We start from the raw sequence: 222,654 nt of genomic DNA on the forward strand, positions 1-222,654 counted from the left end.
CAATTTTTGGGCTAATTATGCGCTTAATTAATCTGCCGGTGCCATTATTAATTATTCACCAAGTTGTATGTAAAGTAATTAAAGAGGGGACACAATTTGATTACAATATCCTAAACCGATTTTTGACTACTTTTCAAATACCAATATATATATTATTACTTTACACAATAATTTATTTATCTTTTTTTTTTTATATTTACATCATCTATCAAATGCTTGACATAAAAAAGACAAAGCATATATAATAAAAACTAATGTATTCATAAAAACATATTATACTAATGAAAAAGCAAGTCCATTTCAATTTTTTTAATTTTTTAATTATTTGTTTAATGAGAGTGGTGATAGTAACACATAATCAAACAAACATATTGTTTTTAAGTAGGCTAATTGATTGATATGATTTCCTTTTTCTTTTGGATATATGCATGTTTAATTGGATCTAAATTGGTTTTTTATTTTTTTTTATTCAAATTCAAATCTAGTTCTGAATTTGGGTATTTTAAAACAGATTCAATATTTATACTAAAAAAACAAATTGTGATTATTAGTTAGACACTCGAATATAATGAATAATCAGTTTTCGTTTCTCATCTAAAACATTTTAAATGGACTTAAGTAATGTTTAATTTTTTTTTTAAAAAAAATTAAAAGTTTTGTCGGTAAGAGAGAGAGAGAGATTTAGAGGAGAGGGAAAGCATAATTATACCTTAATGTAGAGATTAGTCATAGATGCCTCAACCAGACAACAACCCATCACCCACCGTCAAATTAACAAGTTTAAAGTGACACGTGTCGATCGATCAGAAAGGCATTCAATATATTATTATATGTTTTTTTTAATGAATTTAATTATTTCTCGTGAATACACTTCTTACCATACTAACAAAATCAAATAAAAAAAATATATAAGAAGAGAAATCAAATCTCAATAAAGGCCAAATAACCTATTAATAATAGAGGTTATGAACAATTAAACAACTAAAGTGAAAATACAATTGATGATAGTTATATATATATATATATATATATATATATATATATATATATATATATATATATGAAATATATAGAGTATGAAATGATTTTTTTTAATGAAAAAATATATTTTTTTTTAAATATTTGAGTTAAATTATTAAAATATCATTTTATCATTAAATATATATATATATATATATATATAAAATAAAAACAATTAATAATAATTTGAGTAATTTATAATACCATATATAAATCATATTAAAAAATTCCAAATAAAAAATAGTCTAAGTTTACAATCACAATTTCTTACTTTTCTTTAAGTAGAGTTAATATGATGCTGCATATCTATTATTTTTATTGTTATTTAAAATATTTTAAATTAGAATAAAATCCACAATTTTTCCTTTTGAATCACTATTACTACTTTAAATGTATGTGTTTTAATGGTTTTTTTTATCATGGGTTAAAAAATGATTTGGGATGATGTCGTTTTAACATTAAGGTCTTAATTAGGGAGGTAAATGAGCCGAGCCGAACAGTATCATGCTCGAGCTCGGCTCGTCTAGTATATATTCGGGCTCGAGCTCGGCTCGAGCTCGGCTCGAGCTCGTTTCGAGCTTTTACAATTGAGCTCGAGCTCGGCTCGTATGAATTTATTTGAACTCACGAGCCGCTCGTGCTCGGCTCGTTTAAAACTCGTTTAGAAAGCTCGTTAAGAGCTCGTTTATAAATTAAACCCTAAGTTTAATTATAGCTTTATAGGTTATTATTATATTAATATAAATATAATCATGTAATAATATTAATTATTATAATATATATTTATATATTACTATTTTTTTTTAACAATTTACAAATTATATTTAAACAATATTATAATCGAACGTGTTCGTGAGCCTATAAACGAACTTGTTCGCGAGCTTATAAGCGAGCCTATAAACGAACATGTTCGTGAGTTTACGAGCCGAATATCGAGAAGTTCCAGTTCGGCTCGTTTAAATTTTTGAGCTTTTAAACGAGCTTGAGCTCGGCTCGTTAAGATTAATGAACGAGCTCGAACGAGCTTTTTGTCGAGCCGAGATTCGAATAGCTCGCGAGTAGCTCGGTTCATTTACATCCCTAGTCTTAATTATGTTGATTTATTATTGATTTTTAATTTTTTAAAATTTACTATCTTCAGTTGATTTATTATTAATTTTCAATTTTTAAAAAATTACTACATTGAGTTCTTATTGGATTGTAGGTCCTAAGTGGTTAGTTCAATGGTACTAGTTGTCTTTATCTAAGGCAGCGCTACTGGTATAATGGAAAAAAAAATCAACCAACTACTGAATGGGGTAATAATTTTTTTTTTTTTTAATGTGTCACTTTATAAGTGTGATACAAACACAATGTACTAGTATTATCGAAATAATCATACAGCAGAGAATTTGGATTTAAATTTCATATTAATTTATGTTAATTTGATTTGTTTTAAAGTCAATTTATGGTACATGGTCTAAGTTGTAAGAGCCGGACACCAATTTGAAAGATATTGTAATGAGTCTCTTATATTTTTCTTTTTGATATATTTTATTTATTTATTATTTATCCTAATTTTAATAAAGTAATTTAAATAAAAATATAAATTAATATAACTAATTAAATTTATTTATTTTAAAATAATTTAATGTTATAATATTTGAATTTATTTTTTTAAGTGTCTCAAAAGAATAAAGTTTAATTGTAAGTGTTTAGAGTTATGCCTACTACATTAAAAACTAAACTATTGTAACATAAATTATATTAATTATAACCAGCGTGTGACATTTATTTATTTATTATAATGCAATTGCCGACTGTGTTATAAAAGAAAACACCGGCCAATTAAATAATATTGATACTTCGACCACCAGCCATTTCTTTATGTGGCATAAACTTTAACTTCTTGACTCATAAACCACTATCATCAATCAACTTCTAACAAACTTATTTAGGAAAGTTTATTTAATAAAATTATATATATATTCATATAAAATGTTAAAATGACTTACTTTAACTTAACAAGTTCATAGTTTACATAGAATTGAAATCTCTAATATTTTAGATAAAAACTTATACTTAAATGACTTACAAATTGATAAAAGAAGTAGTATATAATCTATTTGAATTTGGGTTATGAAAATTTATTTGTAGATTGTAATAAGATTTTGCTTGAATATAAAGATTATTTTCCCATTACATATTTATATAATCACATGCTAGAATTGCAAAAAAGAATTAAATAAAGTGTTTATTTATGTCTTTTAAATTATATGAATATTTAAATAATTACAAAAATAATGTTTTCCTAAATATAAAGAAGAACATGAAAATGAATAAGAAGACGAAAGGGGTTGGTGAGGGGGAGACTCTTCAAAAATGATCAACAACCAAAAGTAATAATATATATATATATATATATATATATAATTATTAAAATGAAAAGTAAAAAAGAAATATATATTTAGTCACCCCCTTCATTCATTATATTCTTTATTCCGACTAATTGAGACTTTTTTTTTTTTTTTTATGTTTTTATGTTTTTCAAACAATTCATTAAAAAGTAATATATGTGAGTTTACAAAATCAAATCCCAATCCTTTTAGAAGTAACAATTTTTGAAACGGCTATTAAAAGAAAGAAAGTTATAAACTCATCGCGATTAGTTTAAACTAATAAATTAAATTTACTATAGACCTCAAGTTTATTTTGTTAGGTCTGGTTGGATATGGGTTCAAATTGGACCAGACGAATTTCTAAATAAATTAATTTTTATTAATAATAATAATAAAGCGCCTGTTGATGATTGATTCCTGACAGAGACAAATATGTGCACCAATAGAATGTGGAGTGACCAAATAGCAAATGAAACCACTTTATTAGTGTCACTTAGTTTAATTGATCCTAATCTTATTTTTATTTTTCTAACCAAATAAAATATGGGCTATTCATGTATATTATTTAAAATGTTATTATTATATTAATACAATGATTTCTTATATTTATTCTAAGAAGTCTTCGGTTAGGGATTTTATCAAATAAAAATTATATTTTTTTAGTAATTTTGTATTTGTTAATTTTCAATATAACATTACTTAGTTTTGTTATACTTAAATCAAAAATCATTTATTATATAGGATTAACAATCTATTACACAACACGAAAACACTCCCCAAAATGAACACGAGAAATTAGGTTTTGTTCATGTATTTTTGGGTTCAGGTAGTCAATTTGAAGTGACTTCAAATACACTTACTAATTTATTTACAATTTTTGTTAGTAAGATTGTGTGTTTGTTCTTTTTTACTCATTCACTCATTTCCCTAACAAATTTGAAACATTCATGATGTTTTAATTTGACTCTTTCCTCAACTTCTCCAATCTTTAGGTGCGGCTTCTTGTGACCCCCTCCTCCTTCACTCCTTGTCGGATCATACTGTATTAACCCAACCCATATTAATCAACCCTAACCCAACCCAAATTAAACTCAATCCAACTCATATTAACCAACCCAAATTAATATTTTGGGTTTGGGTTAGGGTTGGGTTTGGGTAAACCCATATTATGCTCACCCCTAATCATACATTGTCACCATTCACTGTTCAGTCGTCGACCCTCACTAGCCATCATAATCGTTTGTAATCGTTGTGGTCAGTGTACACAGTCAAATTAATTTTTTATACTCAACTTGTAAACAGATTTGTGATTTAGTTTGGTTGTTATCTTGTTTGATATCATTTTAATCTGAAATAAAAAAATGTAATAATAATTATGTTGGGTGACATTGGGTTGTGTTCAAATTGAGTAAGTTCATTCATCAATCATAAATATGTTATTCTGGTCAATTCAAAATAAAAATATTATGTTGAGTTAATATGGTTCAACTCATTAACTCGAACACAAACTTAATTGTTACGGTTAATATAAACAAAAATGAAAACAATTCTTCAAATCCTTTTTAAATTCACCTAACAAATAAAAGTTGCTTCCTTGGCGGCTACTCCTGTTCTAATTTTCTTTTATTCTGAGTGGTCTCCTAATGCAGTAATAATGATAAATACTCCCTCTATACTCACTCCTCCATCTCCCATGAAAGTATCCATTAGCAGTAGCTTCTAATTATCTCTGTTCCATTCCCATATCTTTCTAAATTCTGCAAAATGGGTCTTCATCAAGCTTCCATTTCCCCCTGAAAAGTTTCATCTTTTCCTTCAAACATAATAGAAATCAAATGGCAGAGACGGCAGCAGAAACCAAACAAGGCTGCGGGCTAAGTTTCCCTTGCCGGAGTATCTTTCTAAGAAAATCCTCTGCAAAATCTCTCCCATCAGAAAGAAACAAGCCCGAAACCTTTGATCTTCCTTCCCCATCATCCAAACCTCGTCCAAAACAAAATCCTAAAGTAACAACAACAACAACAGATCATAAGACAAACGAAACGCCACGGCCCTTAAATTCCGTTGGAAGAACTTCAACCTCCTCCGATAGTTCTGGCCGTCAAAACAAAGCTCCTCTTCAACCAGTTCATGTTCCGACAAGGAAACCGAAAACCAACGACGACCCAACTCCACGCGCCACCCCTACTAAATCGGGGACAATATTACCGCTGGCTATCAATATGGGGAACATTATTATGGTCAAAAGGTCAAGTTTGGATAGCCCAAGAATAAGCAGTAGTAGTATTAGTAGTAACATGAAGAAATTGGATGCTGAAGTTGTGAAGAACAATGGAAATTTGATGTACAAAGAAGGGAGATTCAAAGAGGCGTTGGCTTTGTATGATAAAGCAATTGTTTTGGAACCAAACAGGGCATGGTATCACTGTAATAAAGGTGCGGCTTTGATCGGTTTGGGCCGGTTGCTGGAGGCGGTTTTCGCCTGCCAACAAGCCATCAATCTTGACCCTTCTTACCGGCGAGCACATCATCGACTTGCCACTCTGTATTTCAGGTGATCATTCAAATCCCATGAAAAAAAAACAATCTTTTTATCATCATTATTAATTTGAAAACGACAGTATAGGTTGGGAGAAACAGGAAAGGCATTGGAAGAGTATAAACTGTCGGGGATCATTGATGAATCAGAGGAAGTTTCGAAATGTAAATTCTTGAAGGAAAACATAACTAAATGTGTTGAAGCAAGGGATGTTCGAGATTGGAACATACTGTTGAAAGAATCGCGAACCGCTATGTCATCTGGTGCCGATTTTTCTCCTTTGGTAAAACATATACTTTCTCGAATTTCAATCCAACCATAGTATATGAAACATAGATTAACATAATTGTTTCGATTCCGATTGATAGTTGCGTGGCATGGAAGTTGAAGCGCTGTTTAGGCTGCGTAAACATCAACAAGCTTACACTACATACCAAAATGCGCCATGTTTTGAAGTTGATTCTTGCACAAAGTTGTTTGGCCCGTCTTATGGTGCTTATCTATTAGCAATTCGAGCAAGGGCCTATTTGATAGACGGCAGGTTAATACCATTTTTCTCATTAATTGTTTATGAAGTTTTCCTTATGGAGACATTAATTATTTGAAATATTATTAGGTTTGATGAGGCTGTCGAGTTTTGCCAACGTGCTGCGAAACTTGCTCCGGGTAGGGAGATAAACGAACTCCTATCGGAAGCTAAGTGTTTAGCCTCGGCTAGATCAAATGGAAACCTTTTTTTCAAGGAGTCAAAGTTTGTGGAGGCGTGTTTTAGCTATAGTGAAGGGCTAGAGCTTGATCCTTACAATCCAATTATGTTGTGTAACAGAGCTGCATGTCGGTTCAAGTTAAGGCAATTTGAGAAAGCAGCCGAGGATTGCAGTTTGGCACTTAATGTTCGTCCTACTTACAACAAGGCTAGGTTGCGAAGAGCACATTGTAATGCTAAGGTGAGTAATTTGTCGAAGTTTAGTCAATGTTGATTGATGCTAGTTTTAAATTTCTTTTTCTTTGGAGTAGATGGAGAGGTGGGAGGCCGCGATTCAAGATTATGAGATGCTAACGGGAGAGGATGAAAAGAAAGAGGAGGTGGAAAAGGCGTTGAATTTGGTTAGAGCGCAACTCGAAAGACAGCGAATTCAAGATTCGAAAAGAACTAGTAATTGTGGATCGGTTGGTTCGGGCAGGTCAAGAAGCTCTGTAGATGCAATTGTGGATTAGTTTGTCAATTTCAATTCGCAAGAAAAATCATCATTTGGTTGGTTAGGTAGGTAGGGTAGAGTTTAAAATTAAATAGCAAAGAATTGCTTGTTTTGGGTAAGCAATCCAATTTGTTATTTGTATTAGGATGTGTGAATGTGATTGGCATAAGTTGCGAAGTGTCACCCTAGGTTAAGGGCTTAAAATTAAATTCCCTTCCTAGTTAAAAAAAAAAAATTGAAGTTTGCATTCTTTCTGTGGAAGAAAGATATAGAAATTTACATTTTTATTTGGAATGTTGTGTGTTTTTGGTCTTTTGAAAAAGAAGAATTTTTGTTATAACTTGGTGGTCACTTGTGAAGTTGCAAGGGCTGGAGGAAGTTTCAATTGCCATGAAGAAAGCAAAAGATTACTTCTTCTTTTTTGGTTGTCTGAATTTTACAAATCAAAACTAAAATATTAGTTTTTCAATTTAATGAATATAAAATATACCTAGATCAAAGATTGGGCTGAATTCGTATGGTCATATAGGATTATCGCCCAACATCGGATTGTCTTTTGGTTAGCTTATCGTGAAAAGCTCATGACGAGAGACAAAATTAGTAAGTAAATGACGATCCCGAGTACATGTTGGGTTCTTTGAGTAATCGATTGCTCATATATTTGGTGGGTGCCTTTATACTAGAGTGATTTGGAAAATTTTTGCTAACAATTTCATACCTACTAGCTTTCCTAATGTTTGGTGTCACATCAAAGATTTAGCGCTTACCAAGGCTAAGAGTAGCACATTTCATGCTAATATTTTAGAGGGTTATTTTGGAACCATTATTTACCAAGTTTAGATGGAAAGAAATGCTAGAATATTTTTAAGAATAAGGAGGAATGAAGATCAAATATGGAAAGAAATTATTCTTGATGGCCATGCTCTTATTCATACATGGAAACAAATTCTCATAAACTCAAACTCAAATAATTGGGAGCTATGTCAAAGATCTGATATCAAATTTGAAATTAATTGTTTTGTGGTTATTGTTGTTATTACACATGTTGTTCGTTTCTTAATTGATGGACTCTTGTATCATTTCCCCTTTTTGTGTTTTAATTAAAAGATTATAAGTCATTTAAAACAAAAATAAATCTCAAAAACCTTTTCCACATCACTTAAATACCACACTGAATCCAACAGTCAATAGAACCACTTTATTTATTAGTTAACCAACCACACTAAATCCGGCCCATATTTGCTCATGATTATATAAGCCCATATGCTACACCACTCAGACAAGAAAGCCTGGTTAATGGCCACACAAAATTTCAATTATCAATAAAAATTAATAATCCACAAAATAACAGTTCATTTAAATTTATCTTGAAAATAAAAAAATATAATTATTTGTTTTCACAAGTCTCTTCATTATTTAGTACATAGAATTCTCAATATTAAGCTAGTATATTGGAATAATTTATTATAAGATACTCGAATCCACTCTACTTGTTACATGGGATCTATCGGATTTCTTCATAATTTTTACAATTTATTTTGTAAATTATTTCTTAAATAATATAGTTTGATGTTAATGTTTAATTAACCAAGATTGCAGGGTTAATTAATACTGGGCCTATAGAAGTTTATGGAAGCTAAAAGTGATAAAGTTTAGAGCCATCATTATTGTTATGAAAACTTTACTTTATTCCTCTTTTTTTTTTTAATTTCTTTTGTTTGAATATTCTTTTTTATACAAATTTGTTTGGGAATTTAAATTAATTCCAAGTTGAACTTTATCCCTCTTTGGTAATAGTTTATTCATATTTGAATTCATCCATACTTCTTCATGCACAAAATAATATATATATATATATATATAATTAAAACTAGGGTTACTCAAGATAAACATTAAAAAAACAAAAATAAATATATAGTTGTGACACCCACATTACAAAATTAAAAGAAAATCATTTTCCTAGTAGAGCTGTACATTGATATATAATATTAATTAATACACTCAAAATCAGAATAATAATAATAATAACTTGAATATTATTTATGGGTTTTATTTGAAAATGATCATCTCTTCCAAGTTCGGCTCCTTAACAACTGATCTTTAGTGTTAAAGAACTCTGCATCACATTTCATCAAAACCTCCAAGCTATTTGATTTCTCCTTCTTCTTCTCCTTTTCCTCTTCATGTAACCAATTCTTGACCGGAGCAGATCGGCAGCGCATCAGAAGCAGGGCGTTCGGCGGCGGTGCACATGATTCTTCTTTGATCTGTATAATATTGTTCTGTTCTTCTTGAAGAACCATAAACCATTTCGAAAAAACAGTTCTTGAACTTTCCTTATCATCATCATGATCAATACCCATCTGGGTTTCATTGTGATAATCATCTTCATCGTCTTCATCTGTGGTCGTGGGCGGATCGGAGGACCCAAAGCATCGAAAATCGAATCTCAAATGCCGTAAACAAGTCAAGAATTGATAAGCATCTTTCTTGAAACCGAGAGATTCAGCCCAAGTAGATTTCTTCCTCTGTTTCCTGCTGTTATGAAGTCTCTCTATTTCCTCCATAACCGATTGCCAATTCTTGCATGTCTTTGGTTTGGGGGTGATGATTTTGATCTGCCCTGCGCATGTAACTTTCGGTGAAGTTGGTTCTGCGATCTCAGTTGGCCTGGATTGACTGCAGTTGCTGGGTCCGGCTCTGCTTCTTGATCGGCGGTGGCGGCTGAGTGTTGACGGCGTTAGGCGGCGGTTGTGGTTGTTGGGTGGATCTGAAGGTTGTCTGTTGGGGCTGAAATTGGGTTTTGGCATGGGCATGAGAGTTAAATGGGCCCTTGAAGGGAAACAGACAAGAAGGTCTGCTGCTCTGTTTTCTGTTGTTCTTCCTTTCATCTCTTTGTTTCGTTCTATCTGTGATTTGTTATGGCTTTTTTGGGTCATTGGAGAATAAGAATGAGAATGAGGAAGAAGAAGAAGAAGGGGAGGCAGCAAAGATGGCAGCTTTTTCCTGGCTGTGACATTTGGGGTTATATTTCTTTGTCTATGGAATGGGGTCACTCACAAGTGTCCTTAATCATAATGATGATATATAACCAAACAGGACTTAGTTTCAAAATAAAGTAAAAGTGAAGGAGAAGGAAAAGTTGATGGGCACGAGCCTTTGTTACAAACATCAATCCAAATGACAAATTTGTGAGCCCCCCTTCGATTCTTCTAAACATGCCCTCTTACTTACTCTTAAACATCAATTTAGCATTTTATTTCTTTCTCTAGTGTAATTAGTTGATTCTTAAACAACAATATTAAGAGTTTTTTTTTTGTTAAGTTAACATCTATCTAATGATAACGCACTAATATAAATAGATAAAAGTCAATTTAAGAGACCAAAATGTTTAAATCTAGAAATTGTCTAGATCTGATCTTAAACTTTTATATTTTTCTCCCTCGTTTGGTTTTTTTTAATGAAATGGCACTAAACTGTTTTCCCCAAAAAAAAAAAAAAAAACCAAAATGTTACATATTTGAGTTAAAACGAGACCATGAATATCCGATTAAAAATAAAATAAAATAAAAATTATACCGGGGTGGGAGGGAATCATCCACCTAATAGTAATATTGATATAATATATAATTAAATAACCTCATGTTTCATTATTTATGTATAATCCGACCAACCTTACTAATATAATATATTTATTATATCTAACCACAATTTGTAGTTTAATATATTTATTCATAACTAAACAAATTCTATTTTATCTTACTAATTTATTATATTATATAATATATTTATTTATAATTAAACAATATCTTAATTTATTAATTCTCAAATAAATAACTCAACTCAATAATATACCATCTAACTATTCATAATTAAAAAACCATAACTTATTATTCCTTATTAAATTTGGTTACCTACCATTAATCTATATATCATTTATTCTTCTTAATTAAAAGAAAAATATATCCTTAACAATAATAGTTTGTACTAGTTTGAAATTTTTCTTTTTCTCTATAATTTTTAAGGCAAAATCGAAAAACCATATTCTGGCGACTTAGATTGAAATTCACTCCCTCAACTGATTTGTATAATTTCAATTTCATAGTATTTTTGTCTATATGAATCGTTTTTATATATTATTGTTCCGATATTATTTTTCTTAGTATCTAATCTATATACAGGTTGAAAATCTTGAAATTCAACAATTTTTTTAATGTCAAATTCAGATATAAAGAGAAAAAATAATATTCTATCTTTTTATTAAGTCAAGAATTGACAATGTTTCATTATTTGAGCCAATTAAACCAAATTCAGTAATTTTTTTATAAGAATCTAAAATCTTTTTCTAAGTCTTAAAGAGTTAAGTTTGATGAAACTATCATTGAACGAGATTCTGGATTGCGTATTTATATGTGGCAATATTCTATAAATCATCATGATGAAATTAGACGAACTTAGATTAAAATGAGGCCATTTTAACTTATGTTGTCAGAGTATCCGAGATTTTAATTTGAAAAAACAACGTCGATTTCAATACATACTCTTGGTTTAAAAATTTCCCATGGTTAGAGTACTCTCAAAGAATGATGTATTTTGTTTTCCATGTTATCTCTTTGAATTTGGTAAATCTCAACAATCTACATTTACAGTTGAAGGTTTCAGAAGTTGGAAACATGTTAATGACGGAGGTAAGTGTGTCTTTTTGTCTCACGAGGGGTTATCGACCTTCTTAAAGACCTTTATACACATTAATTTTTTTTGTATCTTTGGCCTAAGATCTTTGTTTATTTCTCTTCGGTGTTTTTATTTTTCTAATATCGTGCTTTATTTCGTTGTGCTTAAAATATTCATATTTTTAAACATTTCATAGACTATTTAAAAAAATGTTATATTAGTTTGTATGAAAAATATTTTAGTCCGGGTAGATTTTAAATCCTAACTCCACTCTTGGGTGTTATGTTAGTTCTTCTCAATTCAAAAAATATATATACCTAAAGGTCTTAGGTATTTGAGATAACAGATGATGAATGTATATCGACCAAAACATTGAGTTACTTCAGGCAGGGGCGGAGCCAGAATTTCAAGCCTACCCGGGCTAAAATTATTTTCACAAAAACTAATATAACACGTTGTTTTTTTAATATTTCATTATATATTAAATGTTTTTAATAACACGATTGTTAGGATCTAGGTCGCCGCTGGTGGACCGGGGGTTGAACCGGTTAGCGGTTCTCACTCGTAGGGTGGTGGTTAATCCGGTTAGAGATTAACACCGGGGTTTCAATACTACACAACCTGTCACAAACCCTTGAACTAGGTTCAAGCGCGGAAGAGGTTTGCTTTCAGGTTGAAGCGGTACGCTTGTATGATAGGCACGGTCGGTTTCGGATGATGAAGATTTGGAGATGGTGGGTCGGTTTCGGTAATCTGGATATTCGGTATGGCTAGTATAAAGTCGGTTTGGAGCGGTATGGTTAAGTTAGTCGGTTATATAATGAAGCCAGCAGAAAGTAAATAACACAAAAGAGTTTATGGATGTTCGGAGATAAAACTCCTACGTCACCCCTTCCTCTCGAAACCGCGAGAAGGATATTCACTAAGGAATACAAGTACAAGCCGATCGAGACTTATTTTCTGCTCGATAACACTCTTACAATTTACACCGAAATTGTAGAACACACTTTAACTTTCAACACTTAGGCTTTCTAGAATAGCACACTGTTATCACTTGTAGTAAATGCTCTTAGCTCTCGTTGTCCCAATGTATGTTCCACATTTACTCTTCTGCAACTGCCTCCTTTTATAGGTGAAATATGCCAACGGTCATATTTCACTGCCTTGAATCTGATTGGCTGATCAGAGGTGCAGTGATTCAGTGTCTCAGACCTGCGGTCGTCTCCTCAGACCTGGTATCCTGTCTCAGACCTGCCGGTCTGTAAGGCAAACCTGCCGGGTTTGTCTTTTACTTAATGTAGGCACTGTCTGTTTGGACAGTTGTCTGTACTTTGAAGATTTCCTTTCTGGCTTATCCCGAAATAGAAAGATCCGGTAGTACTGTTTTCTGCAGCCTACAGTCTTTCCTCAGACTTGCATGGATATGGAAGTATTCAGTCTGTTCCTTTGGTATCATTCTCAACAGATACCCAAATTGTCTTCTTGTACTGGTCGGCCGCTTGACTTGGCCGAATGTCTTTTGGTAGTGAAGTAACCGGACTTCTTCCGGTTATTCTTGTCTTGTGGATAATCGGCTGTTTGATGGTTCCGGTTTTGAGCTTTGGCCGATCCTTCCTTTGTGCGGTCACGTTCCGAATACTCTTGATCGGTTTGGTAGCTTGACCGGTTAGGTTTCTTCAGTTGGTTCTCTTGTTCATCCGGTCCGGTTCCTTGTTTCTGCATGGAAGATTTATTTAAGTTATGTTTATTTGAACCGGTCTGAATTTATCTAACAACGATGTTTTGCTAGCACCATCATATCCCTAACGTCTAGGATTTCCTTTTAAACTTCGTGTGACGTATATACTTTGTATTTCCTAGAGTTTTCTCTAAGATAACATTATCAATATTATCATTCCATTTACCAAGAGCTTTAACATCTCAATAGAAGTACCTTGATTTTGGGAATCTAAAGATTTATCGTGACCTCTTAATGCACATGCTTGTAAACTTAGCTAACAAACACTCTCAATTGTTGCTGCAAGCCTTAATCGATTCTTTTCAATTTGTTCAGAAGATTCTTGATTTAAAACTTTATCTATATGTCGAGTTAGAACAAAAATTAGAAAATTTATTGTGCACTAAGTTAGAACTCCCCTCTTGAGATAAAAAGGCACACTTCCTCCATCATAAACCCTTTTTCAACTTTTGAAACCTTAAACTGTAAATGCAGATTGTTGGGATTTACCTGATTCAAAGAGATAACATGGAAAACAAAATACAGCATCCTTCGAAGGAGAGTATTCCAACCATGTGAACTTTTTAAACCAAGAGTATTGAAATCGACGTTATTGCTTTTCAAATTCAGTTCTGAGAAACTCCGACAACATAGGTTGATATGGTCTCATTTTAATGTAAGTTTGTCTAATTTTATCGTGATAATTTATAGGGAATTAGATTTAATTAGGAATGAATAAGTTAGAAACTTTTAATTAGGAAGCAATATATTATATATTATTGTGTAAACTATTTATTTAGGAATTAATAAATTAGAATGTTTTTTAATTATGAATAAATATAATATATAATATAATAGTATTGACTTGTAATTTTCTTTTTATTTATTTAAGAATTAATAAATAAATAGAATAAATATACTCTAAAATATATTAATTAGAATTAGATGATAAATAGATTAAATATATTAGTTAAAATTAGATGTTAGATATAATATATATAATATATATTTAGTTAGTTGGTGGGGTCTCCGGGCTATAATAGAGAAGTTAGTAAATTAGGTAGCTATATAATTATATATTATATATTAAAGTACTGTTAAGTAGGTAAGTCCCTCCAGGCTATAGCCCGGGTAAAGCTACGAGTGTCACCGTCCTCATTTCAGGTCGACCCGATTTTGACATGTTTATTAATTAAGTTATTTCTATAGTCCGATTTTTTCGTGTCAGATCAGAAATTGTCGTAAATAAAATAAAAATTATTTGCAAAATATCTAATTTTGTTAGACATATTATAAAAATATGAGAAAAAAGGTTATGAAAAAGTTTAAAGATATAAATCATGATAGTGTGAATGTCAAAGTGAGAGATGCATAATGGAAACATGATCAATCTAGTGACAAAAATGAGTGCATGTCTTGTAGATGAAGTTGTTGTTTGAATGCATGCTTTCCTTTTTAAGGAATTATTTCTGTGCAAGAGGATGTCCAAGTCTTCATGTTTAAGCTTGGCATGGGATATTGGTAGGTCTAAGTCTTTTTCAACTTCTTAATCTCTAGAAAGTAAAAATTGGAATCATTCTGATCTATATATAACATGAGTTTAAAAGTTAGTTAGAAACACGTTCAAATCATGGATGTCTCAAGAAGATAAAAACATGTTCAAATCATGCTTCGTGTTAATACTGCGAATCAAGTGAGAAATCGAATAAATAAGAAACACATAGATGGTTGAAAGTATTTTTCAAATTAAAAAAAAAATGTAAATTCTTGCACATAAACCTAGGGTTACACATAAAAGATGCACTAACAAAAAAAAAATGTATCATTATAACTGTAACCTTTTGATCAAATGAACAGTGTTCTATATGATAAAAGTCATAATTGCCTTGGACCCTTCACTTAAACAAAGTTACATTATTTCATTGCTTTTCAAAAGCATAAAAACACTTATTTTCTTTCTTTAGTATAGATCTAGGCTTATTGTACTTATTTTAATAAGTTATTGTTCAATTTCTTTTTTATATTTTATTTTGCTAGGATTGTTAATATTTGAACCTATTTTTGCTCAAAAGGTATGTCAGATGGTTAATGTGCTTATACTACATTCCAATCTCCAACTTATATAATCTACCAATGTAAAAGTTATGTATGATTAAAGTAAAAATTAACTTCTTTAACAATTAAATAAAAAAAAATCATTTTTTTAACAAACATCAGATTTCATTAAATGTAAAATGATTAAAATAGATAAAAAAAAAAAATATTGTATCGCTATATATTACATACCCGAAACAACAATATGACTTAAAATAAATGTCTTGAAAAAGACTAGGACTAACCATCAAACACTTAAACACTATTGTTAATAAATATCATTCAAAAGCATGATCGACACTCTAACTCTCGTCAAATGATCACAAAAGGTTGACTCGAACACGCCAACAATAATCGAAGGGTTAGATGAAATGTAAAAATTATCCTGTTTGGTCATCAAAGAATTTAGAGTTACACTTACACAGTACATTTTAGCCCATATTCTGAGATAATTACTTGTCCTTGTAATTTGGGCTAGATTCATAAGACTAGGTCCGATAAGATTTATTTGGGCCTTGGGGGATTAATGATAAAAATCCTATTAAATATGGTTCAGGAATGTGTCCTTTGAGAGAATTTTAAAAATGCTAATAAATTTGCATTGGACTAATATTGAAAGACCCAGATTTTTTTAAATGGACTATACTAAAAATGTTGAATTACAAAATAATAATTTAAAGAATTTCTTAATTGTCTAAGAGGCCCAATCATTAGTCTTGTTATTAAAACCAAGGACAACCCCTATCTTTCTCAATACATTTTTTTATTAGTAAATAAAAAGAACCCCACATAATGTAACTAAAAAAATATTATGGATTGGTGTAACTTAAATGATAAGAGATTTTTTAAAATGAAACAAATATCTTATGTTTAATTTTCATTATGAATTACTTACCAAATATACATTTTTTAGGCACATTCTAAAGACAACCAAGGTAAAATAATACAATCACCTACAAAATAAACCTAATTCAAAAGACAACCAAAATGTTAATCAATGAAGCAATATGCTAAAGGACATACTTCTTTTCTTTTCTAGACAATTCACGGAATAAAAACCAATATCGATAAGAACTTTACTCAATATGATGAATAAACTAATTTTACAAATTTCCACATTGATTTAGCAATATGACATTATTGAATAGTAAGAACTTTACTAAGATGAATAAACTAATTTTACAAATTTCCACATTGATTTAGCAATATGACATTATTGAATAGTTACCGACTTTATATTCTTCTTTTTTTTAAGTTAGTCCACCTACTTTTCTTCTACAGTATTTGGAAAGTTAAAAAAATATTGTTTAATGTAGATAATTAAAAATTAAATTATTTAGATAAAAAGACATTTTAATTGGATATAGATCTATAATAAAATAAATAGTATACTTTTTAATGATAAAATTTAATGATTTATTTATTTGCAAAAAGACACTAAATAAATTTTTTTCCTTCAAAAATATCTATGTATATTAAAAAAAAAAATTTCGTTTAAGTATATAAATAAAGCATGACATTAAAATAAAAAAATAAGAAAAAATGGTACACGGTAAATTATCATGCTCGTAAATTCTCGAGAAAAACGTTAACTCCCTGACATGCTCTACTTGATTTTATGAAGTAATCTCAGAAAGCGTCATAATAATAGTATTATGAATGATACTTATCGGACGACTGCGATCATTGAAAGTTCAATGATTTCTCTAAACCAGATAAATAAATAAAAATAATTGTGATGGTAACCCAAATATGTAGGTATGTCATATCAGCCGTATCAATCCAAACTTCTCAACAACTATTCAAAGACTCTGACATCACTTAATTAATCTCAGTAATACTTTATAAAAAAACACTAATTATTTTATTATTTTTATAATTTTTATAATTTTTGGATTTCCATTATATTCAGCCTTATTTTTGCATAATAGCTCGACTGAGGATTGATTTTTCTTCCTTTAAACAAACCAAACCGAGGAAAAGAAAAGAACAATAGAGAAAACTTATAGGATTTGTTTAGAGAAATAAAAAGAAAGTTATAGGTGCAAATAATTAATTAAATGGCTTGTCTATTTGCAATTATATGTTGCAAATGAAACCTAACTAAGCTAGGTAGCTCTCTTTTGTTAAGATGTATTTATTTATTTATTGATTTCTTGAAACCTGAAATTAGAAAAAGAAAGAAATGAATGGAGGGGTATGATCATCATACACTCCGACAACCAATAAGTTTGCTCCCTCGGCCAAAGTCATGTTGATGATCACATGGGGCTGCCCATAAAAAAAATGCCCTAAATTTGAGGACCCCTCACTTGTTACTTGTACACCTGCAAGCCATTTGCCAAACCCTCCTTTTCTTTTTCTTCTTTATTATCACAATTTAAATTAAATATATATATATACTACAATTATATGTTCCCAAAAATTATTGGTCACTGTCACTCTCTATATTTGATTCTATTTTATTTACAACCAACCCTAGGAGCCTCGATTCCATCTACTTTAATTTCTTTGTGTCCATGTTTAGATCTATTAATTACTATATCTATATCTATATATATAATGGATTGAGATAATTAAGTATTAAATGATTCATTCATATTTCGAACCAAATAAGATTTGATTTGATTTGATGAATTAAGAATAAAGGGAAATTAAGAAAGAGAGGTCACTTTTGGGAGATCTAATAAGATATGGATTAGTTTATTAATCATGAAGAGCTAGGTTAAATATATAGCTTTGATCATATATAAGGTAATATATATAAGCATCCATACTTCCCTATACCTAGCTATATTTCAAATAATTGGGGCAATTTATAAAGAAGATGGGTTTAGTTTATTTAAGGCATCAATGATGGGTTTCAATCTATGGAAGCCATCTTTACACGTCTAAAAAGGAGGCAAAAACTTGGAGTTCATAATATAAAGTGTATATTTTATTTATTTAATTATTAATTAATTAATGTATCTGTCTTGTTCATCAATGTTGATCACTCACAACCATAAGTGGACTCCAACTCCTTCCTCAACCATGCCTTTTTCATTCTTTTCAAGTGGGTTTCCTTTTTAAAAAAAAAAAAAAAATTCTAGTCCGGCCCCCCATTTACAAATCATAATAATGAAGGGGCTTTGGGATTCTCTTTTTTTTTTCATATTTTTTTATTCAAGTTTCATTCTTTTGAGGTGCTCTCTTGGATCTATGGACCAATTGGTTAAACTTAAATATAGTGTCCACTTTAATTTATTCTAGATCTCCTAATTGTTGTTGATCATGTGTCAATAGTATGGGACTCCTATGTCCTTCCATATTTAATAAAAAAAAAATAGCATAGAGCGTAGAAACTCGATTCGGTATATATAAACTTGTAACTAGCTAGACCGCTTAGGTTGTTTATACAAAATAATTATTCCACCTTTACTAATATTAATATATATAAAGTTATTGTACTAAGTTACATTCAAATTCTAAATAAAGGAGACAATCATTGAGATGGAACCTATATAATGGGACAATTGTCCAATCGACAACTACTTGCATAATAATCCTGAGGAATAAAACATTTATATATATAAAAAAAAGTAATATTATCATGCACATGTTAAGAAATCGTGTGATTTGTTTACTTGTCAAATAATAGACTCTTCAATCACCCAATTATATATCTATAATGCTCATAATAAAGGTTAATGTTACTCTTTATAATTATATTAACCTTTTTCTTATTATAGAGATAATGTAAAATTACACTACTCTTCATGACATTATTGTATATTACCATTAAGAATCGTGTGATTTGTTTACTTATCAAATAATAGACCATCATAATTATAAAGGCTAATATTTACTCTTTTTATTTATATTAACCTTTTTCTTATTATAGAGATAATGTCAAATGACACTATTGATTCCATTATTCTATATATTACCATTCTAAGTAGAAAAACAGACTAGGGCCTATTTTAGAAAAAAAAAAAAAAAAAACTTTACAAGTGTTCTAACTTGATTTTAAGTTTGGGCATAGAAATAATTAGATAATTCTTTTTTAAAAATATATTTTTGTCAAATAATTTATTAGAATTTTAGTTTAGATTTTTTTTGTTATTATGTGTGCGTTAAAATTAGATCAAATTAATTAATATGCAATTTTCACCTTTTCAAATTTTGTTCCTTTTGATTATCACTTTATTTTAAATGATCCATAATATTAAAAATGATAAGAATCTTTAACATGATATGAGAAAAAAAATATAACCCAATAAGTTATTGACCTCGTATGTAATTGAGAAGAAACGATTAATTTTGGGATCATTTCTATCGACTTTTCAGGATTAATCTCATAAAGTCCTAATATTAGTATTATTGAGGTTTCCTAAACAATTTCTCTCTAATAATTTAAGTTGTTTTAAATAGGAATCCAATTTGGATTTTATGTCTTAATGGTAAGACTTGTATAGTTAATTAAGCTATCTTATGAATTAAGTCATACTTATGATTTTTGATAGTTAGGTCAAGAGGAATATATTATAAGAAAATGTTTTTGTTGAGAAAGATGAAATTTATTTGACTAGTTTGTGCTGGCTCTGACTCCCCCCAGGTGTCTTTACAACTATTAAAGTAAAAAGAATCTCTGGGTTCCTATAATTGATCAGAGTTTCTTGTATGATCATTATTAGCCTAACAAATCCAACAATTAACAAATATTAAATAATTAATTAGGGTTGAGCCTTATAATTAACACATTTATAATCACTTGATTGTTCTTGCGTCCACGTACAATACTATGTACGTGTCTATTTATTTGAGCATTTATTTATTTATTCACAAAGTTGTGTGTCTTTTTTTTATCCTCATATATGTTTGTGCTGCGCATGCACTAGACTGTTTGTGCATGTGTTGAAAGAAAAAAGATTGAGTAAAATAATCCTAATTAAGGTTACATTCCATCTTTTTATGTACCATTAATTTGATCCTCACATCTTCCCACAAACTCTAATATTTATGTTTACAAATAAAGCTACACCGCCTTTTTAATTATTTAGATTAAGTTGTTTTTCACTACGAGGATTTATACTGTTTTAAGTTCAATAAATTAACTGATGTGAAGAAGAATGATGTCGGGCAAGGATTTGATGCGAGAGAAAGATGACGGGTAAAGACAGATCTATGTTAGGGATTGGGTGAGTTTTATCCCATCTCCACTTTTTTTTTTATGTAAAAGTATGATATAACTCATAATTTCTTAAATATTTTTAATTTAATTCAATATTTGTTTATTTAATTAAAAAAAAATGCAAACTTAACATCATACATTCGTTTTATCCATTTTTTTTATATATTTTCTTAAACTCAACTAAATCTTTTTTCACATTCATCCAATTCTAATTTTGAATCAAAATTTTGTCAATCTTATCCTTGTAAAAATATATTTGTCTTAATGGTGAGAAGTTAATACAATCTTATTATCGTGATTTCGATTGTATAGATACCAATTAAAAAATAATAGAGAGTTAATTTGATCAAATTATATTTTTACCAATCAGTCACTAGAGCACAAACATGTTTAAATTTTTTTTTATCTTCTTTTGTGATTTTAACTAATTACCAACAAAAAAATATTGAAAAGATAATTAATTAAAAGGTTGTTCCATATTATATATTAAGATATTGAACAAGCTCTTGTTTCCAAGAAAACTCTCTACAGGAAAATTACAATTATGCCATCCCTCCTCCCTGAACCAAAATTTTCTGGTGGGTGGATTTAATTTCTACACAAGTTAAATTTAGAAAAAAAAATAATAATAATAATTAAGGGGCAGGCTGATTCATCTGATATCAACTTTCCCATAATAGCTTTTAAAACATAAAAGAAAAAATTTAACAGACATTAACCCTTCTTAGTGGAAACTCTTATACATATATAATTATTACTGTTATGCCATTGATCGTTTCCATTCCACCAGACGCATCAAAAACTCCATAACCTGTAAGTATCAAATATAAATTAAATTAATTTGTAAGTCATTCAATAATAATATATATATATTATATGCTCAAATTTAACTAATATTGAGACAATATATAAATATTTACCTCCAATGGTTCTCGTAACGAATATTTGGCGTACGTTTCCTTAGGATATTTACTAACGAGGATTCCAAATCCTTGTCCTCTTTCGCGTAAAACTTTAAAGCCATCTTCGTCTGTTCGATCATCACCAATGTAAATTGGGAACACATTCTTTGAATTATTGTAGCCTGTCAATTAATTAATGTTATATGGATGGACATATATAAAATTTAAGAATTGAATTAAATTGACAAACGATTCGAACCTAAAGACTCCAACAAGAATTCTAGGGCATTTCCCTTGTCCCATTTGATTGTTGGGCGTATTTCAAATACCATTCTCCCAGTCGCCATTCTCAGCTTCGGATACTCCTTTAAAACCGATCTAATCTGCTCCGCTAACTCATCCCACCTCTATTTATTTTTAACAATAAACCAAATTAATTAGTAAATTATTATATAAACATTATTATACATTAAAAGAATAGTCTATCGAATTCTAGAATTTTACCTTCTCATCAACGCAACGATAATGAACCGATAGACAAAACTTGTTGTTCTCCACCTTAGCTCCTGGTATCGACTTTGTTTTCTCAATTAAGATTTCGTTAACCTGAAAATTTCAGACATACATTAATTAATTTAGTACTCTTTTACCACTTTAAATTCTCGAACAAAATGACAAATTAATTTGCGCATTACCTCGGCTATCATAGGAAGAAAATCCTTGGCAGGTTGGCAAAGAACAGATTGATTTCCCTAAACAATTTAGCAACACTAAATTAGTTATTTACTATAATAATCAAATCAAATTAAAAGCAAAATATTTAAAACACTCACATCTGGATTATGTTTGGGTCCTCTGGTTGGGCCTTTGATGTCCATACCATGACTTCCAGCATAATAGAGTTGTGAAAGCTTCACAAAATTAGAAACCTGAAAACAGCAATAAACAAAATAAATAAATAAATAAATAAAAATTTAAAAAGACAATATTTAAAAATATAATTACAAATAAAATGTACCTTAGCTCTGCATCTTCCACTGACAATAGCAGTGGGGAAGTATTTAGCTACCTCTTTCACGGCTTGTCTCATCTGAGAAATTATCGAGTCATCATTGATTAAGATAGGAGATAAAAAAGACAAAGATTGCAAATTCTTGTTTTTTGTTTTTTTACCTCGTTAGTCATGAATGCTCGGTCTGGATCTTCAACAATGGGTGACAATGTACCATCATAGTCCAAAAACATAACAATCTTTTTCCCATTAGACGCCCTTGTGATTTGATCAAACATGTCGAGAGCAGAAGGGTGTTGAATCTGTTCATAAATTTGAATCAGAAAAATTGAAAACTTGGGAAATTAAAACATGAATTGAGACCTGACAAGATTACTTACTTTCCATTTATCATCCGACTCTGATGAAATAGCAGAAGAAAAGCTTCGGGTAGGAGAAGAGGCTCTCATGGAATCGACCCAACATGAATTGGGTACTTTGTCAAGCAATGTTTTCTTGAAAAGCTTCGTTCTTGGGATGGTTATGTAGCCGCCGCCTGCGACGGTGGTGATCGGAGAAACAGCGGCGGCGGGTGGTGTTGTCATGGAGAGATTTGGGTCAGACATGACAAGTGATATCACCATGCCAATGGCTGAGTCAGCTTCGGAAACCACTACATTCTGGTTAGTCATCTTGATCAAGCTGCAGAAATCAGATGATCATGATCAATATACACCAATTTCAAATAAAGATTGTAAATTTGGACTAATCCATTAGATGGGTATCTGTTAAAATCTTACCTGTTTGGATGAGCAAGAAAAGAAAACAGAGAACAATATGTGTTTATAACAATCGAATTGAAAGTAACTAGAGAGAGAAAGAGGCAAAATCTGGAAATGGGAAGTGAGAGAAATGAGATGGATGAATTTAGGAGTATGGAGTGAATGAATATATAGGACCAAGTGAAGCATCTTTTTTGCCCCTGTCCTTATTAATTTGTATCTTCTCTATTATATGAAGGTAAGATTATATTCTAAATCTTTAATAACAAACTAAATTAAAAAAAAAAATGAATAAATTAATCTATTGGCTTACATTCACACTTTTCCTTTCTTTTTTTGTTTGGTAAGTTTTTTTTATATTTTATTTTAAAAAGAATCTTAAGATGATATAAACTTGAGAGTTGGAAGATACCATTAATTTTACTAATAATGATAGTAAAACATTTTTGTTAAATCTTTTGCAATTCTTCATTACACATGTCTTCTTTTTATAATTGTCTTTTATCTTTCATTTTTTATATACACATAAATGTGTGAATTCTTGACTTATACATTGGGAGACTCATTATTAATTATTTTTTAATTTTTTTAAGTATTTCTTTCATTCAAAACATTTATAATATGTTTTTACATCAAAGCACAAATTAAGTATAAGAAACTAGGTTTATAGAAAATATCAAATAAGTAACACATAACAAAAATTAGTACACATTTGGGATGGGATTAACCAATTGTCATACATGTATTCTAGAAGGGTGTTTAATTCTCGCATTGAACTAGCTAGTTAGGTTTAATATATACGCAAATATACAAAGCTATTTCAAGTATATATGGTCCACATTGAGCCCTTTTCTTTCTAAGGATATGAAAACTATAGTGTTATGATTGTTTTATAAGCAATTGCATGATAAAGAGAATTGAAGGAAGATTGAACAATATTTGTTATACAATGATTAGATAATATTGATGTTATGCATAATAAAATTAGTTAAAAAGTGTAATAGTTAATGGCTAGAATACACCAAGAGATTATAGCCTGACATATGTCAAATAGACAATAGACCCGTTGTGATGCAGTAATGTTCATTGTCTTTATCGAACAAGACATAGTGATCGATCAAACGTATGGAAAGAAGATGGAAAGGCGATGGATTTGTCGTGTATTTAGTTAGAAGAGTGGGCTTTTGACATAAAAGGCATGAAATACACACAAGCAAGCAAAGACAAACCAAACCAAGTCGGTACTAAGAAAAGCTTTTCACTTTTCCTCACCAAATGACTAAGCATGTGCATGACTTTCCCACCTACCATTACCATTACCATAATATCTTGCATGTGTTCCAATGGATTATATTGCTAGGGTTCATGCATGGATGAGTATTATTGATCACTAATCACCATATTATACATTTTAAAGCAAATCTTAGTAATTGATTGCAAAATGGAGAGGTGAAGGTTAAAATAATTCACTTTTAATGTCGAATTTACTTCATTTTCATGTCTTATGTTCGACACCGCCCGTTGAAATGATGTTAAAACTAGTGGCAGCCCAAGGAATTAACAAGTTGGCATACTTTATTATGGTTTATTTTAATCATTATTCAAATAGACTTTTCTTTGACATTACTAACATCTTTTGTTCTCTTTCTTTTGGCTCTTCGAATCAGCAAACCCCAGCTTTTATATACTAATGGGTTATCTGGCTCCAAATTAATGAAATAATCTACAATTTATAAGCCTCATTATTAACTCATATAATTGATCTATGCATTCACATTTGTTTCCATTGTCAAGAGATCTCGACATTAACTCATATAATTCATCATTGTGTTCCATATTTGTACCATTGTCAAAGAGATCTCGACTTTCTTTTACAAATCTTAAGTTTCTAAAGATTGAAGTTGATCTAGATTCTTTCGAAGAATTGAATTATTTGTGATGTGATATACCTATTAATTTTGTACTTGATTAACTAATTATATCAAATATTAATTATCACTAATTATTTTAATCATAATGTTTGTATCATTTTCATCTGATAGACAACCGCACGCGACATATATAATTGTTGACTGAATAACTAAAAGATTCTTCCTTATAAAAAGTCTCCATCAAAAAGTAATTTAATGGTCTGGCTAATGTGCTTTAAAGTTATCATCAAATATTAAAATTGTATCTTACAATGACAATGACAAAGACAAACTATTTAAGGGGAGTAGGAATATAATTGAACATGTTTGAAATTGATTGTGTCCAAATTTCAAACCTCAATGGTCAAACTTCAATTTGAAAGGAAATGATAACTTACTACTCATGGTAACCAATTGTAGTAGTTAGTTTTAGTTAAACTTGACATTAAAATCTCTTGAGGAAGCATCTATCCAAGCAAACACCAAATTTAGCTTCTAAAAGTTTAGAAAAACGACCATTAGAAACACGGTAATCCGAATTTCTATATAAATTATACAACAAAGTAAAAAAGATCTATAGTTCTATATAAACAAAAATGTTGGAAAAAATAATAAAATTACTATCGGTTTTTTCGAATTAGATCATACATATCATGTGTGTGCCAAACTCGTCAACTTCAAATCTTAATAAAATTAGTCATTATCGTGGGCCAATGAATTTGTCCTTGTCTAAACGTGTGATGCCATTTATTTTTTACTTCAACTTCAAATCTCCAATTATTTACCACTTTATGTTATGATCATTTTATTCAACTTTTCAATCATCACTAAATTACAAAGAACACAACTTTTCTAAATAAACATTTAGAGAAAAACTTTGTTTTTAAAATAATAAATAAATAAAACAACAAGATCCAACACAGAAACAACGGGCACACGAATCTAGAACTATATAGCTAATTACAAAACCACCATGATTATTATATATATGTGCATATTATATGAAGTATTAACCAATATTAATCAACACGTGACAATGGTCATGTATTGGACCTCCAATAATTGTTCACAACATAGCATGTTATAAGTAAAAATGGTTGAAGAAAATAATAATAAAAAAGCAAATTGCGCATGAACAAAGCCGACAATCTTTGTTGTTTGATCCGCACCTACAATGTTGTGGTTTCAAACTATCAGCCCCACTATAAGGTAAAGAAAAAAACAAACAGGACCTCGATCACATCACCTCATCATAAAGCAACCCAACTCTTCTTTAGTATCTGACATGACTTTTCTTATCATTAAACTTTGAGTGTACATTCATGCTTTGAACTACTTCATTAATTATTATTATTTTTCTTATAATTATTTGGATCTATATATATATATATATATAAAGGTATATATATATACTCTAATCAGTTTTAATGTTGTAGTATATATACCTGCTAATTATTTAATTAATCAATTAGGTAATTAAGTATATTAATTTAGAAGGAAAGTAGATGCTTGATTTGTCATTAATTAATAGTGTAGATTCTTGGAGAATTGTACCACCGACCCAATCGAGAGAAAGTTCCTTCACATTTCACTAATATTCCATAATTAATTCAGAATCATATTTTAATTTATATATAATTCACTTTCAAAAACATTCCACACCTAACATTTCAATTAGAATCTTGGAAATTATGTTTAGTTTTTTGTACATATAATATTCATATTAAAGATGATGATCATTCAAATTCAAACCAAACCCAATTTTTTTTTTATCTAAATGAATTGATATAGGGTTTTGATACAAACCATCTCAATATCTGATGCATCAAATTCACTAGCTAGATTTAGGGTTAGATGTAAGTAGGGTCTTGATAAAGATAACCGATATAGTAAAATCGGATTTAAATTGATCCGAAACTCGACTTAATGGCGATCAACCTAATTTTGATTGGAGATTTGAATTCAATATATAATCAAAAGAATAAATTGTATAAAAAACATGTATATACATGCATGCATGGGAATATTCTCCATTAATAGTATTTTTGAAGGATGAAATTATAAACACAAAATGAGTGCTAGCTAGTAGTGGTGGTGGTGCCATATATATATAAATACCGTGCTTGGGCAGTCAAAACCGGAGGCCATGTCTTGCCATGTGGAGAATTAATTTGAAATATACATTTATTGATTCTTTTCACATAGAGAATATATATGATCGTCAAAAAGAAAGAATTGGTTAGGCGCATAAAATAAAGTATATTTAAAAGTGTAAGAATCCTTTAATTTATAATTTTTGGTTGGTTGATTTTGGGGGTCACGGAAAATTAACAAATAATATTATAATTATAAGGTAGGTATCATTTTCTTCTATCAACTAAATTTCTTGGCCATTTGTCTCGATCTCTGAGTTAGGCTTGACATTTTAGGAACTGGTTTTCTTTGACTGGTAACCAAACAGAATATAGTCATTACTCATTAGTCCATGAGCCAGTTCATGAAACCTACTTTTCTTTGTCTTATTCATGATAAAGTGAAAACAAAATATATATGAAATATATACAACTAAAAGAAGAGGAAGAATAAATAAACAAGAACAAAATGTAATGACTTCTAGTGTATTAATTTAGTGTATTTTCCACTTGTATGGAAATTGGAGCCTTCTTCGGATCTTGACTGGGGTTTAATGGGTTATGTCAAAATCTATTGGCAATTGTTGGAAGGTTTGAGTGGAGGCAGGTATATTGGTTGGTTTAAAACGGTGGAATTTTATATATTCTCGTTCTTTTTTGATGAAATATTTTGTTGTATTGTAACTGGAGAACTTTCGACAGCTATAGACAACCAATTATAATTATGCGGTCCATTCAAAACAACATTCTCATGACGTTGTTAGAGGTGGCATCCGGTAAAAATGTAGACTTGTCTCGGATGATTTTGCATTTTTGTTAAGTTTTTCAATTTATTTATTTTTATTTTTAATTTCATGTAATTTTTTTTTTTTGTTGTTGATAACACTCTTTTTTATGGACCATTTTCAATGATAAATATATCAAGACTTTTCATATGATCACCATGTGATTATATATCAAGTACAACGTCAATTTTATAATTTATTATATATTCAACCCTATAAATTTAATAATAATACAATAATTAATTGAACAAAATCAATTATAAAAACACAAATATAATAACAGTTTCAAAACAAATTATCTTAGTAAGCATAAACTTACAAATAAATTTGTTTATATATTAAATATTTTGTATATCATAATTTTAATTAATATATTTCAAGTACTGACATACATTTGGTGTAATTATTTGAAAATATTATATATTTGACATACAGGTTTTTAACTTTTTATTATGTAAAAAATTTATATCAGTCATGTTATTATATTTGGTATTAACTTTTTTAATTTGGTTAATATAAATATTGGACAGAATCAACTTGAATGTAAATTTTCTTACAACCTAACTCTCACTATACCTCAAAACAATTTTCTTTCGAGTTAAAGATCATGTTATTATCTTGTGAAACATGATTAAGAAATTGAAGAATACCAATAACGTTAGGATTACAATTTTGTTCCGGAAAATTGGTGAAGTCGGTTGACATGTTCATCGTTTAACGATTCGATTTTGTATGATGTCATGCTTCATTTTTTTTAATGGAAACTCTCATTTTTCTACACAGATCTCATATGTTAACTTGCTTCACTTTTTAAAATAATAATAATTATTATTATTATAATAAGTAGTTATGTATATGACATTAAAAAAATATTTAAATAAATATAAACAGAACAAACTGCCTCTTAGTTTTCAGTTAAGACATTGGGACCCACAAGATGGGGAAAATGAAAACGCTTAATGGGCCCATAATGGGCTTTAATATTAAGATGTGACATGTTCATAGTCATCTACGCCTGGACATGATTCATCTGGGCCCACTTAATCAAACCAAAGTGCTTTACCCACTCAAAGCCCACCATATTCCGCAAAAGTAATTAATTCCTGTGGGCCCCACATCTTTCAGCCCACTCTTGATGAATATTCATTTTCATTCTCACTAACTATTTACTGTGGCCCAATTTATTTTAATCTTTAAATTGTACTAGCTTAATAATTATTTAATAGTACAACTTTACAAAAACTTTTTTTTTACTACTTTCCATCCTATAATATAATGATCTTGAGGATGTAAGTTTTTTTTTTTAATAAAAATATTTAAAAGATAATATATAATAATTTAGTTAATGATTTAAGACTAAAAAGTTACCGATTCGATTCCATCTGAAAACGCTTTGAGTTTAAGCGGGAATCACGTCCATGAATATGGGTATCATGTTAGTTCTACTTTATTCTAACTATATATATTAGTTAATGATTTGAATCATGTGAATTGTGATTGAGCGATTCAAACTATGTAGGATTAGTTTAGACTATTTAATAATAAATAAAAAATCCAATTTATATTTAGATAAGAATTTTAAATTCTACTCAATTTAGATAAGAATTTTAAATTGTACTAGCTTAATAATTACTTAGTAGTACTTTACAACTTTTTTGTTTTTAATTGTGTACTACTTTACATCCTATAAATATCTTTTCATACTAATTCGTTTTCATAATGGAATATTGTGAATTTTTTAAAGAATTTTTTTAAAGAATTGGTTATTTTAAAATTAATCATACTGAATCTATGAAAAAATAATTTATATTTATAACTTTAAAAACAAATTATCTATTTAAATAAATGAACTCATATGATTAATTTATCATTATTATTTTCTTTAGTATTATTTTTTATTTATTAATTTTATACTTAATTATATATATAAATAACAATAGTATATAATTATTATTAATTTTAAATAAACTCTTAATTTTACAAAATTTGAGAACTAATTAATTTGATTTTACATTATACAACATTTTAGACACCACAATAATTGAACATCACATCTATGTTTTTATTTTATTTTTATGCACATGAGCCCATGTACAATATATAGGTGCACTATATAATTAATATATATCTTTGGCCACTCATCACTACCTTTAGTGGAAATGGATTATAAACAGGGAAAATACCTAAATTTGCCCTTACCCTTTTAAAATAATAATAATAACAATTTTGAAATATAACTACCCATTAATTTCTCTTAAGGTCATTACATAAATAAATATTATAAAAAATCTAGAGTGAGTATATATATATGGAGGTAAACATGATCAAATATAAAAACTTAATTAACAAAAGAGCTAAATTAACAAGTGAGATGTTGATCCATGCATATAACTTTTCTTTTTTATTTTAACAAATCTCAAACATTTTTTAATCAATCGCATCTCTTATACACAACTTTTATCATTTGATTTATCTCGAGTCGAGTGAGTATCTATACGAAAACAAATATTTTAAACTTGTATTTATTTTCTTATTTATATTAATAATATTTCTAAGTGCATTCAACTTGTGCATATGGTGCTAATCTAAAATATAATATACCTTAGAGCACTTTATATGTGTTTAGTATTGTCAACTAGCAGCTTGATGGTTAGTCCATAACCTGCTTTTTGTAAATTATTTATTGTATGTTTAATTTAAAATCAAGATATTCAAATGTTCTAATAAATGTGTTTTTTTATAAGAATAAACAAAGGGAAGTCTAATCAACCACAAGAAAGAAAGCAATGGAATGTCAATATCAATTGGTGTGATTGAGTTCAAGATTTCATCCAATAGTTGAAACTTTAATTTTTATTATTAAATTATAGATTAATAACATAAATGTTACAAAGTTTAAAGGGCAAGGCAAAATAGAGAATAATAGAATATTGTATAATAAGGGTAAAAGATTAATATTCCTCATCGATCATATATTATAAAGTAAAATCCATGATTTGATTTGATTTGATCCTTTCAAGATTGCACTGGATTTGTCAAGTAAAAAAGTTACTTGTTTGATCAATTTTGTTCTAACAAAAACTAACTAGATATTTTCAAATTCAAATAATCTACTAAACTTATAACAATAAACAATCTAAATTTATTGAAATTTATTCACCCTTTCCACGCAAGTTCTTAAATTGTCCTCCTATAGTTGTATTTTAGTTTCTATATATATATTATGGTAATTAAAACATGGCCAAAACAATAAGACATGCCTCTAATACTTTATTAGATATTTCAAATATATTCCCGATTACTCAAAATCAAATCTCATTTGACTAATCGATGAAATGAATCAAAATCTCTAGTTTTAAATTTAAAAATGATTATATCTCTAGTTGCCACCAAAAGCTAAACTACACCATTTTAATGTAATTATAGTATAAAATCAAAAGATCCATATCTTATCCCATTTGGGTTTTGTCCCTTTTGCATATATTTATAAGCATGCACGCATGATGTGATGACAAGGTGAAGGAAATCAGAGAAAGATTTAAAGTTGTAAGTAGAGAAGGAACACAAAGAATGTCCACAATTAAATAAATAACACAACTCTTCATGATTAAAATAATCCATTGAATTATGGAAAGTACACATATTCACTAAGCATTCATAATCTCAACTTGAATTGCATTTTTTTTTTCATGTGTAGCCAAAAGCTTAATTAAATATAGTTTAATTTATGGGTATGATTATAATTATGTTAAAGGCTATGAATATAAATTATTTTCTTTAGACAATTCTTGAATTTTAAGTTGCAATTCTTTTGTTTTGAATGTGTTTTTATGTCTTGTAAAATTATATATTTTTTAAATGGTTCATTTATATTCAAAATGATAAGAATAATTTAAGCCTAACTTAAAATATGTCGTGAGAATTTGTTTTTTTAGCTTCTATTCTATTTGAATTTATATTTAGTCTAAACGTTTTCATTTTTTTACGAATATATTGATTTATTCTTGAGCCGGATGAACGGAAACTATTTTGAAGGGGAAATTTATTAAAATCCTATCCCAATTTTTTTTTTTTTTACATAAATCCAAAATTGATGGTACACGCAAAAAAAATAGGTTAATTCAGCGACTTTTTCTTCAACTTCTCGACGAGGCAAATTCTCATGCGAGTCAAAAGGAATGACCCATCAGCCTCTTATTTCCATATAAAGAACCTGAGGGCATAAATATCCTATTTGGGATCGCAAATCCCAAGTTTGTCTATGAAGAGTGAATCTATAAAAAAAAATACAACCACGTAACTCAATACATTATCGATCTCGTAGGTCCTCGAAAATAATAATTAACTCCCCCAAACGAGTATACCCACCCTCCGAAATGAATCTCAACGTTTCATAAATTATATTACTAATTATTTTAAATGCAATGTATTTTTAGTGACTTTAAAGCAATTATTTTAATAGTCAATTACTTGGATTAAGTTAATCCTTAGCGCATGGTTTTTGTTTAGGCAGTGGGGTTAGGCTTAGGGTTTTGAAGGACTTCAATTACTTGGATTAACTAATCCTTAGGTATGATTTGGATTTTGGCTTAGGCGCCAATAAAAGTTTAATTGTGTTTTAGCTTCCTAAGACTTATGGGTTATTAGTCCATGGTTTATTGGAATGGGCTGCAAAACGTGTGAGATTTACTAATTAATCCAAGAAGATATTTTTTTTTTATAAAAGTCTTTTCTCAACTCTTAAGATAGATAACTGGATTTAGCCCAAGTCCAAAAAATACTTATTTAAGAAATAACAATTTTGCTGCATTTTGATCTAGTCGTCCATGGAAAATTAAGAAAATTGTGAACTTGTGATATACCAAAATTTAGCCATTTTTTAAAAAAATTACCAAATTTCATATTCTCTCCTAGTAAACATCCTAAAAATAGGTTAGCAATAGGGCCTACCTAAGTTTACATATGAATAACAATTATAACTAGCATATATCCCGTGCATTTGCACGAGTAATAATATAAAAAATCGTGAAAAAAATATTACGGTAAAATTTTTATGGGCGGGTCAACCCACAATCCGACCCAAGTATCCATTTACTCTCACATATATCCAAATTAACCACAGCTCTCGACCCGGCAATCCGGACACTTTAAAAATTAAGCATCATTATATATATATATATATTAGTTAGTTAAAAAGTTAAACTTATATTGTTAAAATGTCACGCGTTTATCAAATTTTGGGTTGAATTTAAAATATATAATGTTATTAGTCTAGTTGGTTAAAATGTTGTACTTGTTTTATTAGGTTGCAAGTTCGAACCATACTTATAATATTTTTAATTTTATTTTTAACCGTTTTAAGTTTATGGGCAGGTCAACCCACAATCCGACCCAAGTATCCATTACTCTCACATATATCCAAATTAACCACAGCTCTCGACCCGGCAATCCGGACACTTTAAAAATTAAGCATCATTATATATATATATATTAGTTAGTTAAAAAGTTGAACTTATATTGTTAAAATGTCACGCGTTTATCATATTTTGAGTTGAATTTAAAATATAAAGTGTTATTACCGTAGTTGGTTAAAAGGTTGTACTTGTTTTGTTAGGTTGCAAGTTCGAACCCTATAGTATTTTTAATTTTATTTTTAATCGTTTTAAGTTTATGGGCGGGTCAACTCACAATCTGGCCCAAGTATCCATTACTCTCACATATATCAAAATTAACCACAACTCTCGACCCGGCAATCCGGACACTTTAAAAATTAAGCATCATTATATATATATATATATATATATATATATTAGTTAGTTAGTTAAGAAATTGAACTTATATGGTTAAAATGTCACACGTTTATCAAATTTTGGGTTGAATTTAAAATATAAAGTGTTATTAGCCTAGTTGGCTAAAAAGTTGTACTTGTTTTTGTTAGGTTTGCAAGTTCGAACCATACTTATAGCATTTTTAATTTTATTTTTAACCGTTTTAAGTTTATGGGCGGGTCAATCCACAATCCGACCCAAGTATCCATTTACTCTCACATATATCCAAATTAACCACAACTCTCGACCCGGCAATCCGGACACTTTAAAAATTAAGCATCATTATATATATATATATAGATTAGTCATGCGGTTTTTATCTAAATTGTCTTGTTAGGGACGATTTTTTTTCGAAACTGAACGGGGATGGGTGTCAGGCCGGAAGTTGTCGGGAAATAAGAGGACACTGGGCGGGATGATATTTATGTCCCTGACTCTCTTTAATTTTATCCCGAACACTATTAAACATAATTGAATATATTTTTTTATATAATAATATAATTTTAAATATATTACAATATATAATATTAAAATATCCGTTTATATAATTTTATGAAATATATATATATATTTATATTTTTTAAATAAATGATATAAAGGTATTTCGTCGAGTTTTCATAAAATCGTCGGGTTTTCCTAAAATCGAACAAGGTAGAATAAAACGGAACAGTAAACGCATTCCCTACCCCGATCTATCCGTTCTCCTATCATAGTTAGAGGCGTTTTGAAAGCAACATTGTCTTCAAAAAGAATTTTGAAGATAACTAATGTGATTTTATTAGGTAAAAATATTAAATGTGATTAATTTTAGAGGATTTTTATTTATATATTTTATTAATGAACATGAATTAATTAATAAAATAAAACTGTAGTAGATGTTGAATGAGCAAAGAAGGACGGGGAGACGATTCTCCGGCGAATCCATATTGATCTTCCATATTCTAGATTAGGGCAGAAGAAGAAGAAACTTAGAGACCGATCTCTCTCTTCTACATACCAAATCAGACGCGACTTTCTTCAATCATATAGATGATACACAAATACAAATCGATACATATACGTAAATAATCGATTTCAGGTACAAAGAAAACAAAAAAAAACAACTGTTTTCAGGTTACATGGATAATATATTGAGCAGGATTCGGAACTTGGATGCATATCCTAAGATCAACGAGGATTTCTTTAGCCGTACAATCTCCGGCGGCGTCATTACCCTTGCTTCTTCCATCGTCATGCTCCTCCTTTTCTTCTCCGAGCTTAGTTAGTCCTTATTAATCCTTCTATTTGTTGAATTCTATGTCAAATTGCATTTATTAGATGTCTGTCTGCCTTTGGTGCAAGGAATGGTGTTTGTTTATTTGTTGGATTTCCATTGACGTTCAATGCTCCATAGTTTTAAGTGAATCATGTTACTTAAATTGACATTGTAAAAGAAGCAATTTGAATTTAGGCTATCAAAGAACCAAACACTGAAAGGGTTAGCATTAGTCTATAAGCTTGTGTTATGTAATTAATATTAGTGTTGACAGTTTTAAAACAAAACTACAAGTAATTTGTATCAGTAGAGTAATTCCAAATGCGACTTCTATGCATACAAACAATGTTTTTATCGAGTTTTAAACAAGTGATATGTTGTACATTGAACAATTCATCCATGTGCCATATTGAATTGTCAAAACATTAAAATTCTAACTTACCACCAAAAGTAAAAGCAATAATAACTTCTGCGAGTTAACCATCATTCAAAGGTTTATTCCTGAAATGATGGACAGAGTTGATTGACCAAATGAAAATAGGGGTTATAATGTCGATGGAGCAAAAGAGTAGTTCATGCTAAACCGGGATAATTAAGGAGAAATGCCCTTTTTGTTCATATATGAATGGCTCAGATGTTTCTGAGTTATATCTAAAACTTGATTACAAGTGTTCCTGCATAATGCATATTACTTAAATGTTCAAGAAGAACAATAAAATAGAAAAATAAGACATGACATGGGGAATGTGGTATGTCTTGCTTGACTGGTCATAGCATTCTTGACAAAGAGGTGCCAAAAAGGATTCACCTTTTTTTTTTTGAGAACGGGATTCACCTTTAATATAGCATGTGTGTGTATTTTTTGCAGGAAATATAATGGCATTTTCTGGATGAACTTGATTTCTGACAAATAATTCTCCAATTCTAAGTGCAATTTGTATCCTATTAATGCAGTCTGGCTATGTACTTAATGTAGTCTTGCAGTTGAATTTTCATCTTATCATATCTTCTCTCATGTTTCTTTATACACTGTCGATATGTTTACTTGATGATCCTTTCTTCTTTTTTATTTTACTTTTTTTCTTTTGTTTACCTGCTTCTCGAATAGTAATGATGTTATATTGATTATTCATTTCTTGACTGTTTATCAGGATTATATTTGCATGCTGCCACAGAGACAAAACTAGTAGTGGACACCTCAAGAGGAGAAACTTTACGTATTAATGTAATATACCATTTCTCTGTCACTAGAAGGATAAAATCGATCATATGCCCTTGGGCTTTTTTCTGTTTACATGAGAAAATTCATAATCTTTAAAATTTATTTTTCTCAATTTTGGGGAGACTAGGCATTTTGAATTATGGAAATACTTAAAGTTCTAAAGTTTTGTTAATTGGTTTACATCTCTTGAATCATTTGTTCATATGAAACAGAGTTAGTCTTATCACTGAAAACATTTATTGAGATTAGTTTTTTGAAGTCTAATATTGAATTTTCTCACTTTTTATTTCCTGGACATTCCTTGAGTTCTTGGCGTGTGTCTTCTTCATTTCACGTTTTCTCTAATATTTTTCCTTCTACTTGAGTGTGCAGTTCGATGTCACATTTCCAGCACTTGCGTGTTCTGTTCTCAGCCTTGATGCCATGGACATCAGTGGAGAGCAACATCTAGATGTTGTATGTATTTATGATATATTACTACAGTTTTCATTTTAATCTTGTTCTATGGTGACAACCTCTGATGCAGTGAAGATGCACTGAATCTATGATTGATTTTATAACCTCCTATCTGGATAAAGAGGTAATAAAATATAACAGAAAATCATTATTGATATAGGAAGAATGACACGGAAATGAGATAGTAGTAAAATACAGGAAGTGCTTGAAGGCTGAATAGAGTTCCACTAGATGATTTTTGCAGACAAAATTAGTACCACATTTTTAAGTATTTGGTTGTCTGAAAGAAACCTTGTCTGTTTTTTCGCTTTCTGTCTAACTTGATTGAATGCATTCTTGAGGTCAAAGTTTTTCCAGAGGACATGGAAATGTGGATTTACAGCCCCCTCCATTGTCCTTGATTTTCTTTGATTTTTTCCAGTCTTCATTTTACTGAGGTATGATATGTATTTCTTGCAGAAACATGATATAATAAAGCATAGACTTGATGTTCATGGCAATGTGATAGAATCCAAGCCGGATGGTATTGGTGCTCCCAAGGTTTGTAACTAGTACCTTCTTATCTCTGACAATATTCTAAGATGCCAATACATTTAGGTACTTCATCATCCCTCATCTCTGGAGGAATTGCACAAACAGCATGACTTCATGACGTGTTTATCCTTCTTCTTGAGTGCAAATGCACAACTCAAATGGATCCTATGCATGTAAATGTCACTGCTCCTACATGAAACAATTTGAACCATTTTCATTTCTTCGTTGAAGGCTTATCCTTTATTTTTTGGATCCTATTAATTTATTTGCTTCATAGCGTAGTGCTTTTTCTCCTGCTGTACATAAAAGTGTTAAGATTTTACTCCTGTTGGATGACCTGTTAGATCATTATAATTGTCTTCCAATGCTACTGTTTTTGCATATTTTATCTCATCTTCTGCTCTTAGTTTTACTTTTGTCACTGACTTGTCATAATTATTGCAGATTGAGAAGCCTTTGCAAAGACATGGGGGAAGGCTTGAACACAATGAAACATATTGTGGTTCTTGTTTTGGTGCAGAAGTGGTATGTTTTTTTTAGAAGATTATACATTTTTCCGGGGAAATATTGAATGAATGTCCTAGACTTGAATAAAACAGCCTGGTCTGATTTGCTAATTAGTGATCTCTATCTAGAATAAAACCATTAAGCCTATCCTTTGGAAGTTTTCCCGTTTTATGTAAAAACCTCTTTATCCAGATAGAATCACTGTGGATGCTTGATCACATACTGTTAACTAGAAAAATGATCACATGTGATTATGTGGAAGTTATAAATGCAGCAAGAACCGGCTTTAGTTTTATTATGCCATACATCACAAGTATTGATGAAGTCATTTTTTGAACACCCCTTTCAATAATGGAACATAACTAGTTAGGTAGACTTACTTTCTTATGTTCTGTTATCTTGTTTTCATTCTCCTCCACTCATTATGTAACTTTCAGCATTCCTGGGCTTAAGGGATCTTCCTTGTTTCTAATTATTTTGCAGTCAGATGATGAATGTTGTAATACCTGTGAAGAAGTACGTGAAGCATATCGAAAGAAAGGTTGGGCAGTGTCTAACCCAGACTTGTTAGATCAGGTCTGCTGAGTCTCTTATCCTTTCTGTTAGTTTATTGATTGAAAAAACTCAGAAGCTCTCGTTTGTTTTGCTGGGGTTTCTAGAAGTGGAGTACATTTACTTTCTTTTGCAAAGATGAATTGAGGGAGTAGGTGTTCATATCTGCCTCAATGGAATAGATATACAAGTTATATCAGGTGTAACAGTTCTCTGTTTGTACCATTGAGGAACATGATAATATATTTTGTTTATAATAAATGGTAGGGGATGGACTACGTTAAGAGACAAAAGTGAGTTTTTACTAGTAGAGGTACTTTTGTGTGCGTTGACCTTATTTGTAGACAACTATTTTGTTTATCCTTTACACCAAATGTTACATTTCTTCTAATAAAGTACTCATGGCTTAATTTGAAATATAGAACGTGGAGCTTCAAATTGAAATGACTTGTCTCTGATCTATCCATTCTTTTGTCATTTTTTGTGTCCCTGAAGAATCATATTGTTCGTTATAAAGCTTAACCTGCTCTACTAACATCAAGTAGTGACTTCCATGTTCATGCTGATGGCTTCGATGATTTATACTTGATGCTTGCTATGCAAAGAATTCACAAACTTTAGTGATAAAGTCTTTTCATAAATGAGCAAGTTCCCAACCTATAAATTCTCATGAGTTGGCTTAACCTAGCACAATCTAGATTTTGCTGCATTAAATTATACACATCTATGTGATAACAAAAACTATTTTACTTTTTACATAAAATCTTTCGACTATATTCCAATGAAGGCCTCTTGTTCAAATTGAGATTATCTTGCCTCATGTCGAGGCTTTTTTCCCTTTACCTTTTTCTTCCTCTCTTTTCCCCTTCCCTTTCCTTCGAATTGTTGTTTGTATTGCAAGAAATTTCTTTTGCGACATGTAGCAATTCACGATAACTTTATCAATACGAACTTTAACTTAAAAATAAACTAATTTTGCTTCAAGGAGAATCCTGAACTTGTTTTTACTATATAGCTTTTGAATATCTTCTTTCTCTCTAATCAAAACCACTGTATTTTGAGTTCATACTCTTAGGGTACACTATCCCTCACAAGTTCAGGGTTCCATTGTGTATTCTGGGCCTTAGCTTCTTTCAAGTCTATTCCTACATCGAATTAATGATGATTTTGTTGTTACTGTCCCTGTAGTTCTGATTTGAAAATGTTGTATTTTCTTCTCCTGTGTTTGATGTAGTAGAGTGGAATAATGCTTCTTTTTTTTGGTATATTTCCATGTTAGTTTTGTGATTTATCATGTTTGATTATTCTTAACTTGCATGTCACCCTCAGTGCAAACGAGAAGGTTTTCTGCAAAAGATAAAGGATGAAGATGGTGAAGGATGCAATATCTATGGATTCTTGGAGGTTAATAAAGTGGCTGGAAACTTTCATTTTGCTCCTGGGAAAAGTTTTCACCAATCCGGTGTTCATGTTCATGATCTGCTGACATTTCAAAAGGATACTTTTAATGTAGGATATGATCCATCCTCTACCTTACTATTTTTTTTCCCTTAAACCGATCCTGCCATGTTCTTCTGTATTCGTCTCTCCTCTTCCACCTTTTATGTGACTTTTTATTCTCCTATTATATTATGCTGAGAAAATATTTTCTTGAATGACAAATGATGTAGATAAGTCACACGATCAATAGATTATCCTTTGGAGAATATTTCCCTGGTGTTGTGAACCCACTTGATAGGTATTTCATTTGACTTGTTTATTAAGGATTATTTTCTTGCTTAAATACCGATACATCATATTCTGGAAGTCTTATTCCTTATTATATGATTTTGCAGAGTAAACTGGATACAAGAAACACCTAGCGGAATGTACCAATACTTCATAAAGGTAATTTTTTATTATCTCTTCCTTTTTTATTTGTATGAAAAATGTGATAAAGTATCAGTCTACAGATTTTTGTTCTCCTTAGAAATTATCTTCTTTACTGAGCTTAGAATAGGTTCTTGATGAAAAACTTTAATGTGATTGGATACACTAGAGCCTTTAAAATTCTTATAATCCTTGGACAATATGATTTGCTTCTCTTCTTCCCAAACTTGGACTAGTTTATGATACATGTCAGTTCCAGTGCTCTCCAGTTTAGATTCCTTTGTATATGATGTTTTATAAGTTTATTTATGTTATCCTGGTAGTGGCTACAACTCTTACCCAGATATTTATTTGTAGACATGTGAAGTTTGCATGGCATATGTTAAGAATTTTTCTTTTAAGAAAGGTTAAAGTTTGTATAGCAAGTGTTGAACACGGGACTTGAGCGTATCAATCATCAAGCCACATTGAATTGGTGATGTTTAAGGCCTTGTTTGATTTGGGTTATTTGAGATTATTTTCAAAAAACCTCGCTACTTCTTTCAACAGTTGATGCAGCTGGCCAACTAACAATCCACCCATCAATCAAAATACCTCATTTTTCTAATATATATTTATACTCCTATTTTTTTTACCCAAATAAACTCATTTTCAACAACTTACATCAAACAAGATTACTTTGAAATAACCACTTGGTTATTCAAATAACCCAAGATCAAACAAGGCCTAAGATTTTAGTATTTGAATACTTTATTATTTTTCTAACTTCTCATTTCCAATTAGTAAATTGAAAAACAAAGCATTTGTTTCCATTTGTACAGCCAATAAATACAACCTTGTGAGGATTACAAATTCCAGGTTTCATAGGATCAGGGTTTGGGCAATGTTTGAACAATTCCAACTCCATGATATTAAATATCCTTGTGGCTTAGGAACATTTTATTCGTATAAAAACCAATTGGATACATGAATAGTTTATGTGAACACTTTTGGTCAAAACATCAATAAATTTCGGTCAAATGTATCTGAAGAGTGAGATGGAAAATATGAATGATTGACTTGATTAAACCATGTAATGCAGGTGGTACCTACAGTTTACAAAGATGTCAATGGCCAAACTATCCAAACAAATCAGGTTTATTATCTAACCATAGCTTCTTACTCACTATTCTTTCTTAGTATGTTGAACATGACAGCTTCTTCATACTATTTGTTCCGTGCAGTTCTCCGTGACTGAACATTTTATAGGTGCCGAAGCAGGACGCACTATGTCACTTCCTGGAGTTTTCTTTTTTTATGATCTTTCACCAATTAAGGTCTAACTGTACTACCTCAAGCTTTATTGCTTTTTCTCACTATTGAATTCCCTGAAAGATTTATGATGCAATCTGCCTTGAGCAGTCCCTGCAATCCATGCCTTGTAGATAGAAAGTAACTTCCCTGCAATCCATGCCTTGTAGATAGAAAGTAACTATGTTATTCACTTATTCTTTGTTACTCTTATTTCTGTTACAGGTGACATTTACTGAGCAGCACATTTCATTTCTACACTTCCTGACAAATGTTTGTGCTATAGTCGGAGGTATAACTTGTCGTCTCACTTTCTTATTACACCATTCCTGAAGAAAATAGAGCTTGTTCGATAAAAAAAAGAGTGAATTATTGGTTTAAATGACTATGAGCTTGTTTGATCTCGGGTAATTTGGGTATTTCCAAATAATCCCCTCATCACATTACATATACTTTCAACAATCAACTAACTAGATTCATCGACAAAAAATACTCCTTTAACTTTTTATAAAATTAAAATTTTAAATACAAAAAGATATTTTAGTAATTTAACCCAAATAATTACTTTTCATCAAACAAGATTATGGGATTAAGTAAGGCAAGCTCTATATCATTTGTATTTAATATTTAGAATGTTATAAAAATAAGTAAGGCTAGTTTGGTATTTTGGACGATGATTTAATTAAGTAAGGCAAGCTCTATATCATTTGTATTTAATATTTAGAATGTTATAAAAATAAGTAAGGCTAGTTTGGTATTTTGGACGATGATTTGATTGATTATGGGATAAGAGATTATTTGGATCTTACATTTTTTCTGCAAGTAACTATTTTGATTTTTGTGTAGCTTGCCTCTTATTATTAAGTGATTAAATATGTATTTTTCTTAGAAAATAGTAATGAATGCTCCAAATCTTGTGGTCTTGAGCCTCGTGCTCTACGAAATGAACTAACCTTCTACTATGAGGGTTGAGTTGATCTCCTCTTTTACCCGGTCCTTTGCGATGTCACTATCATCAAGTTGTTTGAATCCAGTATCACTATTTTTCGTTTTTTTTTAATTAAAGGAAAACTAGCATGACACCCCACAACATGGCTACTCAGGACCTTTTGGTCTTTTTTGTTTTTTTATTTCATGGTCATATTACTTTATCCAAATTGTATCGTGGATGAATCAACAAACTACCCGATCATAAATAAGGTCAAAAGATGACATATTCACCCTTTGTCTTGGTCATAAAGATAGCAAAATCTATGCAATCAAAGATCTGTTATTTTCGATGTTTCATCTAGTATTATTATTATTATTGTTTTCACTATAGTGGTTTTTCTTGAAAACCTTGTGCAGGCGTGTTCACTATTTCAGGAATATTGGATTCATTTGTATATCATGGTCAAAAAGCAATAAAGAAAAAGATGGAAATTGGTAAATTTAGCTGATGTTATGTCATCCCACTTTAGTCTCTAGCTGATTTCCTGCGATTATGGCTTTTCTGACTTGATTGGTTCTCAAACTGACGGACCTTCATGTTAGATTTGCTTCGTCGAGACGATCGCCATCATATATACATATGTCCGACCACCACCTGTAACATTAATTTTAATTAATGCAATCGTGTTGTGTCCTTATGTTGTTGTTAAGTTGCTTTAGTATTATTGACTATTGCATTTTGGATATTAGCTTTGATTCGGAAAATAAATTTTACTTTCTTTGTAATGAATGTCACAATTACAGGATGAGTTTGGTTAGTTTCATATTCAATGGCTTAAATTGTTTGTTTGTTTTTTTTCGGAAAATGATGATCAACACACTCCTCTGCTTTAAGACACAATTGTTATTCTTTACACCAAATTGATGAATGGTTGATTATAAATTTGATAATATTTGGTAGTAATTATAAAAGGAATATACTTATTTGTTATTCAAAGGAAGGAATAGAACAATAAAAAGAAGAAAAAAAAGGTAGGTATATTAAGAAATAGTGTAAAGATAAGAATATAGTAAAAAGAAGTAGTAATATATATGGTGTGACCAATTGATTCTTTTTAATGGCACATTGTACGGCCCACATGTATGCATTTTTGGACTTATTTACCAACTTGTATAGAGTCCTAACTTTTAAGTTATTCTTTCTATTTTTATATATTTTTAATATTCTTTATGCACCAGAAAAAAAGATTGCCAACCACATATTTTGATCCTTTCACATTTTGGCGTGCATCTTTTTCAAATTCTTTTTAATTTCTCATCAGAAGATTAGAAATCTTATTCAAATCAGTCCTTGTAACTTTCTAAATTATAAGAAAATCAAAATTGAAATAGGATAAGTGGAACTCAATTTTGTTAGGACGGAAGCAACTAAACAAGATGATATTAATAGTTTTCATGTGGGGGCATTAATCTTTTTAGTTGTTGGTTAAGATGTTTTCATATCATTTTTGTTGAGAAAAATTTTAAGAGTCAAAGATTCAATCTAAGATCTCGTTCTTTAGATGAAACGTTATCCATGGTGGAATTCTAACAGATGATATGTGCATGAAAAAAGACTGTATTATGACTAGTTGTATGTGTTACGAAGAAATTGAATCAGCAACTCACTTACTTTTGCATTGTTGAGGACGATTTATTACTGAGATTCATTGGGTGATGCTCGAGTTTTTGAGTAGTTACTGAGAAGTTTGAATTGATTCGACTGATATGTCAGGTCTACATATTTGGGTTATCATCTCAATTATTATTTGGTGAATTATCTGGTTGGAGAAAAATCGTCAAAACTTTCAATGATTGTAGTCGTCTGATTCATATCATTCATAATATTATTATTATGATGTTTTCTAAGATTCGTTTAGAACAACTAGTAGAGTCTGTCGGACAATTAATCATTTTCTCCAGAATTTACATGCTCAATAACTTATTGAGTACCATTTTTTTTTTCTTCGTGATTTGTCCTTGTGCTGATTTTTTTTTAATTTTAATATATACATAGCTTTTTCAAAAAAAAATATTGAAGGAATATATTATGTTTTAAAAATTAAATAAAAAAAACTTATTTTATTATCACGTTGAATTTTTATTTATTTTATATTTAGCATGTTTTTTAAACATGTTATAAATTATTGTGAATTTGTTTTTATATATATATACATGCAATGTATAATTTTGGCGTGGCTATTGACTAGCCTTTTTGTGTGTGAACAGAAATGGGTTTTGTGTGCTGTGGAGGAAAGGAAATGATGAAAGACAAAGATTTGGTAATGAGTGTTGCGCATGCCCATCTCAAAATGAAAAAAAACAAATTCTTTTATAGTTTATATTGTAATGTTATATTTATAAATATTTTAAATATAACGACAAAATAAAAATTAACATAAGAAAAAGAAAAATACAAACATGTTACTCAATATGTTATCGAACTCGTACGTTTTCAAGAAAAACGATTAATTCTCTAACGGACTCCACCTTAGGTAACGTCGTAATAGGGGGAGCGAAATTTCTTAAAACGATTTAATTTGTTATTGTCCCTATTATTATTATTCTAAATTTCTTATAAATAAATAAGTTAAATAATAAAATATATAAATATATATTTACAAATTAACTATAAAAATAAATTATTAATAAAGATTGAAGAAGAGATAAAAAAAATAAATGATTAATAAAAAGAATAGAGAAATTATTAATGACCTAGAGAGAGTAAATAAAATTTGAAATGTTGAGTCATCATGCCTAGTCAGCTTTCCACATAAGTTCGCTGCACATTCGCTACATAGGTTCGTTGCACATTCGCTACATAGGTTCGCTACACATTTGCTATAAATCTTTCGCTCCCCCTATAATTACTCATATCATTATGAGTTATGCGTATCAGACGATTACGATCGATAATTTCCCTCTAACCATATAGTATACCAAACAATAATTTGGATGGAATTAGCGGTTTTAAATTTCATTATAAACTTTTTAATAAATACCTAAAAACTCATACATCACCCTAAAAACTTAGTAATATTACAAAAACTCAACCTACTATTCACTCGTAGATAATGTAAAAGTAAATCAGCAGTTGATTTCATTACCTTGTCACATTTTTTTTATTAATCTCAATAAAAAAATATCTAAATTAATTCAATTCTTTTTAATCAATTATAAAGATTAATTTCAATTTAATAAATAAATTTAAATTTATTCTTCCATAATAGAAGTTTAAATATTTATTTATTTCTAAAAAAAATATTATTAAAATGTAAAAAATCTTGTCTAAACGATAAAAAACGAAGCTAGCTTACTACCCTTCTATTATATTATATTATATTATATTATATAATATAATATAATATAATATATATATATATATTTGTTTATATTATTAAATAAATTTGTCATAAAATCATTTTTTAAAATTTTAAAAGAAAATATATATTTAATTATTTTATAATACTAAACAAGATTGTCATATTTTTTCTTTGTTTTAAATTTAAATAGTCTTATTAAGATATTCCATGAAGAATAATAGTCACAAATGTTATTATCACTTCATCAAGTACAAACAACATTTCAAATAATAAAAAAAAAAAAGTTGAAAAAATGAGTGATCCCAAATGAATTACAAACTCAAATAAAACTTCAACACATACATAATATCTTTGAATATCAAAGAATAAGTACTAATCAAGTCAAAACTTGTGAACAACAAATTACACAGCATCTAGATTATATGGGGTGAACAAGTCTTCCAAATTCAAGAGAAAAACAAAAAATTAATACTCTTTAATAGAAGAAAAACATTTATCATACATAGCAACAAAACGCAAAATATAATCTTTGAAAACTTCTTCATGGAATAGACTACAAAGTGAAAACAATGGTAATATTTCTATAATTAGATACCGATAAATATGTTAGAGTTGTTATGGACTCAAACCCACAAAATTGAAATTTTAAAAAGTTTATGTATTTTACTTCACCAAGGTATTAGTGAGCTTAAGAGAACTCATTACAAATTAAATATTTTGATATTATGAAACTTACCTTAAATCAAAAGACAAAAGTAAATGTCCATCTTCCAAACTTAATCATTTCTTCACTTTGGCCTTGTTCGGATTGGGGTTTTTGAAAAAATCTAGAGAGGGAAAAATGTAATGATTGGTGATAATTTTGAGGAGGTGATGATTATTTTTGATAAAAAGACTTAAAGGGTATTGATATATATATGAATAAAATAAAAAATAATAATTTAAAATAGAGGATATTTTAGTATTTTGGTTAATGAAATGAGTGATGTGATTGATTGGAAAATTGATTTGGGAGAGATTTTTTTAAAAACCCAAAGAGAACAAGGCCTTTGTTAAAAGATTCAATAATTCATCTCATATACCAAAATTTCACTCATTTATAGTCTTATTTGATATATTGACTTTACCTAAAATAGTTATGATAAATAAATGCATATATGAGCTGGTTTCACAAAATTTCATAATAATGATAATACAACTATTGATGATTCAACAGTGTTTAAAAACTAATAATCTTTCATTAATAATATAAAACTAGGAATCAAAACATAAAAAAGATAAATATTACATTAATACAGACTGAAGAAGAATAATACAAACAGAAAATGACCCATGGGTTGTTTAAAAGCCAATATTAAAAAAGTAGCTTTTAACAACCATCCATGGCTAAAATTAAAAAAGTGACAAATTTAAATACTACTATTATTATTATTATTTATTATTACAAAATGACCTAATTAATTAATTAATTAATTATTGAATAGAAGCCCAATCTATCTCATAAGATGGATACTTATGCAACATCAGCTTCTCCCAACCACCAGGTTCCTCATCCCTGAACTCCGGCAACGCAATCTCAAACTCCGGCGAAGGAATCTGAAACTCCGGCGACCCCGCCGACTCCTCGCTGTCCGAGGAAGACGAGCTTCTCTCGGCAGAAACCTTAGCAGCCGCCGGTTTCTTGGATTTCTTCCTGTCAATGCTCTTTCCTTCTGCCAAATTCCGGCAGATATCCCGGAGTTTCGCATCGACGGCGGAATGAAGTGGCTTATATTCACCGAACTCTCCTTCGATGTGGGTTTCACTGTGACGGAGATTTGGGAAATTCAGCCTAGCAAAGTCACCTCGGAGCTGATACGCCGCCTTGTCGTAGGCCAACGCCGCCTCTTCAGCTGTGTCGAAGGTTCCAAGCCATAACCTTGTCCTGTTCTTGGGAAGACGGATCTCAGCTACCCATTTCCCCCAATGCCTCTGCCTTACTCCTCTGTAGAGTTTGGTGGGTTTTGGAGGAGAGCCGATCTGCTTCATCGGAACAGGTTTAGGTCCAAGAAAACTGTTGTTTACAGAAGCCAAAGCTTGATGATGATGATGGTTTTGATGCTGGATCTGAGACTGGATCTGTTGGATCTGAGATTGAGTCAATTGGTTTAGACCAAGAGTATCATTAGAGAAGAAATTGGGATTTTGGGATGAAGATAAAGATAAAGATGAAGAACTGAGATGAGAGCCATCTGGGTATGATGACTGGAAGGGATTTGAAGGGTAGAAGAAGGAATTGGAAGTAGATAGAGAAGAATCTGGTGGAGAAGATGAAGAAGAAAAGAAAGAAGGGGAGAAAGAAGAAGAAGGGGGAGGGGAAGCACTCTTCATAAAAGGCTCGAGAGCTTCCATAAGTTCACCTCCTTTAAAGAGATCAGACTCTGTATAAAAGGATTCCATACTATTACTATTACTACTATACCACAAATCCATTGCAGCTGCCATTGTTAGTTTCAAGAAAACAAACAACAAAGGTATAATAAAAGATAAGTAATTGAAAGGATCAATCAAAAGGGGTTTCTGCAAATAAAGAACCCAACTTTCTAGACCCAGATCTGAAAACAAATCGACCTTTTGAGGGATTCAAAAATTACCCTGTAAGGTGATTTCTTTGAAATCAAACTTAAAAAAACAAATAAAAATACCAAATTAAGAAGAAGAAGAAGTGAAGAAAACCTGGATCTGTATCCTGAAAGCACCTGGGTTTCCAAGAAATAACCCTGTCTAAGTTTGTTTTTAATGAAGACAAAAATCACAAACCCAAAACCAGAATGAAAACTTGTTTTGAAAAACAGATGATTTACAGAAAGGGATACAGAGAAGCGGGATGTTACAGAGGGGGAAAGGGGAAGAAGAAGATGATCGGAAAACCAGAAATCAATGAAAATCTCACACACACTCTCTCTCTCACAATCTAGAAAGAAAACCACTCTTGTTTTTCAACCTCACAATTTTGTTTAATCTGGGCAAGACTGGTATGCCCTTTCTAGTAATATATAGTGAAAGATGTATCCTATTAAGCGCCCATTGTTTAGTAATTAACCCACATCGGTTAATCACTAATCTTGTTTTCATTTTAATTAATCTAACCAGTCATCCTTCATTGGATTCCAGCAATCAATGAATTCCAACCACTCAGGAAATGACACCTGGTTATTACACTGACACCTGTCTATTCATTTACAGCCAGCTGCCTGTTGAGTTTTTTCATAATCTGTTGACTTCTTCTTATTGGCGTTCACACTGACAAAATATCTATTTCAAGTCCCGAGTTTAGAGACGATGTTTAAACTAATCTCATAACTTAATTACTTATATTAAGGTTTCTTATTAATTAAGTAATATAGTTTTAATAATAAAAAATATTTTTTTATGTTTGACAGATTAAGGAAATATATGCAAGATTCAGGAAATCTGAAGAAAAATATTTCATAAATCTTGAAAAGGTATTTACTTACATTAATATTATGGCAATCTAAAAAAAAGTAACAAGGTTTAATAGTAAACTAATGAAAAAAAAAAGTTTGAAATTATCTTTTTAATTAATTTATCATTCCCTTTAAATATAATATTTCTATAATAGTTTAAAAAATATATTTTTTGTAAAATTTATTTTTATATTATTTTTTATGTTTAACTAGATTATGGAAATAAATGCAAGATTCAGGAAATCTGCAGAAAAATATTTCAGAAATCTTGGCATGTTTTTACATGTGTTGAGTTACTTGAGTAAGTGGATTTTACAACACTCTACGAAGATTACATTAATATTATGGCAATCTAATAGTAGACTAATGAAAAAAAGTTTTAAATTATTTTATCATTCCTGTAAAAATATTACTTTTATAACAATTTTAAAAAAAAAATTGTTGAATTGATTTTTATATTATGAAAAATTATAATTGTTTAAAGACAATAAACTTAAATATGATATTGTAAAAAATATTAAAAAAATTATGAAAATCAATAAATTAACTTACAACCGAATTCACAGGCTTCTTATAACGAATATCATAAATTGTAATAATAATAATAATAACATTATATATAATGTGTATATCGGTCGAATACTATCACTAAAAGTATGTCATTTTATTTTAGTTAGATTGTCTACTAAAATATAATAAAGATAGTAACACAACGATTAAGGTTTAAGGTCTACCGACTCTAAAAACATGTTATCAACCCCCTATTATAAGATGATTTCTAAATTTTATCTAACATAAATGACTTTATTGGACTATTACATTGAACAACCAAATATATTTTTGTTTCAAATATAGTCACTCCATCTTATATAATCTAAACTTTTGTCCTTTCATAATAATTCAAAAAAATGTAAAACGATACACCTCCAAAAGACACCTCCAACAATACATTTATTTTTTTAATGCATTTGTTATCAGTCAAAATTTAATTATGAATAACACTCCATCAAAAATTCAAAATATTAAATTAAATTTTAATTTTATAAATTTATTTAATACAAATTTAAGATAATCCCCTAGAAAGTTTGATGGTTGGAATGTTGATAGCATTCATGTAACTAATTAGTAATTGGCAGTGATAGAGATTATATTACTTATAAATTTATAATAAACGAGATATTCTAAAATATGTAAAGTTGAAATCTGATAAATATCCCTCTTCTTTTTTTTTAATCATTATTTATCAAGGTGAAGCTAATTTTAATTATTGAAACACACTATTAAAATAGATAAAAAAAAAAAAAAAAAAAACTATGTAAATGAAAAAAAAAAAATAGAATTTGAAAAATTATTGTAGACCGTACACAAAAAATAGTTAACAACATTTGTTAAATCATTTTCTTTTTAGAGCTTTACAAAATCTCAATAGCAAAAGAGCTTAATAGAAAGAAAAAGGGAAAAAAACAAATAAGAGAAAAAATAATAATAAATAAACCTAAATCTGATTTCTAGAAACCAGACGATAAACATGATTTATTTTTCAAATAATTCACAAGAAAATTCCAAATAATCTAGAATCAAACAATCTCTTGATTTCTACCGACAAAATCCAAAATCTGTATCAAAATTGAGAAAAATAAAAATATAAGGACTAGTTATTTATAAGTTAACTACTTGAGAGTTAAAATGGAATAATAGGCCTCGATTACTTCACTCTGCCGTCGCAACCACGTTGATAAATAATTGGCCCAAGAAGGGAGAAGGTCAAAATTGGTATCAAATCAACATTAACAAATCATCATGATTAAGAAGAAAATACATAATTATCAATCAAACAATTAACTGAATTACAAAACACACTAATCATTTTTTATTTAATTTTTTTTTTTAAAGTTAAGGAGCACTAACATTAACATGACCCTCATAATTATGGTCCCCGTTTTAACATAAAATTTTCAGATAAAATCGAACCCGTTATATTTTAGTCTTTTAATTCGACTTTTATCATTAGACTACCTTAATGGATTACAAACACACTTATTTGTATTTGGACTATTTTTTTAAACATTTTTTTTACTTACAAAAACGAACTCACTAGTATACTGTTTCAAATAATAAACCAAATTTAAAAGATCAAATATTTAAGTGGGCATGTTAGTTTTCTTATAAACATAAATTACAATTTTTAATGGGTTCTAATTCATAAATATATAAAAGTTTTCAAATAGATGTAATTATGAATTTTAATAATAAAAATAGATTAATTAGTTGGCATGAGATCACGTGAAAGAGGATGGCATCCCTAACCCTACTCCCTTAATTAGGTAGTTGACTATATGGGAATTATAATACAAATTTAAATATTTTCTAATAAGAAAAAATAGTATATAGTGTATGGGTATTGGCTATTCAATTAATCTAGAGCAATTTATGTCCTGTCACTACTAAATGCCTCCTCCATTATTATGTAGCTTGATATAGTTGAAAAGTTGTTGATGTTCATAATTATTTTATGGTCAATTATTTGTCATAAACCTAACACACCAACTTGCAATTGTGCAACATTTAATACAAACTTGTGACTTCATTTATTAATTACTTCAAAATAAAAATAATTATAATTTTTTAAAAACGGTTTAAGTTTAAATGTGGTCACTGGTCAATAAGAGGCGATCGTCTGCTCCCTCTCACAGGAAGAGGCAAAATCGTAATTTTTTTAATTACAGTTTTGCCCTTCCTCTACGAGGGGAGCCAGGAAAAACGGAAACAGATTATCAAACATCTTTTTTTACCACTTTCACGGAGATCGGGATGGACAATACCGTTGTTTCTACTCCATACATCACGGATCTTCTTGTCGAGATCAGAAGAAAGTAAAGTTTTTATGTATCATTTAGCCACCATTTTTGTATTTTGAATCATGTGTTTAAGACTTATCCCAGATTTATGGTTATTGTTTTGGGTTTCTAGAAAGTTTGTCATAGTGAACTAGATGACTTAAAGTAGTTAACACAGTGTGGAGTCAGCTCTGAACATGTTCTATGTGTGGGTTTAGTTTTTGTTTTGTCCCTTATTTTTACTGGTCATGTTTTACTGATTTTTTTTTTTAATTGTGTCTCGATTCGGTTGTTTTTGACTGCGTTGGGAATAACGGCAAACAGTTTCTTGATCGACGATTTGATACTTGGTTCTCATTTTTTCAGTTTTGTGAGAATCGTTAATTTGGTCTCATTCTAGTCGGTTTGTTTTGGACTATCATTATTTTTGTGGGCATCACTTCGATTGAGGGTGATAATCAGTCGTACCAATTTTATTTTGTTTGGATTTTTTAAATTTTATTTATTTATATTTGTATGAAATGATTTTTTTTTTTAAATTAAATAAAAATAAGTAAGAAACCTTAAATCCTAAATTAAATTTAAGACATTTTTTCTCTTAAAATGACCTAATAATTTATAAGTTTTCAATACTCAAAACATAACCATATAAATAGGAAAATTAAATATTTGTCTCATTTGTTGTTAGTGGATGATAATTTATTTAATTATTATTTAGAGTTCTTATATATATATATGTCACACATTATTATTAAATTAAATTTTGTCTTTATTGCTAAAAAAAACTAGTTTTTTTAATGGAGATAGAAAGACGCACGCAATCGCATCCCGCGTCTCAAACGGCCAACGCAGAAAGCGGCAAATTAGGCTGATGAAACGACAGACGAAATGAATATAAAACGACACTCATTTGTGAACAGTCTCTTTATCACGCGTCCTAACAAACTTTTACAGCTTTTCTCTTTGAAAGCTATCTTTCATCAAACCTCCCTCCCTTATCTTCATGACATCATTTTTTAATATTTTTTTATTCTATTTCCTCATCTTAATCTAGCGGCTTCAAATTTTCTGATTCAATAATTATCCATAGACAGCCGTTGGATTGGATGGATCTAGATAGATGGATTTGCATCGAACGCTCAACTACTTGTCTTTAACTCTAAAAATAAATATTATTATTAGGTTTGACAAAGACTGTTTCCAATTTTTCTCATTTTTTTAGAACAATAATTGTGGATAGATGGAGATATAATTAATTAATTCAACGTGTTTACAACCCAAAAAAAATAAAATATATATATATAAATTTAGGCCGATAATTTTGGACTCGACACAAAACACGATCCGGATTCAACACGAAAAAATCAGGTTAAGGTCATGTATTTTTTGGTTCGGATCAAAATCAGGTTGACCTGTTTAACATGATTAATAAACATGTTAAAATCGGGTCGACTTGAAATGACCCAAAGTAGACCCGATAATCTGTTTACAATTTTTTTTTTTTGAGTTTTGTGTTATTATTTCATATTAACTCACTCATCTTCTTTTGTAAAAAAATTTATAAGCGTATTTGTGATTTAACTTAATTTTTGTTATATGTTAATGTTATTTTAATTTGAAATAGAGAGATATGAATTAATTATATCGGGTTTGGTTCGAGTTGAGTTATGTAAATTGGGTCAAACAGGTATGGTTTTGGTCAATCACAAATAAATTTGTCCGGTTCATATTAGATATTTTGACCCGAATTAGTAAATATGTAAGATTTAGATTAGTATCGTTCAACTCGTTAACATGTCAACATGAAATAGACCCAAATTGCTATACTATTATAAATATAGATATATATGACAAAGTTATTGCATAACTCAATTAACTCCTATTTGAATTTAATTAAAATTAATTTCTTATATAAAAATATATTTATTTTAAATTAAATATAATAATATTTGTGTTAAAGTTCAATGACAGTTAATATTTAAAATTGTCACAATTTTTTAATTTAATACATAATTTATTTTATTTTATTTAAAAAAAAAATACAAAATTTACATTTATTCAACTTCATTTTATTTATAATTTTTCTATTATTTTTGTAAGTCCACCTCAATTTTTTTTCAAACTCACAAAACTCGTATTTCTATTTTAGTCTCTGCCTAGAAGATGGATATGATTATGTTATAAAATATGGGAGTAGTTATACGAAAATAAAATACACAAAACTTTAACTATGAATCTAACCAAAAAAAAAATACAAGATTTGAGGTAAAAAAAATTAATAATACACACAAATCCAACCTAGAAAACAAAAAGATTGATACAAAATATCTTTTTCAAACATATTAACATAATGGAGAGCAAATATGGTCACATTAGCCCCCATGATATGTCCATACAAAATTGACAACGCCTTTCATTTTTCATTATAATTTTAGTTCCCTATTCTCATTTAAGACCTTATCCACCAATTCATATATTGTATCTTGAAATTATTAAGATTTTTTTTTTTTTTTTTTGAAGAATCATGTTTGCTTAGTGGACGAGTGTACTTAAATTCTAAAATAAATTATGCAATTTTTATCATATATAATTCATATTTCAAACGTCTTAAATAGAAGTGAAAGTCATAATTACGTGGATGGTTAGTTTTTTATACTATTTATTTTTTAATTCGTCCGCAATAAATTGAACTATGTAATAGCTCAACTGTTGATAATTTTTTTTTTCAATTTGAATTTATTCTCTTACAAATTTAATAGAATCCAAAATAATTAATTCAAATTAGTTATGTATTAGATTTTGGATGAATCCATTAGATTTATCTGTCCTAACTCAGTCACGCAAACTTAATAATTAAAATAAAAAAAATGTGGGATTTATCAAAAACAGATTACTCTGATTCAATCGTTTTAGAAATTTGGAGAAATTTAATTTGAAATGAAAATGAACTTCACGTCTTATTTTGATGATTTCATCAAACTTAAAGCACTTATAATAAACAATTGGCTTAAATCCAACAATGTTCGTGGGAAGATAAGATTGCATGTAATAAACAATTGCCTTATTAAATTCAACAATGTTCATGATAAGATAAGGTTTTTGACGGTCTAGCTTGTTTGATGTGAAGTTTATTTTATATATTTTTTTAAAAAAAATTGCTTTCATTAAAATGTATTTATATAAAATGATCCAACTATGATTATATGATTATCGGATACAGTTTCCCTAGCAGATTTATATATAGAAAGAGATTAAATAGTATGAAAAATTAATTCCATAATAAAGTTTAATTTTTGGTAGGATGAAAATAAGTGTCTTTGCCTTAACAAAACGTTATGCTTTGACAAAAACATAAAAACATAAATAGTTTTTATGTGAAACATTGAATGCATTACTACAAATTGTTCGCTAAGCCATTTCCATATAATTTTGTTGGAAAAACTTTGGGAGTCAAAAATTTTATAAAATATTTCGTTTTTATAATATAGTGTTACTCACGGTAGTAATCTTACGTATAATATTTGTATGAAAAAATGTTGTATTATGGTTAGTCGTATGTGTCACAAGAATGTTGAAACGACAACTCACTTACTTTTGCATTGTCGAAAGGTGACTATTATATTGAGCATTTAGTGGAGTATTTTATAACGATTCATTGAGTAATTTCTGAGTCTTTAGGTAGTTACCGGAAAATTTGGATTGATGCGTCTGATATGATAAACTTACATATTTGGGTTACTACTCGATACTTTTTTGGTGAACTATCTGGTTAGAGAGAAATCGTTGAACTTTTAATGATCATAGTCGTATGATGTGTATCATTTATAATGATATTATTACGATGTTTTTTGATATTCGTTTCGAAAAATTAGTAGAGTCCGTCGGAGAGTTAATATTTTTTCTATAAACTTACGAACTCGATAACTTATTTAAGTAACATATTTTTATTTTTTTATTTTTTTATTTCATTTAATGGTTTATCGTTGTGGTTAAATGATTTTTATAATTTTTAATACACATGAACTTCTTTACAAAAATATTAATAAAATTTGTTTCAGTATATAATACTAAATAAATTCTTCTTCCTTAGCGACAATAAGAGACGAATACTAACCCAAGTTCCTGGGTGTATGCGCCCGTCGTCCCAATTTTTATTTTTATATAATAATAAGAATAAAGTAAGAAAACTTTAGAATTTTAGCTGCAATTTAAGAAGTAACTGTTTACAATATTATAATTTATTAAAATAAATTCAAATAAGCCATATCAAACAGGCCCTAAGGGCTGAGGCGGTAATCCACAGTCCCTTCTGAATTGCGGCGCCACATTACGGACTTGTTTAATGTTAGTTTTATTGGAATTTAGAAAAATATTATATGATAAATAAAATAAATTATTTATGTTTTTAATTAGTTGAATTTTGTAATATATTTTTTATTTAAATTTTATATAAATAAAATAAAAATATTATAATTAATAAATTAAAATAATTATTTATATAACTGTTTGAAAACTATCTCATGTTGAAACTGGTTTTGTTAAAAAAAATTATTTTCTTAAACTTTTTTTTCAGTCTTTTTTATTTATTTATTTACATTTTTTTATTATCTTATTTTGATATTTATTTAGATGAAATAATTTTTTGATTTTTTTTATAATTATATATATATATATATTATTAAATTTAATAATAATTTTTTTTTAAAATTCAGCTCACTTAAATTTTTGATATTTTTAAATAGACCTTATGATTTTAAATAAAAATTCAATATAAAACTAGTTATGTCAACATCACAACAGCCTCACTCTATTAAATAATGAAAGATTTTTACGTATTAAAAATATAATATATGATTTTTTATTTTAATTTTTTTAAATCACAATTTATTTTTGTATGGGAAGATAGTAATATTAAACTCATTTAATTTAATTAAGGTATTATTAATGACTGGATAACCTGAATTACCCTTGGCTTGTTTGTAAATAATATAACTGATTATGTAAGATATATAATCAAATTGTTAAAGTAAAAAGAACATTATTCAATTATTCATTATATGCATTTAGTTGTACTAAAACAAACTAGAGGAATATGAAAAAATATCACAATATTGCAAGTAAAATATATATATATCAAAATTTTAAATGTTATATTCACTTTGGATTTTTGGTTTCCTAAAGAATATAATCAGAAAGTGGGGGTGTCCCACAAAGATATATAAAATCAATCTTAAGCATGAGAGTCCAAGAATTGCATCCCAACATCCCTAACATGGATTGTCATTTATTTTATTTTTTTATGGGCTATCTCTAGATTTCATTCATATAATTAAAAACCATAATTATTTTATATAAAAAAAAAATAAACTATTTTTTTTTTTATTGATTTACTATATATATCATGAATAAGCAAGCTATCATGCTCAAACCAAATCTATTATAAACAAAGTTTATTTTTTTTAAATGACTTATAGTCCTTTATTATAAACCAATCCAAATCAATTATAAACCAAGTTATATATGTGTGATAAAAAAAATTACATAAATGAGCCGATATTAGAAAAATCATGACAATAATAATGTTAATCATTTTGATGTGATACGTTTAAGTAAATTAAGTAATAAATGTTCTCAAGTAGCTTTAATTAGTTTTAAATTATGATAATCATTGTAATGTGGTGTTAACTCAGAAATAAAATGATAGCCTTTAGATATTCTTTTTGCATCTACTATCTAGTCTATAGACAATGACAAAAGTTTTAATAGTAGTTTTCAAATTTCTAAGAAAACTATTTATTTTAATTGTGAAGAATGTATATTTAATTATAATTTTTATTTCCCAAGAAAAAGAGATATGAATCTGGACAATTGCTCCTCTTTTATAGAGAGAACCTTTTGCGCCAAATACAATACTCACTCACATGATGCATGTGATGATATCTTCACTAATTGACTACTCAATATTCTTTATGTAATGAAATGTCTATTCTAAATTATACTATTATTGCTTTAACCAATATACATGTATTTTTTAAATCATGTTTATTTTCTTAAGAAATGTTTATATTTATCAAAGTCGTTTTTAATAAGAACCAAACTAAATCAAATACTTTTTTACTAAGTTATATTATACAAAAACAATGTCTTCTAATAATTTTTTCAAATATTATTAATGAGGGTGTTTAGAGAGAAAATAAAATAGATTACGCTATAAAATAACATTTTTTAATTGCATCGAAAGAGTTTCTTTTAAGTCAGGAAGTCAATTTTCGCCGCATTATACCACGAATCGTGAACTAGATTGAAATTAGTCGGGGAGAGCCTTGCTCTAAAGTATCGTAAAATAGGCAATTGCCTTATTCAAAGTGGGATCGTATGAAGAATAATAAAGAAAGCCAAGTAAATTAGCACATCACGGAACAATAAGATATTATCTTATGACATTTTTCAAGGTATTTAGTACGTGTGTAACAATGTTTGGTTTATAAGACTTTACTTTTAATGTCTTAGATAATATATTTGTCAATTGAGATACATTAGTGAGTTATAGTGTTACAGAAAAATAAATTAAATTATTTTATAAAACAACATTTTAATTGCATTGAAAATTTTAATATCTTACATAATATATTTGTCAATGAACTAGATTAGTGAGTTATGACATTTCTTAAAATAATTATTTCTCATGAAAAAAATCCATGTTCAAATGGAAATTACCATTAATATATCCTTTTTTCTTCCAAAATTATCTAACATCTTCAAATTATTATTTCACAAAATTTATAATTCATTCAATGGTAGAAAAGAAAATAGAAATGCCCTCAAATACAATAAGTTCCTTGTTGAGATTATACAGTCCTCAATCATAATTGGGCTTCCAAGTTCCAACAAAGAGGCCCAACTTCATCTATTGGGCTATTGGATCTTAATTCTTGATTCATCAACAAATCCAAATTTAAACCTATCTATGAACTAATTTAAAGTCACTTAATTAATCAAATAAATCAAGTATAATTAATATATCAATTTAAAATAAGTAATCAACTTAAACAAATTGTTTGATAGAAAGACAGTTACAAGTGTATTAGCATATAATAATAAGTAAAAACTATTTTAATTGAATAAATAGAGAATAATTAAACAAAGATAATATTTTCGATTAAAACAAAGTACTTGAAATGTTTTAACATCTAGAATAGACCACAACATAGTATCAATATTAAATCTAAATCATAATCATGTTTATTCATATTGGAATAAATGATACATGCTTTAATAATTTTGAGTTAAAAAAAAATTATTTGTTCATCTTAACATCAATTTATTTTGAACTCAACTTAGTTTGAGTATACTATCAATATCACGAAAATGCAAAACTAAACTTATCTTATAGACTAGCAATTCACACTAAATGGACTTAATAAAATTATATAAATCGAGTTATTAAAAAGTCTAAAGTAAAAAACTTTTCAAAATAAAAAGAAACCGAAATATAATAAATAAAAAACTTCAAAGTCTTTTTGGGCTACTGGCTTTTTCACAACTCCTAGTCTTTCCTAAGTAAGTAGTACATTCTGAGTGGAAGAAAAAAGATCTAAGACTTAGAAAGAGTATTGAACCATTTCGCTATGAGTATGGAGCACGAAGACAGGGAAATTTCCCCCTAAACAATTTCATACCTAAACCGCACCCTTTACTGCTCATAATATTTAAAATTAATTTTCTTAGAATAATTTGTATATGCTAATATATGAATTGATTTTGTACATTATATAGGCCTTGTTTGATCTATAGGTTTTGGGGATTTTTTTTACCTAAAACCATCCATCTAATTACTCTCTCTTTTTTTTTTTTTAAATACTAAAGTTATTTTTTTATTTAAAATTATATTATCATTCAATGTAGATAGATAAAGGTATTTAAAAAAAACAATTATTTAAAAAGAATTAATATTAAATTATTATTAAAAATAACATAATGATTTTATGGGTTATTTATGAGAAAAAAAATTAGTGATTGAATTCAGTCACTACATAGGTGGAATGAAATCCTTTGTCTCAATTTTCATGTATCATTGTGTTCTAATGAATAAAACGATGTAGTTTTAACTTAATTAACATAGACAAAAATAAGAGAAAGTAATTCAATAGGGAGGATGAGACTATGGAACACTTTGTAACATGAAAACTGGTACAGTACAAATTTAACGGGTATAGGGTATAGGTAGCATCATCAAAATAACCCAACTAACCCACAAAAGTAAACTATGATGGAGAATTTAAAAGATAAAATATATTAAATTATTATATATATATTTTAAAAAATAATATAATAATTTAAATCATTATTAATTAAATATATATTATATTAATATTATTTATTAATGACATAGGAATATTATATATGTTTTTTATTGATAATATTAACACATTAAAAAATTATACATTAAATTATTATATATATTTTTAGGAAGAATAACATAATATTTTTAAATTATTATTAAATAAATATATATTACAATAATATTATCCATGTACAAAATATATATATATATATATATATATATAATATTAGTGTGAATAATATGTATCATATAATAATTTTTTGAAATTATTAAATTTTTTCTAATAAAAATATATAAATAATAATTTAATACATATATATTTAATTAATAATAATTTAAAATTATTATGTTGTTATTTTAAAATAAAAAATTCTTTAATATATATTTTTATTTTAAATTTTAAACCATAATTGAGTTTATGAATTAAGTATGGGAGATAAAAATTTAAAAATTAACATGTGTTTAAGTGGATTAATTAAGGGACTTTAATTTAAAACGTAACAAATTAATTAGAAAAACAAAAATATACATTAAAATAAGATAACAACACATATTTTTTAATTAGAAGAAGGCTTTGATTATTCAATCTATATTACCCAATTCAAAATTTAAGCCCATCTAATAAAAAATAACTCAAATTTGAGGCTCATATCAATTGGTCTATTTTATTTTAATTAGATCAGATCATATTTATCATGGAATGTAATCAACCATACCATTGAATACAATAAATAAATAAATAAATAAATAAATAAATGTCCTTTTTCTACAACATTAATTTCGATTATAATAATATTAAATAAAGTAAAACTCATCCTATATACTTTTACAACGTAAACTCACACTTGTCCCACCACGCCCCCCACGCTTACCTGCCATTTTCAGGCGCATAACGGTCGACCCATTTCTTCTTCTTCTTCATCTTCTCATATTCTTCCGTTTTCATTCCCTGAGAGAAAATAAAAAAAAAATGAAAATTTATCTTCTCATCATCATCGTCTTCATCAATCTGTTGTTAATCCATCAAACCCATTCGACTCAGCCTCCATTTGCTTGTGACGAGTCCAACCCATCAACGAGTTCATACCCATTCTGTAAATCTTCCCTTCCCATCCCTAAACGAGTTGAAGACTTGCTGAAACGTCTCACTCTCCAAGAGAAGATTTCTCAGCTGGTTAACTCAGCTACCGGCATACCCCGCCTCGGAATTCCCTTCTACGAATGGTGGCAAGAAGCTTTGCATGGCGTCTCCCGTCATGGAAAAGGTGTTAGATTTAACGGAACTATCACCACCGCCACTAGCTTCCCTCAAGTCATACTCACCGCCGCATCTTTTGATCTTCAACTCTGGTTTCGCATCGCACAGGTGACTTGAACGAGCTGAATCAGTTTGATTTACTTTACCCTTTTCATAAATTGATTTGATTTGATTGATTAGGCAATTGGGAAAGAGGCAAGAGGAATGTACAATGCAGGACAGACATTAGGTATGACATTTTGGGCACCTAATATCAATATCTTTAGAGATCCAAGATGGGGAAGAGGACAAGAGACTGCCGGAGAAGACCCTCTTCTTCTTGGCCAATTTTCCGTTGCTTACGTTAGAGGAATGCAAGGTCACGACCTTAATGGCCGCCGTCTTCCTAAAAACTCCAACCTCATGACCTCCGCCTGTTGTAAGCATTTCACTGCCTATGATCTTGAAAACTGGAAGGGTGTAGATCGTTATCACTTCAACGCTATAGTGAGTAAGCAAGATTTGGCTGATACCTACCAGCCGCCATTTCAGAAATGTGTTCAAGAAGCAGGAGCTAGCGGTATAATGTGCGCTTATAATCAAGTCAATGGTGTTCCAAATTGCGCTGATTACAATCTTCTTACACGAACTGCTCGTCGCCGGTGGGGATTTCAAGGATACATTGTGTCTGATTGTGACGCCGTTAAGGTCTTAAGCGTTGATCAAAACTATACCAAAACTCCAGAAGATGCCGTCGCTGATGTACTCAAAGCAGGTAAGCGATTTCTCTCTTTTGGGTTTGGTGGGTATTCATTGAATCTTTCAATAAAATGGATTTGCAGGGATGGATGTGAATTGCGGTTCTTACGTGATGAAATATGCTAAATCTGCAATTGATCAGAAGAAACTGAACGTATCAGATGTAGATAGAGCAATCCGTAATCTTTTCTCTATCAGAATGCGATTAGGATTGTTCGCTGGAAACCCAACAAAGTTACCTTACGGCGACATTGGTCCAGACCAGGTTTGCTCCAAAGAACATCTCGATCTAGCTCTAGAATCTGCACTCCATGGAATCGTCCTCCTGAAGAACAACGCCAATCTTCTACCCTTTTCAACAAAAAACAATTCTTCCCTTTCTCTGGCAGTAATCGGCCCCAACTCCGACGCCAACGAAACCCTCCTCGGAAACTACGAAGGGCACGCCTGCAATCCAATCACCCCTCTGTCTGCCCTTAAACAATACGTTAACAACGTGAATTACCATTCCGGTTGCAGTTACGTCAACTGCACATCAATCGCGACCGATGAGGTGACGAAACTAGCTAAGGATTCCGATTACGTTGTATTGTTCATGGGATTGGATCAAACAGAGGAACGAGAGAAACTAGACCGGGTGAATCTTGTTTTGCCGGGTATGCAAGAAACTCTCATAACAACCGTGGCGGCTGCCGCCAAGAAGCCGGTGGTTCTTGTTCTGCTTTCCGGAGGCCCGGTTGACGTTTCATTCGCAAAGGATAACCCGAAGATCGGTAGCATTATATGGGCCGGTTATCCAGGTGAAGCCGGAGGGAAAGCAATCGCAAAGATTCTTTTCGGTGAACATAACCCGGGTGGGAAATTGCCTGTAACATGGTATCCTCAAGATTTTGTTAAGTCTGTTTCAATGACTGATATGAGAATGAGACCGGATCCTTCATCCGGGTTTCCGGGTCGGACTTATCGATTCTACCATGGGAAGACTGTTTTTGAATACGGGTATGGTCTTAGCTACACTACATATTCTTACAAATTCGCGTCTGTAAGCAAATCCACATTCCATTTCAACCAATCGACATTAGAGGGTGGGATTTGTGATGGGTCGAAGTTTGCGGCTTCAGTTCTAGTGAAGAACGAGGGGGAAATGGCGGGGAAGCATCCGGTGTTGTTGTTTGTTAAACGGGTCTTACCCGGAAGAAATAGTATTGTTAAACAATTGATCGGGTTCGAAAGTGTGAGGTTAAACGGAGGAGAAAGCGGTCGGGTCGAATTCACGGTTAGCCCGTGTGAGCATCTTGGGCAGGCTAATGAAGATGGTTTAATGGGGATTGAAGGTGGTTCATATCATCTTGTTGTGGGAGATGAGAAACATCCTTTTACCATTACAGTTTAGATTTGATCTGATCTTAGAGGAGAATGGAAACCAAAAACTGTAATAAATTTTGGTATATATTTCTGACATTGTGAAATGGGTGAGTGATCATGATTTAAATTTTAAATAATCACAAATTTAAATGCATCATAATACATCAACAATCTTATTCAAAACGCAAAATAATAATCATTTGAATTAATCTAAAGTCATAGATTTAATTTTTATTTAGAACAACTTAAACGTTTATGTTAAAGTAAAAGTAATAACTCAGTCATTTTACATTTTCATTAATAATAATAATATTTTGAATTAAAAAGATAATCGATTCATATTAACCCTCTTGAATAAATTTGACCAAAAGAGAATTCTATAATTTTCTTAATTGATATTTGATTGTGATAAATTAACCATTTTTAATCTTTTACAATATCTTGTTATACATATTTTTATAAGCAAATAGCTTATTTATTGAATCAATTATCTCGGCTCTCCCAGGTCATTAATCATGCTTCTTATATTATTTTTAAATATATTTATGTTTGCTTTTAATTAAATTACTTTTATATATTCAACCACACCTTCAAAATATTGTACAATTTTAATGAGATAAAAAATATTTAATTGAATTTCAGAGAACATTTAAAAAATATAAATTTTATGATAATTAATATATCCACACAAAAATATTATAAATATGTACGAAATAATGAAGAATATGATTCATATCTAAAATTATACAAATATAATAAGCAATGTGGAGAACATTAGTTTGAATAATTGCAAAGCACAGACCAGAATTCGATGGTGGGGGAACAGTTTCCAAACTAACCTTGTTTAGCGTTCACTTTCCCAAACTAACCTAGTTTGTTCATTTATTCCCAAACTAACCTAGTTTACTATTCAAACTCAATTTTTTTTTTCTTTTTTTTTACATTTCAAATTTATTATATATATAGATAGATATATATATTTAAATTATTATTTATATAAACTAAATTATTTATATTTTGATATATATTTTAAATTATTATTTTTATAAATTTAATTATTTATATTTTGATATATAATTTAAATTATTTTTTTATAAACTTAATTATTTATATTTTAATATAAATATTTAATGGTTCATTAACTTAAAGACATATTTTTTTACAACCCTTAAGTTAGGAATACAACACATTAAAAATTGATAAAATTTTTATTATAAAATTATATAACAATAAAAAGTTGTCAAAATTATTTTAATAAAAGACAACCTAACAAATATAAATAATAATTTGAATGAAAAGTTGTCAAAATTATTTTAATAAAACACAACCCAATAAATATAAATAATAATTTGAATGAAAAGTTGTCAAAATTATTTTAATAAAAAACAACCCAATAAATATAAATAATAATTTGAATAGTAAAAAAAATAAATTTATGGGGATGAAAATCATATGGCCATATATATATATATATATATATATATATAATAAATTTGAAATGTATATATATATATATATATATATATATTAAAATATAAATAATTAAATTTATAGAAAAAATAATTTAAATTATATATCAAAATATAAATAATGAAATTTATAAAAATAATAATTTAAAATATATATCAAAATATAAATAATTTAATTTATATAAATAATAAGTTAAATATATATATCTATATATATAATAAATTTGAAATTTAAAAAAAAAATTAAAAAATAAAAAAAATAAAAAAACTGAGTTTGAATAGTAAACTAGGTTAGTTTGGGAATAAATGAACAAACTAGGTTAGTTTGGGAAAGTGAATGTCAAACAAGGTTAGTTTGGGAAACTATTCTGGTGGGGGTGGGTATAAAATTTTGTAGGTTGGGATAAGTAAAAAAAGAAAAAAAAATTTGAGTGAGCTAAAGTTCTACTTTTTTTAATAATTAAATAAATAAAATAATAATTTTTTTTTTTAATAATTAAGGAATAATATAATATTTTAACCGTAAAAAAAAAATTTTTTTTTCAGGGTAGACTTCAACCCACAGAATATCTTATTAATAAAAATGTGGTTCAAAATGAACATAAGAGGTCATACATATAAAAAAAAATTAAAATTTATTTGGTGCAAAAGTATAAGAAAATATTTAAATGCTTGTATTTAATTATATATATATATATATATATATAATATTATAAAAAGTATATATGATAATATTTTATTTTGATTATTTTTATAGAATGGTATTTATTATATAATATTTTATATTTAATTATTCTTGTCATCTATTTTACATTTCAAAAAGGTTAAGATAATCTCTAATCTCCAACCCACCTGTAAATTCAATTGCATTTTGGATTTTTCGGTCAAATCTCTCCTCCAAACTTAAATATGCAGGGACACTGTTCACTCACTTAAAAAGTTTTTAAAACTTTTATTTTAATCATTTTAGTTTGTTTTTAATTAATTTATACAACTTATTTATATTTTAATTTGTTTATATATTTTATTTATTTATATTTTAATTTATTTATATAATTAACTTATATTTAAATTTGTTTATATTTATATTATATATTTTTTACATATTATAAATTTATAATAATAAACAATATTGATAAAATAATAATAAATAATAAAAATTAGAAGGTAGTTCATGTACATGTTCATTTGATAAATGATCAAAGGCTGAATCTTTCTTCTTAATTTTTGAAAACTTGAATTCCATTGATATGTTCCAAATGGAAATGTTAATAAATCTATCTGTTAAATTGCGTTTATTACTAAATTCCCTGGTAATCACAACCAATATTAATTTGGATTACATGCAAGTTATATTACAGCATAACAGTTTGTTTTTTTGTGAGAACATGTTTGAGTGAAGGCATTATCTGTTCTACGGTTCTAAATGGAATACTACTAGCATCCAGATTACACTGAAGGCATAGATGAAGCTCGGCTTTCTCGATGGAAGCTGTATTTTTCCAGTCGATCATGATGAAGCCGTTCATTGGGGAATGGTTGACAATATGGTCAGATCATGGATACATTTGAAAACATTATCAATTAAATTTCTGGTTCAAGAACCAGCGCTGATGGTTTACGAGGCTTTCACATCACTTCTAACGTCGAAAAGAAGGGATCGTGACTAAACAACAAAGCAAGCTGTATACTGCTATGATGATCAAGGATGGAGGAGAAGGACATCTCAAGGAGGTTTGTTTCAGGATCCTCGGTTTTCACAAGCAGCCAAAGAAGAAATCTGCTGCGTTTGCAGCTGGTAGTCTTTTTGATGATGATGAAGAAACAAGGAGTCTTTCAGTTGCTGGGATGAAGATTCTGAAGAAATTTCTGAAGAGTTACACTGGAGAGAAGGGAAAAGAAGCTGCAATTGAAAGAGACTTTAATATAGGTAAGTCCACTATCTCTTTCATTGCAGTTTCTTTCGATCTTAGCATGAGCATGAACACAATTAACCAAATGATACAATGTGGCTGATAGATTCTGGAGCTACCAATCACATCTGTATCAATAGAAAGTTATTTCAGAAAATTAAAAGCATTAATGAAGAAAGAATCATATTTTTAGTTGATGAAACTAACAAATTATAAAGGAAATTGGTACTGTTATATTGACAGATAAAATCATCCAATATGATGTATTTTTTTTGCTGCAGATTTCAAATACAACATCGTTTCAGGTTCTAAAATAATTAAAAGAAAAGATCTGAAATGTGTTTCATCCAAAAATTATTCTATGCTGCAGGAACCATAAACAGGATCAATCCTTTGAACTTGGGAAGAGAACTGGAATTTCTTTTTCTTTGATTCCTTTAGTAATTCCAGTGGACATCCTTCAAATAAGGTTCAGAATGTTATTTTTCCGAATATGATAAATAAAATGACTCATTGTGAGACTTGTTCTTTGTCTAAAATGCATCAATGGCCATTTCCAAATAGAACAAACAGCAGAAATAATGCATTTTTATTTAGTTCATGTTGATCTTTGTGGGCCATAATTGATGAAGGAAAATTTGATTTTTTCTAGAGATGTGATTTCTGAAGGAGAAAATTTTCCTTTCAAAGAAAGTTCTATTGAAGAAAATGATCTCATTGTCGAAGAAAATCAAATTATTTGTGATTCTGATGAAGAATAAAAAATCCCTACTTTTTTTCATCAATATTTCAACTCAAAATGATGCTCATGAAACTCTTGAGCAAAATATATCTGATGATGTTCATATTGAACAAGCTGCTTCTGATGAAAATTTCTAAAACAAGAAATACACCTTAATGGATGAATGACCTGTAATAATTTGGAAGAGATTTCAAAATTTTTAAAATCTATTTTTTCAAAATGACATCCATCTTCAAGATCAACAACGTTTAAGACTTTATCGGTTGCTAAAGTATATTTAAATTATTTTAAAATTCTAATCTTATTGATTACAGAAGTTCATAGATAATTAAAGTATCTGTAAACAGTTGTAATGGGGATAATAACCCTCTTCAACAAATTCATTTGATTCAACTCTCATTTAGGGTTTTAGAAGATTTTCATTTTCTTGATTTCTAAACCTCATTCAGTTATATTTTCTCTTTGGACCATCATCTGATCAAAATATATCAATATGTTTGTCACAAATCATAATAATCTGGATTCTAGATCATGATACAGATAATAAAAAAAACACTTTTACCTAAAGGAAACAAAAAGACACTGTTGTAGATCATGATTCATAAATAATCTAATACCAAACAAAAAATAACCAATGTTCAATTTTAGGTTTGGCGGTTTTCTAAATTGATTGACAATTTAACAGTTTTTAAGCCGCAATGTCTTATTATTCATTCATTCAATCTAATACTGCTTACATTTTCACATCCGAACACAGATAACAACCTTATCATCGTCCACAACAAAAAGAAATAAAAAAGTTTTTGACTGACTTGATCCAAGAACATCCATATTAGAACATCTCATCCAACTTTTGCCTGTACAAAGCCAAGTTCTGCAAATGAACGAAAAAACCATGTTAAATTCAGTAAGGCGGTTTACTGAATTTTCTTTAAAGAACAGTTTGCTGTAGTTTTAACAACCTTAGTATAAGCATAAACTCCAGCTTCAGTTGGTGCAGCAGGACTTCCCCTTCTCAGATATTTCCCACCTTTGGCTATGTAAAGCATTGGTATTCCAGTAGATAATTCCAAGCTAATAACCTAGAGAAAACGCAAAAACACGAAAACAAAATTCAAAAAATATAACAAACCACCTGAGAATATCCTTTTTTTTCACATTCAAATCTGACCTCTTGAGATGTTAGTTTATCCAAATACATGATGATAGACCTTAACGAGTTCCCATGGGCAGCAATCATTACGTTTTTTCCAGACATAAGTTGAGGTTCAATCTACCACGCAAAAAAAAACATAAATCCCCAATCCAACATAGTAGAGAAAACACAAGTTTGTTTCTGTTGAGGTTATATTCTTACATGTTCCTTAAAGTAAGCAACAGCTCTTTCTGCGCACATTTCCAGGCTCTCACCGTTAGGTGGAGGTATATCGTAGCTACGCCTCCATTCATGAACCTGTTCCTTCCCATATCTATCTGCTGTCTCCTGTTTGTTAAGACCTTGCAATTCTCCATACCTATTAAAACAACAGATTGTTATAAAAATAAAGGTTCTTGATAGAACAACAAAAAGAATAAAGCTATAAAACTTGCATTCTCTCATTCAGCCGCCAAGAAGTTATAACCGGGATGGATTGCTTTATAGTTTCATCACTCGAAACCTTACTCCAAGATCTTGCCTGATCACTCTCGTCATGGATTATTATTGGAACCTACAAACAGAATCATGTTCATATAGTATCAAACTCAACTTATCACTCAAATTAAGCTATAAATTCAGACTGAAGTCGCTAATCTAGCAAGAGTATCGAAAAGACAACTTTAACCCTGAAAATCAATCAACTTATGTCATTACAAGAGTAAATTAGTTTTATACCTTCTTGCGACGGTGCTGAGTCATGGCAAGCATAGCAGTCATCTGGGCACGAATAAGAGCAGAAGTGTAGATCATGTCGACAGGTATGTTGCTGATTCTCTTCCCAGCTTCAATCGCTTCTTCAACACCCTTCTTTGTCAATGGCACATCCACACAACCCGTGAACAAGTTCTTCTCGTTCCACAAAGACTCACCATGTCGAATAAGGATCAACGCTGCTTCACCTTCACAATAAAGGAGAATTAAGTTAGTACACAAATCTCATTTTCATCCCAAGTTTCAGAAGGGGATTGAGAATGGATTTCTCATTACTTGACTTTTTTGCAGAGGTAGCAGCAGCATCATTGTTATGTGATGGGGATGAAACTGGATCCGTAATTGTGGTGGTTTGATACGATGAAGCATGAAGAACAGAAGATTTCCTCTCATGGGTACAGTAGTTTGATTCTCCTGTCTTCAGGAACAATCTACTATGAAGCAGGAAACCTTTCGAATTGGAGATCGATTTTAAAGAAGCGTTGCCTTTGTTTGTCTGATATCCAGACTTTAAATTACGAGAAAACTCAAGTGTTCCTCCAACGGATTGATGGAAAGAATTAACAGCCATTCTGAAAATCGAAACATGCAGAACCCAAATCAAATACCAAATACATCTTTGTAATAGATACCCATTTATGTATGATCATGGAAGTAAAAGACGAACTAAACGCCCATGCACAGAACGAATCGAATCTAAAATCATGAGTATCCGCGTAAATCAAGGCGGCACAGAAAGAAAAAAGTAAAGAAAACGAAGATGATATCGCGATTAGATACATACCTGGGAAATAGAAATCCGGGAGATTGTTGGGTTCCGATCAAATTAGGCTATTTGCTGGACTTATAGGAGAGAATGCAGAGAAGATGTTGGATTCACGAAGAAACCTAGGAAGAATAGAACGTGAAAATCTAAAGATGCGGATTATTTGAAAAGGGGTTAGTTGACGGAGAAGGCGATGCGCAGTTTCAGTTTTGTTTCTCAAAGTCTGAAACAACAACAGCTGCAGCAGCCACAGAGAGAGATTTGGGAGAGAGAGAGACAAATGGGGTTCAATTGAAGAAGAAGGGGGACCCAAAAAGGTACCATTTTTATTCTTTAGTTCCATAGCATATAAAATAAATTATTAATAAAAATATGAAAAGAATGTAGAAAGTAAAAAAAATAATTATTTTTTAAAATTATTTTAATTTAATTTGTTATTAATCAATATTAATTTTATTTTAAATTAAGAAATAATATTTTTTTAATTTATTTAAAATAATGATTTGGGGCACACTAACATAGATATTAAGGTAATTAAAAAAACAACCTTTCAGGGATTGAAAGGAGAGGATGCCAATGACCCCCAAAAATCAAAATGGGGATTTTTTAAATTATAATTATTAATATTATTAAAAGCACCAACCAAACCAGTTTTATATCAAATTGCAATTACATACCTACCCCTGCATGAACAGAAAAAAATAAAAAAGAAATAAAAGAAAATAGGATGAGTTAGATACAACGTGCTTTCTTTGCTTGGGCTTGAAAAAATGTTTGGTATAAGCTTGCATTCAATTTTGCATTTGACATTAAGATCCTTTATAAATAAATATTTCATTTAAATAATTTTATATCACTTAAAAAACTTATAATTAGTTACTATGTTACCGTATAAAATATATTTAAATTGTGACATTTAAACAAATATTTTTATCACATAAATTACCTAAATAAGTTTTTATTTATTTTGATAAAAAAAAATGATACAAAATTCAATTTAAATTCAAATCAAGCTAGCATTAATCATTTTTATTGAGTTGGATTTTATTGTCCCTAATAAATATTGAAAAGAAAACAAATTAATTCTACTGTGTGACCGATGTCCTATTTAGGAGCCATCAATTGAAATATGTGGGTGTTGTCAAAATCTCTCGTATATAACTCTTAAATTTTAAGATTTTAGATTATCATGTCTAATTTTAGATAAACTCATACAATTTTAAATTTACGAGATGATTTTATTAAGAAAGAGTGTATTTGTATTTATAAAATATAAAAATATGATATATTCAAATAAATAAATTAATATAATTTATTTATATTTTTATTTATCTATTATTAGTTTTTAATTAATTTTATACTTAATTATATATTTTTTTTAACGATCAATATATAAAAATAATAATATTATATGCCTAATATCTTTTTAAAAGTAAATTTGACTATTTCAAATAGCTATTTATTTTACAAATTTATAATTAAATTTGGAGGTTGTTTGGATTGAAGTTTTTATAAAATTTTAGAGAGAAAAAAAATATAATAATTGGTGATAATTTTAAGAAGTTGATGATTATTTTTGGTAAACAGACTTAAAAAGAATATTAATATATATATATAAAATAATAATTTAAAATTAATAGTATTTTAATATTTTAGTTAATAATTTTAGTAATGTGATGGATAAAAGGGGAGTGAAATAATGTTTGATTTTAGATATTTTTTTTAAACTAAGGTTAGGATAAATTCTAAAAAAAAATATAAAAAAATAGAGTACTTTAGCTTAGTTGTTTAGGTTTAGGGAGCTAGGTGCCTAGGTATACAAATATAAATATTTATGTCTGTCCACCAAACTACAAACCAGGCCATGATCGGAGAGTTATGGTCTTCACCTATTTTATTAAACTAAGGCCTCAACTAGTTTGATAACACTATCAAATTCTTAAAGGATTTTAATTAGGCATGACAAATTATTTTTGTAATATAATATATTTATTTGATTAATAGTTATAATCTCATTTAAAAATGACAATTTATAAAACAAACTAATTTTGTAAAAAACATTAATTTATAAAACAATTTAATTATTTTAAAATTTTGATTTAAATTTATAAATAAAACAAATATTATAAAACAAACATGTCTTAGAAAAATTGGTTTAGATTGGATACCCATCTCTTTCAGAACCATACCTAATTTTAATTGGACTAGACATTATACAATATAAATTTTGTGATTAATTTTGATTTTGATAGACTCAATTCTCGTTTGAATAAGACGTTAAGCGTTGAAGATATTGATAGTTTTATGTAGAACATTGTTATAAGTTGTTCGTTAAGATAATTCAATATAATTTTTGTTGAAAAAAATTTGAGATTAAAAACTTCATCAAAATTTTGTTCTTTAAATAAAGTGTTATTCACGGTGAAATTCTAACGAATTATATATGCATGAAAAAAATTGTATTATGATTAGTCGTATGTGTCACGAAAATGTTGATTCGACAACTCACTTACTTTTACATTATCGTGGGGTAGTGCTCAAGTCTATGGGTGGTTGCTTAAAAGTTTGAATTGATATAACTAATATGAAAGACCTACATATTTAAGTTACCATTCAAATTACTTTTTGGTGAACTATTTGATTTTAGAGAAATCATCGAACTTTCAATTATTACCGTCGTCTGGTGAACTATTTGATTTTAGAGAAATCATCGAACTTTTAATTATTACCGTCGTCCGAAACCTATCACATGTCAAGAAGTTAAAAACTGACTTATTGAGTACCGTTTTTTTTTTTTCTTTTTCAATGTCATATTTTCATTATGTTTAAAAAAAAATTTAAAACTTTTTTAATATACATTAACATTTTTCAAAAAATAAATAAATATTATAATTATGAAAATTTGAAGCCAATGCAAGATACAAGTATTGATCTTATTACCTTTTCAATATGTCATCAGATTGTGCTCCATCGGACCATTTAAAAAAAATCATGTTTCTTTCTCTTGCATATAAAATTGTAGGGCAAAGCTCAAGACAATTTGATCAAATATCTTAATTTGTCTAAATGAATGATTACCAAACATCAGAACAGCTTTCTGATGGCATTAGATAGAAAATAAAGTGATTTTTTTTATATTACATTAATTTAATAGAGTTTTACTAGTGCTGAAAACTTAAACAATATATAATAAGAATGTCTCAACATAAATAACCATATGAGAATAAGACCATCATCATAAAACCAATAAAGATATATGGTTTGGTTGGTTACTACTTGGTAGTGCTTAATCATCGATTTCCTGGTATTGCTGGAGAAGTTGGGTGCATCCCGACATAGGCTCATTCATCATGAATCCCATATTGTTGGCATACCTCTTGCTTGAGGCAATCCCATTGTATCGGGTAAGGATCACTCGTGCTCGATCACGCCCTGGGTCAGCTGTAGTACACCCTCTGTGGGAACTGCTTACCAATAAAGCATCACAAACACCATCCTCGTGATCTTCTTTTATGTTCACTCTGTATGTTCCTGTTTCGTCAGTTGTTGTCTCTACACTGTAAACAACCTTCTGACTTATCTTGTCTCTGCATTCAATTCTAACTTTAGCACCTGTTCAACACAACAACAAACAATTCTTTCATTTCATTTGCCCATCACTAATATATTGATTTCTTTTAGTTTCCGTGATTGCACAAACGAATCAAGCTCCTAAAATACAGTACCCTTTGTCCGTGATTGGACAAACACATGAATGAGTATGACAACTAGATGAAAAAATTGATTTCTATTAGTCTATGTAATTGCTCAAACGAATCAAGCTCTGTAGCCTTTGTAAAGGAAGATGCATACCTAAAACTAGAGATTTAATAACAAACACATGAATGAGTATGACCACTAGATGAAAAAATTAATTTCTATAAGTCTATGTGATTGTGCAAAACGAATCAAGCTCCTAAAATGCAGTAGCCTTTGTAAAGGAAGATGCATACGTAGGACTAGAAATTTAACAAACACATGAATGAGTATGAGCACTAAATGAAAAAAAAATGATTTCTATTAGTTCACGTGATTGCTCAAACGAATCAAACTCCTAAAATGCAGTAGCCTTCGTAAAGGAAGATGCATACTTAAGACTAGAAATTAAACAAACACATGAATAAGTATGAACACTAGATGAAAAAAATGATTTCTATTAATCTATGTGATTGCTCAAAACGAATCAAGCTCCTAAAATGCAGTAGCCTTCGTAAAGGAAGATGCATACGTAAGACTAGAAATTAAACAAACACATGAATGAGTATGAACACTAAATGAAAAAAATAAATGATTTCTATTAGTTTACGTGACTGCTCAAACGAATCAAACTCCTAAAACGCAGTAGCCTTTGTAAAGGAAGATGCATACCTAATACAATAAATTAAACAATCACTTGAATGAGTATGAACACTAAATGAAAAAAAAAAACGATTTCTATTAGTTTATATGATTGCTCAAACGAATCAAACTCCTAAAATGCACTAGCTTTTGTAAAGGAAGATGCATACCGAAAACTATAAATCAAACAAACACATGAATGTGTGAAAAACAAGGTGCAATGATCAGATCTATTATTTTAGATTTAGTTATATTGATTACTCAAAAGAATTCATCTCCTTCAAGATCCTAAAACTTGATTAGCTTTTTAAGCATTCAATTCACTGTTCTCTCTTCTATCATCTATCAATTTGGAGTCCGCATACAGGATAACGCAAACAAACAACTAGGAATTCATCAAACACATGAATTCGTAAATCGATCTGAACACTAAACGAAAAATACAAAGTATAATGATCAGATCTAGCGTTAATAATCACAGTAATGAACTAATAAAGTAAACCGGTTGTCCGCAGATCACATTATACTATCTTAAGACGAAATTATACATTCAAGCGTCATACGATGAGCAGTTAGGTTAAATAAAGAAAGCAATCTATTCAAAAGAATCACAGTAATGAGCAGTTAGATCTAGCGTTAATAATCACAGTAATGAACTAATGAAGTAAACCTGATGTCCGCAGATCAGATTATACTATCCTAAGACGAAATTACACATTTCAAGCGTCATACGATGAGCAGTTAGGTTAAATAAAGAAAGCAATCTATTCAAAAGGATCATACCGATCATATTGTACTAGCTTAAGACGAAATTATACATTCAAAAGGATCATACCGGAAATGTAAGTAGTAGCGGAAGTCTCGAATCCGGCACGGCAAGTATCACAATACACTCGGCCTTCCAAAGAGAGCGGTTCCACCATAGGCCTGGTGGCGGTTACAATCGCCGGGAGCAAACAGAGAGCAATCATCAACATAGTTCTCGCCATTGTTGTATGATTAGATCGAGATTATGAAAGAAAGAGATTGAATTTGTAGAGAGTGAAGATAGAACAGTGAGCAAATTAGTAAAGCAAGGAAAAGGAAGACAGCGTAGAGCGCGGTGGGAGATTTATTCTGGTGTGGCAGTTGTATATTTCAATCATGGTGTTAGAATCTTTTAAAGTTGGACACGTGTATAGTTTTGAATTGGTTAAGTTGATCGGGTTTTGATTGTGATTGAATATAGATGATTGTAAATAGATTGAGTGAAATTGGATGTAGAGAATTATAATTCTTGTTTGAATTCGTTCCGTGATTACAGCTCAGTGTCGGTGTGATCACATGGGATGTGAGAGCGCGTGGACCCCACTGTCTTAAGAATTAATTATGGGTGAAAAAAAAAGACTTTGGGCCGTTGGACTGAACCTCATTTATGAGGCCCAACTTTACTGATATAAATGTACCTTTTTTTTAAAAAAAAAAATGGCAAAATAATATTAATATATCTATAAAGTATGAAAAAAATCATAAATTTCAGAAATTAATAGGAGATTTGAATGAAATTTTTAAAATTTGATATATTTGGAAAATAACAACTTTTTAGGAGTCAACAGTCAACACAACTTTTTAATATATTTTTGAATGGCCATGAACATTAGAACTGGCCCAAGACCGTCAGTTTAGGCCTTGATTTTTACTTTTTAAATATATATATTTTTAATTAAAATTTAACTAAAAAACAATTAACTTAATGGTGTAAATTTACTCTACTCCTTATATATTGGATCATATTTACATGGAAATTCCTGAGGTTGTTTCTTGTACAATATATACATGCTACATGCATGTATGATTGATGAACATGAACAAGAGTTTGTTGATTTATTTTAGAATAAAATTAATTTCAATAATATGTTTAATTATGAAAATTGCAAAATAATAATAAAAACCAATAAAAAATTATTCAGTTTAAGTTATGACATTATTTTAATAAATTATCTAGATATTACTAATCAATTAAAGATATTATTACAAAACAAAAACTCTTAACCACAAAATTATCACTAGCCACGAAGAGGTTAGAAATAGAATACCGGTGAGGCCGAGGACACGATAATGACTTTTATGTTTTATAGTCTTTTTCTCTTTTTCGGATTATGGTTGACATATGTGTGAAATTTGAATGTTCTCATGTATACTCACGATCTCCTCAAAAAAAATTCTTTGATATTTTTCTAACGGGAATCTTGATCATCGATGTCTTTTTTGGATTTATTAATTGGATGATGTTCTTATGGCTTGTATGTGTGTATTTGGAAATTTATTTCACATCTTCAATGCTTACATTTTGTTTATCAAAGTTTGGTAGAAATACACTAAATTTGGTAAACACTTTTTTTTTTTATAAATTATATTACCACGCATCTTTAAATTATTGCTATAAATTTTGATGGATAAAAGACAAGATGGTAAAGTACATTGTGGGGACAAAATATATAACATATATTTCATTCCTCGATCTGTCCTCAAACTTGCTCGACCAACTTTGATGAGCATGAGACGACCGCGTCTCCTGTTGTAAGGAAGATATTGTCCTCACCAATTAGTTGAGCAAATCGAGCCGCATATAATTTTTCAATTATCACTTGCCCCGGGTTCGCTAGAACAAGCTGGGAAAACAAAAAAAAAACTTAACTTAAAGCATGTTCAACAAATTCCCTTCAACTATTAATTTAAGTTTCATTTACTTGAATTTCTCTTTTCGCGATGCTTCGATGTAACTCTTCGAGTGAATGAATGCCACTCGTATCAATATCAATAACGGCTGGAAAACAAACAAATGACAAACATGTCAACATGACATTTCATAAGGAATTCAATAAACCCCGAATAGAATAGAGATACTCACGTGACATGTCAACAATCAAAAACCGTATTCTTGGATGCCCGACTTGTTTCAACTTCTCTTCCTCATCCCCTAACCACCTCAATATTCTATTCCATAAAAGGAAAGACATGATTACAATACTTTCTAATAACATATTATTATGAGTAAACACATAGGCCTTGCTTGGTCTTGAATTATTTGCAAACAACCTTCTTTAATATAAAGATGGATATAACTTAATTATCTACCTTTCCTTGACATAGTTGGAGTTGGAGAAGTAAATTGCTGAATCAACTCTTACAATCAAAAGCCCATTTATCTTCCTCGCCTCCGGGTATTGCTGAATGTTGCGATAAACATTCGTTTTGGGGATTTGTCCAAGTAAAGCTGTTCGTGGCCTCGTTACTTGAAGAATGATTTTAGCGAAAGATATCGCCACCTATTGACCGATCATGCATGCATGCAACATATATAAATGATCATGAGCACCACACAATTATTGGTTAATTAACTAAAAACCATGTCAAAAGGCTTAATGAATTAATGCTTACCGCGATCAATAGACCTGTCTCAACGGAGTCGAAGACCACACCAAAGAACGCTCCCATGCAAGCGACGAAATCGAACTTATCAATTTTCCATATCATAATGGCTGCATCCACGTCGACAAGGCTAACAACCGCGGATATGATTATGGAAGCAAGAATGGCATTTGGGGTGTACTTAAAAAGAGGCGTGATGAACATCAAAGTTAACAACACGACACATGACATAACAATGTTAGAAACCGCGGTTTGACAACCTGCCATGTAGTTCACAGCCGACCGGGAGAACGAGCCTACAATAATATCACCAAGAATGAAATGTATACTTTTATTTTCTTAAGATGTTTACACTTTATCAAGATTCTCATATGAGTACGTACCGGTAGCAACGTAACAAGATGTCATTGAACCGACGACATTCATTGTTCCTAGAGCTACCATTTCTTTGTTCCCGTCTAGTTGATAATCCTTCATGGAAGCAAATGTTCTTCCAATCGCGACGGCTTCCTACTCCAATCGCAACATATTTTTTAATCCGACGACTTCATAATTCAATAATAGGTACTAACCAATTTAACTCACCGTTAGCGCTATTAGTCCGGCCACCACACCAATTCTAAAGCCTTTCATGAGAAATTTACCCGAGAAGTATATTTCATTCACCGAAGATGGATTTATTCCTCGCTCAATCTTCCTCACCTTCGTAAGTCGTAACAAACAATAAAAAGATATTTCATCAATTACAATCTTTAATTTTCTCAATATAATTCATTATATTAGAAATTGAAAGAAAAGAAATAGGACACTTACGATTTGAACTCCCTGCTTGTCAGCATGAGTAATGTAAACGAAAAACGTTGCGAGAATGACGGATATAAGAGGAGCGATCGCGGGTACCCAAAACAACTTCTTATTCCTCTTTCCCTATTTATCAAATGATCATAGTTTGAGAATTATGATAAATTTCTTTGTAATTGATTTGATTTGATTTATTTGATTACAAATGTCTAATTAGTGCATGCATGGCCTTACAATGAACTTGGCAAATAGAAGAAACGCCAAGAAGCTTACTCCAATCACTATTGTCTGCCAATTCCACTGCAAAAATTGAAACAAAAAATAAGTATTAGACACAAATCTTTTTATTTATTTATTATTACAACATGCAAAATAAGAATTAACACTACTTACTCCGTGGTGGGCTGAAATGAAAACGGAGCGCAAAACCGAGACAATATCGGTTTTCTTAGTGAAGTGATTGGTGCTGATTCCAAGGAGACCTTTGAGTTGTTGCAAGGCGATGGTGATGGCAGCTCCGCCCATAAAACCGACAATCGCAGCGTGGGATAGAAAATCAATCAAAAATCCCAATCTATATATATATATAACACCATTAGAATATTTTGTTAATATTAACATAGTGTAATTAAATAATTGAAATGGAAATTAAATAACCTTAGGACACCAAGTGTGGCTTGAGTAATTCCGGCAAAGAATGTTGCAGTAAATGCAAGCCTTCGATAGTCTTCTGGATTTTTCTTGTGATCAATCTCGTTATCAAGAAGTGTTCCGAGAAGTAAAGACACGACCGCCACCGGTCCTATGGCTATGTCTCTAGAACTACCCATGAAGGCGTAAACAAGTGGAGGAACAAAGCTCGAGTCTTGAATCATGACATGCAAAAAAATCATGTCAATCACTAAATTAAATTAAGGAAACAATAATATAAGTAAAACTTACACAATCCATATTGTGGATCCAAATTCGCAAGCTTAGCGTACCCAATATCCTGTTAATTATTTTACTTACGAGTTGAGTAACTCGTAATGTAATGTAATGTCACGTAACATTTTATTTTGTAACAAACATGTTTTAATTTTTTGTTACCTGAGGAATGCAAAGGCTGGCAATGGTTAGGCCGGCAATGAGATCTCCTTTAAACTTGGACAAGTTATAGTGTCGTCCCCATTCAAGAATGGGGAAGACGGCTTGGAAACCTAGGACGATCTTTCTAGACAAGGACTTGTCCTTAAACGGGCGGAGAGGATCATCGGAGAAGAATGTTTCTTTCAAGGAACTCTTCAATTCCTTTAAGAGGCCGTGTTTGTGTGGTGCTCCAACCTTGTGAATGTAGTAGTTTTCATTATCAACTCGCGACAACGATCCGATTTCTGCCTCATCAAAATTCTTATAGGAGGCCATTGAAGAACAATGCAAGACACTCCTACTCCTTTGTGAAGAAGCAAGTTAGAATCGTCAGTTTGTATCATATATATATTAATGGATTTTATAATAAGAATTCAAACTATGTAGATTTTTCAACTAAAATTAAAGGTCAACAACGACGGCAACTTAGTCCCATTTCAATAAAAAGAAAAATGATCAACAAAATGAAGCTCAATAAGCTATGAAATGGTCCAAAAGAGAATCATTTGTTCCCAAAATGCTGAAAAACAAAAAGTTAGACCTTTTATAAAGAAAACAAATGAATAAGAACAAGGCTTGAGGAAGGAATGGATATGTATCCAAATTTATAAAACCAATTAAGCTAGCTGAATTCCCAATGTATATAAACTCAAACTCAATACTCGATACATGCACCACGAAAAAATGGGACCCACCTAAAGCAAACTCGAAAAAAAAGTCCACTTCTTTCGGATCTAACTAGGAACATTTTAACTCAACCGCGCTCGTCTCTTTCATTGAAAAAAAATGCAATTAATCGAGACTTTTAATCTATTAATAAGTTTCTTCCCACTTAAATTGTCTTTCAAATCACACATAAAAGTTCTTTCGGTGAATTTAAGTTTTCAGCTTGAGATAACAAACTAATCAAATGTTTCTCTGTTTCTCGAATGATAGAATTAGAAATTAACAAACCATGAAAATTTGTGCCCAAAATGATAATAGGCATTAAGACTAATTGAATTAATCAAAACCCTAAACTATAGCTTATCTCTTCTCTTCCCATGTAATAATAATAATTGATCCAAAAAACAACCATAAAAACTATAAATATGTATAAAAAAAACAAGAAAAAGTAAAGTGGCTCACCTCACACCGGTAGTGGACGTATGTACGGTACAATAATCCGATCGAAAATCCAAAAATAGAAATAAACTTTATCCAAATGGTGCACTTACAATCTCCATTATCAAGCTTTCCTCCTTCTCAATTTTACTGAATTTTTTCAAAGAGAAAGAAAGAGAGATAGACTATATATATAAGCCATACAAATTATTTGATGTTGATATTTATATAATTAATTTTTGTTTAATAAAATAAGATTTAAGGATATATTAGTCAATTTTTACATTTATTGAAGACTTAAGAGGTGTGAATCCATAATTTTATTTATTGTTTTGATTACAAAACAATCAATATTAGGAAAGTTTTAATCTTTTACTTTAACCTTGTCTTTTATATTTTGGAAAGAAAAAAAAAATAAAAAAAGTAGAAATGACTTAAGAGGCCAAGTTGCAAGTCTTCTAGGTCAACGGTTGAATCTAGCCGTTTTTATGGCCCACAACACCTTCTTGTCTCTTATTTAATATTGGGTTATGTGAATTATTTTATTTTAATAATTTTGTACCATATTATTGTAATATCCCAAAACCAAACAAACTAGAGGCCGGAAATGAATACTTACTTATTAGTAGGTCATATACAGTCTTAGGACCTGTCTTAGGCCTTATTCGGTATAGATTTTTAAAAAAATTCATACAAAATCAAATATTACTTCACCCATTTTTATTATCATATCACTTAAATCATTAACCAAAATACTAAAATATTCTCTATTTTAAATTATTATTATTTATTTTATTTATATATCAATACCCTTAAATCTTTTTACCAAAAATAATCATCACCTCCTCAAAATCATCACCAATCATTATTTTTTTCTCCCTCTAGGTTTTTAAAATAACCCCAAACCGAACGAGATCTTAAATTAAATTGGATTTTTTGGTTTATTTTGGTTAAAGTGACAAAAAAAACCTATATGAAATATAAATAAGTTTATTTGGGTAGAATGAGTTTTGAAACATTTAAGTCCTTACCGTTGTTAAAAATTACGGAGCGTGTCACTAGGTAATAGGGTTTAATAATTTAAAATTTAGAAAAATTGATAAGGGTAAAATTGTATTTTAAATAGAATAATGAAATGATTCAAAATATTGAAGTTTAAGCCTGGTTTATTAGTTTATAAAAAGAAAAAAATAATGATAATTGATGATTTTGAGATGATAATAATTGTTTTTGGTAAGAAATACTTAAAATGTATTAATTGATATATATAAATAAAATAAAAAATAATAATTTAAAATAAAGGATATTTTAGTATTTTAGTTAATGAAATGAGTGATGTAATTGTTGAGAAGTGATCGATTGAAAAATTATTTTTGTTTAAGTTATTTTAAAAACTCAAAGAAAATTAAGTTCTTGGTATAATCTTCACAAACTCTTTTTTTTCATTTTTTTCTTTCTTGTTTTATATCATTAACAATAAAACGTGAGTTTATGGGTTATATCACTAAGTTAAGAGTCTCAATTAATCCTTAGAAATTAAACAAAGAATCTATTAATAGACTTGTTTGATATAGGGTTATTAATTGAATTTTATTCAAATATTTCTTATTATATCGTTACTTTTTCTACAATCAAATCCATTAATTTAAACAGTTTGAATTATCTTTTTTTTAATAATTGATCTCAAATAGTATAAATAATTAAATTTTATTAAATAAGATTTTGAATTTATAATCAATTTATTTTTCAAATAATGTCAGATTTAATTAGGTTATTTAGGTCTTGTTCCAACTTGAATTATTTTATGTAAATTATTGAAAATCAGAAGTATAAAAATATTTCAGTCTTCTATTTTGGTTTATTTGAGATTAGTCTCAAATAACTTATTGACATATTTTTTATTGGGTAAATTAAAAAAAAAATGAACTCACTTCCATTTAAAGCGTTTCGAACCGTAACCTCTTAATTTTTTAAGTCGATTCTTATCACTAAACTATCTTGGTGGGTAGTTATCAACTAAATAATTTATTTATTATATATGATGGAATTCTATTTACACTAAAAATATCTTAAATTAAATAAACGATTTTTTACCGTGAAAGATATTTGGAAGATATTGTTAACTTATTTGAGAGAATAAGTGAGACTGTAAAAAAAATGATCCACAAGCCTAGACAGCCTTTTTCTTTCAAAAATGATATGATTCTACTAAGGTCTCATCCTATGGGGTTTTACATTGGACCAATTACATAAATAAATATAAAAAATAGATTAAAAAAAAAAGATTAATTTTTTTTTTAAGGCTTAGAATTCTATAATTTTCAAGTGGCCTAATTCTTATTTTATAATCGAACTTAGATAAATTTTTAATAATTTTTATTAAATATGTCTCGAACTTTTAATTTAGAATTTTTTTTAATAATTTTTGTTAAATATATCTCGAACTTGGAATGGTAATATATAGAGTTCGGATTATCAAAATTTTAGTCATTTGAAACTTTTTTCAAATCAACAAAATGTCTGTAATCTTATTTTAAAGCATCAATTTTATTTTTTAATTAATTTATTATTTTTTTAAATAAAATGATATTTAAGAATTTTATTTTATTGAAGTTGGTTTGATTGAGTAGAAAAATGTGTAATATAACGAAATTTTTTAAAAAATATTGAATAAAGAAATATTTTGTATTTATTTTTCAAAAAAACTTCATAACGATATAATTTTGTATATGTTCTATAAATTTAGACAAAATTTTGTTTTAAATTGAGTATTTTTTTTCGAGATATACACGTTCAAAACTGTAGAATACGATTTGAATACATTAAAAATGTGTAATATATGAGAATAATTAAAAAAAATGGTATTTTATTTTAGAATTGTGAAAAATTAATTAAAAAAAAAATATTATTTTAAAATAAAAATACTATTGTTCATTCATTTATAAGAAAACTTTAAATTACTAAAATTGTAATAGTTGAATTCTCATATAACACTTATTTTTTATAAAAAAAATATAATAATTCAATTTCTTACTCCATATAACAATTGAATTAAATGAAATTATAATTTGTAAGGACGAATTAATTGAGATTTGAATAGACCTTAGCCTCAAACAATGGATTCGTGCCTAAAATATCAGCTGTCAATCAAACAGACATAACGCGTTGAAAAAAAAGAAGATATTTCCGTTTTTTCTTTTCATACACAAAACTCATTGTCAAAATCAATGGAGGCTGCAATTTTTATTCTTTTTTGCTAACATGACCAATTTGGAAAATTAGAGCCATATTTATAGCATTAAACTTTTGACTTTATTCAATAACTATATAATAATATTTTACATGTCAAAAATTGTGTCTAAATAATTGAGATCACAATTTTAATTTTCACTAAAATGTTTTAAATTAAAATTTGATTGAATTATTTAGATTTGGGAGCTCCTTATTTTAAACTTTACCATTTGAAACTTATTGTTTTTTTTAATTAAATGAGAACTAGCATGACACCCACAATCATGTTCCCTGCTTAAACTCAAAATGTTTTTAGATGAAATCGAACCCGTGATATTTTGGTCTCTTAAGCCGACTTTTACGATTGAACTATTTTGGTAGGGTAAGACTTCTTATTGCTAAAGTTATCTAAACGATATTTTATCTTAACGGTTTCAAACGTTGTTAACTTATTATTAATGTGACATTTATAAATAAATAAAATATTCATGTCACTAATATAATTACTAAATTTCAGCGAAATGAGAGTTTTGACTAAAAAAAAATCATAGAATTGGTAGTCAAAATTCTTGTAGTAATATTGATATTTTATTTATTTATTTATTTATAAATGTCTTTTAGATAATAAATTAACAACATTTTAACTATTAATACAAAATCTTATTTTGTATAATTTTAAACAGTGTCAAATTCCAAATTGAAGTACAAAATGTCAATTGTATCAATAACCAAATTTTGATCATTTGACCATTTTATTTCTATAATAATATAATACATTTTAAAATATAATTAAACATGCAATTTAAAATATAAAAACCCTCTAAATATATCATATGTCAAAAATTGTTACAATTTTAATTTTCATTAAAACTGTCATAAATTAAAATTTGAGAAACATTGATGGTGTGATAATGTTAACATTTTAAATTAAAATAATAAAATAAAATTAAGGTATATATCATCAAAGATTGAAAGTTAATCAATAAGCAGGGCGCCTCCAGGCCTAACCTAAAGTAGGCCAGCCCTAAAGTAAGCCTGACAAACTCTTGGGCTAGGACATCACACCCCTTAGGAAAGTCCAATTATTAAAATTAGTAAAATATTTTATTAAATTTGTTATAATTTTAAATATAAAAGGTTGTAGTTTAGTGATAGAAATGATAGAGCAGCCCAAATCTCAAATCTCAGGACCGACTTTATCAATAAGGTATATGTACTTGACATTAAATAGTCTAAATTAAACCACTGTTTAATTTTTGTTCAATCATTAATTGTTGAAAATTTAAATGATATAATATTGTACATTCATATGTCTTCTTCTTATTATTTAAAACAAAAAATAAAATAACAAATTCACTCAAGCAACTCAAATAAATTTGATGAGAGACTAATTATATAATTAAGAAATAAAATGTCTCATAATCAATTTGTACGTTTTGAAGTCATAATTGTGAGCCTGGTTCTCTTTGGGTTATTTGAAAAACCCAAACAAAATCAATTTTCCAATCAATCACTTCTCAACAATCACATCACTCATTTTATTAACCAAAATACTAAAATACCCTCTATTTTAAATTATTATTTTTTATTTTATTTATATATATCAATACCTTTTAAGTAATTTTACCAAAAATAATCATTACTTTCTCAAAATCATCACCAATCATTATTATTTTCTTCCTCTAGGTTTTTTAAAAAACCCGAATCCGAACAAGCTCATAAAGAAAAATCCAAACAAATGAAATTCCTGATAATGATTAGGTAGCTCAAATGTCAAGTATATACACGTTTATTATCTACTTAAAAGAATATGATAACTAAAAACAATGTTTGAACTGCTTATAAATAAGGTAATCAATTTGTTACTAAAAAAATCTAAAATAGTTTGTGATGAATTTAATCTGAAAGGAATCGTTCTTCGAAGATCTTCCTATCTAATAAAGTAGCAAAAAAAAAAATCCCAATCTTCTGATTTTCTTCTCTTTTGACGGCTTAATTAATCATAATTCATAATTAAGAATGTCAACTTTTTATAGAAATTTTGATTTAATAGTCCCTCTGATCTGTTTCTCTTTTTAATACTGCCCTTACATGAAGTAAAACTAAAACAAAATATAAAAAAAATCAAACACTAAGAAGTAAAAGATATTTAGATAAATTTATTAAAATATTATTTACAAATTAATAAATTATTAATAAAGAAGTAAAAATTAAATTATTAATAAAGAAAAAATAGATAAATTATTAATGTAAAGAAAAGAGATAAATAAACATTTAAAATATTTGTCACATTTCCACGTTATTCGTTATACCATTCACTGTAAATTTTTCGCTCCCCTATCATTACTCTTATAAGTATATTCTAATTAAAAATAGAACTCATTTACTTCTATTTTTTTTCTTAGATAGAATTATATAAAGAAGTCTTGTTTCTAATAAATTGATGTAATATAATATAAGGTAGATGAGAATAGTTTAAATTTATCGATAAAAATATAATATAACTAGATTTTTTTATAATAATATATATTTCAATAAATATTGTAACTTTAAAGATGGCGTTACTATTTTGATAAGGCCATTTAATTTATAAGATTTGAATTTGGGCAGAATAAGCTTATCATGAAATGGGCCAACTTGTAGTGAAAATTGTTATCTTCCATCTTTTTCTCTTGTGGATTGTCTTAAAAGTTCAGCCCTTGTGGCCTTGTTTCATATATATTATTAAAACAACCTCAAGAATCTGATTCAAATAAATCATAAGACTCCATATATATATATAGAACTGTCCCAATTCCTTGTTGGAGATGATATTCATAAGAATTTTAACATCTTTAATTTATCAAATGGGAAACAATCAAAGTTTGGGTCATCCATCTTTTGAAGGATTGAATTCCGGATGGGAAAGAATAAAACCAGGCTCCAATGCCATACTATTGATTCCCCACTACGTGGTACAAGCGCTTTTATCGATTTAGGGAACTGTATACCCCGGGTGGTAAGAAGATGTCTCGCTAATTTGTAGATTTCGCCTCTATCTATTTCTTTAATTGAAACACAAGATCTTCTCAGTTTCGTTGATGGAATTGTAATTTTTTAACAAATTAATTTGAAAGTAGCTTATCGAAGATTAAGGGTAATAAAAATGACAACAATGTTAGAATGAGTTTAGGATTTAGGGTAATAAAAATGACAACAAGATCTTCTCACCTCTATTTCTTGAGATATGAACAATAACTTTTTGAATGATGAGAGAAACATAATAAATAGACTATCTATATGAGTTGGGGACCTAGTCCTATTATACTAATTTATTACTTGAACTATCAACGAAATAATAAATAATATTTATGTTTCTACACAAATACATTCCCATATTTATTATATATGTCTAAATAAGCCCATAACCTTTATATACTTTAATAAATCATATTAATTGAGCTTTAATCTTTTTATATAATAACAACTAATATATCATTACTAAATAATATATGTACACAAATGTTAGAAATAATTCCAACATTTAACTGAAACCAAACTAAGCCAATTTCAATATCATAACTCATTAAGAACTTTGGATAAGTTAGATATTTCATTTCCTAAAAAAATAATGTTTTCTTCCCTTCTTAATTGTAACCATAAAAGAAAAGAAAGATATCAATAATGTAGTTTGTTTGTTTCAATTTAATACAGGTTATTTAATAGAAATCAGTGAGACACGATTAACTTGGCGGTGATAAAATAACGAAAATGCCATTGTGCAGATTTGGAACAGAAATCAAGGGTATGAGTGTGACCCCACTCAGGTGTTAAGTCTTCGAGAAGTCAACGGATGAATATGGACGTTTTTACGGCCTGGAGTGGCCCCTCACACATTTGTTTGATTCCCATCTTAAATATTTTCATTTCATTAAATACTCTAATTTATTAAACTTTAACCTTTAATTATCACTAGCATTTTTTAAGAAATTATTTAATTAATAACGGTCATGGTAAAATTGTGACAATGTAAAAAATGATTAGATAGAAACATTTTGTTTAAATGTTAAAATTTCGTTATATATGGGAATAGAAGTCTATCATATGTCTTATGCGACAACAAGTGCCTGCATTCCAAGTGCATATAATTTACCGACAAACATTCTTCTAATAACGGTTTAATAACGAAGGAATACATTAAATATAAGGTTATTAATTAAGAGTTATTTCTCAAAATCAACACCACAATAAGATATTTAAAAAATATATGTTTAAGTACCTTCTATAAACAAAAATCAATCCTTGAGATGGGTCCTACAAAATTACTTTGATTATTTTTATAACAAAAAAATTATAAAGAATTACTCATTTAACGAGTTATTTCTTGTTAGGTTAAATCTAAAAAATGGGTAATTTATTTTGCGGAATATTTTTTTATACCTAATTACATTACCAAAAAATACAATATATCGAACAAATTAAAAATAAAGTGTTACAGCATAAAAGTGCCACATGATATTTAACGTCGCAGTGCAAGAAGAATCGTTGGAACTATTTTAGCGGCGCTTAAAATAATGCCGATAAATATAAGCCGGTAAATAGTGTTTTATATTAGATAATACGTTCCGTTAATAATTACACCTTTTATATTTGGTAACTGTTTGTTTTATTTTAGCGACAGTTATACTATTTTAAAATTTAATTTTTACTATTTTTAAAATTGTTTTTCACTGAGGGACATTTTTAATAACTAGGAAATTTTCGTGCGATGCACACGGATGAGAATAAAAACAAAATAAATTAAAAATTATAAAAATATCTATTCAATGTTTAAAATTCTTAATAAATCACGAATAATATATTAAAATAAAAATATAACGCTCTCATTCCACATTTTATTCACTTCGATAAAACAATTTATTTTTTCACATTTTCATCACATATTTTTTTCGAATGAATCTCTCATCTTGTAACTTTACATTTTTACTTTGTCAATCAAATATTTGATTCATATTTTTTTAATAATTAACATCATGACCTTATACTTTGGTCAATCAAATATTAAATTCATATTTGTTTAACCACTTTCAAATTATACCGGTTTATTATCCCTCAACAAACCACATCTCAATCACACTTGGTTAAAGGTTGTACTTGTTCTGTTATGTTGCAAAATCGAAACATACAAATAACATTTTTAATTTTATTTTTAACCGTTTTAAATTTATGGGCGGGTCCACCCACAATCCGACCCAAGTATCCATTTACTCTCACATAAATATCCAAATTAATCACAGCTCTCGATCCGGCAATCCGGATACTTTAAAAATTAAGCATCATTATATATATATAGCTTAGTTAGTTAAAAACTTGAACTTTTATTGTTAAAATGTCTCGCGTTCATCAAATTTGGTGTTTAATTTTAAATATAAATTGTTGTTAGCCTAGTCGGTTAAAGGGTTATTCTTGTTTTGTTAGGTTGTAAGTTAGAAACATACAAATAACATTTTTAATTTTATTTTTAATCGTTTTAAGTTTATGGGCGGGTCAACCCACAATCCGACCCAAGTATCCATTTACTCTCACATAAATATTCAAATTAACCACATCTCTCGACCCGGCAATCCGGACACTTTAAAAATTAAGCATCATTATATATATATATATAATAAATTAGTTAGTTAAAAAAACTTGAACTTTTATTATTAAAATATCTCGCGTTTATTAAATTTGGTGTTCAATTTTAAATATAAAGTGTTGTTAGCCTAGTTGGTTAAAGGGGTATACTTGTTTTTGTTAGGTCGCAAGTTCAAAACATACAAATATCATTTTTAATTTTATTTTTAACCGTTTTAAGTTTATGGGCGGGTCAACCCATAATCCAACCCAAGTATCCATTTACTCTCACATAAATATCCAAATTAACCACAGCTCTCGACCCGAAAATCCAGACATTTTAAAAATTAAGCATCATTATATATATAGATTAATTAGTTAAAAATTTGAACTTTTATTGTTAAAATGTCTCACATTCATCAAATTTGGTGTTCAATTTTAAATATAAAGTGTTGTTATTTTAGTTGATTAAAGGGTTGTATTTGTTTTGTTAGGTTGAAAGTTCGAAACATACAAATAGTATTTTTAATTTTATTTGTAACCGTTTTAAGTTTATGGGCGAGTCAACCCATAATCCGACCCAAGTATCCATTTACTCTCACATAAATATCCAAATTTACTACAGCTTTCGACCCAGCAATCCGGACACTTTAAAAATTAAGTATCATTATATATATATATATATATTTGGTTTAAAATAATTTTGAATATTGATACTATTAAAATTACTTTCATTTTAATTTATCAAAACACTGAGTATTATGACAACTATGAAAAATATATAATCATAGTTTTTATTTTTATATTAGCTATTTCATCTTAAGATTGAATCAATACCATGTTTTTTTTAATATATTGTGGTCTGGAGTGCGGTTAATTTTTACGGGTTAAGCACTTAACCTGCAATCACACTTAATTAATTTAATTAGACGAACAAATGTTCCGCATAACAGATTCTAACTCAGGATCTTGGGAAGCTGGAGATATCCCCTCCTTTTGCGTCTAGGCTTTTATGTGTGAAGAAACGGGGTTTAGGTACAAAATTAGAACTTGTGCCACCACTCACAACTAATTGTTTCATTAAAATCTCCTATTATTATTATTATTATTATTATTATTATTATTATTATGTCTAGTCACACTTAAATCACAACCCTTTTTTAAGTGAAAATTAAATTTAAAACATTTAATATTAAGTAATTAGACCACATGAAGATCATAAGTTCAAGTTTTCACAATTAGACCATTTATCAATAAAAAACCTCTAAAATAAAACTTTGTTTTTATAAGTCTTAAATCCATTTTGTAATCAAATGAAATCTTCTTTTTTTTCGATTCCATAAATTTAATTTATTATGAAAGTAATGGTGTTTTCTTAAACCTCAAAAAATCTCTTCATAAAATTTTATTCTCAATAACCTAAAATAGAAGAAGCTTTAAAAGATGAATCATTATGAGTGCTCACATCTCTATGATGTTTTGCAATCCTTATATTCCATTTGAGAGGAAAAGGTCATTAGCTAGAGCTTGAATTGGGTTGGTCCACTTTGACAAGTTGCTTTGCTTTTACCCTTTTGATTCCCCCTTCAAGTGGCTCATGAAAGGAGACCTGTTCTTATCTGAATTCACTGTCTAGATATAGCATATCTCTAGAGATGGTAACAAGAAGATCCAGTCATGAGACATGAAATGGGGTGAGTTGAATTCAATGGGGAATCAAAGAAAAATCATGATGAGTGGGTCTGAAAATTAAAGAAGGGTTGAGATTGGAAATGAAATGAGGATGATGAGCTGTTTTTAAGGTCATTGTGGAACAGCACTTTGCTAAAGTTGGAGAAAAGTACTTAACCATTTTGTCAAGTTTGATGAATTACTAGTAGAGCTAGTTTGATATTGGGTTATTTGAATTTTCTGATTTTTTTTTTATAAAAATGTGGATTATTTAACATAAAATTTTAAAATTTACTTTTATATTTAAAATTTAAATCTAAAAAAAATAAAATAAAGATATTTTAGTAATATATCGAGAATAAACAAATAACCTAACTTCAAACAAAGTCGCACTAGTTTGAAATGGTGGAATAATGACCCCATATGCCTAACCTTGGCTCTTTGTGCGTGCATCTCCTAACTAGTGGTCATTTAAGTAGCCTATTGCCACATATTTTTATTTTATTTTTATCAAATTTAAATATGTCAATATTCGGCGAATACAACTAATTTCAATTTGCCTATGCATATGTTTTGAAAATAAGCCACCAAACCAATAATTCTAAACATTTTTTTTTTGTCGTTTAACATTTTTCCCGTGACATGATCTTGGTGCGTGCTTCGCATGACTCAATTCCTTGTCATTGCTGATATGGCGCCACATCATTTCTACTATTGTAACTAGCCTAGCACAAAATAAAAAATAAAAGGAGTTTGTGATTGAAAAAAAACAGCATCCTTGATTTTAGGAATTAATGTAGTATTATTCTATCTTCTAGATTGTCTATAAACAATCTTCAAACCTAAAGCCTAAACAACGATAATAAACTTGCAATAGGTGTTTCCAATTATTGAATCTAATCCTGCTTAATTTAATACTTTGAGTTATTGCTTTAATTTAGTAACTTTATTTACAACTGTAACATTTATTTGTAAGGCTCATTTAACGTTTAACCACCTAAATTTCAAAGATTGATATGAATTAATAAAAATAACAATGTCACGTGTCAAACCGATTGCGTGAAATTAACCCACATTCATTGGGTCTAATTATAATGGAGGATATACACATAGAATAATCATAAAATGGTTTGATGTCATGTCTTTCAAAATCTTATTGTACTTTTTTTTACAGAGTAGAACATTATATATGGCAATGTGAAGGTTGCATCATTGTAAACATCCAATTCAAAGATTTTACTTGTTAAAATAAGAATTGTGAGCAATAAATCAAATAAAATCTCAAATATAAAACAACCAAAATTTAAGGTTGCAAGTTAAAAAGGAAAAAACTCTTAACTCCAGTTCAAGATTCTCAAAATGATTGAGATCAACATGGAAAGACCAAACTTATTTTTCTATTTTCAATTTCATAATTAATATTACTATATATGAAATATGTGCATCTCTATATTCGACTAATTCGATCAAGCAATATTTATATACTTTTTCTCCATTCTCAGTTTATTTTTCTCAACAAACAAAATTTAAACAATATTATTGAATTCCCTGTCAACTTTATCAAATGTCGAAATAAGAGTTCTAGCCTAAATGAGTTTTCATCGTTTTGGGAGTTCAATTCATTCGCCCTGAACCAATTCGTTTCTAATTTTGCTGTAAGAAATTTAATTCACTTCAAATGATACCTCTAGCAGAGCGATTAGATTTTTTTTTAGTTAAACTCTAAATAAATAAAACCAATTATATCATTATCATGAGGGACTATCACCTTGTTGACATTTGATATATTTATTATTATATCTATAATGTTTAGTGATTTGTTTTTCAACTTTTACTGTTTGAGAAATTATGATGCATTTATTATATATATATATATATATATATATATATATATATATATATATATATATATCCTTCATGTTTATTAAATCGACCACAATTCAATTATTTAAATTAAAGTGAACTTTTTCTTTACAAAAATGTAATTAAGATATTGTCATTATAACCGGACCCGCCATTTACATGGATGGTTTTCCGCAACCATTTAAGATAAGATCTACCAATAAAATATTATTGACTTTTCAAAGAAACGTTGACTTGTTCCCATTTAGTGTACTGATCATCGTCCCATTCTCGACAAATTAATTACTCGGATGTCCCTCGATTAATTATTTGATTTACTATTTTATTTAAGCGATAATCGAATCCGAGATATTTATTTTCTTAAAAATCTGGCACAATATTAAGAGTATGTCTCTTGGTGAAGTCAAGAGGTGATCATTTATTCTATCGGATTTTTAAGTGTTGTTTTGCTACCATTATGTATCATGTGAACAGAACGAAACTCTAGAGTGTTTACTAGAATAAGGAGTAATGTGGAGCAAGTGTGGATGATGTAATTCACTTATGAGAACGTGGAGGCGAATTTCCGCAAATGAGCAAAACTGGAATCTTTGTCAAAATTAAAATATCCCTCAACTATATAGTTTCAAGGTGCCTTAAAAGTTTTCATTTACTTGTGACTGATTTTTGTTGTCATTTGGATTAATTTAATCTATTTTATATAAAAGGATTGTATTTTATTAAAATCATATTTATTATATTTAAAATAAACTCTTCTATTTTAAAAAAATGACTTTTTTTTTTTGAGGGGAAACGGTTTAACACCATTTCATTAAAAAACATAAAAATGGGAGGGGTCAATAATCTAAACTAGACAAATCCTAGTTTTGATTGTAAGATTACAAACAAAAGATCCAAAAATTTCTGAATGGTTGCCGTCAAATCACATTACAAAACACATATTAAAATGAACAAAGACTACAATCTAGCTATCCCAAGCTATGTTGTTCCATATCCACCTTTTGACCGTATTTTCTTCTTTCACATCTTTCTTTACAATATATAGAGTACTTTTTGAGTTTGAATGAACATATGTAAATTTTGAATAAGAATCTTCTTCAGTGTTGTTACAGGGAGAATCATTTTGAGTTGTCACTTTATCTCTTTATTTGGTAAAAGTTGTTATTTAATTTGTCTATTGGAAGCTCTGAATAATGTACGCATGCCAAATATTACAACACATTTTCAAAAAATTCCATAGAAGAAAAATGAAGGATCTATCAAGTGAATAAATGGTTCATTCATTCTTATCATGACACGTGACTTATTAGAGTATTTGTATAACTATTAAATAAATAATTGTTTAGAATTAATAAATAAAAAACAATTAGTTAAATTTAATTATAAATTATAGTTAGTTAGACCTAATTATATATATAATCCATTTTGAAATATTATACTTTTGTCAAGAAGTGTAATATAATATTCATATAATACACAAGTTCCAACACTCCCAAATAAATGAATAAAAACCATAAAATTCTAAGTCATTTTTATTATTTGCTTTCAAAGATAGTAGATAGGAGATATATAAATATCAAATGGAATCTATTGAGAATGATTTCCATTCTATAAAGCTTTTATTCTGGCAATGAAGGGTCTCTTTCCAACTAATAATTTTTTTTTATCTTAATATAAATACAGTTGGACATTTTATTCATATGACATCAAATGTGAAGATATAAAAATAATAATTGAAATTCATATAAGGATGAAAATTATAAATATAAAATTATTAAAAATGATAAAATAAAGAGATAAATTGTATTAGATTATATATTAAATTATATAGATTATGTATATTATATAGATATTAAATTGAATTTACAAAGAAATGAATATAATATATTAATGATATTATCATAATTTATATAATATTGTGATAATATATATATATATATATTATTCTTATGTTATATTCTAAATATGGATATAAAATCTATTTTATTAATTAAGTTGGGAGTGTTAAATGAATGGATAGATAGATTAATTAATTAAAATAAGATTTTAATTTTGGTATCTAATCTCATATTAAAAAAAGTTAAAATCGTTTTTAGTGGGATCCATATATATTTTTCAAACAAAATTCTTTAAATCTTAATAAAAAAATTATAACAATCTGTAAGAACTAAATCCACAATACAAGTTACATTAAACATGTGTCATGAGTTTAATTATAACATACAAATAAAGTACAACTAACAGCATCAAAAAACTCTAAAAATTAGTAAAAACTTATAAAAAAATTCAAAATAGGAAAACGTTAAAGTTTTAGTTTCAAAAGAAAAAAAAACACAAAAACAAGACCAAATAAAAAAATAAAAAAATCAATGTAACAAACATCACGTCCGTTTAACGCTTTCTCAAGTGCTAACCAACTCAAAATAAAATTGCTACACAAAGAACATTTGTTTTTGATTTGCGGCACGCTACATTCGTACTTAACATCGACTTACAAAACAAACAACAAAAGAAAGACACTTTAGGACATGCCCTTAATTTCCATTGTCCCTTAAAACAACCAAAAACAAAAGAAAGACAATTTAGGACATATAGCTCTACACAGTAGTATATAAAAAAGAGAATGACCAACTCTCTCTATAAATAAAGAGTTCTCCCAAACACTTCAAAAGAGAAAAAGGAAGAAATAGAAAATGGGTTCAATTCCTCTTGAGACCTTTGATCATCTTCATCAACAACAACAAGAAGAAGATGGAAATGAAATGAACAAAAGGATGCAAAGAACCAATTGGGTCCTAAGCTCTCCAGATCCTCCTGGTCCATTAAAAGAGCTTGTCGGTGCAGCCAAAGCAGCCTTCTTACCTCGCCGGAGGAAACCAGGGAAGAAAACTCCATCCAAAGGGGATGCTCTGTTTTCAATCTTAAAGGGTATTTTCCCAATTCTCAGTTGGGGAAGGAATTACAAAGCTTCCAAATTCAAGAGTGACTTAATGGCTGGTCTTACTCTTGCTAGCCTATGTATTCCTCAGGTACTAACTAACACCTAAATACCCTTCTTTAATAATTAAAGATGATTGCTTGATTTTCACCTTTTGACAGAGTATTGGTTATGCTAATTTGGCTAAACTCGAGCCTCAATATGGTTTATGTAAGTTACTGTCATTAGCTTTGTTTAGGAAGGTAGTATTTTGTTTGGGATGAAGTGATTTTTAGTGAATTTTTTCAGATACAAGTGTAATCCCACCATTAATCTATGCTTTCATGGGAAGTTCAAGGGAGTTAGCCATTGGACCTGTTGCTGTTGTATCTTTGCTTCTTTCTTCAATGATACAGAAACTTGAAGATCCAACAGTTCATCCATCTTCATACACAAAACTTGTCCTTACTGCCACCTTCTTTGCCGGTGCCTTTCAAGCCATTTTCGGTCTCTTCAGGTCGCGAATCAACACTTTCGAACCTCAATTTCTTTACTATTTCTAATAATTTCTAATGCAGGTTGGGATTTCTAGTGGATTTTCTATCTCATGCAGCCATTGTTGGTTTCATGGGAGGAGCAGCATTAGTAATCGGTCTTCAACAGTTAAAGAATCTTCTTGGAATCAGCCATTTCACCACTAATACCGACGTTGTTTCTGTTCTTTCCGCTGTCTTCGAAGCACTCCACCATCCTGTAATTAAAGTTCTTTTGTAATCATAGTTCAAAAATCCAATCTATAATTTTTGGTTTTTTTTTTTTTTATCAGTTCTCTCCCTTGAACTTTGTTATTGGTTGCTCATTCCTCATCTTCATACTCATCACAAGATTCATTGTAAGTAGTTGGGTAGTTGAATTAATGAATTGGTTTAATAAAATATTGAATAAAAAGATTAGACATTTATTGGCCTGGTTTTGTATTTTGCAGGGAAGAAGAAACAAGAAACTGTTCTGGGTTCCAGCAATGGCACCTTTAGTTTCAGTGATTCTGTCAACTTTGATAGTTTATGTGACAAAAGCAGATAAACATGGAGTCATAATTGTAAAGCATTTCAAAGGGGGATTAAATCCAAGCTCTGTTCATCAATTACAATTAAGTAGCCCCCACACTGCACAGATTGCAAAAATTGGACTTATCTGTGCCATTGTTGCTCTCACTGTCTGTCACTAATTTCTCTTCTCCTTCCATACATTAATTTCAAATTTCAGAATTCTGATCAATCTCTATCTAATCAGGAAGCAATCGCAGTCGGGCGATCCTTCGCTTCCATCAAAGGTTACCACATGGATGGAAACAAAGAAATGGTTGCCATGGGATGTATGAACTTAGTTGGCTCCTTAACTTCCTGCTATGTCGCCACTGGTACTACTCAACCAAATGTTGTCTCTTTTATGAAAAAGTTCTCATGAGTCATGAATAACTTAATTGGGTCCATCACCATGCATGTAGGTTCGTTTTCGAGGACTGCTGTCAATTTTAGTGCGGGTTGCGAGACTGTTGTGTCGAACATAGTGATGGCGGCTACTGTTTTCTTGTCGCTTGAGTTGTTCACGAGGTTGTTGTATTATACACCGATGACGATTCTTGCATCGATCATCTTGTCTGCTTTGCCGGGACTTATTGATATTCGAGAGGCTTATAATATTTGGAAGGTCGATAAACTCGACTTTGTTGTGTGCTTGGGAGCTTTCATTGGTGTTTTGTTTGGGTCAGTCGAGATTGGCCTTCTCCTTGCGGTAATCTTCTTCATTTTATTTACATACATACATTATATTTTAGCCATATAGTTTAAAGTGTTAAAAATCTTGATTCTTAAATGTTGGGTTATTTGAAAAAAAAAACTTTATTTTAAATGTTAAGGTTATTTTAGTTGATTTACAGATTAATTACATAATTGAAAAAAATAAGATATGATAAGATGTTTTTTGGTAAAAAAAGAATCCAAAAAAACAATATTGACTATACAGATACAAGTTGTATTAATGAGTTGAAGGTAAACAGTATGCATCAAAATCTTATCACTATAATGAAATGGTCCACTGAAGTGGAATAATTATTTAAGAAACATATCCCTTTTTTCAGATTGGAATTTTTATTTGATTTAATATATTATAATTAGAAAATTCGATACTGATATATACATGGTAACAAAAATACAAGAAGAATAAACATTTTAAATAGATAATGATTATTGTATTGAAAGTTAAATAGATGATGATTCTAACTTCTAAGGTCCAACCACCACTATCTATTCTAATATAAGTGGTGGTCCTTCTCATCGGGGTCCAAATTCTTCTTGATTAAAAATATGTATTTTTGTAGGTGGGAATATCATTTGGGAAAATAATATTAGGAGTAATAAGACCAGGAACAGAAGTATTAGGGAGAATACCTGAAACAGACAGTTTTTGTGACACAAAACAATATCCAATGGCCATTAAAACTCCTGGTTTACTCATTGTTCGTCCTACCTCGGCTTTGCTCTGTTTCGCAAACTCCACCTTCATCCGAGAAAGGTTTTTCTTCTTTTTTGTTTTTTTGTTTTCTTGTTTTTGTTTTTGGAGAGGTATTGACTTGATCGTGTTTCAGGATCATGAGATGGTTGGAGGAGGAAGAAGTTGACGATGATAAGAACATAAGTATCGAAGATAGTGGCAAATCTAGGACCATTCATGCACTCATCATAGACATGTCTAGTAAACACTCCAACTTATCTTATCTTCCACTCAAAAAAAAATAATTTGTTTTATTTTATGGTTATTAATTATGAATTTTGTATTTTGTATTTTGGTTACATAGATTTGATGAGTGTAGACACCTCAGGAATCATAGTCCTAGAGGAAATACATAGGAAATTGCTTTCTCTAGACATCAAGGTAAACTAAACTAAATTAAAGGCTTTTAATTCTTGTTTACTAAAAAAAACTTTAATTATTTGCAGCTTGTCATTGCTAACCCGAGGCAGGAAGTAATCCACAGGCTAAAACTAGCTAAATTTGTGGACAAGATCGGTGATACTTCGGTTTTCTTGACAGTAAATGAGGCTGTAGGAGCGTGTTTTGAACACAAAATGATTGTTTGACTTGTAATTGATCATGTTGTCATGTTTTATACAACTCTATATAAGCCCAAATTATATGGATTTAAATTTAAAAGTTTTAAAAGTTGTGTTTAGATTTGTGTAAAAGGTTATAATATCTTGATAAATTTAAATTTGTTCAAATTTCTAAAATATAAATAAAGTTTAAATTCTCAAACAACTGTCAACTATAGTCTATAGCCAGCACACATAAATGAACCACAGTTATATATTGACCATTAATAGTGCTCGCAATTGGATTTGAGTCTCGCTTTTGAATAAGTTTTAATTATTATATTAAAGATGTTTTAAACGAGAATCAAATTGTTTATTTGAGCTTTGAGTTACCTAACAAATTATTAATTTTGTAATGTGAAAGTATTAAATATAAAAAATGAAATGAACCTTCTACCGAGAGCTTAGCTTGTATATATGAAACCTTCTACCGAGAGCTTGTATATATGAAATTATACCGATGCATAAATTATTGGACAAACAATAACACCTAACAAAAACACACATCAGTCATATCTTTATAGTCTTTGCCATATGATCAATAATTGATCAATAATATCACACATGAACATGGAACTACATGATGGAACAAGAAGCATTAGGGTTTTCATCACTGAACATGTTTATATATTGTTCTTCATTACTATTCAACCTAGCTATGGAAATGTCGTTAGTAGCCCTAACAAAGCCAGGTGGTGCTTTCTTGTCATAAACTTGAGTCATATAAGGATGTGCTACCAAATTATAAGGCACATAAGGCCACGCCTCCACCTTCTTCCCCGTCTTTTTAGCTGCCGCCATTACCTTCTTTGGATCCACATAACCTATAACCGTCGCCTTCTGTTCTTTCAAGTTCACCTCTACCGATTTTACCCCTGAAAATGTACACGAGTTGAGATTAATCAGATCAAATATGATGAATCCGGCCAAGAGAATTGTAATATGATACCTTTGACGCGAGAAAGGGCTTTCTTCACCTTGCGGACACAACCGTTACAATCCATCCTGATTTTCAGCGAGACGGATGTTCGCGTATGTTTGAACTTCTTGCGTTTTTTGACACTCCTTAATAGTTTAGACAAGTACTTTAACATGCCTGATATTCCCATTTTTGTTGTCACACAAGAATGATTAACTGGAGAGAAAGAGTTTGCTATTTATAATTAAGTTGATTGAAGGCTTGAAGCTTCTTTATATATATAGTGCATTTTACAAATTCACACATATGCATGCCTTTTAATTATTATTATTATTTATTGTAAATGTAAGTTTTTACTAACCTTAGTAGTTATAGTCATGATGCTTTAAATTTGATGACATTTTTAATGAGAAATTTTGTACTCATGTTCAAAACAAATATAATAAGTTATAAAATATTTATATGATTCATACCGAAGCTAGATTCATTTCTACTAGAGACATGCTTGTTAATTCTTCTCGATTAAAAAAAATAATAATATTTATAATTTAAATTTTTTATTTTGATTCAGATAATGATTTTATAATATATATATTATATAGAATTTTGTGTCTCTATTTTGTATTTCATCCCTGCAAATATGATTGGATGGAAGATTGTAGTACTTTCTTTCAATAATTAATTCTCAATATTATTTCAAAAGTTCTCAAAATATTTCAATATAAAAAAGGATAATAGCCCCCTCTTCTAGCCTAGTGGCAACAAAAGATGGATATCCCCTAGGCCTCCATGAGGTCCTGGGTTCGAGCCCGTCAGGCGGCAAGTTCTGCGCTTGGTTAATTGGTTAAGTATGTTTGCGGGCTATTTACTTAACCCGCGGGGATTAGTCGCACTCCATAGGAGTAGCGGAACCCAGCGTTCTCAAAAAAAAAAAAAAAAAAAAGGATAATAGCTTAACAATTTGTTGTTAAGCTAAACAATTTGTTGTTAAGCTATTTAGAATATTTTTCTTTGTTATTTTATTCAATCAATCTTTTATGCATTATTGACTCTCTTTTTTTTAATAGATAAGTATCAATTCAAATTTTAATTATAAAAAATATATGCTTAATTTTAGTTTATTAGAAATATTTGCTTACCATGTTCAATTTTGAGTAAATTTAAGAGAATAAATTAACCGAAAGTAATACTACCGGTTAAATAAATAAAAAATAAAAAAAGTGGAATGTGTTAAAGGAGGCAAAAATTATAAATTGTTAAATTAGGAAATAAATGTTTTTTATTTTACGTTTTAGAAAAGAAAAAAAAAAGTGTGCATGATTGAGTTTTATTTGGGTAGGGACGGCGACACAATCAACTAATGCCACGTTATCATCCCACGGCTGATATAAGCGCCACCTGGCATGGAGGATTAGAGACAAGTGATCGATTGTATTTTCTCTAACGTACATTTCTATAAATAAGCTCAAACTGATCCTAGATTCTTTGGGTATTATACATTTTTTCAGTAAATTTTATTTTCAATAATTTTGACACTTAACTTTGTCAAACTACTCATTATTGTCATTTTACCTTCTCTCTTTTATTATTGGGATTCTTCGATCATTCTTTTCATCACATAAAAAAATCTTCTATAATTTGAACAATAAAATTCTTTAAGTTAAACGTTGAAATTCTAGTGATCTAGTTAATACATATTTGATTTAATAAAACACAAAACATGTACATATTCATTCTCGTCAAAAGCTAAACACGAATTTGACAAAATTAATGTGGTAAAAATATGGGAAATGTTTACATACAAATTTGACTCCATTTTTTTCATTAATAACAAATAATCTGGAATTCGAACTTGTGACTTTTTAGTTTTGCACGATCAACCATGACAGTCTGGTAAGATTAAGAGCAAATTTGACCTTGTTATCTACATTTATCCCTAAACTATATAAAATAGCTAGTGTCACTTCATTCTTAATTAACTATTTGAAATGTTAATCTTATCCACAACTACAAATGTTTCAAGTTACCTAATATATGCATACAAAGGACCTTTGGACGATGGGACAATACAGATCTTAATACAAAGTATGTGACACAAGATAGCTAATGGCTTAATTATTCTCAACCTATATATATATATATATATATATCTTAAGCTCTCAAATTCATTTGAATGATTTGGCTTGTATTTATCCTACAAATAAAAAAGAAAAGTGTACTTGATATATTAAATAAATGAATAATTCTAGATCTTATAAGAATATTAGTTTGACACAATTAAAAATTCTATATTTTTTTTCAATAATATAGATTTTAGGAATGGAGTATTAAAGGGACATTTGACACAACTAAAAATTAAGTGCTCTGAATGCCAAATTGGGAATTTCTATTTAATACAAGGTTTAAGTTTAAACATAATTAATTTTGTAAAATAAAGTTTTAATATAACCTAAAATTTTGAATTGAGAGACACTTCTAGACCTAGTTTGAAGCTTCATGAGTTGAATATATATATATATATATATATATATATATATATATATATATATATATATATATATATATATATATATATATATATATATATATATATATACACTTGTGTGACATCTCAACCAAGGGTAGTTGTCTATTTTAATATTATTGAGTTGGTTAATCATAATAATTGAAGAACTTTAATTTGAATAGGTTAAAATGAAAATTTGTAAATATTAAATATTATCATCACTTAAGTGTTTACTTACTAATAATCTTTTAACTATAATATTTCATCCTCCAAACCACCTTCAATTTAATGGCTTATGCCTAAGCATGAATTTGGGGTTTTATTGTAATTCCATAAGCCTCCTAAAATATAAATAGTTGTAGATGATAATAAAATTAGGTTAATTTTTTAATTAAATTATAATTCAAATATATCGTAAATAACTCAAACTCCAACCCCGGTTATATATATATATATATATATATATATTTGGAAAACAGTTAAAACAATTTTATTAAAATCTCAAAAATGAAAAGATCAATGATCAAAATTAGACAAACCATATCTATGATTAAAGGATGACAAACAAATGACCCTAAAGAACCTGATTAGTAGTAATCAAACATACAAACATAGATTACAAACAAATATTATAAATGATATCAAATCATAATTATCTCAATCAAGATTTTTATTTTTATATGAACTAATTGTATCAACATGTTGTTTTCCTTTTTCTCTTGTCCTTCCTCTTCCCTTCATCTTGTAATGAATGAGGGATGAACTAAAGAGATTGATGAATACTGTCTATTCTCATTTTGATTTCTTTCTTTATATGACTCGTTTTGATTCGATAGAAATAATTATTTTTCAGAATTACCGGGATCTTTACTTTATTGTTCTCAACTTGAATTTCTAGATCATTGTCTTAATTTCCTTCAGCTTCAGTTTTGGAATTCTCAACAACTTTGGAATTTTTTATATCAACCTTGAAGTTCTCTTCTTTCTTTTAATTATTCGAGTATCTTCCCCGATTATATATTTGTATAATTTAGTTGATAATATATGTATTAGAGTATTTATCGGAATTTAATTCTCATTTAAAATGCGATAATAAAAGTAAAAATACGTTAAAAAAAAATTATATATATATAGAATAGTGTCCATAGGCCTTGTTCGAATTGGGGTTTTAAAAAATAGAGAGAGAAAATAATGATTTTTTGATGATTTTGAGGAGTGAATAATTATTTTTTGATAAAAATTTAAAAGATATTAATATAAATAAAATAAAATAATAATTTAAAATAAATGATATTTTAGATAATAAAATAAATGATGTGATTATTGAAAAATGATTAGTTGAAAAAATAATATTTATTTGAGTTATTTTAAAAAATAAAAATAAATAAATGCATAGTTAATGAATCACATTTAATTAGAAGGACGACCTACCAATGTATTTTTGTAATTATTATTTTTGGGAAACCGGCCCATCATCTAAAAGCTTAGTGGGCTTGGCAGAGTCTCTTAAAGACACGATAAAAATATTAATGTTTAAAAAATTAAATACGTAGTTGTAAATGTTAGGGATATACATAATTAATTTATCAAATATTTCATAAAGATATTTAATATGATGATATCTTAACAACTGTATTGAACTATCTACTTCTTTTATACTAGTTTATTTCTCTTGAAAGGATCAAATTTATTTCATTTATAATGTCATTCAAATTTGATCCAAAATTTGTCAAAAATAAAATAAAATAAAATTTATCATAACTTATAAATTTATAATTATTTTATATGACCTCATATTCATAATTGATCTTTATTTCATTAAAAGTGGATATTTTATATTAAGGGTTACCAAATTACATAAGTGAATCACTTATGTTAATAATTTATTGTCAACAAATAGGAATTTGTATTATATATGTGTTTCTAGTTATGAATGTGTTATTTGTAACATTGAACTTGAGAAGATTGAAAGGTTATTATTTGAATGTGTGACCAAATCAATGTATGATGGAGAGCTAGTGATTATGATGGTGGTGAGGGGTGCAAAGAATTTTGTGAACAATTATTATAATTAAAAAATATATCATAAAATATTATTTTAGATTCCAACTTAGATGTTTTCATGAATTAATAGTGAAGTATTTTATGAAAATAAAATTAAGTTGTTATGCTTTAATAATAAAAAAATATAAATCCTAAAGTCTCTTAATTCTCAACTAAATAATTGAAATTAAATGTTGGTTTTAGTCTAGATGGGGTATTTGATGAAGAGATTAAACTTTTAGTTTTTATTCATAACTACAAAATCTTTAAATAAAAATCTCAAACACCATTATTTTTTCAAAGTGTACAAGTTTGATACCACAATTTAATTACAACTATAAACAAAACTATATATTTATTGTTTTCTTAAAATATTGTCATAAATATTAAAATATTTGTTAATTATTAAATTAACTAATTCAGAAATTTTAGTGTAAATAAATATTTTAACCTTTCTATATATAAATTTTTTTTATATACATATAATCTAAATCTTAAAAACTTATTATTTTTTAACAAAAATAATAATAATTTTATATAAAAAATAATAATTTTAATTTAAAAATAAAATTAAGTTTACAATTATATGCTCAGTTAACTTAACTATGTTAAATTATAATTATATATATATATATATATATATATTAATATAATATAATTTAAGGATTAATAAATGATTAAATAAATTAATAATTAATTCAATATGTAACTAAAATTAAAAAAGAAAATTATATATAATATATAATATAAAACTATGCATGCAAATAATTTTATTTTATTTTTAAAGTATATATAAATAGTCGACAATTTATCGTAGTTACAATTATGTGTCAGTTTAACCTGATATAAAGTAACTTTAAAACAGTTCTTTTTAATAAATTAATATAAAATAATAATATTATAACTACATGTGTTATTAATATATAACAACAACAACAATATTTATTATTTTTTCTTTATTTATTGTAAATTTATTTTTTTTATTAAATTTTAATTTTTTATTCAAAAAATATGAATAAAAAAATTAATAAATTAATAAAAAGATAATTTTTTTTTTAATTAATGATTATATTAATTTGTTTGATAAAAAATAGCAGATTATTTGAATTAGTTAAATTATTAAAATTATATCAATTAGTTAATGAATTGTAATGTATTTTTTTTTGGATAAAAAAAATATAAGAAAACTATTTACCTTTTCAAATGTATATTGTGTTGTTATTGAAATTCAAATGTATACTTTGTATAATTATTACCAGTTGATGAATTTTGTATTTAGACTACTCTACATAGTAAATACAATTTGTATGTTTTAATTAAATATTTATAAACAATTACTTTATATATATATATATATATATATATATATATATATATAGATATTTTCATTATTTTGTTGCAGTCGTCTAACAAATCCAAATACAGTGGTACCCTAAATCTCTCAAACTGATCCCAGAATAATTTGATAAAATCTGATTTGATAAATTTTAATTATAATATGAGGAATATTATGGTATATAGTTAATTTATAGGCATTGATCTACAGAGAAACAAAGCTCAACAACAATGGCAATCATCATCATCTCCATTTAAATTGTCAAGATCTTTAACAATGGAAGAATAGTAATCAGACAGTATTTAAATGGAGCATAGCTAGCTAGGTTACAAACAAACTCAAAAATATTAAAAAATCTTAAACCTGAAACTAAATACCATATTTACAACTTTTGTTGGAACTATTTCTCATATTTATAAACTTCCTTAAAATACACTGTTAACCATTCACCTTTAATATTTTTTTTTCAAATTTGACATCCATTAACAGAATCATTCACTAGGTTAACTTGTTGCCACATAAATAAGACATAATATAATTAACAGAATCATTCACTAGGTTAACTTGTTGACACATTAGTACATTTTTTTTCATTTTCAAACATTAAGGAAATTGTATATTTTAAAGAAATTTGTAAATAAGAAAAATAGTTTTAAAAAAGTTTTGAATATGATATTTTTTGCATTTTTATGTAAAATAACCCAACCCCTCTTGCAATTAAATACTTTTTTATTATAAAATAAACTAACAAAATCTCACAATTAACTACAATTCAATATAAAATTTGTCTGTCTTCACTACCCATTTTTGGTTCGGTTACCCACACATTTTAAGTGCACAGAAAATTATAAAAAAAAAGTACATTTAAGTACAATGCTCACTTTCATGTAAAATAAGACAAAATTATTTATTGCGTGAATAGTTTTTATAATTTTACAGAAAATTATAAATTATATATGAAATTAATATTTAATAATATGTTTGAGGTCTAAAAGTAGATTAATTTTTAGATAAAAAACTGGTATTACTATCACATGAAAATTAGACATTTTCTTTTAAATAAAAAAGTTCTACTTACATTTAAGTGATAAAAAATGTTTATAAATTTTCCTTTAATTAACATATGCAAATTAGAGTTATTCAATTATTATAGTTAAAAAAAATATCATAAAAATATTATTTTAAATGTTTTCATGAATTATAATAGTCAAAGTATAATTATGAAAATTAAACAAATTTAAGCTGTTATGTTTTAATAAAAAAAAAAACATATTCCTAAAATCTCTTAATTCTCAACTAAATAATTGAAATTAAATGTTGGTTTTAGTCTAGATAGGATATTTGATGAACTGATTAAACTTTTAGTAGTTTTGATTCATAACTATAAAAACTCTTTAAATAAAAATCTTTACAAACACCATTATTTTTTCAAAGTGAATAAAAAATAATTAATTTAATTTTAAAATAAAATTAAGTTTACAATTATATGCTTATAGTTAACTGTGTTAAATTATAATTTTTATTATATATATTAATATATATATATATATTATATTTCTAATTTAAGGATTAATAAATTCATAATTAATTAAATATGTAAATAAATTTAAAAAATAAAAATATATATAATATAAAAATTAAAACTATGTATGTAAATAATTTTATTTTACTTTTAAAAAATATATAGATAGTCGACAATTTATAGTGATTTTGGGAACTTGTCTTCAACAAAATTAAATAATAAATTATTGGTTTATTATTTTTGTTTTATTTATTATATATTTTTTTAAATATCTGAATAATTATTTATTTATATATATTTAGATATTTTTAATTATTATTATTAGACAAAAATAATATTAATAATTTTATAAAAAAATAATAATTTAAATTTAAAAATAAAAAGTAATATTAAAAATAAAATTAAGTTTACAATTATATGTTCACAGTTAATTTAACTGTGTTAAATTATAATTATATATATTATATATTAATATAATATATATTTCTGATTTAATGATTAATAATTGATTAAATAAATTAATTATTAATTAAATATGTAACTATAATTTTAAAAAAATATATTATAATATAAAACTGTGCATTCAAATAATTTTATTTTTAAAATATATATATAATCGATAATTTATCGTGATTGCAGCTATGTGTTAGTTTAACCTGACATGTAAATATGATATTCTTTGCATTTTTATGTAAAATGATCCAACCTCAAACAATTAAATATTTCTTTATTATAAAATAAACTAACAAAATTATACAAATAAATGCACAATTTTAATACAAAATAAAATATACAATTCAATATAAAAATCACTACCCATTTTTAGTTCAGTTGCCCAACATTTTAAGTACACAGAAAAGGTTAAAAAGATGTATTTAAGTATACATGCTCACTTTCATGATAAAATAAGACAAAAATTATTTATTGCCGGAGTTACAAAATTATAAATTATGTATAATTAAGTTCTAAAAATATATTATTTGTAGTTACAAAAGTTATTACTTTTTATTTATTTATTTAGGAAAAACTTGTATTACTATCACATGAAAATTAGACATTTGTTCTTGTAAATAAAATTTTTTTTACTTATATTACTATTTACATTTAAGTGATAATAATATTTAATGTTTATAAATTTCCCTTTAACATGTGCAAATTATAGTGGTTCAATTATTATAATTAAAAATGTATCATTATAAAATATTATTTTAGATTCCAACTTAGATGTTTTCATGAATAAATAGTAAAGTATTTTATGAAAACAAAATTAAGTTGTTATGTTTTAATAAATAAAAAAACATGAATCCTAAAGTCTCTTAATAATTCTCAACTAAATAATTAAAATTAAATGTTGGTTTTTGTCTAGCTATATAGAGTATTTGATAAAGAGATTAAACTTTTAATTTTTATTCATAACTATAAAATCTATTTAAATAAAAATCTTTACAAACACCATTATTTTTTCAATGTGTATAAGTTTGATACTACAATTTAATTAAAACTATAAACAAAAATATATATTTATATTTGTTTTCTGAAAATATTGTCATAAATATTAAACTAATTTTTTTTATTAAATTAACTAATTCAGAAATTTTAGTGTAAATAGTTTTATTTTTTATACATATAATCTAAATCTTAAAAACTTATTATTTGTAGACAAAAATAATTAATTTAAAATTTTAATTTTACAATTATATGTTCACAGTTAACTTAATTGTGTTAAATTATAGTTATATATATATATATATATATATATTATTAATATAATATATATTTCTAATTCAAGATTAATAATTGATTAAATAAATTAATAATTAATTAAATATGTAACTAAAATTAAAAAAGAAAATTAAATATAATATATAATATAAAACTCTGCATGCAAATAATTTTATTTTATTTTTAAAATATATATATAGTCGACAATTTATCGTGGTTACAACTATGTGTTAGTTTAACTTGATTACACGTGTTGATTAATATATAACGACAAAAATAATTTTATAATTTTTTATTTATTTATTATAATCTTTTTTAATTTTTTATTCAAAAAATATGAATAACAATTAATAAATTAAAAATATATATAATATTATTTTAATTAATGATTATATTAATTTGTTTGATAAAAAATAGCAGATTATTTGAATTGGTTAAATTATTAAAATTATATTAATTAGTTATGTGATGTATTTTTTTTTTTGATAAAAAAACATATAAAAAACTAATTAATTACCTTTTCAAATGTTATTGTGTTTTTATTGAAATTCAAATGTATACTTTGTATTATTATTATTATCAATTAATGAATTTTGTATTTAGACTACTCTACATAGTAAATACAATTTGTATGTTTTAAATATCTAAACAATTTATATATATATATATATATATATATATATATATATATATATATATATATATATATATATATATATATATTATTCTTGTTGCAATATTCTAACAAATCCAATTCAAATACCTAAATCTCTCAAACTGATACCAAAATAATTTGATAAACTTCAAATATGACAAATATTAAGGAAATTGTATATTTTAAAGAAATTTGTAAATATGAAAAATAGTTTTAAAAAAGTTGTAAATATGATATTCTATGCATTTTTTATGTAAAATAACTCAACCTCTTGCAATTAAATACTTTTTTATTATAAAATAAATTAACAAAATCTTACAAATAAATGCACAATTTTAATAAAAAAATATCTAAAATTTAATATAGAATTTTGTCTGTCTTCACTAGCCATTTTTTGTTCGGTTGCCCGACATTTTAAGTGCACATAAAATGTTAAAAAATATATATTTAAGTATACATATATGCTCACTTTCATGATAAAATAAGACAAAACTTATTTATTGCTGGAGTAGTTTTTAGAATTTAACATAAAATTATAAATTATGTATAAAATTAATATTTAATAATATGTTTAAGGTCTAAAATAAATTACATTTAGTTACAAAAGTTATTAATTTTTATTTATTTATTTAGGAAAAGTTAGGAAAAGGTAGTATTACTATCACATGAAAATTAGACATTTGTTCATTTAAATAAAAAAGTTCTACTTGTATTACTATTTACATTTTAGTGATAAAAAATTTAATGTTTATAAATTTCCCTTTTAACATATAATGCAAATTAGAGTTGTTCATTTATTATAGTTAAAAAATATATCATAAAAATATTATTTTAGATGTTTTCATGAATTAATAGTCTAAGTATTTTATGAAAACAAAAATTAAGTAGTTATGTTTTAATAATAAAAAAAAAATCCTAAAATCTCTTAATTCTAACTAAATAATTGAAATTAAATGTTGGTTTTAGTCTAGATAGGGTATTTGATGAATTGATTAAACTTTTAGTTTTGATTCATAACTATAAAATCTCTTTAAATAAAAATATTTACAAAACCATTATATTTTCAAAGTGTATAAAAAATAATTATTTTAATTTAAAAATAAAATTAAGTTTACAATTATATGTTAATAGTTAACTGTGTTAAATTATAATTTTTTTAACATAATATATATACATACATATCTAATTTAAGGATTAATAAATTCATAATTAATTAAATATCCAACTAAAATTAAAAAAGAAAATTATATAATATATCTAAATTTAAACTATGCATGTAATTAATTTTATTTTATTTTTAAAAAATATATAGATAGGCGACAAATTATCGTAATTTTGGGAACTTGTATATATCAGTTTAAACTGATATATATCGAAATTAAAAAACTGTCTTTTTCAATAAAAATAAAAATAAATAATAATATTATAAATATATAACGACAAAAATAAATAATAAATTATTTGTTTATTATTTTTATTTTAAATTTATTTATGATATTAATTTTAATGTTTTAAATATCTGAAAAATTATTTATTTATAATTATTATTGTTGCAGTCTTTTAACAAATCCAAATCAAAATTAAGTGGTCCCCTAAATCTCTCAAACTGATCCCAAAATAATTTGATAAAATATGATTTGGTATCTTTTAATTATAATATGAGAAATATATATTATGGTATATAATTAATTAGTTATATGCATTTATCTACAGAGAATTAAAACTCAACAACAATGGCGTCCATCATCTTCTTCATCATCATCATTTCCATTAAAACTGTCAAGATCTTTAACAATGGCGGAATAATAACCAGACAGTATTCAAAGGAGCATTAGGTTACAAAATTATTACAAAATCTTAAACAAGAACATTATTCTACATATTACATATTACATTACATTTCATATATCTCAAATCAAGCAACATTCACCTTCAACAAACACGCCGCCGTTTCATTTCCTCCTCCGTAACTCCAGCATCCTCCTCCAGCCACATGCAAATTCGCAAATTCCTCTTCCACTGATGGAATCGGAATCGGAATCTGAATTGGATCTTCTTCCACCACCGTCGGATTCATAATTATCTGATGATCCTCCTCCTCCAGATCCTCCCCTTCCACCACCGCCACCGCCTCCTCCGCGGCCGCATCCGGATCGTTAACCTCATCATCATCGTCAATGCCGAGACCTAGAGGAAAGAACTCATCGTCCATGGGTACTAAGTCAAGAGTTAACCTACCTCCAGAGCGATTAACTTTGAAATAATCATGATGAGGAACACGAACTTCCTTAATAATCAACCGTCCATCGCCGGAATAATACCTCTTAAGCGTCCACGGCATATGCGGCGACAGATTCTCAGTCCGCGCCAACATCGGAATCGGCGGCGGAAATTCCTTTTTGGGTTTGGACTCAGATCTAGTCAATCGAACACGTCCTCCTGGTCCTGGCGCCGATTTGACCTCATCTAAACTAGACATCAGATCAATGCAACTCTCCGTTCCGATATAATCTCCGATCTCTGAAGAACAAACTCCGAAATTATCAAGGAAAGACATGATGATAATTACTCACTCACAATGGTTGCATGAAAAGGAAACTAGGGTTTGATAGAAAGAGATGAAGAACACTGCTGCTTCTTTATATAAAACCATTGAGAGAGAAAGAGAAATTTGAGAGTGCCAGCTACTAGTAATGCCTGGCGTAAAGATAGAAAACGTTTCTATAGATTCTTTTTTTATATATATTATAAATAAATATATATATATATCTCCACTTTATCAGTAATATATGCAAAAGATTAAATTAAAAATTCACCCGTTATAATCTCTCTATTATAATCTTATTATTATTATTTCTAAAAGTAATCTTATATTAATAATAAATGTTTAGAATAGAAAACGTGTTTTTTAAAGGTGATGTGTCAACCGTGTCATTATCATTTATATTATTAGCTGAATTTATGTTTTTAACTTTTGACTAAATATATAAAGATAAAAAAAATATACTATATTAGAATTTATTTCCTAGTTAAATATAATTTGAATTTAATTAATTATCTATTAAAAAAAATATTATTTTCTTTCCCAATTTTGAAAAAATAAATCATAAGGATATTAAAATCCTTAAAATATGAGAAAAATAAAAGTTTCTGTAATTTGAAATACATATTTTTTATTGGTTTTTTTAACTTGATTGTTCCTCAAACTTACAAATGTATTTGGATATTCTTAAATAGAATTTTAATTATTCGTTGTCATATTATTTAACATATATGTTTTTATTTTATTTTATTCATGTTATTTTGTAATTTAAATTATATATGTAATTTTTTATTTGAATTAATAATGATTAATTCTTTTTTATAAGTTCAATCAACGAATCTTTAATAATAGAGAGTAACTTTAACAAATGAATTATACTAAATTAATTAAATTATGTAAATTGTATAATTTGTAAAGTGATACATTATCTATAAATTATAATATGATTGAAACAACTATAATATTATCAAAAATATTTGTTTATTCTACTATAATTATAAAACTTTTTGTTTAGTTCTTGTGAACCTGGGTAGATATTAAAATATTAAAGTTTTGAAATTCGATTCATAATTTGAAATAATAAAGATTTTATTTTTTTAATTCAATGCATTTTTTTAAAACATTAGAAAAAGAAATATGTTTTTATCAATAATGCCAAATTCTGATTATTAAGAAATTACTTATCTTCCTCAAATTAAACAAAGAAAGTCGCATTAAGTTATTTCTTATTCTTTGATGTTACAAGATAATTCATCTCATTTTAAGTTAAATTAAAATATTCATTTGTTCAAACAAACCCAACTATAAAATTTTATGTTTAAAATGAATTATCTTTTTTTTTTTCATCGTCCTTATAATAGTGCCCTTATAATAGTGCGCGCATTGCAAAATAAAAATGTTATATATAATCGTTTATTTTCAACTGTAACGTTTATATAATTTAAAGTTTTTATTCGGAGTTTGGTGAGTGTTTAAAATTAATTATCTTTTCTTTTATCATCGTCCTCATAATGTCCTCATAATAGTGCGCGCATTGCAAAATTAAAATGTTATAATCGTTTATCTACAATCTCAACTTGTAACATTTATATAATTTAAAGTTTTTATTCGGAGTTTGGTGAGTGTTCTAAATCTAAAAATTAGTCTTAAAGAATAAATAATAATATAAAAATATGAAATGTCTATATTATATTAAAAAATAAATTGTTACAAATAAATAAATCTAACTTACAAATAAATAAATCTAACTTATAAAATCATATAATTATGTTGGTAATATTATATATTTATATATTTTATAAGTGTTCAAAGTATTATAAAAATCATATAATTAATTATGTTGGTAATATTATATATTTATATAATTGAGATGTTTAATCTATCCCTTCCAATTAATTGTTTTCATCCTATATATCATGTACACGTCAACAACATGATCTCTTCTTCAATAAATTTTGATAATATTAATTGATATTATTAGAATAAAAATTGTCTTTTTGACTGACTTTACACAAAATACATAGTATTTGGGATTTAATCAATAAAAAATAGAAGAACAATAAATTATAATAATTTTTTTGGCTTTCTTTAAGATTTAATTATTTACTACTCTATCTTAATAAAAACATTTTCATTGTACATTATTGTCATTTTTAATAGTTTTGATTGGTTCTTAGCCGAGAAAGAGAACAACCAAATCGATTGAATTCATAGCAAATATAAAATTGTTATCATTCAATTTGATTTATTTTAATCGATATGATATATTTATTTAAAGCCTACTTACACCAAAAGATTAATAAAAAAAATTATAGCTAGTGTGGTTTTCATATGCCTGGAAGAAACATTAATTTTCCACCTTATATAATAAAATTGTTATAGCTTCAAAACTCACAATATTTTAATTTATTTTGTTTCTAGTTAATTTGTTACCTCACCTATCTTTTACACAAAATTAATAAATTTTATCATTTTTTTTTTAAATTAAAAATATTAACACTACCTCATATTTCTATCCCATAATTTTATTTAAGTATGAGAAATGTATGATTACCCATTAGAGCTTTTCTATAATTTTCAATCACAGGCCGGCCCATAACATTGGGTAGCGCAGAGCAAATTTTATTTTTTTAACCTACAAAATTAATATTTATTATTTTTAAATAATATATTTGGTCATAAAGATTTTATATGTAATCAGAACTGAACAACATTGGGCTGTCCAAGACCAAATTTTGTATTTTAATTAACAAAATTAATATTTATTTTTAATATATATATATATATATATATATATATATATAGTCTTACAATTTATCGTGGTTTTATCTATGCCTTAGTTTAACCTGACATTTAGGAATTTTAAAATTGTTTTATATATAAATTATTATCAAATACATTATTTAAATAAATATTACTTTTGCATGTTAAAAAAGAAAAAGAAAATTGATTCTAGGCCACACAATGTAAAAATAATTTGAAACTATATATAATTTTTATTTTTAAAAAAAATATATACAAAATATTAATCCACAATTTTAAGGATAAGTGTAGTTAATTTCTAGAGTTAAAATGAACCATTAATAATATATGGATAACTTTGAATACATTTATTTGGAGAATTGAAAATATTTTATAATCTCTTAAATAAGTTGACAAATTATTTTCCAGAATTATTTTAAGATATTTTGAAAATTACTATAAACCAGGTACAAAAAATCTTGGGATATATCATTATTTTATTTCGATTATTAAAATATCTACAATTTTATTATTTTGTTTGTAAGAAAAAATTAAAAAGAAAAATTAATTGAGAATGGGTTGTCTTTGATTAAGGATGATATAGTATAGAATAACAAACTCATTAAAATACAATTATATTAGTTAGTTACGATTACAACCCAGGTCTCATTAAGTTAATTGTCTCCGAGAGTTAAAATTGGGTGGGCTTCAAAAATATAACATAAAAAAAATTAGTTAAAACAATTTGATAAAAGTAAGTTTTATTATTTTTTTATAATTAAATAAAAAATAAGAATATATATATATAATCAAAACTGTAGGAAAAAAAACAAAGAATGAAAATGCTGTCGGGAATAAATTTTCTTATTACATGGGTCGGCCCACAACATTGGGCGGCCTAGACACATTTTTCATTTTTTACTCACAAAAGTATTTATTGTTTTTAAATAATATATTTGTTCCTAATTAAAAAATATATATATATAAAATGAAAAACAAAATAAAAACAAAGAATGAAGAAAAAAAATTTGAAGGATAATATTTTTTAAGTAAATATTTTGGGCTGGGGGATATTTTTGCTCTATTTAATTTCGATGGGCCGACCCTACACTCAAACTGACATAGAATTCATATTCTTCTCTTTTTAATTTTATTTTAAAGTCAAATTTTACAAATAATAATTATTTATAGCATTTTTTTTGTTTACTTATTTAATTATATAGATTTTAATATTCAAAATATTTATATACCCAAATTTTAATTTCCTCAAAATATAAAAAATAATTTTTAAAAATATTGAAATTGATTGTATTAGGTTTAAAATTACTACCCAAATTTCGTATCCAACTATGTCACCATGGACAATAAGCCAATTCATCAAATCTTGATGCAACTTTCATTGTACCCGTAACTATCTAATATATACAATTTTATCCATCATTAAGTTATATTTAGATTAGTTTGTTATCCTAAATGTGTCGGTAAGCTATTACCTCACCAACTTGCTAATCAGACGCGACCCCTCCTCGAACGATTCCTCTCAAACCTGGTAGGTCTAAATTAAAAAGTCAAAATAAATACCTTGGTTGACACACCTTTATCATTCAAGTCAATCCAATCTCAATTAATTTTTTTTTACTAGATATTATAATAAGTGAACTCAATCACTTTACATTAAAAATAATCATCATATCACTAGACAAAAATATCAATTCATTGAAGTAAACTAAAATAATTATATATAGTGTAACTGTATAAGCCCAAGGTTTGTTGGGCCTGGCCTATACTAATTTTCAAAATTTCTTATAGAATAATTCTGGAAAATAAACTGTCAACTTATTTAATATATTATCAATTCCCCCCATAAATGTATTCAAAGTTCTCTATAGACTACTAATGTTCAATTTAATTCTACAAATTAATTATGCTTATCCTTAAAATTATATATTAATATCTTGTATTTTTTTTCTAGAAAGAAAGTAAATTATTCTTCAATCAAGGAATTGTTCTTACATCTCCCCATAAATATGTTGACTTGAATTATATATAGAAAAATTCATTTGTTTACACAATATATCAATTATTAATGATATTTTAATGGGTCATTATGACTATTATGAAGATCCAATAAATATATGGATCTCGGGGTTGGATTATAATGCGGTGGGCTTTGTAGGGTTGGGCCTGAGCCTAACCTACCATATAAAATTTACAGCGACGGCCGAATATTATCTTACGAAGAAATCAGCAATCCGCTCTTTTACTCTTTCTATCTCTCTCTCTATCTTCTTCCATTTTTGCTTAGCTTCAATCTCGGGCGGTGAACATCGGCGTCTGTAACAGGTGCTTATTTTCTCTTATCTTTATGTAGATTCATCAATCTCTTGAAGTCCGATTCTTATTTTCTGTTTTCTTTTCTTAATTTTCGATCATGTTCTGCATCGATTTACGGTTTCCTAGCTTCTATGGATGTTGATTATTAGATCCGATTACTTGCCTCCTGGATCTGACCTTGAGATCTGTTCACTCTTTTCATGTTCAATTTTAAATCTGTGATTCTATTGCGTTGTTTTCGTTTGGATTCTGTACGCTATATGATATTCTGGTCTGTGTATGTATGTATGTATGTATGTTTGTACGTGGATGTATATTCGAGTCACCTGATGCTTATGTAGATAGAGAACTTATACCGATCTTGTAGTTTCTTTGAGTCAATGGAGATGAATTATCATTTTGTAACCTGATATTAGATCAAATACTTTTTTCCTTTGTATTTTTCATGTTTTGACTTAATTGATTTCTATTGTGTGTGATTAAAAAAATCTGTAATGATCTGTGATTGGAGGTGTTACTATTCCAATTTGATGTCATTTGGCATGATAATATATGTAGTAGTATCTTATTTTGGAGAAGTGCGTGTTATGAAGACAAATTGACACTGATATTGTCTCTAAACCTTCAAATACTGTAATTGAGTACGTGTAGTTGTGCTGCTTCAGGTTAGATTGCAATGGCTGATGCTCAAGAGACTGATAAGAACATTGAGATATGGAAAATCAAGAAGCTGATCAAGGCACTGGAAGCTGCTAGGGGAAATGGAACCAGCATGATTTCTCTTATCATGCCTCCACGAGATCAGATCTCTAGAGTAACTAAGATGCTTGGTGATGAGTTTGGAACTGCTTCAAACATTAAGAGTAGGGTGAATCGTCAGTCTGTTCTTGGTGCTATCACCTCTGCTCAACAAAGGCTAAAGCTGTACAACAAAGTTCCTCCCAATGGTCTCGTTCTCTACACTGGAACAATTGTTACTGATGACGGAAAAGAGAAGAAAGTAACTATTGACTTTGAGCCTTTCCGTCCGATAAATGCTTCTCTTTACCTATGTGATAACAAATTCCACACTGAAGCTCTGAATGAACTTCTTGAATCTGATGACAAGTTCGGCTTTATCATTATGGATGGTAATGGAACCCTTTTCGGAACTTTAAGTGGAAACACTCGTGAAGTCCTTCACAAGTTCAGTGTTGATCTCCCGAAGAAGCACGGAAGAGGAGGTCAGTCGGCTCTTAGGTTTGCTCGTCTTCGAATGGAGAAGCGTCACAACTACGTGAGGAAGACAGCTGAACTTGCCACTCAATTCTACATCAATCCTGCCACCAGTCAACCGAATGTTTCAGGTCTGATATTGGCTGGGTCGGCTGACTTCAAGACTGAACTGAGTCAGTCCGATATGTTTGACCCTCGCCTCCAAGCGAAAATTCTGAACGTTGTCGATGTTTCTTACGGAGGTGAGAATGGTTTCAATCAGGCGATTGAGCTTTCGTCGGAAATTCTGTCGAACGTGAAGTTCATACAGGAGAAGCGTTTGATTGGAAAGTACTTTGAGGAGATAAGTCAGGACACTGGGAAATATGTGTTTGGAATCGACGACACTCTGAAAGCACTTGATATGGGTGCGGTCGAGACTCTCATCGTGTGGGAGAATTTGGACTACACTCGTTACGATTTGAAAAACAGTACGACTGGGGAGTTGGTTGTTAAGCATTTGAACAAGGAGCAAGAGGCAGATCAGAAGAATTTCCGCGATCAGGAGACTGCGGCCGAACTGGAAGTGCAGGAGAAGTTGTCCTTGCTCGAGTGGTTTGCGAATGAGTACAGGAAGTTTGGGTGCACTTTGGAGTTTGTGACGAACAAGTCCCAAGAGGGGTCTCAGTTTTGTAGAGGCTTCGGTGGGATTGGTGGTATACTACGTTACCAGCTTGACATGAGAGCATTTGATGATCTTTCTGATGATGGTGTTTACGACGATGACTCTGAATAGCAATCAATAAACTGTTACACTGATCCGGTGCAGAAGATGGGGCAAGTACCTGCACCGGGTGCACGAGCTGGTGCACTCTTGCCCGCTGCTGCTGCTGCTCCGGATTTCATACTCGACGGCCTGTCATTGTCAGATATTAAGGTTAGTTTTGCGGTTTTGTTGTATTTGCTACATTTTGGTTATAAAATTTATCGATGTTATTGTTATTGCTACAGGACAGGAGTTTATGCGGTCATAGGGGGGAGATTGAAGCAATCTGAAGAAAGGTAGTATGATTATGTGGGTTGGAGTCTAAATGCATACATTGTTCATTGCTGGTTTGGTTTATCATATGAAAGCTGCATTCCTAGAACTCTATGTTTTTAATTTTGTGTTTTCTGTTTATTATTATATGGAGTTGATGTTATGTTTGGAGAATTATATATTTTCTTGTGATTTCTTAGTTGACTTATGTTTGATTTAATAAGCTGCTGTTGCAGCTGGGATGATACCAGTTGTGCTGTGAAACTTTTTAAATGGAATGTTTATTCTCTATTTTTATAAGCTGTAGCTGGAAGACTAGTTGTTTAAATAAATAAATAAATAAATAAATTCTCCCACCCAATTGGTAAAATCATATTCCTAAATTTACAAGTTTAGTATTAGTTGTTATCTTATGTACAATTTTCCTTAAATGCATGTTTTTTAGAAAAAGAACTCTTATACTTTCAAGCTGATTTTAGTTATTTTTTGGCTTTATTATATTCATGACTACATAGATAGTTTAAGCTATTTGTGTCATCTTCCAACTTATATAGGCCCACTGGTTCACTGTTTATAAGAAAATATTTGGGTTAGGCTTGATAATGTGATGGGCTTGGACAAAGTTCAAAATAAATAAAAATATTCTTAAGCATCTCTCTTTGCTTAGAGAATAGGACAACTATAATATTTGGGGTGAGTTTATCATGTGATAGCTTGAACAATAAGGGTTGAATTGAAAGTACCAAATAAATACAACTATAATACACTTTTGCTAGTTTTGGAGAGACCATTGAATGAACTAAACAAGTTCAGGAACTAAATTTATTGTGATTTGTCCCTTTAAATTAAAAACACTAAGATTTTAATTTAAAATTACTTATAAATATTCTTAAACTAAAACATGTCAATACAACCTAGATCATTTATTAAAAAAAATATATCACTGAAAAGGACTATAATTCTTATTTTGTCTTACATTATTTTGTGGGTAGAAGAACAAATACAGCGGATTCTTTGAAATGAGTTATACTACTTAAATTTGACGGGGGATAATCGAATTATTATTTTACTTTAAAAAAAATTGTCACTTAAATTATTTTAATTAATTATTAATTTTTTATATTTTAAACTTCATTTATAATGGGTAATATCAACAAATAATCTTAACATCAGAATTTGAAGGGATTCTCATAATTAAATGACAATGAGTTAAAAGGGAGAAAATATAATGGACACAAAACGTTTGACCAATTGGAAAAGTGAATATGGTAATGATAAGATAACAACAAAAATCATATTGGTCTCTTTGTTGATAATTGAGTAAACAAAATTATTATATATAGATAGGGAGGTAAGAGTCTAGCCAAGCGAGCAGTTTCATGCTCGAGCCTTTAACATATATTCGGGTTTGAACTCAGCTTGAGTTTTTATATTAGAGATTGAGTTCAACTTGTATATAAGTTGAGCTCACGAGCTACTCAAACTCGACTCGTTTAGAACTCGTTTGCAACATAGGACGTCACATTAGGTGAAAATCTTCATTTTTTTTAGGGTTATAATATCAATGTATTAATAAATATTAATATAGGTTAGAAGATTACTAAAGATGACGAGCAATAAAATAAACATAAATTTAACGTGTTCACAAAGTTAAATTTGGTTACCTACAACCAAAAAAGATAATATTATTAAAATATTTAAACAAAAATTACATCATAATAGTCTATGGTTATTACACAAGTTTATATAATACTCTGTTGTCCGAAACTTTAACGGATACTGAATTATATTGACAATGATGATATCAAGGCAAAAACGTCAACTTTCTAAAATGCATAGTTGTACTTTTAAATAAGTCCTAACAGACGTAGAAATTAGAATATAGTAGATATACAAGTCTAACATATTTTAGTTACGTACACCAGTAACCAGTAAGAGAGAATATTATTAAAAAGATTCGTATAAAAATTATATCATAAGTCTATGGTTATTTTACGAATTTATATAATACTCGGTCCCCGAAACCTAACAGATACAGAATTAAACTGAAAGCGATGATCTCAAACCAAATACCACTTTTAAATAAGTTCCAACAAATATAGAATCATAATATCATAATAAATATAAAATTCTATATAATCCTAACCTATATAGAATCCTAATATATAATATATAGAATCATAATCCTAAAAGATATAAAATTCTAATAGATATAGAATTGTATCGACCATTAAGAAAACTCAAATATGCAAGTCTACTCAACAATATATTAATAAATATTAAATGAGGTTTTAAACTAGTCTCTAAACATGTTTACGAGGGTCTTTAAACGAACATTTTTACGAGTTTCTAAACGAAATATCTAAAAAAATCTAATTTAATTCTAGTTTTTAAACGAACTCGAGATCAGCTTGTTAAGACTAGAACGAGTTTGAAAGAGTTTTTTACATAATCAAGACTAGAATAATTCACGAGTAACTCTATTTATTTACGTCCTAACGACATCACTAAATTATAATATATTTGAAAGTGTTTGAAAAAAAATGAAATATATTTATAAAAGATAATGAGATAGATAAATGAGTGATGGAGATAATATATTAAAATATTACATTTTTGTGAATTTCAAGATGTCACAAAATCAATCTTTTCGATAAAAATAGTGTTTAAAATTTTGATAAAAAAAACTCCTAATAAAGAAGAAGATGATTAGTTCACTCTCTTGTGTATAAATGAGTTATTTAATTAACAAAGAGTATACCTATATAATAAATGATAAAATTTATAAAACAATTATAAATAAACCTATATTAATCTCAAATAATCAAAACCGAAAACAACCCAACATAAAAAATAATAATAGTCTATCACGAAAAAAAATTAGGTCGATCGGCACTTTTTTTATTTATAATGTCGTTTATTTTTTATTTTAGCAGTACGATCTATTTACTTTAGTTTAAGTCAGTTTTTTTTATGAAATCAAACATATTTTTATTCAAACTTTTTATATAAAGTATTAAATTTAAATAATATTTTTTCAGTTACATAGATATATTAATTTCTTAATTTAGTTAGTTGAATTGATTAATTATTATTTCCTTGATGAAGCAAATATTGTAAAAGGGCTTTCTTTCTTCTCTCTCTCTCTCTCATAGAGAATCCATTGCCGATTTCGATTCCTCCACTAAGACTGTCTTAAAATTGGTTTTTATTTTTCTCTCTCATCCATTCTTCTCCTCTTTATTATCGATTCTATATATCTCAAATTCATTGCGCTGACTGGTCTTAGGTTTGCCGCATCAAAACCTCATCAACAGTCAGCGGCTATTTAACTATTTGATCCGGCTTTTTTAAGGTTTCTGAATTCTCCGATTGATTCAGATTCATCTGGGCTGGACATGGGTTGTTGTTAATTTCTTCGATTCTATCGTAAATCTGTGAAAACTAAATCTTTTCTGTGGGTGGGCAAAGGGTTATGAGAATTTGAGTTGGGTTTGTTGTTTGATCAGAGCTTCTTAAATGGCCGGAGAGGATCTGATTGAAGTCAAGTTCAGGCTTGCAGATGGGAGTGACATTGGACCAAATCAGTATAGCCCTACTACTACTGTGGGATCTTTGAAGGAAAAACTAGTCGCGCAATGGCCAAAAGGTTCAATCTTTGTTATGTTTTTAATTGGTTGTTTGTAGATTCGTTTTTATTAATAATTCATTCGATTTTTGCATCAGTTTTTTGTAGATAGATTGATTGATCTTTATGAGGGTGAAATCTGTTTAGGATTATGAATTGGATGATATATATATAACCAATGGATGGTCTTCTTTATGAAGATTCTTATGGGTGAAGGAGACAAGTTTTCTCCCCCACTTATAGAAGGATTATATAGTCTTAAGACAGACAGACAGACAGACCAGACCCCCCTTTAGAAGGGAGGACATGAAATGGTCTGGAAGTGAACCTTTTTTCAATGGCTGCAAATGCCATATCATGTGAATCTCCAATTCCTACAAAATGTGTTTTTGATGCACTAAGCATACAAGTATTCTTGCATTGATCTTGATTGAACGAAATGAAGGAGGCTAGGTAGATGTAGGACAGTCCTCGGGACCCAAAAGGTTGAGGCCTTAGGTTCGATGTCACAACTAAGAACCCCTTGATCAAAGTGGGGAGCCCAAGGAAAAACCCTGGTCTCGAATAAGATATGTCTAGACTCTAATCATATGGACTAAAGTATTCAAGTCATAGGATGATGTATCTTTATCTGCTATTGGTTTTTATTTGGCCATTTCAAGATGACATCTTTTTATGTTTTTTTCTGTATCAGATTATTTATCTTAAATTGTAAAATATTGTTATTTTAAACCTATATATACATGTTGGTTGATGTATGCTATATGACTACTATATATTATGCTTAAGAAAATTATGTTTGTCTGATAGATAAAGAAAATTCGCCAAAAAATATTAATGATCTGAAGCTCATAAATGGTGGAAAGATTCTGGAAAACAATAAGACACTCGCGGAATCCAGGCTTCCTATTGGCGAACTCCCGGGAGGTTCTATCACGATGCATGTTGTTTTGCGTCCTCCCATGTTGGACAAAAACAAAGGTAAAATTCACAAAGACGTTAACCTTAATTTTCATTGTTGTCCTAATTATCACTGCAGAAACTAACTGTAAAAGTTATTTGTTGTTATAGAAAAGCTGCAGGAAGAGTTATTGAAGAAGAACAGGTGCTCGTGCTCTATCCTTTAGTTCTTCTCCCCAATGGCGATGCTCTATCTTTGGATTGATTGAACGAACGTGTGTGGATAAAAGGATTGCCAGATCAGGATAAATAGACAAAAAAAAATTGAAGTTACAAGTATAAAGGAATGTCATACAATAATTAGACTTGTTTTCATTTTTTGGTTGAATTGGATGACTTTTTCCCAGATGAATGATGAAACAACCTTTATTTGAAGTTTTATGATCACATCTTCTTCTTCATATCTTTCCTTTTTCCTGCTTTATTTTATGATGAGATACATACATATTATAGCTATTGGATACATTTGGAAATTCCATTAAGGGTGGTCTTGAAGCTTCAAGTTTCAGCAGTTAATGTCATTGTTTCATACATGATTTAAGTTTATTATTTTTTTCATGAATTAACATGAAAATCACATTGACTATAGAATTCCAAAAGTTAATTAATTACTGATAAAAAGGTCAAGTAAACTAAATGCTCAAAAACCTCAAAATCTTCATTATTTTGGTGTAATGTTTGAATGCATCTAGGGATTATAATTTATTCATGCAATTAAACTCACTTTTCTTTTTGTTCCTTTTTCCTGAAAATAAATATGATTGAATTTGCTTAAATTGATGAGAGATTGTGAAGAGCTTCGTTGAATAATAGAGTTCAAAAATACAATTGATAATTCAAAATAAATATGCCAAATTACATATACAACTAAAGAATTTCAGCATTTAAGCCCGGAGGCAAGACAGACTATTTAAAGTAATCTATATTATATTATTTACAACAAATCTCTTGGGTGCCCTATTATCCCTTCTTGAACTTGATTACTGTCTCTGCATTAGCAGCTATGACGGGCTATTAGCTAATGTGATAGATGATGAACGACTCGGGCTCAGTAACTGCTTCTTGGATGTCCTGGTATTCTTTAGCATCATCGTGAGCTTCTGTCTTTCGCCTTCAACCTCTGCAAACTGGAGGCTAAGCTGAGAATAGCGGTCGTGCATGTCTTTGAGTTCGTTCTCCACAGATGAATACCTTCCTTTCATGTCCAACATTTCTTTGATCAATTCATTTATGTCTCTAAAGCTCTGGAGTACTGCTTGTTCATCATTGTGCTGCTTAATGAAAGAACTAGACCCAACAAAAGTCAGTCATTTACAGATTCAACAAATGTGTTTGTCTTTTTCATTTCTTAGTATTTAAAAAAACTACCTTTGGAATTGGACGGTTGATTTTTGCTTTGACTGGAGTGATTCAGCAAGCTCAATTTCTAAAGCTAGAACCCTCTCCAAAGCATTCCCATTACTTTGACATTCAATGAAAGTAGGGAATTTGCACTTGAGTTGTTCATTCACCTGAAAATAAGCAAATATCTGGGGATCAGTCAAACTCAAATTCACTCTTCTTCTTCAGAAACAAGTCATCATCAATCTCCTTATCTTAAAACTTTACCTCATCCAATTGTGCCACTTCTTTCTGTAGATAAGCAATATCTGGATCTAACTCGCATTCACTCTTCAGAAACAAGTTATCACTTTTCATTCTTTCCAGCTGCAATCACAAATACATTGGAACAAAAAAAAGTACAACACATTAATGGAACCTTTGATGAATTATGAAAAGTATTTGATTATTCATAGACAACATTCAAACAGAATATATACAATGGAATAATATTTTATTATTTCTTGGGAAAAAACAAGTACCTCTTTATGTAAATTATCCATGCTGGATTTTAAACTCTGATTCTTGAAAGTATCATTTATAAGAGCTAGATGCATCAGATCTTCGTGTGGCGAAGTTCCTTTCTCTGGCTCCAGAGGTATTTCAGTAGTAACATCCTGCTCATATTCGTAAAAATAATAATAAATATATATATATATTTGGAAAAGAAAATGATATTCGATATCATTAAAATCCCTTTCAACTGGGAATTCAAAAAGGTTTTGTGAACATGAGGTAAAAATCCTTATTTATCATGATTAACACAAACAAGTGTTGTAATTGGCTTCTATGTGGGTATAATAGAGGTGGTTTGACAACAAAATCAATAAAATCCCAATTTAGAATCATGATTCATCCTTAATAGCTAATCTAAACATGGAAATTCAAAACGGCATTGCCAGTTAGTAAGCCAACTCAACAAGTGAACAGTCTTCTCTACTAGATTCTAATTAAATGAAGCTAAACCGATCTTAAGAGTATAGACAAGTAAAATATATGGATAATAAAAAATGAATACGGTTATTTATGTCTACACTCCCCTGCATGCATAACTACTATTTGAATTCAATCAAATGGATTACAAAAGAGTATAATTAACAGGGATTGTTCAAAATTTCATCTAAGATTACCTGTATAATATGTTTCTTCAAAGGCGTGCTCCAAGATTCACTTCGAATAGATGGACTTTGAGCATCTTTTTCCGCTTTAGTACTTGCTGAATCAACGTCATCCAAGTTCCTAGAGGAATAGCTTCCCACAGAATAGATACCAGCAGATTCTTCTTTAGAACTTCCAAGTTTTTCATCTTCTTCCATATCGGTATGATGGGTAGGCATGCGACGAACTCCATTAGAGCCACTGTGTCTTTTACAATCACATGTAAGAGATGTAACGCTCTCTAGCTTTCCGTTGGTTAAAGTGAGTTCATTTGAAATTCTAGAATTCTCTTCCATGCACTCTTGCAATGAGGTTTTGAGACCTTCTTTTTCTTCCTTGCAATACTCGATACTTAATAAAGCGCACTCCAGTTCAGTGTTTACACTATCATATGCCTTATTTTTTTCGCGTTTATGAGAAACCGCAGACTGTAACTCTTCCTCCAATTCCAAGACTTTTTGTGTAAGCTCTTCATTTCTTTTCGAATGAGAGGCCTCAAATTTCTTCCTATTCTCAATCTCATCAACCGCATCCTGTAATTTCAGAAGCATCTCCTCTCCATGCTTTTTCGACATAAAAAGCTCCTGCCTCAGTTCTTGCACTATTGTTTCACATTGTTCTTTCATGAAGGCGATTCTCAGCGATTCTTGAATGGAATCTGACTGTCCTTCGGATTCTCTTTTTTCACGAGCTCGGTAACATTCAGCTTCAGCCTCGTCTTTAAGCTCCTTTAAACGAGTGGATAAATTCTTAAACTCCTCTGCTTTCCTCGTCTGTTCAGTCAACTGCTTGTTAAGTTCATCATACTGGTTTTGCAGCTTCATAGTTTTATCTTTATATCCTTCCAGCGAAATAACTCTGGCATTGAGTTCATTGAGCCCGGCAGTGAGCACAATCACGAAAATTTCAGATTCCTCCATTGAAGCTATCAAGTGATCATTCTCTTCTTCAGCACTTATTATCTCGCTTTTCATCCTTCTGACCTCTAATTCGATAGCTTGTAGTTCCGAAATTCTTTTCTTGTATTCCCCTAATTCAATTTCCAAAACCCTATTCAAATCTGAAGCAGCTTGATATTTATCCATTGAAAACTTTAATTCGGATCTCAGAGATTCCATAGCATTAACCAGGCGTGCATTTTCTTCTACATAATGCTCTTGGCTAGCCATGCAGTTATTAATCATCATCTCTAAGTGAAGATTCTTGTTTTGCAACTCCCCAGTGTGTAGAGAAAGCTCGTTAAAACGGTCTTCATATTGTGATCTGAGAAAGACGGATTTAACATCTAGCACCATCGCATATTCATGCATATCCGACAACTGACTTCCCATGCCAATAAGACCGGAAGATTTCTCATGAAGCTGATCGAAGGATCGAACTCTGGATTTCTCCACTTCTATGTCCAGTCTTAATTGAACAAGTTCAGCTTTCAGCTTCTCATAATCAAGCAACCTATCATTCTTCTCATTCAACTGACAAGTAAGCTTTGAGACTGTTTCCTCAATATTATCTCTTAGGTTTCTCTCTACTTCCGTGTCCATTCTTAATTGAACAAATTCAGCTTTCAGCTGCTCATAACCAAGTAACTGACCATTCTTCTCATTCAACTGACAAGTAAGATCTGAGACGGTTTCCTCAATATTATTTCTTAAGTTTCTCTCCACTTCAATGTCCATTCTTAATTGAGCAAGTTCAGTTTTCAGCTGCTCATAATCAAGCAACCGATCATTCTTCTCATTCAACTGAGAAGTAAGATCCGAGACGGTTTCCTCAATATTGTGTCTTAGATTTCTCTCCACTTCTATCTCCATTCTTATTTGAGCAAGTTCAGCTTTCAGCTGCTCATAACCAAGTAACTGCCCATTCTTCTCATTCAACTGACATGTAAGATCTGAGACGGTTTCCTCAATATTATTTCTTAAGTTTCTCTCCACATCTATGTCCATTCTTAACTGAGCAAGTTCAGCTTTCAGCTGCTCATAATCAAGCAACTGATCATTTTTCTCATTCAACTGAGAAGTAAGACCCAAGACGGTTTCCTCAACATTAATTCTTAAGTTTCTCTCCACTTGCACTTCGTCTTGCAGAAAAACACATTTCTCATCTTTCTCCCTTGAAGATACCACGAGTTGTTGATTTTCCTGGGTTAGCCGAGAAATAGTTGAGTTACTATAACCGACTTGCTCATTTACAGATTCCAGTGCCATAATCTCTTTAGCAAGTTCTGAATTCTTAGATGCGAGTTGTGTTATTTCAGCTTCGAAAACTGAAAGATTAGCATAAAGCTCTCTATTTTGATTTGTGTAGGTCTCTTCAGCATCACAACTGATCTGGAGTCTGTTTGCAAACACATCAAGCTGCAACTGAAGTTTCTCAAGAAGGGCACTGGAAGCAACTATCTTAGTACCCATCTGATTTACATCATGGTTGAATTTCTGCTTCAAGGAAATAATTTCAGATCCAATGGCACCCATGGAAGCTTGAGCAATATCTCTTTCCTCCTCTATAAGTTTCTTCTCTCCCAATAGTTGAATAGACTTTTCGCCTGAAACAGATAAGAGTATCTCCAGTTGTTCAATAATACTCATCATGTCGAATCGCTCAAGATCATGGACGTATTTACTAAATTCTCCAGAATGTGATGCCAACAAATTCCTTAATTTTTCCTCCGAAAGTCGAGTGCTTTCCTGTACAATTTCCCCAGAAGAAATTACTTCATCATACTCAGCTTTGACAATCTTTAACCCTTCCGTTAAAGCAAATACATTATTCTGAAGAATCTCATTCTTCGAAGATTCCTGTTTTAATAAATCTGTCAGCTTCGTGTTGTCAGCAGAACAAGCTTCATATCTGCTTTCCATATCTGTGTACTTTTGGATAGTTGATTTGAACTCGATAACCTTTTGAGAAAGACAGGCATTGTCATAGGAAAGGTTTTCCAACTTATCTTCCAAAAGACGATTTTGCAAGGAATTAGTAATTTTGCATTCATTAAGGGTCTCAATATCGTCAAGAGCAGCCTGTAGCTTTAGCATCAAAGATTTGTTTCCCTCAGTTGAAAGGCTCAACTCATGTGAAAGTTGATCAGTTTTTCCTCCCATTGTCATGATTTCAGCATTAGCTTCAACTAAAGTTTGTTGCAGGATTTTTGAGAAGACATCCAAATGCACATTCATCGAATGCATCTCACAGAGTTCTCCTTCAACTTTCTGGTAGAGCTCTTCCTGCAATAGGAGCGATTTTTTCATATCGTCAACAAGAATATCTCCACCTAGGAGCTGTTTTTTTAACCCTATATTTTGGTTTTGAGGCTGAAAGGATTCAATAACATCAGATCCTGAATAGGTTTGCTTAATAAGGTTCTCGTTCGTTTCAAACATAGATAAAACCTGGGATGAAAGCAAATCGAGGTCCTTCTGTAACTGGTCAACAGCTATAGAATAATTCAACCGGGCCCTTCTTAGGGCTGCCTCTGAGGTAACAGCCCTCTTCTCGATCTCCTTATTCATTGCATCCAAATCATGTTTCTCTTCCGCTAGTTGAAGAATCTGTCCATTCATATCTTGGCGGATTGATTCCATCTCGGCTTTGGTGGAAGCAATATTAAACAAACAAGCGGAATGTTCATCTGTTAAGCTTTGTAACTCTCCCAGCATTTGCTTCTGATTTTCTTCGAGATCATGAATAAGAGCCTCATAGTAACTCTCCATCTGCTCCATTTTCCTTGTGAGGGCTTCTCGTTCAGCCTTGGCATCGTCGGCTTCTTTCAAGAGCTCGAATATTTTGTCTTTCAACATACTTGTGGCGACAGCTGAATCAGGTTCTTGAGATTTTAAGCTTGGCATGTTTAAACAGTGAAGCATGTCAGCTGGCTGATACAAGTCCACATTGAATCCATTTCCCAATACAAATTGCTCGCCTCCCGTGTTCTCTTTTGTACGACTCTTTCCCGAAAACAAATTATTTAACAAAGAAATTGTTTCACCATTTCCTTGCCTTAGTTCCTGTATGGTTACGAGCAATGACTCCAAATCCGAAGTAAGGAATCGGATGTCTCTTTCTTGGAAACCAAGGTATGCTTTATTATGAAGCTCTTGAACCTTACCCTCCATGAATAGAAGTCTTTCGAGCCATTTTATTTGCATTTCTCGAACTAAACACACATGGTCATCTATAGCACTAGTTTCCATACTGTGCAATTGAGGAGCAGATTTTATACTTCTTAGAAATTCGATATCCTCTTTTAACTTCGCACACTCTGACTTCATTGCAGAAGCCTCTAACGCCAGTTCTTCACCAGAAACAACTTCAGCAGAAAGCTGTTTTGCGAAATTCTGCGTTTCAGCGCCGATTTCATGCGCATACACTTGCAAAGAGCTTACCTGCATCTTAAGTTCAAGAATAGAATTTTCAGCCACTTCCAAGTTGCCTCTAAGTCTAGCATTTTCTTCATGAACAAGCACCAGGTCATTATCAATGGAACCTTCTGAACCCCAACCATGTATCCAATCGTTTCTCCCCTTAACCGGAATTTGATGATCGGTTGGATTCACTCTATCGGCCTGTGGACTTTGGCATTGGGTGAAACCACTCAAATCTCCAGACGCCGTGCTCTTGAGACTCTCAATTTCATGAGTGCTACAAGTTTCGTTCTTTTCGGCACATAGACTTTCTGAGGTATTAGATGATCCCTCAAATCCAACGGCGAAATCCGAATATTCTCCAGTTGATTGTGTCTCTTCTTCAAGAGGAGGAAGGTCTTTTGACCTTGACCTTAATTTAACTTTTATATCAACCTATTCAGGGTAAACGGAGATTAAAGGAGAACAAGATCAAATCAAGAGTTGCGGAAAAAGAAAATAGAAGCCTGTATGAACCTGATCATTGGAAAGCACTTCTGGAGATAACATGTTTCCACTCCCAGATTCACCATTCTTATTTTGATCCGTCCCTGTTGAGAAACCCTTCTCTCTTTGTTCCCTCTGCTGCTCAAACTCTCTGCATAAGAAGAAATATTTGATTGTTTGTACAAATAGAGAAGCATATTAAAACTTCACAATGAAAGATACGCTACCTAAACCCTGTCTTGGAAGTTAGAAGCTGAACTGTGACCTGGACATCAACAACAGAGTCAAAAATCATGAAGGAATCAAAACAATGCAAAGATTCTACATTGTATCAGAAATGTGTCAGGCTAATCTATAGACTGAAGGAAGATCAAGAAAGTGCTGACATTCTTTTTATGCTAAATTATCTGATTATCTATAGATAGATATCAAACTGAAGGCAATTTCTCCAAAACCATTGTGAACAGAACTTATACTCCTTTCATCCCATTTTTTATGTTATATTCCGAGTTTTTATCGCTTCTTTATTTGGCATATGTTCAATTCTTCTCAATGTTTTAAATCAACAACAGTTCCATTCATATTAATCACATTTTCCCATAACATAGTACCCTTCAAACTTACTTTTTCAATGAAAAGATGAGTTATGGGTACACCGAATTTATCATCTACTTTACTCATTCACCATGAGAAACATAAATTTCACAAAATGGAACGATGCAGCACATTTTGAATTCTTCGCTAATTGCAAGAGTCTAAATTTGGAAACACTTATAATTTTTGTTTCTGTATCCGGATCCAAATGAGAAATAACCAATAAATTCTGAATCTGTTTAGTTTTCAAACATAATCTCAACTAGATACGTTTCTGAATCCAGAATGTTTGTATTCAGGTGTTTCCAAATTGGGAAAAAGCTTGCTAATTGTCATAACTTGAACAAAACATTTTAGACACGGTTTAGGAGGACTAGTTGAACTATATAGTTTGAATAGAATACAATGCACTGGGGATTGAAGGTTCTCACATGTAATATAGCTCCAGAATTGCACCCATGGAGAGGCAATGGAACAACTGATGGCTTCAATGCATCAGCATAATCAGCAAGATTGATGCTAGCTTCGCCAAGGATGCTAGCACGAGAAGAACCCTGAGAAAGCTAATATTAGTATCCAAAAATAACAAGGAAAAGATTGTTGAATTAGACAAAAACAAAGGAACTACCATGGCCACAACAAATTTGTACAACTTGTCATCAAATTCTTTGGTTTTGGAATCCTGAAGAAGCCTTGTAGTTTCATATATAGGATCTGCCCATTTGCATGTGCCATTTCTAACAATGGCTTTGGTAGTCTTTGCTGTTAATTTCACAGACTCAGCAGGAAAGAAGGATATAAACAGCTTGTCCCATCCGGTTTGTGGAATCTGTAAATTTAGAAGAGAGTCACAGACAATATTTAAGTGTCATTAAAGATCACAATTTTTTTTAAACAATTAAATAAACCTTCAAGGTAGACAAAGCAAACAATAAGTAGTACAGCATACATACATGTGAAGCATGAAATTGCAGCCTAAAGACAACTTTCACTTTTGCCTTCTCAAGCTTCCAATTGGTAATCCTGGACATCACTGCTCATTGACTCTACAATGGACTGCAAATGCACAAAAGAAGACAATTGAGGAATTAAAACAATGTCATTCGAAGATCCAAAACCAGGTGTTTAGTTAAGGGGAAAAGCTAATCACTAGACAAGATAATCATAACCCTAAAAGATTCAATTCAATAAATGAACAGATTTGCAGGTATGGTAGAATTCAATTTGAGAGAGAGGAAGGAAAAGGATAATTCGTGGCCAACAACACAATATCAGAAATAACACCATAGATTTAAAATAGGAAACCCAAAGTAACACTTTTGACTAGCAAGGAAAGAACAATTAGTGAACTGAACTCCTCGATCTTCAAGATTTCGAACATAAAGTAAGAGGCCCGACAACATTGTACATAACTAACTGTGAGCTGAAAACATTGGAAGTAACTTTCTTCTTTCTTTTTGTTTTGTGGGTCTGCGGAAATCTTCTTTGCTAGATTCTCCAAAAACTTCACAAAGGGCAAATCGGAATCTCTGATCTAAACCCTAAAACCGCAAACTATTCTGAAGACGAAAGGTTGCGAAAATGTCGCCCAAACCCAAAACCCATGAAAAAAGTTTGTTGACATTGCGAAAAATATACCTTCCAAGTTTGAAGATTCAGAGCTAAAGACCAAAAACTGCAAGTGTATACACACGCAGACAAGACCAGGAAAAATCGCCTACTTCTTCTCCTGCTGCAGAACGACCTGACATAAAAAAATCAGTAAATAATCTCACTTCTTCTACTCTTTTTCCACAAGTTTAAAACACATCACATTCAAATGCAATAGTTTAACATGAAATTTCAAGAACCCATTATTAAAAGATAAATATTTAAGGCAAAGAGAAAGATGTTAAGCTGTTGTCAGCAAAGGGTACCTAATTTTCCGATCTGGGAATGCTTAAATTATAAGGAACAATGTGGGATCTACGGGAAGAAGTTTCGGCCGATGGGAAAGAAATAGAGAGAGAGAGAAAGATAGTGGGTTTTGCTTGAACAAGCCGCAAATAGGAAAAAATGTAGAAAATCCTACATTTAGGGGTTTTCTTTCACCATTGACAGGGTGGTTAGATCAAAGGTGGAGTATCAATTTCTAGAGAGAGAGTGACGGAATTACAGACAGATACGACGGCTGCTGCTTCTTCTTCTAGCTGATTACAGAATTAAAGAAAAAATAAATATTAGAAGAAGACTAATCAGACATCCCGCCAAAGCTAATATGTTTGTCATTTTTAGCTCATAATTAACTTAATCACCTTAAATTTAATTTCTAAACGCTTCACTTAAATCATTTTTAATTATAGAAGAATAAAAACATGTTTAAATAGAGATTGAGTTTAATTTTATGAAATTTAAAACTATTTAAAAGATTGTTCGATTTATTAGTGTTTTTTAGTCTCTATTCAACTTAAAGTGTTCTTAATTAATAAGAATCGAACACAATCGTTAAGTTTCTTAAAACTTGTTCGAATAAATAATTTTAAATAATTCTTAAATTATTTAAAAAAATGACGATGGAGGGTAGTTTTGAAAAAATATTATTCAAAAAAATATAAATATATAATAATAATAATATAAAAAATGTATTATAATATTTTGTTTAATGCATTAAATAATGTGATTGAAGATTAAAAAAATATATATATATATATATTTTTTTTTTGTTAATCTTGTATAATTATTAAAGATTAGTGGTTCTATAATATAGTAATAAAGTATAGATATTAAAATTGTTACACAATTAATAGATCAACAATGCAATCAATTAGCTTTCTTGGAAGTTAGAAGAGAAGTATAATTAATTAAGTTTTCAGATATTTTTCTTTTTGGAAATTAATATATGTGAACATGACAGAAATGAATGAAAACTAAATTATGTTATTGAATTATCAAAATATCTTTACACATTTAACTTTATAATAATTTAAAGATGATGATATTTTTCAAATAGAATTAATAATAGTTCATGACCAAAAATAAATACTTTTTAGATGAAATTTAATAAAAGTGGCAATACCAACAAAATATGTAAATCTTAAAATATCTAAATTTATAAAGTGGTTAACAGCTAATAATTATTAAAAAATAGTGCAATCTTTAAAAAATTTAAAGGAATTAAGAAATCATTTTTAAAAACTAATTAATGAGAGGAAGTATATATTTATCATGAAAAGTTGTTGTAACCTCAAATTTTAGTAACATTGTATTGTGACAAAAATAGACTACAAATAATTATTTTATTAAGAAAAAATTATATGATAAAAGTAATCACATTTAAAATGAATATTAAAATAAATAGTTTTTGAATAAAATAAAACTAAATGATTGGTTAATTTTGAACCGATGACACAAAAATGAATATTAAGAATAGAAAAAGATATAACATTATAAAAGGAGAGAGATATGATTAGGTGGATGTTTATAACAAATTGAGGAAGTTTGGTGATTATATCTTTGAAAGCAAGATATTTATGCCAAACAAAATTTATTGAGGTGGGTTAAGAAGAAAAAAAATCAAATATACACAACTATATAACATTGCAACCTGTGTTTTTTTTTTCAATGGTGAGTTTTCAGATGTGAATATATTTTTATTGTTGTTATTTTCATTTAAGAGATTATTTGATATTATCTTTTATCATTTTTATCATTTTTAAATTTGTACTTTGTGTTTGAAAATATAAAGTATAAAATCTAATTAACTAGAATAACTTAAATATTTATATTTTTTAAAGCAATAAATTAACCTGACTATGCATAATTATGTTTTTCATTTCAATTTAAAACATTAAAAAAACTCTTAAGTTAATATTTATCTAATTTATTAAAAGTAAAAGAAAAATAATATATATATATATATAATAATAATAATAATAATATTTGTATATTATTATTTTTCATTTAAAAAAGAAGAAGATCCCACTAGACATGTTCCTCGTTTAAACTTAAATTAACTTTTAATAATAGACTAATTGCTGAATAATAATATTTGTATTTTATTAAATGTGAATATATATATATATATATATAATTTATCATTTTTATTAACTTTTATTTTACTTAATTCTTAATTATTTATTATTTAAAAAATAAATTAGTTTTTTTACAGTTCTACAATGTATATGTGTTTTCGTAGTATAGTATAAATACAATTAAATATATAATAATATTAATATATTTATTTATCTTTTATATTTTATAAAAAAAATTAACTTTATTTTTGTATAATAATATAATTTATAATATATATATATTAAAATATCCATTTATATAACTTTATAATCGCCATATATTTTTCTTAGAAAAATATTATATAACATTGCAAAAATTCTCCAAAATCGACAAGAATAATAATAAAATAAGTTCCACTAAAAATGGGACGGGTGATATTCAACTCATGTCCTCCTTAGCCATCCTCGAGAGAATTCATGCCTACTTAATTTTCTTATCAATAAAAACACTATAAATATCTTAATTCCTAATATATACTTTGAATAATATTAAATAGTGTTACATATAACTTTTATATATATATAAAAAAATAACTTATTCTTAAGAGATCAAATATCATATTACAAGTTCGATTTTTACTTAAATAAAAGTTGGAGTCATTGATAGTTATGGAATCGTGTTAATTTTTTATATTAAAAAATAAGTATAAAAACAAACGGGACTTATAGTTTGATTAACGGAATGACTGAAATTTCATGTGCAACATACACCTGCTTCTTGCTTTTTACTGCCACCACAGCTCATCTCTTCTGACTTTAAGAAACTGCCCTTCATATCTTTTTTTCCTAATATACCCTTCTATTTTATCTTTTGCACATGTATGCACACGGCATCATTTGTTTCAAATTAGGTTATTATTTATTTTAAAATAAATAAATAAATATGTTGTGCCCCTTTAATTTGTGACATTTTTTTTTTTTTGTTATAACGTGACCTGTCTTATATTAGGTTTATTGGTTTATTTTGACTAGATTGATAAAAAAAATGTATGAAATATAAATAAGTTTATTTGGATATAATGGATTTTAGGACATTTAAGTCTCTAATGTTGTTAAAAATTACGAAACGTGTTACTGGGTGATAGGATTTAATAATTTAAAATTTAAAAAATTTGATAAGGATAAAATGATATTTTAAATAGAGGAATGAAGTGATTGAAAAAATAAAATGATAGAAAAAAAGAGAAAAAAAAAACTAATTTAATCTAAAATAAATCAAATAGGACAGACCCCATTGTCCTGATATTTATCTTTTCAAATATTGTTAGTTTATTTTATATAAAATTATAAATACATTTTTTTTAATAATTTAATTTAAATATTCTATTTCTTCATTTCATAATAATCTATTTTTAACTTTATATCATAAAGATCTAAATATAATCCATTATTTGTTTGTAACTATATGTTCTATCCCATTTTATCAATTTGTATGATAACTTACACATCTTATATTTAGTTATCTTTATTTGTAATAGACTTAAGCTATTCAATTGAGATAAATATGTAGATATATAATAATAGAAGATAAATTATATGATAAATTAAGATTTTTTTAATAAAATAAAAATAAAACAATAAAAGTTATTTAGATGATACATAGAGATAAAAGTGTAAAAAAAATTAAATATATTTTTTATTTAAAAAAAAAAGTTAGTCATGAATAATAATAATAAAAACTTACATTCTCTTCAATATTTATTTTGACTTACATTGATTTTGTAACGAGAGGAACTTATTAAAAAAATATTATTATTAGGTTATTTAATTATTCACTAAATAAATTTATATATATATTTTTATTTTTATTTTAATATATATCTTAATATTTGGGATTACCAGTTTCAAGGTTTTATATTATTTTTTACTATTTTTTTTTTTAATTTAGTTTTAAAGTTTTAAAATTTTTTATTCTTTATTTTATGAAATTAATGTTCACATATCTAATCTCGCGTTTTTGATAAAAGTAAAATTTAAATGATAAATTTCAAAATATTGATTACTTTTTACGTTTTTAAATAATTTTATAAATTAATTGTCACACACTTATAACTAAGAATTTATATATTTTTCAATTTTTTTTATTTATTTTCTCTCTTATTTAGAGATTTTTTTTATTTTTTTTTTAATAACAAAAGTTAGATTATATTTGTATATGTCAAACAAAATGGATTGTTCCATTTTTTAAGACAGAAAAATACTATAAGATCGAATTATGTGTTATATAACTTATATCACAAACTCTGTCTATAATTGGTAAATGTGTAATTTAAGGTAGTATGGTTGAAAAGTGGGTGTGCTGTTTTTTTTTATTGGGATGTGTAAATTACTAAATTTGTCACATTCTTGTGATTTTAAAAAACTTAACTCATGAGTTTAAAAGGTTTATGCTTTGTCTTCATTTATTTATTTATTTTTGCTAAGAAAGTTAATCAATTTGTCAATATTACATCATCTCCATCTTGCATAACTCATTTTTTTGAACTTTTAACTATAATTCAAAGTTTCCTAAAGGTATATTTTAGCTAGCTAGTATATTCCTTTCAAAAAAAAATAATTATCTTAAATTTTAGAATATTGTGATTATATAGTTTGATTTTGGACATCTAAATCTTTTTGCATACTCACTTATAAAAATGAGCATACATGTTTGTATTACACAAATAAAAATAATAGGGGGAACATGTCAACAAAAAAAAGAGATCAAGACAATTCAATGCTCCTTTGTAGGCTATTGATTCAGCAAATTAAAAAACAATGGTGTGATTTGATGTTTGACATTGAAATAGTTCCTAAAATAAAATTGATCATTTATGTTCATATTACAAAATAATAAAGAGAGCTAGCCAATAAAAAATAGAGGTAACACAACACAAGTCAAAAGTGTTGTATCATTGCATAAGTTTTGATACTGGACAGCATAAGTTTTGATACTGGACAATATAAGTTCCCTGCTATATAGATGAATTCACGTCTCATTTTTTAATGAAAATACGTTAATTGAAGTATACTATTAACAGTTGAGGTTCTCATTGTAGTTCTAGTATTCTTTTGGTCATATGTTGTTACCAAAATGTATTAAAATGAAATCTAATCAAATTGAACAAAATGATAAACTAATAAGAAGTAGATAAACTAAACCAAGCAAAATGATGGTTGATGAATGCATGAAGTTAAGAGCTTAGTCTATGCTAGAATTTTAAAAGGGATGAATATTTGTTTAGGCATTGTGGAGATGGTTATTGAAATTAATTGGGTTATTTGAAAAGTTAGAATTAGTGGTGATTTTTGAGAAATTTATATTTTATTTTAGTAAAAAAATATTAATATATAATGATAAAATAAAAAAAATAATAGTTTAAAATTAATGTATTTTAGTATTTTAATTAATGAATTAAGTGATATAATAAATAAAAAAAGAATGAAATAAATAAAAATTATTTAAATAACCAAATCCAACACGACTTTCTATCGTATAACAAAAATGTGATTTAAAACAAATCCATTTATACACTTATAGTAACAATGATTTAACCACCAATTGATTATATATTAACACAATTCAACAATCTTTCCTAACCAAGAGAGTAAAAAGTGAAATAGATCATATTTATATTTTTATTAACAAATGTCAATGCCCATTACAGGGTCCATGAGCTGCCATGGATGTGATATCTCAAAGTAGGGAACATTGGGCACATGGAGGGGCTTTGTAGTGACTAGTGAGTGGGTAGTGAGAAGAATGGTGTCAAATAAGGAATAATAAATTTATGACATTACTAGTATTATTATTTTTATTACTATTAAAAAAAATGATCCCACAATCTCATTTTTTTAAATGTTTTTATGGGTAATTACATGATTGTTTGTATTGACATTTTAGGTTACAAAAGTATATAGTATTTAATAATATGTTTTAGTGTTACTTGTAATATTTGTTTCAAAATTGAAATACAAAAATAATGCAAATTTAATTTATAGTATGTATATAACAAAATATGTCCAAAATTTAAGTGGATATCACCCCCCAACAACACATGATCTCATTAATTGTTAACATATGAATGACCACACATTACTACTTCATATAATTAATTTCCATAAACATATTATTACTATATTTCATATACATTTAATTTTTATTTATTTTTTATTTAGAAAGTTAACACGATTACACAATGAGTTAGCTCACTTTAATTTACACTTAAGTTAGGTATGAGTTCACGAAAATGAAAAAAACTAATAAGACTTATTTAAAAACTTTTATTGTTATTATTATTTCTTATTTGAATCAATATTAAATGGTATTACTAAAAAAAAAATATTAAGAATTAAGTCCCCATCTATAACAATGACAAATACAAATAATCTACAATTATTTAAAGAGAATCTTGTTAATAATCTTAAAAAATTGTAAAAGAAAAGTATGTCTGTTAGTGGTTGACGCCTACACATGTAAGATTGGGTCTGTTCTGGAAACACAAATTGACAACGTCTCATTTCTCTCTATATATTTATTTCACATTATTTAATAGATAAATAAAAACTATTCAAATTTGTACAAACAAACAAATGATATAAAATATAAATTATTCACTCTTTTCTGAAAAAGTCCATTGTCATATTTGTCCTTTACATATTGCGCTTGTTATTGTGGGCCTAATATTTTAGCCCAATACATGTATGTTATCTTACTAATTTAAGAAAAGTTGGCTGTAACTTGTTGGTGATGACTTTATTCCATTAAATCTTATAACTTGTTCGTTTTAAGAAATAAAAAGAATAATTTTATAATATTTTTTCTTTAGTTTGTTGTATATTAAAGAACTTATATTATGAAATGTGTGATTAGGACGGATCTATGTAGGGTCTCGGGTGGGTTAAAGCTCACCCGAAAAAAAAAAAAACTTTTTTTTACGGTTAAAATGTAAAATTACCTCTTAATTTTTAATTTTTTTGATAAAACTTACCTTTATTTACTCGTTTTATCTAAAATTTTCTCGTTATTTATTTAAATACACCATAATTTTTTTTAAGCCCACCTCACCACCGAATCTTTGGTCCGTCTCTCTGTGATCTATCTTATCTAGGTCGTTTGATAAATACGATATTAGATGATATCGAACCAAATTTGACCGAAATTTTTGGTTAAATTTAAATTCAACTTTATCGATTATATTTGAACCTAAAATATAATATAAATTAAATTATTTATGTTAAATATAATACAAAATCATTAATATTTTTAATGTAACAACTTAAATTTTTTTTTCTTCCGTCTTGACTCTTCAACCCCATAAACATTTATGGGCTGAACCTGGGCCTGTATCGATTATAAATTCATGTACAAAGACTATATATCGACATATAAATATGTATAATGAATTGTTTTAATGTTTAGGTATTTGACTATAAATATTTAAACAAATTGTTTCATTTAAATAAACTCACAAATCAATTTTTATTATATCAAATTGTAAGAAACACGTATATAACTAACATTAATTTAAATATTCAAACAATTGATATCTATTTTAAATCATAATTTTTTAATATTAAAATTCTCTCTATCTAATACCCAACATACCCAACATACTATTGTATTATTTTAGTGTAAATTTAATTTCGAACATATTTCATATATAACATTTTAAAATAAGAGAACACATTAAAGAAAACTAGGAAAATTTATGTACAGTACATACGAATAAAAGTAAAAATAAAATAAATTAAAAAAATTATAATAATATTTATTCAATATTTAAAATTATTAAAATAAAAAATATAACGTTTTCATTCCACATTTTATTCACTTCGATAAAACAACTTATTTTCTCACATGTTTCATCACATATTTTTTCTGAATGAATCTCTCATTTCGTGACTTTACACTTTCACTTTGTTAATCAAATATTTGATTCATATTTTTTAATAATTAGCATCGTGACCTCACACTTTGGTTAATTAAATATTTGATTCATATTTTTTTAAACACTTTCAAATGATACCGGTCTATTATCCCTCGACAAACCACATCTTAATCACATTTGGTTAAAGGTTGTACTTGTTTTGTTAGGTTGCAAGTTCGAAACGTGCAAATAACATTTTTAAATTTATTTTTAACCGTTTTAAGTTTATGGGCGGGTCAACCCACAATCCGACCCAAATATCCATTTACTATCACATAAATATCCAAATTAACCACAACTCTCGACCTGACAATCCGGACACTTTAAAAATTAAGCACAATTATATATATAGATTAGTTAGTTAAAAATTTGAACTTTTATTGTTAAAACGTCTCGCGTTCATCAAATTTGGTGTTGAATTTTAAATATAAAGTGTTGTTAGCTTAGTTGGTTAAATGATTGTACTTGTTTTTGTTAGGTTGCAAGTTCAAAACCTACAAATAATAAAATTTTTAAATTTATTTTTAACCGTTTTAAGTTTATGGGCGGGTCAACCCACAATTCGACCCAAGTATCCATTTGCTCTCACATAAATATCCAAATTAACCACAGCTCTCGACTCGACAATCCAGACACTTTAAAAATTAAGCATCATTATATATATATATATATATTAGTTAGTTAAAATTTGAACTTTTATTGTTAAAATGTTTCGCGTTCATCAAATTTGGTGTTGAATCTTAAAAATAAAGTGTTGTTAGCTTAGTTGGTTAAAGGGTTGTACTTGTTTTGTTAAGTTGCAAGTTCAAAACCTACAAATAACATTTTTAAATTTATTTTTAACCGTTTTAAGTTTATGAGCGGGTTAACCCACAATCAGACCCAAGAATCCATTTACTCTCACATAAATATTCAAATTAAACACAGTTCTCGACCCGACAATCCGGACACTTTAAAAATTAAGCATCATTATATATATATAGAGAGAGATTAGTTAGTTAAAAATTCGAACTTTTATTGTTAAAATGTCTCGCGTTTATCAAATTTGGTATTGAGTCTTTTATATAAAGTGTTGTTAGCCTAGTTGGTTAAATGGTTGTACTTTTTTTTTATTAGGTTGTAAGTTCGAAACCTACAAATAACATTTTTAAATTTATTTTTAACCGTTTTAAGTTTATGTGCGGGTCAACCCACAATTCGACCCAAATATCCATTTACTCTCACATAAATATCAAAATTAACCACAACTCTCGACCCGACAATCCGAACACTTTAAAAATTAAGCATCATTATATTTTTTCCGAATGATTCTCTCATTTCGTGACTTTACACTTTCACTTTGTCAATCAAATATTTGATTCATATTTTTTTAATAATTAGCATCGTGACATCACACTTTGGTCAATTAAATATTTGATTCATATTTTTTTTAACCACATTCAAATGATATCGGTCTATTATTCCTCGACAAACCACATCTTAATCACATTTGATTAAAGGTTGTACTTGTTTTGTTAGGTTGCAAGTTCGAAACCTACAAATAAAATGTTTAAATTTATTTTTAACCGTTTTAAGTTTATGGGCGGATCAACCCATAATTCGACCCAAGTATCCATTTACTCTCACATAAATATCCAAATTAACCACAACTCTCGACCTAGCAATCCGGACACTTTAAAAATTAAGCATCATTTTATATATATATATATATATATATATATATATATATATATATATATATATATATATATATATATATATATATATATATAGATTAGTTAGTTAAAAATTTGAACTTTTATTGTTAAAATGTCTCGCGTTCATCAAATTTGGTGTTAAATTTTAAATATAAAGTGTTGTTAGCCTAGTTGGTTAAAAGTTGTACTTATTTTGTTAGGTTGCAAGTTCGAAACCTACAAATAACATTTTTAAATTTATTTTTAACCGTTTTAAGTTTATGGGCGGGTAAACCCACAATTCGACCCAAATATCCATTTACTCTCACATAAATATCAAAATTAACCACAGCTCTCGACCCGGCAATCCGGACACTTTAAAAATTAAGCATCATTATATATATATATAGATTAGTTAGTTAAAAATTTGAACTTTTATTGTTAAAATGTCTCGCGTTCATCAAATTTGGTGTTGAATCTTAAATATAAAGTGTTTTTAACTTAGTTGGTTAAAGAATTGTACTTCTTTTGTTAGTTGCAAGTTCGAAACGTACAAATAACATTTTTAAATTTATTTTTAACGTTTTAAATTTATAGGCGGGTCAACCCAAAATCCGACCCAAATATCCATTTACTCTCACATAAATATCCAAATTAACCACAGCTCTCGACGGTGATCGGACACTTTAAAAATTAAGTATCATTATATATATATAATTATACATTGACCCGAACCCATTACCATTACTATTTACGGCTAACACAAATATTGGACCCATTACTATTTACGGCTAACACAAATATTGGACTTATGATTAGAAATTTAGAATACTCTTTTTAATTGGATATAAAGTCAAAATATTTATTTTAGTTTATATTATTGAAATAATTTAAGGAGAAATTTCTGACTTAATAAAAAAAAACCTGAAAAGAGGTCAGAAATTCTTGAGGGAGAGAGAAAGACTTGGAATCGAAGCAATAGGGGATCTTCTTCGATTACTTACTTATCCATAGATTATATATCGCCGCATATAATCGATCAATGTTCATCCACTTTCAAGGAAACCGAATTCCCGACGCCCCAATCAGCTATCATCACAAGCACCATTGCTAATTCTCCCGCCAATACCTGTAAGTTTCTGTAATTAGCAGAATTTCCATTGATTTTAAGTTATTAGATTCGATTGAATGCTTAAGTTAGATTATTATGTATGCCGTATTGCCCGGGGCATGAGATTGTTATGTTTTACTTTGATTATCAATGTTAATGTCTCTGCTCATCGATTGTAGCGTTTGATGATTTAGATATTTGGTGGGTTTGCTTGCTGACGAAGAGGGTAGGCAAATGACGAAGAAAAACAGCAGCTGTGCTGTTTGTGAAAACTCGAATCTTGCTTCAATTTGTAGCTGTTGTGTTAACTACAGGTTGGTTTAGACTTTTTAGTTCTATGCTCAATTGTATTACTATTCGAGTCTGTTCTATAGATACCGACTTTGGAGGACTATTTTGAGGCTGCTCTTTTGTTTTCTGCAGGCTAAATGAATACAACTCTACATTAAAAACACTCAATAACCGCAGGGTTTTTCTTTACTCAAGATTGAGTGAAAATCTTGTGGCTAAGGTATTGTCTAACTTTCTTATGAGCCTGCTTGATTTCTCTTTCTGTGTCAAGTTTCAGTATGTTTATATTTGTAGGGTTTACATGAAATTTTGTGCTAGTCCAATGGGAAATACTTATTGCATATACATTATTGGGATCCTATTTTTGAAAGGATAAAACTCATTTCATTAATCCATTTTATCACGAAAGTCTCAACCAAATGGTGAAAAACCCAACATAAAAACACTTCAATACAAGTTATGACATTATTTGTCAAGATGAAGAGCAAAATTCAAGAAACATATAAAGGAATCAGCACTCCATTTAGGAGAAAAAAAAGTAAAAATGAAGCATGACAACCAGTTACGAACATCCAACTAATAAACAGTTTCCTATAACAATTTTCTTCATCTTTTCTGCTTCTTAGTAGTCTTATTATGCACATGAAAAGCTTAACTATGTGACAAAAAATGAGACAGCTAGAGTACATGAATGCTTACTTTTGGAAATATACACTGTATCATTCGCGTTCCATTATAAAAGCGATTACTTGTTAATTCGTCTATTATACACTTTTCTCACTTGAATGTATGCTATGCCACGACCTTCATCAGGGGAAAGCTGATGATCAACTTAACTGGAGAGTTCTTCAAAATGAGAAGCTAGCAAAACTGCGAGAGCAGCTCAGAGTTAAAAAGGAACAACTTGCACAAGGTTGGTTGTTCTTTATAACCAAGTGTGATATAATTACCTCCTTCCCTGAAGTAATTATTTGTGTGACTTCTGAGTAACTACAATTTGCAGGGAGAATCAAGATCGAGAAAACATCTAATGATATAAAATCCAAATATGAGTTATTGGAATCAGCTATGAGTACGGTATTGCTACTTGTCTCTTTCTATGCTTATCATGACAATAAGGTAGTATATTATAGGAAAGAAGATCAAATAGCCCCTGCACTTGTAGCTAATGATCAAATAATCCTTAATCCTATGAACTTCTGGAAGTGCACTTTAGTGTTTTCGAGGCAAATGTTTACACTACAGATCATGCATGGGGGTCATACTAGTTTGGTACTTTTTTGGACTTCCATGGAGATTCCACTATCAATAACAGAATAAAAAATCGAAAATTTTCTGTACACCACATTTTGAATAATTACAATTCTATTTAATGCATTACATTTAAAAGGCTAAATAGCCAAACAGTCCTTAAGTGTCCTGGCTGGTTTATTTAGACTTCCTGCACATGATTGTGAGATGCCCTTTTAATGAAGTAGCCCAGTCCTTAGCCGTCCAATTCATATTCACGTTTTGCATCTCAGACATTCATTATTAGGGTTTCATTTAGAGAACCCTAATTCATATCATAGACATTTTAATAAACTTTAAATTCTGTACAGTATGCTTGTTTTACATCTCCATTGTTGATCAGTTAAAAGAACTATAGCTATTTTAGATGTTTTAACAGATAATGTTGGTTTAACAAACTGTATATTTGACATTATGATGTTAATTATATTCAAAACAGACATCAGAAACTAAATAAGTAACTCTTAGCAATTAAGTCAGAATTAGTAAAGTGATTCACAAACTAGCACTCAGGGTTCTAATGGAATATTTGAACTAATTTGAGGCGTCATTTACCACTTCTCTTTACAGTTGGAAAGGACTCGCGTGGAACAACTAGAAAAGCACTATCCTAACTTTATTTGCACTCAGAACTTGGGGCTTGTGAGTATAGCTGGATGCTAGATCTGTTCATTGGGTCTTCCTTACTTGACCTTGCTGTTTTCTCATTTATCCTGTATATTGTTATCCTGCAGATGGCAATCACTTCTGTACTTCTTCATAGGCAATCAGTGGTCATAAAGCAGATATGCAAATTGTTTCCACAACGTAGGGTAAGCACTTTTAAGATGACTACTTCTGCAAAGAGTGGTCCTAGACAAACTTCTGAATCTGTTATGTAGATTTTTCTCTATACGCTTAGGCTACGATATTCCATTAGACATATCTAATATCAAGAGTACAACTTGCCTCTCTATCCGTTATTTATTAAAGTTTTCTATAGCAATCTATCACACCCAGCTTTAAATATCACATGATAGCTTAATATAAATCATGTTATAACATATTTCTAGCTTGAAAGATAATACATTTTTACATAAATGGACAAACGTAGATGTAGACGTAAAAAAAGCCAACTTTAAAATTATCTCTGATTCTTTTTTCCACCTTTGTGTTTGTATTGCATATATGATTATTAGTGGACGTCCTGTTATGTATATTGAAGCCCACTGTTCATAGAATTAATCATTCAAAAGTACTAATTTTTCATTACAGAGGTTTAGTACTCCCTATAGTTTTGCTTTTGAGTTAGAAGGGGGCTCCCATTAGTTTAAATAAATTTTATAGAAATCATTGCCATGTTGCTTTATTTTTGGAACTATTAACTATGGAACATATATTAGTTTAGACACAAACCCTCAGTCTGTTCACTGCACGTGACACGATTCATTCCATGTCACAGGTGATTTTAGAGGGAGAAAGAAAAGATGGCTGTAATGGGCAATATGATCAAATATGCAATGCAAGGCTACCAAGAGGACTTGATCCCCATTCAGTTCCATCAGAGGAGCTAGCTTCCTCTTTAGGGTAACTTCTTTTTTACTTTCCACATCGCCTCTGTATTTTGAATCTCTTCAGATTTCTACCATGAAATGTTCTGTCTGGAGTGCTTAAGCTCCATTGTACATCTTATGTCATTGTGGACCATATTTGGTTCTGAGTATGCTTGCAGGCATTCACATGATATAGAGTAAGAGTAGGGTATTTTCCCCACTCAGATTTAATAGGCTTACAAATATAGTTGACTGAAACTGTTCTACATGTACATTGACTTACATCAAACACAGACATCTTTCCAGAATTGCAATCCCATGTGAAGCAATTTGGCATCCGCCTCAGTCTGCTTCATGTATATATTGTCCACATCCTAGATGAAGTCCCTTGCAAAAGTTCCTAGGTAGTTAGCTGACTAAGCTTTAGTTATTGGTTCTAACCTCGTCACATTGTTTTAAATGTTGGAATGGGTGTCCAGTGGTTGTATGTTGAATATATGACATACAATTGATGTAACAACCATTTACTATTGTCTAATGTCCATGAACATTTTTTTCTACATGGAATATTTTTTCTTTGGAACCGGTCACATAATCTTGATTTATAGCAAATGCTATTAATAGTCACTTCTTTGTCTGAAAAGGTCATATTATGTTGTGATTGAACATTATTGTGGAAAATACAATCTAGGTGCACTTTTATTATTTCCACGGCTCATTTATGTCTACATAGAAAATTGTATCTCATTATTAGTTTATCTTGTATTATCTAATATTGGGATCTCCTTGTATTTGTTAGAACATCAAAATACATGAAGAAAATCCTATTCTCTTCCAAATTCAACATGATATCAGAGCTGTTTCAAATTGAGAGTTTTTCACTGCCTCCTCCAATGGCAAAAATAGCCATTGGTGGAGCCATTTATTCAAAGTGATTGGAGGTTGTTTGTCTTCCCAAGCAAAACTCAATTATGTCTACCTAGGAAATGGTTATCTCATTTATTAGTTTATCTTATATTATCTATATATTGAAATCTCCTTGTATTAGTTAGAACATCAAAATATATTAAGATCTTTTCTTCAAAATTCAACAATTATGGAATAGATGGAGATGCTTAATTATGATTTAGCTGATGATATTTTTCTTATACTATCCTTGTTTTGGAATTTTGTAACTCTGATAAAACATTTAGCTTCTATTTGATAGTTGTAAAATGTTGCTAGAAGAAAAACAGATATATTTTATCATGCACTAATCAGTGGATGCTCATGGCTGAAATGCAGCTACATGGTTCAACTTCTAAATCTTGTGGTGCGCAATATTGCTGCTCCTGCTCTTCATAACTCTGGTTTTGCTGTAAGTTTTTGCATGTCTCCTTATACTATATGAACTGTGGTTTACTTGCAGACATGTTTGGTATACATGAATTAAGAGAGTTTTTTGGGGGCTTATTTTCTGAGCTATATTGCTGATGTCACTTGGCCAGTCACTCCTTGAAATCTTTCAGAATAAACTAATCTCGTAATTTTTCTGATTTTCCTGTATTTGCCCCTCAACTAAGGCCTAATTTCATACAAAAAAAACATATGCTGGGGAGCTAATCATAACAACTTACCTATACGAAATCTCCTTATGTTTTGTACTTGTGGATTAATTTATCCAGGGTTCCTGCTCTCGTATATGGCAAAGAGACTCATATTGGGACACCCGTCCATCTTCTAGAAGGTATTTGTGATATGGGTTAATAAATTGAACTCTTGTTTGGTGTATCTTAATATCAAATTTATGCATGTCAGCAATGAATACCCACTATTTATACCGAGGAAAATATTTTGTTCCACTGGCAATGAAACTTCATGGTCGGATAAAAGCTCAAGTAACTTTGGCGTTGCTTCCATGGAATCAGAAAGGAGGGCACGTTTGGACTCCTCTGGTAGCAATAATATCAATTACACTTCTGCATCATCGCATTCTGTTGAATCACATCAGGACCTGCAAAAAGGAATTTCACTTCTCAAAAAAAGTGTGGCATGTGTTACAGCATATTGTTATAACTCACTATGCCTAGATGTACCTTCTGAATCATCAACATTTGAAGCATTTGCGAAGTTGTTGGGGACATTATCTTCTACTAAGGAAGCTCGTTCTGTCTTTTCTACGAGGATGGCTGGGCAAAGGTACATTTTGTTGTCTCTCTTTGTTGCCTTTTTTATCATCTCTGTAACTCTTTATGTTTATTATTTGAAGAAAACTAGTATGTTTCTCATTCATACCGATATGGAGTTACACATGGAAGAACAATTTTTTGCAAATCAAAATAGCATATAGAAAAACAGAATATACTGCTGCTAGAGTAGTCATAATCTGTAAAACATTATACATCCGATGGAGCATGTCCGTCCGGCATGCAATTGCTTCGGGTTGACTTCAAAGGTAAACTCTTTTAAGTTCCAAATCAACAAGAGATGAGGTAGAGCAAGCCGAATGACCCATTTATATTGTATTTGAAGAATCTCTACCAAAAGTTCTAGGCGGCAGCAGCCTTCCTTCTTGACCGAAGGTTGGTAATCAACGACGGGATAGTTCGTGCCAAATGAAGACTGACTATTTATTTTTATGGTAAAAGTAGTGAGGACCCCCAAAAAATCATGCGAGGGTACTTGTAATATCATCTTCGAACTTTTCCCCCAAAAAGATCATCTCTGAACTCTCTTTACTCGCCAAATGGAATCCGACTCCACGATTTGGAAAGAAGGGAATCAGAGAACTTTAAAAGGGAAAAGTTACGACATTGAAAGAATCAAAGAATTTCTCCTTCATGCATTCACATCAATCAGGAAAAGAGGTGCATGCACGGGATGAGTCTCTTTGATTATGAAATGAAAATGTTGTGACATTTTTTAAAGAAAACAAAAACAAATGAAAACTGACTCCAATATTCCTACCTACCTTTCCTTTACCACAAGAGAGGATGAAAACATATTTGTGTAAGACTCACCAACATGGTCAGAAGGTGACAGAGCAACAAATGACCCACCAAAGTTTGCTGAGTTTTATTTTTACGGAAAAGAGCAAAGACTGCATTGGTGCCACACCGAAAGAAACACCAAACAAAAAGCAAGAGATCTAGGACACCCTCTGACATTGGAGATGAAGGGTTCTGTGGTCGTTTGGAGGTTGTCTGTGATGGTGAAGGAGATGAAACTTACAGAGGTGGATATGAAGTCCATGGAGGCAATTCTCCTATGTTCAGCTACATCTCTGTCTCAGACGAAGATATACTTCATGGAAAATGTGGCTGCATTTCAACACTAAGCTCTTTGGAGCTGGAGGTGAGAGGAACTTCTTTCTCAAGAAGATGAACTTTTTTTGCTGCCCAATTATGACATTCCCCAGTAACTCTTTGGGACAGTTTAGCTTACTGTCCCTCCATATAGAGTTGTGATACGTGTATTAAAGGACTAATAAGTTTATTAATGTAATATTATTATTATTATTATTGTGTAGGAAGCTATAGGCAGTTAATAGTTAGTAAAATTAGTAATAGTTATTTTTTAGGTATAATTAATTGATATAAATAAGTAGGTTTGTAATGGATGTTATAGGTTGAATGTCTTCTCTTCTAAAAAGGCTTCTTGTCTTCCCTCTCCTTCCCATATAATTCTTCTCTTCTCTATCTCTTCTTAAACATGAATTCTTGTATCAAGGAATATAATTCCGCATCAAATGATACGGGTATCAGAGTCAAGTTCCTTGCACCAGTGATGATAGTGGCATTTACACATTTCTGTACAAAAACTTCCTAGGAACGGAATTGGAATATTTTACAAACAATATTCGTCATCATTGGTGGCCTGACCTCTTCAATAAGACTGGTCTTCATCTCCACCAACCCAGCTTCACGAAGTTCTTCGTATTCCAGTTCGTCTGGTCACCTTTCTCACCATATGGAACAGAGCAGCGGCGTCGAATGTTGTTGGGAAGAAAAACCATCAGCCTCGCCTTAACTGTTGTCTTGTTGTTGGAGAATGTTACTACCGCCTTTATCTTATGTGCCTTTGGTAGACAGAAGGAGCCATTTACAGGCCATTTGCGATTTAGGGATTGTCCTTTGAAAAAATTGGAAAATAAAGAGGTGTTCTGTGGCAATATTAGATGCATAAATTGTGCTTTAGTGGGCTAAGTCTATCAAGAAAAAATAAAAGAGAAGAAAAATTGGACAGCAACATTTCAGTCTATTCAAGACTCTTTTCATCTGTTGGATGCCATTTTCGATCAATGTTTTCAGAAACACGATATTCAATTGCAAAAAATAAATATATATCTTGACAAAAAGAATATCCAATCCATGTATTGAGGCAACATTGGAGATTGGAGACTCTAATCTATTCTTGTTGGTACAATAACTCTCCATTTGTTATCAACACTACCACAAGCGACGATGGAAGACTTTAGATCCATGTGTTGAGGCAACAATGGAGACTAATCTATTCTTGTTGGAACAATAACTCTCCATTAGTTATCCATATGTACCAAAAGTGACTATGGTAGCATCTTGATCAACCTAAATATGAAATGGGGTTTTTATTTATTCCTTCTCTCGATGTTGTGACAGATGATCCATGGTTTGCACCAACAGAGAATTTAAACTGTGTTCTCGATTAGCTATTGCCATGCATCATTTGGAGGAAATGGAAGTCACATGCAGGCCCGGACCCGAAGGTTGGATATCGATGGAGGGCCCTATGTAACTTTTATTTTTTATACTTTTTAAAAATAATATAAAGATGTATAATAGTTTAGTGTTTCAATTAACAAAAGTAACCTAGTTTAGTTGATTAGTTATTTTCTATATAAGCTTAATGACTATAGGCGGAGTTCAAACCTTAGGAAAAACTTATTTTAATTTTTTTTTTACGTTTGCATCTGACTACATGGTATCTTCAGCTTTGTTTATGACAGAGGTAAATGAAGTTGGTGTGTGTAATTTCACCAATCCTTGAGATTAAATATTTCTATAGGGAGAGTAATGATACGCTTATTAATGTGATTTGTCAAATAGGCTAGTAACATATTATTTTTATTATTATATAGGAAGTTATAGGCAATAGTTAGTTGACTTGGTTGTAGTTATTCTTCATTTATGATTAATATAATAAGCAGTTTGTAATGAATGTTGAACGAATCGTCTTCTCTTCTAAAAGTATTATTGTCCTCTCTCTCTTTCCCATGGAATTCTTCTCTTCTCCCTCATCCTAAACTCTCTTCATTGTTATGTAATAATAATGTGCAAGATTTTTTTGTCAGATCGTCAAAGCAAGCTGAGAAATTGAACAAGTCAGTGTGGAATATGAATTCAGCAGTTTCATCAACTACTTTGATGGACAGTACTCATACATTTCCAATGATGGTATGTCTTCTAATCAATCCTCAATTTTCTGCATTATTGATGTTTGGAAAAGTAAGCTCTTAAGCAATCAATGGACTTTGAAAAATCAACGGTGAAACTATAATTTTGACTGCATTATTTGTTCCATTTTGGTGACTATTTACTAACAATAGCTTTTGGGGTTTCATTTCCTTTGGATATATTGTATCTCATTTGTTTTCTTTAAATTTTTCTTGGTAAAAACCAAACCTGGCAATTGATCTAAATCCTTATTGGTTGGTGGTTCAACCTATATATGATGTGTCGTTGAAATGTTATTTAATTATTTTTTGTTGGTTTTCATCTCTTTGTTAGGCCTTTCTTTATTGTATAAATAGATTGTATTTGGTGTTATTTTTCGAGATTACTTAATCAATCTGACCCTAGATTGTCTTCTTACATGGTCATAGTTTTAATGCTTTGAACTTTTCCTATCCACGCATCATGGTTAGAAGGGGAGATGAGAGAATAACAGAAATAACATTCATTTCATAATTAAACTAATCAACATAGGTTCCTATATATAATAGACTAATCCTATTCTACCCTAACTGAAATATGAAATAAGTCTTATCTAATTATAATAAAGATAATAACAATGCTAATAATAGATCAACCTAATTAACAATCTTTATCCTATTACGTAATACAGGCTGCTATTTACTTTTTCTTGTAATTTGAAATGTCAAGATAATGTATATGGAGGATTAGGGAACATTTACTTTTTCTTTCTGTTATATATATATTTTTAATTATTATTATAAAAAATAAGTATCCAGGCATAGGCCCTCATTGACTCTGCTTTTAAGTAATAATTTAGGGAACATTTATCCTTAAATACATGTACACAATTCTCATTCCTGTCAGTTTTTCTTCCCATAATGCAGAGAAATGCTTACGATAGTAATCTTCCAAGTTCTGCGGGCAGTTTTCTCTACGGCGCGGAGTTATCTGAAAGTGGGAAGGGTGAAAACTCTATAGAAGGGTGGGATCTTATAGAGCATCCTCCTTTTCCTCCTCCGCCTTCTCAAAGCGAAGACATTGAGCATTGGACTCGTGCTATGTTTATTGATGCAACTAAGAAGAAATGATCAGGTAATTCAGCAGCCCACTACTACATTTGCTACTCTCTCTTTTTTTTTCTTCTAGAAAATAGTTGATCACATAATTCTTATCTTTAGGAAAATTTCTTTTTATTCTAGAAAAAAAATCATTTTTCTTATTTTTAGTATTGGCTATTAAAAATTAAAGAATTTGAGAAAAGGGAGTGATTGTGGATTAATATTGTTAATATCTTTGATAAGTTAAACAGTGTAAATGTGTAAAAGTAAAAAGTAAGATTGTTAAGAGTGAAAGAAGTTGACTTATGTACATGCCAAGAGTAACTTGAGGCTTGTTCGGTTATAGTATGTTATTTTTAAATAAGTTTGGTACGTGTTATTGAAAAATGAGTTATTTGGGTAAAAAGATATTAGGGGTATAAATATATAAAGAGTATTTTGATAGTGGGTTTATTTAGTCCCCACATAACTCAAACCAAACAAGGCCGGAGAACTTGTCAAAAATACTAAATTGTTCACATAGTTTATTTCCAAGATGAAATTAGCAAGATTCCATATTGTCATTGTTTCCTACTTCAATCAAGGCGTTCTTAGTGAGAATCGAATCTATACCTTTAATCTCTTATACAAGACTAGATTGTTGTTATTTCACAAAAAAGAAAACAAATGGAGCTTTAAATGTTGCCTTGTTTGGTTGGAGTTATTTGCAAATAACCTCAAATAAAATCTGATCATCAATTCTCTCACCATTCAAATAATCATTCTTCTTAAAGGCAATATTTTTTCTACTCTTTTTACCCAAATAATATAGTTTTCAATGACATATATAGGACAAGATTGTTTTTTTTTATTATCAAAATAACCCAGTAAGCTTACTTCACTTATTTTTGAAAGGGTAAATTATTTTATTAGAGGATTGCTCCTTCTATTATACAGATGGCTTTGAGGAGAATGAAATGCTGCTGCTTGGATAACTAAAAATTATTCTATATGTAAATTCTGCAATGACCGACTCTCTCATTCATATACATAAATCCATATTATTATTATTATATCATATGGTAGCTACCTTTAGGTTTGTACATATTCCTTCCTCTACCGAATCCAGCTAAAAGTAGCTGATGGATGGATGATGAACTATGTCTCACTTACTCTTTGGAAGCTCAATTTGTCGAATGAACCTTGTTTATGAATTTTTCTCCTTGTTGTTGTCATTTTAATTTCGTTTGTATCAGTTTGCTTTACATAGTTTTATTGTTCATAGGTCTGAGTTAGTTTCATGTATTTATTGTGGTTTGCTTTCAAGCCTGAAACTGCTTCATCTAATTTATGCAGTCTTGCAGAGTCTGTCTTTACTTTTTTTGAATGCAAATTTTGAATATTTCTAGATTTTTTGCCTGAGTTAAAGTTAACATTAAATATGTTGACATTATGTGTGCCCATTCTCTGACCTGACCTTATCATATTTATGGGTTATTTGAATTACAAATAACCCATTGGTATCATTATCTTAAGATTATAAGAGAGCTATAAATATTAGGAAAATGAAAGGTTCATAATTTGTTTGTTGACATTTCAGGACAAAGCATAAAAAAGAAAGAAAATAGTCCAGCAAAGTTAAAAACAGGATTAATTAAGGATTAGAAAGTTAAAAAAAACTCATTCTTGAGTTTCTTCTACTTAATAATTATTTGTATCTTCATTTCTTCCTCTTCTTTGGTGGCTGAATGGTCTCTTCATCATCATCCTCTTCATCATCTTCCTCTTCATCTTCTTCCGCTGGTTCTTCAACTTCTTCTTCGACTACAACTTCTTCTTGTTCGTCCTCATCTTCATCGTCGTCCTCATCACCTCCATCTTCGTGTCCTTCGTCATCATCACCTCCTTCATCAGTTCCTTTCTTTGCATTCCCATTGTTGCCATTAGTATGTTTCTCTTGTTCCTCTTCTTCTTCACTGTCTTTTTCTTCTGCAGATGATGGGTCATCTTCAGCACCTCCTTCTTCAAGGTCATTGTTTTCGACCCCATCTTGATCGCTGTCATCTTCACCATCAGCATCTACGAGTTCAGTTTTGACTCCATTCGGGTCCTTTTCTTCTTTAGAACTAATCAAGGTCATGGTAAGATCCTGATCAAGGTTCATAATTAGGAAAATATCAATTATTGGGGTGCTGAAATTAAAAGAATGTCTAATTAAGAGGGTGTTTATAAAACAAAACCAAAATTATTACGGGTTCCTAGTATTCCACGTCATCATAGTATCTTTTTCCTTCCGAAGCATATTCGAATATCTTTTCATCTTAGATAATAATAAATATATACTAATAAGCAAATAAATAAATAAAAAGACCAAGACCCCAAAAAAATAAAAGAGAAATGGACCACCTCCATAATAAATAAACTCTACTCAATTTTATGCTTTTTTTTCTTGTAAAAAAAAAAAGTTGTTTAAGGGTAATTTTTTTCACATTGTATTGACTTTTTTTTTTAAAGGGTAATTTTATTTAAATATATATATATATTATATTAACTTATGAAAGGGAGTTTATTCTAAATAGATTAGATGATATTATCTTATTTAAACTAAATACTTGATAAAAAACAAGATTTAAAGATTTTATTTTTGTGACCCACCTTTCAAGAAAGGGAATTCTAACCATAGATTTTTTGTTTTTCATTTGAGCTAACTTTTATAAATTTTAGGGTCATGAGAAAGTAAACTGTTTTCAATTTTCATTTATTATTTGGTAACTTTTCACCATGAGAAACTTGAATCAAATTTTGTATACTAGTTTCTTCCTCAAGTCTTCAACACCCTCCAAAACTTAAAATAGGGAAATTCTAATTTTAGTAGAATCGAAAAATATTTCTTGAAAAAAAAAAAAAAATTAGAGAATCCTCCTTACTTGAACGAGGCCGAGGAGGAGAGAGTTGGTAGCAGCAGCCGCCATAATGATTCCGGCGCATGTTAGCACAGTAGTAGTTGCAGCAGCTTTCTTAACATCAACCAATATCGCCTCCATTTGTACGGACAGACAGAACAGACAACTAGAGAACAGATCTAAGAAGAAGAAGACGAAAAAACAAATGTTTTTTTATTTATTTTCCAGAGAAGTAATATAAAAAAACTGAAGAATTATTGTAATAACCTTGAGATGAGATGAGAAAGGGCACTTACTTGTTCTTGTGTTCTTCTTCTCACTACTCGTACGTTCTAGTTGATCAGTTTCTGATTTATCTTACTTTCTTTCTTTCTTACTGCTTCTTTTAGGGGCAGTTCGGGCAGAGGTTCAGTTGGTCGGGCAGCCCTCCCAAGAAAATGTGACTTTTAATTAGAATCTGATTCTCTAATCGGGTCGGGGGAACGAACCTTTTTAATGCTATTTGTTTTCCCATTCATTTCCCTCAACTACTACCCTTTAATTATGCTCTCTCACACTCACTTGTTTTTAACTCAATCTATTTTAAGGGTTCGTTTGATATTCACTAGTTACTAACTAATGTTATTTAGGTTTTTAATTGGTAAAATAATCAAAACATAGTTTCTCTCAAACAAATATTGATTTTCTTCTTGGGCAATCCGATGTTTTCTTTACTATGGTTGATGTCTTATTTTTATTTGTTGTGTTTTGTTTGATTCGGTATTTTATTTAACTAGATTGAATTTTTCCGAATTTTTATAATCTGAATAATATTCCAACTGTTAGTGAGTTTACTTCTCATACCTTTTGATTGTTTTGGTGATCATTTTAGAGTCCGTATTTGAATCCATTTTAACAACAAAGGAGATAGAAATTAAAGAATCTAGTTTTTTTTTTTTTTTTCTAATAAAGAGTCATTAAAACAGGTGTTTCAGTTTGAGGACCTCTTACAAACATCATTTTATTATTTATATGAATTTCTCATTTTTTGGACCATATACGAAGATAGTACCGGCCTTGAGGATTTGGCTGCCCAGGCCTATGCAGGAAAGCATGAAGAAAAAAAATTGATTGGCCTAGTTCTAGTTAAAAAAAATTGATTGCCCTAGTTCTAGTTAAAAAAATTTGTTGTCGCGATATTTAAACTATTAATCAAATAAAAACACTCCATTTTCATCCTCAACCAATAAGATAAACATTTATATGATAAATAAAATAGTAAATTTAACTAAACTAGCATTTAGCCCGTGCATTTGCACGATTAATAATATAAAAAACCGTGAAAAAAAATTACGGATAACATTTTTAATTTTATTTTTAATCGTTTTAAGTTTATGTGTGGGTCAACCCACAATCCGACCCAAGTATCCATTTACTCAACATCATTATAATTATATATATATATATATATATATATATATATATTAGTTAGTTAAAAAATTGAATTTATATTAATATTAAAACGTCCCGCGTTCATCAAATTTGGTGTTGAATTTAAAATATAAAGTCTTAGTAGCCTAGTTGGTAAAGATTGTACTTGTTTTTGTTAGGTTGCAACTACGAAACATACCTCTAGCATTTTTTATTTTATTTTTAACCGTTTTAAATTTAAGGCGGGTCAACCCACAATCCGACCCAAGTATCCAAATTAACCACAACTCTCAACTCGGCAATCCGGACACTTTAAAAATTAAGCATCATTATATATATATATATATATATATATATATATATATATATATATATATATATATTAGTTAGTTAAAAAGTTGAACTTATATTAATGTTAAAACGTCCCGCATTTATCAAATTTAATGTTGAATTTAAAATATAAAGTTTTAGTAGCCTAATTGGTTAAAGAGTTGTACTTGTTTGTTAGGTTGCAAGTTCATTATATATATATAGATTAGTTAGTTAAAAAGTTGAACTTATATTAATATTAAAACGTCCCGCGTTTATCAAATTTGGTGTTGAATTTAAAATATAAAGTCTTTGTAGTCTAGTTGGTTAAAGAGTTGTATTTTTTTTGTTAGGTTGCAAGTTCGAAACATACCTCTAGCATTTTTTATTTTTATTTTTAACCGTTTTAAATTTAAAGGCGGGTCAACCCACAATCCGACCCAAGTATTCAAATTAACCACAGCTCTCGACCCGGCAATCCGGACACTTTAAAAATTAAACATCATTATATATATATATATATAGATTAGTTAGTTAAAAAGTTGAACTTATATTAATATTAAAACGTCTCGTGTTTATCAAATTTGGTGTTGACTTAAAATATAAAGTCTTTGTAGCCTAGTTGGTTAAAGAGTTGTACTTGTTTTGTTAGGTTACAAGTTCGAAACATACCTCTAGCATTTTTAATTTTATTTTTAACCGTTTTAAATTTAAAGGCGGGTCAACCCACAATCCGACCCAAGTATCCAAATTAACCACAGCTCTTGACCCGGCAATCCGGACACTTTAAAAATTAAGTGTCATTATATATATATATATATAGATATCAGCTAGCCCTGTTAACGTAGATGGTTACTTATCATTTGCATAACCTTTTTTTTCGTTTCTTATTTCTTATCGATCATCGGTCAAGGATAATTTGCAGCGACTTATAATATTTAGTAGAGATTCTTCCGACACCGTTTAATTGATTTGTTGAGATAGTTCTACTCATCACTCATCGTTCCGGATTTTTGGAGTCACCCTTAAAAATTTATAATTTTCTTTATTATAATTTTAATTATTGTAAATATGTCATATTATTTAATATCTAGATTTTTTTTTAATTATTTTGATTTTATTAACATTATTTTACATTTTGATTTTTGATATATAAGTACTTGTTTGAAATAATGACAATGAATTTTTTTTAATAAAAAATTGTAAAAATATTATAATGTTTTATTGTATTTAAAATTAAATTTTATAAAAATAAAGTAATAGTATTTTATTTAATAAATTGAATAATTAAATTATTAAAAAATATATTTATAATACAATGTGACATTAATGATTTTGGGAAAAACTACCAAAATAATCCGCATCAAAGTCTTATTATTATTATTATTATTCATTTTTTTAGGATGGGCTGTATTGGGATTTTGTCCTAGGAATTTTGGGATAAATTTAAATTCATTCTTTTACAATGTTGATTAAGACTCGGGCATATTTGATCTTGGTTATTCAGGAATAAAATCAGTTCTTTTTATAAAAAAATTAAAAAACTAATTTTTAAATGGCTAATTACATTATTATCTATACATTTTTATACTCATAAATTAATAATAAAATTATTAAATATTTAAAATAGGGTATTTTGATATTATGTATATTTAAAAGTATGATTTGATTGATGAAAAGAAGTTTAATTAAATGTTTGATTTTTGGAAAAATAAAATAAGACAAGCATGTACATCTTATTATGGATTTGATTTATCAAATATTTGGTCATTTTGATAATTATTTGAATATCCTACCAAATAATTCATACGAACAAATTTTAAAACAATTATTCCAACAAAATCGAGTACAAAATATTAACATAGTAATAATTTTAAACTGAATTTCTTATTAAACAAAGACATATAAACTTTTGAATCAAACAAAAAAAACAAAGAATATCGAATCAACTTCATATAAAAATAAGTTGGTATACATTCAGATGTATCTATAAATCATAACCTTAATTATATAATTTGAATGTGAATCGAATTAGTTAATTTATTTGAATGAAATGTATTTTTGACCATAATATGTTTTTATTATATCAAAATCATATATTTGGGGATTGAATATTTTCGTTCAAATTGGTCGATTTGGTGGTTGATCTGTTTTTGATCGATTTGTATGCTATACATTTATTTCTCAATATAGTTTTTGTGTTATCATTTCATTTATTTTTTTATAATACCAAAATAAAATTAAATGCCTTCATTCATTTGGAACATCAAATTAAAAATGTTGATATGCACTTAATGAATAACAAGGTGTGCGGACAGGTACATGTTTCATGTGTGGTTTGTTCTTCATATGTTGAATGTACTGTATATGTTTTTCTTATATTTGAGTGTCAATCTATACATATCATTGATACAAACATAATAATTTGACATGTTTCAACTTATAAATCAATATAAATATGTTAAAAACAAATGATATGGTCCTTCTTAGACAAAGTTTTCACCACCACAAATAGCCTATTTATACATATTTCTATTGTTTCTTTTTGTTGGCTAAATATTTTAAATTTGATTGTTATGTTCTACCTTAACGAATTCATTTCTATTATTCTAATTGTTTACTTCAAATAGTGTGAGACAGTGAGACCTCTTCGTTGATACTAATAAGCATAATGTTTATATTTATAATTGTTAAGAACACGTAAACCTACAAATGTGAAGTGATATAACTAGATATTGTTGTTTATTTTCCTTTTATTTGTTTGAATTGGTGTCTTTATTTTGTAGGCGATTTGTTTGTGTTTTGTTGATGACTTTTATATTTAAAAATAAAACATAGTTTATTTTTAAAATAAATAAATAGACCAGAACTTCTTTATGGGCTGGTAATAATATATGAGCTGATAAATAAATCACCAGCCCAGGAGAAGAGGATGGGTCATAGACAACATTGGGCCGGTTAGATTTTAGAAGAATAAAGCGTATATAAACATGGTAGCACTTTGATTTTTATCTTTTAGCTAATCTTTGATTATGTATTTTATTTATATCTTTTAAAGTGGAAATGAGTTTGTCTAAAAATTAAAAGTTGTAAATTTATTAGTTATTACCATTGAGAACTCTCCAGAAAAAATACATAAAATAAATCTTGGTTTATTTCTTTTAATATATTTTATAAATCTTGGTAAAACATAAGTTTGATTAAAAATATTCAATGTTTTATGTATTTATAAAATTAAAATACATTTAGGAATTCTAAATTAAAATAGTATTAGATATTAAACAATTTAAGATCAATCGCTAAAACCTAATAAAATTGAACTAAATTATAGCAGCTAAATAGAAAAGGTGTATAGGACGTTTTTAAGCAATAACCTCCTTGGACTCATTTTTTAGGTGAAAAGTAGGGATGAAAATTATAATTCACTAAGTTGTTTTTGATCCGAATATCTTGTTATGAGCGGGTTTTCTTCTGTATGACCGGAATGGGACGGATGATAATTGTGTATCTGTCTCGATCTCATTTCAATTATGTCACAAATATTAATAAATATAATTAAATATATAACATTACTAATATATTTATTTATTTTTCATATTTTATATAAAAAAAATCTTTATAATAATATAAATTTTTAATATATTATAATTTATATTATATTAAAAAAATATGATCATATAATTTTATCAAACAAATTTATTTTTGTTTTAGAGTACGGTGCCCCGCGTGAATCATTGAAATCGAACAAACATGATAGTTGTTAAAAAAATATTCCCGAAATAGAATATAATGTGAATGATAAACGCATTTCTTGTCCTGATCCGCTCCATTTTATACCATCCCTAATAATGACGTATTTTCACTAGTAAAATGTTATTTATTTAGTAAGAATAAACCAACTTCAATAATTTAGTTTATTTTTATTGAACTCCTTTGTATATTTATTTTTATTGTGACATGGGTTTATTAGAGGATGTTTGACATTATTCTTTTTAAATTTGAACATTTTTAGTACAAATTGAACCTGTTTATTACCGTAAATATAACGTTGATTGCTTCTTCTTTTTTTATTACTATATATGCAAACGCAGTCTTAACATTTGATTGTAGTTTTATATTTTTTTTAAAATATCTTTTCGATTTATTTATTTTTTATTGCAAGTTATTAACGGTTGAACATTATAAAGAGTCACGGATAAAAATTATTATGCATAATGGTGTTTCTTTTAGATGGAAGATCCTAAATGTTACATAATCCTATATTTATTTTAGATTAATTAGTGGGGGTGTCAATAGTGACATAATGGTGTCACTTAATTATTATTATTAATCCTGAAGTGGTAATAGCACTTTCCTTAAATAAATATAGTGTTTGAAAATAGGAGGATCAAGTGAGTTTGACCTAGTTAATAAGATACCTAGGATAATGAATATTCTTTTATTGTGAAAGAATGAATATTAGTTATAGAATTGAATTTTTTTTTTGTAACATATAAGATAAAGTTGATGATGATTTTGAGACAAGTTTTATTAGCTTCATATTTAGATATTCACGATTAAGATGTAATATTGGATAGGAAGTAGTGACATCATATGAAAACCAAGACAATTATTGGAACTATACATTATAACAAGTTCAGTTAAAATTTATGCAACATGAATAACGACAAATTTTATGAAAGGTAAAAAATAATGAAATTTTAGCCTGATAATGTTGTAATCTTTGCTTGAAACAAATTGACGATTTCTCATTAAAAAAAAATATGTCAAAGATTGTGCTACCTCTCGTTCTTTTATTTAATGTGTTTCGTGATATCTTAATGTTAAGCTTATTGAAAGTCCTCTTTGTAAAACAAGAAAGATAAACTCACTTCTTTTTCCATTATAGAGGGTCAGTTATTATTTTGACCATTAATCGTTTAATTTTTTTTTTTTTTTTTTTTAAAGATTTGCATGATACATTACTTCACACGCACATATATATGTTTTTATTTACGTTTTTTTGTATTAAAAAAGAAAAACTTGTTTAGATATGTAACAATCATTTGTTTTTTTTATGATTGTTAATCAACTTGTGATAATCATTTTAATATTGTTTCGACAAGATCGACTGGGGAGACCAATTTATGATGCTAAATTCCTATGAATTTTCAGCAAATTGGATTTTGCGACATTTATTCGTTGCTAAATCCATCGTCACAAAAATGTTTGTCAATATATTAGCGACATTTGTTTATTGCGACGGTTTTACACATAAAATTTTCCATCTACTTTTATCCAACTTACATAGTACTGCTTTTCCGTCTGAAGTAATTTGGGCATATGTAAAAATCATTCAATTTTTCTTACAACCTAAACATGGATAAAAATATCAATTATTTATTCATTTTTAAAGTAATTAAAACCATTTAATTAATTATATAAATATTACTATAATAACTAGACTTCTCCGAACTCATTGTTACAACCTTTGAAACGATGACCTTCGGTCTCCATTTACAACTAGTTGATACCCGGAATTTTCTAGGGTTGTCATCAACTACGGTTCTCAAGCTGAGCATAACATCTCGACTTTCGATTTTTGAAGATCAAGTTATAAGTTTGTCCCATGTTGAACAAAAACAGCTTTCTTAGGACATTCAGATTCCAGTTTATCTGGAGCTATATATGGTGCTTGTAGATGAAGTCCTTAGTCATAATGTCCTAACCAAAAAAAAGAAAGAAGAAAAAAAAAGTTGTTGATGTCAAAAGTCTTTAATAATATGACCTAAATCCATCTCTTTCATTATCTTTCTTTTTCTTCTTTAATTTGTTTTTCCTCTACCCTTAATGGAATCTTTCCCTTTTTTCCTTAAACAAGTTAAATTTATCTTTACAAGAAAACTATAAAAAGCTGCAGTCGGTTTGAGTTTCCTTAATGACTAATTATCTAACATGGAACATATATATATAATAAAGTTTTATTCTTTTATCTTTATAGCCTCTATGAACAAATCATCGTGTCAAATTCCTAGTGGATAGCAGGTGGTGGGTCGAGATAATTAACTTGTCTCCAATACTCGAATAATGATCGGGTTTAATTGTTGACATTAACTTTAACAATTATATTTTTTTAGCCGAATGAAGAAAAAAAATGATCACTAGGTTAATCTCGAAATATATATATGTTTGTGTTCAGAATGAAAAAGTGAAATGGAGAAGATTGCATGCTTTATTAAGTAGATATGGAGAAGATGATTAAAATTAATTAATCCTTACTTTAACATTATTAATGATTTGAATTCCACCCACATATATATTTACATGTTGTAGCTAGATAGCCAGCAGCAAGCATGTGGTGTCTATAACCAAAGATCAACTAATTAAATTGCAGTTTTATTATAATTAGAACTAAGTGTGCCCATTATTTAATCACAATAAGTACACTTTTTGGTCCTTACCCATTTTAATTTGTGCTTGGAATGTGAGAATATTCCTCTCTTTTTGTTGAATGGTGAATATTCTTGTGCACACTAACTAAGATACCTCTCAAGTCTATTACTTCAACCGCATGGATTGCTTCGTGTCCAAGAACATCGCCTCCCAAGATCCCGAGAATTTGGAACCTTTCTGTCATGCACCACAAAAACAACTTTTTTTTATGTCGCGGCTTGTTTTTCATAATGCAACTAACATGGAAGGCCTTTGATGAGGAAAGGAGTTCAAGTCGGTTTTGATTGTGTTAGAAATTGATTGATAAAGCTTTTTTTTACAAAAAGAAATTCGTTTGGGTTAGGGTTTATACAAGTTCAAACATATATATGAATTGAGTACGTAATTATCTAATATGTAATAGATATATTATTCGAATATCATGTTTAATAAACACAAAACAAGACTATGAATATCGAGATGTAAAATCACTAGTTAACAATGAACATTTAAAATGACTTTTTATTGTTTGATGACTCCGAGAACATGTTTAATCATTTTTAAATTGTTTATAATAAATATCTAATAAAAGGTAAATAATAATAGTATAATAAGACATAGACGTGTCAATTAACTTTAATTGCATATAGCATCATCATCTTGGAGATATAAAAGGTAATTAAAGCCATTGCGCATGATCAACATTAATCTTATAATGCCACTTGATAAATTATATGTCATTCCTTTTCCTCTTTTGTTTTTTTGCACTTTCCCTTTGTATATAATGTTATGCTTATATAAATATAACATGCATAATTGCTTCTTTTTATTTAAATAGTCAACAGAAACCCAATTATATATGCACTTATTATTATTGATCAAAAGTATGGACTAAGAGAACAAATATTTCATCAATTTTCACTAAAAATATCTTAAATTGAGGTGAAGAATGGATTTTCTTGGAAGAGAGTCATCTATGATGCAAACATAGATTGGAATAGTTTCACCTCGGTGCTCAATTTCCCAGCTTTTGTTCGCGTGTTTATGAAAATCCCATACGTGAAAACATCGGGTTTCCATTGTTTCGAGGTTATGATCATGTCATTCCAAAACCGTTTGGCCTCGCGGAGACTACCCATAACGCACCAACAGTTCAGGATGATGTTCATTGTCTTGATTTCGGGTGGTTTGGATCGTGTTAACTTTTTAAAGTTAAAAAAAAAAAAATTGTTTATATATTGTTGTAAGGCCTAGAGAGAATACAAAATCAATATATAATTCATAGTGGGATGGATGGATGGATCTTTCCCCATCTATGGCTTATAAGCTTTGTTAGAGCTAGATCTACTTTCTCTAACTTTTTCCTTGGCCCATAAAACTAACCATCTTTGCTTTAACTTTCTTTCTTTCACATTGAAACTCCCTTTACCAAAAAATTGGATGAATGGTTTTTAAAGTTGAAGGGACCCTGGCCTCAGTCACAAGCTGGCTTTGATCATGTCTCTATGGAAAAGGAAAGGGTATCAAAGCTAGCTATCATTGAAAAATAAAATAAAGAAAAATAATACAAGTCTCCTCATCATGTCCTTATCTCAATACCATAAAAGAAAGTAAATAAATAAATTAAAAGATAAGTTAATTACTAATTGTATATAGTGGTTAAGGAGACACAAGTGTTTCAATGCAACACAACTCCAACCAAAAGACATGATCTTAATAATGACTTTTATATTGGGTAATTTTCCACTTTAAAGCTTTGATGATTTGGTTTGAAATTTGTTATTGTCAGTAAAAGATGATAATACCAAATTTCAAAAAATAATAACACTTTTACATGATTGTAATATTTTGTGATGATAAAATATAGTAATTTTGATAAGAATATGCAATTGATAACTTACCAAACTTGTATATGAGTGTGAACTTTTTCTAAAAAATAACCCAACACTTGTATTATTCCAAATGAACTTTCTACTCAGCTACCACACATTCGATCGGTCAAAAGACGCCTTTGTTTTCACAAACTTGGTACAATTAAAACCAATCTTTTTATCTTCTTCTTTTTTCACTTTGGTTGAGAAACTAATTAATTAAAGAGTTTCTCAATCCTTCAACTTTATAATAGAAATGGACCGAGATAGATATTGGAGCGACGAGAAGGAAAACAATAATGTTGCAATGGATTATACGATAACTTAACTGAAAATAGTTTTCTAATAGAATAAAGATATCAATCACGTTCTATTCTCAATACAGACTCCAAATAAAGAAAATATTGGTCTTCTTTGGAAATTTTTGTAGTTGAGTTTAAACTAACAAATATTATTAAATGTGTTAATATATACATAACTAAAATATATTTCAGAATATTTTTTCATCTAAATCAACATCTCAATAACATATTTAAAAAAAAGTTTTAAGTAAATTAAAAAAAATATCGCCAAACTCAGCTCCAACTCCGAAGCTAAGGCGTTTCCAAACATGATTATGTAGTAAGCATAAGCATTGTAAATGGATTATATTTAATATATCTTCCACCACCACCGTTATAATTCTTGTCTTAAATCAAAGTGCTTTAATTGAGAATATAAAAATGTCTGAAAGGAGAAAAAATATTTCAAACAATAAATAAATGTAATCAATGTAACAAATAAAATAATGGAATAGTGCGAAGTATGATTGGCGGTTTAAAACAATTAACTTTATTAATTTATTATGGACGACAACTATATGATTTGTCAAAAGTAGATGGTACTACGTCTACGTACATCATTTATTTCTTTAAATTTATTTATTTGTCACACTTTAAAATAATACTATATAACCATCTACTTCCCTCACTGTAATCTTCTGTCTGATCTATATCATATAATTAATTTCTACAGATGATCATCAAACTACTTTCTTCTATCTTCTTCATCAAATCTTCATCGATCATACTATAAAAAAAAAGTATGAAATCTTCTTCATCTGTTGAATTAGCAGGATCAATCAGGATGGGTACTGGTGTTTATGATCATAATCAGCTCCCAATATTCCATAATCATCATCATCATCAGATTAATAATCATAATTTGATGTGGGAAAACACTTTGAAAGGTGATTTAATCAATATTACTCCAACTTCCTTCACTAGTTCCTCAACTATTGTGCATCATCATCAACAACAACAAATAATCGAACAAGAAGACGATCATCGTCGCGAAATCAAGGTTAATGATTAAATTCAGCTTTGATTTAATTATTATATGTCTCCTTAAACCAAATTCTATGTTCTTCAGCCTGCAGATCATAATCATCAATATAATACTACTCCAAGTGAAGATGCTCTGGAAAATTTGGAAATTCATGAAGAACCAAATCGCCCATTCAATCGAGTAACTAAATAATTCTCTCTTTTTTTTTTTAAGGAAAAACTTGTCTTTAATTTCGTCTTGTTATTTGTTTTCAGGTGGAAAGGCGTCAAGCTCAGAACCGTGCAGCTGCTCGTAAATGTCGTTTGAGGAAGAAGGTGATCATGAAGAGAACCCTTCTAAGTTCTAAGTTTTAATTTCTAAGTTCCAATTGTCTTGTACTAAATAATAATAATTGTATTAATAAAATAAGTTGTTTTTCTTAATCCAGGCATATGTGCAACAACTTGAAACATGTCGATTGAAGTTGACACAGATGGAGCAGGAACTAGAAAGAACTAGGCGGCAGGTTCAATTTATAAAAATTATTTCGGTTCAAGTTATGATATGATTTGTCATAAAATATTCAAAATTGACATTTTTGGATCATAGTTTAGATTGGATTCAAGTTTGATCAATAATTCATAGATAAATTTACTTAGTCATGTAACAGTTCAATTGGACAATTCAATTGTTACAGGCTTCATATGGTGGGGGAGCTAATACAAGTGGCCTATCATCTTTAACTATAAATCCAGGTTTTCAATTTTGATAGAAAGGAAATTTATTTGCATATCTCTATCTGCCTTTAAATTTGGTCATATTTTCCTTATCAAAACAATTTGCCCTCAAATTTGTGAATTGAATCAAATATGCCCTTAGGATGGAACTTGGAAGTCCTATAATTAGGGTGATTTATTAGTTTTTTTTTCTATTGATTCAGAAATGTTTATACTCTTTATAACTTTTATTGAACTTTTTTAGGTCATGAGTGATGAAATTTTGTTGTTTTGGTCATTGAAATCGAATTGGGCAGGGATTGCAACATTTGAAATGGAATATAAGTATTGGGTTGACGAGCAAAAACGTCAATATCAAGAACTAAGAAACCTATTACAAGTACAAGTTGGTGAAGAGGAGCTTGGTGTATTTGTAGAGAACGCTCTTAATCACTATTACAAACTTTTTCGCATGAAGGTTGATGTTGCAAACATCGATGTGTTTTTTCTTATATCTGGCACTTGGAGAACGCCAATTGAGCAATTTTTTATTTGGATTGGAGGATTTCGCCCATCCGAGCTCTTAAACGTATTTTTTTTTCTTTCCAATTTTTTTTCGTACTAGAAAAACAAAACATGAGATTCAAAATCCGTGTTTGGTTGCACAGATTATAGTTCCACAACTTGATCAATTGACGGAACAACAAATTCTACAAATACGTAGGCTGCGACAATCATCGATTCAAGCCGAAGATGCTCTTTCACAAGGCATGGATAGGCTTCAACAATCATTAGGTCAAAACATTGCGGTTGATTCATCGGATGTTGAAAATTATAGATCTCAAATGACTTTAGCAATTGAAAAATTGGATGCATTGGAAAACTTTGTCAACCAGGTAATTATAACTCGTGTTTCTACTTTCTATACATGTAATATGTTTTATGTAAATAATACAATGATTTCGAAAAACCAAGCAGGCAGATCATCTACGTCAGCAAACTCTAGTTCAAATGTCACGAATCTTGACTAATCGCCATGCGGCACAAGGGTTAGTCGCTCTAGGGGATTATTTTCAACGTCTTCGCACACTTAGTTCTCTTTGGGCTGCTCGTCCTCGGACCACATAAATTGTATGCTCGGTTAAGCTAGTAAAAGAGAAATGAACCGAACTTTTATTACTTTTGTTACATATATATTTGTAGAGAATCAATTATAATAGAGGCTTGTTTTTCAAATGCTAATATGTATATATATCCTTTTTTTTTAGTTTATTGATAAAATTTTCATCTGGGAGCTGTTTGTACTGGATCATATATAAATCTAATTAGACTATTGAGTAATAAGGTCTATTTTGTCTCATTGCATTTCTTGTAGACTCCAATTGTTCATTCCACTATAATATATATTCATCACTTTGGCCAATATATTTTCTTTAAAGTGGACATTGTTTATTTTCTTTTAAATCATCAAAGTTAAGTTTTAAATCTGATTCATAATAAGTGATTAAATATTGCGATAAAACAATGAAGGAAGCCCTTTACAAATTCGTAAAATCATCTCGAAGTTGGACACTTAATCTCTAATGACATAGATATTACAAATTATGGCATAGAAAATTTTTCTGGACTAATCTAAATCTAATATCAATTAAATCTGTTTATATTTATTTTTAAATTTAAATAGTAAATAATTATTTAAGTAACTCAAATAACAATAGTTTACTAAAAAAATTAGAAAAGTTAAAGTTCAATTATCACTCCTTTAAATAGTATAGTTTCTTAACATTCCAATTGTACCAATTTTCTTTAAAAAAATAGAAATTTAAAAGACTTGATACTTTTTATTCTTGAAAATTTTCAAAGATTTGCTTCAAAAACTAATTTATCAAATTTTATTTTTGTACCTTAGCATTGTAGACTGGGCTTAAAGCCCATGTATAAATTGGATCTTCTAGATAGTTAAGCCCATGTAAGACCTCAATTTTAAAATTTGATGAATTGGGATATATTGATAAGAATAATTACAACAAATTAATAATATATATATATATATATATATATATATATATATATATATATATATATATATATATATATATATATATATATATATATATATATATATATATATATATATATATATATATATATATATATGTGTGTGTGTGTGTGTGAAGGAGTTTTCTTCTCTCAATTTAGTTTTCAAAGTATATATTAAAAAGGAAAAAATCAGAATAACTTAAGCAAAAAAAATCTTCTAATAGATCAAAAATTTCAAGTTTCATTCCCAACTAACATCCCTTCAATTGAATCAAATTATTAAATGAGTTAATATAGAAAACAAACTCATAAATAAGGAAATTCAGTAAATTATTTTTGTTTAAGAAAATTGGTAATTAATTAGACTTATAATATATTACAAATAACATAATATTTTTGGCTATGAGAGGGGATGAAAGAGTTAATTGCTACTTTCTAAAAGTATATACATCTAATGTTTCAAATAAAATTACTAAGAAAGGTTGCTCAGTATTAATTAATTGTTGTAATTTTGTTATATTTATTTTAGATGGAATGATTGAGAATTTGGATTGGGTCACCATATCCAAAACTCATAATAACATTTAATTAAAACATCCCACACACAATCTCCTTAGAATCAACCATCACTTTCCAAAAAAAAAACTTTTCACCTAAACCATATTTATTATAGAATTAACCCATTTTTAAAATCACTAATGAAATGGTTAATAGAGTCAATGAAAGACAAAAGAAAAACTCAAAAAAGTGACCTACCTCATTGTATAAGATTTATTAATATTAATTTATCACAATCTCTTGATACATGCTAAATATTTTGTTTGTGCTCTTAAATTATTAAGGGATACTTTATTTCTTTTATTGCTCCCCATTTTTTCATTTACAAATCAATTATTAAGTAAAAAAAATCATTCTTTTACGTCACACATAAAAATCGAACATTTTATGCGAAAAATAAGTTGTGTAATGAGTTCATACAATTTTAAATAATTGATGGAGGTCTAAAATGAACAACTAATAAGTTAAATCAAGATTCTAAAAGAGCTCAAATCCAAATGATTTGTATTTCATTTTATTTACAAGATAATTGTTTTCTCATTAAGTTATGTAATATATATTTAGCTATGATGCTTTTTCTTTCTTTAAGTTGTTTTCATCATGGATTTTCTCAATCTATTAATGTCACATTTGCTTAAGAATTTAAACCCAAAAAAATAAAAATAAAATTTTTTGTTTCTTACCCCCAAAAATACCATGAATTTATAATATAATTGCTTCATTTATTATTGTATGTATGTTTTGATTTAAACAAAGCATGTGCTTACTAATTAGGTAGAGATCGAGCATGTGACATGAATCAATAAAAACTAAAAATGAAGAAGAAAATATACATGATTTTGATCCGAATTCACATGATCATTTCACTTTAAAATGTCCTCATACATATGAATGTTCTTTCTCTCTCTCCAACTAAAAAGTTGATTAATGATTCTCTTTGACCTTTTTAAACTTGACCCAAATTGCATGCGCAATGTTTAGGTAATATAATCACCAAAATTCAACCACTAACAAACAAACAAACTTGGACCTTCAACACATATTTGAAAGTGATTTTATATTATTGATATTGAGGAAATAATTATATAATATAAGCTTTGGATACTTGGTGGAATGCATGGGACAAAGTTAAAATGACCCATTGAAGATGGCAGGTTGGGCTTGAATATTTCTACATTCAACAGTCATGTATTGTACAAGTCAATTATATTGGATAAGTGATCTAGATATTTGGATTGAAATTTTTATTATGGAATAATAGAACTATGAATAAATCTAAGAGCCACTATTTAAAAAGTTCTCTTAAATCATTGGGTAACTTAATTAATCAAGTAACAAATGATCTTATCTAAGAAAACTTGTCTCAACTTCGATTCCAATAAAAAAAATTCTAATTTAAATGAGAGTAACGATAGTAAAAGGTAATGCTAGCCTCATTTAAAAAGAACTCGGTAAAAAAAAAAAAAAAATTTGTTTCCAGAAAATATAATTATTAGTAAAACCAATCCTAATTAGGTTTTACATAACATTTATAATCACGGATTGTAAAGGTCAAACCAACATTCATAATGAAGTAACAAATTCAAATAAATTTCTAACCAAAGTTATTACTGAATTAATTTAAAGTGGAATAAATTCTTACAAACATAAGGATAAAATAAAGATGGAAAATCTCGAAAATCCCTTTGAGTTCAAGCTACCATCAGACGTGGAAGAAAAATGCGTTCGATCATGGGAACAGGTGATAGTGGGTAATTATATTGGGAAAGAATTTGCCACTTTTGATGCTACCAAGGAAGAACTCATGAATAAATGGGGAAAAAAGGTCTAATGAAAGTCACCTCTAACAGTCACGGTATGTATTTCCTGAAATTCAATTAAGAGGCTAATCTTGAGAAAATTTTAGAGTTGGGACATACACACCTGGGGAAAGAATGCATGAAGCTCGAAAAATGAAAAGAGGGTACGAGCTATGACAGTATTCCAAAAGAAACAGTGCAAATCTTGTTCAAGTTGCGAAATATCCCTCCCCACATGTAAAACGCGGAAGCCTTAAGACATTTTGCTAGCCTTCTAGGAAACCCGCTATACATGGACAAAATCACTAAGGAAAACGAAAATCTCATATATACTAGGATGAGCATTGAAGTTCAACCCAGAAGTGTTCTCCCCAACGAAATTACAGTGGTGGATCGAAAGGGAAATGCTACCAAGATGGGCATACACTATGAATGGCGACTGTACAGATGCGTGAACTGCAATACCTTTAAACATTCTATAATGAGATGCCCTAAATTAATGGCTAACCAGAAAGCAAACCATGAACAACAAATGCATAATGGAGAAGCCAAGAAACAAAAGGTTCCTAGTTTAAATGAAACAGTTGTGGAAAAACAAGCAGCAAAAAAAAAGCAATGCCAAAGGGAAAGATGTTCAGAATTCGGGTGAAGGAACAAAAGGAAATCAAACTCAAGAAGAGGGAAGTAAGAAAGGAAAGGAAATTGATGAAACAAGGGATTCTGAAGAAGATAAACCTAAATGTAAGGAAGAGGAAGAGGAAGATGCAGAAGATGAAAGCAAATATACAACAGAGGAGAAGGAAACTAAGGTTGTTGATCTTCAAACACGGAAAACTGAAGCAGAGAAAAGTAGTGACAAAAACCTTGAAAACCTAAAAAAGAATACATTTTACTATGTTAGTACGAGTTCATATAGAGAAAGATTAACAATAAGTGCAAACAGACATCATCATTTGCTTCAATTCAATCTCCTTTAATGAAGAACGCGATAAGATTGGGACGTGGAAGAATGCAATATGGTCAAAATGCGGATATGGAGACAACATATGTTGTGATGTCTAGATTGTAGTCTTTATTCATTTTAATCTGTGTTTTGTAATGTGATTTGACTACCACCATTCAGAAACTTTTGGGTCTTTTGTTTGTCATCTTACAATCAAAACTAGGGTTGGTCTAATTTTGATTATTGACACTTCCTACTTTTGAGCTTTTTAATGAAATGGTGTTAAACTGTTTCTCTCCCCCCAAAAAATAAAGTTATTAAAGTGAGTTCATATTGTATTATCTATTTCAAACCTATATTAAATAAAAAGTATTTTATTTAATAAAAATTTAAGTTTTATGTTCTTAATCGTAATGAGTCATCATATCCAAACGAAAATAAACTCGGACACAAAAAGAAAAGTGACAATATTGGTATAACTTGGAAGAATGAAAATTTTGAGACAATGTAAACCCTAATTAACCTCCTTGGTTAAAAATTAAAATCCAATAGACTAGTATATTTATAATTATTGAATATAATAAAATAAATAAAGAATGTTATGAAGAAGGGAACAAAATGCTAACTATACTTAAAAAGCAAAGAGAATAATAATATGAAAAGAAATGAATGGGGGATAGAGAAAGAATTAAGATGATGTGGATTTAGTCCAAAAGAAGTGATTTATTTTCAAACATAACAATAGCGACGTGTTTGGATGCAACAAAAACACAAATGGACAACAACCGCATCATATATAGTGAGTGGAGGGGAGGACAGGGGCACTACTCGAGTTGACTACTTACACTTACATCACATCTCATGTGGTTTAATTTGTTTCAAACAAAAATTGGACTATTCTAAACGTCCCCTTCATTCTTAATGGGAATTGGAATATCACTTAAGTTAACAGATAATTGTAACCCATTTTTACATTATTTTCAAGTTTAAGAATGTTTTAAAATTAATATATTGTTGGCTTAAAAATTAAACATATAAAATTCATCTCCAACATATAAAATAGTAGATCCCGCAATTTTAGATTCGACACGAAAACGAACACGAAAAAAAACAGATTTGAGACTGGTATTTTTACGTTTCATTTTAGTCCAGAATAAAGAGATTAATATTAATTATATCAGGTTTAAATCAGGTTGGGTTCAAATTTAGTTAGATCAATCGATAAATTACCAATAAACTAATAAATAAAGTCAAAAATTTTAACACAAATTACTAAATATATCAAATTTAAGTTAGTAGTACTCAATTAGCAATTTTGCATCCCCAAGCATAATTCAAAACCCAACCAAGATGGTTCTATTTTTAATATTATTATTATTTCGATTATCATTAGTATTATTTTTTAACATTTATTTTATTTTATTTGTATACAATTAATTAAAATAAATTTACATTTTAACACAGTTAAAATATATTACATTTTTAGATAATAAATTAAAATTTTATTATCTATTCAAAATTTAATAAATGATGATAACAAATTAATAATAATATGTATTAAATAAAAAAAATATAAATCATACAAATTCAAGCTTTTGTATAATTTTAATTAAAAGAGTAAAAATGTCTTTTTATTATTTACCTACATTTTATAACATTATTTTAATTAATATATTTAGCAGACTAAATTCAGTTTTTAATTATTTAAATAACCTAAAAAAAATCAAATCCCTTTTATTCATCAATTCATAAATTCAAATATTAAAACATATTATATTATAAATTATTATTTTTTATTTTATTTATATATATTAATACTTTTAATTTCTTTATATATCTTCTTAAAATCATCATCAATCATCATATTTTTCTCTTTTCAAATTATTCAATTTACTTCTAGCGAACTAACCCTAACTTTTACATCCCATCAAATAAATCCAAAAAGAATAATAAAATGAAAGATCATAAACCAAATAAGCTTTATTTGGAAATTTCAATTATGCATCGTATATAATTAGTTTAAGTGAAAAAATATCAAATATTTAATATTTGTTTTTTTACTTAAAAAAATGTTAGGTGCTCTTATTTTTAGAAATATGTATCCTACATTAAAATAAAACTAGATCAAAACTCACAATTATTTAGTATGAAATATAAAATTATATCCTTAACATTTTAGATGAATGTATTTAAGTCCTTGATTCAACCAATGTTATATACATTAAAGCAATATAAGATAAATTAGAGCCCTTAAATATATACTCATATGAATTGATTATTAAATTGACAAAAAATCTTATATAATAATTAAAAAATTTTAATTATATTTTTATTAAAAACTATTAAATAAGACGGAAATGCTAACTCTCTATAAATAGAAAAAATCATCCCAATTAATTGCTATACAAAAAATTTGAATAGATAGTTATAAAATTATAATAATATTTATTTTTTATAATGTTATATAATTTCGTATTTTAATTTTAAAATGGTACGTTCTTTATTAGATTAAGACATACTTTTTCACAAAAATAAAATAAAATATGTATTATAATTTAAGTTTTTTTACATAAAAAATTTATAATCTTACCATTATGATATTCATTTTAATTTAAAAATATTTTAAGTGTGAATTGAATTTATAATTTTAAAACTCTTATATTTAAATTATTTGTATAGGTTAGTATACTATAATTAAGTAATGAGAATGTAAGATTATTTAAAAGTTTTAACATAAAAATTACTTTTTTTTTTAAATTGAACAAATATCATTTATTTTTCGTGGGAAAGCCAAGTAACAAGCAAGAATTTAGAGGGTCCGGTTTGACCAAAATTGGAAAATAAAAGGGGCGAATTAAGAAGAATGGAAATAAAAGTGTGAAATGGGATCCTTGACAGAAATAGAGGGGCATAATTGATGATTTTGTATTGTAGAGGATCTTTGAAGGCGTGGGGCCCATCGCCACCCCTAAATCGAGGGTTTACCGTCACGTCACTTTCCGCCTCCCAATATATCTTCGCAGATCATAATTAAACCCTGTTTCAAATTATTTATCAATTTTATATTCTTAAATAATTTTTCACTAAATTAATATTCCATATTTTAATAATTTCTTATAATATTTTAAATATTAAATACAATTATATAAGAGTGTATTATTCAGATTTAATTTAAAAAAATATCATATTAATCTCACAAACAATTATACATAAAAGATAACCAACTTTTATTTAAATATTTATTTAAAATTAATCCAAAACCAAACTAAGTACTCTCTTAGATGCCTACTTCCAAAATTAGAGTATTTGTTTTTGTTTTATTTTTTCAACTCTATATATTAGAAAATAATTCAATTATGCTAAATTTAATATTTATGCTAAAGTTAAAGAAATTATATATTTTAATTATTAAATTTTGTCATATCTATCATCACCAATTATAAATTATATGAAGTTATAACATTTTATAAAAAATGAATAATTTTAAAAGATATACCTATAACCTTTTTTATTTTATTTTTTTATATAAGAGACAATTGTCCATCAACAAGAGTTTAAAAAAAATATTATTTACTTATTTATTATATTCATACTATTCTAGTTGTATTATAAAGTGTATAGTTAAATAATTAGACTACTAAATATACCAAATACCAAATGGTTCGGTTTGAAAAACATTGGATAAGTGGTTTGGTTAGTGAATTTTGTTTTCGACATCAAATTAACCAATTTATATTATTACATCGGTTACGAATCAATTACTTTTCAAAAGTTATTTCAAATGAGATACTAACTTACTCGAGTTTTTATATTTTAACAAATGAGTTTTATTAATAATATTTGATGGTAAAATGCCACTTCTTTTTTCATTTTCTTAAAAGTACCATTCTATTTCTGAAAAATGAAAAAAAACAAAGAAAGAACCAAGTGTATTGAATATAAAACTTTATATCCCAATTTGAATATAACATAATACTTTAGATCCTAGTTTACACAATTTAAGAAAATCTAGGGGCCTACGACGTCCTAGTGCTGTTTACATAAAAAAGACTACTTTACAAAACAGCATTTATTGTAAAAAAAAAAAAATAGTCTGTATTTAATATCATCCAGCATTAGAAAAAAATGGAAACCAAACAAGCCGCAGTCTCCAGTTCGTTTTGACCGAGCTAGTTCGGGCAGCATCCCGGGCAAAGCCCCACCGGTCCGGGCAGCTCTCAAGTACTGCACGCACCCGAAAAAGATAACACGCTCTGCAACTGCGAGACTGTGTGAAGTTTACATTTATAGAGAGAGAGTAGAGAGTAGAGAGAGAGTAGAGTGTGTTTTCAGTATTGTGGTGAAAAAGCTTGCAGGGAAGATAAAAGGTTCTTTCTTTCACAAGTAGGGTTATTGGGTGTGAAATATATTTTCCCAAGAGTGTTTATTTTCACCCCTTTTCTCTTTACCTTTTGGTGTTTCTTCTGCTAAGATCGGCTTTTGATTCTGGGTTTGTCGACTGTGTTCTTGACGAGAATGGTGGAGACTTGGATAATGACAGGGTGAGGTCTTTCTGTTCTATTAGAATGAGCTTCATAATCGTTCTTTCATTTTGGATCTGAAGAAGATGACTGGATAAATCGCAAGAAGTAGGGGATTCATTTCTGCGAGATATTGATGAAGAAGGAAGTGATGAAATCAGCTCTTTTATGGCTGATCCTTGCGGTTTATCCACTGAGGTTCATTTTAGCTAACATGGAAGGTTTGTTATTTAACTATTTTTTTAATCTCTTCTTCTTTACTAGTTGTTGATCTAAACTGTTATATATTTCACTATCCTTTTATGGGAAGTAAGCATTTCTAGGTTGTCAGATTGCTTTATGGAATTTAAACAGTATAAAATTGTACAATGTATGGGTAAATTGCTGTTTCTCAGCTTAAAAATGTTTTAATCTTTTTGAAATTTGATGAATCGGCTTAGTAAAATCGATTTTGTGAATATAACAAACGGCTAAATTAGCAATTGTTATCTTAATAGTCCACTTTACTCTTCATTAATAGCTGTTAATAAAGAGTAAAGTGATCCCCATGTACCTTTTTTGGCATACATCTTCAATAAGCTGACTGTTTGTGTATGTTATTCACATCTTGTACATAGTCTTTGATGGAGATGTATAATTTAAGCTGTTGCATATATCAGTCAACCTTTGGTGGATTTTGGCTGCAGGTGATGCATTGCACAGCTTAAGAACTAACTTAGAAGATCCTAATAATGTGCTGCAAAGTTGGGATCCTACTCTTGTCAATCCCTGCACTTGGTTTCATGTTACTTGCAACAATGACAATAGTGTTATAAGAGTGTAAGCACAGCCTGAAATTTTCATATTGAATTCGCAATAAAAATGGTGAATGAGTCATTTTTCCTACAATTTTTCCAGTGATCTGGGGAATGCGGCTTTGTCTGGTCAGTTGGTTCCACAGCTCGGTCTTCTCACTAATCTCCAGTATTTGTAAGTACTGTTTCTTTTTTAAACGTATGGTTTGATAAACTCATTACACACGGCTAACCATTGATTAGGTTTTCATTTCAGGGAACTATACAGTAATAATATAAGTGGGTTTGTTCCAAATGATCTTGGAAATCTAACTAACCTGGTCAGCCTGGACCTCTATTTGAATAGCTTTACTGGACCCATTCCAGATTCTTTGGGGACATTGTCAAAACTAAGATTCCTGTATGTACTGTCTGCCTTACCATCTTCTATTCATTTCATTTTTTACTTCTTAATCAATACTTATGGTCGATATTTAACGTATACGAGTGTTTTTGTTTACCATGTTTTTATTAGGCGGCTTAACAACAACAGCTTAACGGGTCCTATTCCTATGTCATTGACCAATATCTCCTCATTACAAGTCTTGTAAGTATCTTCAAACTAACAAAGCATATTTAACTTTCATAGAAAAAAACATACAAATTTATCCCTTCTGTGTTGTTGTCTGTCACTCAGGGATCTATCAAACAATCGTCTATCTGGAGCTGTACCGGATAATGGTTCTTTCTCACTATTTACGCCCATAAGGTATGATGTCTGTACATTCAGTTTTTCCGCCCTTGTTTACTGAAGGGTAACCCCGCATCCCCTCATCATTCAATCATCAACTAAAATACCCTTTATTTTGTTACAACATTTTAAAATATTAAATACAAAGTATATTTTAGTCATTTAACCCAAGTATCCACTTTTCTTCAAACAAGCTCTTCATGTTCTTCATCTCTCTTTTGTTATGGCATAATACCCAATGGTGATTCTGAGTTACTGGTTTCCAATTCACAGTTTTGCGAATAATCTGGATCTTTGTGGCCCTGTTACTGGACACCCATGCCCGGGTTCACCTCCATTTTCTCCACCACCTCCATTTGTCTCGCTCCCTCCAATTGCATCCCCTGGTAATGATTTGAATGATCTAATTCTATTTAGGTATTTTAATTGTGGTGGATTCTATTGGACATTAGTTTGATATATCTTCTAAAACTCAGGAGGTTATAGTGCAACTGGTGCAATAGCTGGAGGGGTTGCTGCTGGTGCTGCTTTACTGTTTGCCGCCCCTGCAATTGCATTTGCTTGGTGGCGCCGTCGAAAACCACTGGAATTTTTCTTCGACGTTCCTGGTTAGTAGGATCTAGAGTTTCTCTGTTTTCCTTTGATGACTTTATATATAGCTTACTCTTACTTGTTTTTCTAGCTGAGGAGGATCCTGAAGTTCACCTAGGTCAGCTTAAACGTTTCTCCCTTCGAGAACTGCAAGTTGCGACAGACAGTTTTAGCAATAAAAACATTCTTGGTAGAGGTGGATTTGGAAAAGTTTACAAAGGAAGATTAGCGGATGGGTCTTTGGTTGCTGTAAAAAGACTGAAGGAGGAGCGGACTCCTGGCGGGGAATTGCAGTTTCAGACTGAAGTTGAGATGATCAGCATGGCTGTTCATCGTAATCTCCTTCGACTGCGTGGTTTCTGTATGACGCCAACAGAGCGTCTTCTTGTATACCCGTATATGGCAAATGGAAGTGTTGCATCTTGTTTAAGAGGTATTGAAACGTTTTTTCAGTCAGATTTGGAAACAAATTCATCAGAAATTTATTGAAAGTTTCCTTCTTGTCTGGATCCGGATACAGAAAACATTAAGAGCTTGTTTGATGTAGGGTTAAATGAATAAAAGAAAAGAAATCTTGTTTTATGAAAAAAAATTTGATTATTGACTGAAGAAGGAAATACTTTTCTAGGTTAAATCATTAAAATACTCTTTGTATTTAATGTTTAGGTAAGGATTTGAATAATTTGATTGATATTGCTTTAAGGGTTTTTGTCCAAAATACCCTTCAAGCAAGACCTAAGTGTATTTATAAGTGTATATTCTATATCTTCTCTCAATTTTATTCCAATTTAACTGAAATCTTCCAATCATATTAGAACGGCCTCCAAATGAACCACCTCTCGACTGGCCAACAAGGAAGCGAATTGCTTTGGGATCTGCGAGAGGTCTATCGTATTTGCACGATCATTGCGACCCAAAGATTATACATCGTGATGTAAAAGCCGCAAATATCCTATTGGATGAAGAATTCGAGGCAGTTGTTGGTGATTTCGGGTTGGCTAAACTCATGGATTACAAAGACACTCACGTTACAACTGCTGTCCGTGGCACAATAGGTCATATTGCTCCCGAGTACCTCTCCACAGGAAAATCGTCAGAGAAAACTGACGTATTCGGTTATGGAATCATGCTTCTTGAGCTAATAACAGGACAGAGGGCATTTGATCTTGCCCGTCTTGCAAATGATGATGATGTCATGTTACTTGATTGGGTATGATGTATATTAGATCCTCATATGGATTAGCTTTCTTCTTTTCCCATCCATCTCCTTTTTGATATTTTTCAGGTGAAAGGGCTGTTGAAGGAGAAGAAGCTTGAAATGCTTGTGGATCCCGATCTTCAGACTAACTATGTCGAGTCTGAAGTAGAGCAGCTAATCCAAGTTGCTTTGCTTTGCACACAAGGGTCGCCAATGGATAGACCAAAGATGTCTGAAGTAGTAAGAATGCTAGAAGGAGACGGTCTTGCAGAGAAATGGGACGAGTGGCAAAAGGTGGAAGTTCTTAGACAGGAGGTTGAACTTTCACCTCATCCCGGTTCTGACTGGATAGTAGACTCAACGGAGAATCTGCATGCCGTCGAATTATCTGGACCGCGATGACACCGCCGTGTAAAAGATGTCAAAAGAGGAATTACTTGGAACTGTCTTTTTTCTTTCCTTTTTTGGTAATATAAGTTTTTATCAATTTGCCATTTCTCTTAATCTTTTGTTCTGTCATATGGCGCTTGCTGGTTATGGTTATCGATATCTTCACCAAAGGCTTTGTTCAAGCATTGTTGTAATGGTATTTATTTAGATTTGTGCATATGAGTTTGTAAGACAACTTATTGTTACGGTTCACGGGGTGAGATCGGTTGGTTGTGCCGGTTTAAGCCATTATGTATGCAAGAAAACTTATATGAGGCAGCTTTGATTGAAAACTAACATTCTATATCTTAGTTTGGTTCATTGGTAATTTTCAGATGCTCAAGTACTATTATTACTTAGGGATGATTAACATAATAACTTATTCATAGATATCCAATATATTTATAAGTGAATACTGCTCAAAAACTTTCAACAAAAGCTGTTCAATCAACAAAAGCTGTTCAATTGCATTATTATGAGTTAATTGACCACTTCAAATGAACAAATTTTATAATTGATATAATAAGTTTCAAATATGTGTTCTTACTTAACTGCACAAAAGTGCATAAGCATTCTTCAAACATAATAAAACATATCTTAACTGAAATAAAATCTATCAGCAGCTTCTTTTCCTTGTACCAAATTACAAACACACAAAGTTGAGATAACATGAGAGACTCTCAATGCTAATGATGGTTGTGGACATTAGGACCCGGTGACACAAACAAGTTTGGATAAGAGAACTGTTCTTCGTCAATGGAATTCACCCTCTGAGGTTGCTGATGATGATGAAAAGGAGCAATGTTATCGAGTGAGCTAAACTCCTCCCTAGGGTTAGGGTCGTCGAAGGATGGAAGGCTAGAATCATTGCGTCCCAGCAGCTTATTATTCTCGTTATATAGATGTGGGCTCGAAGAATCTGAAACTGTACTCGAACTTCCCAAAGAATTCTCATGATCCAAATATGGCTTCTTTTTATCATTATTATCTGTTTCGCCAGACGGAGAAGAATTCACATGAAAAGGATTTTCTTCGTCGTCTTCATCGTCATCATCCCTTCTTTTGACAAGTTCGCTAATTCTGACCTGGGCAAGGCTAGCAGCTGACCGAGCAGCAGCAGCTGCACGCTCAGCTGAATCGGCTGCAGCCTGTGCAGCAGCCAACACATCCTGTAAATCTATAGCGGTTTCAGCGATTCTGCTTTTCGTCTTTGAAATCGTAGTAGTTGTTTTCGTAGTTGTGGTTGGTGGTGGTGGATGATCTGATTCGGTAGGTTTGGTGGGAAATGAAGAGGATGATAGAGATGGAGGAGACATGAATGGAAGAAATTGCTTATCTTCCACAACATTAGTTTCCGATTTCATTTTCTCCGAAGGAGAATCCAATTGATCAGCATCAAGAAATGGTGCTTGTGGGAATGGAAGCATTTCAGGAACAGAAGGCTTGCCTACAGTTGGCCGTACTATTGATGCCTTTGGAACTTCAGGAAAACACAATTCATCAAAGCCAACGTCCTCCAAATCAAAATTTTTGCTTGGAGCCTTTTCTATTGTGGAAAACACTGTTTCGTCGTGTTTTTCCTTGGGAAGAGGCAGCTTAGAGCCACTGACAAATTGTGTCGGTCCATTCTGTCATAGGAAGAACAAAATAAAACTATTTGTCACACAATCACAATAACACTGAAATATCACAAAACTAAAATAATCAAGTGTTTTTTTCCCTTAAATTTTATGGATTGTGATCCAGAAATTTTCAGTAGATTGGTTCAGGCGGAACTGGCAATAGAATTCGAAATGGGGTCAAATTCTGATTTTTTATTTTTGTTTAATGACTTAAAATAAGTATTTGGAATTGAATGTATACGAAATTTATGTTTCAAGTTCATCATTTTCCACTTTGGAATTACAATTCCATGATTTCTTCATGATTGCATAAAATTGGAATTATAATTATAACTCCAGAAATACACATCCAAACATAGAAATGTTTTGATAAGTTAGAGATAAACATATACTAAATCAGGCATTAATGTTAGGCAGATAATTTTGATGCAGTTAGGTTAAATGAATAGACAGACTCACCAGCAAATCTTCATGGGGCTTCAAGAATTCAGTTTCCGAGGCAGCTGGATCCCATTCTACCTCATACTCTTCTGCTATTTCCTTCAGAAGCTTCAACTTCACATCAGGTTCAGGAGCACGAATCGATAACAATTCTATAATCTGCAGTCAAGGATGAGAATTTCAGTGAGAATTTCTTTTTTAGAGTTAGTGATGATGCAGAAATCAAAGAATTAAACCTGGCGGTTAACACCACATTCTGGCATAAGCTCGGTTGCAGCAGCAACAAACTCTTTACCGTATTTGGAAACAAACATCATTTGAACCTGCTGCAATTCTGGAAGATCTGCGCATCTCGGTGCAGCAAAACAGACACTGGAAATTGCTTCTTTCAAGTCTAATGGACATTCTCTGATCAAGCAAACATATCCAAGTTTTAGATAACTCATTCGTGTTCTTCTTTCAAGTTTCTACAGGGAATTAAGGAAACAAACCTCTGTGCTTCAATAATAGGAAGACGAACACTGATAAGTTCACAGAATAATTCAACAATTTCCTGTGCAGCCATCATTTTCTCTTCTCTTATAATGTGCTCTACCTGTAAACCAACTTAGAACATCAAATCATCAAACAAAGGAAGGGTTTTCAAAACAACCAGAAGAAGATCAATCAGACTTTTTACCCTGATACGGGCAGTTGCTTCTTGACCGGTTTCAAGAAGCTTGGCGATATCTTTCCGCATTTGCTTTATCTGAATCTCCCTCCGATTCCTCAGCAATTTAATTCGTGGAATTGAAAGTTTCAGAAGGGTTTTACTGCATAAACAGTACAATAAGCATGAGATATGAATACAATGAACAATACTAAAGCTTTAAAAGAAGAAAAAAACAGTGAACATGAACAAGATCAGTGTTTTATTAACCCTAAATTAGAGAGAACTTACCATTTGGCAGCTCTAAAACCCTTATTGAAGAATGAATCCAGCATCGACATGTTCTTATCCTCAACTGTAAAACACGATCAAAAGCGTCTAGCCTAGAAGAAATCGAGACTGATCTGGAAAAGAAGATGATCGAATCAATCAATCAATCAATAAATCAAAGATTTATATCGATGATCAACCCAATTATTGAAGAAGAAATATACCTGCTCGAGACGACGATAGAACGCGTAATCTTCTGCAAACGACAGGAGAAGCTTTTGCTTATGTATGAAGAATTAGCGCTTTTTCCATTTGTTGTCTGTCTCCTCCGTTAAGATAACCTTTTTATTTTTATTTTTATAATAATAATAATTAAATAGCTTATTAATTTAAGTATTTAATAGTATGCATTATTCATATAGTAAAGTTATGGAGAATTATTATTACTTTTACTTTTTTTAATATTAAAATTGGTATTAGATAGTCAAATTCTATATAGATATAATGATAAAACATATAGGATAAAAGATAACCAAAGTCGTTATTAAGAGATCAAATATATTTACGGATAAACTAGTTCATCGGTAACATTTTCAATTATAAATAATGTTATGTAAGAGACTAAATATTTCATATTTAATTACCCAACACTCCTATTTGAACAAAATGCAGTATAAATGATGAAAAAATAATAATAATAAATAAATAAATAAAAGTACTATTGATTAATAATGATAAGTTTGAAAATAATGGTCTTTAGCTTCATGAGAAAGAAATTTAAATGCACTTCTATTTTCTAAGCCAAATGGGTTTTGATTTCTTTGTCATAAATTGACTACTTCTTTCATTGGAAAAATTTGGATAAATTATTAAATTTACACCAAGAAATACATAATTGATCTTTTATTTTAGAGAAAAAATATCCCAAATATGAGCAAAAAACTGTAATCAGTCCTATTTAATAGCCAATTTGGGATATGAAATATGCTGTTTTAGTATATATTTTTGATGAATTATTATAGTTAGTTAAAATCCAAGTGATGTTTGTAAAAAATCTGATCTAAAAAATCTGACCTATAACAAATCTATATAGTAAATAGAACAAGCAAAAAATTCAAATAAACTGGATAATGTCAAATCCTAAAACAAAAAATAGTAGAAGTTACATGCAAAATAATGGTAAGCTCAAAACACAAAATTTACACTCCAAATTCCATTTTTTTCCCTGAATTAAATAAATAATAAAAGCAAGTCTTAAATATGTGAAAAAGAACACGTATATTGAAAAAACAGAGAATTTATCGAAACTCTGCAATCTCAAAGACTCGAGCGGTTCCATCGCTTGAAGCTGAGACGAGGAATTCTCCATCAGAAGAAACTGCGAGAGACTGAATAGCATCATTATGCCCTCGGAAGGTTCTTACACAAATTCCAGATAGACTATCCCACAACTGCACTTTCCCGTCTACTGTTCCTGTGGCCACGTATTTCGACACTCCTATCCATTTCAAGCACGTTACACCATCCTAAGACAAGTTAAACACGACTGTTTTTAGGCCAGTAGGATAATGGTTGAGCAAACAAATACCTTAGAAAATAAAATTTAAAAATATTTTCAATCATGTTAAAATGTGTACCTCGTGCTCACATACGCAACGGGAAGAAGAGTGTTGAAGATCCCATATGATTAGCTTCTTATCCAAACCTCCAGTTGCTGCCCATGGTACACTACCAAACCAGTGGATTATTTAGATTACATTACTAAAATATCATTTTGTATTAGAAATTTTACAAAACTAAAGTAATTGCATTTATTGATGAAAAGTATGATTTAATTGTTGAAAAGATGTGCGATAATGGGTTTTTCATTGTTTCTACAGTGTGATAACAAAACACAATTGAGGTAAATTGTTGGCATTTCAAATGAAATATGAGACGGGAACAAATAAATTTCAATTTTTTGTTTCTGTAAGATTCAAGTAACGACAACAGCAATGTAGAGAATGGCTAAGAGATTTAGTACCTCGGAGCTAGTCCAATGCATTCAATTGAATCTGTATGCTCTTTTAGGGAACTAACAACCTGCATATGAAAAATAAGTTAACTTTGTTGCATCTCTTTAAGGATATACATCAACATAACATTTACAAATAAACTAACTCTCACAGCAACAACAGAAAAACATGTGTTTTCATGGACTAAATGTTAAATAAAAAGGAAACAAATTTGTCAACGCCCCCAAGAATAACAAATGTAATTATGTCATCTTTGAAATATGTGCTTTGGAATGAATCTAACAAAATATAAAAATGATATCACAAAGGACCAAAATGATATTCAAATGGTCACATCTTAACAACAATATGGATTTGATTCAATTATAAAGCTTATGGGGTGACAACTTGATCGCCTTACAAATTCATGAGGTGATTTATCTTTTTTTTACTCTTCTTTTTTTTCATAAAAACATATAATAGAGGAAATAATGTGTAGCATAAAATGAGAGAAACACAAAGTATCAAATTCAGAAAAAAGAAAGAAGGATAAATATAGAAAGGTTATCAGACCTTTCCAGTTGTTATATTTACTATGTGGGCAGCGCTGTCTTTTGAACCAGTAATAGCAAGGGAAGAATCAGAGCTTATTGCTAAGCATGTCAATCCTTGAGTATGGTACGGGTAACCTACAAAAAAGGTGTCAAATAAAAATATAGAGCTTTATCTAAAGCTCTCTTATGAACATTGGGCTTGTTTGAAGAAGGGTTGGATATTTAATCCAAATAACACCTTATCCCATTATTAATTACTTCATCAACCAACTTATTCAAATCCTCGACTAAAATACCCTTACATTATTTTTATAACATTTTAAAGTATTAAATACAAACAATATTTTAGTCATTTAAAATAAATAGTCCCAAACAATCCAAGTTTTCACCAAACAAGGTTTTTTCCCCAAAAAAATGGATTTAAAAAATCGACTACATTAAACAAACTCCAAGCCTCTTCAAATGAATCTACTATTTACCTTGAACGACATGAACATTTTCACCGGTTTTTGGGTTCCATATTCTCAGTGTATTGTCATCAGAACCAGTACATATGGTTTTACCTGAAGCAAATTCAACAACACAGAAAGAAAACATTACTCTTTATCTAGAAATCTCCCAATTTGAGAAATATTTCCATTTTTCAGTTGAAGGATGATATGTTTTACCATCTGGGGTGAAATCACCACAGGTCACTGTATCACTATGGCCTGAAAGTACATTAAGACATGCAGCATTATCAGCATTCCAAATCCAAACAGTTGCATCTCCTGAACCAGCCAAAATCAAATGTCCTCTTGGATGCCATTTGATCCACTAAAACGAGAGAAAAATAAAAATTGACAGTCTTGACTTTGAAAATGATGTGAATATCCAAAGAATTACATCAGTCAATGTATATAACCTACCTCAACGCCTCCAGGGCCTTCAAGAACACGATTGAGACTGGAAGCATTTACATCCCAGATTTGAACAAGTCCATCAAAGCTGCCAGATGCAAGCAACTTACCATCGTGGCTAAATGCTAAATCAGATATAGAATCTTTGTGACCTAAAACCAATTAGGAAACAGAATATCAGCAAGCTAAATCAAGCATAAACTAAAAAAATGAGAAGAAAATCGATTAAAGTATTTTTTTTCCTTGTGAAAAAACCTGATAGCTCAGACGCCCAGTCTCCTTGACCAATCTTCCAAAAAAATCCTTTATCATCCCCACCACCAGTTGCCACTAGTGCGGCGTCTGTTGGACTGCACGCAACTGTATAAAGTTCACCTGTAGACAAAACAACAACAAAATGGTTAAAAATTACAGCTTGGGAAAACAATGAAAACATCTTGGGGTTAAGGCTTCCATTTATTCTGAAATTTACTTAAGGGCTTGACTTAACAAAGCAGTTTAAGCATTTCAATTGAGATGTATCTCAATACTTCTGGATACATGAACACATACACGAGAATGGAAAACTACATAAATGTTAACTAATGAACAACATTTAGGTCATAATTAAATTTGAAGGCTTTTATTACCAGTATGTCCTGTAAATATGTGCATGGAGTCATCTTCTTCATCTGAAGTGAAAAGACAATAGTAAGATACATGAAAGAATAAAACGATACAATTGAAAACACAACAGAAAACACGAATCATAGGTATGTACCAGAAGCTTCACCATCAGACCCTAATCCTTCCTCATCTACATCAGGAAGATCTACAAACAATAATAGACATAACAATCACAAGAAAACTATCAATATACAAGAATAAGTAAGTTCCCAAATTTTAGTAGTATGCCACAAGATGATAGACCTTCATCGTCAACGGTGAATTCGTGAAGGACATCACTATCGTCCAGAAAGATTTCGCCGTTCTCATCATCATCAGCAGGAAAATTCATGGTGATAGTTATCCGAGTTGAAAGAGCAACTGCATAAGAAAATAGTCAGCTCCCTTCCAAGAAAATCAGTTCAGATTTCATCAAATAGGTATAGCAGGAGTAGGTGATAAGAGAGATAAACAATAAAATCAAACATCTCACTTACAAAAAATAATCTTCCGCTTTCTCTAATGCAGAAATCACCAAAAGTGTTATAACGTGATGAATTTGCAAACGAGATAAAGCGTAAATGGAACAAACCCAGTAAAACTAACCTTAAATCAAAAGGAGTCGGTGGTCGTTCGTTCGTTCGGTCGGTCGTGAGAGCAGCGCCGCCTGCTGTCGGAGTGAGACCTTGGATTGGAGACGTTGTAAAATGAACGGAAGAGAAGGAGAAAGCTGAATTTGAAACGTAACCTAATTATAAATTAACTTTATGTTAGTTGGGTCCGAATCCGTCTTTACAGGGTATTGACCCGTCATAGATCCGGCCATATTTAAACCCGAAACAATGTTTACATAAGAATTTTTTTTTTTTTTTTTTTTTCTAAAATCATCCTCAACCCACAAACTTGTTATCAAACCCAAAATACAATAAATCGTTACATCAAAGTAATTCATCTCCAACTCAAAAACTCGTTTCCAAACTCAAAGAATATGAATATTATTTTTTTACACTAACTTTTTAACATTATTAATATTATCTATATATTTATCAACTTTACATATTTAACTCTAATATTTTCTCGTTAATTTAATAAAATTAAAATAAAATTAATTATATATCAACAATTCATAAACAACAAAATAATTCAATAATATATTTAAATAAACGCACATTATATTAAAACAAACATTATTAATAAAAAAAACACTTGGTACACGCACACATAATATAAACAATGTATTATTTCTCAGAATTGGTGTACTCTTCTTACAGATGATCGATTAATGCATTACAAAGTTCAAAAAGTTGTTGGATGATCATGTAGTTATTTTTGTGAAAACGACATAAATTTGGTTGTCTTTGTTGAATCATTATATTATCATCATCTAAAGAAGGTTATGATGATGAATCAATAATGTTGAAATTCATCATGGAGACTTGTGGAAAATATATGTGATAAGTTATGAATGATTTAACAATTTCAGGAGGTATGTATTTATAGTAGTGTAATTGCAATAAGATGGTAATATAGCCATTTTAATTAATTTGAGTGGAGAAATGAGACCAATTTTTAAGTGTATGGTCATTTCAATTAATTTGAGTGAAGTAATATGACAAACTTTTTATTGTATGGTCATTTTAATTAATTTATGTTGAGAAATATGACAAACTTTTCATTGTATGGTCATTTCAATTCATTTATGTGGAGAAATATGACAAGTTTTTCATTGTATGGTCATTTCAATTAATTTATGTGGAGAAATAAAATATATTTTCATTGTAAGGTCATTTCAATTAATTTATGTAGAAAAATAAGATAAAATTTTCATTGTATAGTCATTTAAATTAATTTATGTAGAGAAATATGACAATCTTTTCATTGTACTGTCATTTCAATTAATTTATGTGGATAAATGGGACAAACTTTTTATTGTATGATCATTTCAATTATTTTATGTGAAGTAGGACAAATTTTTCATTGTATGGTCATTTCAATTAATTTATGTGGAGAAATAAGATAAAATTTTCATTGTATAGTAATTTCAATTAATTTATGTGGAGAAATAGGACAATCTTTTTATTATACAGTCATTTCAATTAATTTATGTGGAGAAATGAGACAAACTTTTTATTGTATGGTCATTTCAATTATTTTATATGAAGAAGTAGGACAAACTTTTTATTGTATGGTCATTTCAATTAATTTATGTGGAGAAATATGATAAAATTTTAATTATGGATATTTCAATTACTTTGAGAGAATGGTCATTTCTAATTCAATGTAATAAGCATGGTGAGTGCTAAGATTTTACTTATATATTGACATGAAGGGTAATATATAATTCACTACATCTTACCATTTGAATTAAATCGAATACATATTTACATTAAGAATGTATGTCCGATCCGCAGCCTATAACCTATATGAGGATATCCTTTTATGTCGGGTTTATATCGAAAAAAATGAGTTTAAGGGCCATTTTTTTAAAAATGGTCAAAATGGTGATGATGAACAGTGTGTAGTGCCATTTTTTCAAAAATGGTCAAAATGGTGATGATGAACAGTGTGTAGTGCGTTGGCCAGAGGAGAGACGACCGAAACGCATAATACGATTTCTTTTGTCGAATTTTTGGAGAAGAAAATGGTAAGCATAATGAGTTTTGCGTGCCAGTTGTGGATGCCCTAAGAGTTTAAATATAGGGGAATATTCCTTCTAGATATTTAAATACTATATTTAAATTTACTATATTTATTAATTATTTTATATATAATTTGTTTAATTTTATATAAAATAAATATATCTATATCCATACATTAATATCTTTAAACAATATAATATTATTTTATTTATCTCCTTCTAACTAGATGCAACATAAATTCCTCTGCTCCTATTTTATTTTTATTTGTAATTTATAAAATATATTAATCTACTTTTATTAATTTCATCATTATCAATTAATAATTAATTATAGCTTATAATTTCAAATCAAAATTATATATTACATTCTTCTACTCTAGCGAATAATAAGAAAGAAGTGAACCAACCCTAAGTTATTAGATTCGAGTTCAAGTGACAAATTCGCTGTCCCATTTATTTATTTATTTACTTTTGCAAACAAATAAAATAAAGTTTACAAAGAACCAACATACAAAAGATAAATATGAATTTTAATAATAAAGTTTACAAATATGGCAATCTTTTATTAAAATTAAATAATTAAAGATGAAATTAATAAGTACAGAGAAGTAGAATCATTATTATTTATTTTAAAAATATTTAACCCGAGCCCCGATTACAAATCAACCATCCACTCTCAAGATTAATACTTGAGGGGCAACAAAGGCTGGACGGGGGCAACAAAGGCAAACCTAATTTGTATTGATGACCAAACTTTACTTTGAACTTGGAATATTCAAATCTAAAAATAAAAATGTTGAAAGATGAATGTGTTTAAGCTTAACCATGCACCTCTTTTTACCATTATTCACTTTAATTCTAATTATATTATGGTCTCTCTACAAGAAATCATACATATTGCCAGCTTAATATATCCGACAATCTTCTTAACACTCACATTCTTAGCCCGTCAGCTTCTACTATTAATACTATATATAGTTAGCATCATCTCATATAATAATCATCCCTAATTAATCAACCGCATATGTGATATTCAGAAAACGTTTTTTCAGCTTCAATTGCGAATGCATGGTCCAGGCAAACATATATATATATATATATACCAAGTTTCTTTTAGCGATGAACTAATTCTTTTTCCGCCAAATAGATCCTCCTCCTTTAGGCATTAAGCACTTCACTCTTGAAAAGACAAAACCTGTCTTCGGTGGCTTTCCGTTCACCAGAGAATGCTCGAATATCTCCTTGCACTCCTGTACAACCTGTTTGCCAGCATAATAATACTTTCTTAATATTCTTTTTACAATTAATAACAACTGCCATTTCAATTAAATCCCTATTCTCGCCCAAAAGAATTTTCTTTTTCTCTGAAAAAAGAAAGAAAGAATCGTCGGGCCTTACCTCCTTTGCATCTTTTTTTGGTATGCCTTCTCGCATACCCACAAGCTTCTCAACAACCTCAGCCTGCAATAAAACCATATAAAAGTCTTTTCTTCTTCTTTTAAGTTAATAGAGTCGTGCCCCCACTTCAACTTAGGGCATTCTTAATAGAAATCGAACTTGAGACATTTGGTGTATTGGGTAAGACTCTTTTACACTTGGATACCTGGTGGGTTAAAAAAAAAGGAATTTTGATAAGACGGAGTAATAAGTAAACTTACAGGGCAGTCTGGTTGATGAACAAGTATATTTGTGTAAATAAGCGTGAATGTATCCAAGCTCTCAGCAGAAGCAAGCTCTCTCAAGTCACCCAGAATTCTAATCTTGTTTTCAACTTTCTGTTGCATCATATCAACTCAACTCATTAGCCATTGAAACTAGGAACTAGGGATCAAACAAATGCAAGAATATCATATGGACACTAATTTTTTATTGTTTTCATTCTTTTAGTCTTTGTGCAAAGCATTTGAAAGAGAAAGATACAACTTACAGAAACAGCTATGTATTCTCTGAAGAAATCCGTAAGAACTTCTTCATCAAGCCTCATACGATCTATAGTTTCTTCCTTTATATAATTTTTCTACAATATCAAAACCTCATAAGTTAGAAATAAGATCAGACATCATAATAGATATATAGTATGTACTAAGAAATATTTCTTCAGGATAACCTGAGTGAGTAAATGATCAACATAAACAACCACCGTCTCTTCCAGACAAGCTTCAACAAATCTCTTAAATGACCTTTCCTCTATATACCTGATTAAAACATGTAAGGAAAGGGGAATATATGTTTATGGCCGATTGATTAATATTATGAAGTCAGGATGATTCGATGGACACACAAGATAATAGACAAACTTACATCTTGACATCACCGAAATAATCTCTAAATGTTTCAACAAAATACTCGGTGACTTGCCCTTCAGCCCAGTCTTTTTTATATGGACAATGTAAACCTTAATCAGTTATTCATGACGCAAGTGCTTACTTGAAATTACCATTCAACTTTATAACTGATTTACCTTTCTGATAAAGTTTGACAGGTAACTCCTGCACTCCTGGATCCTCAAAGATTACATTAACAGTTAGAATGACAACTTCCTGCAACCAGTTAAGAATTGTTAATGATTTCCATCGAGATTTCCCAACAAAAGGATGGCCACCAAACACTATTGCCCAGTATCCATTTAAATAGGTCAAGTTATGGCAACAAAAGATCGATTAAGAAGATATATGAAGTTACAAGCAATATTTTACATCCGCCAATTAAATTACAAAAGATGTACCAAGGAATGGTTTCACCCAAACAATGAAGGTAGGAAAAAAGAATAATATTTCCTTAATTTTCTTAGAGATGCAAAATCTATCTATATGAGCAACTTTCAGGAGTTCAGAAGATATAATAAAGCCTTCATAATTAGAGGGATAAAAATCCACCAGCTGACTATCAACTAATTACCTTCGCAAGCTCCAAGAAGCCCTTGCAAGTGTCTTCAAAAGTAATCTGCATATAGAATAACACATCTAATCAAACAAAAAAGAAAAGTCAAAAGTAACCAAAATTATAGGCTCAAAGTCTTCATTCAATGTATGGTTTAAAATGAATAGATAGACTTAAGCCTAGATTGATTTTCCACATAAAATAATAATAATTTCATGATTCAAACAAATCATAATTTCAAACAATGTTATCAGACATTGGACCAGATGAATAAAAAAGTATAGTACTTCTTTGTTTCAGTCTCTTTGTACAAGAATCAGATATTTGATTAGGTGGAATAGTAAAGAAGCTAAATTAGTGCTTTAAAATATTGAACAATGTAACCTGCTCAGAATAGCTCGGTGGAAGAGCTTCAAGTGTACTGTTACTCAGCTCCATGGCAAGATCATAGCAACGCAGATTATTGTTAATCTGCAAATGAATTATGTCAAACATGTGCTACTCCAATGTAATCATTTTCCAGACAAGTAGAGACTAGACATACCAGCGCACACAAAGGTTCAAGACCAATGTCAGAAGCAGGCTCTTCCAGAGTCTTCCTTTCAGCTGCTTGAAAATCAACCATTACCTGAACAACTCCAATGCAAAGGGAAGACTCATTTGGAATAAAATAATCATAAATCAGGTCTAATACAATTTAACAGAAAATAGAAAGAAAATATATATATATATATATATATATATATATATATATATGTTAAAGTGTGGGTTTTTAGAGTGTTTTGAGTGAGGGATTAAATACCTCATTTTTTTTTTGTGTACTAACGAATGAAATTACAATAATATTATAGAAAGAAAGATAAAAACGGGGTAACCAACCACTACTTTAGAAAACACAAGACGCGTTTAAGGAATTACAGATTGAAGGGAAAAAAATTGTCACATTGATTTGAAATAAAGGCCAGACGTGTAAAGATATGCTTGCCTGAATAAGGGACAGAGCAATTCTGTACAGCATGAGATCAGTACTATTTTCACGAACAATTTGCACTTGTTCACCCAGTATCCTGAACAAATCAACCGCAGCAGGTGTATACAGCTTCCCATCTTCAGTTGATTTGGGGGGTTGTGTTTTATCATTCTCTAGGATATTCAAGTACCATTTCTGGACAAGGAAAAAGGCAGTGTAAGATATACAATATGTGCAGTTCTGCAAAAGTAGTGTTAACAATGAAGTTAATACATAGTCATCTTACTCTTGTTGTAGCTTCCATTCGTTCCACATATGCATTCATGAGGGGATCCATTGCACCACTTTCAGAACAAACTTCAGCTAAGGACTCATCAACCCCTAGACCAACAAGCTGCTCTTGGTATTCAACCACCCAACCAGTCACCTGTTCATTGGTAAATAAACTCAATTAATATGTATGATTCAAAACTACACAAAGTGGAAAAGAACAATTGCGGCTTCAGAAACTATGCCATCTCAAAACATGAAATATTTTGAAAAGTTCATGTTTAATAAGGTGAAATAGAGAGATGGAAACATAGTCCTATGTTTCTAGGGTGGTTAGACATAATTCAATACATGACTGAACCTATATATGGAGCAAAATTCTTAATCCTATTATTTAGAATTGCCTGAGTTACTATGATCCTTCCAAGGTGCCTCCCAACTAAACAGACAGAATATAGAAGCAAGAATAGTTGCATTGATCCTTCCTTTTGATTGGAAAGTAACCATTTGGCTTCTTATAGACAAACATGATAGGGCAAGGAACATAAAAAAATTATTCGATTAACACTTTGTTTCATGCATGCAGATAAACAAGAAAATCAGCTGTATTCATCAACATCAAGTTCACAGGTAATCCAATTGTTAGTATAGCATATAAACATTCCCTCTAAATAAGAAAAAAAATCAAGAGTATTTTGATGTGGCGAGATTGCAAAATTGTGTAATACTCACAAACTCATTTGAGTTGAAATAATAATTTTAATATTTTAAAATTGACTTTGTGATGATTAATCATCAACTGGATCACATGTTGCAAACAGCACAAAACTAGCCTTAATATCTTCCTTCAAATAGGATATATCTCATATACGAAAAATGTCATGTATAATCATTTAGTTTCACCTAGTACTGTATTCCCCTTCAGGTCAAGAATAGGTCCCGTACCTTTAGAATTTCTATATTTGTGAGATCATTAGCCCGATCACTAAGCAGTCTAAGCCACTGGGTGAACCTTTCCGTGTAAAGATTTACCAGGAATTGGAATATCTCGTATCTGAAAGCATGCAAAATAGCAAAGAAAAGACGGGGGGAAATTAATTAAACAGTCACTGTGCTATAGTCCATAACAATCAAAATTGTTTCCTTCTTTAAATATCAAAAGAAAACAAATTGAGATGAACTTGTGTAAAAGTGCTTAAACCTATAACGGACACATGAAGAAAAATGGGACAACAAATTGAAAAAGAATAACACCAGCAGGACATAAGACCATGAAAGATATATGCCAAGCCAAGAGCTAAAAATCCTTTGAGTGAAAAATAAATGAAAAATACCCACTCTCTGCAACAAATTATTAGTGAAAGTTAACTATATAAGAACTATATAAGAACATAGGTCTTTTGACTGAGGCATATATAGAAGCTTCTGGCCTTGAATTTTCTTTTTTTTGAAGAAGGCCAATAGTTCATTAAACAAAGAAATAATGCGGCATACAAGTTTTTTACAAAATGAGGGGTTAGGGGAAAAAGCAAAAACAGAAACAAGTTAGTTGCCAATAAGATAAAAAAAAAAAATCATCCTGTGCAAGTCCATCTTTTTCCCGGCCTTGCATTTATTAGACAACAGTTTAACAAATCACAATCCTTTTAACTTCCTTAAATTCCAAAAGATATTTGACAAATATTTCTCACAAGGTTGTATTCAAACTCGCTTAAACGACTTCATTTCATTAAATATATGGACATTTAAAAAAAACAAAGTTGTATTCAAACTAAAATCTCTCATCATGAGAAGAAAAGCTAATGAATCAGTTAAAGACCAGCACTTAAAGAAATCAAACCTTGGAGGAAAACAAGGAGCAACATAATCATATAAATCCCCAAGCTCTTCTGTCATCTGAAAGTAAAGAAAGGAAACTAAATCTCATCAAAAACTGTTCGCCAAAGGATGTTATAAAATCCAATTGACATCAATAATAGAAAATAATACCTTGCATGCATGAAAACAAAATACAATGTCTATGAAACTAAATTCATATGACGGTCATTCCAGTAGCTACAAGTTTAGTATAGTGAAGAAATTCCTTGGATTGTGATATTGAAATCTAGGAAAAACTATTTTCTATCATGGCATTGACATCTTAAATTAATGTAGTTCTCTCATTTTAATAGTGAAATGGACATCGATCACATCCTTCTCCACTGCGTTCTTGCAAAAGACATGTGGACACTCTTGCAGAGCTTGCTCAACATTCAATGGGATGCGCCCCCCAAACTTTCTAATTTTTGGGAGAAATGGATCAGCTGGGGCAAGATCAATAATATTGCGAACGACTGGATGTCCATCCCCCTCATCTGGTGGTGGACGATCTGGAAAGAAAGGAACAGCAGAACCTTCCAAGAGAGGAGTTATGGCACCGAAATAATTAAAGGTATTATGCTCCATGCGTTTGCCTCTTTTCGGAAGAGGGGATTTTGTACAGGATGATAATTTTTTCATCTTAACGGCATCTAGCCCCTTGTTTTGTCTTTTGCTTTGTTTTGTTTTCTTTCTCCCCTCCCCCATTTGCTTCTAACATTGAACACTTCTTACGCTCTTTTATCTAATGAAAGTTGACATTTTTCAAAAAAAATAGTGAAATGGACATGAAGCTTAATAGAACTTCTTCCTATATGTACAACAAAGAATATATAAACTCAAAGCCATAAAATGAAAAGCTATTGGACAAAATAAAGAAATGTTACCTTCCGAGAATCCTCTAGGGCAGCTTTTAGGTCCTCAAATGCAGCCTCAAATATATAGAACAAACATGTTCTTATTAAAGATATTAGATGAATATTATTCTTCAATAAAAGAGAACTTTACTAAGATCAACCTCTGATAACAGTTTATCAAAACGCTCTTCAATGGTCATCCTTATTTGATCGTAGCATTTATCCTTGTACCCTTTTCCTTGAACCTTTGCTTTATAGGTAAGATTGCGAGAAGATGCCGATGTAGCAGTCCCCTTTCTGCATGTCAAAAAATGTCCAATGTATTGAAATTAATGTTTTAGTGAAAGGTGACGAAAGGAATACCATGCTACACTTAAATGATACTGGAATAATGGAAGACATCAAACATAAAATGTGTTTAAGTACTTGACATACCTACGGGGATTTGCAATAGCATCAATTGCCCCATCACCCTCAGCCTCTGCTGCTTCCTCGGCAAGTTGTTCATCATGGATCTCTTGCATTTCAACAACCCTGCAGTTAAATATGAAAAAGAAGATAACTGAATAACCCGGTGAACAATGTCAGCTGCCCAATGAAACAAGTCTATATTCTGTATTGCAAAAGTTTCAAGAAAGTACACTTGACAAACCTTAGAGCACGAACCAGGGTCTGTGGGCTGCAAGAAGGTAAAATGATCAGTAAGCCATAAACCATGTAGTCAGAAATGGATGTTCAAAATATCAAAAGTAATGTTGAGTTAAATTTCAAATGATGTAACATTCAAAATAAAGCGTTTCTTTTTATGAAAAGTTACTCGGCCCTCCCCGACATAGCGCTTCCGTCAGTCTTTTATTGACGAACAGCGGATATGGACCTTTTCAAAATAAAGCCAAATTACTGAAACACACAAATAGATAAAGCGCCTGAATCCTGAAATACTTTAGAGCTGCCAAACAGGAAATCATTGAAGCCCAAGATGAGCCAACAAATAAAAGATTATACAATATCTTATTGAATAAGGAAAAAAGATAACCTCATTGACATTGTGCACACTCAGAATATTAGATGGATATTAGACTTAAATATGCTATCTAGTTTAGATTATAAGAATTTAAGTTGATTTATGTTACTATGTGCTTACCTTTATGTAGCATGTAAATATAAGCATTGTCATACAAAATGTAACCCGAGTCTACATAACCAAAAAGAAAATTTGTGTTTCTATATTGTAGTTGTTCTGTTTTCCTTTCTCATCCTTGGTTCTGCTGCAGCAGGCTGCCATTTATGTTCATGGAAATTCACTCATATTTATTCCTTTTTTTGCTCAATTAATGTATATACCACATATTCCTTATTTAAAACATCAGCTCATACATTTGATTCTTTGAATAATATTATCACTTTCACACTAAAAAGCTCAAAATTCTAATAATATTATCATACTTTCACACTAAAAAGCTCAAGATTCTGATACGAAAGGAATTGAGAATTAGGGCTGTAAGTCCTAGAATAAGCTGGCGGGTATAATCGTCGGCAATTATTTTATAAATAAACTGTTTTAACAGTAAGCATTTTATATTTTAGTAGTTAAATAAAAGGTGGGAAAAGAAGTTGGGTTGGACAGCTGTAATTGATTTTGGCGGGAAAACTTGGAGGGAAAAAAGTTGGGTTGGACAGCTATAATTGGTTTTGGCGGGAAAACTTAGAGGGAAAAGAAGTTACAGCAATTGAATAATTAAGAAGGCAGCAATAGAATGGAAGGCATTCAACCAATATTTCAATCTAAGGTTAGTCATAACTTTCTCTCCTCAATTCAATCACAATTCTCTTCTTATCTCTTCTCATCCCATCCAATCTCAAGCTCTTACTAAGGTACTGTCCTGCCCTAGATCTAAACATTACTGAATCCTAATTCATAGTTTATCAGATTCTACATCAGCTCATATAAGTATTGCAATGAATCAGGTTCATCGTGACGGAACTAATAACATTGAAATTGATCGTCACTTCATTTATCAGAGCACAATAAATGATTTATTAGGTCATGCAATCAGGTGACTGACGTACTCATCAAAACTCTTCTCAATTAAAATTTTGAAGGACTATGTGGCAAGTTGGGCACTTTCAACAGCTACTACCCTACTTGAGGACGAGTGTAGTTATTCAGCCTTCCCTCTCTCCTCGGTTCTGCCGCACCAGGCTGCCTCATCCCAAGGTGCAGGCTGCTATTTATGCTCACTGAAACTCACTCATATCATTGAAACTCACTCATTTATTCCTTTTTTGCTCTCATTGTATTATGAATATTACATATTCCTTATGTAAAAAATCAGTTCATACATTTGAATGATATTATCATATTTTCACTCTCAAAAGCTCAAGATTGTACATATATGATATTAGAGTTCCATTTTTTTTTTCTTTTCCAACTCACTCTACCAATGGCTATCATCAGGTCGAGGCCTCTCTTACACATTTTTTGTCTTTTATTTAAATGTACATGAAAGCTCCAACCCATGGCATTGTGGTCATGAGCCTTGCACTCTACCACACTGAGCTAAACAAGCTTTTTTTCTTACACATTTCCCTTTTTCATTTATTCTATCAACAACAGATTTTTATGTGCTTTGTCTTCCATCCCATTCTTAACATGTTCAAGTGACCAAGCTGGACAGCACACCTTGGTATCACATAAAGAATACCATGTTAGGCACTCTCTATCTTCTTTTCTTGTTGACCTAATCCTTATGATAAAAGTCCTACAGTTGTAACCAATGTCCCTGTTCTTTTATGTGAGACAAATCAAACAGACCATGAATACTGGCCATGAATACTGGCCGAGACACCCTGGTAATAAAATAATATATAATAAAATAGATCATGAATACTACTGCTTCAAGCAATTCAAATAAACAAAAATGAAGAGCGAAAGGAAGCTGTCACCAAACCTTTCTTTGGAAAGTTTGTAGAAGTTGGAAAGATGGCCCCATAACTTCTTCTCGAATGTCTCCCAAGTGCGATCCACGTCTTCAAAATATAGACTGAACATATTTATCAATCACAAGATAAGTGTTCATGTGACTCAATCATCCATGAGTTGAATTAGTAAATTGCTAATGTTGTCAACATAAATTAAATAGAAGAATGTTATTAAAACAATAAACAGGAGAAAAAAATACAAGCATGTCTTTTATATCAGAAAAAGTGACATGTTTCACAAGTTACCATCCTGATAAAATGCACTTAATTGAAAATATATTTTCTTATTTCACTATGTTTTAGTATTCATAAAGACAAGCATGTAGTTTTTAGCAGATGGAAGGGCATTCAAGTTAGGCTTCTCAGAGTTCTTGGATCAACATCAATGATACGCTCCTTGAGAGCGTATCATATTTTAAGAATAACACTAGTTGAATGATCAACTGAAACATAACCATGATAAAAATACTGACCTCAGCCTGCCAACCTCCTCTTCGTGAGAAGATACAGCTGCTAGGGCAAATCTCCTCTTACCATCAAGGGCTGTTAACCTCTATGAGAAGTTAATGATATAAATAGGTGACACCATTTAATAATAAATTAATAATTTATGAGTACAATAATAGTGTTGCAGACCCTAAATTGACAAATAAGAATATTTCTACCTCATATGTATTAATAAGTTCCTTATCATCACTCAAAGAGTCTCGTGCTGCAGATGCTTCAACAGAAATTGACATCATTCCTTCAACATCCTAAATACAAGCAAAATGGTAGACTATCAACAAAAGGCACATGAAACAAGAATAATTTGAAGTGCATAAATGTTAAGAAATCTTTGAAAAAGCTAGAAATTAACAATATAGAACTGGTCTTAAAAACTCATGCGAAGGTAGGCGGGAAATAGTGTCACCTTAAGTGTAGTGTTCAAATTATTTCTTGCATTGCTGAGGAGCTTTATCTGATCATGATTTTCAATCAACGTTTGACATTCTTGACACAGTCTGGTTAGAACACAACATTCAGTTGAACTCAAGCAAGGTATATCATTGTGAATGGAAGCCAAAACGAACTACCAGAAAAGCAGCTAATGCATTATTATCACTGACCAAGAGCACTTTGTAAGACATACTTTTCAATAGAAATAAAGTTTTCACGCAGTTGAGTTATAGTCTTCTGTGATATTGAAAGAGATTCAAGCCCAGATTGTGCCAGTTCAACCTGCAATCACCAGCACATAGTTTTAAAAAAAAAAACTATGACTAAAAAAAAACTCTGACTAAACAAGAACTAGGTACCTGTTCAGCAACCATAGTACTGAGTTGTGCATCATTTGCCTGAAATGCAAACGTATAATAATAAGCATGCTGAAGGCAGATAAAAAAATTCTTGCATGTCAATTTTAGTGAACTTCTTTTCAGAAAATACACAAGCTGCTTCAATAACATCTAAGTTTTCCCCATATTTGTTAATTTCCCTATTTCACTTCACTAATGATATCCAAATACTCTTGATTTTTAAGTAATGAAATTCCTCCACCAAATGTCAAGTATATATTATTAAGCATAATGTTTGTTACTGGATGTGAGCAAATATCAGTGAACTTATTCCCTATCAAATTGATTTAATTTTTCCAATGCATTACCACCGAGATCAACATATTAATTCTTCAATTTTCTTCTGCAATGGCTACGAAATTTCATTTAACGATTTCCAGTCTGAATAACAGATCGAGGAATTAACGGAAACAGGAAACCTGCTGACGAGCAATGTAATCGGCCTTGATGGAAGCGATGGACTGCAGCAGTTCAGGAAGGGGCAGCAATTTCGCGACCTCCCGCACCGACGCCTCCTTGGCTTCGATGCCGAGATCTTCGACCATCATCATGGTACAAGAATTATAGCGAATTTCAGCTTCTCTTGATGAACGGAGCAACGATCGAAGATTCAGAATTTCATTTTTCTGTCCATACAAAGAGGGAAGATGTTTTCCTTTTCTTTTCTTTTCTTTTGTTTTCCTTTTTGTGTTTTTTAACTGTTAATAAAAAAAATTATATTTTTTATTGTGCATATATATATTTATATATATATATATATATTATTCTGATTCAAAGCTTGTTACATGATATTACTATATACGATTTATAATAATTGTTACGCCCATCTATTCAATATTTTGGTGGGTCTGTAATTTTTATAATACCATATGCCTTGTCAACCTACCACCAACAGTTTTAGTAAGAAAAAAATTATATTTACCGTTATAAAAATTTAATTATATTTTAATTTAATTTTCAAAAATTAAGTTTATATAGTTAAATTAAAATCAAATTTAGATAAAAATAAATAAATTATTAAGGCTAGAGACAAAAAAAAATATATAAATGTAGAGTGAACTCAAATTTAGAAAAAAAAAATACTAAAATTGTTCATTTGTTGATAACATTTGATTTTATAAAAAAAAAAAAAAAGTTTAGAATGACTTTGTTAATCTATTTTTTTAATAGAAATAAAAATTTAATTTTATATATATATTTTAATTTATAAATATTATTTCAATATTATATATATTGATATATTAAAATTTTGAAAATCTAGTTCTATTATATATCAAATAAAAATAATTAATATTTTAAAAATTACAATATAAAGAAAGCATAACTTAATTTTCTTACCTAAACTTTCATACACAATCAAACAAAATTAATAAAAAAAAAATTAAGACCTAAATAAACGGAAAGGCCAAATAGTTAAATCTTATTTTAAAACTATATTATTGTTTATCCAATAAACAACCTATTAAAATATGATAAATGATTGAAAGAGGGAATTTGAGGGAGATAATTTGAAAGAGGGAATGATTTGACACAATTTGATTAGCCAAAAAAAATAACATAATTTCTCTCTTAGTGATACATTATTTCTTTCCTCATTCCCTCTCTATTGCTCTTCTTAAAATATATATTTATTTATTTTTCTAAAAAATAGTTTATCATTGTATAGTAAATTTTTTACTTAAAAAAAAAGTTCATCAAAAATGAAAATCATGATAATCAAAATTTTCAAATAATCCAAAATTGTATTACCCTGCTGTTTGTCTACAAGAAGTGAGTCGAAATGAGTCGGTCAGTCATACGGGCAGCTGCATATCTCCAATCTCGAGTTGAGCGGCTAAGTCTTGAAGCTGCTTCTTAACGCTCATATCAATCAGCTTCGATCCAGAATTACCATAGCGGATGGTGAATCCAGCTACTAAAGAAGGTTCAATAATCGTCTTAATTCTCACATTCCTCGCTCCACTCATCCTCTGTACTTGCTTTGCGATCTGCGCAAGATGTTGATCCTCCAATTTCACAACAGAAGAAACAATCGCCAGCTCTGTATTCGTCATTTTGTTGTAAAAAACTCCAAATTCCTTCACAATATCGCTTATTAACTCTATCCGGTTCACGTCGATCAGGATGTTGATGAAGTTCTCTACATGCGTCTGTAGGTTCGATAGTTTAAAGATTTCATCGACGATTTCACGTTTCTTCTCGAGAATAACGGTTGGATTGATGAAGAATTCGTAGATCTGCGGGTCGGAGAAGATTTTACCGATCTTTTCTATATCGGCTAATGTCTTATCTAGGGTTCCGTTGGAGTTTGCTACGTCAGCTAGGGCGTTAGCGTACCTTCCTGCGGCGGAGTCAGGCATCCAGGCGCCGGTTGCATTTACCTTTTCTTGTGACCTGGAGTTTACGGAGAATCTAACTGCTGCTACTGCTACTGCTAGTTTGGGGATTTTGATAGAGATGACGCTGCCGCCGGGGAATGATAGGTTCTGAGGTCTCTGAAGAAGGAAGGTTGCGTTAATCCGTGAGGAAGATGAAGAGGATGACTGGAAAGTGGGCGGAGTTTGCTGAAGAGAAGCCATTAGAGAGCAGAGAGGCCGACTGAGTTTCTTTTGGAAGACGAAAATGTGAGATTTTGGTCGAGATGGACGGTTAAGATTAGAATTCCATATTATATTATATATTAATTTATATTTCTAAAATTATTTAAAATGATATACAATAGTTAATTAATATTTACAAAATTTAATGATATATTTTATTTATTTATTTAAGTTTTATTGTCCACTTTGTGAAATAATTTTTTTCAACTTTATTTTTAAACTATTACACATTAGCTATGAATGTTAGAATAAATTTAATTTGAATAAATAAATAAAATTTTGTTAAAATAAGTTATAATTCAAATTTGAGAAACACAAATTAATTAAAACTTAGATGATGATAATATTAAATTAATTATCAAGAGCCTTCAAATTTTGATTATAAAATAAAAGTTATTTATATTTAGAATTAAGTTCTTTATTTATTGTATTATTTGAGAGACTCTAACTATTTTAAATAAAAATATATAAAAAATAATAATTATAAAGTATAAATAACTAAATATATTTAAAACTTAATATGGAACGACCACCTAAGAGAATTTTTATTAAATGTTTGATTTGTAACAAAATGTTAATAATCATGGTTAGCAAACACATTAAATAAAAACTACATCAACAACATTGGTTAATAGTATTATATCATGTTACATCAACAACATTGGTTAATAGTATTATATCATGTTGGGCCGCATGAGTCCGGCCCAATTAGGTAAACCCTAATAATGTTATTCATATTATTATTGTTAGAGCGAGCAGTCTGCTAAGAGAAAAAAGAGGCAATAGCGATTTTCTTTTCACAATGTATGTTCTAATTTCTTGTTATTTTATATTTAGACTTATTTGAGTCTGAATTAAATTGATTTTCTCTGTTTGTATATTTTAAATTTAGGTTTAAGATTGAGAAGAACATTTGTATTTGTTTCATGTTTATAGTGAAATTTATTGGTTGGTCCCGTTGTTTTTACCCTTTATATTAAGAGGGTTTTTCACGTAAATTTGATGTTGTTTATTGTGTGTTTGTTCTTCTATTTTAGATTTGGATAATTTGTGTATTTACCCATCTCATATCGATTGATTACAATATATCGATTGATTACAATATGAAAATTTATTCATTTCAAAATTCCCAACAAATGGTATCGGAGTTATTAAGTTTATCTTTTGAAAAGTGTTTTTTTAGATTGAGATTGAAGAAAATAGCACAATGATCAAGTTGGCAAATAATAATTGGTAGATCTAAATTGGAGAATATATTTTACTGTAAAGACTTGTATGAGCTGGTTGAAGGAGACCGTGCGAAGACAAAAAATATATTTGACGCTGATTGGACAAAATTAAACCGGAAAACACTCGGCTTAATGAGATAGTGGTTTGATGATAGTGTTTACCACCATGTATCAAGTGAGAAGAGTGTCAATGATTGTGGAAGAAGCTGAAGTCATTGTATGAACATAAAATAATAGGTAACAAAGCGTTTTTTATTCGAAAATTATTAATCTGAAATTCAGAGAAGATACAAGTGTTGTTGAACATTTAAATAAGTTCTAGAGTTTGATCAGTGATGGAGATGACCTTAGAAAATTAGCTACAAACCTTATTCCTTTTGGGATTATTGCCCAACAGTTTAAAGATCTTGGTTGTGACAGTCAATAATACAACTCTGAATGCTGTGTTTACTATGAATATAGTTACTAGCAACTTGTTCAATGAGGAGACAAGAAAAAAGTCAACTAATACAAATAATGCACAAAGAATAGGGGAATAACTGAATACCGACAATAATCAACATTGTCTTCCCTTAGATTTTGATTTGCCTCTAGATTTGCTATGACCTTTTGATCTTCCATGTTTTTTGTGATTAGAGTATGTGCATTATTTGTATTAGTTGACTTTCTTTTTGTCTCCTCATTAAATAAGTTTTTATTAACTATACTCATAGTAAGCACACCATTCAGAGCCACATTACTGACTGTCACAACCAATGTCTCTCAACTGTCGGTCTGTGATCTCAAGAGCAATAAGATTTGTAGTTCATTTCTAAGGTCATCTCCATCAACAATTGATAAATAAAGCTCTGTAACTCATTTAAATGCTCAGTAACACTTGTACCTTTTCTGAATTTCAGATTTACTAAGTTTCGAATAAAAAATGCTTTGTTATATGCTTGTTTTCTGCTAATACAATGACTTCAGTTTCTTCCATAATTCATGGGCATTTTTCTAATTTGCTACATGGTGGTATACAGTATCATCAAGTTATTGACACTGTTTGATTGTGCCGACTATTTTTCAGTTCAATTTTGTTTAATTAACTGCAAACATATTTTTTGGCTTCGCACTATCTCGGCTTCGCACTATCTTTTTCAATCAGCTCATACAAAGTCTTTACAGTAATGGATATCCTCCATTTTGGATTTCCAAATCTATCCGTTATTATTTATCTTGTCAACCTGATTATTATTTTATTGTCTTTCATCTCAACCTACAAAGCACTATTAAACAAATAAACATAACAACATAACAACTTTGATACCACTTGTTAAGAATTTTGAAACGAATAATACTTTTATATTGATTAATCAATGTGAAATGGATATTACACAAGTTATTTAAATATAAAATAGGACATCAAACGCAATAAAACAACACCAATTTGACGTGAAAAATCCACTTAACCTGGAGGGTAAAAAAACTACGGACCAACCGACAAATTTCACTGTAAACAATAAACGAATACAAATATTTTTATCAACTTTAAACCTAAATTTGAGATATACAAACAGAGAAACCAATTTCATTCAGACCCAAACAAGTCTAGCAATAAGACAACCGGCAAATTTTTTAAAATTGTTTGATTCGAAACAAAATATTAGCAATCAATCTGAGATCATATACATAGGATAATCATGGTTAGTAAACACACTAAATTCAGAAACTACATTGACAACATTGCTTAATAGTATTACAACACACTAACCAAAGTACAAGTGTTCAAAAATTAACAGATTTTAAAGGTACAAACATCCATGTTACTTTACGCCGCAAAATAACAAACAAAACACATGAATAATCGCACAACAAACATTATGAACTAAGTCATTTTCCGCCAAATAAATCCTCCTTTAACTTGAATTAAGCACTTCACTCTTGAGAAGACAAAACCTGTCTTGGGTGGCTTTCCATCAACCAGCGATTGCTCGTAGATCTCTTTGCACTCCTGTATAACCTGTTTGCCAGCATAGAAGAGTTTTAAACTCGTAGAACACTACAAAGAAGGAATATATTTTTCTAATGGGGACTTACCTCCTTTGCGTCTTTTTTTGGTATGCCTTCTCGCATACCCACAAGCTTATCAACAACCTCAGCCTGCAATAATCCCATAAAAGTTTTATTAAGTTAAAAGAAGAGGAATTTTGATAAGATGCAGTAATAAGTAAAAGCTTACAGGGCAGTCTGGTTGATGAGAAAGTATATTTGTGTAAATAAGTGTGAATGTATCCAAGCTCTCAGCAGAAGCAAGCTCTCTCAAGTCACTTAGAATTCTAATCCTGTTTTCAACTTTCTGATGCATCATATCAAACAAAGGCAAATAATATCATTTGGATATGAAAAGTCTTTATTCTGCAAAACATTTGAAAAAGAAAGATACAACTTACAGAAACACTTATGTATTCTCTGAAGAAATCCATAAGAACCTCTTCATCAAGCCTCATTCGATCTATAGTTTCTTCCTTTATATAATTTTTCTGCAATAGCAAAACCTCACAAGTTAGAAACAGAAGGGACTTATTAGATCAGACATCATAATAGATCTATACTAAGAAATCATTCTTCAGGATAACCTGAGTGAGTAAATGATCAACATAAACAATCACGGTCTCTTCCAGACAAGCCTCAACAAATCTCCTAAATGACCTTTCCTCAATATACCTGATTAAAACAAATGTTTATGACCAATTGATTAATATTGTCAAGTCAGGGAATCATAAGGACACACCAAGATAAAAAAGAACTTACATCTTGACATCCGTAAAATAATCTCCAAAAGTTGCAACAAGATACTCAGTGACTTGCCCTTCAGCCCATTCTTTATATATGTGGATAAAGTAAACCTTAATCAGATATTCATCTCCTGCAAGTGCTTACGTGAAATTAACATTCAACTTATGACTGATTCACCTTTTTGATAAAGTTTGACAAGTAACTCCTGCACTCCTGGATCCTCAAAGATTACACTAACAGTTAGAATGACAGCTTCCTGCAACCAGTTAAGAATTGTTCATGATTTCTTTGGAGCTGGAAGATATGTTAATTTGCTTCTTCCTCAAGGAAAAACATGCAAAGCATAATACTTCTAAGACTGATTTCAGGTCATATTTCTTTTTTTTTCTTTTTATGATATGTAGAGATGGCAAACCATCTATATGAGTAATTTTCAGGTGTTAAGAAGATAAAGCCTTCATAATTAGAGGGCTGACAATCCACCAACAGCTGACTTTAATTGATTACCTTCGCAACCTCCAAGAAGCCCTTGCAAGTGTCTTCAAAAGTAATCTGCATATAGGATAACACATGTAATCAAACAAAAAATAAAAGTCAACTTAAGCACAATTATAGGCTCAAAGTCTTCATTCGATGTATGTTTTAAAATGAATAGATAGACCTAAGCCTAGATTGATTTTTCCACAAAATAAGAATTTCATGATTCAAACAAATCATAATTTCAAGCAAAGTTATCAGACAGTTATCAGACAAGTTGATTAAAAAAGCAAACCACTTTCTTGTTTCAGTCACTTTGTACAAGGATCAGATATTTCTTTTGAAATGCAAACAAGACTCAGATATTTTATTAGGTGGAACAGTAAAGAAGCTAAATTAGTGCTTTAAAATATTAAACCTGCTCAGCATAGCTCTGTGGAAGAGCTTCAAGTGTACTGTTACTCAACTCCATGGCAAGATCATAGCAACGCAGGTTATTGTTAATCTGCAAAGGAATTATGTCAATATGTGCTAGTCCAAGTAATCATTTTCCAGACAAGTAGAGAACAGACATACCAGCGCACACAAAGGTTCAAGACCAATGTCAGAAGCAGGCTCTTCCAGCCTCTTCCTTTCAGCTGCTTGAAAATCAATCATTACCTGAACAACTCCAATACACAGGGAAACACAATCAGAATAAATAATCATTAATAAATTTTAAAAGCTAGAAAAGAAAAAAAAGAAAAAATGTTAAAAAGCATCAGTACACCCTAACTGGTTATGTATCAATATAATACAGAATTCCATTTTAAGGAAAGGGAGGAAGAGAAGAACCCTTTGTGAAGAAGAAGAAGAAACCCTTAGGAAGGATGACAGTTCATTTAATATTCAACATAACATTTTCTTACAATAGAGGTTGTATTTCTACTAACAGGGCCTAACAATCTAACTGCTTAGCAATTTATGTATGCTGTTTTGGTATGCAATGTTTTCATATGGATTCTGATCCGGAAATATTTACATTTGTTATGTTTGCCAAAAATCTAGAAAATAATCTGGATCATGATCCAGATTATTTGTTATGTTTTACTGGATCATAATCCAGAAAGAAAAAAGAAACTCCATGCCAAATGAAGTCAAAACTCACTATAATTTGAGTCATTATCCAAAAATTAATCTTTATATCAAATGAAGCAAAAAGATACACTATAACCTGGATTATGTTCATAAAAATACTTATACCAAATGAAAAAAGTCACTTCCAATTTTAACTTTGTCGACTTTCTAATAGGATCATGATTGTGACAGAATAACAATTTTCAAATAGGCTTGATACCCTAACAGCCTATAACTAACTAACTAGTAACTACTTAATCTAACTGCTTATAATTGTAGCAGATTACACTTTACAGTATCCTGACAGCCAATGCATTTTTTTTTTTAAAACAGAATAATTGATCTGCTTACGTGTTGATAGGCCATCCTTTAAGCACAACGACAAAAGCATATATGACTACCAAGCAAATCTCTACAATTCAGTCCTTTCAAGAACAGAAACAAAAAGCCTACAGCCCCAAATCATAACAGCCTATAACTAACAACCATTCATCTAACTTCTTATATACCTATTACATTACTTACCAAATATCATATCACAATACCTAAAAATTAAGTTAAAGATCAAGCATAATCAACTGCAGCAACCATATATATAAAAAAGGAACTAGTTTTAATCACTGCTCATGCTTTCCATGAAGACCTGGATGATGACATGACTTTTTTCATGGTATGTACATCAAAATCTGAGAGCACTCAACCAAAGAAAGCAATACTGAAAAGACAAAATGGTCCCAGATGATGCAAGACACAGCATGGGTCCTATATGCTGCAGAACCACCTGAATAGCAAATGGTCCCAAAGAGCTTTGTGGAAGTTGTAATATGCCATCAGTTATACATATGAAAAGGAAAATGTAATGAAATGAAAACATAGATGAGATCATTTGAAGAAACCTACAGAATAATAACTGATGCAAATTTTACTACTTTTCTCAACAAATCTCGAACATGATATCTTCTAGGGGATAAGGAACTGTGATTGTGTAAGATGACAATACCTAATCATATTATAAAAGAACAAGAAATGTCACATAAAGAAAAGAGGTCTCCCAGGAACTATTAAGTGAAAAAGATGGCAAAATAGTTAAGATGCTGACAATCCAGAAACCAAGTCCTATTGATCGGTAGATGTAAAGAAGATAAAAGAATAACCAGATTCATGACTCTATACCTATTCGAAGCAATACAACAACAAAACGAGTTTCATTTTCAAATCACAATGAAGGAACGAGTAAATCAATCTAGTGAGAGAATGATAATAAATATGATGCACAACTGCTTGGAGTCACATCAGTTAAAGAGCTTAATATCACCAGTTCCCATCTTCTTTGAACAAAAAGGCTCAAATGCTCAGAAAGAGAGGTTGTTTTTATGTGAAACGATTTCCTTCTTTCAGAAATATTTTACAGGATTATTCATAAACAATTGATTATATGAATTGCACCAAAAGGAAAATTCGTTGATTTGAAACAAAGTCCAAACATGTGAAGTTGTACTTGCCTGAATAAGGGATAGAGCAATTCTGTACAACATGAGATCAGTACTATTTTCACGAACAATTTGCACTTGCTCACCCAGTATCCTGAACAAATCAACCGCAGCAGGTGTATATAGCTTCCCATCTTCAGTTTTTTTGGGGGGTTGTGTTTTATCATTTTCTAGGATATTCAAGTACCATTTCTGCACAAGACAAGATAAGATATACAATATATGCGGTTCTGAAAAGTAGTGTGCACAACAAAGTTAATACATTATTATCTTACTCTTGTTGTAGCTTGCATTCTTTCCACATATGCATTCATGAGTGGATCCATTGCACCACTCTCAGAACAAACTTGAGCTAAGGAATCATCAACCCCTAGACCAACGAGCTGCTCTTGGTATTCAACTACCCAACCAGTTACCTGTTCATTGGTAAATAAGCACAATTAATATGTATGATTCCAAACTACATATAGAGGAAAATAACCATTGTGTAGTCAGAATGAAACTCATGCCATCATAAAACATGAAATATTTTGCAAAGCTAATGTGACTTTTGCGTGGACTAAGGTTAGTAATGAATTCTCTCTTTATTTTATTTTTAAGTTAATGCTCATTTAATAAGGTGGAATATAGAGGATGGAAACATACTCCTATGTTTCTAGGGTGGTTAGAAATAAATCAATACAAGACTGAACCTATATATGGAGCAAAAAAATCTTAATCCTATTAATTTGAATTGCTTGAATTACTATGATCCTTCCAAGGTGCCTCCCTAAACAGCTAGAGAATATTGAAGCAAAAGTAATTAATTGCATTAATCCTTCCTTTGATTGGAAAATAATCATTTAGCTTCATGGAGACATGCATGAAAGGGAAATGGACATGCATAAATCCATATGTGATTAATTCATTTTGTTTCATGCATGCAGATATACAAGAAAATCAGTTGTAACTTGTATTCATCAACATCAAGTTCACAGGTAATCCAATTGTCAGGATAGCATACTAACATTCCTTGTATATAGGAAAAACATCATGAGTATTGTGGTGAGATTGCAAAAGTTGTGTAATACCTACAAACTGATTTGATTTGTTTTTTTTTATAAAAAGAAACAATGTTATTAAATAACTGATTTGTTTTGTTTTGTAACAATAATTTTAATATTTAAAAAAATATATTGACTTTGTGATGATTAACATCATCTGGATCACATGTTGCAAATAGCACAAATGTAGCTTTAATATATTCCTTCAAATAGGATATATCATACACAAAAACAGTCAAGTATTATCATTTAGTTCTACCTAGTACTGCATTTCCCTTCTGTAAAGGACAGGTACATACCTTCAGTATTTCTATATTCGTGAGATCATTCGCCCGATCACTAAGCAGTCTGAGCCACTGAGTGAACCTTTCCGTGTAAAGATTTACCAAAAATTGGAATATCTCGTATCTGAAAGCATATAAAATGGCAAAGAAAAGACAGGGGAATTCATTAAACAATCTTTGTGCTATAGTCCATAACAATCAAAACTTTTATTTTTCTCTTCTTTTAATATCACAAGAAAACAAATTGAGATGACCTCATATAAAAGTTGTCAAACCTATAAGGGTCTCGTGAAGATAAATGGGACAACAAATGCAAGAGAAATAATACCAACAAGGCAACAAGACATTAGACCATGTAAGATATATGTCAAGCCAAGAGCTACAGCCTACAAACCCCAATCTATTATAAATGAAAGTGAACTATATAGGAAAACAGGTATTTTGACTCGGGCATATATAGAAGCTCCTGACCTTGCATTTATTATACAACAGGTTTAACAAGTCACAATCCTTTTAACTTCCTTAAATTCCAAAAGATATTTGACAAATATTTTCTCACATGGTTGTATTCAAACTAAATTCACTCATAATGAGAAGAAAACCTGATGAATAAGTTAAAGAAAAGCGCTTGAAGAAATCAAACCTTGGAGGAAAACAAGGAGCAACATAATCATATAAATCCCCAAGCTCTTCTGTCATCTGAAAGTAAAGAAAATAAACTAAATCTCATCATCAAAAACTGTTTACCAAAGGATGTTATTAACTCCAATTGGCACCAATAATATGAAGTAATACATTTTGATATAATAAATACAGTGTCTATGAAATTAAGTTCATAGAATGGTCATCCCATTGCTAAAAAATTTAGTATAGTAAAGAAATTCTTTGGGTTGTGATATTTGAAATCTCGAGGTTATTCACATCCTAGGAGGAACTATTTTCTAACATGACGCTGATTTGTTCTTTCATCTTAATAGTGAAATGAACACAAAGCCAGTAGAACTTACACTGCCTTTGAGCACAAAATATTGCACAGCTAAGAATATATAAAAGTCAACAAAGGAAAAGTTATTAGACAAATAAAGAAATGTGTATACCTTCCGAGATTCCTCCAATGCAGCTTTTAGGTCCTCAAATGCAGCCTGATATATAGAACAAACATGTTCTTATTTAAAGATGTTAGAATAATAGAATGAATAACATTCTTCAATAAAAGAGAATTTCACATAGATCAACCTCTGATAACAGTTTATCAAAACGTTCTTCAATGGTCCTCCTTATTTGATCATAGCATTTATCCCTGTACCCTTTTCCCTGGGCTCTTGCTTTCTGTTGGATAAGGTTGCGAGAAGTTGCTAATGCAGCAGTCCCATTTCTGCATGTAGAAATATGTCCAATGTATTGAAATTAATGTTTTAGTGAAAGATGACAAAAGGAATATCATGCTACACTTAGATGATCCTGGAATAACGGAAGAAATCAAACAGAAATCATTTAAGTACTTGACATTTCTACGAGGATTTGCAATGGCTGCCATTGCACCATCACCCTCAGCCTCTGCTGCTTCCTCGGCAAGTTGTTGATCATGGATCTCTTGCATTTCAACAACCCTGCAGTTAAATATGAAAAGGAAGAGAACTGAATAACCTGGTAGTACATTGTCAGTTACCCTTCTAATCACATCATACGCCAAATGAAACAAGTACATATTCTGTATTGCAAAAGTTTTAAGAATGAACACTTGACAAACCTTAGAGCACGAACCAGAGTTTGCGGGCTGCAAGAAGGTAAAATGATCAGTAAGTCATAAACCATGTAGTCATAAATGGATGCTCAAAAAATCAAAAGTAATGCTGAGTTGATAACAGACATTTCAAATGATGTTACATTTAAAATAAATCCAGAGTACTGAAACACACAAATAAATAAGGCACCTAAAGCCTGAAATATTTCAAAACAACCAAACAGGAAATCATGGAACCCAAGATGAGACAACAAATAAAAGATCCTACAATAGCTTATTCATTAAGGAAAAAGGGATAAAGTTGTAGACATTGTGCTCAGTCAGAATATTAAATGGGACAAAAGTCTTAAAATATGCAATCTAGTTAGATTATAATATTTTGAGTTGATTAATGTTACTATGTGCTTAACTTTATGTAGCACGTAAATACAAGCATCGTCATACGAACTGTAACCAAGTTTCACAAAGGAAATTTGTGTTTCTATATGATACTAGAGCTCCAGCCTTTTCTTTTCCAACTGAATCCACCAATGGCTATTATTACGTCAAAGACTTTCTTACACAGTTTTCTCTTTTGATCTATTCTGTCATAACAGATTTTTCTGATATTTTGTTTTCCATCCCATTATTAATATGTTCAAGCGCTCAAGCTGGCCCGGACACCTTGGTATCACATAAAAATAAAAAATGTCCTCTCTTGCTTATCATTATAAAACAATAGAAAAGTAAAAGAAAAATCATACATAGGTGTTTCCAAATGAGGATAAAAAATACTATTCTTAAAATGTGGAATTTTACACTGCACTTATCTTTATGTAACCTATAAACAGAAACAATTTCATCCACATTGTGGCAAATTCATTATCAATAATTTCTTTTTTCTTACATGCAAAAATACAACCTAAGTTTTCTTAAACAGGAAGAGAGAAAGAAAGCCACGATCTCTTAAATACTCATATTTCTAATAGCATGATTCTCTTTTCTATGACTACTAATATGACTAAAAGTCCTAAAGTTTTAACCATTGTCCCTATTCTTTAATCTGAGACAAATCTAATAGACCATGAACACGGCTCGTCAAATTAGCAAAAATAAGGACAGGAATTTTAAGAACTAAAAGAAAGTGCCATCAAACCTTTCTTTGGCAAGTTTGTAGAAGTTGGAAAGATGGCCCCATAATGTCTTCTCGAATGTCTCCCAAGTGCGATCTACATCTTCAAAATATTCACTGAACATATTTATCAATCACAAGATAAGTGTCCATATGACTCAATTATCCATGAGTTGAAATGGTAAATTGCTACATTGTCAACAGAAACAAAATAGAAAAATGTTCTTATTAAAACAAAACAGAGAAAAGAATACAAGCCAATCTCTATATCAGAAAGTGATTTGTTTCACCAAGTTACCTATTGCAAGAGAAATGTGAGGGTTAGTTTACCTAACCCTTAAATAAGTTGACTAGGCCTTTTAAGCCACGTCAGCAAGTCGAAATAAGCTGTGTAACAGCATGTTATTACCTACTGCCTATGTGGCATTAGTAGCTACGATAATTACCACACGCTTGGCGGGAAAAATAAGGAAAGTAGTTGATCATGGGGAGGGGTGCAACTGGCGGGAATATACACGAATCATTTTGAAACATTGAGTTTCCCTCTCAAGGTCCTTCGTCATTCTCTCTACTTCCCTACTCGGATTTCATATTTCTCTTCTACCATTTTATCACAATCATTTGTTTTGCTTCATCTCATATATTGGTAATTGTAGGTGATTGCTACAATTCCATCTCTTCATTCTCATTATATTGCTCGATTACTGTTACAATAAGGTATTTCTGCACCTGGAAGCTAGGTTACTGTCACTTATAAGTTCACAGTACATCATTACCATCCTGATAAAATGCACTATGACTGAAAATATGTTTTCTTATTTCACTATGTTTTAGTATTAATAAAGATAAGCATGTAATTTCTAGCAGATGGAAGGGCGTTCAAGTTAGTCTTCTCAGAACTTTTGGATCAACATAGATTGGTCTGCTCCTTTAAGAAAAAAAGCTAGTTGATTGATCAACTCAAACAACTAATAACCATGATACAAAATACTGACCTCAGCCTGCCAACCTCCTCTTCATGAGAAGATGCAGCTGCTAGTGCAAATCTCCTCTTTCCATCAAGAGCTGTTAACCTCTATGAGAAGTTCATGATATAAATAGGCGACACCAGTTAATAATAATTTATGAGTAATATAATAGTGTTGCGAACCCTAAACTGATTATAAGAATATTTCTACCTCATATGTATTAATAAGTTCCTTATCATCACTCAAAGAGTCTCGTGCCGCAGAGGCTTCAACAGAAATTGACATCATTCCTTCAACATCCTAAATACAAGAAAAATGGTAGACGATCAACAAAAGGCACAGGAAACAATAATATTTTGAAGTGCATAAATCTTAAGAAATCAACAGCTACTTTTCACGAAAGCCTCCAAATCCTTGAAAAAACAAGAAATTAACAATATAGAAATGGTCTTACAAACTCATGGGAGAAGGTAGGCGGAAAATAGTGTCACCTTAAGTGTAGTGTTCAAATTATTTCTTGCATTGCTGAGGAGCTTTATCTGATCATGATTTTCAATCAATGTTTGACATTCTTGACACAGTCTGGTTAGAACGCAACATTCAGATGAACTCAAGCAAGGTATATCATTGTGAATGGAAGCCAAAAAGAACTAACAAAATAGAAGCTAATGCAATATTATCACAACAATAGTGATAACACTGACCAAGAGCACTTTGTAAGACATACTTTTCAATAGAAATGAAGTTTCCACGCAGATGAGTTATAGTCTTCTGAGACGATGAAAGAGCGTCAAGCCCAGCTTGTGCCTGTTCAACCTGCAATCATCAGCATATAGTTTGAGCCAACAGTCAAAAAAAAGAGAAGAAAAAGTGCCACACGTGCACACAAAAAGTGGGAAAACATCTATCTATGCAGAGAAAAGTGAGTAACCACTATGACTAAATTCTCCCCCGAAAATGAAAAACACTGACTAAACAAGCATGACTTAGGTACCTGTTCAGCTACCATAGTACTGAGTTGTGCATCATTTGCCTGAAATAAAAACATATAATAAGAAGAATGCTGAAGGCAAATAAAAATCATTGCATGTTAATATGAATACCAGCCTCTCCAATGATATCTAAGATTTGAGGTTGATATTCCTATTTCACATCAATAATGATAGAACACTCTTGTTCTTTATATCCCCCTTTGTAAACCTAGCAAACTATTATGAAATACTTCCACCAATCTTCCCATCAATGATATATTAAGCCTAAACTTCCTAGATAATCTTTCAAACAAATATTTGCTACTGGATATGAGTCAACTTCTTCCATATCAAAAACCGTTACCGAGCTCAACATCTCTACTATTCAATTTTCTGCAATGGCGTAGCTAGTAGAGATAGGATCAGCATACGAAATTCAACTGCCTACTTCCAGTCTGAATAACTAGACTTAAGTAGTACCGATAGTAAGAATAGTGCAGATCGAGGATTAAAGGGAAAGAAGAAACCTGTTGACGAGCAATGTAATCAGCCTTGATAGAAGCGATGGACTGCAGCAGCTCAGGAAGGGGCAGTAGCTTCGCGACCTCACGCACTGACGCCTCCTTGGCTTCGATTCCGAGATCTTCGACCATCATCTTGGTCAAGAATTATCGCGATTTTCAGCTCCTCTAGTCTAGTCTAGTCTAGATGATCGGAGGAGCAACGACCGAAGATTCAGAATGACATTTTGCTGATTCGGCCGGTAATTTCTGCACCGCCAATACCAATTGTTTTTTCTCCTTTTTTTCTTTTTTATCATTTTAACTGTTAATTAATCATAACAGAAAAAAAAATTAAAAATAATATACTTTAGGGTTTCGACTTCATAATCCATAAATATTTATATTAGTTTTTTTTTTCTAATAATAATCTTAAAGTAAAGTAGCCTTGTGGCTTGATGTATGTGTCATTTTTTTATTAAGTTATAATAAATAACTTTTTTTATTTATTCAATTGCTGTTTAGTGTTAGTAATGTAAAATTTAGTATATATGTAGTTAGTTAGTTGCTAAATTTCATTTTTGTTTGTTAAATATTTAAAGTTTTTATATCTGATTATAAAATAATATTAAAATATCAAAATTTTCAATTAGCTTTGTTTTGTTTTAAGAAGTAATGACTAATTTGAAGAATAACAAAAACAATTAAGAAGAAGGAAAACTGTTTTCTTAATTATATTCGCTACCAAATTCATTTTAAATGGATCATTTTCTAATTGCTGTAAACAAACTGACCATAATTTTGTTTTTAAAAAGTCTTAAAAGATTGTTTAATGTTAACATAAATAGTATAAAATGAAGTTTGATCTTGACATAATAATAATAATAATAATAATAATAATAGAAGATAAGACATGGACAATAATTTATTTGAAATTAATTGCATAAAAAAAAATGAGCCAAGACTTTAGTTATAAGAAAAAAAATCATTCAAAAAATTTGCCCAGGAGTTTGGAATGTGGAAAAAAATATATATATATATATTATTTATTTAACTTGTAATATTTTATGTTATATTAAAAATATATAATAATAATTAATATAGTCTAAATAGTTAAATGATCTAATTTAAACTTTCAGATAGCATAGGTTTATTAAAAAAAAATCTGAAGAGGCCCAAGGCCTCACCCATGGCCGGCCCATCAAATTTGTAGACTCTGATTTAATTTTCAATTTATAGTTTCAAAATATTCTTATAAAATGTATAATCGAATATGGGTATAATTAATATGAGATAATTAGATATAAATTATAGAAAATGCTAATGTTATAAAATGTATAATCCAAA

The 222,654-nt window shown here is 29.5% G+C and overlaps 24 protein-coding genes across 29 annotated transcripts; 9 read left to right on the top strand and 15 right to left on the bottom strand.

Moving 5' to 3' along the window:
• The first annotated feature begins 5,035 nt into the window (after window positions 1-5,035).
• On the top strand, window positions 5,036-7,478 carry LOC124945883 (TPR repeat-containing thioredoxin TTL1-like). Its single transcript, XM_047486403.1, has 5 exons — window positions 5,036-5,952; window positions 6,025-6,220; window positions 6,306-6,478; window positions 6,554-6,884; window positions 6,955-7,478. Exons 1-5 carry the CDS (start codon window positions 5,234-5,236, stop codon window positions 7,153-7,155), a joined length of 1,620 nt encoding a protein of 539 aa, XP_047342359.1. The 5' UTR covers window positions 5,036-5,233; the 3' UTR covers window positions 7,156-7,478.
• Window positions 7,479-9,105: 1,627 nt separating this feature from the next.
• Window positions 9,106-10,182, bottom strand: LOC124910421. The gene has a single exon (XM_047451060.1). It carries the CDS (start codon window positions 10,073-10,075, stop codon window positions 9,200-9,202), a length of 876 nt encoding a protein of 291 aa, XP_047307016.1. The 5' UTR covers window positions 10,076-10,182; the 3' UTR covers window positions 9,106-9,199.
• Window positions 10,183-21,253: 11,071 nt separating this feature from the next.
• On the bottom strand, window positions 21,254-23,601 carry LOC124945830 (probable trehalose-phosphate phosphatase D). The gene is made up of 10 exons (XM_047486333.1): window positions 23,488-23,601; window positions 23,089-23,389; window positions 22,870-23,010; window positions 22,715-22,786; window positions 22,530-22,625; window positions 22,392-22,448; window positions 22,201-22,302; window positions 21,956-22,103; window positions 21,715-21,878; window positions 21,254-21,605 (listed from the first exon to the last, which is right to left on the bottom strand). The coding sequence occupies exons 2-10, from the start codon at window positions 23,377-23,379 to the stop codon at window positions 21,555-21,557; spliced, it is 1,122 nt and encodes a 373-aa protein (XP_047342289.1). The 5' UTR covers window positions 23,380-23,389; window positions 23,488-23,601; the 3' UTR covers window positions 21,254-21,554.
• An 11,397-nt stretch (window positions 23,602-34,998) lies between these two features.
• Window positions 34,999-43,565, top strand: LOC124945713 (endoplasmic reticulum-Golgi intermediate compartment protein 3-like). The gene is made up of 13 exons (XM_047486192.1): window positions 34,999-35,384; window positions 36,531-36,604; window positions 36,974-37,057; window positions 37,517-37,597; window positions 38,036-38,116; window positions 38,582-38,674; window positions 39,980-40,159; window positions 40,321-40,388; window positions 40,486-40,537; window positions 41,601-41,654; window positions 41,743-41,835; window positions 42,035-42,101; window positions 43,157-43,565. The coding sequence occupies exons 1-13, from the start codon at window positions 35,243-35,245 to the stop codon at window positions 43,246-43,248; spliced, it is 1,161 nt and encodes a 386-aa protein (XP_047342148.1). The 5' UTR covers window positions 34,999-35,242; the 3' UTR covers window positions 43,249-43,565.
• A 3,805-nt stretch (window positions 43,566-47,370) lies between these two features.
• Window positions 47,371-49,104, bottom strand: LOC124945084 (ethylene-responsive transcription factor RAP2-4-like). The gene has a single exon (XM_047485454.1). The coding sequence runs from the start codon at window positions 48,583-48,585 to the stop codon at window positions 47,575-47,577; it is 1,011 nt and encodes a 336-aa protein (XP_047341410.1). The 5' UTR covers window positions 48,586-49,104; the 3' UTR covers window positions 47,371-47,574.
• Window positions 49,105-61,669: 12,565 nt separating this feature from the next.
• Window positions 61,670-64,244, top strand: LOC124944413 (probable beta-D-xylosidase 7). Its single transcript, XM_047484662.1, has 3 exons — window positions 61,670-62,115; window positions 62,188-62,761; window positions 62,829-64,244. The coding sequence occupies exons 1-3, from the start codon at window positions 61,720-61,722 to the stop codon at window positions 64,136-64,138; spliced, it is 2,280 nt and encodes a 759-aa protein (XP_047340618.1). The 5' UTR covers window positions 61,670-61,719; the 3' UTR covers window positions 64,139-64,244.
• A 4,584-nt stretch (window positions 64,245-68,828) lies between these two features.
• On the bottom strand, window positions 68,829-71,182 carry LOC124945297 (2,3-bisphosphoglycerate-dependent phosphoglycerate mutase 1). Its single transcript, XM_047485698.1, has 8 exons — window positions 70,928-71,182; window positions 70,420-70,715; window positions 70,108-70,331; window positions 69,825-69,943; window positions 69,592-69,748; window positions 69,406-69,507; window positions 69,197-69,316; window positions 68,829-69,108 (listed from the first exon to the last, which is right to left on the bottom strand). Exons 2-8 carry the CDS (start codon window positions 70,712-70,714, stop codon window positions 69,067-69,069), a joined length of 1,059 nt encoding a protein of 352 aa, XP_047341654.1. The 5' UTR covers window position 70,715; window positions 70,928-71,182; the 3' UTR covers window positions 68,829-69,066.
• A 2,801-nt stretch (window positions 71,183-73,983) lies between these two features.
• On the bottom strand, window positions 73,984-76,343 carry LOC124910509 (pollen-specific protein C13-like). Its single transcript, XM_047451154.1, has 2 exons — window positions 76,122-76,343; window positions 73,984-74,521 (listed from the first exon to the last, which is right to left on the bottom strand). The coding sequence occupies exons 1-2, from the start codon at window positions 76,273-76,275 to the stop codon at window positions 74,196-74,198; spliced, it is 480 nt and encodes a 159-aa protein (XP_047307110.1). The 5' UTR covers window positions 76,276-76,343; the 3' UTR covers window positions 73,984-74,195.
• A 1,202-nt stretch (window positions 76,344-77,545) lies between these two features.
• Window positions 77,546-81,865, bottom strand: LOC124945295 (sulfate transporter 1.3-like). The gene is made up of 14 exons (XM_047485697.1): window positions 81,755-81,865; window positions 80,588-80,924; window positions 80,441-80,489; window positions 80,156-80,363; window positions 79,892-80,072; window positions 79,733-79,798; window positions 79,511-79,624; window positions 79,283-79,399; window positions 79,081-79,207; window positions 78,707-78,993; window positions 78,404-78,594; window positions 78,177-78,262; window positions 78,016-78,092; window positions 77,546-77,937 (listed from the first exon to the last, which is right to left on the bottom strand). The coding sequence occupies exons 2-14, from the start codon at window positions 80,900-80,902 to the stop codon at window positions 77,794-77,796; spliced, it is 1,962 nt and encodes a 653-aa protein (XP_047341653.1). The 5' UTR covers window positions 80,903-80,924; window positions 81,755-81,865; the 3' UTR covers window positions 77,546-77,793.
• A 14,856-nt stretch (window positions 81,866-96,721) lies between these two features.
• On the top strand, window positions 96,722-100,291 carry LOC124945140 (low affinity sulfate transporter 3-like). The gene is made up of 12 exons (XM_047485522.1): window positions 96,722-97,119; window positions 97,190-97,238; window positions 97,317-97,524; window positions 97,586-97,760; window positions 97,834-97,899; window positions 97,993-98,223; window positions 98,301-98,427; window positions 98,515-98,801; window positions 99,388-99,581; window positions 99,655-99,761; window positions 99,865-99,941; window positions 100,007-100,291. Exons 1-12 carry the CDS (start codon window positions 96,784-96,786, stop codon window positions 100,145-100,147), a joined length of 1,998 nt encoding a protein of 665 aa, XP_047341478.1. The 5' UTR covers window positions 96,722-96,783; the 3' UTR covers window positions 100,148-100,291.
• A 444-nt stretch (window positions 100,292-100,735) lies between these two features.
• Window positions 100,736-101,268, bottom strand: LOC124944381 (heavy metal-associated isoprenylated plant protein 24-like). The gene is made up of 2 exons (XM_047484627.1): window positions 101,109-101,268; window positions 100,736-101,034 (listed from the first exon to the last, which is right to left on the bottom strand). Exons 1-2 carry the CDS (start codon window positions 101,266-101,268, stop codon window positions 100,736-100,738), a joined length of 459 nt encoding a protein of 152 aa, XP_047340583.1.
• An 11,509-nt stretch (window positions 101,269-112,777) lies between these two features.
• On the bottom strand, window positions 112,778-113,419 carry LOC124910041. Its single transcript, XM_047450666.1, has one exon. The coding sequence runs from the start codon at window positions 113,417-113,419 to the stop codon at window positions 112,778-112,780; it is 642 nt and encodes a 213-aa protein (XP_047306622.1).
• Window positions 113,420-118,377: 4,958 nt separating this feature from the next.
• Window positions 118,378-121,013, top strand: LOC124944704 (eukaryotic peptide chain release factor subunit 1-3). Of its 3 annotated transcripts, none has more exons than XM_047485033.1 (3): window positions 118,378-118,489; window positions 119,146-120,611; window positions 120,686-121,013. In XM_047485033.1, exon 2 carries the CDS (start codon window positions 119,157-119,159, stop codon window positions 120,468-120,470), a length of 1,314 nt encoding a protein of 437 aa, XP_047340989.1. In that variant the 5' UTR covers window positions 118,378-118,489; window positions 119,146-119,156; the 3' UTR covers window positions 120,471-120,611; window positions 120,686-121,013. The 3 variants fall into 3 exon arrangements, with proteins under 3 accessions (XP_047340989.1, XP_047340988.1, XP_047340990.1); XM_047485032.1 differs by having other exon boundaries at window positions 118,394-118,489; window positions 119,132-120,611; XM_047485034.1 differs by having other exon boundaries at window positions 118,394-118,489; window positions 119,132-120,611; window positions 120,691-121,013.
• Window positions 121,014-123,908: 2,895 nt separating this feature from the next.
• LOC124945234 (membrane-anchored ubiquitin-fold protein 6-like) lies at window positions 123,909-125,685 on the top strand. The gene is made up of 3 exons (XM_047485629.1): window positions 123,909-124,362; window positions 125,152-125,322; window positions 125,413-125,685. The coding sequence occupies exons 1-3, from the start codon at window positions 124,233-124,235 to the stop codon at window positions 125,466-125,468; spliced, it is 357 nt and encodes a 118-aa protein (XP_047341585.1). The 5' UTR covers window positions 123,909-124,232; the 3' UTR covers window positions 125,469-125,685.
• Window positions 125,686-126,109: 424 nt separating this feature from the next.
• On the bottom strand, window positions 126,110-135,458 carry LOC124944574 (interaptin-like). Its single transcript, XM_047484869.1, has 12 exons — window positions 135,197-135,458; window positions 134,919-135,024; window positions 134,234-134,336; window positions 133,909-134,109; window positions 133,712-133,834; window positions 132,914-132,951; window positions 132,717-132,837; window positions 127,812-132,635; window positions 127,164-127,298; window positions 126,910-127,008; window positions 126,670-126,812; window positions 126,110-126,588 (listed from the first exon to the last, which is right to left on the bottom strand). Exons 3-12 carry the CDS (start codon window positions 134,309-134,311, stop codon window positions 126,303-126,305), a joined length of 6,048 nt encoding a protein of 2,015 aa, XP_047340825.1. The 5' UTR covers window positions 134,312-134,336; window positions 134,919-135,024; window positions 135,197-135,458; the 3' UTR covers window positions 126,110-126,302.
• A 10,378-nt stretch (window positions 135,459-145,836) lies between these two features.
• LOC124945430 lies at window positions 145,837-159,002 on the top strand. 3 transcript variants are annotated; one of them, XM_047485871.1, is made up of 14 exons: window positions 145,837-146,045; window positions 146,220-146,339; window positions 146,449-146,536; window positions 147,130-147,229; window positions 147,320-147,393; window positions 148,177-148,248; window positions 148,341-148,418; window positions 149,048-149,172; window positions 150,423-150,495; window positions 150,803-150,864; window positions 150,936-151,316; window positions 154,447-154,549; window positions 155,455-155,662; window positions 158,900-159,002. In XM_047485871.1, the coding sequence occupies exons 2-13, from the start codon at window positions 146,260-146,262 to the stop codon at window positions 155,656-155,658; spliced, it is 1,440 nt and encodes a 479-aa protein (XP_047341827.1). In that variant the 5' UTR covers window positions 145,837-146,045; window positions 146,220-146,259; the 3' UTR covers window positions 155,659-155,662; window positions 158,900-159,002. The 3 variants fall into 3 exon arrangements, with proteins under 3 accessions (XP_047341827.1, XP_047341828.1, XP_047341826.1); XM_047485872.1 differs by lacking the exon at window positions 158,900-159,002 and adding an exon at window positions 156,565-157,017 and having other exon boundaries at window positions 146,205-146,339; XM_047485870.1 differs by lacking the exon at window positions 158,900-159,002 and adding an exon at window positions 156,565-157,017.
• On the bottom strand, window positions 157,111-158,651 carry LOC124910042 (acidic leucine-rich nuclear phosphoprotein 32 family member B-like). Its single transcript, XM_047450667.1, has 3 exons — window positions 158,535-158,651; window positions 157,421-157,756; window positions 157,111-157,155 (listed from the first exon to the last, which is right to left on the bottom strand). Exons 1-3 carry the CDS (start codon window positions 158,649-158,651, stop codon window positions 157,111-157,113), a joined length of 498 nt encoding a protein of 165 aa, XP_047306623.1.
• A 10,495-nt stretch (window positions 159,003-169,497) lies between the features above and the next one.
• Window positions 169,498-171,892, top strand: LOC124945104 (transcription factor TGA7-like). The gene is made up of 8 exons (XM_047485476.1): window positions 169,498-169,852; window positions 169,922-170,017; window positions 170,092-170,151; window positions 170,265-170,342; window positions 170,514-170,571; window positions 170,850-171,121; window positions 171,201-171,428; window positions 171,511-171,892. The coding sequence occupies exons 1-8, from the start codon at window positions 169,595-169,597 to the stop codon at window positions 171,658-171,660; spliced, it is 1,200 nt and encodes a 399-aa protein (XP_047341432.1). The 5' UTR covers window positions 169,498-169,594; the 3' UTR covers window positions 171,661-171,892.
• An 8,218-nt stretch (window positions 171,893-180,110) lies between these two features.
• On the top strand, window positions 180,111-184,409 carry LOC124944632 (somatic embryogenesis receptor kinase 1). Of its 2 annotated transcripts, XM_047484936.1 has the most exons (11): window positions 180,114-180,613; window positions 181,079-181,211; window positions 181,290-181,361; window positions 181,443-181,586; window positions 181,701-181,772; window positions 181,863-181,934; window positions 182,190-182,302; window positions 182,393-182,524; window positions 182,599-182,940; window positions 183,323-183,717; window positions 183,793-184,409. In XM_047484936.1, exons 1-11 carry the CDS (start codon window positions 180,529-180,531, stop codon window positions 184,105-184,107), a joined length of 1,875 nt encoding a protein of 624 aa, XP_047340892.1. In that variant the 5' UTR covers window positions 180,114-180,528; the 3' UTR covers window positions 184,108-184,409. The 2 variants fall into 2 exon arrangements, with proteins under 2 accessions (XP_047340891.1, XP_047340892.1); XM_047484935.1 differs by having other exon boundaries at window positions 180,111-180,613; window positions 181,443-181,772.
• Window positions 184,410-184,700: 291 nt separating this feature from the next.
• On the bottom strand, window positions 184,701-187,446 carry LOC124945893 (IST1 homolog). The gene is made up of 7 exons (XM_047486413.1): window positions 187,341-187,446; window positions 187,138-187,250; window positions 186,877-187,009; window positions 186,689-186,792; window positions 186,434-186,605; window positions 186,216-186,356; window positions 184,701-185,762 (listed from the first exon to the last, which is right to left on the bottom strand). Exons 2-7 carry the CDS (start codon window positions 187,185-187,187, stop codon window positions 184,821-184,823), a joined length of 1,542 nt encoding a protein of 513 aa, XP_047342369.1. The 5' UTR covers window positions 187,188-187,250; window positions 187,341-187,446; the 3' UTR covers window positions 184,701-184,820.
• A 747-nt stretch (window positions 187,447-188,193) lies between these two features.
• Window positions 188,194-191,961, bottom strand: LOC124945006 (angio-associated migratory cell protein). The gene is made up of 12 exons (XM_047485366.1): window positions 191,815-191,961; window positions 191,473-191,589; window positions 191,324-191,374; window positions 191,193-191,234; window positions 190,819-190,938; window positions 190,573-190,715; window positions 190,333-190,480; window positions 190,144-190,227; window positions 189,684-189,799; window positions 189,140-189,198; window positions 188,754-188,844; window positions 188,194-188,642 (listed from the first exon to the last, which is right to left on the bottom strand). The coding sequence occupies exons 2-12, from the start codon at window positions 191,558-191,560 to the stop codon at window positions 188,415-188,417; spliced, it is 1,170 nt and encodes a 389-aa protein (XP_047341322.1). The 5' UTR covers window positions 191,561-191,589; window positions 191,815-191,961; the 3' UTR covers window positions 188,194-188,414.
• A 2,668-nt stretch (window positions 191,962-194,629) lies between these two features.
• LOC124944697 (exocyst complex component SEC6-like) lies at window positions 194,630-205,659 on the bottom strand. The gene is made up of 25 exons (XM_047485023.1): window positions 205,419-205,659; window positions 204,961-204,999; window positions 204,795-204,883; window positions 204,576-204,666; window positions 204,328-204,417; window positions 204,136-204,215; window positions 203,632-203,724; window positions 201,333-201,359; window positions 201,116-201,214; window positions 200,842-200,977; window positions 200,711-200,755; window positions 199,807-199,862; window positions 198,912-199,020; window positions 197,983-198,123; window positions 197,712-197,891; window positions 197,271-197,354; window positions 197,111-197,197; window positions 196,745-196,789; window positions 196,308-196,386; window positions 196,148-196,217; window positions 195,954-196,041; window positions 195,774-195,863; window positions 195,505-195,621; window positions 195,245-195,307; window positions 194,630-195,105 (listed from the first exon to the last, which is right to left on the bottom strand). The coding sequence occupies exons 1-25, from the start codon at window positions 205,548-205,550 to the stop codon at window positions 194,971-194,973; spliced, it is 2,265 nt and encodes a 754-aa protein (XP_047340979.1). The 5' UTR covers window positions 205,551-205,659; the 3' UTR covers window positions 194,630-194,970.
• A 1,039-nt stretch (window positions 205,660-206,698) lies between these two features.
• LOC124944698 (ATP synthase delta chain, chloroplastic-like) lies at window positions 206,699-207,605 on the bottom strand. Its single transcript, XM_047485024.1, has one exon. It carries the CDS (start codon window positions 207,576-207,578, stop codon window positions 206,793-206,795), a length of 786 nt encoding a protein of 261 aa, XP_047340980.1. The 5' UTR covers window positions 207,579-207,605; the 3' UTR covers window positions 206,699-206,792.
• Window positions 207,606-210,511: 2,906 nt separating this feature from the next.
• On the bottom strand, window positions 210,512-221,571 carry LOC124944695 (exocyst complex component SEC6). The gene is made up of 25 exons (XM_047485022.1): window positions 221,335-221,571; window positions 220,831-220,869; window positions 220,564-220,652; window positions 220,328-220,418; window positions 220,047-220,136; window positions 219,864-219,943; window positions 218,893-218,985; window positions 217,764-217,790; window positions 217,516-217,623; window positions 217,250-217,388; window positions 217,111-217,155; window positions 216,657-216,712; window positions 216,029-216,137; window positions 214,962-215,102; window positions 214,699-214,878; window positions 212,657-212,740; window positions 212,499-212,585; window positions 212,111-212,155; window positions 211,781-211,859; window positions 211,619-211,688; window positions 211,444-211,531; window positions 211,258-211,347; window positions 211,047-211,163; window positions 210,905-210,967; window positions 210,512-210,827 (listed from the first exon to the last, which is right to left on the bottom strand). The coding sequence occupies exons 1-25, from the start codon at window positions 221,461-221,463 to the stop codon at window positions 210,693-210,695; spliced, it is 2,274 nt and encodes a 757-aa protein (XP_047340978.1). The 5' UTR covers window positions 221,464-221,571; the 3' UTR covers window positions 210,512-210,692.
• Between the last annotated feature and the right edge of the window lie 1,083 nt (window positions 221,572-222,654).

Source organism: Impatiens glandulifera, chromosome 7, assembly GCF_907164915.1.
Source record: "Impatiens glandulifera chromosome 7, dImpGla2.1, whole genome shotgun sequence".
Lineage (NCBI taxonomy): Eukaryota > Viridiplantae > Streptophyta > Magnoliopsida > Ericales > Balsaminaceae > Impatiens > Impatiens glandulifera.

Bases quoted from the DNA above. Each gene is read 5' to 3' on its own strand.
- LOC124945883 (XM_047486403.1), top strand. From the start codon at position 5,234: ATGGCAGAGACGGCAGCAGAAACCAAACAAGGCTGCGGGCTAAGTTTC. The intron at 5,953-6,024 runs GTGATCATTCAA...ACGACAGTATAG, and splicing joins CTTGCCACTCTGTATTTCAG to GTTGGGAGAAACAGGAAAGG. The intron at 6,479-6,553 runs GTTAATACCATT...AAATATTATTAG, and splicing joins GCCTATTTGATAGACGGCAG to GTTTGATGAGGCTGTCGAGT.
- LOC124910421 (XM_047451060.1), bottom strand. From the start codon at position 10,075: ATGACCCAAAAAAGCCATAACAAATCACAGATAGAACGAAACAAAGAG.
- LOC124945830 (XM_047486333.1), bottom strand. From the start codon at position 23,379: ATGACTAACCAGAATGTAGTGGTTTCCGAAGCTGACTCAGCCATTGGC. The intron at 22,626-22,714 runs GTACATTTTATT...TGCTGTTTTCAG, and splicing joins GTGGAAGATGCAGAGCTAAG to GTTTCTAATTTTGTGAAGCT. The intron at 21,879-21,955 runs GTTCGAATCGTT...ATTAATTGACAG, and splicing joins ATTCTTGTTGGAGTCTTTAG to GCTACAATAATTCAAAGAAT.
- LOC124945713 (XM_047486192.1), top strand. From the start codon at position 35,243: ATGGATAATATATTGAGCAGGATTCGGAACTTGGATGCATATCCTAAG. The intron at 40,389-40,485 runs GTATTTCATTTG...ATGATTTTGCAG, and splicing joins GTTGTGAACCCACTTGATAG to AGTAAACTGGATACAAGAAA. The intron at 40,538-41,600 runs GTAATTTTTTAT...CATGTAATGCAG, and splicing joins TGTACCAATACTTCATAAAG to GTGGTACCTACAGTTTACAA.
- LOC124945084 (XM_047485454.1), bottom strand. From the start codon at position 48,585: ATGGCAGCTGCAATGGATTTGTGGTATAGTAGTAATAGTAATAGTATG.
- LOC124944413 (XM_047484662.1), top strand. From the start codon at position 61,720: ATGAAAATTTATCTTCTCATCATCATCGTCTTCATCAATCTGTTGTTA. The intron at 62,116-62,187 runs GTGACTTGAACG...TTGATTGATTAG, and splicing joins TCTGGTTTCGCATCGCACAG to GCAATTGGGAAAGAGGCAAG. The intron at 62,762-62,828 runs GTAAGCGATTTC...ATGGATTTGCAG, and splicing joins CGCTGATGTACTCAAAGCAG to GGATGGATGTGAATTGCGGT.
- LOC124945297 (XM_047485698.1), bottom strand. From the start codon at position 70,714: ATGGCTGTTAATTCTTTCCATCAATCCGTTGGAGGAACACTTGAGTTT. The intron at 70,332-70,419 runs GTAATGAGAAAT...TTTATTGTGAAG, and splicing joins TACCTCTGCAAAAAAGTCAA to GTGAAGCAGCGTTGATCCTT. The intron at 69,508-69,591 runs GTAAGAATATAA...TTTGCGTGGTAG, and splicing joins TTGCTTACTTTAAGGAACAT to ATTGAACCTCAACTTATGTC.
- LOC124910509 (XM_047451154.1), bottom strand. From the start codon at position 76,275: ATGGCGAGAACTATGTTGATGATTGCTCTCTGTTTGCTCCCGGCGATT. The intron at 74,522-76,121 runs GTATGATCCTTT...TGTGTTGAACAG, and splicing joins CGCTACTACTTACATTTCCG to GTGCTAAAGTTAGAATTGAA.
- LOC124945295 (XM_047485697.1), bottom strand. From the start codon at position 80,902: ATGGCCTCCTATAAGAATTTTGATGAGGCAGAAATCGGATCGTTGTCG. The intron at 80,364-80,440 runs GTAAGTTTTACT...TCATGATTCAAG, and splicing joins GGATCCACAATATGGATTGT to ACTCGAGCTTTGTTCCTCCA. The intron at 79,208-79,282 runs GTGAGTTAAATT...CGATTGGAGTAG, and splicing joins CCGGACTAATAGCGCTAACG to GAAGCCGTCGCGATTGGAAG.
- LOC124945140 (XM_047485522.1), top strand. From the start codon at position 96,784: ATGGGTTCAATTCCTCTTGAGACCTTTGATCATCTTCATCAACAACAA. The intron at 99,762-99,864 runs GTAAACACTCCA...TTGGTTACATAG, and splicing joins ACTCATCATAGACATGTCTA to ATTTGATGAGTGTAGACACC. The intron at 99,942-100,006 runs GTAAACTAAACT...AATTATTTGCAG, and splicing joins TGCTTTCTCTAGACATCAAG to CTTGTCATTGCTAACCCGAG.
- LOC124944381 (XM_047484627.1), bottom strand. From the start codon at position 101,268: ATGGGAATATCAGGCATGTTAAAGTACTTGTCTAAACTATTAAGGAGT. The intron at 101,035-101,108 runs GTATCATATTAC...GTACATTTTCAG, and splicing joins AGCCCTTTCTCGCGTCAAAG to GGGTAAAATCGGTAGAGGTG.
- LOC124910041 (XM_047450666.1), bottom strand. From the start codon at position 113,419: ATGTCTTTCCTTGATAATTTCGGAGTTTGTTCTTCAGAGATCGGAGAT.
- LOC124944704 (XM_047485033.1), top strand. From the start codon at position 119,157: ATGGCTGATGCTCAAGAGACTGATAAGAACATTGAGATATGGAAAATC.
- LOC124945234 (XM_047485629.1), top strand. From the start codon at position 124,233: ATGGCCGGAGAGGATCTGATTGAAGTCAAGTTCAGGCTTGCAGATGGG. The intron at 124,363-125,151 runs GTTCAATCTTTG...TTTGTCTGATAG, and splicing joins AGTCGCGCAATGGCCAAAAG to ATAAAGAAAATTCGCCAAAA. The intron at 125,323-125,412 runs GTAAAATTCACA...TTGTTGTTATAG, and splicing joins CATGTTGGACAAAAACAAAG to AAAAGCTGCAGGAAGAGTTA.
- LOC124944574 (XM_047484869.1), bottom strand. From the start codon at position 134,311: ATGTCCAGGATTACCAATTGGAAGCTTGAGAAGGCAAAAGTGAAAGTT. The intron at 127,009-127,163 runs GTACTTGTTTTT...TTGTGATTGCAG, and splicing joins TGGATAATTTACATAAAGAG to CTGGAAAGAATGAAAAGTGA. The intron at 126,589-126,669 runs GTAGTTTTTTTA...TGTTGGGTCTAG, and splicing joins TCAACCGTCCAATTCCAAAG to TTCTTTCATTAAGCAGCACA.
- LOC124945430 (XM_047485871.1), top strand. From the start codon at position 146,260: ATGACGAAGAAAAACAGCAGCTGTGCTGTTTGTGAAAACTCGAATCTT. The intron at 146,537-147,129 runs GTATTGTCTAAC...GACCTTCATCAG, and splicing joins GTGAAAATCTTGTGGCTAAG to GGGAAAGCTGATGATCAACT. The intron at 151,317-154,446 runs GTACATTTTGTT...TTTTTTTGTCAG, and splicing joins ACGAGGATGGCTGGGCAAAG to ATCGTCAAAGCAAGCTGAGA.
- LOC124910042 (XM_047450667.1), bottom strand. From the start codon at position 158,651: ATGGAGGCGATATTGGTTGATGTTAAGAAAGCTGCTGCAACTACTACT. The intron at 157,757-158,534 runs GTAAGGAGGATT...AACCTTGATCAG, and splicing joins TCCTCCTCGGCCTCGTTCAA to GATCTTACCATGACCTTGAT. The intron at 157,156-157,420 runs GTTGAAGAACCA...TAATATTTATAG, and splicing joins AAGTTGTAGTCGAAGAAGAA to CTCTCTTATAATCTTAAGAT.
- LOC124945104 (XM_047485476.1), top strand. From the start codon at position 169,595: ATGAAATCTTCTTCATCTGTTGAATTAGCAGGATCAATCAGGATGGGT. The intron at 170,152-170,264 runs GTGATCATGAAG...TTCTTAATCCAG, and splicing joins AATGTCGTTTGAGGAAGAAG to GCATATGTGCAACAACTTGA. The intron at 170,343-170,513 runs GTTCAATTTATA...CAATTGTTACAG, and splicing joins TAGAAAGAACTAGGCGGCAG to GCTTCATATGGTGGGGGAGC.
- LOC124944632 (XM_047484935.1), top strand. From the start codon at position 180,529: ATGAAGAAGGAAGTGATGAAATCAGCTCTTTTATGGCTGATCCTTGCG. The intron at 182,303-182,392 runs GTAATGATTTGA...TCTAAAACTCAG, and splicing joins CCCTCCAATTGCATCCCCTG to GAGGTTATAGTGCAACTGGT. The intron at 182,941-183,322 runs GTATTGAAACGT...CAATCATATTAG, and splicing joins TGTTGCATCTTGTTTAAGAG to AACGGCCTCCAAATGAACCA.
- LOC124945893 (XM_047486413.1), bottom strand. From the start codon at position 187,187: ATGTCGATGCTGGATTCATTCTTCAATAAGGGTTTTAGAGCTGCCAAA. The intron at 186,793-186,876 runs GTAAAAAGTCTG...GTTGGTTTACAG, and splicing joins AAGCAACTGCCCGTATCAGG to GTAGAGCACATTATAAGAGA. The intron at 186,357-186,433 runs GTTTAATTCTTT...CCTTGACTGCAG, and splicing joins AATGTGGTGTTAACCGCCAG to ATTATAGAATTGTTATCGAT.
- LOC124945006 (XM_047485366.1), bottom strand. From the start codon at position 191,560: ATGAATTTTCCTGCTGATGATGATGAGAACGGCGAAATCTTTCTGGAC. The intron at 190,716-190,818 runs GTTTTTTCACAA...AATTGGTTTTAG, and splicing joins CTGGGCGTCTGAGCTATCAG to GTCACAAAGATTCTATATCT. The intron at 189,199-189,683 runs GTCTGATAACCT...TTTCATATGCAG, and splicing joins TAAATATAACAACTGGAAAG to GTTGTTAGTTCCCTAAAAGA.
- LOC124944697 (XM_047485023.1), bottom strand. From the start codon at position 205,550: ATGATGATGGTCGAAGATCTCGGCATCGAAGCCAAGGAGGCGTCGGTG. The intron at 204,667-204,794 runs GTATGTCTTACA...TGTTCTAACCAG, and splicing joins AACTTTATTTCTATTGAAAA to ACTGTGTCAAGAATGTCAAA. The intron at 195,864-195,953 runs GTTATCCTGAAG...TTGATATTGTAG, and splicing joins TTGATCATTTACTCACTCAG to AAAAATTATATAAAGGAAGA.
- LOC124944698 (XM_047485024.1), bottom strand. From the start codon at position 207,578: ATGGCTTCTCTTCAGCAAACTCCGCCCACTTTCCAGTCATCCTCTTCA.
- LOC124944695 (XM_047485022.1), bottom strand. From the start codon at position 221,463: ATGATGGTCGAAGATCTCGGAATCGAAGCCAAGGAGGCGTCAGTGCGT. The intron at 217,389-217,515 runs GTACTTAAATGA...TTCTACATGCAG, and splicing joins AATCCTCGTAGAAATGTCAA to AAATGGGACTGCTGCATTAG. The intron at 211,164-211,257 runs GTAAGTTGTATC...ATGATGCATCAG, and splicing joins GAGAATACATAAGTGTTTCT to AAAGTTGAAAACAGGATTAG.